The sequence below is a fragment of the Malaclemys terrapin genome, chromosome 1 (assembly GCF_027887155.1).
Source record: "Malaclemys terrapin pileata isolate rMalTer1 chromosome 1, rMalTer1.hap1, whole genome shotgun sequence".
In the NCBI taxonomy this organism is placed as follows: Eukaryota; Metazoa; Chordata; order Testudines; family Emydidae; genus Malaclemys; species Malaclemys terrapin.
Window position 1 is genome coordinate 28,794,267 of NC_071505.1, and position 288,358 is coordinate 29,082,624.

Genomic DNA, 288,358 nt, shown 5'->3' on the forward strand with positions numbered 1-288,358 from the left:
AAAAACCTCTGAGGATGGAGATTCCACCACTTCCCTAGGTAACCCATTCCAGTGCTTCACCACCCTCCTAATGAAATAGTTTTTCCTAATATCCAACCTAGACCTCACACACTGCAACTTGAGACCATTGCTCCTTGTTCTGCCACCACTGAGAACAGCCTAGCCCCATCCTCTTTGGAACCCCCCTTGAGATAGTTGAAGGCTGCTATCAAATCCCCCCTCACTCTTCTCTCAGTCCACTCAGTCCTACTTTTTGTTCAGCCAATCACTCAGACAAACAAGTTTGTTTACATTTTCAGGAGAGAATGCTGCCCTCTTCTTATTTACAATGTCACCTGAAAGTGAGAACAGGCGTTCGCATGGCACTTTGGTAGCCAGCATTGCAAGATATTTATGTGCCAGATATGCAAAGCATTTGTATGCCCCTTCATGCTTCGGCCACCATTCCAGAGGACATGCTTCCATGCTGATGACACTCTTTAAAAAAACAATGTGTTAATTAAATTTGTGACTGAACTCTTTGGGGAAGAATTGTATGTGTCCTGCTCTGTTTTACCCACATACTGCCATATATTTCATATTATAGCAGTCTTAGATGATGACTCAGCACATGTTGTTCATTTTAAGAACACTTTCACTGCAGATTTGACAAAACGCAAAAGTACCAATGTGAGATTTCTAAAGACAGCTACAGCACTCAGATGTCTTAAAAGAGCTACACTCTGATGCAGAAACTACAGAACCCAACCACCAAAAAAGAAAATCAACCTTCTAGTGGTGGCATCTGACTCAGATGATGAAAATGAACATACATTGGTCCGCTCTGCTTTGTTATCAAGCAGAACCCATCATCAGCATGGATGCATGTCTTTTGGCATGGTGGTTGAAGCATGAAGGGACATATGAATCTTTAGCGCATCTGGCATGTAAATATCTTGTGATGTCGGCTACAACAATGCCATGCAAATGCCTGTTCTCACTTTCAGGTGATATTGTAAACATGATGTGGGCAGCATTCTCTCCTGCAAATTGTAACCAAACTTGTTTGTCTGAGCGATTGGCTGAAGTAGGACTGAGTGGACTTGTAGGTTCTAAAGTTTTACATTGTTTTATTTTTGAATGCAGTTATTTTTTGCACATAATTCTACATTTGTAAGTTCAACTTTCATTATAAAGAGATTGCACTACATACTTGTATTAGGGGAATTGAAATATACTATTTCTTTTGTTTTTTACAATGCAAATATTTGTCATTAAAAATAAATATAATGTGAGCACTGTAAACTTTGTATTCTGTGTTGTAACTGAATCAATATATTTGAAAATGTAGAAAACATCCAAAAATATTTAAATAAATGGCATTCTTTATTGTTTAACAGCGTGATTAATTGTGATTAATTTTTAATTGCCTGACAGCCCTATTATAAATGGATGCTTTGCATAGGCGCCGACACCGTGGGTTCTCCAGCCCTGGAGCACCCACGGAGAAAAATTAGAGGGTGCTTAGCACCCACCAGCAGCCAAGCTCCTCCCTTTGCCTCACCCAGCACCTCTCCCCTGTTGGCAGCCCTGCTGATCACTTCGCCCCCTCCCTCCCAGCGCCTTCCACCCGCTGTGAACAGCTGTTTCACGGCATGCAGGTCGGCTCCAGGAGGGAGGGGGAGGAGTGGGGCTGGGGCATGCTTGGGGAAAGGGGCGGAAAGAGGCAGGGTGGGAGCAGAGCAGGGGTGGGAAGAGGTGGGACAGGGCAGGGGTTTGGGGGCAGGGGTAGAGTGGGGGCGGGCCTGGGGTGGAGGGGGGGTTGAGCACCCCCCGGGGTAGAGGGGACGTTGGTGCCTATGATGCTTTGTATGTCCAAAACAATCAAAAGCTAATGTATTAGACAAAAAGGGAATGCTAGGGGACGTGATGTAAACAGACTTTCAAAAGTTTGTGAGCCAGCCTGTCATTCCCATCCAATTTCTTCAATTAAAGAAAGTCAGAAAAATTTAGTCTCTAATTTAAAAGCCTTACAAAATAAAAATAAAAATATTATAAAAACAATTCAGCAGTTAAAACTCTTGGTGTAGAATCTTCCCTTTAAAAATGTCAGGGGACCAATTAAACCCTCCAAATGAATTTTAACATAACTATCTTCTACACACACATACAAATTTGATGGTAGTAGTAGATCTCTTTTTCAAAGTGGGTGAAAACTTTTAAGGGAAAAACTAACACAACTTCTGAAACTGATAAGGCACTGGTTAAACAGTTGTTCTCTCTCTAGGGGCTCCCAGAAAGAATAAAATCCAGTCAAATAACCCACATATTAAACATATGGTCTTTTAGGTTTGTTTATAATTGTTAGACATTCAGCAACAATTCCACATCCCATACCACTAATAGTTGTCTGGGATGGTAGAATAAAACAAAATGTATAAAAGTTTTACCATGCAAATTAAATGAAGTTGTACCCGGAAAAAGATCTGTCCCCACAGGTGTCAAATAGTCCTACAAAAGCAAAAGATGAATTCCAAATTGTGGTTGGGCTGCTTCTCCTAATCATCAGTCTCAATAGAGCAGTGGGTCCCAAACTTTAACAACCTGTGAACACTTTCACTAAAATGTCAAGTTTAGCGAAACCCCTCCTAAAAATAACAGGAGTACTTGTGGCACCTTAGAGAGTACTCCTGTTCTTTTTGCAGATACAGACTAACACGGCTGCTACTCTGAAACCCTCCTAAAAATGAATATTTCCAGGGATTTTCTCCTTTACCTGAGTATAAATTATAAAAGTAGTGATCTTGGAAATATAAAATTTGTTTTTATGACATGCTTATTACACACTATTTATTATTAAGTGTCCCTGGCCTCTGTTTTCCAGAAGCTGGGAATGGGCGACAGGGGATGGATCACTTGATGATTACCTGTTCTGTTCATTCCCTCTGGGGCACCTGGCACTGGCCACTGTCGGAAGACAGGATACTGGGCTAGATGGACCCTTGGTCTGACCCAGTATTCTTATTTATCATTACAGTATTTTTATTACATTATGAAAATGGCAACACTCTTCCAAGATCTCACTTTCGTAGCTTGTATCACTTTGAATAAGCCTGTTATAAGACAAGGCTCCTATGTTTCATCAAGGAGTATCAGATGTGAAACAGCATGAAGGTATTTAAGAAGACAACTCGAAGAGTTCCTCCTAAACAAGTATTCAGGTCTTGAGCAGTCCAAACAAACAATGCACGTTACAACAAAGCTTAAACTTGTTCATTATAATAATTTTAAAACAATATTTTCTGCCTATTTAATTTTAAAAACAGCAAAAAATATCCACCTCCCTTTCCATTTCTTATAAGGAGTCTTGAAGTTTAAATCTCCTCAGTGTGATAGATATGCTTGCTTTGATCCTCTTAGCTCTTGAAAGTCCAGGGGCTCCGGGCTGCTGGCCCTGTGGTGCCCGGGGTCCCTAGGGACAGCTCTGTCCACCATTAGGGAACCCCCTGTAACATTTCGTTAACCCCCAGGGGTTCTCGAACCCCAGTTTGGGAACCACTGTAATAGAGTGATCACCAGTCAGGGCCTGGCTAAAACATTTGCTTTGGGCCTGAAGCTGAGCAAAAATGTACATGCTCTGTATATAGAACAAGAAGCCCTCATTGAAAGGAGCAATCAAGATGCAACTTTTAGAACTAATATTCAGTTTCACATCAATCAATATCAACAGATGCAACCTGAGGCAATGGTAACAGTCACATCATACGATGAAAACTGTTTATATATGACATCATAGGGAACTTTAATAACCAAACTATGGGACAATGTTCCCTTTTTGGATGGAATCAATTAAACTTCTTTAACAATGTATAGTGCTTCCATGCCTATGTCTTGCCTGTATAGAATAGGTATTCAACTGGGTAAAGGTAAACAAAAACAATTGTGTTAAAGGTGGTGGTTAAAGAAGTATGTCTTAAATATAGTTATCACAACTTTAATAGACTTACATTGAGAAAAAAAAGATAAACAGTTATTAAATTGGTATAATCTAGGATGGTCTCTTAAAGAGAAACAAAAGAATCGAAGTATCTTGCCATATGCAATCAATTATCCCTAAGTATTATAAGAAAATAGGCATTTGTGACAGCACATCCCAACCATAAGTCATGTTGTGTAAATGAAAACTATATTGTGTTTAATTTCTTACATGTGTCATTCATTACTTCACTGCCAGTGTTTGACCCTAATACAGATCTATTTAATGAATTAGCTATGGTCTCCACAGTGTAAGATTTAAGTATGAACAATACAGGAAATTGCTTTACTAATCTTATTCTTATCATTATGTAGATTGATTTTTCTATTATTTCGATTACCTTTGTCTATAAAGTTTCTATGTGTGCTTCACCAAATTTTATCTTCTAATCAAATTCCAAGTAGAAACTGGAACAGAACCCGTTATCTGTGACCAGTATGTTGAAGCCTAATAAATAATCAGTTGTAACTGTAATAATTAATTAGACTACAAAGGAGAGAAAACCATTGTGTTAGATGATTTGTAGGTGCAATTTATGTATATGCAACTTCAAAGGAACTTTTGAAAACAATAGTTATTAATGCCAAACTGTTTATTCAAGGAAACATAGTTTCATAGAATATTGAATAAAACTGTAGTTGTCTAATATGTATTGGAGGCCACAATGTTCCCAAGTGCACCTGTGTAAATATCTTTGTTTAAATGTAACATCATGTCTTCATGTTAACCGTTTATTCAATTACAGAAGTACTTCCTCAAAACTGACAGTAAAGTCAAAAGAAACAAATGTTTGTATTATTGACTACTGGATATTCTGTCTATGAAGACAGACACATATTAGTCTAGCAGTGACAATTTAGGATTCACAATACAGCAACTGTAATTAAAACAGGGATTCAGATCAGTGACCTATTTACCCCATGTCCTACAACTAGCCAATAAAACTCTATTGTGAATTAAAGGGACAACTTCAAATTAGCTATTTCACTATTAAATCTCAGATGCAACTAACAATCAGTAATTTACAAATCATTTACAAGTTACAACCTCATTTGGTTTAGACTAAGCATTGTCCCTTGTCACCTGCACCAATCCCCTTGAATCATCACCAACACTCTTTGTCCCAGCTTTAACACCTCCCCATCCACCCAGGCCAAACTCACCATGACTAGGGTGTTCGTTGAGCTGTGTGCTTGCCAAGGGTCAGTGAGAAACTGATTGGTATGTTACAAGAGTTGTATTTTACTTTTACTGCACTGTTTCGATGCTGTAACTAAACTAACAATTAGGAGTCTGGTGGCACCTTAAAGACTAACAGATTTATTTGGGCATAAGCTTTCGTGGGTAAAAACCTCACTTCTTCAGATGCATAGAAGAAGAAGTGAGGTTTTTACCCACGAAAGCTTATGCCCAAATAAATCTATTAGTCTTTAAGGTGCCACCAGACTCCTTGTTGTTTTTGTAGATACAGACTAACAAGGCTACCCCCTGATACTTGAACTAACAATCATGCTTCTGTGTATTGTTTCTTGTGCTTCTACAGGCCAAAGCACAGCAAGGAGGACATGTTCCGGGCAGTGATGCAATCCTCTGAGGCAGAAAAAAGAGAATATAGGGAGTGGAGAGAAATGGAAAGGTGGGGCAGAAAGGAGAATTAGGAGCTCATACAAAAGGCCCAGAGGCGGATGATAAAAGTCATGGAGGTGCAAACAGAGATGCTGAAGTCTCTAACCATGCTACTGTCAGAATAGATGTGTGCTCACCCTTCCCACCACCCATGGCAGTCGATTCAGAACTGTGTTCCATGCCCTTCCCAAACTCTGCCCACCCATTTCTTGCAAATTCCTGGAGCATCTCGATACCCCGTTGACTCCACCCTTTCAGACAGTTTCCAAAATGATAGCAGGACTTATGGACAGTTAGGAGAGCCTACACTGGCCGGTACTGCTATCTCCCTTTCCACCAAGCCTTTTGAGTGTGTTTATTGGTGTTTAATAAAAACAAACTCTCTGAAAGATAACCAATTTTTATTTGTGTCCTACAAATTATGATTGCAGCTGCTAGTAAAACATATACATGCAGTTTAATCATTTGCTTACTGCAAATCCCACCGAGGAATTGTCACAATTGTTAGGCAAACAAACAAAATTCAAATTAATGAAGCATGGTAGATTGCTGTCTAGAAATACACATTACTGGTTCTCATTCTCAAAATGTTGCCTCAGAGCCTCCCTGGTTTGAATTGCCCCCCACTGTGCCCCTCTAATAGCCCTGGTATTAGGATGCTCAAAATCAGCAGCCCAGTGATCTGCCTCGGCACTCCACCCTGTGCAAACTTTTCACTCTTTGCCTCACAAAGATCACGCACTATGCAGCAGGCAGTTATGACCATTGGAATGTTTTCCTCACTTAGATCTAACCTGCCATAAAGGCATCGCCAGTATGCTTTTAATCTACCAAATGCACAGTCCACGGTCATTCTGCACCTACTCAGCTTATTGTTGAAGTGCTCCTTTTGGCTGTCCAGGTTTCCAGTGTAAGGCTTCATGAGCCATGGGAGTAAGGGGTACGCTGGGTCTTCCATGATTATTATTGGCATTTCAACGTCCTCTGCTGTAATCTTGGTCTGAAAAGAAAGTCTCTGCTTGCAGCTCTCTGTACAGGCCAGTGTTCCTGAAGATGCGTGCATCATGCACCTTCCCAGACCATTCTGCATTGATGTCAGTGAATTGCCCATGATGATCAACAAGCGCCTGCAATACTATGGAGAAGTACCCCTTTCTATTGATGTACTCCGTCGCAAGATGGTCTGGGGCCAAAAATGGAATATGCGTTCCATCTATTGCCCCGCCACAGTTAGGGAATCCCATTTCCACAAAGCCATCCACTATTTCACACACATTGCTAAGAGTCACAGTCCTTTTTGGCAGGATGTGATTAATAGTCCTGCACACTTGCATTAATGCAGCTGTTAGGATATAGATATTCATGTCTGTTTGCAAAGGCCTATACTTTAAGAATGTAGGTATATGTTTATTATTTAGCTAGTTATAGAGGTATAAAAAAAAATAAAATCTCTGCCTGCCTGTATAGGGCCTTTTTTTACTGTAACAGTCTAAGGCTCTGTTCTTAGGCTAAGTAAGGCCTTTGGCTAAGCAGGAAAGGCAGCCATAAACTGGTAAGCAAAAGGTCACATCCTCACATTTCAAACTAGTTACATTAAAATAAGGCAATCTGGAGCTGTTAAAAAGGTGATCCGATCTATCACCTCCAGAGAAACGGAAGAGCCTAAAAGATTTCAATAGTTTGATAGCATCCTGTCTGGCAAGAACTCACTTATCAATAGCTGGGGTGTAAAATCCTCATTTCTATTTTTAGAAATGTTTTATGTTTTATTACTGTAGTCTCCACTTTCCCATTGTTTGTCTGTATAATCTCTGTTTGGTTTTGTGATTGTTTTTGTTTGCTGTATATTTAATTTTTTTTAGTGTAAATCAATTAAGGTGATGGAATATGATTGGTTAAATAATCATGTTACAATGTGTTAGGATTGGTTAGTTAAATTTCAGTAAAATGATTGGTTAAGGTATAGCTAACCAGAACTCAAGTTTTACTATATAGTCTGCAGTCAATCAGGAAGATGGACCTTTGGTCTGATCCGGTACGGCCATTCTTATGTGCTTATGTAACAGGGAATGGGGGTGGGGGAATTAAAATCATGTTTCGCTAAGGAGCAGGACTGGGAACAGGGAATGGGAACAGGGACACAGGCAAGACTCTGTGGTGTCAGAGCTGGAAAGGGGGACACTAAGGAAGGAAACGGGAATCATGCTTGCTAAAAGTTCACCCCAATAAACATCAAATTGTTTGCACCTTCAGACTTCGGGTATTGTTGCTCTCTGTTTTTGCAAAAAGGACCAGGAAAGTAAGCGGTTAAAGAAATAAGCCCTCTAACAGCAGCCCTCACAGTCAACTTCCTGACTCCAAACTGATTAGCAACCGACCGGTAGTGGTCTGGAGTCCCCAACTTCCACACTGCGATTGCCACACACTTCTTCACTAAGAGATGTCCTTGTGCATCAGGGCTGGGGCAAGCTCTGTACACAGTTCCAGGAAGGTGGCTTTCATGGGCAGTGGGTATCATAGACCAGGGGAGGCTGTACCTGGTGTGGCCCCACCCACACTCTGCCCCCAGGCCCTTTCCCGCAGTGCAGTTCCTTCCTGCTCTTCCGTAGTAACCCAGGTTGGCTGGGGCTCGGGGCGGGCTGGTGCTGGAGCTGGGGCTGCGCTGCCCACCTGGCACTTGGGGCACTGGGACCGTGCCGCCTGGAGCTGGCAGCACTCCGGGGCTGGGGTTGGGGGACCGCCCAGAGCTCTGGGGCTGGGGCAGGCGGGCCGGGGGCCACATTGGGGTACTTTGGGCCCCTGCAGGGGAGGGAGGGCAGAAGGGGAGGGTGAGGAGCAGGGCCTCAGGCAGAAGGGGAGGGGCCAGGGGCTATCCTCCCCAATGGCTGGTTCACCAGCTGCCCATGGTGGCTTTCCACATCCAAAAGTTCTGCAGTCACTGCTTGTCATCCCAGACTTGCATAACAATGAGATCCCTCCATTTAGTGCTTGTTTCCTGAGCCCGAAAGCAACGGTCCACTGTGTGCAGCTGCTCTATGAATGCCATAAGTAATCTGTAAAAAGCAACAGAGGGTCCTGTGGCACCTTGGAGACTAACAGAAGTACTTCTTCAGAAGTGAGGTTCTTACCCACGAAAGCTTATGCTCCCAGTACTTCTGTTAGTCTCCAAGGTGCCACAGGACCCTCTGTTGCTTTTTACAGATTCAGACTAACACGGCTACCCCTCTGATACATAAGTAATCTGGTGTTTTTTTTCCATGGCACACAGCAGGGCAGAGAACTCTGATTCCTGTTCAGATTGGGAGCTCATGATATACATGTGTTATCCTGCATGCATGTGCATGATATGTCTGCGATGTGGATGTAAGCAGAGTCAGGATGAGCTCTACCCTGACATCTGGTGGTGAATTATGGCGAGTGTGGAAAAGAACTCCAGGGGCTGATCTTGTTTGCATAGGCACACCCACTCGCCTGGCATGAAACAACAGCAACTCAAAGTGGTTACTTTGGCTGGCGTGGGATCCCCAGTTTCTCTGTTATTGGGGCAGGAAGAATAAAGTTTTGTTACCCTGATTCTGTGAATCAAGGCCAGTGGAACTGTTGAATGACAGAAGGACTAAGTGCGTCCTTCACCATTACCTAAGTAGCACTTGCTTGACAAGGGGCATGGATTACAAAACCCAGTGAATTGAGAGAGAATGGGGACAGATTGAGAGATTTGCTTCTCGGCTCTCTGAGCTGTGGTCCAAGTGTTAGTAGTCTCTTGGTCTATCCAAGGCCGTGATCAAGTGTCTTGATGTTTTTGGTCTTTTGGCCTCGGGATGAAAACCTTGCCTCTGCTTCTGGGACCTCGAAGTGAAAAAATTCTCTAAGTTATATTTGTTCCGGATGGGTGCCCTCTGAGGGTCTGAAACACCAATTGCACTACTCCCTCTCTTCCCCCCCACTGTTGAATGTCAGAGATAACTTTGATTCTATTAGGAATCTAGTTACAGACTGCTGAGCTGAGTTCACTTTGGGCCAATGGTGCACCAGCAGTGGTGCTCCCTTACTGTGAGCTGAAATTGCTATGAGCTGGAATTACAAAAGAGCTAAAGTTATTAAGAGCTGAGATCATTGAGTGCTGTGTTAACTAGTGGGGGAGCCCGAAGCTATATTGCTAAGCAGTTGGTGGAGCAATTTGTGGGGATGACTGGCGGAGCAGCAAGCGGCGCGGAGCCTTGTGGGGACAGTTGGAGTGGCCCAAGGAACGGTGAGTGGAGCTGTTTGTGGGGATGGCTGGAGCGGCTCACAGGTCGGTGAGCGGAGTGGAGCAGCTCGTAGAGCGGAGCAGTTCGTGGGACGGCTGGAGCGGCTCACAGGTCGGTGAGCGGAGTGGAGCAGCTCGTAGAGCGGAGCAGTTCGTGGGACGGCAGGAAGTGGACTGGCTCGTGGTGAAGGCTGCAGTGGAACCCCACGAAGAGATGGTCGGCTGGCCTTGGATCACGTAAGGTGCCCCTTAACACCCTGCGTGCCCCCCTTTTACTCTGGGGCTGGGGTTTGTTGGACTTTTGGGACTTTGGGTGGTTGCTGGACCCAAGAGACTTTGGGGGTGTTGGACTTGGGGACTCTGGGTGATTTTTGGGTTGCTGGATTCAAGAGCCAAAAGGGAAAGGACATAGCCCAATTTGCTGGGGTGGGTTTTTTTTGCTCATGGTTTGTGTTATGAATCCTGTTTGTGGTGTTTTTCCAATTTAATGCTGATGTCGTTTACCTCATGTTATTAAACATTTTCTGCTACACTCAGACTCCGTGCTTGTGAGAGGGGAAGTATTGCCTCTTAGAGGCACCCAGGGGGTGGTATGTAATTGTCCCAAGTCACTGGGTGGGGGCTCGAGCTGGTTTTGCATTGCGTTATTGAAACGGAACCCCTAGATACAGAACCCGGCCCTTGTTGCTGCCAACTTAGATGGGCAGAAGGGTTACATGTTAATGACAGTTACCACAAAAGTAGAGAGCAGTGCAGGATCCATCCTTTCACACAGTGATGGAGGGTGCACAGTACACAGAGGCCATTGAAAAAAATGCCGCAAAACACAGTCAGAAGCCCACAGAATGCTGGGATGGAAAACAATGCATCATGGGACATTGAGCCCGCCTCCATGACATGCTGTGATCCCCTCCGGCTTCCCAGAAGTCTTGCCTGCAGAAGGTGGTGAGTATCACCCTGGGATCGCTACCCACAGTGCACTGCTCTCTCTGTCGATGCTAGAACACCAAGTGTGGAGGCACTTTGCCCACAGGGGAAGCATAGTATGAACATGCAATAGTGATGTTATTATAGCACTTTTCGATTGACCACATAACTTTTGTTGACAAAACTCTGTAGTGTAGACAAGGCCTCACTGTCTCTACAGTTCACTTGGGTCACCTTTTCAAGATTTTCTCTACAACAACTCAATTGACAGCTGAGATTCTCACCTGTCAAAGTCTGGGGCTTTAAGAAAAGCACCAAATAGCGCAAGACTCATAGTGTGATACTCACAATAAAATCATGAGTGTTACGTTAGCAACGCTGGCTCCCTCACCCAGTGGTGGCTCCAGGCACAAGCGCTCCAAGCGCGTGCCTGGGGCGGCAAGCCGCAGGGGGCGCCCTGCCGGTCCTTCCGAGGGCGGCAGTCAGGCAGCCTTTGGTGGCTTGCCTACGGGAGGTCTGCCAGTCCCGCGGAGTCGGCGGCAATTCAGCGGTGGGTACACCGAAGCCGCGGGACCAACGGACCTTCCGCAGGCATGCCGCTGAATCCATGCGACCGGGGACCTCCCGCAGGCATGCCGCCGAAGGCAACCTGCCTGCTGTGCTTGGGGCGGCAAAAAAGCTAGAGACGCCCCTGCCCTCACCCCCGGGGTGGCTCTAGGCACCAGCAAAGCAAGCACGTGCTTGGGGCAGCCCATTTGCAGGGGCGGCAGGGATCCAGCATGGGGGCTGAGAACCAACAGGGGGCACAGGGAGCTGTAGTTCCTTGGTTAGCTCCCTGCCTATAGAGCCAGCCCTGGAGCAGGGAAAGAACTACATTTCCCAGCATTCCCTTGGCCACTACCAACAGGAAAGAGGGGGAGGGAGTGAGGAAGCTGAGACCTCATGCTACAGGCTGCTGTGAATGGAGAGCTGCACTGTGAAGGGTAGGGATATCATATTTTAACATTAAAAAAATAGGACATTCCACGGGGAGGGAGGGTAGCCCCACCCTGCCACCATCCACTCCCTCCGACTGCCCCCCACAGAAACCCCAACCCATCCAACCCCCCTGCTCCCTGTCCCCTGATCACCCCCTCCCGGGACCCTACCCCCTATCTAAGCCCACTGGTCCTTGTCCCCTGATTGCCCCCTTCCGGGACCCCACCCCCAGCTAAGCCTCCCTTCTCCTTGTCCCCAACTGCCCCCTCCTGAGAATCCCCCCCAAATTCCCCCCTAGGACCCCACCCCTACCTGTCCCCTGACAACCCCCTGGGACTCCCATGCCTATCCAACTGCTGCCTGTCCCCTGAGTGCCCACCTGAACCCCTGACCCATCTACCCCCCCTTCTCCCTGCCCCTGACTGTCCCCCCGAACCTCCGCCCCATCCAACCCCCCCTGCTCCCTGTCCCTTGACTGCCCCCCAGAACCTCTACCCCTTCTCCAACCTCCCAGCCCCCTTACCGTACCACTCAGACCAGCGTGTCTGGCTTTGCGCAGTGCCAGACACACTGCTGCATACATGCTGCCGTGCTCTCCCCCCCCCCCAGCACCTACCTTCCAGATTTGAACACCTCAGAATTCAGGAGTGCTCAAGCTCAATTTGGGCAGCTGTTACTTCATTTCTCCCAAATCAAATATACTGATCCACTGTAACTTGCTGTAGAAAAAGTAGGATAAAATTGAGCAAGAAATGCTTCCCAGTGGTTATTAGGACTGGAATTGCTATTTTCAACAGCCATTGCCTTTTTTTTTTTGTTTGTTTGTTTAAAAGGAAGACAGTGATATTGCATTGGCAAATTCCCCATAGAAAGAAAGAGTGGAACAAAAGAATAATAAAGGCACCTCAACTTTTCCTCATTTATGGAGGACAGTCTTATAATTTGCATCCAGCTATCCTCCAATCACACAAGCTGAAAATTGTTTCACTTTACTGCAGTTCTGTAACCATATGGGAACCAATCCTGTCTGTTTTCAAAGTAGCAGCCGTGTTAGTCTGTATCCGCAAAAAGAACAGGAGTACTTGTGGCACCTTAGAGACTAACAAATTTATTAGAACATAAGCTTTCGTGCATACGAAGAAGTGGGCTGTAGCCCACGAAAACTTATGCTTTAATAAATTTGTTAGTCTCTAAGGTGCCACAAGTACTCCTGTTCTTTTTGCGAATCCTGTCTGTGTTCTGTGCACATCTAAAATTCCTGCTGAATGACCTGCCCTGGGAGTGAGTTACCAGTGACCCAGAGCTGCGGTGGAAGGAGGGTACAGGTGAGGGGGGGGGGAGAGCCCAGGGCTGGGACGGCAGGGGGGTGCGGGTCGGGGGTGGGGAGAGCCCAGGGTTTGGGCAGCAGGGAGGTGCGGCGAGGAGCCCAGGGCTGGGACGGGGGGGCAGACAAAATTATTTTTGCTTGCGGCGGCAAAAAACCAAGAGCCGGCCCTGCTCACCCCTGCAACACAGTGGGGCAGGCAGTAGAGGGGTGGCTAGTCCCAGCTTTCCCTCACTAGCAGCAGCCCAGCCAGGAAGGGAGCAGGACTGGGGACAGGAGCTGATGGCAGGTTGCTGCATTGCCAACAACGCTCATGTTCTTATCAAGCGTTTCATGCTATTGGGTGATTTTCTTTAGCCCCCAGCTCCGGGAGTCCTGGGATTTTGTAAGAATCGCAGCTCTTTAAAAAAACAAAAACAGAAGCTGTTTCCAGCCCTCGGGGGGAGGGAGGGCGTGGGCTGGAAACGCGACCCCCAAGTCAGTAGACAAGGAGCGGTGGCTGCTACTATCAATCGGTTCAATCGCGGCTGGATCCTGAGTCCAGCAGGAGCAGCGGGCGGCCCCCGTCACCCGGCCGGGCCGGGTGTGTAGGGCAGGACACTAGGCAGGGAGGGAGGCGGGAACGCCCCTGCTGGAAGCGAGGAGCAGAACCATAGAGCGCGGCCTCCGCGGAGGGCTAGACAGGCACATTCTCGGTCCCTTCCAGCCGCCCCGTCTCGGAGCTTGCTGGCAGTAGGGCACGCGCGGCCTTCTCATTGGCCCGCAAGACACCCGCTCCAGACCCGGAGACGCAGACACGGGCCACGGGGCTGCCAGAGTCGAGCGCAGGGAAGAGCTCGCCGCCGCCCGGTCACTGGCTGGCCGGGATCCGGGCAGGCCGCGAGGTAGGCGCCTCTCCCCGTTCTCAGCCGCTCTGCCCCACAGCACCGCCGGTGTCCCCCACCTATCCCCCAAACCCCCGTACCCCTCCTCACCCTGACCCCCCTCCCCACCTATCCCCCAACCCCCGTTCCCCTCCTCACCCTGACCCCCCCTCCCCACCTATCCCCCAAACCCCCGTTCCCCTCCTCACCCTGAGCCCCCTCCCCACCTATCCCCCAAACCCCGTTCCCCTCCTCACCCTGACCCCCCTCCCCACCTATCCCCCAAACCCCCGTACCCCTCCTCACCCTGACCCCCCTCCCCACCTATCCCCCAAACCCCCGTTCCCCTCCTCACCCTGAGCCCCCTCCCCACGTAGCCCCCTCCCCACCTAGCCCCCAACCCCCGTTCCCCTCCTCACCCTGAGCCCCCTCCCCACCTAGCCCCCAACCCCCGTTCCCCTCCTCACCCTGAGCCCCCTCCCCACCTATCCCCCAACCCCCGTTCCCCTCCTCACCCTGAGCCCCCCTCCCCACGTAGCCCCCTCCCCACCTAGCCCCCAACCCCCGTTCCCCTCCTCACCCTGAGCCCCCTCCCCACCTATCCCCCAACCCCCGTTCCCCTCCTCACCCTGAGCCCCCTCCCCACCTATCCCCCAAACCCCGTTCCCCTCCTCACCCTGAGCAACCTCTCCACCTATCCCCAAACCCCGTTCCCCTCCTCACCCTGAGCAACCTCTCCACCAATCCCCAAACCCCCGTTCCCCTCCTCACCCTGAGCCCCCTCCCCACCTATCCCCCAACCCCCGTTCCCCTCCTCACCCTGAGCCCCCTCCCCACCTATCCCCCAAACCCCGTTCCCCTCCTCACCCTGAGCAACCTCTCCACCTATCCCCAAACCCCGTTCCCCTCCTCACCCTGAGCAACCTCTCCACCAATCCCCAAACCCCCGTTCCCCTCCTCGCCCTGAGCAACCTCTCCACCAATCCCCAAACCCCCGTTCCCCTCCTCACCCTGAGCAACCTCTCCACCAATCCCCAAACCCCCGTTCCCCTCCTCACCCTGAGCCCCCTCCCCACCTATCCCCCAACCCCCGTTCCCCTCCTCACCCTGAGCCCCCTCCCCACCTATCCCCCAAACCCCGTTCCCCTCCTCACCCTGAGCAACCTCTCCACCAATCCCCAAACCCCCGTTCCCCTCCTCACCCTGAGCCCCCTCCCCACCTATCCCCCAAACCCCCGTTCCCCTCCTCACCCTGAGCCCCCTCCCCACCTATCCCCCAAACCCCCGTTCCCCTCCTCACCCTGAGCCCCCTCCCCACCTATCCCCCAAACCCCGTACCCCTCCTCACCCTGAGCAACCTCCCCACCTATCCCCCAAACCCCCGTACCCCTCCTCACCCTGAGTAACCTCCCCACCTATCCCCAAACCCCCGTACCCCTCCTCACCCTGAGCCCCCTCCCCAAACCCCCGTTCCCCTCCTCACCCTGAGCCCCCTCCCCACCCCTCCTCTCCCTCCTCACCCTGAGCCCCCTCCCCACCTATCCCCAAACCCCCGTTCCCCTCCCCACCCTGAGCCCCCTCCCCACCAATCCCCAAACCCCCGTTCCCCTCCTCACCCTGAGCAACCTCCCCACCTATCCCCCACCCCTCGTACCCCTCCTCACCCTGAGCAACCTCCCCACCTATCCCCCAAACCCCCGTACCCCTCCTCACCCTGAGCCCCCTCCCCACCTATCCCCAAACCCCCGTTCCCCTGCTCACCCTGAGCCCCCTCCCCACCTATCCCCAAACCCCCGTACCCCTCCTCACCCTGAGCAACCTCTCCACCAATCCCCAAACCCCCGTTCCCCTCCTCACCCTGAGCCCCCTCCCCAAACCCCCGTTCCCCTCCTCACCCTGAGCCCCCTCCCCACCTATCCCCAAACCCCCGTTCCCCTCCTCACCCTGAGCCCCCTCCCCACCTATCCCCAACCCCCGTTCCCCTCCTCACCCTGAGCCCCCTCCCCACCTATCCCCCAACCCCCGTTCCCCTGCTCACCCTGAGCCCCCTCCCCACCTATCCCCAAACCCCCGTACCCCTCCTCACCCTGAGCCCCCTCCCCACCTATCCCCAAACCCCCGTACCCCTCCTCACCCTGAGCAACCTCTCCACCAATCCCCAAACCCCCGTTCCCTTCCTCACCCTGAGCCCCCTCCCCACCTATCCCCCAAACCCCCGTTCCCCTCCTCACCCTGAGCCCCCTCCCCACCTATCTCCCAAACCCCCGTTCCCCTCCTCACCCTGAGCCCCCTCCCCACCTATCCCCCAAACCCCCGTTCCCCTCCTCACCCTGAGCCCCCTCCCCACCTATCCCCCAAACCCCCGTACCACTCCTCACCCTGAGCAACCTCCCCACCTATCCCCCAAACCCCCGTACCACTCCTCACCCTGAGTAACCTCCCCACCTATCCCCAAACCCCCGTACCCCTCCTCACCCTGAGCCCCCTCCCCACCTATCCCCCAAACCCCCGTACCCCTGCTCACCCTGAGCCCCCTCCCCACCTATCCCCCAACCCCCGTTCCCCTCCTCACCCTGAGCCCCCTCCCCACCTATCCCCCAACCCCCGTTCCCCTCCTCACCCTGAGCCCCCTCCCCACCTATCCCCCAACCCCCGTTCCCCTCCCCACCCTGAGCCCCCTCCCCACCTATCCCCCAACCCCCGTTCCCCTGCTCACCCTGAGCCCCCTCCCCACCTATCCCCAAACCCCCGTTCCCCTGCTCACCCTGAGCAACCTCCCCACCTATCCCCAAACCCCCGTACCCCTCCTCACCCTGAGCCCCCTCCCCAAACCCCCGTTCCCCTCCTCACCCTGAGCCCCCTCCCCAAACCCCCGTTCCCCTCCTCACCCTGAGCCCCCTCCCCACCCCTCCTCTCCCTCCTCACCCTGAGCCCCCTCCCCACCTATCCCCAAACCCCCGTTCCCCTCCCCACCCTGAGCCCCCTCCCCACCAATCCCCAAACCCCCGTTCCCCTCCTCACCCTGAGCAACCTCCCCACCTATCCCCCACCCCTCGTACCCCTCCTCACCCTGAGCCCCCTCCCCAAACCCCTGTACCCCTCCTCATCCTGAGCCCCCTCCCCACCTATCCCCCAAATCCCCTTCCCTACCCCAAATCCAAGTCCCTCCTCACCCTGAGCCCTCTGCCCTTGCATCCTCCTGCCCTATGGACCCCTCATCCTGAGCCCTGTGTTGCTGCCTCTCACCCTGAAACTTCTGTATCCCCAACACACCATGTCTCTTCTTCCCACCCTGAGCCCACTATATACCTGACACTCCCATTTCCCTGCTTCTGTCTTCCCCCCACATTCCTTTCTCCTCACCCTATATATCCTGCTGTCTCCCATATCCCTTTCTCAGCCCCTCCCACTCCTTCCACCTGTAACCTTCCTCTTCTTTTCTTAATCCCTTGCCCCTATCTTTTTCTCTTTCTCCAAAGATCCCCTTCTTAGCCCTGGCTAGCTCCCTTCCCCCATATGTCCTCCTTGACCCTAGCCTCCCCTTCCCTACCACTCTCCGCCCCGAGCATCAGATTATATCTCCTGCACACCCCTTCACCTCATTCTTTTTCCTCCCACATCTTCTTATTGCTCCCATCTTTCATCTTCCTCCTCGTTCCTCTGCGCATTCCCTTCATCCCTGTTTTACCATCTCCCATCTTTCTTGTCTCCCCGCCCCCCTATCCCCTGGCTTAGTGAATGTTTGTGGCTCTTGTAGTTCCCCTTTTACCAAGAATAATAATAGTCCTAAACACATCTTGCTTGCCCCTTCTCACTGACAATCTCAAAGTTCCTCGCTAACATTAATGAATTGAGCCCCACGTCGCTGTCTGCTGCTGTTGCAATAGTTTTTGGGGTTAAATTCACTGGTACAGTGTTTGCCTGGTGTCGAATCACTGACCTTCTTGTCGGAGTTTGAAGTTGCTGTTACGCATTCCACCTACAGTTTTCAGATTTGACCCTAAAGTCAAGTGCATAATAATATTATTTTCATTTTGAAGAAAAGTGTGATGAAGAGAATTCTCAAACTTGCTTCGTAATTTGATTGTTTGTTCATCTCCCATGTGCCTCTATCATTCCCTTTGACATCTTCAGCATAGTTACAGTATTCCAGGCTGTGCGCACACACATACGTGTGAACGTATATATCTGTTACTGGGCTAAACTGCATAATAACATCCTAGTTCTCGGAAATTGTTTTATCTGTCCTGTGTCCTGTTTCTTTTGTGACTTGCTTAAAATCTGCAGATTTGAGACCTTAGGTGACTTCCCTTCCGCGCCACGCCCCCCCCCCACCCCCCGTACCAGGGGCTGCACAAATCACCTATTTTATTTATTTATTTTTTAAAGCAAGACTGTGACTTTTTTGTTTAGATGGGGGGTGAATCCTATTTTCAAATTGTGGTGTGGGTTTTGTTAAATACTGTAGTTAACTAAATTTGTGTAGAAAGAAGACAGTAGGGAAGGGTCAGTTCTTTTGCTTCGAGCATAATAAACCTCTGACATGTTTCAGTCTTTGCCAGGTAGACGTCATCCTTCGTCTCCACTCCCTTTATCTAACAGGCTGATGAAGGTAATTTGGCAGTTGCTGATAGGCTGCAGTCGCTTAGAGGTGTGTTTGAAAGAGCACAGGTTTAAGACTGTTTGAGTCTTACTGATGAACAATAGCCTGCATAAGTACCTCAGTACTCAAATGCATTATGATTAGTGTGTATGCTGAGTTAGCATGATGCAATTAAATATGTTATTACAGTTAAAGTGTTTTTATCTTGGATTCAGGAAAATAATCTTACTGCAATATTTTGTTTCCATTAAAATTTTATGGAGATGGCTGTGTCTTAAAAAAACCTGTGGCCTTGCTGGTGATGCATCAAGTAATCTGGCAGAACCAGGTCCCTGGTGATGTAAAGCCAACCACTGTTTCTCTCTGCCTATTGCTTCTTCTAGTCCCCATTGTAAGGAACATTTCAGGGGGCAAAGGGGGTTGGGTCAAGATAATCTATGGATGCAGAATGGCACTTTATGGCATTGGCTGCTGGACATAAGAGCTGTAAGAATGCTGTAACTTGCACTGGGAGCCAGCTGGCTCCAGGATAAGGAGAATTCAAGTCACGTGAAGTCATATTTGCCCCAGTCTTGTGCCTACTGTAGCAGATGTTGCTCTTTTTTTTTGTGATTTCCGTTTTGTGTGTCAATCCAGTTAATCATTGTCCAAATAGCACCAGGGACATCAAAATGCCCAAGATAGACAACCAGAATTCAATGAGAACTTAATTGTGTTCCTCTGCGTGTCTCCCTTTACAAGTCAGCTTTTTCCAGAGCCTGAAAGACTGGAGCTACTTTCCTTTTCCACGCATTTGTTTTCCGTTCCTTCTAATTTTTAGTTCTCTCTCTTTCTTAAATGTAAATACCTTATTTAATACCAAGAGGAATGCAGTTGTCTTTTCAAACTTTACTCACTTTGAGATTCCCTTGTCTGATGAACTTGCTCTGCCCTCTAAAATATTGGAAATTAGAGTAACTCTGTATTCATGTTCTAAATCGTGGCTTGTCTTTTCCCACATGTTTATCAGGTTTCCTTAGGCTTTGGGTTCAGGGATACATAGAATTTTTCAGTCTGTCTTTTTTCTGCTCTGTAAGTGTTGGATATTTGGTAGAATGATCTCAAGTTTCAATCCTTTTGAAAGGGAACTGATGCAGTTCTAGAATTTTTCTCTGAGGCAGTATTGATACTGACTGAAAGGTTAGTACTGATCAAAATATATCCCTGGCAGAGAATGTGTCCATTAGTCATCAAGCAACTCTATGCCTGAAGATTGTGAGATGCTCAGTTCCCCTTGGATAACGTCATAAGAACGGCCATACTGGGCGACACTAACGGTCCATCTAGCCCAGTATCTGTCTTCTGAGAGTGGCCAGTGCCAGATGCTTCAGAGGCAATGAACAGAACAGGGTAACTTATCGAGTGAGCCATTTCCTGTTGTCAGTCCCAGCTTCTGGCCGTCAGAAGTTTAGGGACATTCAGAGCATGGGGTTGCTTCCCTGATCATCTTGGCTAATAGCCATTAATAGACCTATCCTCCATGAAGTTATCTCATTTTTGTTTGAACCCAGTTATACTTTTGGCCTCCACAGCATCCCCTGGCAATGAGTTCCATAGGCTGACTGTGCATTGTGTGAAGAAGTACTTCCTTATGTTTGTTTTAAACTGACTGCCTATAATTTTTCCTTTTTTGAGATAGGGAGACCAGAATTGCATGCAGTATTCAAGGTGTGAGTGTACCATGGATTTATATAGAGGCATTATGATATTTTCTGTTTATCTATCCCTTACCTAATGGTTGCTAACAGAATGTTAGCGTTTTTGACTGCTGCTGCACGTTGAGCAGATGTTTTCAGAGAACTATTCACAATGACTTCAAGATCTCTTTCTTGAGTGGTAACAGCTAATTTAGACTCCATCAATTTGTATGTATAGTTGGGATTATGTTTTCCAATGTGAATTACTTTGCATTTATCAACATTGAATTTCATCTGCCATTTTGTTGTATAGTCACTCAGTTTTGTGAGACCCCTTTGTAACTCTTCACAGTCTAATTTGGACTTAAATATCTTGAGTAATTCTGTATCGTGTTCAAACTTTGCCACCTCACTGTTTACCCCTTTTTCCAGATCACTTATGAATATGTTGAACAGTACTGATCCCAGTACAGATTCTTGGTGGATCATCGTATTTACCTCTCACCACTGTGAAAACTGATAATTTATTCCTACCCTTTGTTTCCTATCTTTTAACCAGTTACTGATCCATGAGAGGACCTTCCTTTTTATCCCATGACTTCCTACTTTGCTTAAGAGCCTTTGGTTAGGGACCTTGTTCTGTATCACTCTTATTCATGCGTTTCTTGACCCCCTCAGATAATTCTAATAGATTGGTGAGGCATGATTTCCCTTTTTCAAAAGCTGTGTTGACTCTTCCCCAACAAATCGTGTTCATCCATGCATCTGATAATTCTGTTCTTTACTATAGTTTCAACCAGTTTGCCTGGTGCGGAAGATAGGCATACTGGCCTGTAATTGCCAGGATCACTTCTGGATCCTTTTTTTTAAAATTGTGGGCATTACAACAGCTGTCCTAAGTCATCTGGTACAGAGGCTGATTTAAGTGATAGATTACATACCACAGTTAATTTTGCAATTTCATATTTGAGTTTCTTCAGAACTCTTAGGTGAATACCATCTGGTCCTGGGGACTTATTACTGTTAATATATCAATTTATTCCCAAACCACCTTTACTGACATCTCAATCTGGGATGGTTCCTCAGATCTGCCATCTTAAAAGAATGGGTCAGGTGTGGGAATCTCCCTCACATCCTCTGTAGTGATGATGGGTGAAAAGAATTCATTTAGCTTTTCTGCAATGGCCTTGTCTTCCCTGAGTGTTTCCTTTAGCACCTTGATTGTGTGGTGGCCCCACTGATTGTTTGGTACGCTTCTGATGTATTTAAAAAAAAATTTTTTTTTGCTGTTAATTTTTCTCTTTTGCTAGTTGCTCTTTACATTCTCTTTTTGGACTGCCTAATTATACTTAACTTGCCAGAGTTTATGCTCCTTTCTATTTTCCTCAATAGGATTTGACGTCCAGTTTTTAAAGGATGTCTTTTTGTCTCTAACTGCCTCTTTTACTCTATTTACCCATGGTAGCATTGTTTTGGTCCTCTTACTGTTTTTTTTATTTTATTTTATTTTTATTTGGACTATACGTATAGTTTGAGCCTCTATTATGGTGTTTTTAAATGGTGTCCATGCAGCTTTTAGGCATTTCACTCCTGTGACTATTCCTTTAATTTCCATTTAACTAGCCGCCTCATTTTTGTGTAGTTCCTATTTTAAGTTAAATATCTACAAATTTTATCTCTTCATCCTGCCCTGACATGGCATGTTCCTAGTCAATATTGGGATAGTTGCAAGCCTCCATTATTATTAGATTTTTGTTTTTGTAGCCTCTCTAATCTCCCTGAGCATTTCAGTCACCATCCTGATCAGGTGGTCGGTAGTATATTCCTATTGCTATACTCTTATTATTCAAGCATGGAGTTTCCATCCATAGCAATGCTATGATACTGTTTGATTCATTTAAGACTCTTACTATTTTTGACTGTATGCTTTCTTTTTTTCCATATAATGCTACTCCCCCACCATCATGACCTACTCTGTCATTCCTATATATTTTGTACCCTGGTATTACTGTGTTCCATCGATTGTCCTTGTTCCACCAAGTTTCTGTGATGCCCATTATATCAGTATACTCATTTAATACCAGGCACTCAAGTTCACCCATCTTAGATTTCATGCATTTGTATACAAGCACTTATAAAATGTGTCACTATTTAGTTGTCTGCCTTCATGTTATGTAATTGAATGGGACTCTTTTTTCATTTGGTTGTCTCTTCAGCTCCTATCTGTACTCTATCAACTTCCATCCTCTCCTCTTTACTAAGATATAGAGTATACCCTTTAGTAAATCCTCCCTTAAGGAATATGTTTGCCCGAACTGTGTGCTTCTCTACATCTGTCGGCTTTCCCCCCAACCCTTAGTTTTAAAATGCCACTATGACCTTTTTATTTTTACATGCTAGTAATCTGGCTAGTACATCCTTCCTGTCTAGGCTCCTCTGTTCCCCAAAGGTTCTCCAATTCCTAATAAACCTAAGTCCTTCCATCCACACGATGAGATCCTTCAGTTCTGCCTTTCTAACTGGCGCTGTGCATGGCATTGGAACCATTTCAAGAATGCCACTGGACTTTAATCTCCTACCTAGTCACCTAAATTTGGCCTCTAGGGCCTCTTTCCTACCTTTCCCTATGTCATTGGTACTTAAATGTACCACGACCATCAGCTCCTCCCCAGCATTGCACATACATCTGTCCAGATGTCTTGAGAGGTCTGCAACCTTTGCACCCAGCAGGCAATCCACCATGTAATTCTCCCAGTCATCGCAAACCCAACTATCTATATTTTAATGGTCAAATCCCTGATTACTATTGCCTGTCTTTTCCTAATAACAGGGATCCCCTCCCCTGGAGAGGTATCCTCAGTGTGAGAAGATACCATAACATTATCTGAAGGGATGGTCCCAACTGTGGGATCATTTCCTAGCTTGATGTTCTCCTTCCCCAAGACTTCCATCCTCTTCAATAGCACGGTGGCTGTCAGACTGGGAGTGAGACTGCTCTAATGTGGCCCAGAAGGTCTTGTCTGTGTACCTCTATGTCTCCCTTATTCCCCCAGTTCAGCCACACTTGTCTCAAACCCATACTTATCTCAGAGGGCAACAGAGCTGCTTGCACCAAATGCACGCACATGTCACCTGCCCACAACTCAGGTGATCATACATGCTGCATTCAGTCCACTCTTCTTCTGCCTGCATTATTTTTACTCTTGTAGGGTTTTTTTTTTTTTTTTGAGGGGTCATTTATTACTCTAAGTTTATAGTCTAATAAACATTCTATCTAGCTTTCATGCTCCCTCTCTAAACTCCGTGTCAAAACTCCCCTGTTTGCTGCTCCTGTTCAGTATCTCCTCTGGTTGCTTAGGAGCTGGCTGTCAGTGTCTGTGTTCCACAGGTAGGCACTTTGTGCCAGGTACTGTACACTTCTCCCAATGTGTCTACACCCTTTGAAATCTATTGACCAATTTACTTTTTCCTTTCAAAACTGAAATCAGTATGGGTGACTTCTGCAGTGTTTAAGGGCCTGATTCTCCAGGGGCCTTGTATAGCCATTTACATTATGGGCTCAATTCTCTACTAACACTGTAGAGTAATCAGTTGAGTAATACTGGTGTAAATGAGAAGGAAAATCCAGCCCTACCATTCTGATTTGATAGCATTGCAGATGCAAATGACTACACAAAATACAAGGCAGGGGAGAGACTGAAGCCCTGAAAGTGAGAAGGGAACAATCCCGAGATTAAAATGATCAACTGGAAAAATTTACCAGTGCTTTGTTCAGTCTAGTTTTAAATGCATTTGACTTCCATCCTTTTTCTTTGAAGGCTATTGCTCATTGTATCAGTTCTTATCCTTGGCAAATTTCTCCTGATATTCAGCCCACATTTTCCTTTTGATTAATGCATCCCACCCTTTTTGATATTATTGTACCAGCAGCCCTAGGCCCTGGTCTTGCGAAGACTTGCACACGCACAGGAGTAGTCCCATATGAATTGCAGTTATGCATGTGCATAGACCTTTGCAGAACTGAGGCCTTAAAGATAAACTCCAAATCCTCTAAAAAAGGGTTAATGTCCTTTATGCTCTTTTATGATGTATAAAGACTGCTTAAATCAGTGGTTCTCAATCCACAGCCTGCAGGCCACTTGCAGCCCAATCAGCACACAGCTGCGACCCTTGTGACATTCTCATGGCCATACAGTGTATATATATTGTAAAAAGCAAGAGAGAGTCCTGTGGCACCTTTAAGACTAACAGATGTATTGGAGCATAAGCTTTCGTGGGTGAATGCCCACTTCATCGGATTCATCTTAAAGGTGCCACAGGACTCTCTGTTGCTTTTTACAGATCCAGACGAACACGGCTACCCCTCTGATACTATATATATTGTATGGATGTGGCCCACATAACACAGAGAGTAGCATATGCGGTCCAGAACGGTAAATAGGTTGAGAACCATTAGCTTAAATTCTTCTGTCAATTTCCTCCTGCCACTCCTCTTTCCCTCTTGGAAGTATCTCTTCCTTGTGTGGGTCTCTCTGTGCAGCAATGTTTGTTTGTGTTGAGGCACTGTAAAACTGTAGAAATATTTGTAGTGCTAGCACAGAGAAATCACAGTAATTCCACTGTGTTCAGTGTTCTCAGTGCTTGTATCCCTGGGGAAGGATTTGCCCGGTAATTTTTATTGGAACCTATAAAATACTCTCCAAATAGTACAGTTCAGGAAAAAGAACAATGCATCTTTTCATATATATCGTTAATAGTTTTTATTAGAACTGTCGATTAATCGCAGTTAACTCACGTGATTAACTCAATTAATTGCAATTAATTGCACTGTTAAACAATAGAATACCAATTGAAATGTATTAAATATTTTTGGATGTTTTTCTACATTTTCAAATATATTGATTTCTATTACAACACAGTGTTCACTTAACATTATTATTTTTTATTTCTAATATTTGCACTGTAAAAATGAGAGACAAAAGAAATAGTATTTTTCAATTCACCTCACACAAGTACTGTAGTGCAAGCTCTTTATTGTGGAAGTGTAACTTACAAATGTAGATTTTTGTTTGTTTGTTACATAACTGCACTCAAAAACAAAGCAATGTAAAACTTTAGAGCCTACAAGTCCACTCAGTCCTACTTCTTGTTCAGCCAATCGTTAAGACAAACAAGTTTATTTACATTTACAGGAGATAATGCTGCCCGCTTCTTGTTTACAATGTCACCTGAAAGTGAGAACAGGCGTTCGCAAGGTATTTACGTGCCAGATATGCTAAACATTTGGATGCCCCTTCATGCTTCGGCCACCGTTTCAGAGGACATGCTTCCATGCTGATGATGCTCGTTTAAAGAAAAGTGTGTTAATTACATTTGTGACTGAACGCCTTTGGGGAGAATTGTATGTCTCCTGTTCTGTTTTACCTGCATTCTGCCATATATTTCATGTTCTAGAAGTCTCAGATGATGACTCAGCACATGTTCGTTTTAAGAATGCTTTCATAGCAGATTTGACAAAATGCAAAGAAGGTACCAATGTGAGATTTCTAAAAATAGCTACAGCACTCAACCCAAGGTTTAAGAATCTGAAGTGCCTTCCAAAATCTGATTGGAATGGGGTGTGGAGCATGCTTTCTAGAAGTCTTAAAAGAGCAACTCTCCGATGCAGAAGCTACAGGGATTGGTCCTGCTTTGAGCAGGGGGTTGGACTAGATGGCCTCCTGAGCTCCCTTCCAACCCTGATATTTTCTATGCTCTGTACAGAACCTGAACCATCAAAAAAATGAAAATCAGCCTTCTGCTGGTGGCATCTGACTCAGATAATGAAAATGAACATACGTTTGTCTGCTCTGCTTTGGATTGTTTTCAAGCAAAACCCTTCAGCAACACGGATGCATGTCCTCTGGAGTAGTGGTTGAAGCATGAAGGGACATATGACTCTTTAGCACATCTGGCACGTAAATATCTTGTGACTCCAACTACAACAATGCCATGCGAATGCCTTTTCTCACTTTCAGGTGACATTGTAAACAAGAAGTGGGCAGCATTATCTCCTGCAAATTGTAATGAAACTTGTTTGTCTGAGCGATAGGCTGAAGTAGGACTGAGTGGAGTTGTAGGCTCTAAAGTTTTACTTTATTTTTGAATGCAGTTTTTTTATATAATTCTACATTTGTAAGTTCAACTTTCATGATAAAGAGATTGCACTACAGTACTTGTATTAGATGAATTGACAAATACTATTTCTTTTGGTTTTTACTGTGAAAATATGTCTTCAAAAACATAAAGTGAGCATTGTACACTTTGCATTCTGTGTTGTAATTGAAATCAATATATTTGAAAATGTAGAAAACATCAAAAATATTTAAATAATGGTATTCTATTAATAGCGCGATTAATTGTGCGATTAATTTTTTTAATCGCTTGACAGCCCTACTTTTTATTCTTCTATAGTTGTAATAATGACCAGTTAGCAAGGAATTAATTCACAGTATCTCCCTACCTTTATTTGCACTCACTAGAAAAATGTGGTGTTTATAGTAAAGGAGGTAGTCACAACATGTATTAAGTTGTAATTAGCTAAAATTGAATGGTTGCTTTCCCCTGCCTTTTACACACACCCACCCACACACACCCAGCATTGCGCACTCTAGCCTTTTCTCTCTATCTCTGCTTGCTCCACTCCCACCGCTGTCTCCAACCTGGATTAGCAAATTTCTGGGCATTGCAGAAAGTGGATCCGCATTGTAACTCAGGCAAAAGGCACAGTAAGGGCAGCAGCTTCATTGGGGCTTCACTTGTCTAATGGGCATGTGCATATGACCATAAGGCAATAGTAGGAGGGTGAGCATGTGCAGAAGCAAAAAGGGCATGTTTGGAGAGTGGGCAGATTCTGCTGTTACACCGGCCTTGTACCTCTCAGCACTAAAGATTTTCATGCACGTGTAACTTTGTAACTTCAAGTTGTTTATGGGCATGGATGCATTGTTGATAAACTAAATAGCTACACAGATAATGACTTGTTTGGGATTCCTTTTTTTTTTTTTTCTTTCTTTCAGAAACTCGCTTCACAATACCTAAGACCTCAAGAGAGACAAAGGGTCAAGGTAAGACAATCTGTCTGCTGGTCTTTTTTGGATACTATAAACATCTGTGGTGTTTTAAAATATTGTGTGTTAGATTCTCTGATATGTAATATATTCTTCTCCAGCACTCCCCTCCCTCCCCCACAACCTGCTTCATCCACTGTCCCCTTCCAGCACCACTCCCACCCTACTTCATTCCCCTTTACACCTGACTTTCACTAACAATCCCCTTGTCTTCCACCCATCTTCACTCTCCAGACCTGCTTCAGTCTCTCCTCCTTCCCCTCTCCTCTTCCCACTTACTTGTTGGCATCCTCATCTCTCTGGCCTGCAAACCCTCTCGCACCACTGACCTGCTCCAGCAACTCTCCAGTCTCCACTGACCAGCTTCAGCAACCCTTCCTCCACTCTCAACCTGCATAAATTATGCTATAGGCATTTCAGGAAAACTCAGAACTAGGGACAGAGTCAGGGCAGCATCTTTATTGTCCCAATGGGCATATGCACATAATTTGCATGAGACTTTTGGGGCAGTCTTAGGAGTCTGAACGTGTATTTGGATTTTGTTCTTTCTTTTTAGTACCTCACTCCACCTTATCTAAGAACAGCAAGACAGTCATCAGGACAAGGTAAGACAACTTGTGTGCTACGGGTTTGTGAGAGTTAATTCAGAAGTGTAGGCATATTTGGAAGTTGATTCATTGTGACCTGTGTTAGAATTTGGTGTGCAGTTTTCAGGCACATGTCACGGGCAGTGAAAACAAATGGCTTTACTTCTGTGAGCACAAAAAGATGTGCTGGTATGAGTATCCAGAATATACAAGTTTAAAAAAAAAAAAAAGGCTTATTTTGACTTCCTTCAAGGAAATTTTGTCAACAAATAATTTTTAGTTGCACATTGAATGAATTGTACTGCTTTTTCACTAGTAGTGATCAAGTTATTGACAGGATGATTCTTTTTTTAGCATACAGTACAAATCTGCCTTAGCTGAACATGGGAGGCTATGAGCAGTGTGGAATCCCTCTGAATCCTACGCAGCATGTTAGACATTCTCCATTAGTTAAGGCACTGACTTTGATTCACTGTCAGAAGTTTGCCTCTTCCCACTTGCCACCCCCTGACTGCCCCCCTCAGAATCCCCGGCCCATCCAACCTCCCCGCTCCTTGTCCCATGACCGCCCCTCCCGGGACCCCCCACCTCTAACTGCCCCCCAGGGATCCTACCCCATATCCAACCCCCCCCCCCCGACTGCCTGACCCCTATCCACACCCCCACCCCCTGACAGGCCCCCTGGGACTCCGTCACCTATCCAACCGCTCCCTGTCCCCTGACTGCCCCCTGGGACTCCCTGCCCCTTATCCAACTCCCTGCCCCCTTACCGTGCCGCTCAGAGCACCAGGACTGGCAGCCATGCTGCCCAGCTGGAGCCAGCCACTCCACCACGCAGTCTAGAGCACTGGGGCAGGCCGGTGGCTCTCGCAGCTGTGCTGCCCAGCAGGAGCTTGCAGCCCTGCCGCCCAGAGCACTGGCGGCATGGTGAGCTGAGGCTGCGGGGGAGGAGGGACAGCAGGGGAGGGGCTGGAGGCTAGCCTCCCTGGCTGGGAGCTCAAGGGCCGGGCAGGACGGTCCCACAGGCCGGATGTGGCGCACGGGCCGTAGTTTGCCCACCTCTGATCTAAGCTGACCCCCTGCATAACATGGCCCATGGAATTTATTCCTATAATCGGTCAGTTTTAGGGCTGAAGCTGGATTGTTGGTATCTCTTAATTGGAACAATTTATTCTCAATATAGAGTGAATATATGAAGGAGGAAGTGGGGGAATCTGCTGAAGATGAGGCGACTGAATCGGAAGAAGACCCTGAATTTGGTGAAAGAGTTGGATGCCTTTCCAAAGGTTCCTGAGAGCTATGTAGAGACTTCAACAAGTGGTGGAACAGGTAAGCCTTACTGAGACCCTGGTGATGCCTGGCCTGATTAATGTGGTGAGTCTCTTTAGCGCATTTTGGTAGTAAATGTTTCATTTGGGGGAAGACATGGGTATCAGTTTACAAATGTGGATTTGAAAGAAATATACTGTGCTGTAGCTAATCCCTTTCAGATGATAGCTCAATTTGTTTCTCCTGCTGTTGGACAAAATGCATGAACCTGTCAAATGGGAAATTCTGTCCAGTAGTTAAGAATCAAGCAGATGTAAGGGTATATGTGCACCTATGACATACATTAACAAAATGAGCTTTCGAGGTTATGAATTTACCTTCCCCCTACAAACATACTGTGCATGGTTTCTAAATGGAATACAATTGAAGTATACTGCAGCTACACTAAAATAAGACCATCTATTGTGTCCCTCCTTCCAAAGCCCTCACTTGTGGAGTTCCACAAGGGTTGGTCCTTTTCCCTATCCTGTTCAACATATATACGAAGCCATGAGGTGAGATTGTGAAACAGCATGGACTGAAATACCAGTGATACACAACTGATATCCAACTCTATATCACTTTTAACATCAGATGCAAAAAGAATCATCTTCCTAACTATCCTCTCTGGAAGACTGAGGTGATTGTTAGCAGGGTGAGGGAAGCACTCAATAATTCTTGTAATATCCCCGCCACTGAAGGTATTTGTGCAGACTACAGCCTCAGTGTTCACCTGGGCTTCTCTCAAATAGCTAAAGCTGCAAGAAACACCAGTTCTGTCTATAGGTGTCAGACCAGGCCAAAGTCATGGTTCTAACTGGCGATGCACAGCACGTGCCTCCGGATGAACCTCAGACATCTTTACTGTATTTCTGTGTGCATGCACAATAGCATGACTTTATGCACAATTTCACAGTCCCAATGAGGAGATGTGCATAACTTTGGAGATATGCAATGCTCATCTTGGATTAGAAATTGACCATTAATCCAGTTTTTGGTGCTTTCTAATGTGTTCTTTTGCTCACTCAAACACAAAGTGGGCTGACTTTTGTGCATCTGTAATTGTTACAAAAAGAAGAAGCTGGCAGCCTTGTATTGGATTGTTATGCACAAGTGACTTATGCGGGGTACCTCTTCTTATTGAATGAGTGGTGCCTCTTATTCCCCTTATTTGTTTTTCTTGGCTGAGACTAGAAGCAAACATCTGTGATATGCAAGCCCAGGTTCTATAAGCCTGATTGGCACCAAGGCATTTTGTGTCCCCTAGGCATTTCTTGGCCCAGTCGTAACCATTTTAAATTAGAGAAAGGTAAATGGGGTCTGCCACAGTTCAGGGCAACTGCCCCTATATTCCCCCTCCATAGTCCCTCAAGGGCATCCATGCTAGGCTCCCAGCTCTTCAACTGACACTTCTCTTTAGCAGACAGCTGCATCTGTCTCCCTGCAGACTGCAGTTTTTCCAGGCTGCATAGTTCCCTGCCTATTCTGTGGTATTCCCAGCAAGCCAGACTGCCTAAACAGGCCAGCATCTGCACTTTGTTGCCTCTCCAGAGGCTATATGAACAGCGTAAATGCCAGCAGTTGTATGTTACCACCCATCTCTTTTTAAGCAAGCTCATTTATTCTTAAGGGGAAAGCATTATAGAGAAAACATAAATATTAAAGCACCTACACACATTCTAAAAAGCTTATTAGAGATCACCCAACTCTGACCTCAGGCTCTGATAGGTGTCAGCCTTTCCACAAGGATTGGGGCCCTGCCTGGGGCAGAAGGTCCTGTCCATTTGCTGGCCCAGAAAGGAGGTCCAGAGTCACTTTAAACTCAGGCTATTTATCCAAAAGTCTCTTCTTTGTCTGTTGGTCTGTGGAGAATCCAGTTTTAACTGGTATATCTGAGCTTCCCAGGAGCTGGTGCCTCGTTGTGGCGGTTGCAACCTTGCTAATTTGCCTTAATCACCACCCACTGCTTGTAGTTCCTGGAGGAGTTGTGCATGGAGTAGAACACAATCATACATAAACCATTCATTTAAAACAATGGACCTAAAGCTACTTAAACTTATTCAATAAGGTCTCCCAAGGATATACAGGAAATGATCATATATGTTACAGGGTAATGCTGCAAACATCAGGATTTACTTTTTATTTAGGCTATTTTAACTAAAGGAAATTTTCTATGTGAATACTGAAAATCCCAACAGGTTCTGTGTTTAGCACTCTGTGCTGTCATTGTGATAGAGCTGGATTTGATTTTCAGGCCCTGTGAATGGTGATGGATGTATTGTACACACAGTATGATAAGCCTTTGAGCAGTGGGTGGAGCACCTGGATACCATGATGATGGGACACTTCTATAAATAAGTAGCTGGGACGCTCATCTTGCTCTACGGTTATCTTTGTATTTGAGACAGGATCAGCAATGATGGACTTAAGTCCACCCAGCGCCCCTTATTAATGGAAAGTTATCATGTGGCCTCCTTGAAGTGGAGGGGGAGAATTTTTATGGACTCTATTAAATGTTCTCTGAGGACACAGCTCATCATACCCAAAAGATATTTTTGGATTGGGACTATCAGTATCTTTGTTCTTCCTATGTAAATGTGAAAATCGTACAGTTGATGATGTGTTTCTAAGAGAATTTTTGCACTTATGGCTTATTTGTGATAAATATAGTTAAGATCTCAACTCAATAAATTCATTTATCTGCACAAAAATACCTTCCTTAAGTATTAAATTCTTCGTATTGTCTCTTTCTTGTAAACACCAGCAATAAATAACATTTCCTCACTAGCTGATCCTTTTTCTTTTTGATTTCAGTTTCTTTAATAGCATTTACAGCTATGGCTTTATTAACCATAATGGAGTTTATGGTGTATCGAGACACGTGGATGAAATATGAATATGAAGTAGACAAGGATTTTACTAGGTAACTTTTATTCCTTAGAATTTCGTTTAAATTTAAGTTGTCTGCATTTCATCAGCTGTTCTGAAAAAGAATGGATTTAAAATGTTCTTGCTACTCCTAAGCAATTACAGTTTGAAATTAAAATGGAAACAGATGATTTATTTTTTGGTTTGTTGTTTAATATGCTGGGGCCAGGTTCAGTAAGAAAAAGAAACACAACTGCCTTCCATGAAGAGGGAAGAGACTTGCTTACAATCCAGCAACGTTTTGGATGTAATCTCAGCCAGATCTAACCCTTAAACCCAAGGTGCTGTTCTGGCACTCTTTCAGCATTTTTATCAGTATGTTGCTTGTTTTGCTTCTGAGTGCAGTTCATAGTATTGAAGATTAATTTTAAAGCAATTAGCTGTCGGTGACTGGGCTATCTGAAGGTTTCCTATCATGTTACTACATATCATGACAGTAGAGGTTGGCTAGAGATACTCTTGCTGTCAGTTCCATGTGCTTGCCTGATTTTTCTGAGGTGTGATGTGCTCACAACTCCACTTGAAGTCAGTGGGAGCTGAAGGTGGTCAGCGCCTTTGAAGATTAGGCTTTGTGTATTTAAAGCCTGTAACCCAATTCACAGATGCAACATACATTTTTGAAAATTGGCTTAAAGTGGTGATTGTGTTATGTCAAAAGTTCAAAGACCTATTTTACTCAGAAAAAAGTCTATAATAGATTTAAGTGAGATGCATGCAAAATTCAGGTTTTGCCCCTCAAAGAAAAATCCATTTGAACAGACTGATATCCTCCTATTGCACACAGTTACATAGCCTTTGGCTCCTTCGACAAAGTGTCTCTTAAGTTTGGCTGAAAAGCTATGTTGGGTGAGTGTAGCAAACCTTCCCTTTTTAAACTGTGCAACCTGCATCTTGAGCATATATTGGTGAGGAGGTTTCTTTGCAAAGTCACTGAGCCTGCCTGTGCCTCCGTTTTCCATCAGTAAAATGGGATTAATAGCACATACTCACCTCACAAGGATGTTCTGAGGATAAACACATTAAATATTGTGAGGTGCTCAACTATTACAGAGATAGCGGTATATAAGTATCTCGGATAGGTAGAAGGAATAGTCCTGATTCATATGACTTTTTGCTGCTTGAAAAGTCCTGCTTTTAAAAGTGGCTGTACTTTGGTGTTTGAAAAGTCCTAGTTACAAAAACAGAAGTCTGTATCAAAGGCAATAGCATTTTCTGGCAGCTGGATCCCAATTTGGGTCAGACAGAGCAGCTGTTGAATTGTGATCATGGAGGATTCTCACGGAAATGAAATAAAAACCTGCTCCTGCAGACATAGTCGCCGACTTCCTCTTTTCCCAAGGGGTGCTTGACCCCTACCTCGTCTTTTCCTGCTCCCACCTGCCTCTTCCCGCCCCTCCTCCTGCCTCCACCTGCCCCCGCTCCTCCTCCACCCCCACCTGCACCTCCTGCACGCCGCTGAACAGCTGATCCGTGGCGCGTGGAGGAGTTGATTGGCGGAGCTGCCAGTGGGTGCTGAGCTGAGCACCCACTATTTTTTTTTTTTTTCCATGGCTGCTCCGGGGCTCGAGCACCCACAGAGTTGGTGCCTATGCCTGGAGATGATAAAACCAGAAGTAGATGTTCAAATCCTTGCATAGGGTTTTAGCTTTGTGACCCCCCCATGTGCCTCCCATTCCATTAAATTCATTGGGAGCTGTGTGCTACTACAGTTTCATGAAAATATACTTCAAAATATTACTGACAATGGAGATTCTGATTTTCTGCAACCATTGGGCCTTTATAAGAGGTAGCTAAACTCCTGAACCAGTCATATTTCATTCATTTTGCTATAAAACTAGTTCTTCCCTTGACACTTGTCTTATATTAAAGGCTTAAATGGTGAATAGACACTGGGTGACTTTCTAAACTAGTCACTAAACCTCTCTGCCTAAGCTTCCCTAAATCTTAAATGGGAATAGTATTTAGCTGTACTGGTATTCATTTTGCCTTTGGAGTGCATTTCTGTACGTATTCTCACATAGTTATTTTGTCTTGGCATCTGTACTACATTTAATTAATATTGCAAATTTTTGTTTTTTGTCTTCCAGTAAATTAAGAATCAATATAGATATTACTGTTGCCATGAAGTGTCAATGTAAGTATTCCATCAGCATGATAGTGTTGATGGTTGTGGTTTTTAAAAAAATTGGTACACCTCTACCCTGATATAATGCGACCCGATATAACACGAATTTGGATATAACGCGGTAAAGCAGCGCTCTGGGGGGGCGGGACTGCACACTCCAGCAGATCAAAGCAAGTTCGATATAACACAGTTTCACCTATAACACAGTAAGATTTTTTTTTAGCTCCCGAGGACAGCGTTCTATCGGGGTAGAGGTGTATTGCTCTCAGATTAAAAATAACATGCTTATGTTAACTTGTTCAGACACCTTGGATGTTGGTTTTGGCTGTCCAGGAAGAGAGTATGATTGTTCCAGATTTTTTTGAGCAATAATATGTAGCTTATTCTTGAGTCACAGGATTGAGCATAGTTAACAGAGAGAGAGAGGAGCAATTTATCGAAGTAGTAAGTCAGGCAGATCATAAACTTGCTCTGCTGTTTGGTGGCATTTACAACAAAACTAAGACAGGAGAGGGGGTCAGTTTCCTACTGAGGTTGGCCACGTTCAGTCAGTGCCTTCATAATTGTTAAACGCAGGTTTGCAGCTTTTTTTAACAAGCAGTGGGTAATTAAACTACATTTCTCTACACTGTGTTTTTTGGTTATCCTTGATTGACAGGGAAAACTGTTTTTCCTAGCCAGATTGTTGGTGTTTAAAGTTTTGTCTACATTCTGTGTTGAATCCCTCTTTTCATGGGTCTTTAACTCAGCTATAATATTTTTAGATTGTGTGATGCTGAAGTTTGTCTCATAATTGTTTGATTTACAAATAACCCATGAGAGTAGGGAATGGGGTATTTTAAATTTGTTAATCTGCCACAAGAGTAGCAGCTAGGAACTCTCTGAAATCTAAACCTGGCTCTGATACAGACTCTGTTTGGTCTTGGGCAACTCCTTAAAACCCCTCTGCCTCACTCCTGCTATATGATAAAAGGGTACAATACTTAGTTATCTCATAAGGCTGTTATGACAATTATTGTTTGTCATGCTCTTTGGAGATGCAAAGTGCTAAATAAGAGCTAAATATTATCCGTATGCTTTTTTGAGTTCGTATTATACCAATCTATCTTCCCATGTGTTTTCCTTCTTGAAAAAAAAATCAAATAGCTTAGTCTCTCTGTGGACTAGTGACATTTAGATTTGATAACTGCGTTTATGTAAATAGAAGAGATTTAAGTTTGCACTGATCAATTTGTGTGTGTGTGTAAATGTGCATAAATGTGTGTGTATACAGAGCTACAATAATTACAGTTAATATAATATTTTGTTCAGTACTTACTGTTTAAGAAGAGCAGTAAATGAGCTTCTCTGAAAGTGATACATTACTGAGAAATGATGCTTCTAAAAACTGTCTCTGTCCCCTTCTCTCTCTCTCTGCCCTGTGTCTATGATGTTTTGGTGGTGTTAGGTGTTTGGTTTGTTGTTAGGTGGATTTAAAAGTTTTTTCAGTCATGAGTTTCTTGCCAGCTTTTTTCCTTTACTGGTATGGACTTGCATCCCCTTAATAAAGAATAGATTTTCTCACCTTAATTAGTATCTGCTGTTTTACTGATAGGTTTGAAGAGATGTTGTCAAACTTGATTTCTGCTGGATATTTTTTGTTTTTGTTCATATCTATCTTTTCTTTTAATATTTTCTATTTTGTTTTGTTTTTTGAAACAGACGTGGGGGCTGATGTTTTGGATTTAGCAGAAACAATGGTTGCCTCTGCAGATGGTTTAGTTTATGAACCAGTAAGTTTATTCCATTTTCTTTATAAAGATGGTGCTCTTTATTAGCTGTGACGTGCCTTTTCATTTTGGCTAAACTGTACCTCCAAAAATACTATCCAGTCCTGAAGTTGGACCAATACAGAGTCACATTGAAGTCTATTATGCTCCACATGGTCACAAAGGTTTGTCCAGGCAAAACTGGTTTCAGGATTGGCTGTGTGAACTTAAGATGCTCACACTAGAAAGAAATGCTGTCCAGAAATGCACTTTCATTGTGAGCATGGAATTATGTTTTCTGCATGCTCGCTCATTGGTAGTGTGCAAATTTAAGTCTATAACTAAGAAAACTACAGCAGATTCCCTGTTCTTGGGTCCGCATTCATGAATAGATTGGAATATTCTATAGCTATTAAATTACATCACCATTAGGTAGCAAGAGTGTTTCTATTGCTGAATTATAACCGCTAACAACTGGCTCTATATTCATTTTCCTGTCAATTAGATAAATGAGGAACTCTCAGTGGCAGCTTTGCTTGATTTTGCTTTGTATTTCTGTAAAGAGAGAGTAAAATGTGAAAATGTTTTCTGTTGTCTTCTCCCCCAGTTTAGGTTATTCTTTTAATGTTGGTTCCTTGAGTTTGCTTTTTCATTTTGGGCTTTTTACATTTTTCTCTGAAGTGGTTCAACAGACTACCTCATAGACTATTATTTCTTTTTCAAGTATCACTGTGTGTGCACCTGTGCATGTGATGGTCATTATTGTGGTATCTTCTTATCAGGGTGGATAAAAATCAATGATTTTTTTTTAAAGCTTTTACCGCAAAGCATTTTATAAAAAAAATCCAATCTAAAGGTAGTTTTAATTAAGATACATAATAGCCCAAAGATATCTCATCATGGAATAGGTATTATAAATTCTAACTCTATAATATGAGACAATATAGTCATGTAATGTTTAAGAAAAGTTTTGTAAATGAGTTTCAATAGTTCGTGGATTAGGGACCCAATCTTATGGAGTTCCAGGGGCTTCTGTATAGATTATTTAGGTTAAATCTTTCTATTGTTGTGGAAAAAGTTACCCACGCATTATTTTGATTAGAGACTTAAGCCTGAGGCCCGTTTATTGCAATACATACCAACGTGTTGGGGGTAGCAGTTAGAAACCACTTCCCCGATTTGGAGTACACTTTGCCTTTTTAAAGCCGAAAACTGCAAACATATTACAAGTTGCACGTTATTTATGAGAATAGGAGAGTTAGGGTTTTTTTGCCCTTTTTGGCACCCCTTTTGCAATTTTTTTGGAATAGGGTGCTATTTGAGTGGAGGGCATTTTGGTGGTTTTTGATACTGGCATTGTTTTGCTTTATTTGGGGTGCCTATTATGCAAGTGTTCCAGTCAGGGTGCAGTTTACAGAAAGGAAATTTATGCATTTGGAGAAAGAGGGGTTTAGGGGCACTTAAATGAGAGGCATGATTGGTTGCTTTTTTAACTATAACCTTACTTATTACTTTACACAAGCGGTTATTATATTTTGCCAGCCGTAAACACACACGCTATTATTATTGCTGCTGAGGCTTTTTGTTCTGTTTTTTCTTGGCCTCCCCGTCCCTCCTCTGATCATAACCCTTGACTGTCACTGACAGGGAGCACAACACTTAGTTTGGTTCAGGCTTGTGGCCTGCAGGGTGGGCCTATGTCGATCTAAGGCTTAAACTAATAGGGCTGGCTAGATTTTTTTTTTCCACAATCTCCCTCCTCTGATGCCGCGAAGGCATCACCAAGATTAATTTTCACGTGGTATATAGGGCAGTAGTTATTGTTGGACCCGGAGGCAGATTGTGAACTGGCCAGCTTGGGAATGCCGAGATTGGTGCCGGCCTGTTTAAGGGAGTTGATGCTAGGGGTACTGACACTGAGTGGGCTTACAACCTCCGCCCGATCCCCCATTGCATATCACACCTCCCTGAAACCAGCTTTGGTTTTTTTGGGCTAGGTGATGGGGAAGAGCAGGGTTTGAGGAAGGGGCGGGGGGTTTTAGACAGAAAACAACCAATCATGCCTCTCGTTTAAGGGCCCCTAACCCCCCCTTTCTCCAAGTGCATAAACTCCCTTTCTGTAAACTGCACCCTGACTGGAACACTTGCATAATAGGCACCCCAAATAAAGCAAAACAATGCCAGTATCAAAAACCACCAAAATGCCCTCCACTTAAACTAATAGGGCTGGCTAGATTTTTGGTTCTTTGGTCACAAACAATGCTGCAAATGTATCCAAGGTGAGAAGAAATTATTTAGAAGAGAGTCCCAAGCTAATAACATATGGTTGCAGTGCTCATTTGATGCACCTCCTAGCCAAAGACTTCAGTGTTCCAGAAAAAAAGGCTAATGTTGTTGAAATTGCAAAATACTTCTGAACAACTACTTTGCAGCAGCTGCTCTGAAAAAAGTGGGAGGAACCAAGCTAACTCTCCCACAAGACGTGCGATGGAACTCAGTAGTGGACTGTTTTGAACACTATATCAAGAACTGGCCTAATCTGATGACAGTTTGTGAACAAAATCATGAAAAAATAGATGGCACAGTCACAGCCAAAGTTCTCAACATTGGGCTTAAGAGAAATGTTGAACACATGCAGAGTACCCTGAAGCCTGTTTCTGTAGCCTTGAACAAAATGAAGGGAAAAGGCTGTTTTATTGCTGATGCTGTTGAAATTTGGAAGGAACTGAGTGAGATCTTAAAAAGAGAAATATGCAATGACAGAGTTAAATTACAAGCATTAAAAAAATGAATAGGACAAGCGCTATCTCCAGCTCATTTTCTTGCAAATATTCTCTATACTCGGTACCAGAGTCAAACCTTAACTGCTGAAGAAGAGGAGTTGGCTATGACATGGACATCCAGCAATCATCCCTCCATAATGCCAACTATAATAAACTTCAGAGCTAAGGATGAACCATTCAAGAAATATATGTTTGCCGATGATCTTTTAAAGAAAGTCACACCAGTGAACTGGTGGAAATCACTTAAGCACTTGGATTCAGAGACTGTTGAAGTGATGATCTCACTTTTAACAGCAGTAGCTTCTTCTGCCGGTGTAGAAAGAATATTTTCTTCCTTTGGACTAATTCATTCCAAATTGAGAAATCGTTTCGGTCCAGAAAACAGGAAAGCTTGTTTTTCTTTTCCAGATTATGAACAAACAGGAAAATGAAGGTGAAGACCACTGAGTTAGCTGGAGAAGCCTATATTTTAAGTTTCTCATTTTGACCTGACTGACACAGTCTATTTAATTTTTGTTTTTTTAAATATTTCATTTAACTACTTTGGTTAAAAACAATTTTAACAAAAACAAACCTGATTTTAAAAAACTTGAATGTTTAACTAAATTCAAAAATTCATATGCTTGTTTTGTTAAAATATTATATGTTTTCTGTTGAAGAAAAAAATCCAGAATACATAACGCTGTTGTTTTAGTTAAATAAAACAATTTAAATGTCTGCCTGGTGATGTTCTCCTCCTAATATAGCATGGCAAGAAAATCCTTCAAATATTAATGATTAACCTGTTGAATTGGAGATAGTTCACCTCCCAATGACTTCATAAATATCTGCTTCAGTTACCTCTTTGCTAAATGAAATAACCAAACAATCATTCATTTTCTGATATAGCTGTAAAACTAATCTGAAAAGTTTTCAAAATAAATCACTTTAAAAATGTATAGTGTGTACCTTCTAAAAATGAAACCTATATCTATCTCCAAGTTGTGAAGAATATGTATTAAGGTTATAACAACCAACAAGAATGCACTTTTATGTAGAAATCCATGATTAAATCGAGTCTTCCTGACTAGTGAGTTAAATCAAATCCACCCTGCTTCTTACCTTTCAATTGAGCAGACAGTGATGCATCTGGATATAAGATCTGCCTGATGCTGTTTCTTCAAGTCATTGAGTCCTATAGCAATTATATGCTGCTTCCCTGAAGCAGCCTGTGGGTGTGTCTACACAGCAACTAGACACTCATAGCTAGCCCGTGCCAGCCGTCTCGGGATTGCAGGGCTCGGGCTGCAGAGCTGTTTCATTGCTTTGTAGACTTCCCATCTTGGGCTGGAGCCAGGGCTCTTCCACCCTGTAAAGTGGGAGGCTCCCAGAGCTCAGACTGCAGCCCGAGCCTGGAAGTCTACAAAGTAGTCAAACAGCCCCGCAACCTGAGCCCTGGGAGCCCGAGTCAGCTGGCACGGGACAGCCATGGGTTTTTCTTTGCTGTGTAGACTTACAGGGCATATCTAACGGCAAGTCAGTACAGTGGGCCTGAGTGAATGGGGTTAAATACCTTGTCCCCTGGGAGTATATGCTGCATCACAATTGTCTGTTTAGTTGCCGATTGGTTAATTAAGCCCATTAAGTAGTTGTCTGTTATTTCTTGGAGACTGTTCAATTTACAGTAGCTGAGGAAATGCATATGCCATTATCGAACCTTTTCACTTCACTGATAATTCTGTGCCATGAACAACTTGCAAATATTTGATTTTATGAGCCATATTTTCAGAGCTTAATATAAAACAAATGTGGAAGTGTTATGCCATCAATTATTAGATGTGTAATCAAAGCAGTACACTTAGCAGTGAAATGTATGGTGACAGTTATATCCTTTGTAAACAGTGTAAGTTCCTGTGTTTTGAGCCATATCCCTAAAAATGGGGGATTGGAGAGGGAGGACAGAGTCTTGGGCCCACTATGGGCTGTTGTGATAATTGGGCCTGCAAATTCACTCTGATTGTGGCTCAACTGCGAAAAGTGAGTGAGAGTTCATAAGATGACACAATGACTTATAAAAATAAATGTTGATGGGGAAAAAATAGGAAAGGGAGACAGACTGAATTAACCCAAACAAAAAGGCCTACATATAATTCAAGGACCATGTTTACCAAACATGATCTTAACAAGAAAATGGGGGTCTGGAACTCAGTGAACCAAAATTGGTGTGTCAAAACTAGGCCTAATTGGTGGACGATATAATGAGAAGATGGGCTATTCCTCCCACCATTCCCTTTGTGGGTCCTGAAAGAGAGAAACTTTATGGAAGAATAGACGGAGGCTACTGGAGTGAGCTGTACCATCATGACTGCCACCCCCACTGTCTCCTGGGACCCCAGGCCTCTTTTGTCCTAATCCTAAGAGATGTCCCGCCTAGACCAGGACAGGGACCCGGACCCGGATGACACTGCCACCTCTACCAGCTCCAGTTGAATCCCAAACAGCACCTGGGATGTAAGACATGGTCACAGAAGCCCCCCGCCCCCCCCCCCCCCGGGCGCCACCACATTATGTATTCTTTTCCTTCCCAACCTTATTTCTTCTCTTTCCTATCACTCTCCTTTTTCCTTCTGTCTAACAAGAGTCTCTTAGTTGGCCGAGACCGTATATTTTGCAACACTACTGTTAGCCTGTGACCAGAAAGAAGCAGCTAAAAGAAATACCCTAAACAGCCCAATGCTGGTTTGAGTTTGCCAGGTCTCAGAGTAGCTAATAAGACCATGTGCCATGTCTGTTTTTTCCAGCAATGAGGTTGCAAGTGAAAGTCAACATCAGAGACAGAAGCCACATTTTCAGTCTTTGCTCTTCTCTCCCGTTTTGTGTGTTTTTTGCCTTGTTTTGTCTTCTAGGAAATGGGGTCTAATTTTAACAGCTGCAGCAACAATAGGTCCAGCCCATCTCAACTAACTTCTTCTCTCTTCACCAAAAGGACAGTTACTACCATCTTTAATATCATCTAATAGACTGTAAAAATTCTCTCCAGCTAAAGGGAAAGGAAACAAGGGATGTTGTTAAAATGAAAGCCTTATTTAATACTTTACGTTTCAGATGCTTTAACTGTTTTTCCTTCTTTGCTGTATCTGTAATAAAAGGTTAAAATGATGTGTTTGCCATGGGAAAAAGTAGGGTGAGGTTTCAATATACCAAATGCTGAGCCTTGTTTAACACTGTTCAGTGTTGGACAGTGACTGCTTTTGCTTCTTTTATTTTTAAACTATAGTTGCTACCTTTTGAACTATGTATAGTTATAAAAATCTGTCTCATAGCTCCACATTGTTAGGATTAACTACTAAAAGGCTAAAATTTAAAGTCTACTTTGGATTTCCTGTATATGGGCCACATTAGATAAATCTTTTAGTACAAAATAAAACATTATTGTTAAATCACCCTCATTTTTTCCTCATCTAAATTTTGTGGAGAGAACTTTGGTGGGGTGGAGTCATTGGTATTGCTTTCTGGTTATGTGTTACTATGTGTCGTCTTCTTTGTTGCAGGTAATATTTGATCTCACTCCCCAGCAAAGAGAGTGGCAGAGGTAATAGATAATTCTAAAGCACTGATGTGAATGCATGTAGGTTGGACAGTGATAGGTCTGCTTTTCTTTTGTCCCTGGAAATAGCTAAGAGAATATGCTCTGAGTATACCTAAGTCATGTTTTAAAAAAAACAAAAAATCCAACCATATGTTACCTTGCACAGGTACTGCCCATAATAGTGCAGTACACACCCATTGAAACTGAAGCTCATTTATTTTTTCTCTGGCTTTTTAGAGCTGGCCAGTCCGCATTCAGTGTCTTCACCATGAAAGAGTACTCTTTCATTTTTTAAAATATAAAACTATTTGATCTATCAGTCCTTGTAATAAACCAGTCCTGACGCATTTTATCTAGTTTAATTCCATGTGTGATAGTTTTGATTCTCTTTATAAACTCATTTGCCATGTTTAGATTTATGTCAGTGTCACTAAACCAAAATAACTTGCCACCTTCAGCAGTTGAATTGATTACTGTTAGCATGTAAAGTTTATTGTTGTTCTCTCCTTCCTCCAATAACTCTTTGATGCAGCTGGGGTGAGAGTGAGAGGAAATGCTCCAGTGTACTGTATAACACAGTGGTCTCCAAAGTGGGGTGCACAAGAGGATCCTTGGGGGTGCGTGGCAGGAGGAGCCGCTCCCCCCCCCCCCCCTTGAGCGGCCTTTTTTTTTTTTTTTTTTTGCTTTGGCAAAAATGATAGAGCCGGCACGGCAGGGGGTGCGTGCTCAAAATTTTTTTTACTGATAGGGGTGCGTGATCAAAAAAGTTTGGAGACCACTGGTATAATACAACAGTAAGCAGACAAGTGCATATGTGCTTTAATGTGAGACCCTGGAGACTGCATGCAGTGCTTTGTTTAGTATGAATTTAGGCATAGGGTTCATTCTTATTTGTTCTTGTTGGAATTGGGAGGTTGGTTGAGATGGTGATGAGGAGGGATGTGTGTATGGAATCCCAAACTTCTGAGTTTACCAATGGAGCCACTGCCAAAGTAAATGAATGGTTGGGCCTGCCAACCTTAACTGGATGCAGTGGTGTTGTAGAGCTGTATCGGTCCCAGGATAGTAAAGACAAAAGGTGGGTGAGGTAATATCTTTTTATTGGACCAATTTCTGTTGGTGAGTGGGAGATGTTTCAGACTTACATAGAGTTCTTCAGGTCTTTTCCTGAACAAGAGCTCTCCATAAGCTCAAAAGCTTGTCTCTCTCACCAGCAAACCTTAACTGTGTCCTTCACATCTGAAAGCTCTGTCACAGAATCTAAAGCCTCTTTAAATTCATACTTAGTTCTTTAGGAATCGTTTTCTAGTTTTAGCATCCTCATGGTATACTATGGTGAGTCCAACATCAGTGCTTTTATTTTTAGTTTTTAAATTGTGTATACTTGAGCAGTAGGAATGTTTGGCATATGTCTGTATTTAACATACCATCCTTTTGCTGAATTGAGTGGTTTTATACTACGTAATTAATGTACCTGATGGTAACTATGAATTTATTTTCTGTTACTCTGTTGCATGCATTCCCACTTACTGTACTCATCTGTGTGATCTTTAGGATGCTGCAGTTAATTCAGAGTAGGCTGCAGGAAGAACACTCCCTTCAAGATGTGATATTCAAAAGTGCTTTTAAAAGTGCTTCAACAGCACTGCCACCAAGGTGAGAGAGAAATTGTTGCATGCAGCTGATTTCACTCTCTCTCATGACTGATTGCTTTCCTTAATTCATTTTTGAAGACAGTTCTAATGGTGAAGGGACTTGAATGCCTTTCCCTTGCGTCAGGTTTCCCTGAATCCAAAGCCTTTGTCTTAATGTTTTAGAGACTTGCTGGTCTGGGTTGTGAAGAAATCAATAACATTCTGAACTGGATTGTATTTTACTTACATCCTTAGTGTGCCAGCAAACGCTTGCCAGAAAGGTTGTTACTTTTTTATATGAATCCATTTGTATTTCTTTAGCGTTTTTATGATGATCAGCACCCCACAAGAGTCAAGACTCATCACTTACCAGTCATGTTAATGCTGCGTAAAATTAGTTACACAATGTTTTAGAATATTTTAAACAAATTATATCTACCTATTTTGATGAACTACCTTTTTAAAACAATTTGAGTCCTCTGTTTCAGTTCTTTCATTTCAGTCATCGACAGGGTTTACTGGTTTTTAACCTGCTTTATCGTGCACTTGCATTTCTAATATAAATAAAAAATATTAAATCAATAACACACATGAATTTTTTCTTTAATTAAAAATTATTTAAATAATGTATAGAAAACTTACTGTGCTTGCCCTTAATTGGTGTAAATTAAAAAAAAAAAAAGTTTCTCCTTTTCCAATACCAATAAATGCTCCCTCCCATAGTTGCTACACCATGGTCTCCTTTCCCATGTCTGGGGATCAACTGTATTCTTTCGCCTTAGGCCACTGCTGAAGAGTGCTCAGAAGTGATGCTCCCATTTCATTATCTTCTGGGGCACCATTTAAACTACACTTTGGGCTGTTTTAACAAACTGTTTTCAGAAGCAGATCTGGAAACTATTTCAGGTGACCTGTTTATACCAGCAAGTGTGAGCGGGGCAAAACTTCTTAAAAACAGATGTTGAAAACTTTTCTTGAGACAGAGTCATTACTTAGCTTTCAGCAACTGTTTTTAAAAAAAATGTTTTGTGCTGTTCGTCCAGGTCAGTACAGCTGCATTATCTGAACAAACCATTTTCAATCTGAGTTGCTGAAAAGTGTTTCATGAGGTGGCAGATATCCCTAGGGCCTGCGAGAGTCTTCTCTGTAATTGTTCCAGTTCTTGTCCATTTGATTAACCTCATCCCCTAGGAGTCTTGAACATTTGAGTGATGTGTTGAAACTCTGAGTGACATCAGGCTGGCCAGGATAATGTTTATAAAATGAGCTACTTTTAATTTGTTTTCCTCTCGATGGGGGTGTGTAACTTTTGTGTGCTTAATCTATTATAAAATGTGCTTGTTAACATAGAAGTCCAGATGTTTTAAAGCTCATAGTTTGTAATTACAGTTTGTTTTCCCTTTTCTGAATATCTAGGTTGTACCTGAAGGTTTATTTTCCATGGCAAAAGAATGTGGGTTTCTAAACTTTACGTTGATGCTATTTTTTCACCTACATATAAAATAATCTCAATTACTGTGTTTTGAGCTGTTTCCCTGTTTCTTGTTCAAACAGGGAGGATAATTCATTACTGCCTCCAGATGCATGCAGAATTCATGGTCATCTATATGTCAATAAAGTGGCAGGAAACTTTCACATAACTGTGGGCAAGTATGTTCTTTTCACTTACTGAATATACCACAAATTGACCAAGACAGATGTGTGTGTAGTTAAGCAAAAAAACTTTCTTTAGCTTACTTTTGCCTAGTTAGCTGCTTTTATCATAATACAGATTCCCTTTCTGGTCATATTTTTCATATGGTATCTCTCATTTCAAACATCAAATTTCTTCATGTCCGGTTATAGTCAACATGAACTATGGAACTTTTTGAAATGTCTGCTGAAGTAGCTGCTTCTCCTGTGTTCAGCAATGTTGTCACATATCCATAAATTGAACCCTTACAGCTAATTAGATGAACTAGTGCCTTTTGTTAATGTGTGATAAAGTGGCAGCTAATACTTTTAGAATGCTAGTACTTGCCTGTTACCTAATTGGGCCCAACCTTACTATACCTCTAACCGTTCGAGAGCAGAGTTGTCTGTCATAGTAAAGGGCATATGTTTTCCAGCACAGATTTTTGTTAGTTGTATGGATGAGATAATATAGACGCATGTTAGGGGGAGTCATGACTAAATGTGGATCACAGTTTCCTGACATGCTTCTGTAATCATGTTGTCTCGTAAGCACTTTAAACTAGAAATCTGTATTGGAAATGTATGCCTGTAACCAAGCCAGATCATTGTGCACTAGCAAGGGTAGAGGTGTCATGTTCACATGCCATGTGTGGTTTCTGCAATGACCCTTTCTTGGCCTGTGCTCTAATTCTCTTCCTGCTTTGCCGACTGTTCTTTCAGCATCTACATATCTCCTTAAACGGCTCCTCATTCTTTTCTCTATCCCTGTCTGACATCCCTAAGAGTTGCAAAACCTCCTCTTCTCACTCTGTGGACCCACTCTATAACCGTATGTCCTCTTGTGGTTTCAGCTACCATCTCTGCTAGAGTGAATCCCAAACCTACACCTCTGTTTAGTCTTGTCTCTCAAAATTACCTCTCTGGCATATGTTGTTAGGTGTCCAGCTGTCTTCTCAAGCTGAGTCTGTCCAAAATTGAAGCTCTAATCTCTCCCCTCCTACTCTATCTCCATTGCCATCTCTTGTGTCCTTCCTGCATCCCAGCATAACCTGTCTTTCTCATCCCCTTCATATCTATGGTCTTGCTAAGTTCTGTTGCTTCCTTCCTTCTGGTCGTGTCTTGCCTTGATTATTGTAGCCTTCTACTGCCTGATCTTTTATCTCATCTTCCATTTCTCCAAAATGCATCTGCTTAGGATAGTCACTTTTAATGTCTGAACGGTGAAGGAAGATTTCTTTAATTCTGTTAGGGGTAAACCTTACACTTGGTCATAAGGTAGTAAAAGCAAGCCTAGAAGTAAAACTTCTTTTTGAGTGTGAAGAGGGGTTGGGGAAGTGTGCCAGTTTTCCAATCCATACTGGTCCTTTCCCAGTGTGATGCTGGTGCTCCCTTTGTTTTCCTTCTCTCTTTCCTCCTGCTCTTCCAACTTCTCCCAATGCGCATACTAGAGAGTCCCACAGATGAAACTGATAATCTGCCTAGTCACAAGGCAAGTGCAGGGAAGCCCATATTAATCATTGGCGACTTGAGCTGTTATATGGTTGGTCTTGTACTGTATTTGGACCATGCCAGGATTTGACAGCTTTTCCCCTTGCAACTCTCTGGCTAGACAAAACCTATTGGCGTTTCTAAAATAACTTTTTGTGTGTATTGGAGAATTTTCATAAGCTTAATGTGTCTTCAGGTGTTACTCTGGTTGTCTGTACCGAGCAACAATGAAAATATCAATGCCCATTATAAAGAGCTATTTTATTGAAATCAAGGGAAAACTGGTGATTTGCTTTATGGAAACCCCAATTTTTATTATTTGAGTTTCGTATAAGTGTCCATTAAACCATTGCTTTATAAAACATGTTTTTGCTTTCTTTAGGGCAATTCCTCATCCCCGAGGCCATGCACACTTGGCAGCCCTTGTGAGCCACGATTGTAAGCTTTTACTGTCCTCTTTCAAAAACACTATTGGTTCATAGCATCTCCTAGCTACTGATTTGGACATTAGACACGTACTATTGCTGAGAGATTCTACTTGAGCGATTTGCATTGTAAAAGAAAACCGAGAATACACTTCAGGATTTTATATTATAAAGTGACTTAAATCTTTTCACGCATTTGACATTCACAGTCTATCTGTTTATGCTGATGGTGTAACAGTCATAATGTAAAACTATATATAAAATAATATGTAAATAACAATAAAAAGCATGTTATAATAGTATATCTTGGATTTCAAAAGTACTGTATAATAATCCGTATTTTTCAGAGAGCTTGTTCCCCTGCAATATTTAGACTATAAAAAGTTTAAAATTTCTGACCTGAATGGTGGGTGGGTGTGTGTGTGTGTGGGTGTGTGTGTAAATGTTACTGTGACAACTTATCTTTGCTTCCTGACTCTTTACTGTTTAAGCTTCCAATCCTGCAAAGGCTTCCATATGAATTTAATTTTACATTCGTGTATTCCCATTGCAATTAATCATGTGCATAAATCTTTTCAGGATTAGGAACTAAATTAATAAAATTATTGTTGCATTATTAGGTTTGTGCATTTAATCAATAAAACAATTTAATCTTTCCAACACTTTTGGTCAGCCTGAAATGTGAACTGTAGACTAATTCTAGGTTTCCTTGGCTGCTTCTTGACCTTTTAAGTCTTGGGCTGTTGCAAATGCCTGTACATTTTGATCTACATTATATTGCCTATAAAAATGGGGGGGGAAGTCCTGAGTTAAAATTGAACATACATATTTTTAAATGTTGATGCCGGTAAAGCAAGCTTTGCTTATAATAAATACACATTTGGATTTGTGGAAATATTTACAAAAGTGCAAATCCTGATAACGTTTTATATCCATCCTAATGGCATTAAATATTCCAATTGATGCCTTTCCTATTTGTGTGTGTGTGTGTGTGTGTGTGTGTGTGTGAAATGTAATTTTTTTTTTCATATTTCACCAAAATAAACCTCTTACATTTGGTGGTTCTTGTGTGTTGTCTTTCAGCATACAACTTCTCTCATAGAATAGATCACTTGTCTTTTGGAGAGCTCATTCCAGGAATTATTAATCCTTTGGATGGGACAGAAAAAATTGCATCAGATCGTAAGTGTTTCATGATGGAAAAATAATTTAGTATCTGAGATGCTGCTCTTTTAATTCTTAGCTTAAAAATATTAGCATTTTTCTTGAATTCTGCTATTGACAAATGGTACATTATGGTAAATAAGGAATGCATCATTTAGTTACTCTTTTTATTTATCCTGCATCATTCATGGTGTAATCTTTTTTTTTTAACAGGACTTTGCTACTCCATTGTTACTTCTGATTTTGATTTGTAGTTGCACATACAAATGTACTGTCTTTACATTATGGGTGAGCATTCACCTATATGGACAAATTCCCAGAAGTATCACAGCTGTATGTTACAACTTGGACTTGCAGAGCCAAGTGTCCTCACAGGGGAGGCTGTCTAGTAGTTAGACTGTAGGACTGAGATTCAGGATTCCTAGGTTCTGTTCCCATCTCTGTCACCGACTCACTGTGTGGTCGTTGGCAAGTCATTTAAATTTCCTCGTTTATAAATTGAGGCTAATATCTACCTCACAGAGGGGCTGTGAGGATTAATCACTGTCTAACACATTCATTGACAATTAAAACATTGAACTCTTTCAATGTGTTTTGTATTTTAGAGTAACCAAGTATTATTGTAATGTCACTGGTAAGATTACTTACCAAACTATTGAAAAGAAATGGAATTTCTTATTTGTGCGACATGAATATTTTAATATGCTAAAAAACTTCAAAACCTTAGACCCACAGACCTTGATCAGCAGATCAATGGGTGTTACTTTGCTGATTTGAAATACCATTTCACTTGAAATGATCATTTCAGTTGTTTGGTGGTTTGTTCTGCTAGGATGTTGAATTAAGAGGGATTGTATTACAAATACATTACAAAATGCTGATTGTCTACTATGAGTTCTCTAATGAACTGTCTCCTCTAGGGAAACTTTCTGAAAATCCAATCAATGCAGTCCCACTAGTGTTAGGAACACTGGAAGAATTTGCATAGACAAACCATTCAGCCACCATTTTGAAACCACTGCCATAGCCCCTACTTCTGTGTGCAGGGTTACATGAGATGGTGGTTAAAACAGCAGTGGCAGCCTGTGGCTTGTCTACAATAGGGCTCTGGAAAGATTTATGCACATGCTAAACTTCATACACTGAACTGTCCTATTGACTTCAGTGGGACTACTCACAATGTGTGAAGTCTGGCATGTGCAAAAATTTGTCCTAGGGTCTAACCCTCAAAATTAACATTGATGGAGCCAAATCAGGGTTGTCCACAGTGGGACTTCTTTTGAAATTGCCCCCAGGGTAGACAGAGCTTAATAGATAATATTCTTAATGGTCTTTTCAGAAAAATACTTGTTTAACAGCTGAATATCTCTCTCAAATGATTTTTATCCTATAATTAGTGTTAATTCAATAGTAAGATTTGTTTTGTTTTAGACAACCAGATGTTCCAATATTTTATCACAGTCGTGCCAACAAAACTCCATACGTATAAAATTTCAGCAGAAACTCACCAGTTTTCCGTGACAGAAAGGGTAAGTCCCAGTTAGAAACCAACCCAAAGAAAAGATTTTGTTTTAGTGTTTGTACTTGTCAAAGCTAGATGGGAAAACTGAGACTTGATTGGTTTTTGCTTTTAAAGACTCTTCAAGCAGGGTCAGTTTACTAAAATACTCCAGGATATGTTGGGATATTTGTCAGTGATGTTATGCTGAATGTAAAATATATGTATATGGCAACACATGTTCAGTTATTTGCATTAGCATCTCTCATCCAAAAATCCTGGGTCCCAATGTTAGATTTAATGATTAGTAACCAGCCTTGCTTACTTCATTTGAGGCTAATAATGAAAACCGGTTCCCATAAATTATTCTAATATGCTTGTGTGATAAATACTTAATCCATCTCTAGTCCTCTTATCCAACTCCCTTCTGAACCGGAGGGTACAGAACACTACTTTTCTTTGCCTCCCAGCTATTTTGATTTGCATTTGGTGAGGCACCTACTGTTAATCACCCAGTCTCTTGATTGTCAAACTTCTATTATCTTTAGATTTGGTGTTCATTATAAATTCCAAATCTGTAAAAGGGGAAACCCAGCTATTAGTTACTGCAGTCTACTCCTTGCCAAATTCTGTCATGCGAATGTTTAAAGACTGATGTAAATAAGAAAAAAGCATTCTAATATACTCCCGTTACACCTGCCTCATTATCATTTCCTTAGTCAGTGGTTGAACTTGGGTTGATCTTGATATTTGCAAGCCGAAGGAACAGCTCTTTTAAAAGCTGAACTATGAAAGGCAGGCAAGGGATACTGCGCTTCAAAAAAATTGAATAGTAATGATCATTCACTTAAATGTAACTTGTATGAAATTGATTATTCTACAATCCAGTGTTTCCTCACAGCCTTCATTTTGCATTGGGAGCATTATGCTATGCTTCATGGACAATTGTTTTTGCTGCATTATCAAAGGGGGAGAAAAAGGAGGGTGTTTTTTTTTGGTTTTTTTTTGTTTTGTTTTGTTTTTTTTTTAATTCAGCAGTGGGACATTAAAGATATTGGGGGAAAAAAGGTGCGGAGATTTATTCTGTAGAGAACTGAACTCAAAACAGGAACAAAAAGAGACACATAATCAGTGATCTGGATCGTGCAAGATACATTTCAGTTTCCTCACTCCTCCTGCTCATCTAGCATTTTGCCATTCCTCTGCAAGACAATCTCACTGCTCCTTTCAAGGCCCTGCCATCTGGAACAGTTTTTCTAAATCTCTCCACCTCGTTGATTTTCTATCTCATTTTACATCACACCTTTTCTTCCTGTACCTCCTTTCTCTCACTTTCTGCTAGGAAATTTTATTTATTTTATTAGTAGTAGTGAGTTCTTGAACTCTGTAAAACTTTTGGGGATTCAGTTGGTCTGAAAGATGCTACTGAATCATAAGTTCCTAGGAGGAAGTCTTTATAAATAACTGAGGTTGTTGGTGGGATTACAATGATATGTCTCACCAGGCAAGCCTGCCTGTTAACAGTATAGTTTTTCTTTTAAATTAACAAATGGGCTGAGAGAGGCTATTAGAGAGATCAGTTTTTCAGAGAAAAATTGTGTAGCGTGTAAGTGTTGTTGTAGCAGACTACAGAATGTGTCCAGGGATTGAAAAACCCAGGATCCACATTGTGCCAACTCGTCATGATTAAAACCTGGCCCTTGTAGGGCCTAATAACATCAGTAGCAGATACAGTGGGGAACATAACTTGTCCTTGTCTATGGTGACTACAAAGCCATGGTTAAAGTAATGTTAATTAATGCTGTTGTTTGAAAAATTGTTTGAATATGTTAAATTGTATTACTGTAGACAAGGCCTGAGCGATAACCAATACCTGTACCACATAGCTCCACTTTTCTACTTATAGTAGCTACAACACTTTACAGCAGCTGGTAGTAACTGGTATTGCTAGGAACCAGCACTTAAACCCTCTGCAACAGCTGGAAGTAGAAATATTAGACCAAAATGCCCCCAAGAAAGATTGTTTTTCTCTTTAAAGTGGCTTTAGAATAAGTCAGGCTGTCTATAGCATTCAGAAAAGAACCAACTATTGTTAATGCATCCATGGCTCTGCATACTTACCATAACTGCTTCCATCCAGCTTTTTTTTTTTTTTTTAAATGCCTAATAAAGTCTGTCGGCATCTGTCCTTATTGCTTAATACAGCCTGTTGGTTCTAAAATTATGAAAGTGTGTATGGGTTTCTTCATGGTTTGTGAGTGTTGCAGTTGATAAAAGCTCTTTGTATGTAGTTTATAGATTGATATATGAAGCTGGCATTCTCGTACTTCGGCTTGGTAACAAACAGTAACTGTATATCATAAATATAACATGGTTATACACGTCAACTGAACTTACTGGAGAAAGATGAGAGGTCTGAATTTTTCAATCAGTGGTCTGTGATTCTGAGTTTCCATTACACTGGATGCTCTTTAGTAAAAGGAAGGCGTGTGTTAAATTCTCAGATGGGATGAAACTGCTCCATGGTACATTGCCTTTCTGTTTAGTTTTGCTCTTTTCTTATGTAGCTTACTTCTGTAATGTATTCATTGCTGAATAGATCTTCAGTGAATTAGTTCTTTGCTGCCTGTGCATTTCCTCAGCAGCTCCCACCTGACAGGTTATTTTATCAACAGCTCTCACTAGCATGCAAATAGCAGCAAATTTTTCAGGATGACTTCAGATTGATGCAACGATTTTTCTCTTGAAAACCATTCAAAAGAACTTGAATTCCTAGGTTTTAAACTGCTTTGTACTTGACCATCTTAATGATCAGGGAGAGGCAGGAAGGTGAGGCTAGTTAGAAGCATGTTAATTTTGAAGAACATTCTGAATTTGGGGAGTATTATGCCAGTAAGAAATAATATACAAGAAGCATAGAGAGATGAGAATTAGAGAGATGAGAATCAACTTGGGAGTACAAGCTAATACATCTGGGAGAAACAAATTGAAACACAGATATTCAAACTTGGAAAGTGATGATACCAAAAGAAACCCGCAAAGGAGATGTGACCTTGCAGCACAGAATGCCAACAGAAAAGCAAATGTCTTTGGGCTACACGTCAGAGGTATCATGTAAATGGCCCTGGTGAGATTGTCAGGAATAGTCTGCTCCGTTCTGGGCCCCTTGGTATAAAAGAGTTTTTCACAAATTGGAGGAAGTTATAAAAGTGATTAAGGACACCTGATTCGTCTGGTGGCTAGAGCAAGGGGCTGGGAATGAGGAGTTTTGAGTCCTTTTCCATGAGTTCTGACATACCTGACTGTTTGATTTTTCAATCCAATTATTTAGTGTGGAATTTTCTAAAGTGGTCCATAATTTTGGATTCCTGTCTTTAGACCTGTTGGGTTAAAATTTTCAAATATATGAACCTGATTTTTCAGAAGTATTGAGCAGCCATGCTCCAAGTGAAGACAATACAATCCGTGGATGCATAGCAACTCTGAAAATTGGGCCCTAGATGTTGAAGGGTCAGCACCCAAATTCATATGTAGGGATCTAATAAATAAAACTGCAACTCCTCTTGACTTCATTTGAGGTGGTGGCTACTCAGAAACTCTGAAAATGAGGCCCATGTGTCTCAGATGAGGCACCCAGGTCTACAGGCTGGTTCTGAAGACCTGGACCATAACCTTTCTCAGCCACCTCAGTTCGCCGCTCTGTAAAGTTGGTACAACGCCTACATGTTGTGAAGTTTAAAGTGCACCTGGATGCTTCATACTTAAGGGAAGAAAACACTTATAGGCTAGAATGTTTCTTTATGGCCCAACCCTGTATTAGGGGCAGTGCAAGGCTGGAGCATCCTGGGACATGTTTGCGAGGCTGCACTTCCTCCTGGTGTACTTGGCCTGTTTCATGGAATGGGACAAAGCCATGACCCTTATGTCTTTTCCTTCCTTCTTGAGGCAATTACAGGGGCACAGGAAGGAAGCAGTCCCTGGCCCTTACAGGTGTCTGCTGCCCTTATATACCCTATCTGTACCCCATACACCTGCATAAAGGACAGGGATGATATGGTTTTAAACTTGGTCCTTAAACAAATGTATTAAGTAAACTTGTATCCTGAGAGGAGCGTGTAAATTATTGTAGAATAAAACGAGGGCAAGTACTGGTCACTGGTATTGAACAAGGGTTTGCAATACAAAGGACAAGTAAACAGGAAAGTGAATAGTGACTTGCTAGCATGAAGGTTTACAGTATAAAATAGTATCTCATCCCTACTTTGATCAAAATCTAGTTACTGTGTGGCTTTTAAAAGCTGTCACCTTGTTGCTCTATTGTCTCATGTTGATTACTGACAGTCCTAACAAGTTGCTCTTTGTCAACCATGTCCATTAGATATTGCTGTGCATGTGACTGCTGTCAGACTACTAACTTGTGTATGTTTCTCCCTTTGCCCTCAGGAAAGAGTGATTAACCATGCAGCTGGCAGCCATGGGGTATCCGGGATATTCATGAAATATGACATCAGTTCACTTATGGTGACAGTAACAGAAGAACACATGCCCTTTTGGCAGTTCATAATAAGACTCTGTGGTATTATTGGTGGAATTTTCTCAACTACAGGTAACCATCAGTGCATTCCTTCTTGAGTCCTACCAGGTAGATAGGGTTAAGGAACTAAAGGCCATACATTTAGTGACCACCCTGGTTACGCTACTTGTTTTGTGAGTTCATGCAATAAGCTGTTAGGTAGCCATTCACAACTAGTGAGTGAGATACTGGTTTGTGCATGGAATGCTATGAATTTCTAATACTGTGTATAGAACACCCCAGTACACTGTTGTCTGTGGTGGACTTGCCATTTCTTTTCTTTTCTAACTAAACCATAGTTTATTCTCTTCTGGAAGTTCATACAAACCGATCTGACCTCTAATATCCTGTCTGACTCTATACTGTAGTTCGGGCCTAATTCTGCTAACCTTGCCCAAAACGTACTGAGGTAAAACTCTCATTAAAGGCATCATGAGGTTTTTTTCCCTTGGTAAGTCTTGAATGGACCATAGGATTGGGCCCCTGAGAGAAACAGCTAGCTTTAACTGAAGAGGCATCTCAATTCACTGATTACCCAGGGCCATAATGAATCATAAAAAGAATCAGGTTCCTTTTTGCATAAGAATTGTTGGGACCCTTGCTTTTAATTTGAGGATAGTATCTTCCTATTCTATACTAAATCTGGTGAAACAGAGACACTTTTAACCTGTGAACATTAACTATCTTGTTGAGTGGATGCTTTTTGCCTCACAAAACATATTTGTCTATGCTGACAGTGTTTAATGCTGAATTAGCATAATCTGGGCAAAAGCCATTGTATTCTTTTAGGTGGCTATACTTTTATCCATTATCAAAACACTTCAGAGCACTTTGTCTAGTGGAAGGGTTGTACAAAGTACACTGTGTTCCAATGAGAAAATGAGTCGCTCATAGAAATATAGGTTCCTCTAATTTTGAAATTAAAGAAATTTAAAAAACCCATAATCATCAGCCAAATTACATAAGTAATTAATAATGGCTTCGGTGGTCTCTGATCCCCTTTAGTCTTTGAGCTTGTAACCATGCTTGATACCCAGCAGTTGTTTGGTTTTCCCCAACCACACAATGGCACATCCTTCCTGTTACCTGAAACCACCACTGATGCTGATGGAGCTGGGGGGGCACTATTGAAAACCCTGAAATAGAAGTGGTCTCAGGGACTGAGACAGAGCCATAGCACTTCCCCCCCCCCCCGAGCCCCCCCCAATCTTGTTCCCAGGCAGTTACTTACTTTTTCCTTGCCTTGCTTGAGTGACGTTTCTGGATTTATCAACGAGCCGCTGGCCCAACAAACAGTCTCTGAACCCAATTCCATTTACCTTACATGAAAAAATAGTTTATTGGCACTTGTAAAGAAATAGAGGGAAAAGCATAATATAAAACGTGCCTAGAGCAGTGCTATAGAAAGCCTCGCTAGATTGGCATTGCTGTTTGGTTCTGGATTGCTTCCTGTGACAAAAAATTCCTTTTAACTCCTGTTACCACTGCTAATGTTACACGGTCTACAGGTACCAAAAGAACCCATGTTGTTTCATTGAATATCTTCATTAGCTCTGTAAGCTCTTCAGAGATCACAGCTCTGACTCAAAGAATCAGAGTTGTGCCCCTTGCAGTAGGGGTGGCTGGTTTGAAGTCAGATCTGGGATTTTTGGTTATTCAGCGCATATCTCTGATTCATTCAAGGGGCAGCATGTGTGTAGCACATGACCAATGGCATGGAAGACCATTGTGAAGTTCATATGGTCTTCTGTCCAATTTAAAAACTAAACTTGTTAAAACAGTTTTCAGCTTCTTGTGGGAAACTGAGTGTTCCTGTCAAGTTTTTTCAAGTGGGTGGTGTAATAAACTGGTCAGTCTGAATCAAAGCTTTTGATTTTGTTTTCTCCAGGCCAATGAAGAAATAGTAATGCAAATCTCCTTGTTGATTAACTTAATTCCCTGGTGCTTTTCTGACATGAAATTTGGTTTTGTTAAGGTCATATTTGCATGGAAAAAAGAGTGGTTTCCATTTCAAAATAGCAATCTTTGTTTAGGGGAAATGAAAAATATTTAGAAAATGTTACTTTATTTTTTTCAGTGTGTCTATGGTGATCAATTGTACTGGAACAGAGTTTAAGTTTAAACCTGATGTAGTGGTGCTGTCATTACAGAAGCCTCTTTTTACACAGTCCTCATTTTATTCTTTTTGAAAACTCAAACCCTGTTTGATATTACAGGCATTTTACATGGCATTGGAAGATTCATAGTGGAAATTATCTGCTGTCGTTTCAAACTGGGCTCTCACAAACCTGTAAGAATATTTTCTTTTCTTATCATAGGAATTAAGAAAATAGAACAACTATGTACTAGCAAAGTAAAAGATTTTAAAAGGTAGCTAGCTGTAATGAAAGAATACAACTGTAGGACCTAATCCTGTTCCTATTTAAATCCATGGTAAAACTTCCCTTGATTTCATTAGGAGCATATTCAAAAGTTTTTAAAAATAGTTTGAACACATGGGTCCTTAGCCAGATTTGTAATAAGAGGACAGTGATGTTCTCTGGAAAATCTACTACCTAAGGGGATAAAACACACATACTTTTATGGATTTAAGGATACAGAAAAGCAGAGAATGGAGGAAATGCGTATTTAAAAAAAGCAAATGCAATGGATGAAGTTCTTGAACAAGATATTAATGTTTTTGTTTTGTTTGTTTAGGTCCTACTTCCGGATGGCCACATAAACAACCACTTACCTCTAATTACAGACAACAGTATGCATTAGCACCTCCTCGGGAAACTTTTTTTCTTTCTTTCTGCCTGATACAGAAGACAATTTTTATAATAAAGAAAACATTGTGCAATATGTTGAGACAGTGCTCATGGGAAGCAAAAATCAAGCCTTTTAAAAAAACAGTCTGTGTAATTTGTCTCTTTTAAGTGCACATGGAGTCGAAGGAGGCCAGGAAGCCCCGTGAAGCCAACCTCTTCTTGAGCTAGCAGAAGCATTACTGAAGAGAGACAATATTTGCAGTGAAACTGAGTGTCTTTGCAAAAACTGCCATCAGCACTGAAGTGTCAGTGTAGTGATCTGGATTCCAGGCCTGTGAAGTCAGGCAAACACCTATGAAAGCTAACACACATGCAGAATGCAGAGAGAGCCCCATGCAGTGTTCAGCGTGCAGTACAGCAAGCAAGGGTGGCTGTGATAATTGTAGTTTAAGAAGCCAGGATTTGCTGCTAGGTTTTCAGAAATGGGACATGAGATTTTTTTTTTTTTAAATGAGTAGGTAGAGAAGGCTTAGATACTATGCTGATGGAGCTGGGGGGCACTATTGAAAACCCTGAAATAGAAGTGGTCTCAGGGACTGAGACAGAGGCATAGCACTTTCAGCAGTCACTGCCATTCTCCAGTAGCACCGTTATCTATCTACCAGAGGAAAAAGTGCTGCAGAGCAGGGAATATGGCTTTTCTCTGTGTCTCTCTTCTCACAGCCACTTTTTGCCAACAATCCGATTCTCTCCGAGTTTGATCCAAGGAACCAGGAATAGTAAGTCACTGTTGAAAAGGTGTTTGAGTACACAGAGTATAGGCTGATTTGTACTACCCTGATTTTTGTAAAGCTAATGCCTCTCTAAGCTGTGAGAATTGTCCGGAAGAGTATTAAATAAAGAGTGGGAAGGGAAGAACCTGTGCATAGTTTGTTTGGTTGATTGAAAAAGTCCCAAATTTAAGGAAACTAGTTCATCTGAGGATGGAGGTAAAGTTTTGTCATAGATTAAAACTGACTGAGATGGGAAACAAAGGTCTTGGCTACTTTAAGCAAGGAAACCATCACACACTGACTGAATTAAGTGGCATGGTGCATCACGTGTCCTTGCAACCATGTAATGCATCCACACAGTAACGCCATTCTTGGTGGAACCAATCTAGTGCATTCACGTGAGTCTTGAATTGCAACTGTGATACCAGAGCATTCCATCATATAGTGCCCAGCACCTTTGCTAGGAGCAGGGGCTTTTGGGGTAACTTTCAGATACGAGGCACTGCATTGTGGGATGGAGTTAGAGGCAGTTGTACCATTGTAGCTGCCATGCTTGTTGCTACATGTCTGTACTGGGGTGAAGCCATTATAGTCTGCGCCAACTCATTTGGATCTGAACTGAAGGTCTTGTACCAAGTGTTGCAGCTAACTAACTTTGCAACCACACCCTGGACAGCTGTTCTGTGTGGATGCAAGAAGGTACAGAAGGGTTGCAAGCATAAGCCAGCTTATTACAATAATTTCTTGTAATGCTTCATTGCTTTGTGTAGCTGGGCAAAAAAGTAGGGCTAAGTGTAAGAGGGTGGCTTCCCAGTGAACAGTATGAATGCTAGCGTTGTTCAGTATGTATTCTGGAAGGTAGGTTGGACAGGAAACTAGTGAAGTTGCATCTTAAATATAACTTCGCTTGAATTAGTCAAGTTTAGGGAAGATTGTGACCAAAGAAAGGTATAAAATGCGTATTTGGATAGTGTGATGGTTGGTGACAGTTACCATAAACAAGTGTAAGGAAACATCCACAGGAGGGAATATTTAAACCATTCAGAGGGTCATTCATTCTGAATTTGTTATTTCTTTGTAAGTTCTTCAGCTCCAACTTCCCTCAAGCCAGCGTCTTCAGCCGCTGCTACTCTAGCAGACTATTCTCCCTCCTGCTTCTGCTTGCACTGGTTCTGATGACCAACATTTTTGCTGGTTTCTGCTGAATGCTCTCCAGATTGTCCACATTGTTCATAGTGTAGTGCCCAAATACTGGAAACAGTACTCCAGCTGACGCTTCACCAGTGCCAAGTACAACAGGACAATTGCCTCTTGTATCTTACATATGATACTCCTGTTAATACACCCAGAATATAAGCCTTTTTTGCAGTTGCATCACTGCAGCTGGGGGAGAGGGATAGCTCAGTGGTTTGAGCATTGGCCTGCTAAACCCAGGGTTGTGAGTTCAATTCTTGAGGGGACCACTTAGGGATCTGGGGCAAAATCAGTACTTGGTCCTGCTAGTGAAGGCAGGGGGCTGGACTCAATGACCTTTCAAGGTCCCTTCCAGTTCTAGGAGATAGGATATCTCCATTAATTAATTTATTTATTTATCACGTTGACTCATACTCAATTTGAGACCCACTATAACCCCCAGATCCTATTCAGCTCCACAACTGCCTACGAAGTTATTTCTCACTTTGCATTTGTGCATTTGATTTTTCCTTCCTAAGTGTAGAACTTTGCACTTGTCTATATTGAAATTCATTTTACTGATTTCAGACCAATTCTCCAGTTACTTGAATGTTTTGGGATTACAGTATCATCGAGTCCAAATTAAACCCATCTCCCAGGTGCTAGAAACCTCCTACAAACACTGGACATATACTCCAAGCATCTGAAAGCCCTCAGAATGGTTGGTTTTCAGGTGCCCACCACTTAGAAACTGCATTGTGTTCTAAGAGGTCAGAAGACAGAATAGTTCAGAATCTGTTATAACAACATTCTAGAAATTGAGTGTGTTAGGACAGCTACATTAGAGAGCCCATAGCATAGAGAGCAGAGCTGCACCATTGTAAGCTCTCGGTGTAGCTGGAGTCAGTACTGAACAGCAACAGCTCCAACCAAAAATTGGACACAAGGTTGAGTTTCCAGAAATAAAGGCACCCCAAAACTTCCTGAAAATGTTGGTTAGGGCTATTAAATGTGGGAAGGCAAAGAGAGAGTAAGATGCAATAATGCAGATTTATATATATATATATATATATATATATATATATATATATATATATATATATATATATATATATATATATAATAAATAAAAGTATACAAGTAAATATATTCAGTACAATGAAGCCAGTTGGGAGACTGTTCACATCTTGTATCATAATACTAGAACCAGAGGGCACTTAAAAGGCAAGACATTTTCAATGGATAAAAGGAAGATCGTTATGCAAGATATAGTTAAATAGAGCTCTTTTCAAGGCAAATAAGAAGAATAAAAAAATGGACACATGAATACAGTCTGCAGGTACATTAGCTGCAATCATTCTTGGGCGGGGAAAACTTATCATGAGCTGGGTAAAGAACAAATTTCTGTTTCTTTCCCCTCCATGCCCTTGCACAAACTGTGATATATGTTTCTGACTGTTAAGTTATCAGATCCCCTTCCGCATCTGCCTTAGGTGGCTGCCAGAGGCAGGATGTGAGTCTAGATGGAAAAGTGATCTGACCTGGAATGGCATCTACCATATTCCTTAAAGAAAATACAGCTGATGTGTCCATGGGAGAAACGTGAAGGTCAGAATCAGGATGACCATACCCACGATCAAAGACAGGCGTGAGTCTCAACGTTCAGGCCCTGAGCAGCCACCAAATATTTTAGTGCTTGTTTCCTTTTAAGGCTGTTGGGCTGCTCGAGCTTTGCTTTTAGATGTGTTGTGCTGCTTTTTGACTTTCATTAAGATCATTTTATAACTTTATTTGCACTTGTAGCCTCCTTGCCTTGGAAAGCTTAATCTGTCCCACCTCTTGGCTTCTAGTGCCATACCACATAAGCCATACAATATACTAGCCACCCTTTCTGAGCCCCTCCTGGCTGTGGCTTGTTTCATTTCCTTATTGTTCAGCCTGGTGGCTGGTTGCCCTTGTTGCAGCTAAATTGATGCTGAGTCTCACTACTGCTACTACTTTGCTTTCTTCCTTTGCCTTTGTAGCTTCAAATACAGGGTTGGACTCAGGAGGCAAAGTGAAGGGGATAATTTGGGTGCATGGATAAGAGAGAGAGAAATTCTGCGTCAGACTCTTCTAGAGGAAACGGGGGTGGGGGTCGTATTTACTGGGATGGAATTAAGAAAATCACCTACATGTGTAGAGGGCACTGGTGTGAAAATCATCCAAGCGAAACTGCCTTATTCGTGAGTTTAGATGAGGGTACTTGGGTAGCCCCTTGTAATGTTGGGAGTGTGTGTGTGTGTGTACACACACACTCACACTCAATGTTCATGGACTAGTGATGGTGTGTGAAGCCCATCCAGGTGGAGCTGCTTCTGCAGATGTGCTCAGTCACAACTGTGAGGCATTTCAGTCTCAAGAGGTAATGTTCTCTCTTAGCTGTATCCCAGTGCAGGATTCTCTTTGGATTTTCAGGGACTACCTTGACCATCTGATTCAAAACACCAACACATCTCTACCTGGCTGCTTATTGTCTTTCTGTCTGTTACAGCTATTTCTGTGGTATAAACTCAGCTGTGATGCTCTCTGTATACTACACCAACTATGGAGGGGTAGTAGTTGCACCAGAGGACAGGACCAAACTTTCAAGTGTCATGAAGTGGGGCTGAAAGCAAAGAGGAAAGCTTTGGGACTAAAAAAATGTAAAGCCTTCTATGTAGGAAGAGGAAATAAGCAGTGCAAGTACCAAGCCAGGGGATGTAATTGAGCTGTCACACCCATGGCATTTAAGTTCCTTCTTAATATTTTTTTTAATGCAACCAAGCAGTGTAGCTGCTTCTTGGAAGATGTGGGATCAAAATTGTTTGATTGGGAGGGAAAGTGTCCATGAAGAGGTTTGTCTCTGCCTTAAAGGACTCCACGGTGTGAAAATATTTGAGAACAATTGTACTATGTGCACCTGGTCTTGCCTTGGTAGTTTATTCCATATATTATTTTTTTTATGTAATGACCCTTCCATCAAAATTCATTTAGTGCTGGCTCCTGCCCTGGTATTGGGGCCCTGGGAGTAGTTTGGTATTTTGACAAAACATCATTGCACATATGTATTCTACACCCCCCACCCACTCTTAAGAACACATTGTGCATTTTGAAGGAACTCTACTTGCCCCACAAGGGGTCTAGCATTATGGCACTTGGCCTTTGGCTTCAGCAGGGGTCCGTGGGGCTCCTGAGTTAGTCAATAATGCCGTTGTGTTCAGCAGGACTGGTTAGTTGCTCCTTCTCTTTTCAAGTCCATAGCACTCCCAGCTCCTTTTGGCTGAGGTGGCAGATTATTCTCTTTCAGTGAGGTCTTGTCTAGCTCCTGAAGGTGGTGTGTGTCTAATCTTAAATTCTCGAGATGACTGGAGTGAGTGGTCTTTGCTGTTTGAATAGAAGAATCTGCTCTGTGCACAGCAATGGCTGGCAATGGAAGAATTGTTTTCTTAGCCAAGGAGGGAGCTAAGCCACTGCTTTGGCTCTGTGTACACCTTGCCTTTTTCACTGGCACCATTTCATTCCAGACTCAGCACCTGAGGTGCAGGCTGAGAATTGCGAGTAGTGTAGACCAGTGGTTCTCAACCTTTCCAGACTACTGTATCCCTTTCAGGAGTCTGATTTGTCGTGTACCTCAAGTTTTTAAGTGAGGTGAAACTACTTGCTTACAAAATCAGACATAAAAATACAAAAGTGTCACAGCACACAATTACTGAAAATAGCTGACTTTCTCATTTTTACCATATAATTATAAAAAATCAATTGGAATATAAATATTGTACTTACATTTCAGAGTATAGTATACAGAGCAGTATAAACAAGTCATTGTCTGTATGAAATTTTAGTTTGTACTGACTTCACTAATGCTTCTTATGTAGCCTGTTGTAAAACTAGGCAAATATCTAGATGAGTTGATGTACCTCCTGGAAGACTTCTGTGTACCCCCAGGGGTATGTGTATCTCTGGTTGAGAACCACTGGTGTGGAGGGCCAGTAGTAGGTTGACTGAAAGGGTAATAATGTAACATATTTGCTGTTGGTTTGTGTCAAACCTACTTGCACAGCATCTCCAACACACAACCAATGCACCTCTGTGCTGAGAGCATTGGCTAGTGCTCTGCAAGGCTGGGGGAATGGAACATGTGTCTAGGTGCCTGAATGCAAGTCTCAGGGTAAATAAAAATGTAACTGTGCAAGCCTTCTGCATTGACTGTCCATAGTTGAGAGCCCGCCAGGTGGGATTATTTTATAGTGCAGCCACATCACTGCTCTAGTGGTTTTTGTATGTTATATAATGTATGAGGGAGTTTGTGATAGAGGAAGAAACTGCAGAAGTCTTATTCTCTGTTTGCTCATTGGAATGACTCTGTTGCTGAGAAGAGGTAGGGCTGAAATTCCCCACTGAGCTCCCGGCAAGTGGGGATTATAGACTGGAATTAAAGTGGTGGGGAGGGGTGTTTTGGGTTTTTTTTCCCCCTTCAGCAGCCCTTTTTGGATCTTTGTTCAGGGGCCTGAAACAGTGCAAATGGGTTAAGGCCCAAACTTTGTATTCACATTTTTATTGATGGACCCTTTTTGTGACTAAGAGGGATTTTTTCCCCATTCCACCATCCCCACCTTGTACTCTCGCATTCTCAATAACCAGTTGAGTGATGTTTTGTACGATGACACTGTGCAGCATATTGCTGCATTTCCTAGGACACCTGCAACCTAATATTTGAATATTTTGTGTTTATCAGAAAATTGCAGGCCACATGCTTCATTACAGCCTTCTCATTGGCCTCCCACAGGAGGTAGAGAAGGAAAGTAGCCTACTCTAAGCCACAGTATGAGTGTCGCTCTGATGATGCGCGCAATGGTTTTGGACAAGTAACTCCCCCTCTCTGCCTCAGTTTCCCCATCTGTACAGTGGGGATAATGATACTGACCTACCTCACAGGGCTGTTGTGAGGATTGATTAGATGTTTGTAAAGCACTTGGAAAGTGGAAGCACTACAAATGCTGTGGAATTGTTTCACCAAAATGTAAGTGTGTGGGGCCAGGTATATGTGTTCCCTTGTTCTCGGGCTCCTGGGCAGACTCTGTCGCGGAGCTGCCATTTGCCTGGTGCTACATGGAACTGACAGTTACTGTCAACTTAATTTTCACAGATTTTTTTTTTCCAAATCTGCAAATGCGAAGGAAATGTACAATGACCATTCCCAGTATTATACACAAACAATGCTCTGTGGAAACATGCCCTTTTTTCACACTTTCCAAAAACAGAAGCTGATAATATTTCTGTACCAGGATTTTAAGTCCATTTCCTTGGGTATTTCTGGCTGGAGTAACCTAACCAGAAAACTGTGTTTTGAAGTCATCACTCATATTGTACCAACGTTTTTTGGGTGTCGGTCCAGGAAATAAAAGATTTGCAGGTGTGACAATGTGTAAACAGTATTTATTTATTTCTAGACTACAAAATAGCTCCATTTCTGACCAGAGTTTATTTGAGCGGCTGTCAGCACTGTCATGCTCCCTATGTAGATAAATTTCAAGGGCTACAGTAATTGGCTGAGCAAAGTGAGGCCCTACAGTTGACTTGATGTCAATTCAGTTTGTCTAATGTGATAACTGCCAATACTGAATCCAAACAACTCCAGGGAATGTTCTAGGCTTCAAATTCACCTTATTTGTTGAAGCTCAGGAAATAGGAAGGAGGACATGGTGGGTATGGCACACAAAGCACCTGCTGTCTGGTTAGCAGATGGACCCAGCAGTTTCAGCCACCTTTGTAGTTGTCTATAGATCAAGGAATTGGGAGGTAGCTGCTGTTAACACCTCCCACTGTAACAATACCCCCCCCCTCAGCTCTGCTGATTCTCCTAATTACAGTTTAAAAATGTTGACACCTTGAAAGACTTCTCTCCCAGGCAGAGAGAAAAGAATTAAGAATGGTGGGAAGCACATGGACCCTGGTGTGTGGGGAGGTGGGAATGGGAGAATCTTGGTATAGGGAGAAAGGGGGATGGGAACACACACAGTCCTGGCCATGGTGTGGAGGAGGGGAAGGCAGGATGTGGGGGGACACAGAGCCCCTGACATGAGAGAGGGGATAGGGAGGGGCTGCAACAGGTTCCTGAAATAAAGGGAGATGGGAGAGTGATGTGCAGGGAGCTTGTGGGATGTGTGTGGAGGGGTGCAGGGAGTCTCTGGTGTGTAATATGCTCAGCCTACAGGCACAACAGTGTGTGCCCCCAGTATAAAACTGCAATTAGCACCCACCTCCTGCAAGCAGTGAATTAGGACAATGATTGGTTTTCTGGGTTTGTGAAAACCACTGTGCCTTTAGCACTCTGGCCGATGTGGTTCTCAGGCGACGTAAATTGACTTCAGTGGACAATGAAGGATTTACACCAGATGAGCATCTGGTCCCTTATCTTTTGCTCCTAGTCAGTTGAAATTAATCTCAGGATTTATTACAAGTAATAGTTCAGTAATGCAAAATTATCTGTTAGCAGTTTTTAACAATGCAGGTATCATACTAGCTGCCAGTAACCTCAGAATCATGTACATTTAATCTAAAGCTGTATTTATTTTTCAGATGTGATTGGCAGCCATCAATGACAAAGTTTAATTGAAACTATATCATTCCCTTTACAAAGAAACCAAATCTGAGCTGAGTAGTGGGGCATGTGTCTTAATAATGCTTGTTAGACTCAGTTCTCTGATGATTTAAACAGCCTTAGATACAGAGGAAATAAGTATCTCAAGCAAATTATCTAGTAAAACTCTGAGGCTGCTGCAGATCTGGCAGGTGCAGGAAATGATGTACTGGTACAAGTACTTTAATACTTTTCCTCCTGAGCAGAAAAGGGAAATGGTTCAGAAGTTACCAGATTTTCTCTACAGCAAGGCATGTATTCTCCACTTCTTTTTTTAGTATAATTATACTTGGGGAGGAAAAAAAGTGGGGAAGTAATGAGCAGTGGGTTGATAATAATGGACATTTAAATACAAAATCCAACTATCAAGATGAAAAAAAAAATCAAGTTACCATTTACAGTTCTATTTCACAATATGTTACTATGTGGAAAAATCTCAAACATGTGAAAGGCTGAGCGTTAAAGAAAACAAGGAGAATACATAATGTATGGTTGGAAAATCACAGGTCACTGTCCAGTTAATGATACAAACAGACCACCACTGGAGCTGTTGAGCCACAGCTTGGCCCAGGCATTGATCTCTCTGTTCTGGTGGCACAAAGAGGCTGGAAGAATTTTGCACGGTTTTATAAATATATTTGAATAAAACCTAGTAACTTACATTAGGGTTTTTGTTGTCACCAGCACATTTTACCATCTGAGCTTGTTTTTACAGTTACTGGTGTTAACTGCTACTTTCACAGGTGCTTGCTTGCATTCCTCCTTGCCTGTAAAGGTAAAGTCTACCGGAACTGAAGCTTTCTACTATACAAATACATTAGTAAAGAAGCACACCGAGAACTGCCTGCCCTGTCATGACTCAACAGGTTTACTTGTAAGTGGTATTTAATTTATTCCCAATGTATTCAGCATATTCCATGCAGAAAGTGAGACACAAATTGGGTTGTTTACACAATGGGTCAGTTTTTAATATTTGAGATAGATAGTTTCCTCCTTAAATAATGAGACAAGGTGAAGATTCATTCCAGTATAAAAGCTGTTTATGTCCCACTTTTCCAGTATTACCACTGTACAAGTGAGAAGGGGGCAAAACTTTTTTTTTTTTTTTTTTTTTTTTAAAAAACAACCTACTTCATTTGAAAACAACTCCCATAATAACGAATGTGTCTTTTTAGTACCTATGTGAGCCCTTTTCCTTGTGGAGAGAGGCTTGAAAATGCAAATGGTTATGAAACCAATTGCTCAGATTGAAAGAAACAAGCAGCTGGGTTCCACTTCTGCCCCAGGCGTGCAGGTGCTGAACTAAAGAACCCAGGCCCTGCCGCATTCAGATGAATCTGTTCCATTTGGAGTATACACCAAAGAGGCATGTCAGTAACCCTCCTGCATTCCTCAGGCTAGCCCTGTGCAGAGTGGTGGGACTATGGTGCATGGAAACTGGCAAAATTGTTCCATAGACATTCCCCCCCTCAATTCAAAAAATATCAAGGCTGGGTCTGCAACATAAGCCAGCCACCAGTGTGGAAACATCTGACAGGAATGGTTTCTTTCCCTCCCCAGACATGTCACTAGTAGCAGAGTTCCATTATTACAGGAGAGGGCACCCTACCAACAATCATGCTGCTTGACCCTGCCAGTGCGCTCCTCAAGCTGTAGATAGGGAAGGAACTGGCTGTTGTGTTGGGCAGAGTGTGTCTGAATGGCTATACCCCAACACCCAGGCTGTGCCTACAGTAAGCAAACTCAGACCAGCAATTCTTCACTGGTGCAGCTCCTTCCAGGGGAGTCAGTGATTACATAGACCCATGTCTGCAATCCCTATGCAGGGGTTGCAGTCTCTATTCCAGTCCAGGGGCTACTTAAAGTCCAGAGGGGAGCTGAAGACTCCCCTGTTACCTGCACATGGGCAGATTTCAACCCCCCCAACTCCCAGGCAGCAACTCTGTGCAAAGCCCACTTGGGCTTGGTGCAGGGTGGCTGCATGGACATTCCCTTTCTAAGTGGAGTTTCACTATAACTGAACTAACTAGAAACAGGCTTTACTGGGCTATTGACACTGGGCATCACAGCTCCGTGTAACTTCTATATAAACTATGTACAAGTCTAGCAGAATTTCATCATCCTATATTCTTGATTCCTGTTTAAAACACAAACCACACTAGAATCTATAACTTATCATATGCCCTACATGGTAACATTCCCTATTGCTTTCTAACCTTGTTTTTAAAGGTTGGGGTGTGGGTGTAATGCTCCAGGCAGCCCTGGAGATCAAAAGCCCTTTGCTTATCTACAGATCAGATTCAGTAGCTGCAGTGGCAATGCTGGCTACTCAGTCAATACCCCTCAACAGGGGTATCCAAGTGTTTTACAAAGATTTGTTAATAGTGGTATCCCCATTTGAGAGAGATGAGACACAAAGGCGGGGGTGGGGGGTGTCTACACTGTAGTGTGAGCCCAGAGTTTTAACACAGCTTCAAGCCTAACTCCCCCCCGGCCTTCCATCTTCACACAAATTGCGTTAACTCAGGCCTTGGAGCCAGGACCACGCAGGGATAGAGGGCCCAAGCCTGAGTCAAGGCAGGCCCTATTGCTTTGCAGTCTAGACACAGACCCACTGGACTTGTGCTCTAGGAGTCTGGCAGAAGTAGCCCATAATCACAGGGGCTGACTTTTAGTCCTCTGGACAGTCAACTTTTCCCACACTGCACCATGAACAAAGGGCTAGAGTAGCCATGTTTGGGAGAGTATTAGGAAGTCTCAGATATGGGTGGTTGGACTTGGGCCTACATAATGTAGGGTAGATGCTGGAACCTAGGATTCAACAATTCCTCACCTGGGGTTACAAATAAGTGTTGATGCTCAAGCCCTAGGTTAACATACCCAGGGTCTGCTAACTCAAGTTCTACTAACCCTGGGCTTACACTGCAGTGTAGCTGTAGCCTGAGTGACCTGTCTGAAGTCACACAGCATATGTCCACGCTGCACTAAAACCTATGGCTGGCCTGGGTCAGCTGATGCTGGCTCACAGGGCTTGAGGTGTGGAAACTGCATAAGAAACACACACAAATAGAAGACTGTCCTTAAAGTTCTACATCCACTTACAGCAAGAACAATCAAATTATTGCTGGCTTCTGGGTGGGACTGTTAGGTGGCTGGAGCCCCTTCCTCCCATGCTAAAAAAGCCCTAATTTAGGCCCCAATTCTGTAAATAGAACCATATGAAATTAGCCCCCTGCACCTGTGTGGAGTTCCCACTGGAATCAGTGGGAATGACAGTGCTAAATAAACTTGTAGTCAGTAGGGGGCTAGGTAGAGGCAGGGATCTACCCCTGCAGCAATCTTTGAGGGCTTGAGGCCTCAGTGGTCAATGCACAGTATGGAAATAGCCCTTACAGTTTCAAAACACCGCACAAGGGGTTTAGCCCTATGATTTCCCTAGACTTATTAAACAACTTGAGCATGGAGAGGAAGTCTGTCTCCTTATCTATCTGGCCCCTTGAATGAAAAAGTTAAACAAATGCATAATGTCCTGTTTTAAACTTTGTATATGTGTGTGCGCGCACTTCACAAGAGACCTGTTTAGCACAGAACTTAGATTCCAAAAGTTCTGACTTGTACAGAGGTGGACATACAGTGGGTCAGGCAATCGATGTTTCTATTTCCTCCCCTCTCCCCCATGACAAACTTTGTTTTTTCACTGAAAAACTACAAAATTTCTCTCCCTCATATACACTCACACACACTTTTGAAGAAACCCCTCACTCACTCTCAGGCCTGTATGTTTGACAAAATCTCACCTTTTCCATTCCCCAAAATGGAAATCAGCTTTCATAGCTATCGTGGTGCCTTGCTTGTCACTGTGTAATTCAATTACAGCATTTGGAAAGGAGCATGCAATTCACTTCATAGTCTGTTGTTATGGCAACCTTTCCCTGGTTCTGAAAAAGAAAGGTGTTCAGCCTTTAAATAATGTTAGTGGTGCTGAATTTTAGCAAGCTGCTATGTTTTCAGTAGTATTTACATTCTTCTTTATTAACATGGTTACTGTTTATTACTTTTGGGCACTCACAAGGCTGTTAAGCTTTCTAATCAACATCTGGCTGGGTTTTTTTCCATTCAATCCCAAAACCACATTTCATTCTTGGCTTAGCAAATATAGAAAACTGGACACATACCACAATAAGAAAGTTCACAGCAGGAATCATCAGGTTTGCATTTTATCAGCCTCACTCCTGCTTTCCACAAGGGTGGGCTAGGACAGGTCAGAGATGAACGAACATACATACATAGAGGGTGGGGGAAAGGGTTAGCTCAGTGGTTTGAGCATTGGCCTGCTAAACCCAGAGTTCTGAGTTCAATGCTTGAGAGGGCCACTTGGTCCTGCTAGTGAAGGCAGGGGGCTGGATGCAGTGACCTTTCAGTTCTATGAGATAGAACTATCTCCATATATTATGTTTTAAAGAATTAAAAAACCAGTATTGGACTCATTGCACATACAGCTATGACAGCTTGCAGTCCAAGTGGCTCCTTGCTCGGGGTTAAAAACAGAAACAAATTCAGACACCTAGGCAGTTGCAACTCCAGGTATTTTCTGGATTGCACAAAATTCCTAAATACTCTGATTTTTTCTCTCCCATTGAGCTGTAGCAAACTGTTTAAAAATGAATGCATTGAAGTCATTGGCAAAACTCCCATTGACTTCAACAGGGTGACAACTTCACCTAGTTTTGCCTGAAGAAAGAGTGACAGTAGTCACTCTGCCAGTAACCAAGATCTACTCACCTATTCCCAAAGCTCTAATTACAGCCCAGTGTCTTCTCTTATTGCCTGTTTTCTTACTTGGATAAATCTTAATCATATACAAAAGAAACAGTCCTCACAATAATATTCTGTGGTCCAGATTCCGCTGTCAGCCAAACGTTTGCAATAGCACTGGACAGGTGTAGCTAGGAGCCGAATCTGGCTCTGATTGTTTAATGTAGCATACATACCACAGGTTGCCATTCATCTGAATCCTTCTGCTTGGCTTCAGAACCCCATCATTTACGTAACAATCACATTGATCACGCTCAGTACCGATACCTTCACTATTTTAATATAGTCTTGCAGGACAACCACTCCATCAACTGTCCTATCTTACATCACAGCTCCTATCCCTCTCGGATAAAGAGCAGCAAGGGCTGTTGCAGGCTTTCACATTGTACTCAAAGACCTGACCCTTTTCACAAGCCTGTTCTGTTAAGCAGTAACTATGAGCAATAGTTTCTCTTTCAAATAATTTTTATTTGATTAGGTGTTTCATTTGGCTCTTGTTCCCTGCATCAAGGTATTATGCAGATTATCCATGGGAAATGATAAGTGTTGGGCTTTTTAAACATTGTTTTAGCAAAAAAAAAAAAAAAAGTGTAATCTTCAATTTATCTATACAATATCTACAGTGCTCTAAGCAGAGCATAAGAAAGATGAACTTACATGAGAAAATAAAAGCAAAGCAATGTAGACAAGCAAAAGCAACGCCCACATTCACAAATTCCCCAGACAGCTGATTAGATATTGTTTAGAAATGCTACATATTTTGCACTCTCCATGTCTCCTGGAATTATTGTCAAGAAGTGCAGAATTTCTTCACAGTACCAAAAAATACAACTAAAATTACCCATTTTATTTTCCTTACGTTGCCATGAATCCTAACTGTCCAAGTCTAATGGTGTCCACTAAAATCTGTGTAAAGATTAGACAACCCTTTTTTTAAAATAGCATGTAAATCTGTCTCATAGTATCACTTTTCTCAACACTGTTCAGGCTACAAACAGCAAATGTAAGAGAATTATTGCCGAGTCCTGTTCAGCTTAACTCCTGGGAGAAGTCAATGGGACAGCTCTCTGGTGTAGGGACTGCAAGACGGAACCCATAAGCAAGAACATTTTGGGGTCAGATTGTGACCCCCCATCCAGATCGGCATGCGGAAGGTCTTCCACACATGGGTCTCCTCTCCTCCATGTGGAAGGGGGCTCAGGTGCCTCTGTGAGGATCAGTGAGCTGAGCACAATTTGCTTTTACAAACTTTTCTGTAATAAATAATATGAATACACAAATATAATGTTTGTTTCTGTATGAAGTCTCAGTGGTGTTGGGCTGATAAACTAGTTCTGGGAAAACAAATCAGTAATGGAGGTGAATATTTTATGATGGCATTGTAGAGATTTTTTTTTTTTTAAACTGAAGATACATGCCTCATTTTTCTAGCTAGTAGTTAGTTACTAAAATCCAAAACAAATGTGTTCATTAAAAACAAACATCACTGTTGAACAGCGTGGGAAGTTTGATACAACATAATTCTGATTATAGCTATTAACAGCAGAAGGTGGTCTATTGTTTGAGAGATTTGCAGGAACAGTCACCTAGCAGTTGCCTTACTGGCCAGCAGGTGATGCTGTTGTTCCATGACAATGTTGAAAGTACATTTTCTTGCTGTAAGGAAGGCTTTTAAAAAAAGAAGTTTGGAAATCCGTTTGTCAGGATTTTACCTTTTTTATTAAATTTGAAACTCATTAAACCATAATATATATCACATGGCCCAGATTCAATTAAAATATATTTTTCATTTACATTGGATGACATGTATTGTCAAGTTTATAATATTGCAACATTATTGTTATATTAGCCCTCAATTAGCCTGATCAGGATCACTACTACACATGGATGTCACTATCACACACAGTTTTTTTTTTTAATCTATTTTTCGGTTATGATTATTCTCATGAAAAATAATGACCTCAAATACTTCTAAAGGAAGAAATGCAGTTTTGGCCCTTGATATACCTTTATCTATACACACACACACCTTATACTTTTATTACCAGTCTCATGAGAAATGTAACATTTTAAGTTAGATCACATGCAGATGGTATCCTCCTCCCAATGTAGAGTATAACTTGGTATAATACTTTTTCATTTGCTGAGATGCGATTCTACATACAGCTACTAAAGCTGAAAAGCACTGCTCAGCATATTATACAACTAGTGATTGGTCTTGCTTTGAGCAGGGGGTTGGACTAGATGACCTCCTGAGGTCCCTTCCAACCCTGATATTCTATGATTCTGCTAATTCTACATCAATTCATTTAGTTTCTTTTTTACTTTGTGTTTGTTTGGTTTTAGCTTATTAGGTACATTTTTCTATCCTAAAAGTTGGTTTCTACCAGAAAATACTTTCCCACATAATAGGGAAGTGAGCATACAAATCTAAAAGTCAATGATCTGTCATCTACCAATGATGGTAATATTACACCGGGAAAAGCCTTTTGATAATTGGGGCTAGATTTTACTATAGAGTTCATTAGCTAATGTAGGCCTATAGGGCCATGTTTTCAAAAGTGCCTCTGGGAGTTCAAGGCCCAATTCCCATTGACTTTTTAATATTATTAATCACCACTGGGGGCTGATACATCATAAATTCACCAATGCTCAGTGGGAGCTGGGTGACTAACTCCTTAGGTGCTTTTGAAAATTCCACACAGGGGGCAGATTGCAAGGGGATAGATGGAGCAGTTCTAGGAGATAGGATATCTGGGGGGAGGGATAGCTCAGAGGTTTGAGCATTAGCCTGCTAAACCCAGGGTTGAGAGTTCACTCCTTGAGGGGGCCATTTAGGGGTCTGGGGATTGGTCCTGCTTTGAGCAGCGGGTTGGACTAGATGACCTCCTGAGGTCCCTTCCAACCCTGATATTCTATGATTCTAAGGAGCATCTTTTTCTTGCACCCCCCACAGAATTGCTGGAATTAAATAGTGGTTCGATTACACAGGGAATGCAAGGGCTGACTTTAGTGCCTGAGCTGGCATTGTTATTGCCAAAGAAGGATCTGCCCCATTATGAACCAGCCAACACCATAGGACATGTCAGAGCAATGGTACAAGGGTGGCTCATGTGCCACATTCCTCCTGTTATTCTGGAAGCATTGCATCTATCTGAGCCATGATGCCTCCCAGAGCTGTTAGAGGGGGAGTGTACCTCTGATTACTCCCAACCTTCAAGGCACAGCCAAGCCCATAAAATATTGCCATTTTCTATCCTTGCACATGAAGGAGGCCTTGTTTTAAGACAGGACATCAATTCCCAGGAACTTACAAATGCCTCAGAAATCACCTCCACTATTTTCTGGCTGGACAAAACTGGCATCTGCATTGTTTTTGAATGATCCACAGAGCCCTTTGGATTTTATACATGTATATATATTTTCCATTTGTCATATTGATGTTTGCTATATGTGCCACTACAAAAAGTAAGTGTCAGGTGTTTCAAGAGTTGGTTAATTTTTCAACTAGCCTTATTGAATACAAAGAAACGAAACAGCATGTCTTGCACAAGGTCCAATATAGGTAGGAGCAGCTGACCTCTTGAGCATGGGTGCAGTTCAGTACTTAGACCATATTTCTCACACTTGATACATCCAATATGGCAAGAAACATCTGTATTACACTAGTCTACATTCTGAGCACCAAAATGGGCCAGTTGCTACTAGTGATACAAGAGGACAGTTTGAAGTGTGGTTGTAATGACACCTATCAATGACTCCCAGCTGCCATATATTTTATGCATCCTACTTCATTATTGTATCTGATTTTTCATGTGATCACATATGGCAAGACAGGAACCATGTATAAAAAAAAAAACAGTTAAGACAATTATTTCTTTGTCTATTCATGAACTTTTGTCTTGTGTTAAAAAAAATATCAAACTGATGTTTGAATGTTTAAAAAGGTTTTACAAGACATGTTGCCAGCAAGAATAGTTGTTTACCCCCCAAAGTCAGAGTTTAGATATTAGAGCAGTGGGCTTAAAATTGCAACCTCCAGCTTATATTTATGGGGGCAGTCTTCAGGAAATGCTTACAATAGCATATACATTGATAGTGTATATAATTAGTTTCCCCATCTGCTCTTAGGGCCAGAGCCAACTGAAGTCAGTGACAGACTGCCATTGATTTCAATGGGTTTTGGACCAGGCCCTTACTGTTCTAGCATTTTAATGCCTGCACAGTGTGAAATTTGAAGAGACATAAGGAGGGTTAGAGCTCAAGAGTTTACTAGGGGGAAATAACTGACAAGATCAGGCTAATTTGGGAGTGAGGTAGCTTCCACAGCATTATGTTGTTATAACAGTTTTCATCTACAAACAAAATAGTGGCTTACATCATAGCTTCCCAGAGAAAAATCCATAGGATGACACATGTTAGGCAGAAAACAGGTACTCCATCCCCACACAGTTCTAACGGTGCAGAGTGGGAGTATGTCAGTTAATATTGAGGATAGCAGCAGCAATTTCATCAAGAAAATCCAAGCAGGTTTCCGGGGGATGATACTGTGAAGAGAAGCTGTGTTGCTTCAATCCCCATTTCACTAATGTACTTGGGAAAAGGAATGGGTTTTCTGTTCCTTTCATCCTCACTATGGGAAATATTAGATCAGATGCTATAGCCTTGTAAATAGATCAACTTTAACAAACAATGAATAGCATTAGGCAGATGTACACCAAGAGAGAATATCAGACCTCAAAAATCAGGGAAAATTCTCAATCTAATTTCAGAACCTTCATTAAAATAAAATAATTCAATCCTCAGCTCTACAAGCTATAAAGTTGTTTGTATTAATTCTAGAACTCAATTCAGGAGCCATTTCCCAGTAACATGAGGAAAGGTTAAAAACTTGGTATGTTTAGACTTGAGAAAAGACGACTAAGGGGAGACCCAATAAATTCTTCAAATATGTTAAGGGCTGTTCTAACGAGTACAGTGATCAACTGTTCATGTCCATTGATGGTAGGAAAAGAAATTAATTGGCTTAATCTGCAGCAAGGGAGATTTAGGTTAGATATTAGGAAAATTTTTCTAACTCTAAGGATAGTTAAGTACTGGAATAGGTTACCATGAGAGGTTGCAGAAACCCCTCCAGTGGAGTGTGACAGAGTACCGGGGACTAATCGCTGAGCCAGAACTCTGATCACTTACCCACCAATTAATTCCCTGGGATGGACCTGACTGTGCCTAATTGGCAGATTAGAATGGATGGGGGAGGACTAAAGATCTAATTAGCCAATTAATGCAGAAGCTAGAAGAAGGCATAGGAAGGCTGTGCTGGGAAACAGATGTAGGTTCATAGAGCCAGAACCAAGAAATATCCCTGGGTGGTGAAATCTCTTCCCTTTTCTTGGTAGAGGAGAACTAATGCTGTAAGTGATGTGATGTAGGTGGGAAGAGAATGTAAATAAGCTACACAGAGGTAGTTAACAACTGAAGGTCTCAGAACAGTCCATGTATTCAGAGCAGAAGACAGGAGTGGAACCCTGTCATGTCACACTTAGGGGGGGGGGGGGGGCGCGGCGGGCTTGTCTGGGATCTGTCTTTACCTGTGCAGACCGAGGACCTTGAAAAGGAGTTGGAGGTTAGGTGGCCTGGACCATGGAGGAGACCCTGCAATGGCTGGTTGAGCAGCAAAAAAGGAAATGCAAAAGGCCCTCCAAGCCTTTCAACAGGCCCACCACCTGGAAAGACAGTCTTTGCTCACTTGGCAGGCTGAGCAACAAAAGAGCCTGCAGGACTTTACAAAGGAGCAATTGCATAAGCAGCAGCTACTCCAAAGGATGGTGAGTCCTGTGACAGGGAATGGTAATCAGGTGCAGGGAATGGGTCTGTGCAAGATGGGCCCTGCAGATGACACTGATGTATTTCTGGGCACCTTTGAGAAGGTAGCTGTGGGCCTGGACAACGAGACCTGGGCCCTGTTTCTAGTACTCTATTTGACTGGGGAGGCACAGGCAGCCACTATGGCTCTAATGAATGAGCAATGCTGGATCAGGTGGGCCATCCAAAATAAAATATAGGCAAAAATTCCAAACTGAGATGAACTGGGGAGTCCAGTCCCGGGCTTTTGCCCAGAGGCTGACAGACTGGGCCACCTGTTGGCTGAAGCTGGACACTCAATATGTGGGGGGAGATGAAGGACACTCTGATCCTGGAACTGTTTCTACAGAACCTCCCCAAGAACACCTGGCTACAGGTCAGGCAGTTTCAGCCTGCATGCAGCAGTTAAACCCAGAAAGAGGAGGGTCAGACCAAGGGAGGAAGGCAGGGGAACTCACTATCAGAAAAGGACCAGAGGGAAAAAAGGAAGAGCCCATTGGAACTCCAACAGGGGTTGGGGCCACTTCCTGCTACCAGTGTGGGCATCAGGGCCATATAAAAAGAGACTGCCTATACACAGAATGTGGGTTGGCTGAGTTCTGTAGTTGGTCTGGGACTCTCAAACAGGGAAGGGAAAAAGCTGTCAATCTTGCCTCTAATGGTGGGGAGGAGTCTAAGAGGCCTGATGGACACAGTCTCAGATGGTTTACTACTCTGGTGGGAGCTGGTGAAACCCCACTGGATGATCCCAGGAGTGAGGTTAAAGCGGGAATGTATACATGGAGTTCAGAAGAACTGCCCTACAGCAGGGCTATACCTGGAGGTTTGGCTGGAAGTGGTCTGGATTAGTAGACACCACCCTGTTTTGCTGGGCAGAGTTTGGAGCCCATTCCCATTTGGGAAGTGGTATGTTGCCAGGGGGCCAAGGTGAGGAAAATGAAACCCACATGGCAGGATAGGAAACCTAATGGGGAGGAAATAGTGAAATCAGAAGGTCTGGTAAACAGTGGACCTAGGAAACAAGCCAGGAGACAGGGGAGTCCTCCCAAGAGGCATAGTGGGAGGGGGGGGGGGGAGAAGACAAAGGAGGCAAGTGACAAATGCCCTGAGTCTGGTAGCTGGGGTTGTGGGTTATCAGATGTCCCCCACTAAAATGCTAAAGGGAAAGAGCCCTGGCTCATTTCGGAGGGTTGGAGGAAACAGGAGTTCTAAGCAATCAGACAAAGGAGGGGAACCACAAAGGGTTTGAGGTTTGGAAGCATCTCCTAGGTTGCATCTGGTGCAAAGACCTGTGGGCAGAAACAGAATTGGGGGGTCACCTCCACTCACCAAATGCAATTTCTGTGAGTGGAGAATGGATGGACCCTAGGAGGGGACCCCAGATAATTGCCCTGGGGGCAACAAGAGGCTCAGATAGAGTAACACCTTTGGCAAGGGAGGAAAAGCCTAGGGATAGAAAAATATGTCCATCAGGCCAGGGGGAGCTATGTGACAGAGTGCTGGGAACCAACACCTACTGGAAATCTGGAGATGGGCAGGTATAAGCTGGCCCCAGCTAACAGCCTTTCCCTCCAGCCTAAGGGGAGGAGCTACTAGACCCAGATCCCAAGCAATTCTGGGGGACAACTATTGAAAAAGCAGGGACAAGTGTGAAGATCACAGTTTCAAAATCAGGGAGCCAGAAGGGGACACCAACCAGAGAACCCTGGACAGCATCCACTGCAAAACAGTATTTCCCTTCACTAGGATCTTCAGCCCCATCTCTGGGCCCTTTAAATTCAGGCCTTTGTTGGGCTCCCAATTAAGGACTATCTCCTTATTGGGGTTTATGCTAATTTACCTGTGGCCAGTAGGGGAACCCAGGCCCTCCCCATACTCTGGGTACCAACCCAAGGGCTCTATAAACAGCCACATACTGCTTACTTCAATCTACTGTTTTCCTGGGACTCTTCCTATCAGGCCCCTTTCATCTCCAGCCCTAGCTCAGGGACAGCATCCTCAGGTTCTGCTCTTACTTCTTCTCTCCCCTCTGGTCCCAGCCAAGAACTGATCTACTAAGGCCCTGCAGCAACTTTTATCTGAGCCTGCTAGGATCTGATTGGCTGCTTCCATGAGGCCTCTCTAGGCAGGCCTGGAGGACCCACTTTTTTTTTTTGGTCACTTCACTGCTTCTTAGGGCATGGTGCAGTAGGACTGGGGTCTCCTGTAAGGAGCCTGTGATGGGGTTTGCCTCAGCACCGCTGGCACCTCCTGCCAGTCACTCCAGGAATTAGCTCTTACCTCTGTGGCGCGCCCTCAATGCGTGGTGTCAGGCCCATCATTAGCTCTGCTGCCCTGGGACCTGCGTGGCTCCCTGCTCAGCATCCTCCTCCTCTGGAGGGTCTCCATTTACTTCAGGACACTGCCCTCCAGCAGTGCCCACTAGTCCCATCTCACCCCCGTTCTGGGGGAGTGTTGGTAACAGCAGTCCTTCCATCCGCACCTGCCTCATGGCCAACCACAACCCTGTAATCTAGCCCCTTATCTCAGGGGGCCAGTTGCTGTCTGTCTTAGCCCCTCTTTACAAAGGCCAGGTGCAGTACAAAGGTGGGGCCCCAACCCAGGGACCCTCTAGCAGCAGCCTCCCTCTGCCCTTCTTCCTTCCCCTCTCGCCTGCTTACTTCCCCTGGGCTGCTTCCCCTTTGGCCCTATTCACCTTCCTGACCCTTTACAGCAGGGCTACAGCCTGGTAGGTAATGGGCTGGAGCTCCTATCTGCTCCCATAAGCCTGCCCAGCACTGCTCTGTCTAAGGTCCTTCTCCCTTACCAGCCAAGGAGTGACTGACTTCTCCCTAGCTGGGCAGCCTTTATATAGGACCTAGCCAAGTCCTGATTGGCTGCCTCCCCCCCTGCCCTGATTGGCTATCCCCAGGTCTTCTCTGATTGGCTGCAGGTCAGCACCGCCTCTCTGGCCTGGTTCAGCCCTTTTTCTCAGGGGGTGGGGCACTGCCCCACCACAGAGCCGCAAAGGCCAGGTACATCCCACCACAGCCCCAAATCAAAAATCTTCCAGAATTTTTGTTTTGAATGAAATTTTCTGCTTTTTGTTCCTATTCAGAAAATCTTGTTTTTGAAACTTTGGAATTTCCCATGGAACAAAAGTTCTAGTTTCTAACCATTTCTAATTATGTTAAAATCATTTTTAACTAGCCTGAGTGAATCTTTCAGCTTCTTTGAATCCGTCTGACTCTCGCTAGAAAATGCTACATTTAGAAAGAGAAGCAGCCAGAGGGAGTTGAAGATCCCCAAATTTCTGCCTCTCAGAAATGTTCCTGTACGGAGGTGTTAAAAAATAACTGTGTCATTCTGCATAGCTCTGTTTGAGGCCTTGTGGATGCATGTTAAATAGCTTTAATGTGCTGTAGTTTTGCACTCCAAGGGGGAAATATTTGTCATTTTTCTGTGTATTCTAGGTCATGTGCATGATATTAGAGGAAATGAGTGCATTGCAAAGTCTAATTGGCCATGTATACTTGGTGGGAAAGAATATAAACCATGAGAAGTAAGGGAAGGTGACTGTTCAATACGCTGGCCCTATTTAAATGCACATTATTGTTCATCAGCCCCCAGAACGCACTAGATGCTTCCCAAATTGGAAAGATAGCATGGTGCTTGTCCTGAAAGCTTACAGACTGAATGCCAGATAGGCAGGCATACAAAGTGATTGAGGTAGGGATTGGCCAAGTTAGGTGATATAATGCTATATGGGAGTGGGAAGATCTCTGTAGGGAGGATCTCTAGCACATGAAGATCTTTGGGGGCACAATACTTGCTCTTTCAAATCATGGCCAGCTGCTATGTGATGGACTCAGGATATTTTTTCCATAATGGTGTATTTGATTTGCTACAAAGCAGCAAAAGAAAACTAATTTTATGTTGTCTGAGTACCTTGTTGGTCTGCTAAAGAGTTGGAAGACTCTAAATGGAAGATTTTCAGCAAATGGCTCCTTTGTGGGAAATGTCTCTGGGCAATCTGAAAAAAATCAATCAATCAGAGTCCCCCTTTGTGTGTGCTGTGATGTAAGAGTATCAAAAGGATCCTGTTGCGAGATATACTATCATGATGTGAGATTACTAAAGGCTCATACTCATGGTAAGAGGAAGGAAGTTACCCAGGAGATCCTGTTACAGAGGCAAGATTCAAGGAAACAGTCTCAAGGAAAGTTAAACTGCTGTATGAAAAGTCAGAAGTAAGATGATAAAAAGTGTTTTCATTATGTAGGCAATCGGAGCTGCCATAATTTATCCCATTGTGTCCCTCCTAGTTGTAGCACTTAATGTTACCTACAGTTCTTAAACCCCCTATCTATTATAGTTACTGCAGTGCTTAGACACACCAAGGCTGAATGAAAAACTTCGGTAGTGATGTCAAGCTAGAATATCCTTGTGAAAGTACTGGGGATTTAATACTCCTCATTCACACTTGTCCTTTTCTCTGCATGTGTGCTGAGGTTGTATTTAATTCCCTCCTACTTTCTCCTTCTCCTAATGACCCCTTGCTAGAGCTGGCCTGTTGTAGAAGGGAAACACCTCAGATATTGTTAGAGCTTTTAAAGTAGAATGAGGAAATGTCTGACCTCAAAGGGTCCAATGATTGTCAACAAAATCTGAACTATTGAAAAGGAAAGGATGGCCTTGTTACTAAAACTCAGGCATGAAAGTCAGGACATTTGGTTCCTGTTTCCAGCTCTGTCATATAATTTTCTGTGTGTTCTTGGGTATGCCATTCAAACTGCAGAGGGACTTGTATTTTTGTCTGTAAGATGATACTTTTTTCTCCCTGAAGAGTTACAACGAGGCTGCACATTTTCAAATCTTTCCACTCTCTCCCTTGTTTGTGTTTTGACAGCACTTGTTCTGACAGAACGTGGCCCTGCACAGGAGCTCCATGTTATGGAATATATAACGTGGGAAGACCATTCAGCAGAACACTTGATGGCAATTCATATAGCCATGCAGGAAACTGTCATGTAACAGCAGTCCAAGTATGTTAAATGGTTTTTCATTAAAGGGCTTTTACAAGTATTTCAATCACTCTGCTGCCTTTTCTTGTCTGAATTATCACAAGTACCTCCTAAAAAATCTGTGTTCTAAGACGAATTGGACTGAAATTAATACTCAGAAAAGTTTAAATAAAGTTCAAGAGTCGTCATAAGCTGAATTCTTCTATTCCTGCTAAAGGGATGATAAGTTGTAAATATTTTTTTTTACTATTTAAACTTTAAGCCTCCCAGTTTAACAGACTTGGAAAAGAAAAGATGCCTTTATATTATTATCTTCATGGGTCATGCTAATAAAATTATAGAAGCACAGAATGGTAGAAATGTAGAGCTAGAAGGGACCTTAAGGTCACCTTGTCCAGCTCCATGTGCTGAGGAAGGATGAAATATACCTAGACCATCCCTGGTAGGTGTTTGTCTGACTTGTTCTTAAACAATCTTCTGTGCGCTGGTCTACACAGACTACTTGGAAACTTCAGTGGCTAAATATTACAGTGTAGTTCATAGAATCATAGAATATCAGAGTTGGAAGGGACCTCAAGAGGTCATCTAGTCCAACCCCCTGCTCTAAGCAGGACCAATTCCCAGCGAAATCATCCCAGCCAGGGCTTTGTCAAGCCGGGCCTTAAAAACCTCTAAGGAAGGAGACTCCACCACCTCCCTAGGTAACGCATTCCAGTGTTTCACCACCCTCTTAGTGAAATAGTTTTTCCTGATATCCAACCTGGACCTCCCCCACTGCAACTTGAGACCATTGCTCCTTGTTCTGTCGTCTGCCACCACTGAGAACAGCCAAGCTCCATCCTCTTTGGAACCCCACTTCAGGTAGTTGAAGGCTGCTATCAAATCCCCCCTCATTCTTCTCTTCTGGAGACTAAACAATCCCAGTTCCCTCAGCCTCTCCTCATAAGTCATGTGCTCCAGACCCCTAATCATTTTTGTTGCCCTCCGCTGGACTCTTTCCAATATTTCCACATCCTTCTTGTAGTGTGGGGCCCAAAACTGGACACTGTATTCCAGATGAGGCCTCACCAATGTCGAATAAAGGGAAACGATCACGTTCCTCGATCTGCTGGCAATGCCCCTACTTATACAGCCCAAAATGCCGTTAACCTTCTTGGCAACAAGAGCACACTGTTGACTCATATCCAGCTTCTCGTCCACTGTGACCCCTAGGTCCTTTTCTGCAGAACTGCTACCTAGCCATTCGGTCCCTAGTCTGTAGCAGTGCATGGGAGTAGTTCATTTACTTTGCTCTCCCCACCACCTTTCTCATCCACACCCCACATCATTTACAGCACTACTTTCTCCAAACGCCTCTGCCCACATCAGGACAGGAAAGAGATCTCTCCACCCAGAGATCCTTCTTGGTTCTGGCTCCATTAGCCCCTCTCTCTCTTTCAGCACTTCCTTCCTGTGCCTTCTTATGCCCTCTGTGCTAATGGGCTAATTAGTTGTTTAGTCCTGCCCAACCCATTCTAATCTGTTACTTAGGCACAGTCAGGTCCATCCTGGGGGATTTAATTGTTTAAGTGATTGGAGTGCTGGCTCTGCTGCCTAAGGTGGGGGACCGTCTTGCTCCTCAGCATAGACAACAAGGTCATAGCGAAGGCCCTCTTGCTGTGACTGGGGTCCATGCTGGCGGATGTGGTCCACCGCGACCAGACCTACACTGTCCTGGGCCGTACCATCTTTAATAATTTTTATCTTGTCTGGTACATCCTTGAGCTTGGGTGTAGGGATGGGTCATTTTCCCTCCTGTCCTTGGACCAGAAGAAGGCGTTGAACAGGGTGGACCACGAGTATCTCCTGGGCACTCTGCAGGCATTTGGCTTTGGGCCCCAGTTTGCGGGTTTTCTTCAGCTGCTGTACACTTCTGCTGGGTGTTTGGTCAAGCTCAACTGGACCCTGACTGAACCCATCAGCTTCAGGTGAGAGGTGCGTCAAGGCTGCCTGTTGTCAGGCAAGTTGTATACTCTGGCCATCGAGCCCTTCCCCTGTCTCCTCTGCAGGAGGCTGATGGGGTTGGTGTCCGGAAAGCATCGGCCTCTGGCCAGGCACCCAGCTCTGAAGGCAGCATAGCTGCCCTCAACAGTGGAGAAGTAATGATGGCAATACCATGAACACCCCTCCCCATAATAGGCTTGTGATCCCCTTTTGAGTCAGGACCACCAATCTGAGAAATGCTGTGTACTTTTGTGTACTTTTTACCCTATACTATAGGTAAAAGTTACACAAAAAGACCAGATTTCACAGTCCATGACACAATTTTCATGGCTGCGAATTTGATAGACTCCTGCACATAAGCGGTCAGGCCCCAGCTATATAGAAATTCTGTGAGAAATAAAGCATACTATTGGAAAATTGTCTGTGAAAACGTATATCCACAAAATAGTGTTCCAATAAATAGATACAAGGCTTACACTTCAACATGATTTATAAACTGACTTCAGCATGTGAAATAACATTAGATATTTAAGTTTATTTCTTTATGATAAAAATAATGTATTTTTTGCATTATAAAATCCCATATAAATAGCATTATTCATAGCACATAATACAACACAAACACATTATAAACAGTGCACATATGAAAAAAATCCAAATAGCCAAACATTGATTCATTTTGAGAAGGTTCTATGTTCTCCGTTATCTTATTTTGGGAATTATTTATAACTGTAAAAGACTGGAGGGAGGGGGACTTGTTTGGTGGCAACACCTTGCTCTGCTGCACAGCTTTGGGTTTTTTGTTCCCTGCCATTGCAGGCTTGTTATGGTGAAGATGATCTTGGTCTTAGGGATCAAGACACGTGTCTGTGGTATGAAGGACAGAAGTAAGGCACTGAGTCATGCTGTCAGACAATTGGGTTAATGGATATAGAGCAATAAAATGGTATCTCCAGAATAAAGGTAGGTTTGTGTGTGAGCAGTCTCACAGTGGGGTTACACAAGGCAAGAAGTAGCCCATTCTTGGATGCCTGCAGGCTCCACTATGTACTATAAAAATATCAATATAAGGGCTCATAACAAGGCTGGATGGTAAATTTTGCACACATGGTAAATATGAATACTATAGTTTTCATTCTTTTTCAGACTGAGATAAGCAAACTGGACAATTCTATTGCGTGAATACTCCATAGGCACTTTATAGCTACCTGAGAAGCACCATGTCATACCACATTCTGTGTACAGCAACATTCAGAACTAGAATTTTACCCTGCGTTCTCTTGACCATGCAAAGGGAGTTGTCGAATTACATGTGTGAATGTGTTATGAAACAATAGTGTTTCTATTAATGAGATTGCATTGCCCTGTGCCAGGCATACACTCAGAGTCAAAAAAGGCACTATCTTCACAGACACTTTCATTCTGAATTTTGTCTTTGCTGTTGCAGTGCACAGCCTTTTATGAACAGACTAAAAACTGCCAAACTCTAATGTACACAGGAAAGAAAAAAGCCTGACCTATTCAGCCTGTGCTTTGTAAATTAGGCTATATACATTTCAGTAACTAGATGTACTATCCATCAGATAATGGACAATGTTTTCTTTCATATAATCAAAATGATTAAATATGAGTTTAACTAATAACATAAACCATCAGTAAAGTTCACCTATGCAGGCAGCAGACTATCTAGTGAGGCCTAAACGTTGCTCTCATTTATAGTGTCAACTTAATGAAGTTACTCTGCATATAGATGGATGTAACTAGGAGCAGAATCTAATCCTCTGGAGTTACTCTGGATTTATGCTGGTGTAACCAAAATCAGAAATATACCAATAAAGATACTTTGGAGTTATACCAGTGTTGCTGAAAGCAGATTGAGTGAATAGTTTTGACTCCTTCAAAATATTATACATCAAAATATTATAAATAAAAACATTCCTTATTTCTTCTGATATTTCATGATTTTGAAGGACGACCATCACTTCCCTTTGTTTCTTAAACAAAAAAGCAATGCAATATATAGTAGCAGTTTAAACCAATGGGAAACTGGGAAACAAGGTGACTCTCCACTTGTCTAGGGTTCCTTAATCCAAAGAAAAATTTCTCATTTTTTCTGCTAATTCCTGTCTCACTTCAATGTGCTTTTTCAGGTTTTGTACTTCACAGGGCAGCTTAATGTCCCACACAGACATACACGACTGCAGCTCTGTAAAAATAATTTTAAAAAACTTTGAAAAGTACTGCACAGATACAATTACTGCATTACAAGAGTGATTCTGCTGCTTTGTTTTTAATTATAGTCAGAAATAATAGATCTGGAAATGTAAATGACCTTTAGTGTAAATGAGAATCAGGCCCAAATCATTAAAATAGAATGAAAACCGATTTGAACCCTACATTTACTATGGCTCAGATTATATTGGGTGTGAGCCCAGTCCCGCAACCCTTATGCAGGGAGTAAGTCCTGTCTTCTCGAAGCAGTCTCACTGGGTTCAGTGGAGAAAGGGGATGAAAGGACTACTTGCGGGACAAGGCTTCCTAGTCTCAATTCTGATTACTGTAGGTATAATTTTGGATATTGTTACATACAGTAAAGAGGCAAAGGATTTTATTACAGTTATAATCAGGGACCCTTAAAAGAGGCTCTGGTTCAGTTAGAATTTTGAGCAAAGGTTTGTCTGGTTCTTCTTTTATCCAAATCAACCCATCCCTGATATCACATTTAATTTTATATTAATATGCCATTGTTCTATTTTACAGGCTCAATTTGGCAGGAGTCTAGAAACACACAGACAACAATAAATCACCACAAAGCTGCAATGAAAATATATCAAATGATATAATCAAATTCCTAACAGACATCTTAAAAAAAAAAAAAAGAGTACAGTATTTTTTACAACGTAAGTAATATGGATTAGTAAAATAAATTACCAGATACCTTTCTGATGTTTGTTGTCTTCATTACATTTATAGCAGTACCCCAAAACCAGCATGACATTCTTGAGGCTCCCTTTTCAAAAATAAAATGTTAGATTTTAATTTTAACTAGCACTTGGATTTCACTTCATTTAAGAGCAGAAGAAGCAGATTACATGCACCATTGAAAGAAAAGAAAGCAGATTTCAGTAAACTAATGCATATTATACATTTTACTGTTAGAAAAAATCAAAATTCAACATTACCAATCAAAAAGTGACATGAAAAAATGCAGCGTGTGTGTGTGTGTGTGCGTGCCCCCATTTAATATGAGGGATTTATCAAAGATCAAGGACAAATTACATAAATATTGTAAATCATTTACCTTCATTTGCACCCATCCAGCCTCACTGAGTAGAGTAAAGAAAAAAATGCCGTGAAAATATGTTAAAGTTTTATGAATGTGGGTGTGAGGACAGGCTTTGTCCCTGTGTCTTATGGAGCATATATAAGGCTAGATTTTGGTTTATTACCAAAGCTGGGATTGTGGAAGGTTTAAGAGGCCATGCCAGGAGTCCCAGGAGGGCTTCTGCCTGAATCAGCCAAAATTCCTCTTGGGTCTCGCAGGGAGCGCTTGCTAGAGCAGCAGTTATCCCACTATGAAAATACACAGTGCGCCCTCCTTGTGCTGGGCTAGCTCTGCCCGCTATGGGTGACTGACATCTGGAACAGTGTTTCCTGTCCCCTTCTGGATTGTACAGATTTCCCATTTCAGGATTCTAGGTAAGGACAGTATGCATTTTTGTTACAGAAAACCATTAGAGGAAATTCTAGGTTATCAGTGTATACAGTTAATGTAAACAGGTTGTAAAGAAGATGCTGTTTGTGAATACACTACAGATTGCCAAAAGTTAAAAAAAATCGAAATGGCAGTGAAGGGAGAATTTTTGGCGACGATGCCATGTTTAGTTTTTAGTGTTGAAGCATGGAAGGATATGAACTTTTATTAAACTCACAGTTCAAACAGAGCAGACTAAGGATGTCTACACAGCTGCTGGCAGGTATGATTCCCAGCGTGGGTAGACATACACATGAGCTAAAAATATCTGTGTGGCCACGGAACCATGGGCAGAGACTTGGCCTAGCCACCCAAGTACAATCCTGCCCAGGGCATGTACGCGGGTGGCTAGCCTGTGCTGCTACCTCCACACTGCTATTTTTAGGCAGTAGCTCAAGCAGAGTTGGCAGGTGTAGGTCACCTGGCTCTGGGAGTTACATGTCCCAACTGCTATGTAGACATACCCTAAATGTTCTACCAAGTGACATGCTGTTAATCTTATTACATAATGGAAAATGCAAAAAAACTAGTTAACTGTGATACAGAAGGCTCAGACTCAAACTTTAAGGCCAGAAGGGACCATCGGGATCATCTAGTCTGACCGGGGCGGATTAGGATTTGTGGGGCCCCTGGGTCAGAGCAAGTGGGGGGGCCCCTCCCCACCCTTCCAACTGCAGTACCCACCCCCGGTGCTCCTGTGGAGTGGGTCAAGCCCCCGTACCTGCACCCCACCCCACCCTACTCCGTCTGGTGCAGGGGGAGAGATGGGCGTGTGGAGCAAGCCCCCGCGCCCTGACCCCTGGCTGGAATGCTGTGGTGGCGGAGCAACCGCAGGGCAAGCTCCTGGTCCTGACCTTGCTCCACGGCAGGAGCGCCGGACAGGTGAGGGGAGCAGGGTTGGGGCATGGGGCACACATTTTTCTGGGGTCCTTGGGCACAGGCCCCATTGGCTCAGTGGCTAATCCGCCACAGAGTCTGATCTCCTGCACTTCACAGGCTTGCTCCTCTCACTCTGATGTCTTCCTGCTTTGTCTATAGCACACTGGCAGAGCCAAATGATAGGAAAATACATCTGTGTATGTGTCAAAGAGCTCCTTACCCCTCTGGGATGCAACATTTTGTAGGGGCTGGATAGCCAGGCTAGTTCATTGCTGTTACAGAACATCACCCGTTTCACTCAGGAGTACAGATGGCCCATAATGTACACAATAGATCAAAATATACCTAGATTTGGGAAAATTTCAATCTGATCTGAACCTTGTAGCTTGGAACTATCCCTGTCTTAGCTTCCCTATACTCTTTCCCATAATGAACAGTTTCAACTATTCTCATGAGAGGGATTGAAGTATTAAGGGTCATGTTTTCAGTTGGACTGAGGCCCCGCCTCCCTGTCTGGAGATGTAAATTTGTGCTTGTAAAATGAACTGCAGATGTAAATCTGAATATCTGAACATCCTCTAACAACCCAATTGTCCTATTGTATCTATTAGTAGATTTCTGGAATCTATTTACAATAGTCACGTGGAAAAATGAAATAATTTCACAATATTTGGCTAAGTTCTATTCTCCTGAAATATTTATATTTGATTGAAATATGTATTTTAATCTTGAAACTGAAACTATATTTAATACTGAAGTACTTTTTCCCTAGTTCCTTTTATCTCATACAAGCAATGTTCTATTATTGAAGAGTTACTCGTAAGGCTTGGACTGTTTCTTATAATTCTCTTCAAAACTGTACAGTCTTTGCATTCAGGGGTAAAACACTTAAATAAATACATGGAAAAACTGACTAAAAAAGTTGATTGTTAAAATAGACACAAAATTTAACCTAACTTCTTATATCTACAAAACTAAGTACACTGCATGGAGCACACAAAATTAAGCTCTTTATTTTAAACCATTATCTTTCCATATGCAGAATTTGATTTTTCTGGAGATTCAGGTGCCTGAAAACTAAGAATTTGAGAATCCAGGTTTTAAAAATCAACAAACTAGTATTATTGTAAATGTACTCGTTAGGATCCTATCACTGTAGAATTCGACACCATTAAATAAAATAGCAGTGAATTATTATTAGGGCTACGATTTTGTCATGGAGGTCATGGAATCCATGACTTCCAGAGACCTCTGGGCCCCTGGCACCTTGGAGCTATAGGATCCCCGGCCGCCCCCAGCAGCTGGGAACTGCAGGGGCCCGAGTTCCCAGCCGCGGCGGGAAGCAGGGCTGCCCCGCAGCTCCGAGCTGGGGCGGTGGGGCTCAGGTGCCTGGAGTTCCCAGGCAGCAGGGAGACCCTGAGTTCCTGGCTACTGCAGGCAGCGGGACTCCGGGGAACTCTCAGCCGCCATGTGTGGCGGGGGTGCCCTTCCTGTTGCCCTCCCAGTTGCCGCGGGTGCCCCAGAGCACAGAGCCACCACGGGCAGCCAGGGTGCCCAGGAGCTGCCCTGGGCAGTCGGGCTGCCCCAGAGCTCCGAGCCACCACAGGTTATGGGGGTGTGCTGAGCTCCAAGCCACTGCAGCTGGCAGGGGGTTACCTGAGCTTGGAGCTGGGGTGATGGGGGGACCCTGCAGCTCCCAGCCAGGCCTCTGCAGTTCCTCATTTTGTAATGCATATTTTTAGTAAAAGTCAGGGATAGGTTATGGGCTTCCGTGAATTTTTCTTTATTACCTGTGATCTGTCCATGACTTTTACTAAAAATATACAAAATTTTAGCCATAATTATTATTTACAATGTAACAAGGCACTTAAGTTGTAACTATAAGGACTACAGTGAAGAGAAATATCTAATACTGACTTTCTAATAATTAATATTTAGCTGGCACTCTGTCATCTAGAGACCTAAGTACTCTATACAACTGCTGTTATAGGCCCTGATCTTGCAAATGGAATCCATGTGTCTCTGGACAGGGTCAGGGGTTCATGGAAGCCATTGTATTTATAGGATTGGGGCCATAGTTAAAAAAGCAACAATGGAAAAACACCTTCTCAGTCAACCTATGTGCTCTCTGCTTCCTTTATGAAAATAAACTTTTTTTATTGCTTGAAGCACTGCAGAGCCAATACATTTTGAAGGGTTAGTCAGAGTGAACTGAAATTTATTCTGCCGTATGAATCATCATCATCACCAGCTAAGTCTGATTGTAGAGTATATTTAATAGAGTCAGTGATGCAGAAAGAAAACAGATTGGATTTTCAGATCCCAGGTTAAGTTTACAGTGATGCCAATGAGAAGATATCAGAGCTTTAAAGTATGGAATTAACGAACAGGAATATAATAAGTGTGGGAACTCCACAATGTTAGCTTTAGAGTCACTTTTCCTACTATGGGCATGCTTTATTCCACGCTGACACTGGAGATACAGCTCAGGGGTGTTTCTTAGAAGGTGAATGTAGTCCATGTGCAATATCCCAGAGTATTTTATTATAATACATATACCTAAGTTTTCCATCCCTGCACTATAATGTATTGTAACCTGGGGATGTCTAGATTAGTCTGGGCGACACAGAAGAACAGTGGGGATGGAGAAAATTACCATACCCCAAATCTGACCCCTCTGCACATGTGCTCTTGTGGCTATGTGTAAAGCAGAAGTAACTCCTTTAAAACCACCCACCTTCAGTCCCTGCTTCCACAGTGGCTCATAGAGGTGGCCATGGCGACAGGAGTAGCTCATACATACAAAGCTGTAGGCTCTGACAGCAGCCCCCTAACCCAAGTTTCTATTCTCTGCTCCTACTTCACACAGCTGAATTGCAAGCTGCACATGTAACTCTGCCCTATGGAGGCACCAATTAGAGTTCTGCTGAGTGAGAACTGAGAGTGGGTGCCACAAATCAAATAAGCAAAAAAGAATGATTATGTATGAAGAAAAAAGAGAATGAAGAAAGAGAAAACAGGCCGACAGAACAGGAGAAATAAAATGGACAGAAGGATGTGGGGGCACGGCACAAAAGGGGCGTGAGCGAGATGCGACTGGTCACAAGTGGAGCTTTCCTAGAAAAAGTGCGGGAGCCACTGCTGTCACATCTAGCACCAGTAGCACATTCTTTGGTATTTACTGACATAAGGATTTAGATTGGTTAGATTAAACATGCAAATAGAATAGAGTGAATGAAAAAAATGAATATTCTAATTAGTTCACGGAATGTCATGTCAAACAGGAATTGTCAATAATTCTATAATGAAAGATTGTTTCTTTTGAATATTTACCTAGCTGGGCTGTCAGCATGACTCGAACAGAGTCACAAAAATCGTGTATTATTCGTATAGGACGACGTGTTGTTAAATCAAGCAGCAGGATATATCCTCCCCCTGTTCCTATCCAGAGGGCAGAATTATTTTGTAGACAGATGGTCTTCACTCTTCCAGAATAAGCCACTATATGTTTTGATTCTTTATTTAGTTTCACCACTTCCTCCCTAAAAATATGAAGAGATTTTGTATTAAAAATTGCTTGCATACATGGAGATTTCATTGGATAATTGCTAAGTTGACGCCCTTGCACGGGACAAAATATTTTAAATCTGGTGTCAATGCAGACTGCATGAATCCCAACCTAAGAAACTTCCTTAAATTAAACAAGTTGGGAAGAAACTACTGAAGTTTTAAGAACCATCAGTCTTAACTTGGGCAACCTGAACAGGGCTTTAAATTGGACACGGGTAGCTCTCCTTTCTCTTTGACTCTCAAAGCTGTATTTGAATAATTCCCTGTTCTAGTCTTTAAAAGGGAATGCTACTGCTCACAGCAGCATGAGAATGAAACAGACTTGACATACAGCACTCCTTTTCACCAGCTTTGTTAGGTGGGAAGCTAAGTGTGTACAAAGAGTTAAATTAACTAGGCTTGTGTAGCCTAGCAGGAGGTAATTTGAGGATGGGGACTCTATTTTAAGGTATTTTGGTTACCAATCTAATTAGTACTGTTTATGGATTGGGGATAAAAGAAACTCAGAAATGAAAGCTTCCCTTCCATATTCTAAATTCTCTCCTATATGAAAAAGAAAGACTGGCAGAGGGTGGGGAAGAGAAATCCCTGTACAGACCAAAAGAAATTAAAACACCCTCCCCTGCCAAAAAATGAAATCCCTTCAGGTGCCAGGATTTCCTCTTGCAATGTGCTAATATGAGTAATTTTATTAGCACGAGTAGATTTATTTTCAATTAATGTACATACATATAGTTGTGTGTACCATATGTGTGTAGTTGTATATGTTTGCATATAGTATATGTGTTATAGTTATGGTCCCCAGAGGATCCAGTATGGGCATTTTATACATTGGAGGAAAAGCTACTACATCATGGATTAATACTAATGGTGATCACTTCTGGCATCTTAGAATCTCTTTTCTTGAAGGCAGAAGCCGTGCGCTGTTGAGTATCTCCTGGGTAACTCCTGATATGCCCTCATCTCAGCGTCACACCTTCACAGTTTCTTGAGTTCAATGGGATTTGAGGGCACTCAAAAGGCCCAGAGGCATTTAATACCTTGTAGGGTTAGGCTCTGAAGGACAGGAGCAATAGATAGCAAAATTAAACCACCCTATCTGAAATTCTGAGATATTTTGCCTGTGTTCTCAATCTGGGCATGGAGCAAAGGGTGGGAGATAATAATGTTACCTGACTATCCTATGTCAGTCCACAGCTGTGGTGGCATGGACAGGAGTCCCACAGAGTTAAAGCATTAATCTGGGTAGTAGTCGGTGAAATAAACATTTGGTGTAAAAATAACAGAAGCTCAAGAATGAAGGCCATGGAAAAATCCTGAGAGCCTGCCTGGACCAGTCCAAAACTTAGGACCAGAAGAGGGGAAAGAAAAGCCATGCCTGACAACAGAACTGGTCTCACCAGTGATTCCCTTCCCCACCACCCCCAAAATGTGAAGTATTTCACTAGACAATCTCCCAGAAGAATCCACTATTCATCTATTACACACAACACCAACAGTATAAAATAAGACACTTACTTTAGAAAATGTGCACAGTCAATTAGTTCACAAAGTTTCTCTGTTTTCTTATCCCAAACTTCCACAAAATGGCTGTTTTTCTTAGCCAAGTAGATGGATTTGTCCACTGCTATTGAAATAATGTTTGCATCACTGTAAGCCTTGTGACAGAATCTAAGAAAGAGAAAAAAAAATATTAAATGTATTCTATATTCCTAATAGGTAAGCTCTACCTACAATTACAGACCCACGAAGCCTAAAAACAAAGTGGGTCTGGATCAATTTAAAAATAAAGGATCTGATCTGAACGTTTACAATCTGTGGAGTTACACCAGTATAAAACCATTTTAAGTGAGATCAGATTCAGGCCTATAATGTAACTATTGGTCCAAGATATGGGAAATCTTAATGTGCTTGCTCCTGCTCCCAACCAAGTCAATGGATGTTTTACCACTGAATTCTGTGGAAGTAGAACCAAGTTCAGTATCTATTAACAAATTTTCCCTAAACATATTTGTCAGGTCACAACAGAACAAACAGCGCTTCTTCCTATTCTAACAAAGGGCCAGATCCTGCAAGCTGCTAAGGACTTTTGACTTCTTTTGGAGAACTGCTCAGCACAACACAGGACCAGACCCAAAATGGGTGCAGCCTGATTCTGCCCAGTCTGCTTTACCTCTGTTTTTAACTCTACTGGCAACCTTTTTGAGTACTTAGTAATTTGAATCTCTTACAAATCCCATGACTGTGAAAACTTTTATCATAATATCTCTGCAATTTGAAAAGAGCATCCTTCTGCCTCACTGATTTGGGGTGAGGTCTGTATGCTCAACAACTTCAGCCTCACAGTCTGATATATGAATAAGACCTTTGGTATCTTCATCACAATAAAATTTTAGCCTCTTAATAATTAGAGGTGAGGAATCATATGCAATGTATGTATATTGGGCAAAGACGTATACGAGTTCTCCAGGTGAAGGAGGAGCAATACAGCAACCTTTTGGGGTAAGTGACTGTCTGTAGTGTGTGTTTGTTTGTGTTTGAGGGTTACTTGCTGTGTGCTGAGCTTGTGTTTGTCAGTCTGTTTGTTTGTTTTGGTTGTTTGAAGGACCGTGTGCTGTGGCTGGCAGTTGGAAGCTGTGAGCTTCAAAGGAAGGTTTGAAAGCTAGAAGCCTCTGGTAAGTGGCTGAGCCTTAATCAGTGGGCGGGGCATTCATACAGGCCAGGGCTTTATAAAGCAGCGCACAAGCGACCAGGGGCTGCTAACAGGGAGTTTCGCAAGGGAGTTCTCCAGGTGAAGGAGGAGCAATACAGCAACCTTTTGGGGTAAGTGACTGTCTGTAGTGTGTGTTTGTTTGTGTTTGAGGGTTACTTGCTGTGTGCTGAGCTTGTGTTTGTCAGTCTGTTTGTTTGTTTTGGTTGTTTGAAGGACCGTGTGCTGTGGCTGGCAGTTGGAAGCTGTGAGCTTCAAAGGAAGGTTTGAAAGCTAGAAGCCTCTGGTAAGTGGCTGAGCCTTAATCAGTGGGCGGGGCATTCATACAGGCCAGGGCTTTATAAAGCAGCGCACAAGCGACCAGGGAGCTTTGCGACCAGGGGCTGCTAACAGGGAGTTTCGCAAGGGAGTTCTCCAGGTGAAGGAGGAGCAATACAGCAACCTTTTGGGGTAAGTGACTGTCTGTAGTGTGTGTTTGTTTGTGTTTGAGGGTTACTTGCTGTGTGCTGAGCTTGTGTTTGTCAGTCTGTTTGTTTGTTTTGGTTGTTTGACGGACCGTGTGCTGTGGCTGGCAGTTGGAAGCTGTGAGCTTCAAAGGAAGGTTTGAAAGCTAGAAGCCTCTGGTAAGTGGCTGAGCCTTAATCAGTGGGCGGGGCATTCATACAGGCCAGGGCTTTATAAAGCAGCGCACAAGCGACCAGGGAGCTTTGCGACCAGGGGCTGCTAACAGGGAGTTTCGCAAGGGAGTTCTCCAGGTGAAGGAGGAGCAATACAGCAACCTTTTGGGGTAAGTGACTGTCTGTAGTGTGTGTTTGTTTGTGTTTGAGGGTTACTTGCTGTGTGCTGAGCTTGTGTTTGTCAGTCTGTTTGTTTGTTTTGGTTGTTTGAAGGACCGTGTGCTGTGGCTGGCAGTTGGAAGCTGTGAGCTTCAAAGGAAGGTTTGAAAGCTAGAAGCCTCTGGTAAGTGGCTGAGCCTTAATCAGTGGGCGGGGCATTCATACAGGCCAGGGCTTTATAAAGCAGCGCACAAGCGACCAGGGAGCTTTGCGACCAGGGGCTGCTAACAGGGAGTTTCGCAAGGGAGTTCTCCAGGTGAAGGAGGAGCAATACAGCAACCTTTTGGGGTAAGTGACTGTCTGTAGTGTGTGTTTGTTTGTGTTTGAGGGTTACTTGCTGTGTGCTGAGCTTGTGTTTGTCAGTCTGTTTGTTTGTTTTGGTTGTTTGAAGGACCGTGTGCTGTGGCTGGCAGTTGGAAGCTGTGAGCTTCAAAGGAAGGTTTGAAAGCTAGAAGCCTCTGGTAAGTGGCTGAGCCTTAATCAGTGGGCGGGGCATTCATACAGGCCAGGGCTTTATAAAGCAGCGCACAAGCGACCAGGGAGCTTTGCGACCAGGGGCTGCTAACAGGGAGTTTCGCAAGGGAGTTCTCCAGGTGAAGGAGGAGCAATACAGCAACCTTTTGGGGTAAGTGACTGTCTGTAGTGTGTGTTTGTTTGTGTTTGAGGGTTACTTGCTGTGTGCTGAGCTTGTGTTTGTCAGTCTGTTTGTTTGTTTTGGTTGTTTGAAGGACCGTGTGCTGTGGCTGGCAGTTGGAAGCTGTGAGCTTCAAAGGAAGGTTTGAAAGCTAGAAGCCTCTGGTAAGTGGCTGAGCCTTAATCAGTGGGCGGGGCATTCATACAGGCCAGGGCTTTATAAAGCAGCGCACAAGCGACCAGGGAGCTTTGCGACCAGGGGCTGCTAACAGGGAGTTTCGCAAGGGAGTTTGGAAGGGGAGCAGGAAGGGGGCGAGGGTCCCTTGCCGGTTCCATCTGTTTTCTCTTGATTCCCCTTAATACCTATAAAGCAACTACATTCTAACTGTTTGCTTAAACAACCCTTTCAGCTGACAGGGGGCTGCAGACGGGAGTTTGACAGAGGGAGGCTTACGATGGTTAGGAAGACCCGCAACACCTGTGCCAGCACTGCTACTGTCTCCTCCACCTGTGCCTGTAGCCAGACAGAGTGCCTAAGCATGGATGCCTCTACCCAGATCCTGGTGTGGTTTTGCAAAGACTGTAACTTGCAATTTCCACTTACGGATATCCAGGCTGGGGGGACCATCCAATGTGAAAGGTGCCTGCTGGTGGAATCTCTCAGGCAGCAGGTGAGAGAGCTACAGGAGGAGGTGGCTAGGTTGAGGAGCATCCGTATCCACGAGCAATTCCTCGACAGTGTCCATGTGGAGACAGCTGAGGTAGCTGTCCCAGTACACAGGACTGCTGATACACCACTGGTGGAGGAGGAGATGGCTCAGGGTGGACGCTGGCAGCTGGTTACTTCTGGCAGCAGGCAGTGCTCCACCCTTGCTCCGAACCCTCCTGCCGTGGTTATAGGTAACCGTTATGCTCTTCTTGATACAGGAAAGAAGGAATCACTCCCTACAGTAAAGGAGGAGAAGCCTCGTACCCCTAAGGCTGGAGAGTCTGCTGCCACCACTGCAAATAGGAAACGTAGGGTAGTGGTGGTCGGAGACTCTCTGCTGAGGGGGACGGAGGCGCCCATCTGTCGCCCTGACATTTCATCTCGAGAGGTATGCTGCCTGCCGGGGGCCCGTATCCGAGACGTTACTGAGGCATTGTCGAGGATTATCCGGCCCTCTGACTACTACCCCATGCTACTCATCCATGTGGGCACAAATGATACTGCGCGGTGTGACACTGAGCGGATCAAGAGTGACTACAGGGCTCTGGGAGCACGGGTGAAGGAGTTTGGAGCACAGGTGGTATTCTCTTCAATTCTTCCTGTTAAAGGTAGGGGCCCGGGCAGAGACAGATGCATCATGGAGGTGAATGCCTGGCTGCGAAGATGGTGTCGCCAGGAGGGCTTTGGCTTCCTAGACCACGGGATGCTATTCGAGGAAGGACTGCTAGGCAGAGATGGCGTTCACCTTTCGAGGAGAGGGAAGACCCTATTCGGACACAGACTGGCTAACCTAGTGAGGAGGGCTTTAAACTAGGTTCGACGGGGACAGGTGAGCAAAGCCCACAGGTAAGTGGGGAACATGGAGACCGGGGAAATGAGTCGGAAACAAGAGGGAGTGTGGGCTATATTGGCAGAGAGAAAGGAGAGTCAGGAAAAAACTGGGAGGAAAGATCAAACCAGTATTTTAGATGCCTATATACAAATGCGAGAAGTATGGGGAATAAGCAGGAAGAACTGGAAGTGCTAATAAATAAATACAACTATGACATTGTTGGCATCACTGAAACTTGGTGGGATAATACACATGATTGGAATGTTGGTGTGGATGGGTACAGCTTGCTCAGGAAGGATAGACAGGGGAAAAAGGGAGGAGGTGTTGCCTTATATATTAAAAATGTACACACTTGGACAGAGGTAGAGATGGACATAGGAGACGGAAGTGTTGAGAGTCTCTGGGTTAGGCTTAAAGGGGCAAAAAACAAGGGAGATGTCATGCTAGGCGTCTACTACAGGCCACCTAACCAGGTGGAAGAGGTGGATGAGGCTTTTTTCAAGCAACTAACAAAATCATCCAAAGCCCAAGACTTGGTGGTGATGGGGGACTTCAACTATCCGGATATATGTTGGGAAAATAACACAGCGGGGAACAGACTATCCAACAAATTCTTGGACTGCATTGGAGACAACTTTTTATTTCAGAAGGTTGAAAAAGCTACTAGGGGGGAAGCTGTTCTAGACTTGATTTTAACAAATAGGGAGGAACTCGTTGAGAATGTGAAAGTAGAAGGCAGCCTGGGTGAAAGTGATCATGAAATCATAGACTTTGCAATTCTAAGGAAGGGTAGAAGGGAGAACAGCAAAATAGAGACAATGGATTTCAGGAAGGCAGATTTTGGGAAGCTCAGAGAGCTGATAGGTAAGGTCCCATGGGAATCAAGACTGAGGGGAAAAACAACTGAGGAGAGTTGGCAGTTTTTCAAAGGGACACTATTAAGGGCCCAAAAGCAAGCTATTCCGCTGGTTAGGAAAGATAGAAAATGTGGCAAAAGACCACCTTGGCTTAACCACGAGATCTTGCACGATCTAAAAAATAAAAAGGAGTCATATAAAAAATGGAAACTAGGACAGATTACAAAGGATGAATATAGGCAAACAACACAGGAATGCAGGGGCAAGATTAGAAAGGCAAAGGCACAAAATGAGCTCAAACTAGCTACGGGAATAAAAGGAAACAAGAAGACTTTTTATCAATACATTAGAAGCAAGAGGAAGACCAAAGACAGGGTAGGCCCACTGCTTAGTGAAGAGGGAGAAACAGTAACAGGAAACTTGGAAATGGCAGAGATGCTTAATGACTTCTTTGTTTCGGTCTTCACCGAGAAGTCTGAAGGAATGCCTAACATAGTGAATGCTAATGGGAAGGGGGTAGGTTTAGCGGATAAAATAAAAAAAGAACAAGTTAAAAATCACTTAGAAAAGTTAGATGCCTGCAAGTCACCCGGGCCTGATGAAATGCATCCTAGAATACTCAAGGAGCTAATAGAGGAGGTATCTGAGCCTCTAGCTATTATCTTTGGAAAGTCATGGGAGACGGGAGAGATTCCAGAAGACTGGAAAAGGGCAAATATAGTGCCCATCTATAAAAAGGGAACTAAAAACAACCCAGGTAACTACAGACCAGTTAGTTTAACTTCTGTGCCAGGGAAGATAATGGAGCAAGTAATTAAGGAAATCATCTGCCAACACTTGGAAGGTGGTAAGGTGATAGGGAATAGCCAGCATGGATTTGTGAAGAACAAATCATGTCAAACCAATCTGATAGCTTTCTTTGATAGGATAACGAGCCTTGTGGATAAGGGTGAAGCGGTGGATGTGGTATACCTAGACTTTAGTAAGGCATTTGATACGGTCTCGCATGATATTCTTATCGATAAACTAGGCAAATACAAATTAGATGGGGCTACTATAAGGTGGGTGCATAACTGGCTGGATAACCGTACTCAGAGAGTTGTTATTAATGGTTCCCAATCCTGCTGGAAAGGCGTAACGAGTGGGGTACCGCAGGGGTCTGTTTTGGGACCGGCTCTGTTCAATATCTTCATCAACGACTTAGATATTGGCATAGAAAGTACGCTTATTAAGTTTGCGGATGATACCAAACTGGGAGGGATTGCAACTACTTTGGAGGACAGGGTCATAATTCAAAATGATCTGGACAAATTGGAGAAATGGTCTGAGTTAAACAGGATGAAGTTTAACAAAGACAAATGCAAAGTGCTCCACTTAGGAAGGAAAAATCAATTTCACACATACAGAATGGGAAAAGACTGTCTAGGAAGGAGTACGGCAGAAAGGGATCTAGGGGTTATAGTGGACCACAAGCTAAATATGAGTCAACAGTGTGATGCTGTTGCAAACAAAGCAAACATGATTCTGGGATGCATTAACAGGTGTGTTGTGAGCAAGACACGAGAAGTCATTCTTCCGCTCTACTCTGCTCTGGTTAGGCCTCAGCTGGAGTATTGTGTCCAGTTCTGGGCGCCGCATTTTAAAAAAGATGTGGAGAAACTGGAAAGGGTCCAAAGAAGAGCAACAAGAATGATTAAAGGTCTTGAGAACATGACCTATGAAGGAAGGCTGAAAGAATTGGGTTTGTTTAGTTTGGAAAAGAGAAGACTGAGAGGGGACATGATAACAGTTTTCAGGTATATAAAAGGGTGTCATAAGGAGGAGGGAGAGAACTTGTTCACCTTAGCCTCTAAGGATAGAACCAGAAACAATGGGTTTAAACTGCAGCAAGGGAGGTCTAGATTGGACATTAGGAAAAAGTTCCTAACTGTCAGGGTGGTTAAACACTGGAACAAATTGCCTAGGGAGGTTGTGGAATCTCCGTCTCTGGAGATATTTAAGGGTAGGTTAGATAAATGTCTACTAGGGATGGTCTAGGCAGTATTTGGTCCTGCCATGCGGGCAGGGGACTGGACTCGATGACCTCTCGAGGTCCCTTCCAGTCCTAGAATCTATGAATCTATGAATCTATGAATAACTTATAAGTATAATTATATAGGGTAAATCCTATGCTCAATGCATGTACATGGCTCTCAATGAAATAAATCGGAGTTGAGCAAATTCTTCCCAGGTGTGCATTTGCCCAATAGCATTTATACATTCATAAAACATACATCTACTTCTGCCACATTTGTAAAATAAAAATGCACACTACTTAATGTTTGCTTTAAAACTAGAACAAATTCCTTAAGTATCAGTTGATCTTTTATTTTTTTAAAATATTATTAAAGGAAAAAAATGGAAATAAGGTATTTACAAAGAACAAGCAATAGGATTCTCAAACAAAACACTGACAGAAAATTTTAATGAAAACAAGAAGAATCAAATTACATTAGTATAAAAAACTCACAGCTGACTTGTCTTTGTCTCAATCAGTTTTTGAATAGATAGATCACCAGATAATGATATAATCTTTGTTCCACAGCTTCCCCAGACTATATTTTTTTCAGATGCATATGTGGATTCACTTAAGCACATAAGTGGTGTGCTGACATTCCCTATAGTTAATATCTTCAAAGGTGCTGCACCCTTGCACTGTAAGAAGAAAATATACCCTCTATTAGAAACATACAGTATATACTTATACAAGGCAACTTAGAAATTGACAAATCAAACACAGAACACATACAGGGCCAGATTTTCTATACCTTTATAACACCTTTGTGCCACTGGGTTTTGGTTTCAGCAACCCCCTCACCCCTTATTTTTTGGTAAACTGCATGAAAGAAAGCTATTAGAAGTAGTTACTTTACATATTACTGATTACGTTTTTTAAAGAGAGTACTATATATGTTAAATTTACCTTTACTACTTGGTCTTCAAAAACTGCTACTTTGCCATCAGCTGTTCCCACCAGAAAAAAATTCTTCTGTTTGCTGAAATGAAATTATAAATTCCAGAATTGCCTCATGAAAGGACGTTCATTAAAGAAGGTTTAAAAACAGAAGTGTCTGGCAGATCAGAGGTTTTATTGGTCACTAAAAGTGAACAGAGGGCCACATGTCCAAAAATAAGCATTTAAGCTCTGCCTGTGAGCAAGTAACACATGTGCAAAGTATCTAGCTTCAGGCACAATACATGTACAACCACCCATTTTGTGAATATTGCTGTGAAGTCAGATTTCAAAATGTAGCCCATAATGTTTAAACTCTAAATGATACCTTTGCTTTGAAAAAAAGTTGCAGTATAAACAGGTAACAGAATCTGACATTTTCTGAAGATGGTGTTTGTTTTTTCCATCTTCTGTATTAAATGCCCACAGGGAACCAGACTGTGTTCCTGCCACAACCCAGTTTTCTTTCTCTGTAGGAAGAGTCACTAAAGCCAAACATAAGATTCTTCCATCTGCAATGTCCTGTGTCAAGAAAAAATAATTAAAAGCAGCCTGGTTATTTTCAGCAAGGATTACACTACTGAATTGCATAACGTAAAAACACTAGGCCCTTTTGGGAAGATGGCCTTTCTTCCCCAATTAGCAGAAGATACTTTCAACTTTTCCTCTGGCAACCTCTGGCATTCAAAATCCTGAAAATAAATGATTCATAAATAGCTATAGAGGGTCCTGTGGCACCTTTAAGACTAACAGAAGTATTGGGAGCATAAGCTTTCGTGGGTAAGAACCTCACTTTCGTGGGTTCTTACCCACGAAAGCTTATGCTCCCAATACTTCTGTTAGTCTTAAAGGTGCCATAGGACCCTCTGTTGCTTTTTACAGATTCAGACTAACACGGCTACCCCTCTGATACATAAATAGCTATGATCCATGGCAGGCTGATGCCATGCCTGTCCTTTTAAGAATGCACCATCTGTCTGCCCAATGCTGTGAGAAGGCCAGCATGGTGATCTAACACATTAATTAACTGACTACCAGGAACCAGCAGCGGCTCCAGGCACCAGCGCTCCAAGCACATGCCTGGGGCAGCAAGCTGCAGGGGGCGCCCTGCCAGTCCCTGGGAGGGCGGCAGTCAGGCAGCCTTCGGCGGCTTGCCTGCAGGAGGTCCGCCGGTCCTGTGGATTTGGTGGCAATTCGGCGGCGGGTACGCCGAAGCCGCAGGAACGGCAGACCTCCAGCAGGCATGCTGCCGAATCCGTGGGACCGGGGACGTCCCGCAGGCAAGCCGCCAAAGGCAGCCTGCCTGCCGTGCTTGGGGCGGCAAAAAAGCTCATGCCGCCCCTGCCAGGAACACATACATTCTCAGCATATAGCAGCTAATGAAGATCTGAAAGCTGTTGTTAGAGGAGCAAAGAAATGGAACTGCACTTATGGTACTTTCTGTGGCACAGTTTAATTGATGGAAATAAAACACAGATCTAAATATTGCATTTTAAAAAATCCCGCCCTCCACCCCAGAAAGCAGCAGTTTCAAATGTAACACAGTATCTGCTATCTCATGCCTGTGTCTCACTACTGTCTATTGTGTCACAGAAATCTTTCTTTTAATATCCAGTGCTGTTAGTGAAACATGTGCAACTTCGCATACCTAGCCTGGGTAATCCAGCTTCCAGTTTGCAAATCTGCTTCTTGTGACAATATTGGATATGGGAACTCCAGAAACTAAATGGAGATATTTGGTGGGTGCATCCCATGGCAGTGAGAGTCTCCTGAGAGGAGTGGGAATTACAGGAAATTGTATTGGCATGGAGGGTTATCAGGATTATTGGTCTGTGTTCTGGCCTCAGTGCAAAAAGGCAGAGGGTTGGCGTACAGCCAGCCCACTGGAAGAAAGAAATGCACTGGTGGTAGGACAATATTGTGAGGGGTGTTGGATGGACAAGAGGGAGGAGAAGATGATCACAGAATGATAGAAATGTAGAGCTGGAAGGAACCTTGAAAGATCATCAAGTCTAGATTCCAGGGGCTTTTCCCCTGCTCTGTATTCCATAAGCTAACCAGCTTCACTTGTCAGGAAGTCTCATGATAATCAGCTTAAATTTCACTTTGCTCAGTTCCATCCCATGACTTCTAGCTATGCCCCTCCCTGAGACACCATCAGTAATTGCTCTTAAAAAAGAAGCATTTCTGTGGCCCTTTTGATCTGAGGATCTCAAAGCACTTTTCAGACATAGGGAATTAAGCCTCAAAGTCCCCACTTCCCTGTCAGTACAGCAACTATCAATTCTAAAGTTTTATAGTTTCATAAGGTAAGTCTACATAGAAAAAAAAAAACCCAAAACCATGGCAGCTTTTCTGTTTCATCTCATGGTATCAGTGCAGATTCTTATATCAAATGTCTTTGGAATTCTTGACCATGAGACGTAGCTGATATGGCGGTACAGCATGAAAGCAGTCAAAGCTGGAAGCTAGGCTTTCCAGACGCTATACCCTATTGTTAAAATGCATTTAATACGTAAATATAGAAACATCAGACCTATCAATGCCAAGGAGTTAGTAATAAATGACAACTTTCACACCTACCTCACAAGTTTGGTCGTCTGTATTTAAGTCAATAAACGAAACCTGGCCTTTTTTTGTATTTCCATTACCTATCCAGACCCCTGCCTTCTTGCAGCTTTGATTAGAAGCAACCATGCACTCTGCTGTAAAGGCACTGCGTATTGAAATATATCTCATCAAACAGATAAGCTTTGCTGAGTTCAAAATATCATAAACCTGTAAAGGACAACACAAGATAACCAAGATAACAACAGTCTGTAAATAAAGAGATAGCACTTTTCATTCTGAAAGATAAAGTACAATCTATGTACACAGTATCACAGCAGGTAATGGTTACTCATGTACTGCAGGTACTGCAGTCACTATGCACTACATTACTGTTTTTCAGGTGGAAGTGAAGAATTCATTTTCCCAATTGAAACTACAGGACAATGTCAATGGGACTTAGTCTCCTATGTCACTTAAGACACATTTGAAAATCTTACCCAATATCACAGAGCAAGGTAGTATAGTGATAGAAGACACTATGGTAGCTTTTAGATCTATACCATTTTAGAAGATGTACGGAGTGGTGTAGATGAACTACATAATTTTATAACAAGTTCTTGTTGTGTAATGTTAATTGAAAATGTCTATCTGACATGAATCCTATGTGGCTAACATATACGAGTATTAATCACCAAGTAATGAAGTGGCAGAAACATCATTGGATGATTCATGGCAAAATATAAAAGAAAATGGCCAATTTGTATGTTGCACAAATGTTTCTGTTCAAAATAGTGAGGAGAAAATACTGTACTTCTTACGAAGGGCTTGTCCACACGGTGCACCACTGGGGTGTAAATTCTAGTGCACTGGTGAGTAGCACACTAACTGGCCTGTATGGACCCTACTGTTGTACCCCAGAAATTCCGTAGTGCATATTAAATGTAGTCCTGTTTCAAACAGGACTACATTAACACCCACTACGGAACTTTTAGTGCACACCAGCAGGATCCACATGGGCCAGTTAGTATGCAATTTGCTAGCATGGACTAGAATGCAGACTATGCCAGAGATGTACACCGTATAGACAAGTCCTAATTTAAATTCACCATTTCCTCTTGAATTGGTAGAGCATAATAAGTCAACAGTAGAAGTTAACACAAAAATTGTATAATACAATCACAAACTACCTGGGCAGATGTAGGTCTTTCCTGAGGGTTTTCTTTCAAACACTTGCTGATTAAACTTTCAACTTCAGGCCAGGGGGCACACCCATATTCTTTGACAGGATCTAAAATATAAATTTTGTGCTAATTAGATAATTGCCTAATTAGTGCGATTTATCACAACTAAGGACTGAGAGTTATGAATACCATTCTTCTTACCAGAATTTCTCACAACTTCTTACAAAGCTGCCCAGAGATACATCCCACACTAGGGTAAAATTTCAAACTGTATAGAGATTAAGTGCTCAAGTTCTATTAACAGCAAATTGGCATTACACAGCTAGAGAGGTTGTCATTACCAACAATCACATCATGATGCCCGAGACATCACTATTTCCCTGATTTTAGAATTGGATCTAAGCAGTAACTGCTGGCAAACACTGACTTTTTAATGGGGACTTCAGCAATGCCCATGCACTCTCTTTTGAAAATTTACTCATCTCTGTTCAGCAGAGAGAATGGTATTAAATAGAATTAGAGGAAGTCTTTCATCATACGGGTGAATTTTCAGCATACTGCACAGGAACTCCCAATAACATTTATGGGATTTATGAGGTTAAATTCTCACATAGTGGTTTACCTCATCATCTTAGGCACTGAGAGTTCTAAACCCAAAATTTAAATATTAATTATGGTGAATTAATGTTTTTTTTCTGTCCATCAAAATGCATAGTGATATCCCCAGTATCACCTTATATGGACATGACATTAAACAAGGTTAAAGAAAAAATGCAGCCTACAAAATGAACATATTCTCTCTTAGACCAGGTCTGAATTTAGCTCTAAACATACAAAAGTCCTGTTTCTTTATGGAGTGCACCAATTTGATCCCTGATGTATCTCGAATAAAGTTACATAACCCTAATCATTTTTGTTGCCCTTTTCTGAACCTTTTCCAAGATGGGGCAACCACCCCTGCACGCGGTATTCAAGATGTGGGCGTACCATGGATTTATATAGAGGCAATATGATCTTTTCTGTCTTATTTTCTAACCCTTTCTTAATGATTCCCAACATTCGGTTTGCTTTTTTGACTGCCGCTTCACATTGAGTGGATATTTTCAGAGAACTATCCACAATGACTCCAAGATCTCTTTCTTGAGTGGTAACAACTAATTTAGACTCCATCATTATATATGTACAGCTGGGATCATGTTTTGCATTTAGTTTGCATTTATCAACATTGAATTTCATCTGCCATTTTGTTGCCCAGTCACCCAGTTTTGAGAGATCCTTTTGCAGCTCTTCGCTGTCTGCCTGGGACTTAACTATCTTGAGCAATTTTGGATCATCTGCAAATTTTGCCACCTCACTGTTTACCCCTTTTTCCAGATCCTTTATGACTATGTTGAATAGGACTGGGCCCAGTACAGACCCTTGGGGACCCCACTCTCTCCATTCTGAAAACTGACCATTTATTCCTACCCTTTGTTTCCTATTTTTTAACAAGTTACCAATCCATGAGAGGACCTTCCTTCTTATCCCATGACAGCTTACTTTGCTTAAGAGACCTTGTAAAAGGCTTTCTGAAAATCTAAGTACATTATATCTACTGCATCCCCCTTATCCACATGATTGTTGACCCCCTCAAAGAATTCTAGTAGATTGGTGAGACACGATTTCCCTTTACAAAAAACATGTTGACTCTTCCCCAACAAATTATGTTCATCTATGTGTCTGACAATTTTGTTCTTTACTGTAGTTTCAATCAGTTTGCCCGGTACTGAAGTCAGGCTTACTGGCCTTTAATTTTTGGGATCACCTCTGGAGCCCTTTTTAAAAATTGGTGTCACATTAGCTATCCTCCAGTCATTTGGTACTGGAGCGGATTTAAATAATCTTTCCCCTCTGTATGGTCCAGTGTTAAATCTTGAAGAAACATGACATACCTGGTAATTTTCCATGAATTGCTAATTCATCAAATTCATTTGGAAACTTCATGCCTTCTATTATTCTACCTCCTGCTGTTAAAATGTCATAAAGAAGCAAGCCAAATGAATACACATCAGCTTGCTGATTGTAAATAACATTTCCTCTGGCAACCTCTGGTGCTCGAAATCCTGGAAATAAATGATTCATTACTAGCTATGATTCATGCCAGGCTGATGCCATGCCTATCCCTTTAAGAATAAATACCTCTTGATGAAAAATGCCACAGGAAGTTAACAAAAAATTACATACTATTTTGGAACTGGCAGCAATCCATATGCTGAAAAATCACGGAAGAAATGAGCAAATGGAAGGTCAGTGTAAAAGAAGTATCTGTAAATCAGTTAATAAGCTTCTGTGCTATTAGTCTAACCATCAAAAGAGCTTTATTATTTAATAGTGAAAAGGAAGGGCATGTCCTGCAATCCTAACTCAGGGCCTGATACTGCACTACGGGAGTCTGGCCCTCATGTTCATGGCAATGGGCCCCAATGCTCATTTACTCTAAGGGTACGTCTACACTTACCTCCAGGTCCGGCGGCAGGCAATCGATGTTCTGGGATCGATTTATCGCGTCTGGTCTAGACGTGATAAATCGATCCCAGAAGTGGTCGATGCAGGTACTCCAGCTTGGTGAGAGGAGTATGCGGCATCGACGGGGGAGCCTCCCTGCCGCGTCTGGACCTGCGGTAAGTTCGGACTAAGGTACTTCGAATTCAGCTACGTTATTAACGTAGCTGAATTTGCGTACCTTAGTCCGAAGTGGGGGGTTAGTGTGGACCAGGCCAAAGGCTACTTTTTCATTGCTCTAGCAGCGCAAAGGGGCCTTCAAATGGGTGTAAACGGGTTCCAATTAAAGTCAATGGGAGATGCAGGTGTTCAGCACCTCTGAAAAATCCGAACCCTAGAGCGCACATTACTGACCACTAAAACCCAACCACATTTAGAATATTGTTTTAATAAAATAATAAGCATAAAAATATTCAAACTGAACATATTTGTACAAAAGAAAAAATAATTAAGGTCATTTAATGTAATTTAACTTATATATTCTTTTTAACACCCCATTATACTGCCAACATTGTGTAAATGGGAATCAGGCCCAGGGTCTATAAATCTGTTTTAATCAGTTATAACATGGTGAGAACCACAGCAATCTAGATTGTTCCTTAATTGGACACTTCTTATGGTGGAATTCCAAAATACTGTCTTATTCTTTTTAACAAAACAAAAAAATACAACAAAGCATTTTTTGCCATACCTGGTGTGCCTTCTGAGGTTTTTATCCCCATTCTGCAGCAATACTGAGCAATGCCATAATCAGCAATCTTTGCAATAACTGCTGAATTGGTATATAACGTAAAGAGCAGCACATTATGAGGCTTTAAATCTCGATAAATGATCATTGAGGAATGCAGATACCTGTTAATAAAAAAGTACTTGGGTGAAAGCATTTAAAATCCATATCTATCTAGTTACACTGACTGCATCAATAATACTATAGTAAGCCATGGTATTAATTTTAATCATTCTGACATCAAAAGGAAAAAGTTCACTAATATGATATCCGATTGCTGGATTATGGTTTTGGAATTATCCCAACATATCAGTTGTTGGCACATGAACAGCTTGGTATTGTTAGAGTGAGGCGTCTTGAACTTCAAAAAGAAGCCAATTAAACAAAAAATAAACATAGTTTCACCTATACCTGCCCCTGAGCTTCCTTGCCAGATTTTGTAATTTTAAAATTGTAGTTCCCTAGCTGTTATAAAGACATTCACAGATTTTCAGGTTAAAAAGAATGGGAAAAATTAAAGTTCCAGAGTTCTGGCTTTTTCTCCATTCACGTGAATCCCACTTGCGAATAGAAAAAACAAAAAACCACAAGAGAAAAAACAGTGAATAGACCAAATATAAAAGTATTGACTGCTTGTGAGTGGTTTTCCAGTTCCTGGCCCTACAGGTGAGGTGTCACTTCATGCTTTCTGCCTTTATTCGTTCGTTTCCTTGAAAACCAACAAAACAAATAACTTAGACTACATTAAAAAAAAAAAGTACAAAATTCTGTCTCTTTTGGGACACACACAAATTAAGAATGTATGATAGTCTAGCCCTACAGTTGATTAAGATCTTGAAAGGATAAGCTAGTAAATGTCATCAGAGGCCCAAATAAGTAATGGTAACAGATGCCCTTGACAGAATGTTCTTCTTGTAGCCCATGTCAACAAATCCCTTATGGAAAACTGCTATAGAACTGAATAGAAATTATAACCTTTCTGTAGAGTTTTTTGAATGATCTTACATAATTTAATAGAATTGTATACAATGCTTCAAGTACACAGACAGGACAGTATCCTCTATTCAATAAATTAAATATAAAAAGATAGAACTTCTTTGACTAAGAGAATACACCCCCACGGTATAGAAGGAAAGTCAAGGAAGGGAAAAGAGAAAGCTTTCCTACTTTCAGACGGTCAATATTTTTCAGTGCCAAAATTAGCATTTCAAGAATATTTACCTTAAGCCATCTGCTACATGTAGAGCTATCCTGTGCTGAAGTGTTTTAGTTAAGCTTGAACTATCTTGCTGAAGCAAACGATCCAGAGAACCCTTAGGGGCTAATTCCATTACCAACATCCGGGGACGGACTGCAGCAGCCAGCAAAGACACTAAGCTAGGGTGATGGAGATGACAAAGCACTGCAAGCTCCTGTAAATTGTAAAATCAAGTGAAATTCTGCATGTATTATATTTATAGTTCTGGGGTGAACTGGGTTTGTTTCAACAATATTAACTACTAAAAGGCAGAAAATTCAGAATGAAGGCAGAGACTGTGCTTAAACATTATTAAACCCTTCACTATTGTAGTTTTACTAGTGCAACACTATAAAAAGAGGCAACATTTCTTACTTGTCTTAAGAGTCTGAGGGAAGTATGTTTATTAAAAATCTTTACAGCTACTTCTTCTCCACCATATGATGCGCGGTACACAGATCCAAACCCACCGTCACCTTTTCAAAAAGAAATGGAAGGTATATAAAAAAAATAAAAGAACATCAATCTTTTCTCAAATTGACTGGGCCTGACTCTAAAAAGCACAGAGCACCAACAGTCTCAGCTTAAGCCAGTGAGAGTAGTGTGCACTCAGCACATCTGACATGGATACATCCGAAGAAGTGGGCTGTAGTCCACGAAAGCTTATGCTCTAATAAATTTGTTAGTCTCTAAGGTGCCACCAGTACTCCTGTTCTTTCAGCACATCTGAAAAATCAGGGCCCTAACATACATATTATTGGCTGTTAAAAAACCCCTCTATAATCCAGAAGTATCTTTTAGCAGCAGAATAGACAAATCAAATAGAAAAAACCTCAGTAAAATGTTTTCAGTAGGTTTTATAATTTAGCCCGATAGCTTAATTTACATAAACATTACACTTTCAATATCCTTGCCACATATTAGGTATATAGGAGGGACTAAAAATTTATATTCACCCAACAGAAATTCAGGAGCCTGGTCAAATTCCAATTCATCATTGTTCAACATGATATTTCTAGGCAAATCAGCCAATATCAGGTCAGGAGCAATCTGGGCTATTGGAATGGTAAATCTTGGTTGATCTGGATTTACTAAGAGATCACCTAAGTAAGGAAAAAAAAAAAAAAAAAAAAAAGAGATGCAGTTGAAAAGCAGATAAAATAGCATATTCACCACACTAAACTGAGTGAAGGGTACATATATCTATCTCTATTTATGTATACAACTAATGCACTTTATATGAACTTTGCATTTGTGTAGTAACTAGTGACAACTGAATATACTTCTCCAATTTATATACATTTCTTGCATGTGTAAATAATTCCAAACCATGGTTTAATGGCATATGCAGTCGTCAACATTAAAAACTAGCCTTTGTCAACAGTTACCATACAGCATTAAGCTAACTGAGATACCACAGTTTTTCTGTAAAAGTAGAATAGGAAATAACTCTAGTAACTGTGTAGTAACTATTGGCTAATATTGCCTTTTTAATTGTGACCATTGTACAGGATCCAATCAACTAATGTCCACTGCAGTACTAACATGAGTCAGAATTAATCACATGAATAAGGGTTGCTGGATCAGGTCTCGTGGATGAGAAGGCGAGTGTCTCTTTCAACCCTCCCACTTTGTATACCAATGCAGGGGCTAGCCACAATCTGGCCCATACTTTTGTATTGTAATACAAAAGCATTAGGACAAAAAAGTTGTGGTTGTTGAACCACATTATAAGGATGGTATTGTTTATTTTAATCAAGTGTTCTTAAATAATGTGAGGTGTCTAAATGCTATGGCAATGGCATCATGTACAGTAACTCCTCACTTAACATTGTCCCAGTTACCGCTGTTACGTTGCTGATCAATTAGAGACCATGCTTGTTGCGCAATGCTCCCTTCCAACGTTTGTGGGGGAAAAAATGGTCAGGGCCTAAACTTAGTTAAGCAGTCTGTCAAGTATGGCCTGAAGGTAGAAAAGGGGAGTGGGGGGAGTGAGATAGAAAAAGTAGGGTAAAGAGAAATCATAAAAGCAGAACTAACTGTAGAAAGTATAAAAGTAGAACTAACTGTAGAAATTATAAAAGTAGAATTCTTGGTTTCTTTGCAGCCATTCCTTTAGGAATGTCTGTAAATAACCTCTTGCCTGGATTATTTAAGTAAAATCATTTGACTAACTTTTTTATAGTCAAATGATTTTACTTAAATAACCTCTTGCCTGGATTATATACAGCCATTCCTAAAGGAATGGCTGCAAAGAAACCAAGAATTTTTCTTTTAACACATTTTCTTTTAACATTTATACAAAGTTTTACTGCTTAATTCCTTTCAATAACTATAGAGTTAACTTCTTACTTTGTTTCTTTCAACTTCCTCAAACTGTGGTTGCCTGCTTGTCTGGGCCTGATCCTTTTTTCCTTGTTGCATTATTATTTTTCCATGGGAACAGGCATTGTTTCACTACCAATTTAGCAAGGAGCGTGGGCTTTTTGACTGACCCCCCCTTTTATCTATTTATACACATCTATTTACATACACACATTACATTTAGATGCATCTTATTTAATAATAACCTTAATTCTTTATGTCCGGACTTAATACAACCTTTCCTTGAGGCAGTAACAACCCCTCAGCACTGGTGCATTATAAAAAAGGATAATAACAGGGCTAGGGACAATGGGAAAGGAAGGAAGACCAGCATGAACAGCATGATAAAATGGGGGAGTCACACTTACTGACCATAGAAATAATGACTTCTTGTTAAATTAAGGAGATAACAGATTGGATTCTTCCTTGGCCTGTTTTGATAGAGGATACCTTGGGAAGGGGTCTTACTGGGTTTAGGCAAATCTTAACGGGTTGGGCAGACCCAATGCACCAAACCTAGTTGGCATGATCAGCTCACAAGGCCCACAGGGAGGGAGAGACCTTAACCAGCAGTTCCTGTTGCAACGAGGAAGGGCTGGGGTCGGTCTTCTCCTGTAAACTGCCAGGATCTCAATGTGAGCGGGACCAGGCACATCCAGATACACTGCCTATAAAACAAATACAGGAAAATATGGGGAGTAATTTGAGTAATTCCTTAGTTTTGCCTGTAATCAGCAAGGGTATTTGTAAAAAATAAAGGTAGAAATATGCTCTCTTTGTCTTTCAGAAAAAATAGGAAAATCTGATACCAACTGAAAAGCCGCAAATTGTTCTTGAAGTGTTGCTGGGTACACCTTACACCCTGATCACCTTTGGCGCTCTCCGGACGGCCGCCTGGTTGCACCTCAGGTGCTCTGGCCCTATTTGCTCGCGTGAACCACCAGATGGCACGCGTGAGCAAAGGGGGGGTTGATTGCTACAGTTAAATAAGACTTTTCCTCTGTGGCCCAGCACTACTGCCAGCAACATAATGCTGGTAAAGCTGTCAAAGTTAGGTAAGCAGCACGTCCCCCACCCTGGGGACCTTTTGTAAGTATTCAGATTGATTTTATTCAAATGTTTAAATGTTGTAATTGTAAGTATGTGTTAGTGTTAGTAATGTATTTCCTTGTAAAAAAAGCGAATGCCAAAACAGTTGTAAAACTTTTGCTTAAGGATTTTGTATCACAATCTGGCATATCTGGACTGATTATAAAAGAGTTATGTGCAGCTTCACAGATCCAGTATGGCCAAATGCCCTTTGAAGGCCACTCCCAATCAAAAGACTGGACTCAGCCCTCATGAGATTCTAATAGGGCACCCGATACAACTACCGGCTGCATCCCCACTGGCCCTGGCTCAGATGAACATTCATTTAATGGATGACACAATGCTTGATTATCGCCAGGCACTAATGAAATGTGTTTTTTTATATATAGGTGAAAAAATACACCCAAGGATCCTGAGCAACCCTGCCATTCGCTGGAACCAGGAGACTGGGTCTATATAAAGGTCCAACAGAAAAAGACTGCCCTGGCCTCGCACTGGAAAGGCCCATATCAAGTCCTTTTAACAACCAACACTGTGAAGTGTCAAGGACTGACTGCCTGGACCCACGCTTCGCACTGCAAAAAGGCCCCTCCACCGTGACATGATTCTCCGATTGATGATCGGCTGTCTCTCCTTCTGGTGCTGCTGTTTCTTCTGGACAGCAGGAGAAAAGGACAAGGTGACCTCTCTCTTGTACACTGACAGACCTATTATGCATTTGAACTTTGCTAGAAGAACCAAACCATTACAGGGTGATGTGCTAGTAACCTCTCCCCTGCATAATGCTAATCCATGGCTGTTCCAAGAAAGAAGGAACACTCGCTCCACTGAAACCACTAAAGTCCAGGAATTCCTGACTATAAAAGATATTAAGAATTGGCCCTGGTATAAAAAACAAAATATTATACATTGGCGGGGGGGCGGCTTGTGGGAGCCATTCTTGGGAATGTGATATTAATTGGGTCTTGGGGTTTATTCCACAGGCTGTGCCCTGTGTTTTTGGACAAGTACCATCAGCATGTACTGCCCTCCCTAATTGGCTTCCAGATAACGAATACCAAAAGCTCCTCACTGCCTCAAGTATTCCTCCCACCATTGCCCCTGCCCCTGTGGTTTATCCAAACACAAATAGGCCTGTGCAGTCTACTGAAATCCACTGGCCAAGACCCTCCCATCTCAGTGATTTGTTTGAATTTTGTTCAAGAAAGCTATTCTTTAACGTTCAAAATAGGTTTTATGAATTAACTATTGAATGGAAAACAAATGGAATGGTGGAAATAGAAATGTATGACATTACTACCAAAGAGCCCCGAAAATCAGAGTTTAAGATTATTGGATTTTATAGCAGGTGGATATGATGGCCATTCCTAGAATATGTAAAACATTAACTGGAAAGGGTCCCTTTTGTTATCTGATCACCCAATTGGTAGATGGTCAAATATGTATCCAAAGACTCTTCTCCGTCACTAGGAATTTTACCTGTACTCAAATAATCCCTGTGCCCAATAACGTAACCTGTACCCTATTGCAATATGCCCCTTCCTATGCCCTTGATGTTAATGCCTCACAAAAATATATAACGGTATCCAGCCAGGAAATGTGGTATAAGACTACCCCAAGGAGAGACGTGTCAGGATATCGATGGACCATAATTAATGCCACACTGAGAACCATTATGTTCATGCTGCCCTTATCCAGCTTTTAGGTCACCACTGTTTACCATAATTGCTCAAATGGGGCTGCCCTCAAATTAGCTCAACAAAAGGCTTGGGCTTCTCCCAAAAAGAAAAGAGATTTGACTGGACACTTGTGGGATGGGGCTAATAGTGCAGTTGCAATTTGGAATAGCCACAAAAGCCAACAGCATGAGGGAAAAAATAGGCCAATTGGAAAAGGCCACTGGTCTTATTTCTGGAGCACAACTAACTCAGCCAGGTTCAGGCTGGAATTGGTGAATTGCATGTCATTTCTGTCCTTAGTTCAATAACCCAGGAGTTGCTGACCGAGATAGTCTTAAATATCACTGGTGCTGGGAAGGCATTGCAGTGGGACTTGGCATGCTCAGAAGTTCAGGATTTTCTGAATGACCAGCTAACGGTCATTCGGAGTGATCTCGAGCATCAGGCCTGGCCCACTGCCCTTACAGACACCTCAGGAGTACCATCAAATCTCTGGTCATGGAGGCATACTTGGAGATTTTCTGGGTGGAGGTGTGGACAGTCAAAGTGCTCCTTCCAAGCCTATGGACCGGTTAAAGGGTGTGGGCCCCCACTTACCGAATCCTTCCGGGTCCATGGGGAGGATGCATGTGGGGTTGGGTTATTCACCGAGACATTTGGAAAATCAAGCCTCCTGGTATGCCTAACCGATTCATAGTCAGTGCTTCTAAAATAACACCCAATATTTGGATTGGGATAAGAAACCAATGGACACTCTGGCCATTAGAACCCCCACAGCTTCAATACATACATAAATTGAAGCCAGGGGAAATTATCACTGTCCATGACATACAGAATGGGAAAAGACTGTCTAGGAAGGAGTACGGCAGAAAGGGATCTAGGGGTTATAGTGGACCACAAGCTAAATATGAGTCAACAGTGTGATGCTGTTGCAAAAAAAGCAAACATGATTCTGGGATGCATTAACAGGTGTGTTGTGAGCAAGACACGAGAAGTCATTCTTCCGCTCTACTCTGCTCTGGTTAGGCCTCAGCTGGAGTATTGTGTCCAATTCTGGGCGCTGCATTTTAAAAAAGATGTGGAGAAATTGGAAAGGGTCCAAAGAAGAGCAACAAGAATGATTAAAGGTCTTGAGAACATGACCTATGAAGGAAGGCTGAAAGAACTGGGTTTGTTTAGTTTGGAAAAGAGAAGACTGAGAGGGGACATGATAGCAGTTTTCAGGTATCTAAAAGGGTGTCATAAGGAGGAGGGAGAGAACTTGTTCACCTTAGCCTCTAAGGATAGAACCAGAAACAATGGGTTTAAACTGCAGCAAGGGAGGTCTAGGTTGGACATTAGGAAAAAGTTCCTAACGGTCAGGGTGGTTAAACACTGGAACAAATTGCCTAGGGAGGTTGTGGAATCTCCGTCTCTGGAGATATTTAAGAGTAGGTTAGATAAATGTCTATCAGGGATGGTCTAGACAGTATTTGGTCCTGCCATGCGGGCAGGGGACTGGACTCGATGACCTCTCGAGGTCCCTTCCAGTCCTATAATCTATGAATCTATGACCATGTTTGTTGTGAGGGTAAGGGACTAGGAACCCTCCTGACAGGAGACATGTTCTTTCAGGAGAATAACAGCTGTGTATTTGTTAAGGCCCATATTGTACACGACACCCATTTTAACCTCACTACAACTGCAGGCAGCCATATTACCTATTGGCCTGCGGATAAAAATTTGCAATCCACTCTCAGGTATAAAATGCCCTTTAACTGGACGACCCTGGTTCCCAATCATTTCCAAAACCTGCTTTCATTGTTACCAGAAGTGCAAAAAAATTCTGATTTACAAGGGCAAATTCATATCCTTGAAAATATATATCAGATAGAAAAGGGTTCCTTTCAAACAGCCTATAGACAGTCTTCTTTGTGTATTAGTCAAGATGTGTTGTGTGCGGTAATCAAAATTGTGCACGAACCCCATCGTATTGTCACCATAAGTGGACTAACACTTGTAGTGGCGTTGGTTGGTTTGGGATTATGCCTCTGTTATTGCTGTTGCAAAAACCACTGCTGTGCTTGTAATTTTTTGCCAAGCCCAGCGTAAGGTAGCAAGTGGCATTGATAATTGTTAATGAAATGTTTGACAAAAGTCGGGATGAGAAAAAGGAAAAGGAAAGGAAGGAAATCAATGGGCTCATGCATGTGGAAGTTTAGGCCAAAGATGGCGCCATAAAGGGCGGATTGTGGGGGAAAAAATGGTCAGGGCGTCAACTTAGTTAAGCAGTCTGTAAAATATGGCCTGAAGGTAGAAAAGGGGAGGAGGGAGGGGGAGATAGAAAAAGTAGGGTAAAGAGAAATCATAAAAGCAGAACTAACTGTAGAAACTATAAAAGCAGAAGTAACTGTAGAAATTATAAAAGTAGAATTAACCTTTGTAACAGACTATGATTAATAGCTGCAAGGTAACAGAGCAAGAAACCGCAAAGGGCAAAAGGAAGGAAAAACAGAAAAGGCTTGTTTAAAGGAGCCTCAGGCTGTCTGATCCAAAATCAACCGTATGGTCAAGTTTCTACAACACGTTGTTTTGCAGCCACCTGCTTTGTCCACTGCCTGCAGAAAGAGCTGCCCGTTGGAGCTAGCTGGTGGGGGCTTGGAACCAGGGTGGACCGACAGCCCACGCATCAGTTCCCTGCTCCCCTATGCTCCCTGTGCGGCAGCCGCTCAGCAGGCTATCAGTTGCTGGGCAGTTCAGCTGTCCCTCCCCCCACTGTCCTGTGCTGCTCCTGCCCTCTGCCTTGGAGCTGTTCCCGGGAGCCTCCTGCTTGCTGTGCGGGGGGAGGGGAAAAGGGGTGCTAATGTCAGAGTGTCCCCACCCCCCGCTCCTGCCCCTATTTCTACAGAACGGGGGAGGACCAACAGGGTCAGGAGAGAGGGAGCTTGCTGGCAGCAGCTGCTGTCTCAACTTGCTGATCTACTTAAAAAGGCAGTGTAGTTAGAGTGGGGTCAGCGTACTTAAAGGAGCAATGCGCGTCTCTCTCTCTCTCTCTCTCTCTCTCTCTCACACACACACACGGTGTATGTCTCTGTACCTCTCTGCCATGCTGTCTCCCCTCACTCCATTCGTGCTGCCTTGTGGAGTGTGAGGCTAGATTAACAACGTGTTAACCCTTGAGGGCTCAGCCGAGTGCTAGTTCATCATTTAGCAGTAAGGCATTCCCTGGGAAATATCCCACCCTCTGACTTCACCACCTCAACCAAGTTTCACACTAATCATTGCTGTGTACAGTATTAAATTGTTTGTTTAAAACCTATACTGTGTGTGTGTGTCTGTCTATATATGTCTTGTCTGGTGAAAAAAATTTCCCTGGAACCTAACCTCCCCTATTTACATTAATTCTTATGGGAAAATTGGATTCGCTTAACATCGTTTTGCTTAAAGTAGCATTTTTCAGGAACACAACTAAAATGTTAAGCGAGGAGTTACTGTATAAATACTTATTTATATGGGTATTCTAATTAGCTTAATTAAAACATTATATACCTTCTTCAGCTTTTTTAAGTAAATCATCAAGTAATATTTTTTGGTGTTCTTTGCCATCCTCAAAGCTACACAAAGCCCATTTCTTCAACAGTGTTTCCCCTTCACCACATACATCTATATCCAGTAAACCTGGAAACCATTCTTCCACAAGAGAATCAATGTGATCCACAACTTGCCCCAAAAGGACACAACCTGTAAAAAGCAAAAAAAAAAAAAAAAAAAAAAAAAGTAATTAGAACCACAGTCTCATATCTGTGATTTTAAAAACATACTGCATGTTCTGAAAGGAGCAAGCAAAATGAACAAATGCACCAAGTTTAATTCAAACAGCAGATACAAGAAGATATTTAGGAATAATTTAACCTTTTCTGCAACAAGGAGCTGTAATTTTCAAAAAACTGTCTGGATTGCTATCGAATACTGCTGATTCCACTAGACAGTAAGCTTCAGGAGACCAGTTCAGGTAAATGCCTTGTCTCCAATACATTCTATTAGGACGAAGAGCTCGTTCTAGGAAAAACAAAGTTAGTCAAAGTCAGACCTTTAATATGAACTCTACAAATTGGGCTGAACATTCCAAAAATACTATTCTAAGCATGTACTTGTGGTTTTATATATTTATACATATTTATACAACACAAACAACCAATGCATCTTTGCATGCAATTGTGCATCACCAGAAAAGCTGAACATACTAATCACATTTCTGACCACTCCAACAATACATATACAAGAATACTAAATATTGACTCAGCTCATGGACTAGTTGGTGAATGTAGGTCAAGTACAGATCTTGAAGTGCTGGCAAACTGGACTCAAATATAAAGTTTCTTAGGCAATAAATAAAATCATTTGGTGTCTTCCATTTTCTCCCTAGCGGACACATCTACATTACATACGCACCACAGCCTGATGTGACTGGAATGGTGTGCCCAGGAGAGATCAGTTGCAGAATAGCAGAGGTGTGGTAAATCAAATTTGAAGGGCATTACCAAAGATACATTTGCATGAATCGTCTAGCTGCAGCTAATGCTTGTATGTTAAAAAAAATTAAAAATTAAAAAGCCCAGTGAACTGGCTTAATTAAGAAGGGGGGGGTGAGGGGCGTAGGCCCTCTGTATGGACTGAGAGTGATTTAAAAATAGGTCTGATAAAAATAGAGTCTGCAGAATTTTTTTAAAAGGGGGAAGAGATGGGCACCAGGTAGGGTGACCAGATGAGAGGAAGAAAATATGGGGACACATGAGGTAGGGGGGTCCGCCGGCATAACGAAAAAAAAAAAAAAAAAAAAAAGCCGAGTGCTGCCTGCCGGCAGAGTGAAAAACAAACAAACCAGTGCTGCCGGTGGAGCGAAATATCGGGACAAATTGCATCCCGACCAATGACCAAAGATTGGTCGGGACACGGGACAAACACCTAAATATCGGGACGTCTCGTCACCCTAGCACCAGCAAATGTGTAAGGGCAATGAATTTCATGCCCCAGGAGCCAAAACAATAAAACTTGTTGTCAATGGTAGAACTCCTTGAAGGAGATGGGTGTCAGAGTGCAGGTATCCCCCAAGATGAGGCTCAGAGAATGTGTTCAATATAGCCAGGTTTATCCCCATTAAGGGCAGAATTCTGTCATACAGCCATAGCTCTGTATCGGGTGCCATATGGAGGCACATTACCTTAGCAGGAAATCCAAGAGGCACCATGTCTAAGTAGGCACAGTGTTTTTTAAAGATGAGGGGGGTCTCCAGGGAAGAACAGCAACTGCATTACCCCCGGTGTAGCATCTATTCCCCTCTATGCTCAGCCAGCTCCGCTGGGTGATGTGGAGTAGGAGGAGACAATGACTCCACTTCCTCCCTGCTTTTTCCTACCATTTTTGTAGAAACTAATCCTAACAGTGCTTAAATGCAAAGATTTCCTCTGTGTCTGTCGTGTGTGTGTGTGCACATGGTGGTGCTAGGGGAGAGAGGGAGCAGAAGAGAGCAAGAGCCTGCTTTCATTCTCCCTTTCTCACTCACACAGAGGGCAGGCACAAAGTGTTCCTAAGAGTTTTTAAGTTATAAGTAAGGGCCACTATTTTGTCTTTTTACACTTGTAAAATGGCCAGAGATGAGCCCAAAACAAAAACATAAAACACAAAATTTCAGGAAAGTGGTAGGAATTAGAATTTGAATCTGTAGACCTGAACTCAGCCCCATGGCTACTAGGTGCTCAAGGTAAACACACACATTGATAGTTTTGAAGTTAAATGTCAGTACCTCTTCCTGAGAGCATGTAAGGAGATACTTCAAGCAGCCTGTTGATCAGTCTGGACCAGAACCCCATGGGAAAGTACGGCATCTCATACAGCCTAATGATGATTTCTGAGTTTTCACAGTGGGGAAGCTCTATAACAGGTCTGTGATCAGACAAACTGAAAAAAACAGGAACATTATTTTCCAGTATTTCATAATTTACTACTTCCAGAATTACTAATTACATAGACTACAATGAGAATTATTGTACAGTTGATTATTTGTTGGATATATCGATGAATGAATGTCAGAAATGAATGCATCCCCAAATCACATAAGCAGGGGGCAGATTATTGGGGTTTATCTGTACCAGTGCGTTTGTTTATTTTTCATGTTAATGGACAATTTCTACTCAATTTAAACCGCATGCAGTCCCAGTGATTTCAGGGAGCTATCCAGGGATACAAGTGTGTGAAAAAATTGATGTAAATATAATTCTTATCTTGCACTTATATAACATCACCCATCCAATGACTCTTAGGAGTTTCAGAGGGATTAATCAATTAATCCACACAACACTCCATCCTTTAAGGAAGGTAAGGGTTAATATCTACATTGCACTGATGTAAAAGCTGAGGCAGAGAGGCCATGTGACCTGTAATAGCTCATGCAAAAAGAGGGTGTCAACACTGGCATTACAACTCATAACTCCGGATTTCCAGTATTACGGTTAAACCATCAGATGATTCAAAGGCATAATGCCTCCAGGCATCTCTGCTTGAGCAGTGCAACTCCTCCCTATTGTGGCCTTGACTTAAACCAAACAGTTTACAAATACTAATGTTTATGACTTATATTGAAATGAGTATCTGCATATACTGGTGCTATCTGGATGGTTTGATCATTAGTAATATGGGATATTTTGTTATTGTGGTCTCATTGTAAAAGAAATTGTATTCTCACAAAATATTTTGCCTTTTATATGTGTCATTTTTCATTGTGCCCATAAGATACAATTAGGGCCCTACCAAATTCACAGTCTATTTTCCTCAATTTCATGGTCATAGGCTTTTAAAAATCATAAATTTCATTATTTCAGCTATTTAAATCTGAAATTTCATGTTGTTGTAATATTAGGGGTCCTGACCCAAAAAGGAGTTGGGGTGGGGGTCGCAAGGTTATTGTAGAAGGGGTTGCGATACTGCTACCTTACTTCTGTGCTGCTGCTGACAGCGGAGCTGCCTTCAGAGCTGAGCAGCTGGAGAGCGGCAGCTGCTGGCCAGAAGCCCATCTCTGAAGGAGGTGGCCATACTGTGACCCTCCCCGCAACTCCCTATTGGGTCAGGACCAATTTCAGAAACGCTGGTCTCCCCCTGTGAAATCTGTATAGTTTAAGGTAAAAGCACACACAAAAAAACAGATTTCACAGGGGGAGACCAGATTTCATGGTTCATGATGTGTTTTTCATGGCCATGAATTTGATAGGGCCCTAGATATAAACTTTGTTTACTACAAGATCACTTTAACTTTTATGAGAAGTAGTAGTAGTATACAAGGAGTAGTATACAAATCTAACATAATAAAATCAAAGTCTTGCTCACTAAGGGGAAATTGCTTTGATATCAAACAGCTAGAAATGTCATTACAGCCCGAGAATATCAGAGTTTTTGATCTTGGTATATTTCCATGGCACATTTGTGGTTCTCTCTCTTTTTTACCTGCTTGGAACAAGTAGTTGATCTTCTCCTAATGGCAATGCAATTTGGAACTTTTCCAGAAGCTTAAAGTATTGTGACATGTAGATCTTAGGGAATCTGCTCTTCTTTAAAAGGAATTTTTCCACATCTGAACGCTTTATAATTCCTTTAGGGTATTTAGGAAAACCGTCCACCTTCACTGTCAAAATCTTTTAAAAAAGTAAAATAATTTCAACTCTGCAGTCATAATTGGATTGCATTTTTCTGACAAAAATAGTTTTCTGCAATATATTACTAGTATTATTTACAAAAATTAATAATCCTATTCATAGTAAAACTCAGCATTTCAGCAACGACAGCCATCTGAACACAAGCTAACAGTTCTGAACAGTATATCCCATGATACTACTTAGCTACCTCTTCATTCAGTGTAGTGTAGTAGTGTACTTTAGTGGCTCCTCCTACCGCATATCATATGGGAGGTTATTCCACATGTTAATTAGTGAAGAACAAACCTACAAAGATTTGGAAGTCTGAATAAACATCTAAAAGTTTGGAAGCTTTTCCAAATTAACCAAACCAATGGTGGATTCTTTCCAGGTAGACCCTCCTAGCAGTTCTTTTGCCCCTCACCTGTCCCAATATACAGGTCAGTACAACCCATCCTCTTCTTCCTTCGACAGCAGGGTCCAATTACCCTTCTTTCCCACCATTCCAGGTTACTGTTATTGCTTTTTGCCAGAACTCCAGCCTTTAACAATTTGTTGCACGATTATGCTGCCTCTTACCTGGGATCTCCATTTCATTTTACACATGTTCTGGGACATGTTCTAACTGACTGTGAGGACTATCAGACACCAGAGAGTAAGAGAACTGAGAATGGAGGCATTGGGGTACACTTGAACCCTAGAATGCATATTTAAAAGGCAGCAGGAGGAGTCATGCAAGCCAAATTGGGGAGCTGTGAAAGGGAATGGGTCATGAAACTGGGAAGAAATAGAGTAAAATGAGGCCAAGTCAGCTACAGTAGTTGGGGAAGGAGGAAAGAGTTGAATAAAGGGATACAAAAAATATAATGAGAAGCTAACCTGTGCCATGATTTTACACAGCCACTTAGGGTCCACAAAATACAGATCTGTTAGCTGAAGTGCTGGGTCTTGAAAATGTAGCAATACGCCTATAATAATAATATTGTAATTAGAATAATATCACACAACATCCATATGAAACAAAAGAAAAGAAGGACGTTGCTTTTAGACAATTCTGGGCTGTCTTTTTCCCGCTCTTCTGATTAAAGGCATATTAAATGGTAGATACCTTGAGTTATTCTTAAGTTTGGTAAAAGTATCAGAGTGCAGTCATGATATGATCATCTTTTCCATTATTTCCTGGTGCCGTATTTATAGTCATAATCTGACCTACTCCTTTCAAATATCTAATATGCTCAATGTGAATGCTCAGTGTTGATTATTATTTTAGTCTAAGTATCCTCAATTATATAGTCTGTATAGTACTGAGATACTGTGTTAACTATGTTGTATAACTGCTGTCCCAATCACAGGCTGTCCTAGTGATCTTATTTTTCCTCCTGAATCCTCTTCTCTGTTCTGCAGGTTTACTACTTTCAAATAAAGTTAAGGGACATAAGTTGTTAGCAGATTAATCCTTCACGTGATCTTTCCCTTAGGTTATAAAATTTTAAGATAACAAAATGAAATCAAACAAGAATAACAGTACCTAGAGGATCATAAGGTGATAAATAATAGCCAACATGTAATGTCAAGAACAAATCATTTCAGACCAAACTAATTTCCTCCTTTGACAGGGGAAGCAGTAGAAGTCATATATCTTGATTTTAGGAAGGTTTTTGACGGAGTCCCACATGACATTCTCATAAACAAACTAGGGAAATGTGGTCTAGATGATATTACTATAAGGTGGCTGCATAACTGGTTGAAAATCCATACTCAAAGAGTAAGAAACAGTTACCTACCTTTCTAGAACTGTTGGTCTTTGAGATGTGTTGCACATGTCCATTCCACTGCAGGTGTATGTGCACCTCATGCACAGATGTTGGAGACTTTTTTCCCCTTAGCGGTACCTGTTCGGGTGGCTCAAGTACCCCCCCTTGCTGGGCGCCACCATGTGCTGGTATAAGATGGTGGAGCAGCCCCTGGCCCACCTCATTTCCTTCGTACCAGATGCACTCCAATAGACAGGGGAAGGTGGGTGGGTCATGGAATGGACAAGTGCCACACATCTTGAAGAAGAACAGTTACGGAAAGGCAGATAACCTTCGAGTGCTTGCGCGTGTCAATTCCACTGTAGGTAACTCTCACACAAACAGCTATGTAGGTGGGTTGAGTGTCTATTTGAAAAATGATTGTAGAATCACTGCCCGAAACTGGCATCATCTTTGGACTGAGGGGTAATGACGTAATGAAAAGTGAAGGTGTGAACTGAAGACTGATTGCTGCTTTACGTATGTCGATAAAGGGTACTCGAGCCAGGAAAGCTGCAGAAGTTGCTTAAGCTCTAGTAGAGTGCACCAGCATGCTAGCTGGTGAGATCATGTTAGTCAGTTGGTAGCATAAACGGATGCAGGAAGAGATCCAGGAGGAGATCCTCTGGGAGGAGACTGGATTGCTTTTAACACTCTCAGCAACCATGACAAAAACCTGTGTAGAACTCCGGAATGATTTAGTATGCTCTAGGTTGAAAGCTAATGCTCTTCTCACATCCAGTGACACCTTCCTCCTTGCTTATGGTGATGGGGTTTTAGAAAAAATGTGGGCAAACTTGGTTAACGTGAAAATTAGAAACTACTTTTGTAAGGATCTTTGGGTTCAGCTGGAGATAAACCTTAATCCTTATAAAAATTGTAAAAGGGGGTTCTGACTCCAAAGCTCTCAACTCATCAACCATCTTGCTGAGTTGATCACTATTAAAAAGGCCACCTTCACATACAGATAATGGAGGGAGCAAGGTGTGAGTGGTTCAAAGGGAGGTCCCATTAGAGTTGCCAAGACTAAGTCGAGATAGCAAGGAGGGACAGGGTCCCAAACTTTAGAGTAATCTGGCCAGGACTTTCACGAATCGAGCAATAATGGTGTTGGGAAGAGAGGGGCCTGTTATCCATCTGTATATGGAAAGCTGAGATAGCAGCCAAATGCACCCTTACAGAACTAATAGTCAGGTTCTGTTTTAGATCAGAATATAGTTCAGAACAACATTCAGGGGTGCTTGCCAAGGAGACATGCCTTTCCCACGAGGCCAATTGGAGAAGTGCTTCCACTTAGCCAGGTGGTCCTAGTTGAGTGTTTTCTACTATTTAAAAGTACATTTTGGATATTCTGTGAGCAGGACCTTTCAAAGGGCATCAGCCATGAAGCATCCACACTATGAGAGAGCTTGGAGGCTGGAGTGGAGAACACGACCATGGTCTCAGGAAATTACATCTGGATCCAACAGGAGGGATAGAGGAAGCTCTATCGAGCATATCAGTGGGACTGAGTACCAGTACTGACAGGGCCATGCTGGCTCTATAAGAGTAAGATGAGCATGGTCCCTTTTTATTTTGGATAGGACTCTGTGGAGCAAAGGAATCGGAGGGAAGGTGTATAGAAGGTAATTTTCCCTGGACAAGAGAAAGGCATCTGGGCTGGGACCTCCCTCCCTCCCTGCAGGAACAGAACTGATGGCATTTTCTGTTGGCCCATGTCCCAAGAAAGTTCACTTGGGGAATCCCCCAGAGTTGGAAGATGGACCTGGCTATGTCTGGGCATAATGACCACTTGTGTTGATCAGTCAGCCTGTTTGGTTTCCCCAAAAGGTAAGCAGCTTTGAATTGAGGAGGTTATACAGAAGTTCCAGAGATTAATTGTTTCCTGGAAGAGTTGGTTTGACCCTGCCCCTTCTTGCATGTTTATGTAAAATACAGTTGCTGAGTTGTATGTCATACTCAGTAGATTTTTCCCCACTATGTGTGGGAGGAAAGTTGAGCAGGCTAGATGTACTGCTCTTAACACCCTGACATTTAGGTGAGCCTCTAGCTCTCAAGACGATCAAAGACCTTGAGGCTTCAGGGACCCAATGTCAGCCCACCAACCTAGAGATGTATCTGTGACTAGGATGAGTATTGGTCATGTGGGAAGGAAGGGAACTCCCATGCAAACTTTTAGAGTTTCTGTCCACAATCCAGAGACAACAGGACTAGCTCTGGCTTGGAGCATATACTGATGCTAGCCATGTCTGCAGCATCCTGAACTGCAGCCTGGCATTCTACGCTATATAGGTACATGCTGCTATGTGACATAACAGGCTGAGGCACTTGCATGCTGTCATGAGTGGATAAACTTTCATTTCAAGTACAGTACTAGATATCGAATGGTTTCAAATCCGGTTTGTGGCATGAAAATCCTAGCCTTTGTGGAGTCAAGGACTGCTCCGGTGAATTTTTTCTTAGGTGGATCTTGGGAATGGGGAGCAAAGGTATGCTGTCAAAAAGGTTGTTGACAAAATGTTCTCTTTTTGTCACTGGAGTGTAGATTCCAAGAGATTTGAGTGTTGCCATGGAAGACGTATGGCTGTGAAGCTTGTGATCAGTTTTCTTGGAGATCAGTTTTCTTGGAGAGTAGGGCCTTCAAACGAAAAGACCTCTATGGTCTGTTGGACTTCAGCATGTATTCTGGATGACAGAATACATGAACACCTTCTCACAGTGATCGCTGATGCCATGGGCAGCTGAATCTGCACTATCTAGACTGTCCTGGAGGGCAGTCCACACTCCTCCATAACTACTGAGAACTTTTGCTTGCAATCCTCTGGTAATTAGTCCTTGAATTTAGCAATATTCTTCCAGACTATATACTTGTATTGACTCAGGAGTGCCTGCTGGCTTGCGACTCTGAGCTCTAGGCCCACTGAGGAATAAAGTTTGTGACCAAACAATTCTAGTTGTTTTGAGTCCTTGCTTATAGGTGTGGAGGCTTGTCGTCCCTAGCTTTCTCGTTTTGCTTTGGGAGACAGGGAAGAAGGTTTCTGCCAAAAAGTCTTGACAGGCTCCATGATTGCCTTGTTGATTGGCAGAGCAACCTTAGCCAGGGTGGCAGACACCAGGATGTCCCCCAACTTGTGAGAACTCCAACATACCTCTTCTGGCTGGATGTCAAGCATCAAGATCACTATTTTCAGGAGGTCTTGATGGGTCCTGTGTTCTTCTGGAGGAGCCGAATCTCCCACTGAAACAACAGCATCATCTTGGTGATGAAGAAGAGGATGCAACCTGAACCTGAAGTGGAGGTCACTCTCCCCATGCAATGCCTCGGCTGGGAGTCAAAGTGCTGCTTCCATAAGCAAGCACTTAAGCCTTGCTGCTCTATCCTTTTGTGAATGGGGTTTGAAGCCCTTGCAGATGTGACAATTGTCACTAATGTGGGCCTCACCCAAGTACTTCAGGCAGGTCAGATGAGGATCACTGATCAGCATGGACTTTAAACACATCCCACAGGACTTGAACCCTGGGGAGTAAGGCATTGTACTGAAAAGAAAGGAACAGTCCCAAAGGACACAAAACACGGAAACCTAGTGCTAACTAACTTGAAAAACTATCTAACAACTAACAATAATTAACGTCAACTATTTACAACGAGGGAAGCACTTGAGTAAACAAATCTGAGATTGCTTCAACAACTATCACTGGCCATAAGAAAGAACTGAGATGGCTCGAGGGCAGCTCCGCCCTTTAATACCAGCACTCAGTGGCACAAGGCGACAGGGGGGTTCTCGAGCCACCCCAATGTGTACTGATGGGGAAAAAAAGTCTCGTACATCTGTGTACAAAGCATGTACACACCTACAGTGAAACTGACATATGCAATCACTTGAAGAAGAATTATCAATGATTTGCTGTCAAACTGGAAGGCGGTGTTTAGTGGGGTCCCACACAGATCAGTCCTGGGTCCAGTACTATTCAACATTTAAATTAATTACTTGGATAATGGAGTGAGGAGTATGCTTATAAAATCTGTGGATGACACCGAGCTGGGAGGGGATTGTTGCTTGCACTTTGTAGGACAGGATTAGAATTAAAAATGACTTTGACAAATTGGAGAATTGATCTGAAATCAACAACATGAAATTCAATAACGATACTGAAAGTGCAAAGTACTATACGGAGGAAGGAAAAATCAAATCCACAACTACAAAATGGGGAATAAGTGACTAGGCAGCAGTATTGCAGAAATGAATCTTATAGTGGATCACAAATAGAATACTAGCCAAAGATGTGACGCAGTTGCAAAAATAAGGCTAATATTCTGGGGTCTAATAAAAGGACTGTCATATGTAAGATATGAGAGGTATTTATTCTGCTCTACTTGGTACTAATGAGTCCTCAGCTGGAGTACTGTGTTCAGTTTTGGGTGCCAGACTTTAAGAAAGATGTGGATAAACTGGAGAGAGTCCAGAGAACAGCAACAAAAATGATAAGATTTAGACATCTGACCTATAAGGAAAGGTTAAAATAACTGGGTATGTTTAGTCTTGAGAAAAGAAACTGAGGGGGGCCTGATCAAAGTCTTCTAATATGTTTAGGGCTCCTGTTTATCAGGGTTTAGTAATTTAATTTTTGAAGGTTTATTTTTTAGCAATTTTTGAGGTTTATGTAATTGTTCAGAAATGGGGGGGGGGTGTAGCGAGGTGGTGGGATACCCCACAGCCCCGCTGAGCGCTGAACCTCCCCTAACACCGTGGGCGGAGCCACCGGGTCCGGCGCTGACCCGGAAGTATAAAAGCCCTCCTGCAGAGCTCAGTGGAGAACAAGCCGGTGGAGAGAGCAGACGTCTGAGGCCGAGCTCCCGCTTAGGAGACAGCAGCAGGCCGTGACCGGCCTGCTGACTCACCAGGCCAGCCAAGCCTATCCCTCACCCATTACCCCGAGAAGGACTGGCCGAGCCTGCCCCTTTCCAGCTACCCTGAGGAGGAGCCAAGCCTGCCCCTTTCCCGCTATCCCGAGGAGGAGTCGAACCTACCCTTCGCTACCTACCCGGAGGAACCGATGCTGGTGGAGACCACCGAGGACACTAGTACGGCCCAGGTACCCTACAAGGGGGAGTGTGGAAGTAGCCTGGGGGCAGCTGACCCCAGACTGGCTGCAGCACTGCCAGAGCCTATGTCAGTGGGTTGTGGCCAGGATCCCCACTGACAGCAGCGAGTTTCCGCCGCTGCTGGGGCCCCGGGCTGGGACGCAGTGCAGTGGGAGGGCCTGCGTCCCCCCTGCCACCCACTCCTTGCGAGGCAGATTCCCCCTTTCCCTGGCCTAGAGAGGCTGGGACTACAAACCCATTGACTCAGCCCCTGCTTAAGGGCTGGGGATCCTGAACTATTGGCTTAGCCCCTGCTTCAGGGCCTGAGCCTCTAACCGTGTGTTTGCTGTCCCACACTACCGCCAGACCAGGACTGATGGCGGACCAGAGCGAGGCGGTGGGATACCCCACAGCCCTGCTGAGGGCTGAACCTCGGCCGAGACTTCTACAGGGGGTTTCAGGTCTTTCTCTTTGCATATACTGTAATGACTAATGTATATTATACATATTGCTCATTACAGTATTAATACAATTATATCCTCAATAGTTTTTGTAATGTGCACTAGGAAACTTCTAGAGTGCAACAGCAGGGTCTACCCAGACCAATTAATGTGCAATATGTTAGCGCGCTTTACAAGTCACATCCCGGTACTCCATGTTACTGTTCCGTGCACACAAGTCCTTAGATACAAATAACTATTTCTAGTGTTTTTCTGGTGTTAAACACCAATTTCATGTTTTTTTGTACTGGGGGTGTTTTATCTGCGCTTATTGGTTAAAACCTAAAATCACAACTAAATATGTTAAGGGCTGTTATAAAGAGGACAGTGATCAATTGTTCTCTATGTCCACTGAAGGTAGGAGAAGTAATGGGCTTAATCTTCGGCAAGGGAAGTTTAGGTTAGGTATTAGGAAAACTCTTCTAACTATAAGGATAATTCAATACTGGAATAGGTTATCAAGGGAGATTGTGGAATCCCAATCATTGGAAGTTTTTAAGAACAGATCAAACACCTCTTGGGGATATAGATATACTTGGCTCTGCCTCAGTGCGGGGAGAAGGGGTTTACTAGATAACCTCTCAAGGTCCCTTTCAGCCCCACATTTCCCATGATTCTATTATTTCAGTCAATCATGTTCTGGCAATCTGCTGGCACCAAACTTTACCCCAATGAAGAGAGTATAGTACCTGATTCATTCAGAAAGTGAACTGCATGAGGAAGCTCATTTTCATCCAACTGTAACTGACTTTCTTGCACCAGTTCTAATAATTGCTTATGGTCAATCACAGGAAATTCAGTTGGAACATTTTCACGTTTGAATAAAATTATCTTCTCAAGTTCCAGATAGCTGTCTGGGATTAGCTGTCCTACTACTGGCTGGTCTCTGATCTGTGTAATTATGAATAATAATCTTAAAACACATTTTATTTAGTTTTTCTTTTAAATTTCAGACAGATGCATGCAAGATTTAAATTAAGCAGAGAACACAGGTAATCAATGTCAATAGAACAAAAAAAAGTTATCTGATGACTAACCACCGCTTTTTAAAGATTCACAAAAATAAAAAAATACTTCAAGATACATTATGAACATATTTTAAAAATTAATTTTTCATAAAGTACTTCCAAAATTCATTAATATACAAAAGTAAATCATTATATACCAGGCATCTGAAAAGATTGTGTTTTTCAAATCTTTCTTACCACAATAATCAGAGTTCAGCTAAATGTTAAAAAGATCTGAGTCAGGAATTCTGTATGTAAGTGAAGCATGCATACCAATGACTAAGGCTGCGAGTCTTTCACGGAAGTCACAGATTCCGTGACCTCCATGACTTCTGCAGCTGCTGGTGCTGGCTCAGGGGCCACCCGAGCTGGGAAGCCCTTGGGCCAGCAGCAACAGTTTGGGTGTGTGGGAGGGGGCTAGGGCAGTGGGTTGGGGGGGCGCTTACCTCGGGTGGGGGGGCTCCCCGGCTCCCATGGCCCTGCAGCTCCTAGACATCAAAGGGGCGGGGGAGAGGGGCTTCACACTGCACTCTGCTCACGCTTGCAGATCCCACCCCTGCAGTTTCCAGTGGCTGCGGTTCCCGGCCAATGGGAGCTGCAGCAGCTGGCGCTTGTGGTGGGAGCAGCACACCTAGCCCCCTGACCTCTCTGCCACCTGGGAGCTGCAGGGACACTGAGCCAGGTAGGGAGCCCCTGCCAGTCTTTCCCCCCCAAGCACCAGCAGGGTTATTGGCCGTGCCACGCGGCCCACCCCAGCAACAGTGGGGGTACCGGGCTTCACCGCCCGCCCCCACACCAGCAGGGTCCCCCAGACCGCCCCTCCCCCAGAGCCCCGCCCAAGTTTTAGTCATAGGTATTTTTTGTAAAAATCATGGACAGGTCACGGGCCGTGAATTTTTGTTTACTGATTGTGACTTTTACTAAAAATACCCGTGACTAAAACATAGCCTTACCAATGACATACTTTCAGCAGTTTAGAATCCTAATGCTGTTCTACATATCTTAGAACTAATCATTGGGGCAAAATCCTGGCCCCACTTAAGTCAATGGAAATTTTGCAATTGGCTTCAGTGGGGCCAGGATATCATCCCCGGTGTTTACCTGGAACTAACCTAAACTAAAGCAACTATGATTTTTTAGATATCTATCAATAGCCTTTCAGATTCTTATATATGAAAAATGTTCACATAAGATTTGTTCCAGCTCTTTTTATCTTTCCCCTCTAGTTCGCCATGATCCCTTACTGGAATCAACATTAATGTTTTATTGAACCAAATATCTTTTGATATTACTCAGTGGTAACACATGCTTTTCTACCTTGAGGCTAAAGAAGAAATCATGAGTATTAATTTAGCTTCACAAACTACTTATCTAGTTAATAATCTTCCTCTGAAGACTCCCCCTCAAGTTCTTAAAATGCTTAACAACATGGTGCTGGATTTTATATGTGACAAGAAATATTATTACACCCTTGGAAGACTGACAGCCTTGGGCTACCTATTTTAAACTTAAATAACTTTACCTTTATCTTCCTACCTGTTTCCTCATGATTTTCCTTTCACAGAAGCTCTATAAAATATATAATTCCTCCTTTCTCCTTATAACTGCCTTATTTTTTATAATCAATGAAGTCTAAACACAATGCTAAATTACAGTCCTGATAGCCTCTGAAGTGTAAGGGTAGGAGGACCGCCTCTAAGAATTCTGCCTTCCTAAGGCAAAATATCTCCAGAATGCCGTGGAAAATATGGCGAGATGTGGGACTGCACACCTTTAAAAGGTGTATCCTGCATTCTCCCCAGTGCTTCTCTGTTGGTAGCTTATTGAAGTATAGGAGGTGGGTCTATTCTGTTCCACACAGACATACCCATTCTGGGACAATAAGCAATGGCTGGCTCCCATTCTGTACACTGCTGAACATACCTAACCAAATTATGGATGTTACTATGCTGGTACACTGTGGCAAAGGAGAAGAAAGGGGGTTTTCCAACTTTTCCCCAGCATTTGGTGCACCAGCACAAAACTAGCCATAAATATGTTACTTGGGCAGTTAGATCATTAGGGCAGGCACTGTGGGTGAAATCCTGCCTACAATCAAGCCAATGGGAGTTTCCAATGACTTCAGTGGGGCAGGATTTCTCCTTGTGTCTTTAAAGTATCATGTTCACTGATGGCACTACATAAACAATGCAGAAATAGACCCAAAAATAGAAGCTAGACCTTGTCTTCCCATTAGATTCTCTATCTTCATGTCTCTATATGAAGAACCTTCTACACCCACTTCTAGGTGTAAAATCCTGGACTCAATTTTCCACTACACCCGACCACAGCTTGGGCATAATGGAGAAAGAGGCTAACAGGGAGCCAGTTGCAACTCTCTCTCCTCCAGGAGAACACCCTCCTCCTCGCCTCTGATCTACACACTGCTTCTCTACTCCTCTTGTCTCAACTCCCAACACATCTGGCCCCGACCTGACACACCCAAGCATGTTGTTGCGCAAGACATGGTGAAGCAGCTGGTGCAGAAAGCAACAGAGCTACATCCACTAGTTTTACACCAGTGTAGATTCTCCCTATATAAGGGAAATTCTCTAAGGGGTTTCTCCAGCTGATGTACATTTGCTTTTCCCTCCGTAACACATTTTTTAAACCGTGCAAATTGAAGTTAGTGGATGGGAGAATCTGGTCCCCCTATCTTCAGCATAACCTATTCTGAACTGCTGCTTTAAAATAACTCACTTCAACCTTATGAACTTTCCACTATCATCATTATCCCGGATTAACCTTTAGGACACAAAAGCATAGTCCTACAGCAAATCACAGTATCACAAGTTTAAGAATTTAGAAATGGCTGACTGCCAGCATCACCCAAACATTCTTCTGTCTCCCTTAATCTGTTATTTCTAACTGCAGTATGTTGCCGTTCAACCAGAGTGAGTAGCTGTTGATCAGACCAATCCAACAATCCATCAGAAAAATGTTCATCTATTTCAATTTAAATGTTTTATTTCTGATATCTTATATATTAACAAACAAAAACTATACTTAGATAATATTTGTGCTAAAGTTTTGAAAAAAAAGTAAAGAAGGCAAATCTGTTGATTTTTTTTGGCTAGTGATTTGACTTCTTCATTCTGTTATGTCTGAGGTATTATAGTAAGTTTTATTAACTTGATTTCAAACTTAAAAAAAAAAAAGTGTTACAACATTCTGTTTCCTCAACAACTTTCAATGTAAAGAACAGCATACGGTTTACCTTGAAATTCAGACTCTCCTTTATTATGGTTTTCCGAAGTTTGATCATAGCATCAGATTCTTCTGTAGCATTTACAAAATGAGAATCTTTGATTGCTGGGAAGCCCCTCTTATTCGACAGCTCTCTGGTAATTTTACTCAGGCAGGCCTTACGTTGCTTCTCACCAGAGGCATCTAAATGAGTGCCAACAAGAATCACGGGGGATGAGGAAGCTCGAGCCTGTTAATAAGATCCACACAGTTTGTTATCTCAGTGTTGAATCATGATTTTCTCTTTGATTATGTTTACACAATTCAACCATTTGATCATAACAACATATGTAACTCTAGGAACACAAAAAGGCAACCATGTTTGTCACTGCTGCCTCTTTTGGTCATAATTTATATTTGTCTATTTTCTTCTCAAAAGTGAAGGCAGAGTAATATTAGGAACTTTAAAAACTGATTTGTTTTAATTCACATCCTGCCAGAATTTATGAAAAAACCTGAGTTTTTAAAATATGTAATACAAGGAAATATTTTAGGTCTGCTGATGGAGTAATCAGAAGAACTAAATCTGAAAGTATATGCGTTTGAAGCTGCACACCCATTTTATAGTTTTGATTGGGTAAGGCAATAAAAATGTTACAGATCTGTGTCTGTAGTATATTTTAACGTGCAAGAATGGGTTTGATCCCAAACACAGAGTCAAACACACCTTTATCTTGGGGAAGCTCGGATCTAGAATCCAAACTTTGCAGCTTGATTCCATATCTCTAGTAATATACTCTAGCAAACGTATTTTTGGAAAATACAATCTTTCAGCAAACAAATTCGTGCATCAATGAACAAGAGGTACTGAAAGTGGGAAAGGAGTACATGTCAGTTATGGCCTTTTCTAAAAATTCACTGACTATGGCTTTATACCTTGGGGCAGGGAAACAAGATGTGAACACTGTGTGATGAGTGAAGGAAAATAGCAGGTAACAGTTATGAGAAGAGTGAAAAAACCTAATATCTTTATACTGATCAACCTCTGGTACAGTTAGACTGAAAAGAGTAAGGGTATAATGCTCAACTTGATAGTTAAGGATACGATGAGATCACGGAGGTCATGGATTCTGTGACTTTAATGGACCTCCGTCACTACTTTGGCTTCAGCCTTGACGCAGTGGCTGTCAGCAGCAGGAGCTAGAGCTGTTCCCCACCATGGCAGTTGTGTGTTAACCAGTATAACTCTACTGACTTCACTGGAGTTTACAGCAGTGAGAAAAGTGAACCAGGGCCAATGTTCAGAACTCTCTACACACTATTTAACGGTCCCCCCTTACACTGTTTTGTCTATGCAAAATAACATCATAACTTGCCAAATTCTCATTATGCATACCCTACTGCACAAATTTGAACTGAAAACTGCACTTCTTTATAAGTCTGCAAAAAATTTTGAAGACATTTTTATAATCAATAATACACATTCCAGAAATTTCTTCATCTTAATGTTTGTACCAGCTCAGCAGCCCATACAAAAAGTTTCAAGTGAATTCTCTTTGATGCTTTCACAGAGTCACTTGGAACTTAAAAATCTATATTATAAAAACTCTTCTATTACCTTGATATTAAACAGCCATGGCTTCATAGCATCCACTTCTGCTTGTCCTTTGCTGAGATCATAAACAGCAAGATACAAGGCTCTCTGAGTCATAAAATGTGGATGAGTGCTGTAGAACTCCTCTTGTCCTAAAGGATAAAGAAATCAAATATTTCATACTACTTTCCTCACTTCACTCCTTCAGGTGAAAGAAACACAGTAGAACCTCACTTCTCCTCAGTTCACTAATCTGCAAACCTAATTAGGTCTCACAAAAATCCTGACAGTCTCATCTAACTTCTCTGCAAAACTTTCCATTGACATTAATGGGCTTTGGATCAGACTTGTGATGAACTGGGATGCAGCAACTACAGAGGCTGCTTCTTCCTCCACGAACTTCTTAAATAGCTAAGCTGTACAGGAACAATGCATCTAGAGAGACCCGGGTTTAGACAGCTGATACCAGAGGTAGAACATTTGTAGCTGTTTGACATTGGCTCTGGAAGTTAAACAGGCAAGATCAGACTGAGCCCAAGCATGACTGTGTTCAGAACTAAATGAGACACAGATCTTTTGATAAAGCCTCTTCCTGGGAACACTGACCTCTTTTAGGGAAAAAATTCCCTATACAAACAAACGTATTGAAACCTGGAAGGAGGGGGTGGGCTATGAGAGAGAGAGAGAGAGAACAAAAACCAAAAACACATACAGGGATGAAATCCTGGCTCCCCTGAAGTCAATGGCAAAACTCCCATTGAGTTTCAATGGAATCAGGTTTTCACCACAGTTTTTCTACTCACTCATATTCTTCCATAATTGTATTTGGTTCTAACATACAAAAGTGATAGGCATATTGGAACTACTTAAAGATAGATACATTAGGGTGGTTAGTGTGCACTTCGCCTGTATATGTATTCCTTTCAGTTTACCCAAACAGAATTCTGATGAAGTACACCAGAGGGAGCCCTTATACAACTGTTATGGTCTGTAACCTTAACTATAATTTAACTTAATTTTGCCTCAGTGCAGGGGGATGGATTAGATGAGCTCTTCATGTCCCTTTCAGTCCTACATTTTTATGATTCTACAGCAAATTGCAGTACTCAACTATTCTGTAGTCACATTACCATAATTAATACTAAACCACTATTATCAAAATCAGTGATCAGAGTACATTTAATGATGATGTATCCTTGGGTCTTTTGTTTTATGTATTTGTTCAATTAATCACTAATTTGCAAAATTCAGTAACTCACAATGAGTTCCTTGATTCAGAGTATGAATAAGCAAGATTCTGCTGTATGTGGTTTGAGATTTTACAGACTGTTTCTAGGAACAAGCATTGCATATATGAGTTAATCAGGGCAATAAATTAATATGTTTGTGAACAGATTACCTGCAAAATCCCAGACATTTAATATCAATTTCTTCACTTTGCCTTTCACAGGAACTGACCAGTCCTTTACATCTATGCCTATTGTAGGATTCTGTGTCCCCAAATCTGATCGTTTGCATTTCATTAGCTGCTGTAACAGTGTAGTTTTACCACTGCCAGTATTTCCCACAATCATGAGTTTCATTCTATTATAAGGGACAGCCTTCTTTAGCCGCTGCTGAAGAAACCTGGCATGAAAAATAGTTGATAAGATGTGTATAATAAAGACACATATCAAAAGAAGTCTCGAACTAACAAACCAAAATCATTCCAACCCCTTTTCAAATTATTTACATAAAAATTATTTAATATTCCATTTAATCTTTTTGACAGTATGTGTGTTCATTTTGTATTTTTTAAAAATGTTTAACACAGACTAAATATCTTGTGTGTTTTGAATAACTAGTGCAAAACTTTCTATGAGTGACATATTGTAATATATTAAAGATGTACTAAGCAACCATTAAATACCTTTGTTTGCATAAGAGTCATATGCTTTTCTGGAGATATCATCAACTCATAAAGTGATACTATTATATTTTCATATGACTATGAACCACATTTTTCTTGAGGAACAAAGGTTCACTGGAATCATAACTAAGTCAAAGATCATGTGGGAAATCAGTTGATACCTTTAAAGGGGCATATTGTTACCAAACCATCCACTGTGTATTCCACGAAGACATGAAAAACAGACAACAATAGGATAACAAACCTTATAATATCTCTGGCTTTGCATCCAACATGTTTGAAATCTAAATTAAGATGAAGCCCATCCAAAGGAAGATCCCAGACTTTGGACAACTTTCCCATTTCATCTGGAAAGGATCTCAAGCCAGGATTATAACTTACATCCAGAGATGTCAAGTTTTCAAGGAAGCCAATTTGAGGAGGAATCTGGATAGAGAAAAGTTAATAAACATTTGAGCATTTATTAAGAGTGAGTATTTATTTGTCTATATATAAGGATGAGTATCTTAAGCAAATTTTTAATAAGACCAAACAATTCCAATTCTTTCCTTCCAGTTATTATTATTATTATCATCATCTAAAGTATACATGCCTAATATCTTGATTGGACAAGAAAGTAACTCTTAAAGAACTAATTTTATAACCCTTTTACAAAGAAGATGACAAATACTGTTCTTACCATACATTAAAGACAGAAAGAGCTTTAGGAAAGATAGTCATATTCTTTTCAAAGGCAATACACAGTTCTAATTACATGCTATTTTACTACTAGGGTCTTCATTCATAAAAAGTCACGCAAGAATGACCAAATTTAATTTAGGGTTGATCTGAAAACCAAGTGATCATTTTAAAGACCATATACATCTCTACCTTGATATAACGCTGTCCTCGAGAGCCAAAAAATCTTACCGCATTATAGGTGAAATCACATTATATCGAACATGCTTTGACCCACTAGAGTGTGCAGTCCCCGCCCCCCAGCGCTGCTTTACCGCGTTATATCCGAATTCGTGTTATATCGGGTCGCGTTATATCGGTGTATAAATATGAAAAGCGGTTTGATGTTTTTAAGTATCTAAAAATTCATACTTTACCTCCTTTAACTTGTTATGGGACAGGTGTAGCTTTTCTAGCCTGGACCATGCATATGCTTTTTCATTCAAGTCCAAAATGTCTATCTGATTGCAGTTAAACAAGAGCTCCCTTAAGTTTAAGGATTTCCAGTGCACAGGTCCAGGCAGGTTTATGATTTTATTGTTGCTTAAATCTACTGATCGCAAACTAAGAAAATAAAGGGGAAAAATTAGCAGAGAAAATAAATAAAATGGAGACTAGCTATAACTATATTAATCTGTTATAAACAAACAAAGGGGGAAGATATTAGAATAAGAATTTCTGTTGAAAATTTAGATAGGAAGATAGAAACTTATTGATGACATAAGGCCAACCTCAACAATGTTCTTAAAGGAAGTAATATTAGAAAGCAACAGTAATTATCTGAGACAATATTGCAAATAGGATGTGGATATATCGGGGGGGGGAAAAGGAAAAGAACACCAGAGAACTATGATTGCTTCAATAAAACGTACTGTTAATGTATTTATTTACACATGGAATTATATATTCTGGAAATGAACACTCATAATATAATGAATATACTTATTTCAGTGACTGAACCAAAAGTGGCACTTTCAAATACATGCATGTGCAGTTACATCAATATGGGATAATATAATTATTTTTATTTATACAGTATGATGAGTGTGCATGGTACCATCCAGATTAATAAAAGACCAAATCTAAATTCTGCTTTCAGTCACACCTGTGTAAACATAGGGTAACTCAAATGAAATCAATAGTTATTTCAGTTTTTTACCCATATATCAGAGCAGAATTTGGCCACTGGTCCCAGGTTCTAGTGACTTCACAATAAGGGCATCTTTACTAAAATAAACACACGTAGAGCATTCATTTCAATATAATATCAGAAGAATGTACTTATTTTAATGTGTTTTATGAGATTCAAATAAAAAGGCACTAAGTGTTTCCCTATATGTTCTTGCATGTATACTACATGTTGAAGAAACACATGAATCATAGAATATCAGGGTTGGGAGGGACCTCAGGAGGTCATCTAGTCCAACCCCCTGCTCAAAGCAGGACCAATCCCCAGACAGATTTTTGCCCCAGATTCCTAAATGGCCCCCTCAAGGATTGAACTCACAACCCTGGGTTTAGCAGGCCAATGCTCAAACCACTGAGCTATCCCCATTATGTGCATTTATTTCTATGTGCAATCTATTGAACAAATTCAGCTGTGTTTATTTCAATGTGAAGTATGAACTATGAAAGAAATTCTTGGACCTCTTATCTGACTTGTCTGGGCTGGGAGACACAAAGCTTGAGAGCTGCATCTCCTTCAATAAGTTTATTAAGTTTTAGGGCTGTCGATTAATCGCAGTTAACTCCCACGATTAACTCAAAAAAATTAATCATGATTAATCACAGTTTTAAATCACAATGATAAACAATAGAATACCAATTGAAATGTATTACATTTTTGGATGTTTTTCTACATTTTCAAATATATTGATTTAAATTACAACACAGAATACAAAGTGTACAGTGCTCACTTTATATTATTTTTTATTACAAATATTTGCACTGTAAAAATGATTAAAAAATAGTATTTTCAATTCACCTCATACAAGTACTGTAGTGTAGTGCAATCTCTTTATCGTGAAAGTGCAACTTACAAATGTAGATTTTTTTTGTTACATGACTGCACTCAAAAACAAAACTATGTAAAACTTTAGAGCCTATATGTCCACTCAGTCCTACTTCTTGTTCAGCCAGTTGCAAAGACAAAACAAGTTTGCTTACATTTATGGGGGATAATGCTGCCCACTTCTTATTTACAGTGTCACCTGAAAGTGAGAACAGGTGTTCGCATGGCACTTTTGTAGCTGACATCGCAAGGTATTTACGTGCTAGATACTTCTATAGAAGTAGCTGGAGTCAATATGTAACCAGTAGCGGACACTGGAAGGAGTAACTGGAGGAGGCCACAGAGATATTGGATACATAGGAGAGGGGGGTGGAGCTGCAGTGCCAGAACCAGAAGTGGTGGGAGGGAACTGCCACGTGAGGGATGAATAGAAGAGCAATACTGGTGCCTAAGAAGTGACTTGAAAAAGTGGGTTGGAGAGTAGTGCTGAGGCTGGGAGGATAGCAAGAGGAAGTGGGCGAGTAAACCTCTCTGGAGCTTGGAAAGGTGGTGGAAAGGAATGGGAGTGGCAATGGAAAGGAGCAAGTGCATGAATAATGGAGCGTGGGAGGTATTGCTAGGCCATTTTAAAAATTGTTTTTTAATATGTTAACTGCCTCCTGGGTCTGGACTGAGTATTCGTTACATCCCTAGTATTAATGTGGTTGCAATTAAAGGATGGCCAAAATAATGCACTTGGCACAATGTGCTAAAATTTAACATAGCTGTAGCAAACTTAATAGGGCTAGTTTTCACATGAATACTGCTTTGAAGGAACAGCATAATTTGAGACAAATGCAGCTCTAACCCAATTCAACTTAGGGGGCATATGCAGTGTTATTCTTTGAGAAGGAACTTATCATAGACATTTGGGAAGGGAGCCACTGGACTCAGCTGCCTTGTGTAAAATGATGAAGTTCCAAGACTTAATGAAAAGAGAAATTGCCAATATCCTTTTTATCTTCTTTGCACCACAAAAAACAAATTGGTTCTAACTCTGGAGGCAAAAATGGGCAACTTCAGCATTCCTAAAAACATCTTTTAGTTTACAAAAAAAGAGAGGTTCATAGTTTGGAACTACCTAGGGGATTCAGGCTTTCTGCAGTTATTGAAGAAAAAGTGACCTACTCTAGCTTGAGTAAATGGTCACCATGTTTTAGATTTAGACTTTTTAGCATGATTTGCTGAAAACGCTGAGTAGAAACATGCTGTATTTTCTGCTTAATAATGGCCATTCCACTAGGTTTTCCTTCACAGAGGACACAACATTGGCTTTAACAGGTGAAATAACTTACTGTGGAAGAAGAAGAATCGCTTCTGGAATACTGACAAAATGATTTTGAGATAATTTTAAATTTGTTATGCTAGATGGCAAGTTAGGTATGGTATCTAAAATAGAAAAGAAACTGAATTATTTCCTTTAGGCATCATTTTTCAGCACTTTTTACCTTAGTTTATAAAGCTGCCATTTTCTAAAATTAGAGATAGATTGTGAGGCTAGTTTCCAAACACTGGTATCTGTTTCTATTTTTTGGTGTTCAAATTGGCACTTGGAGGAGTAAATAACCATTTTAATCACCCAAGTGTTGACTTGAGCTCCAAAGATAGGATTTGGATTTTCTTTTTCAGGAACTCCCATTTGAAAAGTGAGCTCCCAATTTGAAGAGTTTAGAGAATAATTAAAATACCTGTTTTCTCCAAATATTTCTACATTTTTTAAAAACTTTTATTAGACACTATATTTAATTTCATATTGTTATCCAACATTGAAATATTCTTATTTACATTTTGCTGTGTTACTAATACTATATATGCTTGTCATTCCAACAATGTAGTAAAATACCATATGTACATAAAAGATTGCTTAAAACTTCACTTACATAACAGCTACCTTCTGAAAGACTGAGAAACTAGATTATAAGCATGTGCAAAATAAAAAATTCTATATGTTGGATAGACGTAAGAAATTCTAATAATAATTTAAGAACTTCTATAAATTCATTAGGGCAGGTGATTCATTTATTACAGTTTCTCAAATTAGTTGTTAATTTTTTGTATAAAATGTTTTAAGCCATTGAATCATACTCTGTATTGCTTAGTCAGATGACAGTACCAGGAGAAATCTTTGCAGACACTCAAAAGGCTCACTAATCTCACTTAAATCAGTGTAAATTTAAATAAATGGAGTTATTTAAATAAATGGAGGTAAAATTGGCATGAGAAAAGAATCAAGTTCAAGTTACTATTTATCAACAATTACCACGCCTCAGTACCTGAGATGCAACAATTATTTCCTATGGCAAGCATAGGGAAATAGTATTGTATATGTGATAATTGTTGTGGTAAACTGTGGCTAATGGATATAGTGTGGTAACTATTGATGAATGTTTAGGAGGCTAATACTGTATATTAGACCTTGCTGTTTTTCAAGCAGTCTTTACATTAACTGTTCTGCTTTGCCTTGTCCCTATCTGGACTATACCATGTATCATCTAAACCTCTCTCATTCTTTTTTTAGCAACTCCTAGAATACTTACCAAGTAAATTCATCCTGGCACTAAATAGCTCCAATTTTGTGCACTCCTTGAGAAAATTAACAGCCAAGGATGAAATACTGTTCTTACTAATGTTTAAAACTTTCAGTTCCTTCAAGCATATGGGTGAACATATACCTGAGATTTTGTTTCTAAGATAAAGGAAAACAAATATTAGAAGTGTTATACAAAACTACTTGCTAAAAAAAAAAAAAAAAAAAAGGAAAGTTAGAGTATGGACCTGATTTTGCTGTCTTTACTTATGCAAACAGAAACTGAAAATAGTATTACCTGAGTAAGGACTGATGGATCAGGATTGATATATATCCGCAATACCAATGCATATGACAATGTGAATACCTCATCATATGTATTTATTCACTTTATAATTAAAATGTTAGCATGTGCAATAAAGTGTCATTTTCTAATTACACATTAAAGGTCCAATCCTTCAAGCATGTGATTAACTTTAAGTAAGGGTATGTCTACATAGCAATTAAAAACCCGTAGCTTGTCCATGCCAACTGACTCAGGCTCGCAGGGCTCAGGCCAAGTGACTGTTTACTTGCAGTATAGACATTCAGGCTGCCCTTTAACTTGAGCCCCGCGAGCCCAAGACAGCTGGCACACGCCAGCCGCGGGTGTCTAATTGCAGTGTAGACATACCCTATGTGAGCAGTTCCACTGACTTAATATGTATTTGCAGGATTGCAACCTAAAGATCATCTGTCAATTTAAAAGAAATAGGTAACATGGACATGGACAGACAAGGAGAATACAGATAGTTCTAAGATTAATATATGATATTACAATGCATGTATTCTAGAAGAAAGAACAAGGGAAACAGAGAGAGTTAAAGATTTTCATTGTGAAATATAAACTAAGATGTTAGATTTCAGAGTAGCAGCCGTGTTAGTCTGTATCCACAAAAAGAACAGGAGTACTTATGACACCTTAGAGACTAACAAATTTATTTGAGCAGAAGCTTTCGTGGGCTACTAACCCACTACTTCGGATGCATAGAATGGAACATATATTGAGGAGATATATATACACACATACAGAGAGCATGAAAAGGTGGGAGTTGTCTTACCAACTCTGAGAGGCTAATTAAGTAAGAGGAAAAAAACTTTTGAAGTGATAATCAAGATATTCTATGCAGCCGAAGTAGTGGGCTGTAGCCCACGAAAGCTTCTTCTCAAATAAATTTGTTAGTCTCTAAGGTGCCACAAGTACTCCTGTTCTTTTTAAGATGTTAGAGATATTTGGGAATGAGAGGAATAGCAAAAACCACTCCACCATGGTGATATTAGAAACATGAACTCATCTAATGAAAAATAATAAAAATGAAGAAAAGGAATGGAAACCTGGATTCTGCATCTCCTTGCTTTTGTGAATTTAATTAATTACTATAACACATTTTTGATCAGAAAATAATTTACATTCAGTAACACTGATTATTCTGGATGAAATAAACTGATTATTTCCTGCAATTTTTGTTAAACAGTAATCAAATAAACTGGCACTATTCTTACCCTTCTAGCATTAGCTGTTCTAGGTTTTCTGCAATATCCGCAAGAAACTTAGGAATGCACGACAGTTGATTGTATGATAGATTAAGCTGCTTCAGAGTTGGGCATTTGGTATGTGGATCCAAAGCTAAGGAAGGGCCAATGTCGTTCCGCGAGATATCAAGGTTTGCAATATAATTCATTTTCAGTAAATAAGTAGGAAAAGATGCAAACCGGTTACTGTGCAAATCCAAGTAAGTCAAACATTTCAAAGTCTGAAAGAAAAGGAGAATTTCTTTTTAAAAAGTACAACATATAGATACGAATTTCTAATTTTTAAACTAAATTAATAGTTTAGGCAATTACTTCATATTTATTTTATTTATCCTATTCAGTAAAATGAGAGAAAATGGTAATTATTATATAATACTATATCAGTAAAATAAAGAGGATGTGCATGCATGCTGTAATAAAACGAACTAGTACAATTACACAAAGCCTTTAAGCACAGTGGTCTCCAACCTTTTTAAGCCCAAGATCACTTTTTGAATTAAGGGCAACCCAGGATCTACCCCGCCCCTTCCCTGAGGCCCCACCCCTTCCCCAAAGCCCCGCCCCACTCACTCCATCCCTCCCTTTCTCCGTCACTTGCTCTCCCCCACCCTCACTCACTTTCACCAGGCTGGGGTAGGGAGTTGGGGTTCAGGAGGGGGTGCAGGATCTGGGCTGGGGCTGAGGGGTTTGCAGTGTGGGAGGGGGTTCTGGGCTGAGCCTGGGGCAGGGGGTTGGGGTGCAGGAGGGGGTACAGGGTGCTAGCTCTGGAAGGGGGGTCAGGGCTGGGGCAGAGTGTTGGGGTGCGGGGTAGTATGAGGTGCTGGTTCTGGGAGGGGCTCAGGGCTGAGGCTTGGGGTTCAGGAGGGGGGTCGGGATGTAGGCTCTGGGAGGAGGCTCAGGGCTGGGGGCTGGGGTTCAGCTTCCTGCCGGGAATCACTTACTTCTGGTGGCTCCCGGTTGGCGGTGTAGTGTTGCTGTTGGTAAGGCAGACTCCCTGCCTACCCTGGCCCCATGCCACTCCTGGAAGGGGCCAACGCACCCTTGCGGGGAGGTGGGGGGGCGGCACGTGGCTCCGCGCGCTGTACCTCTCTGCAAGCACCGCCCCCGCATCTCCCATTGGTCACAGTCCTGTTCCTGGCCAATGCAGGGGCAGTGCTGAGGGAGACCCCTGCCCTCATGCTCCTTGGGCTGTGCTGGCCACTTCTAGGAGCGGCATGGGGCCGGGCTAGGCAGGGAGCCTATCTTAGTGGAAGCCTCGCTGTGCCGCCAGAGATCGCGATCGCCTGGGAGATCCTCTAGGATCGACCAGTCGATTGCAATCAACCGGTTGGTGACCACTGCTTTAGCATATAAGTAGCTTATGCAGTTCTGATTTTCATTTACATAATGCAATCATGTAAACTATCTGTAACATATACGTCCCAATCTGACTCTCTCCAGTAAGTATATGCCAGAAACTACCTGAGCATGTCTGCACAACTAACTGGTTAACAGCACATTCAATTACTGCATGAAAATTGTACACATGCAAATTAGGGAAGCAAATGTACACATGTAGGCACATTGATGCCAATCTGGTCTTTCATCTTAAAAGAACTGATAATTTTCTTGCATTATGTAATATGACATAAAATTACTTCACACAGTTGTTCTGGAATGCTTCTGAGTGCATTTTGGTGCAGCTCCAATTTCTCAAGATGTTCCAAGTGACCAGTTAAGCAGCAGTTCTGACTGATGGCATCTATATTCTCCAGCTCATTTGATGAAAGATCTAATGACTTAATATAGTCTTTCTCAGAGACCAATGAAGACAAACTGTCTGATCGTTTTAAATATGATTGGAATTTTGAGATCCCTTCTATTAAAACAAAAACATAAGCATTCATGTCCACAGGTAAAACATACAACAATTTAATAAACACAATTTCATTGATCTCTGAATTACAATTCACAGAATTTGAGGTCTAACTCTGCACCCAATGAAGGCAATGGCTGTTTAGATATTGGCTGAAATGGGAGCCAATGGGGACTTCTGTTAAGAAGCTGCAATTCAAATTCCCATAGGGTTCTATAGGGAGTAGAGGTATACTTGTGTTCTGCATAATACAAATAGCTTTAAAAATGCTTCTTAGGGCAGTCGTGAATGTACATGGCTTTAAAAATGCTTTTTAGGGCAGTCATGAATGTACATTATTATACATAATCTTACAGAAATTCTTTGTAAAGCTGAAGAGAAAAGTGCTTTACTGTATAAGCAACATTTGTACTGTTTTATTAAAGTTTAAAGTATTAGGAGTAATTTTTCTAAACAACATTTTTGGAAAACTTACCCCTAATTTTTCAAACTTGAATAGAACAGTGCCAATGTTGCTTAGACAGTTTACTTCAATGGATTACTGATTACAGTTATCCACAAAAAATGTTAAAAACTGGAAAATCTTATGTATTTTTACATCTGACTTACTGTGAGATTCATCTGAAGACAATAATCTTCTTCTTTGCTTCACTAATGGTTCATGATCTGAACCAGGTCCCTGGTAAATCCAAAAACAGAACAAAAAACACCATCTGTAATATTTTTACATCTCTAAAAATGTATGAATTCGATTAACTTTCTTTTTATAGCAATCTGCAAGTCATCCACACAGTAATTCAAAAAGATGAAAATTTTAACCTTAAAATCTAACAAAAAGTATCTTACTTACTGTTTCAGAATTACTGACTTGTAATACAAAACAAGAATAGATTTCAAGTATAATGAAATTTACAGGCTATTTTTCTTTGACAACATAAAAATGACAGTTAGTTTAAAAAATATGATCTGAAGTTTAAATAGTTCTCGTTAGATCGGAATGGCTATTTGTACTGTTTGTCATAGGCAGTTCATAAACATTTGCTGAAATAAAATGCTATCTATAGCAGCACTCTATTTAGATGGGAGCACAGTCATCACACAGTTATGGAATATTTTACAAGGTACTAAATGGTGTATTGGTGACCACCAGTCATTTCTTGATATTTTATCATTAATAATAGTTTTCCATCAGGCAACACACATAATGGATTTAGGGAGGTTTATAGTGAATAAATTACTTATCTTACCAGAGAATTGGAATGCCTTGGCAAAGTAGGAGAATATCTTTGGAAGGTTGTATCTTTGTACAGATCAGTAACTGCAATGGAGTTGGATTTCTTTTTCATCAGAAATGAACCTTCACTCCCTATTACAAAGTGAGGACATAGAGCTACAGAAAATTCAACCAAATAATACACATATCAACGTAAACTGTAATGCGGTATTTCCAGCACATTAATAATAGCAGGAATTGACAGGCTAATTCAATGTGCAATATGTAAAGAACATACTCTAGAGTATATGTACTGTACTAATTTAACGAGCTCCAGATATGAACTTTAGTTTGCTAGGTCATTCCTTTTGCATTCACGCTAACAGGATTTTCAGAAATATAGAGCTGTGATACTTAAGTTAGCTTTAAAAATATATCCTCGTCTGCTTGGAAGAAGGAGAGCTCTGAGCCGTACAGGCAAACATGCTGTTGAGGGGAGCTTCAGACTTGTGGCTTCAGCATTTCTTAGAACAAATTGCTGCATCAGCCATTAGAGGCCACTATAGTGGCTGCTGTTGAGTGATCTATAGTTGCCTGCCCTCCTTCCTCCTGCAGTTCTATCCTCCTCTTGCTGGCTCCTCTTCTGCTCTTTGCCTATGCTGTCCTATAGTGGCAGCACTTGAAGCTGGGAGGGAAGGAAGGGAGATGCCTTCTGAGTACCCCCTTCTCTTGAACGGGAAGGAGAGGAAGAGTGGAGTCCCCTCAACTCACTACCACTGCATGAGAGGGTAAAAGAAAAAAAGGCATCTGGCCCCTTTTGGCCTTCGGTTGAGAAGGTGAGAGATAGTGGGAGGGTGAATGGGATGAACAAAAAAAGGTCCAATGGCTTTCTCAGCCCTGACTGGCAAAGGCGGGAGACAGAGAGACTCCTAAATTCCTTTGGAGATTAAGAGAGAAGGATGGATGGGAAGCTCCTGGGTTTCTTCCCACCTTGGATGGAAAGTTACTATACACAACAATATTTGGTGCTATTAGATACATTTTATATATTGATTCACCTCTTATGCCACCGCAATACAAATAATAATTAATGGTATTGTGAATATAAATTCTCCCTCCTATCATTGTTTAATGGGAAATGTCTGAGTGTTTTGGTGGCTTCTGTGGTTTCGTATATCTGGGCCCCATTCAGTCTTATTCTCTCCTATCTGCTGGACGTGTGAAGTGGAGATAGAAGATCTGTGTGCCTCATACTCATTCATTGTGGAGGAGGAGACAGGCCTCTAAAATCCTAAGACCACCCTATTAGAAGAATTCATGTTGTTCACCACAATTTACAAATGAATACCAGTTTTGCTATATGGGGCAACTAACAGTATCTACTAGCATACATACTTCTGGAAAACAATGCTACAGTAATGAAAAATGATGTCGAATGATGCAATAGAAAAGAACAAAATAGATAACAAAAACATCAACAAGTCATTCTTTGCTGATTCCATAAAGATGTTAAAACTCTAATTCTTGAGCAATGGTTTTAGTTTTCCAAGATTTTCAAAAAATAACACTGGCATAAATGCAAAAAATCTGATTGTCTAGTCAATTTTATTAGTCACTGAATGCAATGCAAAAATTCTGTTGTAACTATTTAATGACATTAACATTTACTATAATTACTGCCGGGAAAGATTGTATGTTGAAGATGCATCCCTGGAATTTAAGTTAAGATTTCTGAAGATGTGATAAAGACTTTTTTTTAATAGAGAAGGTGAGTGAGGTATCTTATTGGACAAACTTCTGTTGATGAAAAAGACAAGCTTTTGAGCTACACAGAGCTTTTCTTCAGGTCTGGAAAAGGTACTCAGAGTGTCACAGCTAAATACAGGGTGGAATAAATTGTTTAGCATAAGTAGTGAACACATATTCTAAGAGACCATTTGAGGTGAAGTGGCCATTAACACTTCTCCAGTTATAAGACAAAAAAGAGTAATAAGCTGTAATAAGCCATAAATCCAATGTCTTTATTAAGACCACGATTTTTAGTGTCTAGGAAAAAGTTATAAAATTAAGCTCCTAGGCTCATCTTTTGAAGATGTTCTGCAGGTTTCTTTGAGGATGAGGACTGATAAAACAGTCAATTTATATCTGACCTATGAAAAGTGTTTTCTCCCAGGTGATGTGATGTGTTAGTCCTTTATTGTTTTTCAGTGTGAGTTCATTTGAGCCAATGAAATGATAGAAAATAAATTAAGTGAATAATCTAAAACCTAAGAACTTTAGTTTTGTGTTTTGAAGACACATACATTTACCTGTCACGGTTTTCCACATATACACAAAGGCTTATATAAAAATATCTTACAGTTATACACAAAGTGTTCTACCTTAAATCAAATAAATTGGGGTATATACTTTATTACTTTTTATTTATTACTTTATGGTCCAATAGTTGCCAAAATACTTTAAATTGAATTTTCATCCCAAATTCTAGACCAGCATTGTGAAGAGGAGATAAAATTCCTAGAGTATATGTACCTTCACTATCGATGTCATCACTCAAGCGAAAAACACTGTCTACTAATGGCTCAGGCATGAATATCCAATCATCACTTTTATCCAGTACATCTTCAGAGAAAGTTACATCAGAACTGGATCTTGATCGGTCTTCTGAAAAACTCTTCATTTGGTATCTGAGCACCATTCTTGCCAATGCAGAACCTGCATCTAAGACACCAATAAAGTGGCATGTTCTTCAGTAAATTCATGAAAATTAAAATTACTATAAAGACTTGATTTTTTATTTTTAAAGTTTAGGGCCCATTTCAGAACCAAGAGGGCTATGCTGATTTACATGACCTATGTAACAGGCTCTCTAACACTGCATTTCAATTTTAAAACTCTTTCTGAAGGTTTGTAAAACATCATTAGGAGGGTTTATCACATTTTAATATAACAAATTCTATATACACTTACTTGTTTGTTTTCTTATAGGAGTAAGTTTATTTGGGAACAAAGGGCTGAGCCAGGAAGGTTCAATTCTCCCCATACAAAATCCTCCAAGACATATACTGCTGTTGGCTACATCCAGGCTAAGCTTCCTTAAGAGCAAGCTGATGATCTGGCTATCTCCTTTCTTTATGCTGACTGTTAAAGCACTCCGAACATCCTGCTCTCGAGCACCACTACTTAATAGCAGTTCCACCAGCTTAGGATTGCTTCCTTTCTCACAAACCTATTACAGAAGAAATTAACAAAATGTGTGTAAAACAGGAGCTTAGATTTTAACAAGAGTTGTTTCAACTATTGTTTCTCCATATTCTCAGCACGGTGTCCTGGGATGAACTGTAACACAGAATTTCCTAAACATCAAGGCTGAGATTTCTAAAACTGCCTAAGTGAAGTTGATCAAGCCCCCTAGGCTGCTTTAGCCTACTTGTGTAATGGAGACCTCCAAAACATGTGGCAAATGCCAGATGTTTTGGCATGAGTTCACATAAGTGGCTGGTTATACCAATGAAAATGATGAATAATTTGTGTTTTGCTTGCTGCAATCTGAAGTCAACGGTGTGACGCTTCTTGGGATACCCAGGATTGAGAGTTACCTTTTTACCCTCATGCCTCCTGAAAGAAGGAGACTTGCTTGTGCTTAACTGAGTGTCAACTCCCTGACACTTCTGGTCAGTTAGCCCAACAACTTATTTCCTCTGGGCTATGCCAGCCCTTACTATGCCTTGCAGGTTAACACTAGGTGTACCTCAGTCACCAAGCCCCTTTGAAACTTTTCCCTGCAGGATGCTCAGAACACGGCAGGATTGGGTCTAATGATAGTTAATCTTGCACACGCACGCGCGCGCACACACACACACACACACACACAATCCAAAAAAGTGACATCTTTCAAACCAATATAACGATCTACATTTTCAAGAACCTACCTGATAGATTAAAGAGCTCGTCTTTGTGTTCTTATTAACATCAGCTCCCAGTAAAAGTAAACATTCAGCCATAATGCTATTGTACTCAGCACATGCTTTCTCCAGCATCATGTTTTTTAAATCATCATTGTTGGCTATTTTAGCGAAGCATTTACAGCACAAGCTTTGAAACTGAATGGGAAGAGAAATAATTGAAATGAAGGTAGCAAACTTCAGAACATTTCAGAACATCTGGATGTGGAGTGATTGAAAGAGAGAAGATACCTGCTGGTCTCTTTGTTCAGTGAAACACATGGACATTTGATAAAAAATGACTGTGTCAAATGATTCATATATCAGCAGCTTTGCAAAACAAGGTGACAAGTCAATGATTGTCAAGATCATGTGAAATCCCTACAAATAACAAAATGATGTGATCAACAACAAATGTACATTTAAAAAATATCAACTTTTAAAATGATGGAAGTCGGATAACATGTGTTACAGAATTAATGAAAATAAATGTATTAGTAAAACAGATATACTCTTTTGGTATCTTTTGTTTTGGTTTTTAGACATGTAATCATATTGGACTGCAAGGTGGATCAGAACATAGCAGAAGGTCTGAGCATCGAACCACTTTTAGTCTTAAGAGTATTTCTACACCGTAGTCAGGAGGTCTGATTAAGCCATTAAGGCATGCACGGACATACCCGGAGCAGCACTGATCAAGCTAGTTTTCTAAAAATAGCAATGAAACTGGTGGTGCAGGTGACTGCACAGATTAGCTGCACGAGCATGTACCCAAGGTCCTGGACGGCCTTGCACTTGGTTAGCTAACCCATGCTGCTGCCTGTGCTTCACTGCTATTTTTAGTGAGCTAGCTAGATCAAAGCTAGCTTTGGCATGCCCAGATGTGCTTCAATCACACCTCCCTACTGCCGTGTACATATACCCTCAGTTGCAGTTTAGTCGCGGTTAGTTTGACTCACTTATGTAAGTTAGTGGCAGCTATTGGTTGATGTTTTGAAAAACTAGCATTGGGCCTGGTCCATTACCAGGTCCACTGTTATAAACTGAAATTACCTAACTTCATGTAAAAATAAATAAAACATTGTCAACATTTTAGGCCCAGCATTTAAATTCACTGAAACACTACTTTTGCTGAAAACCTTAATTTCCAAATTACCCCTAGATGTATACATATTCTCCCTCCAAACTATCATTCATAGATATAAGAAAGAAAATAAAACAGAACATAATTTGAATTAATTCTTAGCATGAACAAAGTTATACATGTCTTCATAGGTTGAGATAGTGCCTCACTATAGAACAAATACACAGGAGAGAAAAAAGGAAGACCTTTCCCCTCCCTTTTGCATCCTAGTGCAAGGGACAGACACAATGACAGATCCTGTGCTCAGAAATAGCAAGACTGCTTCTTACTAATGCCCAGAGGACACAAGTTACCCCATATGGGGTGGGTGAAGATGCCCCCTATCAGATACTGAAGTGTTCACACCACACGGCCTGCATGCCTGCTCCATAATGTTCAGTTTGAAATACCAGTTTGCTAAAATACTTATAGTAAATCTAGAAATTAAAGAGAAAAACCCAACAACTCTATTTGTAAAATGTGAGGCTATTAACTAGAAACGGGTAAACTGAGTGATAGACAAAAACCTGTGTTCAAAACTCATTGCGACTAAATATTATTTGAGTAATTTCCTCCCCCAAACATTATTTTTTTTCACTTTTCCCCGTTTCTGTACTGGGCACAAAGTTAAACCTGAAAGGGAAAAGCCAAAAATCTGTGAAAGAAGGCCATGGATATGATATTTCTAGCTTGAGCTGAAACAGAAGTAGTGGGACTCAGAAGAAAGTGACCTCACACAATGGCTTCATTCCACTAGAAAAATAAAGCGGATGACAAGCAGGGAAAGCCTCACATCTACAGGAGCCAGAAAAAAAAAAAAACTTACGGAACTCATTGCCTGAGTACCACCCTCACTGCATTCAAAACTATATGCAAAACCCATCTGTTCAATAAACTGTCCCATGACAACCTTCTCAAGTACAACAGCATTCACACACTTCAATATTTTTTTAAAAATCTCATCAATAACTTTAAGCTTGTTGCTGATGCCAGGGCTGAAAGACACATATTCTGTGTTTATTTTTCATAAAAGGTGCTCAGATACAACTATGATGGATACATTATAAAATGATGATTGATAGAGTGACGGATTGTTATCAGGGGATTTCTATTCCAGTTTTGCAGACCATATGGGTTCAGGTAAGCATCTATACTTATGGATGCATATTCTGAACTGAATTCATGCCTTCTGAGACAGCCATCACTTTGGGAACCTCAACAGTTCGATTTAATTTTAAGTGTTCACTTGCTCAGCTTTATAGTAATTCTATCATTATTTGTATTACTGTAGTAACTAAGAGCCTTAGTCATAGAACATGTTCCCATTGTGCTAGGCACTGTACAAACACACACACAAAAAATCAGAAACAGATATTTCAAATTTACATATCAAATAAAAGTTTTTAAAAATAAACCTGTTCCCATTTTCTTTCATTCATTCTCATCTTTACACTCAAACATATTACATACGTGTATCTGTATTTCAACGGCCTCCTTAAATCGTCGTAAAGTAGAAACCAGAACTGTTGCCAGCACATGCATAGATGCGATACACAAACTCTTTCTTGTAATCAAAGATCCTAGAAGACTCAAACCTAAGCACTGTATTTCTAGAAAAAGAGATTATTAATATTAATTACTGGTTCAGAATTAAAGAGACAAATTTAGTATGTTACATTTATAATATGATGTAAAGATACATAGGCTATTACAAGATTCACATTTAAGTAACAAGACATCTTCCTATGTACCTTGATCATCTGGATACATCTGTAGTGTGTGAAGTACAGTGTCTGCGGCTCCTTGTTGGGATAACATTTGTAGTGCACCAGAACACTCCACTACAGAAGAAAGTATTTTTAATCCACATTTCTGAATGCCAGGATTTCCAATAAACTAAAAGAGAAATACAAAATAAGGTCAGATTTTTTTCTCTGCTACTCAATGTGATAAGGAAAGTTGCTTGTCAGTTTTTTTCTCAAAAGGTGTAAAATTGTAGCTGTTACGAGAGTAATCGTTGCAATTAAATTTGCATAAACCTTTCCATTATACCCGCTGTTTCATGTTTTCATAACTTTCCACAATATTCACCTTTCAGGCTGAAATCTTGTAAAGGTGAATATTTTTTGAAAGTTAGAGCAAAAACTATTCAGTCATTTTGAGTATAAGAAGGGCAAAAAAATGCACTTTCCCCCATTGTCAAAAAAACAAAACAAAAACCAAGCCTCTGTGAAACACAAGACAATCCTTACCCACCTTAGTGGTTTCTGAGATTCCTTGCCCCTTCTCTGGGCTCTCCTCTGGGACACATTTCTCTCTGCTCCCTAGAGCCAGTTTTATCTCTGGTTCAGCTGCAACCTGCTTGCAGCTAACAACCTGGACAATTCTGTCCCTGGCACGCATTACATCACTATCCCTTTCTGATGTGGTGTTGCCTCCAGCTGCAGTGCAGGGGTTGGTCTCAACCACTCTCCCACCGGAAGCATGTGGCTTCTCCCTGCTGCAGAAGAATCAAGGAGAGACTCTCCCATTCTCTCAGCATTTTCTGAGACCTTACCCTTTCCCTCGGGGGTCCCAACATAACACTCCCTCCTGCTGCAGGCAAATACTTTAACCCGAGCTACATGGAAAAAATCATTACCAAGGAGCAGGTCGAATAGGAGGTGTTCCATTACCCACACAGTCAAAATACGTTCCAAACCTTACTAAACCACATGGATTTTAGCTAGTGGTATGAGGAATCTGTTTTCCCCCACCCCCACAATCTCTGCCATTTGGCCAGGCAACATACTGGCCTTTAGAACCACACTCCGCTTAATCAGAGAGATCTGGGCCCTGTATCCCTCTGCCCCAAATATTCCCTGCCATCAATTTGGACAGCCTTAACATGCTCCATATCTGGTTCTGCAGAGGCTAACCTCACAGAACCAATATGATAGGTTTCAATTGCTTGGGGGGTTTCTGTGTTGAGGACAGCAAAACTAACATGAACTATTGTCTGCCTGCTTCCTCCTAGCACAGGGCATTTATTCCTCAGGTGATCAGTGGAATTACAGGATTACAGTGATAGGACCTTTTGGGCTCTTCTACTTTTGCAGATTTGGGATGAGGGTTAGAGGAATATTTTTGCGTAAGCGTGTTTAGGCTCCCAACCCCCTTCTCTCTTCCCAAGGACAAAATGGGATCCTCCCTTCCCACCAGTTTTAAACCCCTGTTTCTGTGGCCTACCCTCAATAGATGCCTGATTCTGTTCAAAGGCATCAGCTAAAAAAGCAATCTCATCCATAGGACTTTACATCTTTGTCCCATAGACACTGCTTTACATCAGCCTTACATACGCTTAGGAAATGCTCTTGAACAACAAGATCCAACATTACTGCAAAACTTGCCACCTCCTTACCCCTCACCCATTTTCCCAACAAATCTTTCATTTTGTTTACATATTCTCCATTACTCATACCAATATCCCTCTTAAGATTCCTAAATTTAACTCTATATGTTTCAGGGGTAATCTGAAAACTTCACAAAACAGTATATTTAAATTTACAATAGTCTAAAGCATCTTCAATAGGTATTCCATTGAATACATTTTCAGCTTTAACAGTTGATTTCGCAATCAAGGTAGGAACTCTATCATCAGGTATTTCATGTATTACACACAGCCTTTCGAAAGTAGTCAGATATTCAGCAATATCATTGTCACTGTATGCAGAACATAAGTGTTCCCATTTGTGGATTTTTGGAGTGATGGGACTCAGGGTCGGGGGGTTCTGGTTCTGCTTCTCTAGCAGGTCCAGTTGGTGTTTTTGCTCTCTTTCCGTTCTCTTATTCTCTCTTTCTTCTCTCTCTCTTTTTCTTCCATGGCCCTTCTGTGTGCAGCTTCCTCTTCTTTGAGCCTCATTTCTGCCTGCCACATTTGAAACTTGCGATCCTTTGCCTTCTCTTCCGCTTCCAGTCTGGCCAGCTCTAGTTTTGTAGCTGCCTCTCTGGTAGTCATTCTTCTGCTTTTCTGGTCCTATTTCCCTTTCCCAAAATAAGCAAACAAAGTAACAAAACTGTGACCTCCTCCTGACTGTTCTTAGCCACTGCACTTAAGACTCACTTAAAAATCACAAATATCTGTGCTTACAGTGTGAACATAATGTGACAAAGTTCCTCCTCTACCTTGGTGGATCCTGCACTTATTGGTGGATTTGCTCGCTTCACAGATTCACCCTGTGGGTCAGGAAACAGTCCAGAGATCTTCCCCTCTGGTAGAAGCTATAGTCCAGGTCAATTCCCCCCATGTTTGATCAGGAGTTGGGAGGTATGGGGGGGACCCAGGCCCGCCCTCTACTCCAGGTTCCAGCCCAGGGCCCTGTGGACTGCAACTGTCTATAGTGCCTCCTGTAACAGCTGCATGACTGCTACAATTCCCTGGGCTACTTCCCCATGGCCTCCTCCAAACACCTTCCTTATTCTCACCACAGGACCTTCCTCCTGATGTCTGATAATGCTTGTACTTCTCAGTCCTCCAGCAGTACGCCTACTCACTCTCAGATTCTTGCACACCTCTTGCTCCCAGTTCCTCACACACACTTCCTGTCCTCTGGCTCCCCCTGGCTTGACTGGAGTGAGCCCTTTTATAGCATCAGAGGGGCCTTAATTAGAGTCAAGTGCTTAACTGCCTCGCCTGACTCTTAGCAGGTTAATTGGAGTCAGGTGGTCTATTAGCCTGGAGCAGCCCCTGCTCTGGTCACTCAGGGAAAAGACGGTTACTCACCGTTGTAACTGTTGTTCTTCGAGATGTGTTGCTCATATCCATTCCATTAGGTGTGTGCGCGCCGCGTGCACGATCGTCGGAAGATTTTCTACCCTAGCAACACCGGCGGGTCGGCTGTGGAGCCCCCTAGAGTGACGCCTTCATGGCGCTGAATATATACCCCAGCCGACCCGGCGCCCCCTCAGTTCCTTCTTGCCGGCTACTCCGACAGTGGGGACGGGGGGCGGGTTTGGAATGGATATGAGCAACACATCTCGAAGAACAACAGTTACAACGGTGAGTAACCGTCTTTTCTTCTTCGAGTGCTTGCTCATATCCATTCCATTAGGTGACTCCCAAGCCCAACTTAGGTGGTGGGGTCGGAGTGAGACATTGCTGTGTGCAAAACCGCTGATCCGAATGCAGCATCGTCCCTGGACTGCTGCACTAGTGCATAGTGAGCTGTAAACGTGTGGACTGATGACCAAACCGCCGCTCTACAAATGTCCTGGATCGGAACATGAGCCAGGAAAGCAGTCGAGGAAGCTTGGGCCCTCGTGGAGTGAGCGGTGAGGTGCGGTGCTGAGACACCTGCCAGGTCATAGCAAGTCCGGATGCAAGACGTAATCCAGGAGGATAGGTGTTGTGAGGAGACCGGTGAGCCTTTCATTCGGTCGGCCACTGCGACGAAGAGTTGCGTCGTCTTTCTAAAGTGCTTTGTGCGGTCAATATAGAAGGCCAGGGCCCTGCGTACGTCCAGAGAATGTAAACGTTGATCCTGGCGAGTAGCATGTGGTTTAGGGTGAAAAACCGGAAGAAATATGTCCTGGTTGATATGAAATGGAGAAACCACCTTAGGGAGAAAGGCAGGATGTGGACGAAGCTGCACTTTATCCTTATGGAACACTGTATAAGGGGGCTCGGATGTAAGCGCCCTGAGTTCAGAAACGCGCCTTGCTGAGGTGATGGCTACGAGGAAGGCTGTCTTCCAGGATAGATACAAAAGTGAACAGGTGGCTAGTGGTTCAAATGGAGGACCTGTGAGTCTGGAGAGAACCAGATTAAGGTCCCACGTCGGGACGGGCTGACGCTGTTGTGGGTACGTCCGGTCTAAGCCCTTGAGGAATCTAACGACCATCGGGTTAGAGAATACCGAGGACGCGAATTCCCCTGGGTGAAAGGCTGATATAGCGGCCAGGTGAACTCTAATTGAAGATATCGCCAACCCTTGCTGTTTTAGGGAGAGGAGATATTCCAAAATGAGAGGAATAGGTGCCTGTAACGGGGGCGTGGCTCATTGTTCGCACCAACATGAGAACCGTTTCCACTTGGCCAGGTACGTGGTCCGTGTTGAGGGCTTCCTACTGCTCAGCAGAATCTGTTGGACAGAGTGCGAGCATTGCCGCTCTGCCTGGGTGAACCATGGAGCAGCCACGCTGTGAGGTGGAGTGATTGCAGGTCGGGGTGATGCAGCCGACCGTGGTCCTGAGAAATGAGATCCGGACATAATGGAAGCGGGATCGGTGTTTGAACCGAGAGTTCCAACAGTGTGGTGTACCAATGTTGTCTCGGCCACGCTGGAGCGATCAGAATTACCTGTGCCTGGTCTCTGCGCACTTTTAGCAGTACCTTGTGGACCAGAGGAAACGGAGGGAAGGCATAAAACAGGTGGTCTTTCCAGGGAAGGAGAAACGCATCCGAGAGGGAGCCCGGAGCTCGACCTTGTAGGGAGCAGAACACGTGGCACTTCCTGTTGTCTCGAGATGCAAACAGGTCTATCTGGGGAAACCCCCACCTCCGGAAGATGGAATGTATGATGTCCGGACGGATAGACCACTCGTGTGTCTGGAAGGACCTGCTGAGTCGGTCCGCTAGAGTGTTCTGGACTCCAGGGAGGAACGATGCCGTGAGATGGATTGAGTGGGCGATGCAGAAGTCCCACAGGCGAATGGCCTCTTGGCATAGAACTGACGAACGTGCTCCTCCTTGCTTGTTGATGTAAAACATGGCCGTGGTGTTGTCGATGAGAACTAACACACAACGGCCACGTAGTTGATTGAGAAATGCCTGGCACGCCAGGCGCACCGCCATCAGCTCCCGAACATTGATGTGCAGGGCTAACTGGGGTGCAGTCCACAGGCCCTGGGTATGGTGTCCGTTGAGATGGGCGCCCCAACCCAGAGATGAAGCGTCTGTGACCAGGTGCAGAGAGGGTTGTGGGGTGTGAAAAGGCATCCCCTCGCAGACCACATTGTGATCTAGCCACCAGGTGAGGGAGGTCAGGACCGAGTTCGGGACCGTGACCACCATGTTCAGGCTGTCCCGATGTGGACGGTATATTGATGAAACCCAGGTCTGGAGTGGGCGAAGCCGAAGTCTGGCATGCCTGGTTACGTACGTGCAGGAAGCCATGTGACCCAGCAGGGTGAGGCACGACCTCACCGTGGTAGTTGGGAAGGCCTGTAGTCCTTGAATGAGGCTCGTGATGGTGCCAAAGCGGTTGTCTGGCAGGATGGCTTGTGCACGTCTGGAGTCTAGAACTGCGCCGATGAAATCTATTCTCTGGGTAGGTTCTAGAGTGGATTTGTCCTTGTTGAGTAGGATGCCCAACTCGTTGAATGTGTGCACTATTCTGTGGACGTGAGCTTGAACTTGCTCTTTGGTGCGACCGCGTACCAGCCAGTCGTCTAGGTACGGGAACACCTGTATCCCTTGCCGACGAAGGTACGCTGCCACGACAGCCATACATTTCGTGAACACTCTTGGGGCCGAGGATAGGCCGAAGGGAAGGACTGCAAATTGGTAGTGCACCATGTTTACCACGAATCACAGGAAGCGTCTGTGAGGTGGGTAAATTGAGATGTGAAAGTATGCGTCTTTCATGTCGAGGGCGGCGAACCAGTCTCCAGGATCGAGGGAAGGGATAATGGCCCCCAAAGAGACCATGCGGAACTTCAACTTTACTACGAATTTGTTGAGTCCGCGCAAGTCCAAGATGGGCCGCAGGCCTCCTTTGGACTTGGGGATCAGGAAGTAACGGGAATAAAATCCCCTGCCCCTTAACTCTACTGGAACCTCCTCTATGGCCCCCATAGCAAGGAGCGTGGAAACCTCCTGTATAAGAAGTTGCTCGTGAGAAGGGTCCCTGAAGAGGGACGGGGAAGGGGGGTGGGAGGGGGGAATAGAAGAAAACTGGATAGTGTATCCCCTCTCCACTGTGCGGAGGACCCAACGGTCCGAAGTTATAAGGGACCAAGCACGGTGGAAGTGGGAGAGACGATCCCGAAAGGAGGGGGCTGGATCCTGGGGGATGACTGGGGCGCCGTCCTCGACCGCACCTTCAAAAGTTCTGCCTGGGGCCTGAAGGTGGTCTAGGTGGCCCCTGGTTCTGGCCGGGTTGAGGGCCGGCCCACCTTCTTCTACCACCTCGCCCTCGCCTCCGGGTCGAGTCCTGTCTCTGACGAGGCGGGGGGGGGGTAGAAGCGCTGAGGCTGCGGCCTAAATGGTCTGCGCTGAGGGCCCACAACATGCATCCCCAGGGAGCGCATGATTGTTCTCGAGTCCTTGAGGCTCTGCAGACGAGAGTCCGTCTTGTCCGAGAACAATCCATGTCCCTCAAAGGGCAGATCCTGTAGGGTTTGCTGCAGCTCCGGAGGCAAACCCGAAACCTGAAGCCAGGAGATCCTCCGCATAGCGATACCCGAAGCCAGGGTCCTCGCAGCTGAGTCTGCTATGTCCAAGGAGGCCTGCAAGGAGGTCCGAGCCACCTTCTTACCCTCCTCTACCATGGCTCCAAACTCTTCCCTGGACTCTTGGGGAATCAACTCCTTAAACTTCCCCATAGAGTTCCAGGAGTTAAAATTGTAACGGCTCAATAGCGCCTGTTGGTTCGCCGCTCTAAGTTGCAGCCCTCCGGCTGAGTAAACCTTACGGCCAAACAAATCGAGCCGCTTAGCCTCTTTTGATTTAGGCGCTGCAGCCTGCTGGCCGTGGCGCTCTCGTGCGTTCACTGATGCCACCACCAGTGAACACGGTTGGGGGTGGGTATACAAGTACCCGTAGTCCTTAGACGGGACAAAGTACTTCCTTTCCACCCCTCTCGCTGTGGGTGGGATAGAGGCAGGAGTTTGCCATATCGTATCCGCATTGGTTTGTATCGTGCGGATCAGGGGTAGCGCCACCCTCGATGGGGCATCCGCTCCGAGGATGTTCACGACAGGGTCCTGTACTTCCACTATCTCCTCCGCCTGCAGGTCCATATTACGGGCCATCCTACGCAGGAGATCCTGGTGAGCCCGAAGATCTATCGGAGGGGGACCCGTACATGAAGTGCCCGCCACTGCCTCATCCGGAGAGGAGGAGGAAGACGCCTCCGGTGGTACTGGATCCAAGGGGGGGTCCTGATCCCCCTGCTCTTGGGCCGGAGCATCACCTGTACTCGGGTCTATGGTGTCAGGTGGCGTGGACACGGAAGCCTCCATGCCCCCTGGCGGAGGTCGAGAGATGGTGGATTCTGGGGCCCTTCTAACCGAGTGACCCGAGCGAGAGGTCGATGGTATTGGAGCCCCTTGCTCCTGGTGGTACGCCCACGGGGTCCAAAATGACCAGTGAGATGGTCCATGGGAGTGGTCCTCTGCCAACTCCTGCCAATGGCCCAAGTTCCGTTCCTCGGCTTGCCCTTGAGGGGGGTATGCCGATCTCGACAGGTCCTCCGAGGAGCGAGACACCGATCTTGACGGCCATGGCGGTGCCGAGAGAGATGAAACGATCCCCGTGTGCTGTGGTGCCGCACGGTACCGGTCCGGAGATGATCTATCTCTGCGTGGTGCTGGCGAACGGTGCCGGGACCGCGATCGGTGCCGATGACCTCGTCGGTGCCGGGAGCCGGATCTGGACCTCGACGAGGACCTGGAGTATGCCCGATGCCGGGAGCGGCCTCTCGACGTCGAGCGTCGACCGTAGCGGTGCCGAGAACTACGTCTCGACGTTGATCGGTGCCGACGATCATATCGGTGCCGAGACGTAGAGCGGTGCCGCGAAGAAGATCTTGGCCGTGGTACGACCGGTGCCGAGGCGATATTCGGTGCCGGGACTGCGAGTGGCGTGGGGACCTGCTTCGGGACCTGGATCGGTGCCGAGGTTCCAGCCCTTGCGATGGAGGGCGCATCAAGGCAGGTTTCCCCCTCGACTGGACCGGGCGAGTCAACGGTGCAGTCGGTGCCGGTGGTTGAGGCGGTGCCGGCTCCGTGAGAGCTATTAAGTCTCTCGCCGCCGCGAAGGTCTCCGGAGTCGACGGGAGGCACTGTATCACCGCCGGTCTCGGTGGAGACGCTATCTGCACCGGACTCAACGGCCTCGGCGCCGGAGTCGACGGTGCTGGAGGCACCTGTTTCCGGTGCTCCACCGGCGGACGCGGCTCTACCCCCGGCACTGGGGGAGCCGGCATCTTCGGCACGGATGTCCCCGTCTTATGGGCTTTTTTATGCCCCGGGGATAATGACCGGCGCCGAGGCACTGCTTGCGGTGCCGACGAGGTCCGGTGCCGGGGAGGCTTGTCTGACGCCACTCGCGTGGTCGTCATAGCCGGTGCCGCCGGGGCACTGCGCACCGAGGTGCTAGGTGCCGGGGCCTGACTTGTAGATGGAGCGTCCGGACTAAGTGCCGCCTCCATCAGGAGTTGCCGGAGCCGAAAGTCCCGCTCCTTCTTGGTCCTTGGTCTGAAGGCCTTACAGATCTTGCACTTATCTGTTTGATGGGACTCTCCCAGGCACTTCAGACAGGAGTCGTGCGGGTCGCTCGTGGGCATAGGCTTAGCGCAGGAGGCGCACTGCTTGAAGCCGGGAGCGTTGGGCATGAGCCTGGCCCCGCGGCCGGGGGAGAAAGGGGGAGACGACCCCCTTAATCCCCTGAACTACTTAGAACAACTAAAACAACTTTTAAACTATTTAACTATTTAACTATAAACACTATAACTATAACTATAACTATAACTGTGATACAACAAACTAAGCTAGGGAGAGTGGAGAACAGCTAAGCAGCGCTCCACAGTTCCAACGACCGTCAGGGGCGGTAAGAAGGAACTGAGGGGGCGCCGGGTCGGCTGGGGTATATATTCAGCGCCATGAAGGTGCCACTCTAGGGGGCTCCACAGCCGACCCGCCGGTGTTGCTAGGGTAGAAAATCTTCCGACGATCGTGCACGCGGCGCGCACACACCTAATGGAATGGATATGAGCAAGCACTCGAAGAAGAACAGAAAACTACACATCCAGTGGCCAGTATATCTCCCTTCTGCTACTCTGCTGTTCCCAACTGGTCTGGGTCTATCACATATCCCTCCCCCCTGCTCAACACCAAAGGGTTGGGCAGCTTGGGACGCCAGACAGTGTACACGTGATAAGCCATCGGCGTTGCCATGGTGACCCTCTGCTCTGTGCTGTATGTGGAACTGGAAAGGTTGGAGGGATAAGAACCACCTCGTTACCCTTGTGTTCTTTACCTTGTTCCGTTACATCCATTGAAGAAGGGCATGGTCGGTCACGAGGACAAATCTGCGCCCCAGCAGGTAGTAACGCAGCGTTTCCATGGCCCATTTTACGGCAAGGCATTCTCTCTCTACCACTGCATATTTTTGTTTCCTCGGAAGGAGTTTCCTGCTGAGGCAGAGAATTGGGTGTTCCTCTTCCCCAGTCATCTGCGACAGGACAGCTCCTAGCCCCACCTCGGATGCATCTGTCTGTAGGATGAATTCCTTGGTGAAATCCGGGGCAATCAATATGGGGTTACTGCAGAGGGCAGTCCATAGGTCTGCAAATGCCCTCTCTGCTGCATCAGACCATCTGACTGGATCCGGACCACGGGCCTTCACTAAATCCGTTAGGGGACTTGCCCTTGTGGCAAAATGGGGAATGAAACGCCGGTAATACCCCACCACCGCTAGGAATGCTCGGACCTGCTTCTTACTACTTGGCTGTGGCCAATTTCGGATGGCCTCTAACTTGTTCAGTTGAGGTTTCACCAGACCTTTTCCTACCACGTAGCCAAGATATTTGGCCTCTGTGAACCCCACAGCACACTTAACAGGGTTTGCCGTAAGGCCAGCTCGCCTGAAGGTATCAAGGACCGCCCCCACCTTCTTCAAGTGGGTTTCCCAGTCTGGGGTATGAATCATCACGTTATCCAAGTAGGCCGCAGCATAGCTAGCATGGGGGCGTAATAACTTGTCCATGAGGCGCTGAAAGGTAGCTGAGGCCCCATGCAGTCCAAAAGGAAGGACCGGATACTGGAAAAGACCCTCTGGTGTAGAGAACGCCGTCTTCTCATTTGCATCTTCAGCTAGGGGAATCTGCCAGTACCCCTTTGTCAAGTCCAGGGTCGTTAAATACCAGGCATTCCCCAGACGGTCTACTAATTTGTCTATGCGGGGTATAGGGTAGGCATCAAACTGGGATATCTCATTTAGTCGCCGGAACTCATTGCAGAACCTCGTGGTGCTATCAGGTTTGAGCACCAACACTACTGGGCTGGACCACTGACTGAGATTCTTCAATGATCCCCATCTCCAGCATTTTCCTGACTTCCGCTTTTATTTCCTCCCTTTTGGCTGCTGGTACGCAGTAGGGCCTCATTGTTACTCTGGCCCCAGGGTTCGTGACGATGTGATGATATGTCCAAGTTGCGCGACCCGGCTTTGTTGAGAATACATCTTGATATTGGGCGATCGTCTCAGTTACCTCTTTCTTCTGGGCTATCGTTAGATCGGGAGACACCCTCACCTGTCCAGGGTTTTTGTTCCCTGGGTGTAGGTCTTCCCGAACCACTGTGCACGCCTCTCGGGTATGCCAGGGTTTCAGAAGGTTGACATGATATATCTGTTCTAGTTTTCGACGTCCCGGTTGTCGCACCTTGTAATTTACTTCCCCTACGGGTTCAACTATTTCGTACGGCCCTTGCCACTGGGCTAACAGCTTACTTTCTGCCGTGGGTACCAGTACCATTACTCGGTCACCAGGCTAAAACTGATGAATATCTATCACAATACATACACCTTTGCTCCCTGTGCCACTGTGACATCCCCTCCTGGTGTTATCTGGACCAGTGATCTTCTAGGCCATTCCAATCCTTGACCTCTGGGAGGCAGCCTTACCCTGCTCTGCTGTGAGAAAAGGCAGTTATCTCGAAGAACGCCAGTTACTGAAAAGGTGTGTTGCTCATGTCTATTCCACAATAGGTGTGCGTGCTCGCCACGTGCACCGGTGCTGGAAGTTTTTCCCCTAGCAGTACCTGGGGGGGGGGGGGGAGGAAGCGCCCCAGCGACCCCTGGAGTGGTGCCTCCATGGCGCAGTATAAGGGGAGCTGCGCACTCCCTCCACCCTCAGTTCCTTCTTGCCAGACAACTCCGACAGAGGGGAAGGAGGGCGGGCTGTGGAATAGACATGAGTAACACATCTCAAAGAACACCAGTTACGGAAAAGATAACTGCCTTTTCTTCTTCGAGTGATTGCTCATGTGTATTCCACAATAGGTGATTCCAAGCTATATCTGTTGGAGGCGGGTAGGAGTTCACAAGTTCTCGGGACGGAGTACAGCCCTGCCGAACCCGCCGTCATCCCTGGTTTGGGAGACGATCACATAGTGTGAGGTGAACGTGTGAACCGAAGTCCAAGTGGCGGCCCTGCAAATGTCTTGGACAGGGACGTGGGTCAAGAAGGCAGCCGACGAGGCCTGTGCCCGAATCGAGTGCACCTTCACAATCATGGCAGGGGAATACCCGCCAGAGCAGAACAGGTACGAATGCATGAAGTGATCCAGTTGGAGAGGTGCTGAGTGGAGATTGACCGACCCCTCATGCGCTCAACCGAGGCAACGAACAGTTGCGAGGACTTCCTGAATGGCATAGGCTGCTCAAGGTAGAATGCCAGAGCATGTCGAGCGAGGAGGCGGCACTCCTCACTGGACGCGTGCGGTTTGGGGCAGAGGACCGGCAGAAAAAGGTCCTGACCTATGTGATAGGCAGAGACTGCCTTTGGGAGGAACGCAGGATGCGAGCGGAGCTGGACCTTGCCCTTATGAAACACCGTGCATGGGGGCTCCTGGCCGACGTGATTGCGACCAGGAAGGCCACCTTCCACGAGAGATGGGACCAGGAGCACACAGCTAGCAGCTCAAACGAGGACCCCGTGAAATGGGTCAACACCAGGTTCAGGTCCCACTGCGGAACCGGAGGTCTAGAATGTAGGAAAAGACGGTCCAAACCCTTAAGGAACCGGCCAGTCATAGCATGGGAAAATACCGTGTGCCCTTGCACCAGTGGACAGAAGGCCGATATGGCTGCTTGGTGCACCCTGTCTGACGAGGGGGCAAGGCCCTGGGCCTTCAGGTGGAGGAGGTAAACCAGAATAAGCTGGATCGGGGTGGCTACAGGGGAAACACCTTGGTCCGCCACCCACCTAGAAAACTGGGACCACTTCGCCAAATAAGAGCGGTGAGTGGAGGGCCGTCTACTTTCGAGGAGGACACGCTGAACCTGTTCCGAGCATGTCCTTTCCTCAATGCCTAGCCACTGAGCAGCCACGCTGTGAGGTGAAGAGCAGCTAGGTTGGGATGGAGGAGGTGGCCCTGGTCCTGTGAGAGCAGATCCCGGCGGAGCGGCAATGGTCACTGCGGAGCTACCGCCAGGCCCGTTAGGGGCCCGTACCAATGCTGCCTGGGCCATGCTGGGGCAATGAGGAGGATGCGGGCCTTGTTCATCTTTAGCTTCTCCAGGACCCTGCTGATTAGAGGGAACGGAGGAACGGCGTAGAGAAGCCGGCCTGACTAGGACAGGACAAAGGCATTGGAGATAGCGCCCCTCTCCAGGTGCCCTCTGGAGCAGAACCGGGGGCGTCACCGGTCCTGCCGGGTCATGAATAGATCCACCTGGGGAGTTCCCCAACTTCGGAAGAGCCGGTGGGCCACGTCTGGGTGGAGGGACCACTTGGTTGTGAGGAAAAGTCCCTGCTCGAGTGATCTGCCCTCGTGTTCCAGGCACTCAGCAGGCGGAAGGCCTTCAGGCAGATGTTGTGGGCTATACAGAAGTCCCACAGCCTGAGGGCTTTGTGGCAGAGGCTGAGGATCGGGCCCCGCCTTGCCTGTTGATATAGAACATTGAGGCCGTGTTGTCTGTGAGGACCCTGATGGAGGCAAGGGAAACCACACGGAACCTTAGTTTCACCATGTATTGGTTCAGCCCTCGCAGGTCCAGGATGGGCCTGAGCCCCCCTTTGGCCTTCGAGGTAAGGAAATATCGGGAGTAATATCCCTTGCCCATGAACTCCTCGAGTACCGCCTCTATTGCTCCTAGTTCCAGGAGCTGCCCCACCTCCTGCTCAAGCAGAGATTCGTGTGAGGGATCCCCCAAGAGGGACGGCAGCAGGGGGTGGTTGGGCGGGGAGGAAGTAAACTGGAGGGTGTAACCCCGGGAGATGGTGTTGAGAACCCATCGGTCCAAGGTTAGCCATGACCATTCTGGGAGGAAAGCACACAACCTGTTGGAGAAAGGGACAGTTATTGGGGTGGATCCCTGATGAGGACTGGTGGGTTGCTCCCAAGCGTCCTGTCAAAAGCGCCTTTTCCCCACCTGCTTACCCTGGCGGGACCCAGGCTGGGGAGCAGGCCGAGACTGGCTTTGAGGGCGTCTCCTATAGTCCCGTTGCTTCTTATGGGCAGCCTCATACTTCGGGAGGGCAGCCTGGGTGGAGTCTGCTGCGGCTTGAACTTAGGTTTTGCTGGAGCCAGGACATAGAGGCCCAGAGCCTGGAGGGTCGTGCGGGAGTCTTTCATGCCATGCAGCCTTGTATCCCGTCCAACGGGAGATCCTGCATGGCCGCCTGCACCTCACTGGCCAGTCCGGAGAGCAGGAGCCACGACGCCCTTCTTATGGACACCGCGGAGGCCCTAGACTGCGCACCCGTGTTCGCCGCATCCAATCCCGCTTGCAGGGTTGTCCTGTACTCTCCTCCACCAGTGCCTTGAACTCTTTCCTATCGCGTTCCTGGAGGGAGTCCTCCAACTTGGGCAGGGAGCCCCACAGATTGAATTCATACCTGCCCAGGAGCGCCTGGTGATTTGCCACTTGCAACTGAAAGCTCGAGGACGAATACATTTTCTTCCGAAAGAGTCCAGCCTCTGTGAACCTTTATTTTTCGGGGTAGGGGCTGGCTGACCCTGCTGTTCCCTGTGGTTGACCGACTCAACCACCAGGGAGTTGAGCGCCAGGTGGGTGTATAGGTACTCGTGTCCCTTGGCAGGTACAAAGTACTTACGTTCCGCTCTCTTATAGATGGGGGCCAACGAGGCTGGTGTTTGCCACAAGGCATTGAAATTTTTGCCACCCCCTTCGCAGAGTGGTAAAAAAACTACCCTGCCCAGTGCCAAAGAGGACGGCACATTGAACAGGGAATCAAAGGGTTCCTCGATCTCTCCTGCTTGGAGATGGAGAGATGACATTACCCTTTTTAAAAGCTCCTGGTGTCTCTAAAGTCCTCCTGCAGGATGGAGGGGGCGGGGCCGTTATCGCCTTATCTGGGGAGGGCGAGGAGGCCGGTACGATACTCTGGGTATCCGCCCGCACCGGAGGGTCTGCCACTTGGTCAGTCTCCGGGCACGGTACCGAGGATGTACGTCCCACCGACCCCTTCCCTTGGAGGTCTGGAGAGGGAGGCCGATGGTGCCTCTGAGGCTCCAGCTATCGAGCGAGCCCCGACTGGGGCTACGTCGGGGCCACAGTGCCCACTGGTACCACTGGGCCAGCCACGGGGCCTGGTGTCACTGCACTTGCTGCGGCACTGGCGGGCCCAGTTGTTTGGCCTAGCTGGCCTGGCCATGGAAGCACGACTGTGAACAGAGGCTGGCTGACGAATGACCTGCCGCTCTCCCGGGACCGGGAGAAGCGGCAGTGCCAGGAGCGACACCGACCACGGGACCGTGATCTCGACGTGGAGGATCGGTACCGTCAGTAGCAGCTGCTCTGCGATCGGTTCTGACGGGCGGACCCGCGGAGGCGACAAGCTGGCAATTGATGCCCGGGGCTGCGGAGGCGATGCCCTGGTACGGTCTTGGAGCGGGATTCTGAGTGGGAATGGCGTTGACGTCTGTGCCGTGGCCAGCTGCGGTAACCCCTCTGAGATGAGGACCTTCGGCAACGTCTGCCTCGGTCCCGTCGGTACTCACTCCTTGAAATGGAGTGGTGCTGAGAGTCTCAGTCAGATGGCACCAAACCAGATAGTCTGGTGGGAGTAGAGGGCGATCCACGTGGACTTTGCCCTGAATGGTCGCTAGGCGGTGAATGGCATTGGGAACGTTCCCTGGACTAAGACCGGTACCGAGCCGGGGGCACCCTGGAGCATGGGGCCGGCCTTGGCGGCGCTCCGGATACTGGTATGGACTTGACACTCCGGGCCGCCTGCAGGGCCTCCGGCGTTGAGGGCATCTGGACAGGTCTGGTCCGAAGTGGCCAGGCTACTCCGCTCTACGTGAGTTGGAGGCTAGAGGCTGGAGGGGGATCGAGGGCTGCCCGACATGGGTCTAGCCTCTGCCCCGGGTTTTCCTCAGTGCCGCTGCGAAGAAGGCGTCCTTGTTGCCTTCTTGTGCCCCGTAGATGGGAAGCGGTGCCGATTGGTCGAAGGCGCCAGAAGGTCGCCGCACACCGACCCCGCGGTGCCCAGCGCCGACTCGGAGCGGTGCGCCGGAGTCGGGGTCTGCGCCAACTCTATCATAATGGTCCGGAGCCTGATGTATCTTTCTCTCTTAGTCCGAGATTTGAACGACTTGCAAATCTTGCAACGATCGCTGATAAGGGTCTCTCCCAAGCAGCGTAAACCGTCTGCGTGCGGGTCACTCTTTGGCATAGATCGCCTACAAGTGTCACACCATTTAAAACCAGGACGTGGGGCATGCCCCGGTCCGGGCGCTCTAACTAACTGAACAGCTAACTAACTACAGGTACTAACACTGAACGAACAAGCAGTTCTGGGGACGAGCTACAGCAAAGCTGGAGCAGAGTAGTTCCGATGCACTTTCGCTGGCGACAAGAAGGAACTGAGGGTGGGGGGCGTGCGCAGCTCCCCTTATACCGTGCCGTGGAGGCACCACTCCAGGGGTCGCTGGGGCGCTCCCCCCCTACAGGTACTGTTAGGGGAAAAACTTCCAGCACTGGAGCACATGGCGAACACGTGGCGAGCACGTGGAATACACATGAGCAACCACTCGAAGACGAACCCCCTCTCCTGGGCTGTTCACACACAGCCTCTGGCATGTAAGCTGCTCCCAGCTACTTGCAAGTGAATGACCCTAGCCAATATCTCTGGTCCCAGCCAGACCCTGGGAACTCCATCTTCCAGTGTCCAGTTATGCTTGCTGGATGTTGCAAGCTTACATAAGTTCATCAATTTCTTTTTTAAATTGACATGTACCAGGCTTGTTCTCCCAAGGGGAGTCTCTCACACACTGCAAACCAAATGCACTGCTTCAGGTAGAATAAACAGATTTATTAGCTATAAAGGTAGATTTAAATGCTTATAAGTCAAAGCATAACAAGTCAGATTTGGTCAAATGAAATAAAAGCAAAACGCATTCTAGGCTGATCTTAACACTTTCAGTGTCCTTACAAACTCCCCACAGGCTGGCTCTTCAGCCAGGCTCTCTCCTTTGATCAGTGGTTCAGTCGCTTGGTGGTGGTGGTGTCTGTAGATGTAGGTGGAAGAGAGCATGGCAAAATGTCTCTCCCTTTTATCATGTCCTTTCTTTCCTCTTGGCTTTGCCCCCCACCCCTTCAGAGTCAGGTGAGCATTACCTCATTGCAGTCCCAAACTGCCCAAAGGAAGGGGGTGACACCCTCGAGGGTCTAACAGAATCTTTTGTTGCTCTATAAGACAGTGTCCATTGTTCCTGTGAGGCTGGGCTGGGTTTGTCCCAACCATGCTCTGACGAGGTGTGAACTGCCTCTCTGTTCTTGGAGAGTTTTTGCATGGGCTTGCTTTAAGCCATGAGGATACATTTTCAGCCTCATAATTATATACATGAAATTATAACCTATAATATTACTGTAACAATTACTATAACATCACTATAACAACCATGCTTACTGCATTCTGAGCCTTCCGAAGACGCTCAAGATGACAAACTTTGCATTGGATGTCATACAATCATTTCATAAAGATGAACATGGGGGTGTAGAGCGTTTCCCCGAGGTACAGAGCGTCACAACGAGGGATCACAAGGTATTGAAAATTTTATTAGTTCAAAGGAAAGAAAATCTCACTTCCTACTCCCTGCATACGCTTACCCTTCAAAGTCAAGTATTCTCATTCAACCCCTTGAAACACAGACAATTACATAAATTACATAGTTTTATCATTGCTAGCATTGATACATTGTTTACTGTGACTACTTTTATAATAAATATAAGGGGTTTATAAAAATTTTGACTTCACTAGGGAGTTGCCAACCCGAAAATGTTGAGAGAAACTGCTCTCAGAGGTGTGTGAACTGCCTCATTCATCTCAATCACGGCCATGTGGATTCGATGGGCCGTGGGATTCAGCATTTTTGCCATAGAACTGCACTTTTGCTGCAGCCAGCAGCCCAGCATTTTGTTTTCTGTCTCCCTATCCTGCTGGGACCTGCTTGCAGGTGCCTCTTGCTTTCCAAGTTTCTTCTCATGAGGTTGCAACTATCCTGCTCTTCCCAATGGCTACAGGGTCAAGCAGTCCTAGGCAGTTCTGTTTGGTATGGAATAGCTTGAGAAACACTGTTCTATTGGAATCCAAGAAATGTGTATTCATATTTATCAGTTTTAGGTAAAATCACATTAAGAGAACAGTTGCAGGTTTTTCTGTGCAAAATACAGTAACTTCTAGCTTATGCAGGATATTCATTATTTGTGTGGAAAACCGTCTTTAACATATAAAATATTATCATAAACAACTGCAAATGAATTGAATGTCTAAGAAAAATTAAGTTTTCTAATAAATATCCACTAGCATTATTGCATCAAAGATGAACTTCTCTGGCGTATTCCAGAATAAATTAGCGTAAGAAAAAACTAATAATGCGGATGAACACATGTATGAAAGATCATCTAAGGTAAAGTTTATCAAATCAATTGGAAAATGATTTCATTGCATTCAAAGTTATAAATAAGTCATTAATTGCAACTGTAAAATACCAAGCAAATTTATTAGGAGAAAGATTTTAACCATACCCTGTTCAAAGCATCAAGCACTAGTGTGTGAGTCCCCTCCAACAAACACTGGTTTTTAATTACTTTTAAGGTAAGCATCAAGTCAGCATCTCCCACTGTTCCTGAAGAACCATTTTGCAGTTCTTTCATGGCTCCTGTAACACACAGAAAAACACTTCTTCAGGGAAACAAATTTCACATTTTCTTTGTAAAATCAGTACTGCAATCAAACTGATGCAAAGTTATTTACAAATAACTCATGAGACCTGTGGGATGGGGTATACTCTCCACACTGACCCTGAGAGGGTAAATTAGGCCCAATTAACCTACCCTCTGCACCTGGAGGAGAAGCCATGGAGCAGGGATTGATTAAATGAGGCTCAGCTGGACAGGAACAGGGGGTGCCTGAATAAAACCCAGAAGCTGAGGAGCAGAAGAGAGCTGTAAGGAAGTAGTCTGCAGTCACCCCCTGGGAGAAGGGAAGTGTATCTGGGACTAGAGGCAAGAAGCCTACAGTTACTCCCTGGGAGGGCGGAGCATAGCTTGGAAAGCCCAGAGAAGGGGAATAGTAGTGAGGTAGGCAAGGCTCAGGGAGAGGAGCAGAGAGGTATGGGGTAGGTCAAACTTTGGCTGCTGATGAGAGGGCTTCTGAGCCAAGACCCAGAGTAGAGGGTGGGCCTGTGTCCCGCTACCAGCTGCTGAAGTGGCATTGGTAGGGCAGTGAGTAGGAAGACTGCCTAAGCCCATTTGTCAACAGGGACTTTGATACCCTGGAAGAGGGGGGACATGTACGGTGACCTGGCCAGAGGGCTGAATCATGAAGAGGAGGCTGAAGTTCTTGGAGTGAGAGGGGTCTGCAGGTCTAGCGGATGATGGGAGAGACACTGCCAGTGGAGAGTGCAACACCTAGCCAGAGCTAATCTCCAGGAAGAGGTGCCACCAATAGTGAGTGCACCCCATGACAGCCTAATTCTAGTTTCCCACTGTTTTCATGCTTCTGTAATGTCACAGACCAGAGTTAGCAAGAGCCCATGGAGTGAGTTAAAACTCAATTTTCCCATGTTGTTGAGATTATTATGAAACAAATACTCACTCCAAAGAATTTTGGTTGCAGCAAAATGGGGGGATTTTGCATGTGAACTTGTACAATATGTTAATCATTCATAAGCTGAATCCCAATTAACCTCAAACCTAGTAAAATCAGATGGGATACAGAGAGATCACATATTTTTCTATGAGTGGGGATGAAGTCTAATCATACAGAGAACCATGTAGGGCTCCAGTCAATAGCAGATTCAAGAGAAATGAAAAATTCAGCTTTTGTTTTTCACTTTCAGTTCAAAATCTAGCAAGAAATTAATTACTTAATGGAGCTCTCTGTTTCTTAGTGTCCATACTACTTTAAATGCCTTTAGGATTTTCTTGGAAGGAAAACACTTAAAAGGAATTTTTGACTACTAGATCTTTCTGTTGGCAGCAGATTAGAAACCAAATTATATCCACAGATAACATCAATGGAAATTGTGCACACATAAACTAACAGGACCATGTTCTGCTCTTTTAACATTTTTGTAGTAATCAGCACTCACCGCAAAGTGGCACTACAGAAAGTAACTAGAGATCATGTAAAAGACTCTTTAGGATTCAAGAATGTACTGATTATTTTTTCTATAAAAGACTAACTTTCTTCACGTATTAACCTTCAAACGCCAACTAGGGCGATAGTCAAAGGAAAAAAAACTTGTCTCTTTTTTGGCTTCATTATGACGGACAAAGGCTCACAAGATTTTAGCAAAAAAAGGAGAATTTCTCATGCTTGCTTTTTAAAGTTGACTATCAAGTCTTAAATCTCCTGTTTTTGCTCAAGGACTCATTGAATGAATGGAAAAATAATACAATTATATTACAAGGGACAAGAAACTAAAATCTGAGCTTGTAAGAGAAACCTCCATTTTAATCAAACTGTTTAAAATGGTTTGTTTTTGTCAATATTCACTTAACCAAAAGTCCTGACAAACACTTGCAAGAAATGCTGTCTTCAAAAAGATTCCCCATCTCTCCAGTTAAGACTGAGAAAGCTCTTACTCCAGATCTTTAGTATTCTAATGAGACTGTCAGCAAAAACAAAGAAGACAAGACTTAATATTCTTGATTTAAAAAAATGCTAAGGTAACAAAACAAGAATCTTTTCTAACCTTGTCCAAGTCTTCTGTTTCTACACAATAAAGAACAAAGGGAACACACATTTTTCCCCCCTTGCAGATTGCCTATAAGATGTTTCTTTGGAATGGATTTCCTAAATCATCTAGTTTGGCCTCACAACTATTTGCTGTAGACAAGAGCTAATATGTTTCTAATCTTGAAGTCACTGCCCCCACTGCTTGGTTTGTGAGAGCCAGTTACTGTTCTATATGACAATGAACTGAAGCAATACCTTCTGCTAGTATATCCAATTGGAAATAAAGTTTGTTATTTTTTGTCTATCACTAATGGAACATCCAATAATTAAGGTATAAAGTCACAGCAATGGATCCATAGTCCCTAAATCTATAAGTAGTATCAAGGGAAGCAGCAATGGACCAAATTCATCACTGGTGTAAGTCCATCATTGGAGAAGACAATAGAGTTTCAGCAGTGATTAATTTGGCCCAATATGTTCAATGTTTGCCAAGCTTTTTCTTCCACCTTTAACTATGTTTCTACCCTTTTCAATCATAAAAGTTCTCCTTTAATTATAGAGCTTTAAGTAAAAATTACTCATACGAAGTTCCACTACAGGATGGATGATTAACTATTTTAAGAAAGATCAGAAAACAGCCTTCTTATTTATATTCTCCTATTTGATATATAATGTCAACTATTTTCCTTGGATGACTTACCAGGGATCATGAAAGGTAAAATGACTCGAAGAGCCTCCAGCTGTACAGATGGCACCTTTTCATGTTTCCTCATGGCCTTTAGGACTTCTGATGCAACTGCTATCACTATGTCCAGATGGGGGAAACTAAGAGTAAATATGCATTTACAGAATTAATAAACATACAATTTAGAAATGCATTAGTTTTAGTTTGGTAAACAGGAATATGTGAGTCTGCACACTGTAATCTTCTCAGTTTTAACTAGCAAGCAAATTCAGCTAGTGTAGTTTTCTTGTACAGTATTTCCATGCTTTTAATCTCGATTATAATACTAAATATAATTATTTCAATCCTGGAACATTCAAAAGTTTTCTATGCAGTGCAGACTAATAACAGAGCATGTTACTGTGAAGTGTACATTTCATATGTACACTTTAAGACTCTGCTCTAAATGCAAGAAAGGACATGTGATCTCACTCCTCCGTTTGCTCCATAATTTCCATAAACTGTTCATGAAGTGACAGAAGCTTGTTTCTGTTCATTTCTGCAATCTGTCATGTCAGCTTTTGATCTATCAAAACTGCATTTATTAAGATTAAAAAAACCAAACCCTAGCTCAGTTTATTGGCATTCCAAAATGGGTAGCAACAAAGCCTCTAATTAGCTTTTGAGGGCATTCTCCTTTATTTTAATATTTTTTCATTAAAGTGGTAAAAAATAGCACCTAAACACATGCTAAGGCTGCTGTTCTTTGGGTTTTCTAAATGTCACTCTTTCATAGCAATATTTCCTTTAAAATGTTTCTATTACACAATTAGGTCAGTGGTCCCTAAACTGTGGGGCATGCCCCCCTAGATGGGGATGGGGGAACTATTTTGGGGGGGCAGCGAGGCTCGTTGGGGGCAGGGAGGGTACACAACCCAGCCCCACTCTGCCCCTGGCCTTCTGGCCCCCCAGTTCCTGACAGCAGTTCTGGCCCTGCTCCCGACAACAGTTCCTGGGGTGGTGCAGACCAGGTGGGGGGCACGATTGAAGAAGTTTGGGGACCACTGAATTAGGTAAATAAAAATGCACTTTCTTTCCAATTAAAAGGACTTAAGGCAATTGCAGATGACTACTTTCATATGTAAATATGGTTGTGCAGCACATTAACATTCATGTGATAAGGAAATAAGAGGTAATACTTGATCAGCAAGATGAGGAAGTTACTCACCTTCTGCAGTAATGCAGTAACAATGGTTCCTCAAGATGTGTCTGTGTCCCTGTACTGCTGATCAGAGAACTTGGTAGCAGTGTCCATTCACCCGGCGCATGTGCTGCTCCTTGCCTGCCATGAGGCTGGCCAGCGTGCGCGGGTGAACCCTCCTCAGTTCCTTCTCTACCGCAGAGTCAATGGCAAGGACTCTGAAGTAGAGGGGAGGAGGGTGGGTCGTGGAGCACCCACAGAGATACATCTCAAAGAACGATAGTTACTGCACAAGGTGAGTAACTTCTTCTTCGAGTAGGTGTCCCTATGGGTGCTCCACTGTAGGTGACTCCCACCACTGGAGGCTGGGTCTTCAGAGTTGAGTCTGTTACAGATGATATCACCGTGGCACCAAAGCTGGCATCTGCAGCCAAGTTTCCCAGGATGGCATAATGTTCTGCAAAGGTGTGTGCAGATGCCCAGGTAGCTGCGCTGCAGATTTCTGATATAGGGACATCCTTGGAGAAGGCAATGGAGGAGGAGACTGACCTCGTAGAATGTGTGTGTATTGAAGATGGGGGTGCTACATTATGTATCTGGTAACAGAGCTTGATACAGTTCTACTCTGAGGTCCAGTATGGGTCTCCAGCCTCCCTTTTTCTTTGGTATTAGAAAGTAGCAAGAATAGAAGCCTTTGCCTCTTAGATGTATGGGCACAGGCTCTATCGCTCCTACACTAAGGAGATGGCTTACCTCCTGATGTAGCAGACTCTCGTTAGAAGGGTCCCTGAAGAGGGACGGGGAAGGGTGTTTAGGATGGGGGAGGGAGGAGAAATGGATGGCATATCCATCTTGGATATTTCCAGCATCCATTTGTCAGAGGTTATCCATTCTTAGATGCTTCAGAACAAGGTTAGATGGTCTCCGAAGGGATAGGTGGGGTTGTGAGGAGATATTGAGGAGAATGTTATACGGGCACCTCAATCAACCCATCAAAACTGCCACTTCAAGGTGGGGGGGGCTAAGAGGAAGTTGGTTGAGAACCTGACTGCTGTTGCCTGGGGAACCTAGACTTCTTCCTCTGCGGTTCGTAAAATTTCTGTGTACTGTGATGAGTGGGGCTTGAACAGTGGCTGAGGGCTGTACTTTCCTTCATAAGCAGGAGTATAGATCCTGAGGGATCGAAGAGTTGCCCTAGAATCCTTCAACATGTGAAAGGATGTGTCTGTTTTCTTGGCAAATAACTTTGTCCCTTCAAATAAGGTCCTCCACTGTAGTTTGGACTTCTTTAGGGAAGCTGGATAAATGAAGTCATGAAGCCAGTCTCATCACAATGGCTGTGGAAATCGAGTGTGCCGCCATGTCAGCTGCATCTAATGTGGACTGGAGGGATGTTTGATCAGTTGGCCCTCATGGACTATGGCCTTGAATTGTTTCTTGTGAGAATCAGGAAGTTGCTCAAGAAAGGAATGGAGTTCCGTGTAGTTGTGGTATTCATATTTTGCCAACAATGCTTGGTAGTTTGCTATGCAGAACAGGAGGGGTCTGAGGAATATGCCTTCCTGTCGAACAGATCCAGGCATTTCCAGTCCCGGTCATAAGGAGTGAATTTGAACTGGTGCTGGTGGTTGATTGCATCCACAATAATCAAATAAGGGGGCAGATGGGAAAAGAGAAACTCTGTGTCCTTTGCTGGCACGTAATACTTTTTGCCCACCTGCTTGCATGTTGGTGAGACTGAAGCAGAGTTCTGCCATATGACTTTGGTGGGATCCAGGAGTACCTCCTTAATAGGGAGAGCCACTCTGGAGGAGGTGGAGGAATGTTGTCCATCAGCTTATGGTGAGACTTGGTTACCTCCTATAACAGTATTTGCGGGGCTTCAGCCACCTCCTGTGCCAAGTCCTGGAATAATTTGAAATCATCAACCATCAATGGTGGAGGGGGCATCACTATCTCATCTGGTGATGACGACGATAACTGGGCTTGAGGAGTGACTTCCTCCTCCACCTCAGCCTCTACTATCTCCTTGTTTGTTCAGGGGGTTCAGAAGCCCTTGAAGCTGCGACTGAAGGAAAGAGTGTCTCCTCATTTGCTGGTGTGCCACACTACAGGCATGGGAGGCTTGTTGTCTCTGAGCCTCCCAAGGGTCCTAGTATGGCTATTGTGATGGGTAGGAGCCTGGTGGTTGGTACCACAGTTGACCAAACCAGGGAGGCTGTGGATTAGGGGGACAATAAGTTGGATGTCCATAGTGAAACTAAGCCCCATATGGCAGGTGGGAAGAATGGTGAGAATCCATGTCTTCTTGCTCACTTTCTAACTCTGATGATGAGAAGGGCAGGGCAAGGCAGGAAGACTTTGGCAAGTCCAGGGCCCTGGGTGAACTCTGCATCGAGGCCCCAGTACTGAGTAGGAGCAAGTCTGGTGCATTGGACACTGAAAGATCCATTGCACACAGGAAATCTGGCAGCGTGGATGGTGAAGGTTGTCTGTCCCGAGAGGCTTGCACTGATGGGGTGGCGATGTGGATCCGGTAGTGAGTTCTGTCAGTGCCTGTGCACTGGGGTAGGTACTGGTGCCAACATCTGTACTGAGGGAATCTTCCCCAGAGAGTATCTCCTATGTTTTCGTGCCCCCACAGTACCGGCGCTTCTTTGTCCGTGCCCATTGGATCTTTAGGCAGTCTAACCTTGCTCCGTCAGCTTGGTACCACACTTTCCCTGGGTACCAGATTTAGATGGCTTCAATGCCATTGGTACTGATGATACTGATCAAGCCAGACATAGTTTTCAGCTCAACTGGGGTTCACTATGGGGACTCACTGACCTTTTCTTAGAGACCTTATGTGAGTGGCTCATTTCTCTGGGTTCACCTCCCTTTGAAGGATTGCGGTGAGAGCTCTTGCTGGGATTGAATGGCCGACTCCATGAGTAGGAGTTTGAGTCTTAGCTCTGTCTTTCTGGATCTGGGCTTCAGTTGCTGACACAAGCCACACTTTTGTGGAATGTGCTTCTCTCCCAGGCAGCAAACGCACGGCAAGTGTTCATCAGCCACTGGGATAGATTCCTTGCAACTGAGGCACTTTTTGAAGACGAGCAAGCTGGACACATCCTTGTCCATGGGATCTGCCCCACACACTAGGGTTGGGGGAGACAAGCCCTTTTTTTTTTTTTTTTTAAAGGCACGTCCAAATAAAATACAAAGTAACAAAGAAAAAGCTTTGGGGGTAGCTAAAAATTAGCAATTCTTAAAGAGTTAATGATCCACGAATGGACAGCTATAACTCCATCTCTAGCCAACAGCAGTTGAGAAGGAACTGAGGAGGGTTCAACAGAGCACACTGGTCAGCCTTGTGGCAGGCGAGGAGCAGCGCATGCATGGGCTGAGTCGACACTGCTACCAAAAACTTCTCTGATTAGCAGTGCAGGGATGCAGACACACCTACAGTGGAGCAACCATAGGGACACTACTCAAAGAACAACTATCACTTTTAATTCCACTGTTTCTAGACCAACAATGGCTCCCAGTTATAGCAGTTTGGAAGAACAGGGCATGCAAATTCATTCATTACATCATGCTGAAACAGAAAATAACAGATTTCATCACCGTACAGAATTACAATAATTTGCTTTATAAAAAAGCAGAGGGTTCTTTTCAAAAGTCTGGTTCAAGTAGAGTGAACTCCATCTCTGATTAAAGAATAAAAAAAAAGGGGGGGGAATATTAAAAATATACTTAGTTAATTGTAAGACTTGATTTTATATATTTACACATATAAATTAGAAAATTATCAGCACTCTTGTTATCAACTTTTGATTAACTCTATATCCATATCAGCCAAAACAGAGCTGTAATTTTGTACTTGTTAAAACATTTCAGGCATAGATTTTCTTTGCACGCTATTTATTATTGTGTCATCTGTCCTGAAAAGGAAATGGGAAGTGAAAAAAGGAACTGAAAGTTTGTTTAGCTTCATAGTACTGAGAGCCATAATATTCTTTTAACTTTCTTAAACCACAGTAATCTTGATGCCTGCCAGTGCAACAGTGCCTTGTTGGGATTATTTTCTCTCTTTTCCCAGAAATGTTTATTCCATTGACGTATACATATACGCTGGTTTTTACTTTACAAATGAGACAATTTAGCATTTTCTAAAAAAGGATATAAAAATGAAAATGTCAAAGTAAAATGATAAGTTCATATAAAGTCTAATGAGATTGCTTGGGTGAATAAGTTGAATCGGAATTTGCGGGACTGAATGCAATGCCTAGATCCTGGAAACACTTATGATCATGCCAACTGACTTCAATGAGACTACTCACACACTTAAAGCGTTGGCAAGATTGTGGCCTAATTCATGATTGTATTTCTAAGCAGGTTACAGTATCTTTAAGGCCATTCAGAAATCCTTAAGTGAAGCAAAGCACGAGAGGGAAATGGTTCCCACAGAAGTAAGCCTACTCAGTAGGTAGGCTATGTTGACCAATGAGGTGCTTATTTTTAGAGTGAAATTCATCCCAACACAAAGCCTGAGCAAATCAGCTATGTGAAAAGAATTCTGATAGGTGGAGGGATGAAAAAGAACTGGATAAGTAATTTGTAATAAATTTGACAAATTTCAGTTTTCGTGAATTGTCCAAGAAAGGTTCATGATATTCTTCATTTATTACTTGAAATTATTTGACACAAAATTTCTGTGAATAATTCTTTATAGCTTATTCATATGCAGCTTGTTGAAATTCTTTAACATTCAAAATCTGAGCTGTTTTGACAGGCACACAGGATATTTCTGTTCCTTGACTGAATAAGTGTAACACTTAGAATCAAGTTTTCAGTGTGGGTATTCATGGCTAGGAGTTCTAAATTTGTTGTCTGCTAACATTCTGTTTCTGACAACTTTCTGAACAATAAATGCATTTGTGAGAATATCTGCGGAAAGTGAGTATAAAGGTGGAACGAACACCATCAAAGGGAATTACTTTAGCAATTGGAATTAATGTTTGTGAAAATGTCCAATATTTGTCCAACTCTACATGGAATTCACTGTGGCTTATGGGCTGCCCATATAGTCCACGTACTGATGGTATCCACTGTGAAGTTCAGGGGGTTCAAAGGACCCAGGAGTAATCTCTTTACCCCACCCCTCTGTATAGTTGACCCTGGGGCTTACGAAATTCAGAATCTTCTATGCGACTTCCACTCTGCAGTAAATTTTCACCCTACATTAAGTAAATAACTAGCTGTCAATTATTTAAATATGTTTTAAAACCTGCACTAGAACATCACATGATCCCACATTACTAGGTATATCTTACCTTCCTTCAAAAACACGATTCAGCATTTTGCAGGCACTTTCAGCCACTTCAGGGGAGTCTGAATGTTTCTTCATTATGTCCAATGCATTAATGTGTATTCCTTTTGCCAACAGAATCTTTCTAATATTTACTACAACATGAGAAAGCATTAAATGAACAAACATGAATATATTCATTCAGGCTGTGATCCTGCCAACATGTGTGCATCTTCTAACTTGAAGCAGGCAAGTAGTCCTACTGTCGTCAATAGGACATCTCACTTGTTTGAAGTTATGTATAAGACTTTGCAAGGCCAACACTTTATTTACAAATATATATACACATACAAACTAGAAAATGGTATAGGCTGAAGTAGAGTAGAGTGTATTTGCACAACTTAGCCCATAAACTTAGGATCTTAAAAGTGCCTACTGGGAACAAATACAGTCAATATTTCCAGTTATGCAAAGTCACCATTATGGGATGCAGGATTTATCATTGAGTCTATTTTTAATTGTTTATTTTATTTCAAAATAACTTTTACTGTGAATTTTTCTTCTGTGATCATACAAGAAACCTAGAACTTTAAAAAAAAAAACCACCCTTTAATTTTCAAAATAAGGCTCCAAAAATAAGTATTACTTTCTGCATGGGTCTAAAGTCTTTCAGTTTCACCAGTATAACTCCATTTACTTTAATGGAATTAATCCATAACTGAGATCTGATTCAGATTAAGTTATGAGTACATCATACCTGAAATAACATTGCAGAATAGAATAGTCATGTTTATACCACATGAATCCTGCACTGGTCATCATAACTATCACTAACTCCTGCCTTTCACAAGCTAGTATGTACATTTCAAACCATTATGTAAATTGACTATAAATTGTACTTGTAGATTTCAAGATGCTTCTCCCCATCTATGGTTTCTGTGTTAAGTACGTTATTTTAAAAGGAAAAAAAAGCAGGGAGAGAATTTTAAAAAGGCAAAACTCAAAGACCCGGGACTGGGATCTTCAAAGGAAATTAAGAAAGTTAGGCGCTGAGCTCCCATAGAATTTCAATGGGAATTAGATGCCTACCTCCCTTAGGCCCCTTTGAAAATCCCACCCCTTGTTGTAATAAAATTGCATATCATAATGTATACGTACTGTGTGTGTATATATATCTATAGCTATTAAAATCCAAATATATAACTTTTTGCTCACATGCAACTAATACATCTGCATGATTTGGGTTTATGTAGAAAGAGATACTGTTACATGTAACAACAACATTGTACTATACAGTTCAATATGTAAATAATTGTATTCGGATGGCCTGGAGGTCTAGTGGCAACATAATGCAATCTCACCTGGGGGTGCCAATCTCTTCTCTCACTCTACCCAAGACTTTCATGGGCAGGAGCAGCAACAGGATGAGGGCCATGATCCTGGAAGTGCTTAAGTGCATGCTTAAATTTCAGTGCATGAGCTGTCCCAACCCTAACCCCTGATGATATTATGTAACAGTATCTGTAATATTACTGTAATAAATTGTTGATGAAGTCTGACAGTGAAGACGAGGGAATTTATTACAAAATTTCCTTACCATTTTGTTCTGATAAAGTTGCCAAGGCATTAGCAGCTGCCTGAAACACTTCTTTTGCTGTGGAATGCATCAGCATGGCTAGCATCACTTCTCTGTGTATGGGGTACCTTTCACAAAAATAAATAAATCACTGCACAATGGCCATATTACAATGATTATAGTGCATTTTAAGGAATCCATATTAGAATTAAGTGAAATTATTCTTTGTAGATCATAATACCAGGTTGTTAATGTTTTGCCATAGCAACAGTTAAAGAGAAAGCCCTTTAAATAGTTGCAAACTGCCCATTCCTGTCTCCCTGACATTAATGGGAGCTTTTCTAAATGAGTCAAGGTCCACAAAAGAATACAATAAAGTGCATTTCAAATTTGGCTATCATGGCATCTCTGAGAAGGAGGTGACAAAGAGATTCTCTCGGTCTCGCCCAAGTCCAGCTTCTCCTCCCTGATTCCAGTAGTGCCCCCTACACCTCAGCTTTCCATCTAATTTGGGGGCTTATTCCTTATCTTTTTCTCCCAAGCTACCAGGTGGTTCAAGCTCCTCCCCCAGCCCTAATCTTTTGGGATCAGCAGCAAGCTGAGTGTCTTCAGGCAGCATCCTGCCCTGTTTGATGAATTAGAAAGCAACAAAAGGGAAACAAAGTACCATAAATTAATTAACCCAAGTGACCTAACAATTAGTTTTGAATCTCCGTGCTCCCCAACATATAGTTCAAGTTATTACTACTGACTGTTTATCTTCATCTCCAATTTTCTCATGAAGGTTGCACTGGTACATAAACAGATTGTTCAAAGCCCAACAAGCAGCCTCCTGAATTTAAAACAAGAGCAAAATAAAATACTTTTAAAACACATACAATTTAAAACAGCTACAAATTATTTTAAAAAACATTTTAAAAATAGTTCCACTATTTTTGCCACTCTGTTGTGGAGGTCAACACATCGAAAACAGATAAAAAAAATAAACAGTTATGAATAAAAATACTAATTCAGTCACAATTTATGTTATCCAGGTTGTTATGATGACAGAAAGCCTCACTTAATTTTTATATATACTGTGACAGACCCAGACCAGGGGGGTACAGGAGTCTGGTAGAGGGCAAATATACTGGTCACTGGATGAGTAGTTTTCGCTTCCCTGAGTGACCAGAGCAGGGGCTGCACTAGAGTAATCAGGAACCTGCTAGAACCAGTTAAGGCAGGCAGGCTAATTAGGACACCTAGAGCCAATTAAGAAGAAGCTTCTAGAATCAATTAAGGCAAAGACCTATGGACCAGGGAGCCGCTGGCATCGGTGCAACCGGTACTGGTAGAGAGAACATCTCAAGCCACCTGCAGGGCCTCTGGTGTGGAGGGCACCCGAATGTGGGCATTGCCACCCAGGGAGGTCAGCTCGGAGTGGGCCGGGCTACTCCGCTCGACTTGAGTCGGAGGCCGCGAGGCCAAAGGGGATCGAGAACTGCCCAACACGGGTCCAGTCTCTCCCCCAGCCTTGCTTCGGTGTCGTGGCGAAGAAGATCTCTTCTTTGCCTTTTTCGAATGTCCCGTGGACAGGGAGCAGTGCTGACTGGTGGATTGCACCGATGGGTCGCTGCGCACTGATGCCATGGTGCTCGGTGCCAACTCGGAGCGGCGCAACGGTGTCAGGGCCGACTATCAAAATGTCTCGGAGCCGTATGTCCCGCTCCTTCTTGGTCCGAGGCTTGAAGGATCTGCAAATCCTGCAGCGATCGCTGAGGTGGGTTTCCCGCAGACAGCATAAACAGTCCACGTGCGGATCACTCACGGGCATAGGCCGTTTGCAAGTGTCGCACGACTTAAAGCCCAGGGTGCGGGGCATGCCCCAACCCAGGCGCACTTAACTATTCTAACTAAACTTTTTCTTTTTTAACTACAGGTACTAACTAAACTATGAACTAAACAAAGTCCAAGAGGGAAAGATACAGCAGAGCAGTTCTGAGGCACCTTCACTGGCGGCAAGAAGGAACTGGGGGAGAGGGGGAACCGTGCCATGGCAGCGCCACTCCAGGGGTTGCTAGGGGTACTCCCCTATGGGTACTGCTAAGGGAAAAACTTCTGGCACCGGTGCACGTGGTGAGCATGCACACCTATTGTGCAATGCACATGAGCAATCACTCGAAGAAGAACAGACACTGACCCTACAAGCTACATGTCTCATTCTTTTTTCCAGAAACTTGTAGCTCTTGGGTTAAATTTATAAACACTTATATTTCTGTTCTCTTATATTGTGGTATGAAGGCTACAGGGTAAGATCCTGGCCCACACTTCAACCTCCTACAAGGTCTTGCATTGGTCCTCTGTACCACATGTGAATTATACCCTTACTGACTACATATGCATGATCTGAAGAAGTGACAGAGACCACCTCATTGAGGAGATGAACTAATGGAGAAGAAGTAACAAGCATTAAGTCTTAACTCCAGGCCAATCATCAAGAGCTTATCTATCTGAGAAAATGTTATTGTGTTCAAACGTGAATGTGAAGAACTGAGTTAGCTGACACTATGCTGACCATGACTGACCAGTCAGTGTAGGCTAGAATAAATCATTTTCAGTATCATGTCAGCTAATAATTATGATCACAAATAGGATACATTTCTCTTTATTCAAACTTCCCTTTACTATAAATAAATAGTTTGTTAGTCACGATTCAGCTACTGATTTGGGGGCATATTTAACTTGTTTCCGCTTGCCGAGAGAAGATTATTCTTCACAAGTGGGTCTCTCTTATAAAAGGTATAATCTGATAGACACAACAGAAGATATTGTAACTGAATGAACATGCTGTTTTATAGCCTGCTGGGGTTTTATTTATCTATTCATTTATTTTGTGTGACAAGGTATTTATTAATCTTGAGTTCTATGCTTCTCTAAATCATGGCACCCTCTAACAGGTGGTAAGAGCCTGTCTGTGAAAAAGAGTGGGGCTGCATGTCTGCACTTCTACCATGAGAAGCCATTATTAATAATTAAGCAAAACTCAATCTTTATTTCTCCGGACTATAATTTTAGTACATTTGAGAGAATTACTTTGCTAAACACCTTCACTTGTGCATTTAATTTTTTTTATTTTCTCAAACACACACTCCCAAAATTCTCACCTGTACGTCTGTGTTTTTTCGGTGCAATTTTAATGCTTTATAGCATGCTTCCAGCCAATATAATTTTTCTCCCTCTTCCTCTTCTTTTCTTTCCTCTAAGTCTTGGTTCAAAAATATTGTTTCCGCTTGAAAATACAGACAAGAGGGTGTTAAATTAAATGTAGTTATGTCTCATGCCATATTTCTAATTTTAAAATGCATGCACACATTTATTTTCATGTTCACATAAAGAATACTGCAGATGTTAAAACATGACCCTACGACTCTTCTACATTGCCATTCATCACAGAGTTACCGTGATCTTCCAGCACTCTTCTGTCATTAGGAAAAGAAGGGTACACTGAAATGGCTAAGAGAAGAATTGGGAAAGAGTAAAATAAAACGTGGTTTTAAATTGTCAGTGAATTTCAGTACTTATAAAAATGAATGGTTGCCAGCATGGTACTAAAGGTTACACAAAGTAGGCCCAGTTCTGCTATCTGCTACACCTTTGTACCCTTATTCACATGAGCAACCCAACTGACTGCAGTGTGACAATTATTCACACTTGTAAGGGGTTACAGGATCCCACCCCTAACAAACTAGCAGACACCCACATTTGAAAATTGTGGCCTTAATGCAGCTTCAAACAAAGCTCAAAACTATCAGGTTATTTCTAGAACACAGACACCATCCTGCTGGGAAACAGAAGTAAACTGCCATAGCAGTATTAGTATGCAGATACACAAACCAATCATCAATCCTGGATTCAGAATTACTATATTCACTACCCTCACAATAGTTTTTAAACTAAGAAGGGATTATCCACTATGCAGCCTATGAATAGATATGTTAGTGCTCATCAAAACACTATACCAACTGAGCGGAGGGTAGGTGACGCGGTTAACTGGTACAAATACTGGCATGCTACAACAAAACAATGAGCTCTAACAGGTGAGCAGGATAAAACACTGTTGCATACCTAGCCTTGTTAACCCCTACTCCTGTTTGAAATCTACTAGTGGCAAAATACAGAAGAATTATGAATCCACAGGAAATTACGCTAGCACACCAACTGTGGAAACATAAACATTTGTCTATTAATCATTTTATTTAGGTAATTAGGAAGAAATTTACTTACTGAGGAGAGCTAAACAACTGAGTGCTGCAGCCTGTAACTTTGCATTTGCAGAGTATCTTATAACAGCCTTCACAATGACTTCGTGTACCTCATTTAATACCAGGATGTTGAAAAAATTTCCTAAAAGTAGATTAAAATGTTATCTGAATATATCTAGCTAGATCTATATCTATATACAGAGACAATATAGCTATAGCCACATGCATAGGACACACATACTGTGCTTGAAGAAAAACAGCAGATTAGGCAGTTAATTTGTTTGACATAGTAAGTAAATTGATTTGTGAAATGAGGATAACTGGCCAAGAATAAGAAAAACAGAGAACTGGGTTCTTTGGTTTCTCCTCCTCATTCATGTAGGAAGAACCCAGGAGGATCCTCTATATTCCACTGAATCCTTCAAAGAGGATTTTATTTACCTTCAGATGAGACTTGATGGATGTGACTCTCTAGCACCTATAAACACCATTCCTTTAGGCAGCTACAGAAGGTGTTAATGAAGAGCAAAATGAAGTGCTCACCTCTGTCAAAAGGCAGAGTTTGCAGCCACTGCATTATTTCCAAGCTATTCCTGCCTTCAAATGATTAAGGGCTTGTCTACACTTACATTTTATAGCGTTCTAACTTGCTGGCTCATGAAAAATCACCCCTTCCCCCCCCCCCCCCCCCAGAGCACAGCAAGTCTGAGCGTTTTAAAGCGCTAGAGTAGATGGGCTCCCAGTGCTCAGAGCTAATCCCCTCGTGGAGGAGCGCTTTGAAGTTTCCAGTGTAGACATACCCTAACCAAAGTATAGACCTGAACTTTGATTTCTGCACTGACACTTAACTGACCCTATAAGGGAAGCTATTTAACTGTTTTGACCTATATTCTGAAATAGAGCTCTCTCCACACAAAATAGATCAGGGTTTAGCACAAGCTTCTGACTATATATATAAAAAAAAAGAGTTTACACACTTTGAAACTATGGAAAGATAAATAATCTTTGCTGTATATATAATGAGCATCTCTAAAAAGAAACATTTACTATGGTATGTGCAGCATTTCCTGCAGTAGGTTCAATGTAAGGAATACTGCAAAGAACAAACAAATAAAAACCAAATTTCCCTATCCTCCCCAAGGAAAATAAATACTACATGTAAATCTTATTTTAGGAGTACCCACTTCATTAAATATATTCTGCTAGTTACATCTATTGTATCTGATATTTAATTTTGTTTAGTAATTCTTAATTAAGAGAGGGTTGAATCACTCTACCAATATGACAGAAAAAAATCAAGGTTTTAAAAGGAATAACAGTTTTCTCTAGCCCTTCAGATGAAATGCAAAACTGAAGAACATACCACCTGTGGTCTGATGGTGCTTTTCTGATACACAATAGAAAGCTAACCTTGCTTACTCCAACTCACTATAGAGTTGATCCTGCAAGGGGTTGAGCACTCTCAAATTTCTATTGCCTTCAATAGGAGATAAACAGGATCAGCATCTTGCAGGATTGAGCTCTATGGCTCAAATTCAAAAAAGCATTTAAGCACATCTGCATCATTCTGAAATGTAAATTGATATGTAGTTATGTAGTGGTGCCCTGTTCCGTTAAATAGCTTTTTCTTGTTGCTTTTCTTTATGTAGCTTACAGGCATTCAGGTGCTTAGGTATAAAACAATTTGAGAGCCTCTCTCTAGAGGCTCATCTAAAAGAGAAAGGTATGAATGTGACACATATAATGAACATATTTTGTACTGTAAATGCCTTTAAATTACCAGATCATCTTCAGATCTGCAAAAGTGGTGATTCTATCTTGTCACACCTTAGAGACTAACACATTTATTTGGGCATAAGCTTTCGAGGGCTACAACACACTTTATCAGATGTATGGAGTGGAAAATACGTAGGAAGATATACATACATAGTACATGAAAAGATGGAAGTTGCCTTACCTGTGTTTTCCAATCCATGCATCTGATGAAGTGGGTTTTAGCCCACGAAAGCTTATGCCCAAATAAATTTGCTAGTCTCTACGATGCCACAAGTACTCCTCGTTGTTTTTGCTGATACAGACTAACACGGCTACAACTCTGAAACCTGTCTTGTCACAGTTGAACATGAGCTATTGAATTTGCAAGCTTTCACCATTTCTCTAATTTAAACATAAAAACTATGGATGAGACAGCGCAAGATTTAATTTGACTGTGAGTTACACCAGGCATAACCAAAAGTAAAATATCAACAGGTCAGACTAACACTCTAGAAGCAACCGTACAATTCAGGAGATCCAAATCCAGGTCCTAAACTTTTACCCAAACTTCTCGGGCACGCAGGGGCTGCAAAGACTATAGAGCAGGGGTCGGCATCCTTTCAGAAGTGGTGTGCCGAGTCTTCATTTATTCACTCTAATTTAAGGTTTTGTGTGCCAGTAATATATTATAACATTTTTAGACGGTCTCTTTCTATAAGTCTATAATATATAACTAAACTATTGTTGTATGTAAAGTAAATACGGTTTTTAAAATGTTTAAGAAGCTTCACTTAAAATTAAATTAAAATGCTGAGCCCCCAGGACCGGTGGCCAGGACTCAGGCAGTGTGAGTGCCACTGAAAATCAGCCTACGTGCCGTCTTCGGCACGTGTGCCATATGTTGCCTACCCCAGCATAACACTACGTTCATTGGGAGGGTGGAGGAGCACCTTGTTTTGCTCTTGATTAACCCCAGTCAACACTGAAGCATTTCTACAATCCAGAAGCAACCATGTCCAACTTTCCTTGGCCAGAGGGAGTGTTACTGTGATGTGGATCTTTGGGACCACTAGAAGGAGGATAAATGAGATCCCAGAGGACGATTTCTACAAGAAAATATAGTACCATCAGTTGTTTCTCAGGTACTCAGCATCAGCACCTAAAATATGAAATCCTAGAAGGAAATATCTTCCATACTGTAATAACTCTAAAAAGAATGCTTTAATACTATGCACACATAGGTATCATTGTTGCCTTGTGGTTCTCCTGTCTGTTTGTTGTATTTCTCCCCTCTCTCTTGGCTTGTACTTAGACTAAAATTTTCAGGGAAGAGGCTGTCTTTTTGTTCTGTTTTTATACAGCGTCATGTCTACATGACCAGGGCCTCAGGAGCTACCACAATACAAATAAATTCTTTATTTGTCTGGCTAAATATAAACATTAATCTAGTTCTACTCTAAAAGTTAAGTGGTAGTGGCAACACTGTCAGCTGTTAAAGAAGCAAACAAACAATAAAAAATTTCAGTATAAAATACAGTTTCATGAACTTACCCAGTGTAAGCTTGTGCAACAAACAGCAACCCACTTTCTGAATTGGTTCACTGTTAGGGAATGTTTTCATAGTTTCCACTATGACATTGTAACATCTAACATTTCCAGACATGAGCACTTCAACATTGCTGGCTAAAGTAAAAAAACATTGTTATGCTTCTTAAATAAGAAAAATTAAATGATAAGGTTTGAATATGTACATGTATTTCAAAAACTGGATCTATACTTTGGTTTTAGCCATTGTGACAATTTTTATTATTTCTACTTATTTCCACACAATGAAAGACATTAGCTAAACCTCTACTTACAAATGCTGTTTTACTTCAACTTAGAATCACTTAGAGTGTGAATTGTTACTGATCTACTTCCATTATATATTTAGCCATTTAACAGAAATGATACCTCCAGGTGCTTTACAAATATTAATTAATCTGTAAACAGGTAGGTAAATATTTCTTTTCGCATTTTACAGATGAGTAAACAGAAGTATACAGTATTTAAGTGATTAGCTCAAGGATATACAGTACATCAGTTTAGTGGTAGGGCCTGGAATACAACCCAGAAATGTTGACCCGTAATGCCCTGCTCTAACTATTGTAATTCTAATCTCCTCTCCTTTTTGTGGGCAAGTTAACATCACTTATTTTGGCTGTTAGCTCTGCCCATTCAATAGATAGAGAATGCTTAGAAGTGTTCTGCTAAGGTATGCTTCTGGCTTTTTGAATGATGTGCCAAAGTGCAGGTTTTAATTACAAATATTTCTATACCTAGTTTGAAGTGGAGGTAGTATATAGCAAACAACAATAAAAAATTCTTATTAATGATTAGTGAAAGAAGCTGAGCAGATCATCTTCTAATAGAAATGGAGACAAAAAAGCAGGTCCGCCTCTATTAAAGTCAGGATATGTCTAACTAGCAATTAAACACCCCCAGCTGGCCAGGATCAGCAGACTTGGGCTTGGGCTGCAGGGCTGCAAAATAGCTATGTAGACATTCGCGCTTGGGCTGGAGTCTAAGCTCTGGGACTCCACAAGGCGGGAGGGTCCAACTGAGCTGCTAAGAATTCTGAAGCAGCTTACTTCAGAGTAAAAGGAGGCCACATATTTTGTTTCAATAACCACAATGTTTAACTAATGTCAATCTTAGCAGCTGAGAAACCTCCTTATATTCAAGTGCTTACTTTTTTGATTTCTCAATTATGACAAACTAAACTTGTGTTCAACAAACAGTATTCTATACACTTCACAAATAATTGTAAGACTAGCCCAAATATACAAAAGACTATTGAAAACTTCCACCCAAAGAAGAACAAAAATAGAGTGGATCTTAAATAATGGAACAATCGAGTAGTTCTAAGCCTATGAGGTGCCAACAGCTGTCCAGGACTGGGTGGGCACAGAGGGATTCAAGGCTGCTCTCACATTCTAGTCTCCCGCCTTCTGCTAAAGCAGATTTGCTCAGTCGCCTAAACTGGACCTCCTCAGATGCGAAAAGCCATCCAGTGCACCAATGCCTATGGCTTTCCTTTGAACTACTCTGGGAATTCATGAAGCACTACAGAGAGCATTTCAGAACTGAATGTCCGAGTGTGAGTGATTTGAAAAGACTGATAGCCCCAAATGCTACAGTAATGCACTTACATGGACCAGCTAATGAATGTAAAGAATAAAGTGCCGGAAGTACAACATCTTCTTTTTCTTGAAACTCTTTTAACACATTCAGTATGATCATGTGATCTTTGCTTTCAACAAATTCAGTCAGCTGCTCTTCTGGAACTAAATTGAAAAGCAAACAGAGATGTAGTATGTTTTAAGGAAATAATATACTTATAGAGCTTGGTATTAATTAAAATTTTTTTTTTTTTTTTACAAAGTTTTCTGATATTGATTTTATTCTTTTTGCACAACGTAAAGTGCTCTAGACACCAAAATCCTTTCAATAATGTAAGACTTGTCAGCATTGTCTTCCTTTGGTCTAGAACCTTTATGAAACAATAGCAAAGGAAATGGGAATCGTAACACCTGTTTTCTATCAATTGACTGCTCTGTTGCTTACATAAGTAAGAGATCTTAAGGTCCAGCTGCAGCAGCACCACGGGGGTGTGTGTGTGTGTTTTGAAGCCGCAACAGGAGAGAGAGCTCTCCTATCGGCATAAAACCCCACCCTCCTGAGACACACAAATTTTGCCGATATGAGTGGTAGTGTAGACATAAATGGATTAACAAACTTAATCAGTTTCTCTTTTAGCATATGGTTGAGATGCAGTGTAAAGACTGGTAATTTCCTTCATACATTAAAATTATGAGTTATTTCATATAATTTAATTTTAAGCAGAACACTTTATTAAAACTAGTGATGAAGACTGCTTAAAAATCAATGTCACAGTATGGTTTTATAGCTGTGAGCTCTAATAGAAAATAAAAGTATTTACAAAAAGAGGATCAAACCCTAAAGTTGTGGGGACATAATGACACATTCCATTTATTTTTTAGAATGAGCACTGGTATAACATCATATCTTTTACTAGTTTTGTAGGCCTTTGCCATGGTACATGTCATGTATTAAGCATATCTGGGAATATAGTGTAGTAATTATACACTAGAGCTTCTTACCAGTGCACATTCCATTAAAATGTTGGTTGCTGTTTTAGGACATTATATTTGTATAAATGGATAATCCAACTTATATGAGTAAAAGTGCAAGAAAACATTAATTCTAACACAAAATTGTCAGCAGCATATCAAACAAATGGAGTATGTGGTTTGCACTATTTCAGTCTATTTGTTCATGTGGCCAAATCCTATCAGTCACTTATTTTTTCCATGTTGAATTGATAACAAAATTCAGTGGGAGTTTTTTTAAACTCTTTGCTCCTTTATCAAACAAATAAAATAGTAATTATAATAAGAAATCAAATCCAAGAAAAAAATTGAAATAATTACATACTTCACATTAATACAACTACATGTATGACATTAATATTAATTTAAATTTATACTTCCTTGTCACCAGAGACCACGATCAAAATTGAGATATCATTGTGCTAGATTTGTATAAGAACATGTGAAAATATAGTCATTGTCCCGATTAGCTTAGAAGACAGTGACATATGAATGGTGGAGAGAGGAATACTAATTGTCTGATATTTTTATATATGTTCTGACAGAAGCGGAGGAGTGAAGATTTGTTTATAGGTGTTGAGCAGACAGGGCGGCCGCCTCAGGTGCCAGACCGGAGTGGGGGAAGGGGAGGTGAAGGGAGGAGGGCACTAGGACCCAGAGTGTAGAAAACTGTGTCAGTTGCTGGTGCATATTATTCTCTCTCCTCTAGATGCACAGAGACAGTGGAGTTCTGTGCTGGAGGAAGGAGGGCACAAGACACATAGGCAGGCAGGAAAAAAGGTGAGAGGGAATAACAGAAACCAGCAGGAGATGCAGGGAGAGAGAAGAGGAGGAGCCTCTTATGCAGGGCCGTCCTTACCCATACGCAAAGTATGCAGCTACATAGGGCACCAGGAAACTTGGGGCACCAAATTTCCTGGTGCCCTGCACAGCTGCATGCTGTTCCAGCCCCTGCTCCGGCTCTTCCCCGGCCCCTGCTCCACCCCAGCCCCGCCTCTTCCCGCCCCTGCTCCAGCAGCATTCAGAAAAAGCAAGCAAGCAAAGGAAGCTTTTCTATCTAAGCAGGAAGGAGCTCTCCTGAGATACAGACACAAATGTTCACGGTGAGCCTTCTGGCCCCAGTGAGGATGTGAGTGGTGAGGAGATGCCTGATCTCCCAGTTAGTCAGAGTGCAGGTGACCTGGCAGCTACTGCAGCATCCATATCTCCATCTCAAATGGATATAACCATGCACATTCCTGAAGAAAAGTGTAGATCAGAGAAGAGTGTGGTGGAGGTGCAAGAAACAGCTGCTGCTGAGTTTAGTTCCTTAAGTTTAGATGATCCAGGGCTGTGGACCCACTTGAGCAGTAGCCTGAGGGACTTCCTTGTACTGCATGGGCCACAGCAAGTGAAAAACTTCACGTTCCCCAAAGGCAATGAAAATAGAAGTTTCCATCCAACACATTTCTGGTGTGAAACCCTCAATGGTGACAAAGTGGACAGGCCATGGCTTATGTACTCAAAAACCCAGAATGCTGCATACTGTTTTTGTTGCAAACTCTTCCAGTCTAATGTTCCAGCTACATTGGGTTCTACAGGAACAAACGACTGGAAAAAACTGACTAGAAATCTGGCATGCCATGAGAAGGCAGCAAATCATCAGAGAGCATTCCATAGGTGGAAAGAGCTTGAGATGAGACTAAGGTTAAAGGCCACCATAGATGATCAGCATCAAGAGAAGATTGCATCAGAGTCTCTTTACTGGCAAAATGTTCTGAAAAGGCTCATTGCCATTGTGAGAATGCTTGCTACCCAAAACCTAGCACTGCGTGGCACTTCAGATCAGCTGTATGTGCCAAACAATGGAAACTTCCTTAAAATTGTGGAGCTGATGGTTGAGTTTGATGCTGTACTCCAGGAGCACCTAAGAAGAGTCACCACCGAAGAAATTTACACACACCACTTGGAAAAACAATTCAAAATGAGATCATAGAGTTACTGGTAACAAAAGTCAAACAGAAGATTGTGGCAGATCTGAAGTCAGCAAGATATTATTCTGGACTGCAAACCTGACATCAGCCATATAGAATGCGGAAGCAGAGAAAGAACTGACAGGAAGGGGATGCAATGTATGACAGTTCGTTAGCAAGAGTCAGGCTAATTGTAACCCTAATAACGCGAGATTTGTAGAAGCGAGGAATGCGTGAGGCGAGTGGGAAAGAACTGTGTGAGAAGTTGTTGCGACCTTGTGTAGATAATGTGTAGATAATATGGAATGTAGACTAAGAGCCTACATTAGTGAGCAAAACAAGATATCAGAATGACCTATGTATAAACAAAATGCAGCTGTTGCTCATTATTGTCTGTAACAAAAGGTATAAATGCTTGCTGTAATTGTTTACCTCTTGAGAGACCTGTTTAGCTCTCTCCCTCTACGCAATTGCTTGAGAAAATAAAGTATCTGATTTGCTGTACCCAAACAAAAAGTGAGAACTCTCTTATTCTCTGACAATTTGGGGGCTCATCCGGGATGGCAACGCCCACAGAGGCACCAGCAGGTGCTCTGGATCATTCCCCTTCGAACCTCATGGCGCCACAATAGAAGTAGGAGACCTTTTGAAATCTCTATTGGGGTGTCGGAGGAGGACTGTCCATGGGGCCGTCTGTCCCTGTTGGGCTCACGCCATCCGAACTTATTGACTGTGCAGCAAGATCAGATGCAGAGCGGTTCTGGGGAATTGTTTTGCCGCCCCCAATAAGGTAGTTGTATGCGGTTCTGGGGAACTGTTAGTTTGGCCACCCCCATATGCATAAGAGAGATGCATAGGTATGCACCGGTGCTGAGGGGTTTTTACCACCTCAAGAGGGGTTGTTACCACCTCATAGTGATTGAATCCGGACATCAGGTACAGATGCATCGTGGTATTTGGAGATGGAGAGAGAGAGAGTGAGTGTGAGAGAGAGTGTGAGTGAGTGAGTGTGTTCACCAGTGTGAATTGAGAGTTACTGGAAGACGCCCAGAGTATTCTGCGAAGTCTTTTGGCTCGTGACTAGAACTACTCTAACACAAGCCCGGTAACTAGAGGATCTTTTAGGAGATCCGAACCACGGTGGGCTAACTCGGCCTAGCATCGTCTGGCGAGGAAGCTACCTGGGTCTAGGAGTGTGTGAACCCATCTTCCCTCCTCCTTTTCCTCTCTGTGTGAGCCACTGACAGTCTGATCATCTCACTGGATGCAACGAGAGTAAGCGGCGCCGTCTCTCTGAGACTAGCCGACGCTCTTTGCTGAAGGGAGGTGTAGGAGGGTGGTGGCCATCCTCGTTAGTCTCTCCTGTGTGAGTACCCTGTAGGGAGAGATCCTTAGGTTATGTGCCGCTAGAGCAGACAGCGCATCCTCCCTGTGTGTGATTGGAAAATGGGTGGGAGACAGTATAAGTATTCCCTCTCACCCCCTAAGGGTACCCCATCTGATTTCATTTACGTACATTATGGTCCTAAAACCTGCAGGTATATAGAGAATTGGAATCATTACCCGCGTGAAAATTCATCTAAACAATGCCCACTAGACGGTACCTTCAATCTAGAGAAGATCATACATCTCAGAGGAGCTTTTAATTACCAAAAAGCCTCTGACACACAATGGGAGCAATTTGTCTATTGAGGAAAGGAACAGGTTAATTTGAAATTCAGCTTGGTCCAGAGATAAAGAGAAAGTTAATCTGCGTTCAAGGTCAAGAATCAATGCAGACCAGGCTAAGTACAAAGAAAAACTGCTTTCGGCCCCAGCTGGCTGTGAAAAAAATATAGACATAGTCAAACCAAAGGCAATACAAATTACAGTGCTGAGATTACATTTGAAAAAGCTTAACTGTCCAGTGAGATCCAACAGTCTGCCTTTGCAACCCTGGAGCCGGCTTGGTTTGGGGACGCTGAAGAAGCCACAGGCAGCCGGCCTGGACTGGAATCACTGAAAAGATGCCCCAGGAGACTTCAGGGTATAAAAGAACTGCCCTCCCAAGAGAGGAAGCAAATTGGAGATTGCACAGCACCTTCTCTGAACGTTATACACAGACGTGGCCAGTCTGGACGTACGTGTGTGAGTATGAAAGTGTGCCTACTCTCAGCCGCAGTAAGTCTGAGAACCGGAAATTGAATTGTGGAGAGGATGTGCATTTTCCCCAGAACATGTGCAGTGTATATTGTAGCAGAGGTAAAAGAAATGCACTCCTACCAATATAGGTTGTGTTGTCTCTTTCAGATCACTGTGTGTTTGAAAGCAGGAGTTAGAAGTAAAAGGAAATCAAAAGTCTGGGAAAATTAATTGTGTCTTTTTTTTTTTAAGTAAGAATCTTTAAGCTGTGGATGGCTTTGGATCTGGAAGCAAGCCAGAAAGCATCTGTATTAATGCAATTTTCTAACTAATAACATAGAAGCCACTGAAACCTGGGCTGCCTATGAAACAAATACAAGGAAATATAGGGTAATTCTTCTGTTTTGCCTAAAATCAACAAGAGTATGTGTATATAAAGGAAATATTTTAAGCAATGACTGACTACCCAGAAGGGGTAGACCTCTGTTCTTTTGTCTTTCAGATCATCAGAGAAAACGGATGCCAGTTGAACAGCATTCAATGTACCATGCATTTACTGGTACAATAGGAATTATTTTTGTGTTCTATGTCCTGTCTTGTGGTGTTTGTCTTGTGGCCAGAATTGTTGGGTTTAATATTTTCATAAGACAGTCTAGTTCAAAATTAAATAGAAGGGTTAAATCAAAAAGCAGATACTTGTTTTATTCAACTTGGAATACAAAGTGTTTGGATAAATCAGGAAAATGTGATACCGGTAATACTAAAGTCTAATACATTTGCTTAAGTAAGAAAAAGAAACTTCATTGGCCAGATTTTTTTAATTGAAAAATTGTGGTTAAAATTTGCATACCAACAGTCTTTGGAAGCAAGGACATGGAAGGTTAACCCACTCCCCACATTGCCCATGGGATCCTTCTGCCTACCTCAGATTTCTAGCCAGAGGGTGGGGAGGGAGGAAAGCTACTGGACACCAGAGGTTGTACCGAGTGGACTCCTCAAAAGTGGGTGTGCTTGTCCTGGTTTGTTGCTCCAAAGCTCTGTATAGAAGTTATTTTACTGGAAGGTGTATATGGCATACATTGAATAATAAGACTAATGTACTGTATAATGGCAATGTGTATGTGTTCATTGTTGGGAAAAGGTGTATGAGTGAAGAGTGGAAGTTTCCTTTGTAGGTTAAAAGAAGCCAAAAAGGGGAGAAGGAAAAAGAACAGAACGAGTTAACTGGAAAAAATAGCTAGCAAGCTCAGTCCAAAGATAAGACGCTGGCCCCATTCAAGGACACTGCTACAGCTAAGACTTGGCTGACAACCAAGAAAAGCGGGGGCCTGAATGTGCCCAAACAACTATGAGATCTGCAAAACACTGCCAGGCATTAATGAAATGTGTTAGGTTTCTTTTCTCACAGATAAAAGAAGTGCTACCCCCAAAGACCCTAGCAGTCCTGCCATTCATTGAGACAAGGAGACTGAGTCTACGTAAAGTCCATCAATGAAAGACTGCTTTGGCTCCACACTGAAAAGGCCCTTTCCAAGTCCTGTTAACCACCAACAACGCTGTGAAGTGCCAAGGACTACCTGCCTGGACCCATGCTTCTCACTGTAAAAAGACCCCTCCACCTCGGGAGGACTCTCCGACTGATGATAAGCCTATTTCTCCTTCTAGCTCTGCTGTGTCTTCTGGACAGCAGGAAAAAGAAAAAAAAGACAAGGTGAAGTGCTAGTAACCTCTCCCTTGTCCACTGACAGACCTACTGTGCCTTCGGATTTTTCTAGAAGAAGCAAAACCATTACAGGGTGATGTGCTAGTAACCTCTCCCCTGTATGATGCTAAACCACACTGTTTCAGGAAAAAAGAAGGAACACTCGCTTCATTGAAACCACAAAGTCCAGGAATTCCTGACTACAAAAGACATTAAGAACTGACCCTGGTGAAGAAACAAAGAATTATACACTGGCAGGAAGAAACTTGTGGGACCCATGCTTGGGAACGTGGTATTGATTGGATTTTGGGGTTTATTCTACAGGCTGCGCCCTGTGTTTTGGATAAGTCCTTCAGCATTTATTGCCCTCCCTAATTGGATTTTAAATTATAAGTACCAAAGGCACCTTGTTGCCATTGCCCCTGCCATCTTCTCCATTACACTATTACCCCTGTAACACGTCCAAATACAGACAATGTCATATATTTGATAAAACCAATGGCCAAGGCCTTCACACTTCAGTGATTTATTTAAATATTGTTTGAAAAAAAAATATTTTTAAGGTTCAGGATATCCCATATGAGCGAACAATTGAATGGAAAAGAATGGATCAGTGGAGATAAAAGTAGGTGATATCATTACCAGTGAACCCCAAGAATCTGTAATTGCAATTGATGGGTTCTATAGCGAATGTTCCTGGAATCTGCACTGTGTTAAATGAGAGGGGCCCTTATTGTTATTTGGTCACCCAATTAGTGAACAATTAAACGAATACCCAAAGAGTTTGTTTTGCCACTGGAAATTTTACCTGCATAGAAATTAGTCCAGTGACTAATAATGTGACCTGTACCTTATTGCAATACACCCCTTCTTATGCCATTAATATCAATGCCCCCCGGAAGTACATAAAGGTGTTCAACCAACAGATGTGGTATAGTACTACACCAAAGAGAGATGTATTAGGATATCAATGGACTGTGATTTAATACTACACTAGGGACTGTTAAATTTTCATTGCCCTTAACCAGTTTCCAGATCACCTCTACATACCCAAATTGCTCACAGGGGGCTGCCATTAGATCAGCACAACAAAGGGCTTGGGTTATTTCTTCTAGAAAGAACAGACACTTGACCAGATCCCTTTGGGATGGGGCCAATAGTGCAGCAGCAGTTTGGAATATTTTTAAGAACCAAAACATGATGAGAAATTGGGGCAACTAGAGAAGGCCATTGGCCTTGTTTCTGGGGCACAACTAACCCAGGTACAGGCTGGAGTTGGTGAGTTACATGTTATTTCCGCCCTTAGTTCAATGACCCAGAAGTTGCTGACAGAGATGGTATTGAATATCACTGAGGCTAGGAAGGCATTGCAGTGGGATCTAGCATGTTCAGAAATTCAGGATTTCCTGAATGACCAGCTAATGGCCATTCGGAATGATCTAGAGCATCAGGCTTGGCCCACTGCCCTTACAGACACATCAGGAGTACCATCTGATCTGTGGCTATGGAGACATACTCTGAGACTTTCTGGAGGGAAGTGCAGACGTTCTCAGAGCTCCTTCCAAGCATATGGACCGGTTGGGGGGGGGGGGGGGGGGGAGGGCTCCCACATACCAAATCCTGCAGGGTCCATGGGGAGGATGCATGTGGGATTGGGTAATTCACCGAGACATCTGGGAAATTAGACCTCCTGGTATGCCCATTCGATTTTTAGTCAGTGCTCCTGGGATTACATCTGACATTTGGATGGGGTTAGGGAGTCAATGGACATTTTGGCCGTTAGAACCCCCACAGCTTCAGTGTATCTGTAAACTGAAGCCAGGAGCAGTTGTTACTCTTCATGACTACGTTTGCTGGGAGGGTAGGGGACAAGGAACTACCCCGACAGGACACTTACACAGCTATCATTAGTTTGAAAAAGTGTCTGTTAAAGCCACCACATTGCAAGACATACATTTTAATCTCATTACCACTGCAGGGAATCATATTATTTACTGGCCTGCAGATAGAATTTTGCAATTTGCCCTTAGGTCCCAGATACCCTTTAATTGGACTAGGTTAGTACCTGATCAATTTCAAAATTTGCTTTCACTGTTACCAGAGGTTCAGAAAAATCTCTGAAACACAAGGGCAAATTCACATGCTTCAAAATATATATATATCAAGTTGAAAAGTAAGCCTCTCATACAGCTTATAGAGTGTCCACCTTATGTACTAAGTATGATGTATTGTGTTTTATGACTAAGACTGTACAACAACCCCATCATCTTATTGCTATGGGAATATTATTGTTTGTGTTGGTGTAAGTGTAGGAGTATGGTGTTGTTGTTGTTAAGGACGTAATAATAGTAATACCTTTCATGTCCATGCTCATCATGCATTGTCATTACATCCAATCAAAACCCCTTAGGTTGAAGCAGCTGAAGTAGAATCTGAATTCCAAGACTTAATGCAAATAGAGATTTGAAAATGTTTGTTGTACTAGTAGTACAAGGGGGGATGGGGTTGTGGAAGCAGAGAAAGAACTGACAGGAAGGGGATGCAATGTATGACAGTTCGTTAGCAAGAGTCAGGCTAACTGTAACCCTAATAATGTGAGATTTGTAGAAGTGAGGAATGTGTGAGGCAAGTAGGAAAGAACTGTGAGAGAAGTTGTTGCGACCTTGTGTAGATAATATGGAATGTAGACTAAGAGCCTACATTAGTGAGCAAAACAAGATATCAGAATGACCTATGTATAAACAAAATGCAGCTGTTGCTCATTATTGTCTGTAACAAAAGGTATAAATGCTTGCTGTAATTGTTTACCTGTTGAGACCTGTTTAGCTCTCTCCCTCTACGCAACTGCTTGAGAAAATAAAGTATCTGACTTGCTGACCCAAACAAAAAGTTAGAACTCTGTTATTCTCCGACAAGAACAAAGGACTTTAATGGTGTGTTTTAGAACAACAGAACCTAGTGAAAATGTGTCTGCACTGATGACTGTCAGAGAGCATTTTCTAGAATTTATTGACATTGAGGATACTACAGGAGCTCGTATGACAAATGTGCTTCTTAAAAAGATGGAAGATTTGGGAATTGCGATAGCTGACATAAGAGGTCAGGGCTACATAATGGTGCCAACATGAGAGGAAAGAACAGAGGAGTGCAGACACGAATCCGAGAGGTAAGCCCTCGAGCTTTTTTTGTGCCAGGCAGTTCTCCTTCATTGAACTTGGTGATCAGTGATGCAGCATTAGCTTCTAGGGAGGCTGCTGAAATTTTTAATGTAATTCAAAGCATCTATGTATTTTTGTCTTCATCAACTCATCGATGGCAAATGTTGAAGCAGCATCCTCTGACACTAAAACCACTGAGTGCCACATGATGGGAAAGTTGAGTGGAGGAGATAAAACCTAACACACACCAAATTGGGAAGATAGATGTTGCCATTATGGAGGATAATGCTATGACAGTGTTTGTGGGAGAACAGTGGCAGAGGGAAACGGAATCACCAGAAACAAACAACTTTAAATTTCTGTGTGGCTTAGTGTTGTGGCATGACATACTGTTTGAAATAAATGTTGTAAGTAAAAGACTCCTCAAGGTGTTGACCTTGATATATCTGGAGCAATGGAACAACTGGACAAAGCAAAGTCATACCTACAGTCTTACCGGTTAGATGAGGGATTTCAAAACGTTCTGAGGAGTGCACAGAAGTTAGCAGAGGAACTTCACACTGAAGCTATTTTCCCACCCATTCAAGAGTCACCGAAGAAGACGGCATTTTGATTACGAGGCACGGGATAATCCCATAAGAGACCCAAATAATTCAAAGTTGAATTCTTTAACGAGGTGCTAGATTGTGCAATACAGTCAGTTGAAGAACATTTCATGCAGCTCAAGGAACACAGCAGTATATTTGGGATGTTGTATGATATTCCAAAACTCCTCACTCTACCTGAAGAAGACCTACACCAGCAATGCAGGGCACTAAACACAGTGTTGACATATGACGACATGTGTGATATTGATGTGAGTGTTTTAGGTGATGAACTGAAAGCCCTTTCAAGATACATTTCAGCAAGATCAACTCCAAAGGCTGTTCTGGAATATATGTGCACAAATAAGATGACCACCCTCTTTCCAAATGCTTTTGTTGCTCTGCACATACTTATAACACTTTCTGTAACAGTTGTCAGTCGAGAACGCAGCTTCTCCAAACTGAAGTTAATAAAAACACATCTACGCTCCACAATGACACAGGAGAGGCTGGTCGGCCTTGTAACGATCTCAATAGAGCATGAGCTGGCCCAGACTGTGGACCTTCAGGAAGCAGTTCAAATCTTTGCAACCAAGAAGGCACGGAAAGCACCACTTTGATTATTCAAACAGATAAAAATGTCTAATAAAGGAGAACTAACAAACTTTAACAGAGTAGGTAGCAGAGCAGTACCACGAGAGGAACAGAACAGGAAGAAGGCAGAATTGAGACCTTTCAAAGTTTTGGCCCAAGCGAGGGGGCATGGGGATTTCATTTGAGCTCCCCGCTTCAGGTGCCAAAATGTTGTGGGCCAGCCCTGTGAGCAGAAATAGTTGTGGGTTCAGTAAGGGTGTTGCATTTCTTAAAATTAACTTTAAAACAAGATGCTTCACTTTGATTCAAGACCTGCTTTAATAATATCGTGATCAAAACCAGCTATGGCAAGTAAAAACTATTTTGCAGGTTTTCAGTACATAAAGATTTTCTTTTTCTGAATACATTAAAACAAACGATTATACAGTAAATGTGAAAGTCTTCAAACCTTTAGCAATTTCAGAAACAGAAATAATCAGAATCACAACTATTCTGAACTGAAAATATTTACACATGGACATTGGACTGACTTAGCTTTATAGCAGCACTAAAGTCAATGGAGTATTTTCTTGTAGGATCTTGAAAGCTGGGTTTTGTATTGATTCACCCAATCAACTGAGGTGTGATCCTTTCTTTACTTATATAAAAATATAACAGTTCAGAACTCATAGCATGTATTTTTGCAGCTAGGTATTCATCTTTAGTTTATTCCCAAATTAGGAGTAATTTCATCTTGATAAACTGCAAAATATAAATACCTTTCTCAAAAAGCATGTGCAAAGTTTTACATCCATATTGCTGGATTTCTTCATTGTTTGGGAAGGTTTGCATAGCATCAAACACCAACAAAAATACATCTGTCTCTTCATCCAAGAGCATAATTGTAATTATATCTATACAACCGAAGAGAGAATAAGACGTGATTATATTCTGTACTAAACTACGTTGATCATTACTATCTGAAGCACAGTACTTGATTACAAATTATTTCATACGGTCTTTTTAAAAGTGTTAGTTTTGTTCTTCACTATGATGGGTCAAATCCATGTGTTGGTACAGCAAATATGGGTTTCCCAGAGTCACTTGCTGTCACTAGGCTCAATCCTTCAGTTCCTATGCAGGCAAAACTCCCAAAGGAACCATTGCCTGTATAAGGACTGAAGTATCAGGCCAACTGCTTGTATTATAAAGAAAAAAAATGCTAACGGCATTTTCTACATGTCTTGAACGCATTTTGTTTTAAATTAACATGGGTTCTTTAAAAGCCTATGATAAACTCTGTCTTTTAGTGAAAGTGTCTAGTAAATAGGTGATCATGTAAAACAACTCATCAGAAGGCCAGAGTTAAAACAGCCTTGCAAAACTGCATGCAACTACTCACCTATGGCAAGTGATTTTTCTGATGGATGAGTAAAATATGATTAGGTTCTTTCATGATAATCATTATCATGGGAAGGGTGTATTTTTTGTTGGACTAATATTTTCATGACAATTTTTCGAGGTTGTGTTAATGAAAAGTCTGATTCATTGTGCAGCTAATCTGTTCTATTTAGAACCTACAGTATATATAGAATGTATAGTCCTACAGCTCTGCATTCTCTTGGCCAAGCAGTTCTAACTGGAGTATAATTAAAGTATACACACACACACTATATAAGGGTAAAGTTTGATTAATCAATTACATCCACTGTATCACTGAGAGGAACAGTATCAGTAAGAAATAACCTATGATAGAATAACTAGTTGATGGCTTAGGAGCATTGTGACATACGAGACTGAGGGAAAACTGCTAGCAGTAGTCATTCATTAATGGCCATATTTTGCCATCATTATTGTTCATATTAAGTAGTACCTTGGTCTGCAAATAGGGCCTGACCTAAAACTTGTTAAACCTCAATGGATTGACTCCCACTGGCATCAAAAGGATTTGGATCAAGCCCATAGTCCTCACTACAGTGGAACCTCTAATTTATGAACTAATTGGGGATTGAGGAATTCATAAAATTGAAAAACTCAAAACTGAACATCTCAAAATTACAGTAGGTACGGTGCCTAACTTGCAGTATGATGCATTGCATTGCTTTCTTCTTGTTCTTCAAACCACTGAAAAGTTATTTCCAATGCACAGAAGACACCAGAATGTGAAGGGATGTTGACTTGTTCTTCAACAATGTCACTGTCATTATGTGATTTTTTTTCCCCATGGGGAAAAGTGGTCCTATAACAAACTGTTTGTAAAATAGGTGTTCATAAAATTGAAGTTCTACTGTATATGTACAGTAAGGTATTATTCAGTGAGAGTAAGGGTGGCAGAATATAACCCTTGGGGATACCCATTAATTTCAGTGGGAGTTCAAAAAGAGTTCAGCATCTCACAGGAAGCTCTCAGGATGTAGCAGGATCAGGTTGTTAGTGAGCAGAATGATAGAAATTACCGTGTCTCCGAGAGAGTCTGATTTTTTCAGAAATACCAGCTATTACAAATGGAAGTAGGTCAGAATCAGTTAAACTTGCCCTTCCGGTTAGTAAGAAAAATTACTTAACTACTGAGCAAGCATCTGTTACTATGCTAATGCTGATGGTTCTGAACAAAAGTTCTTAGAAGCAAAAATGAAAGTCTATATTCTCCATTGCCTTGCAGCCAGTGGAGTTATATACACCTGTGCAAAGTGAGTGCAAAATACCACTATTACAATTTTGTAGCATTTACTCCTACTTTGCACAGAGGTGCACGGCAGAGAAGAATGAGGCCCAATGTGTCGAATAACCCATTTTATATTATAGTCTACAATTAAAAATATCATACCAATTAGGAAAGTAAAATGCATAATACCTGAAGAGAGTAGTAGATTTAGTGCCTTGAGTCCTATTATCAAGAGGTTTCTGTTTGCATTGTGGATAGTAAGCATTTTAAGAATATGCCTAAAATGGAAAAAAAAAATATTAAGACTAATCAAATGTTAGTTCAAAGTATACCAAATACAGATATACAGCAAACGCTTGAAGAAATAGAATTTTTTTAACCTAGGGAAAAGTTTTTAAACCATTTTTAGCTCTGACTCAAAGAAATTTTATACCTTTGTCAGTTTGGTTTTTTAAGCCATCAATGACCATAACTAGTTTTGATATTTTATTTTTATATATTATACTTTTTTATTGATACTGTACATCTTTTAAAAAAGAAAAAGATGTAATATAGACAATTACATAACAAAATGGAACGAGATAAAAGGACCCTTGTAAATCACTAACTGCTGAGGAACAACTTCTGCCATTAGATACACATGCACAATTCCCACTGAAGTCAATGGAGACATATATGCATGAGAGCAGAATTTGGCCCTACGGGAGTAAAATGGTAAAAAGAAAAAAGGGATACAAGTCATACCTATATATATATAAAGATATCTTACCAAGGAAGATAATAGGCCACATGCTGCTGGGTTTACCTGCAGAGCAACTGAGTAATTTTCCCTCACAAATTTGAGTTCCCTCACAACTGTCCCACCTAGGAGAAAGGAATTCACTACCCTGCCTAGAACAAATGGTTCCCCAATATCCAGCTTTAGACTCCCTGGAGGACAGGCATACCAGCATGGAATCCCAAGGCCTTTGCACAGCTCGCTGGTCTTCCTTCTCCCCCACCATAGTGTGATTTGCAGCATGGTTCAACCAACAGTGACTTCTGGACACATTTTCCCCTGGAAATCACAGGGTCCCAGAGGAATATGCTGAGGGAGATTATCTGGTTCCCAGCTTTTCCTGCCCCTTTCTCCAGACCCATCTCGGAGCCGAAGAGTCCCAATCCAATAGAGTGGTACCGCAATGTCTAGGAGCCAGGGATGAGCTAGCAGCAGAGCAGGTACTACCTCATAAGTTCGGGGTGTCTTCAGCCACAGTTTACAACCCTCCATACCACACAAAGTAATATGTGTAGCAGTGTTATTTATAAAGAGAAATTTCTAGCTTGCCTATGTTCTATGTCAGTGGCATACATCTGAAAGCAACTACCATATATATTGGATTTGTGTACCAATTTGCAGTGAACTGAGATACTGTCTTGACCCATCACAAATCCAATAAACACCAGGCCCGTGTAGGCTTCAGGTGACCACTGCATAACCTATGGATATAGAAATTTAGGCTTGGATCAAGTGCACTATTTGGGTCATTCTTAACAGTGGAAATCAAGCTTCAGTTAAAGATAGTCTTGATATTCATGAGAAAAGATGTCACATTGCACCTGCAATATTATTCATTGATCTCTTCTGTCGGACTTAAGAGGGGCATAAGGACTTATACAAGTCCTCTACACTGAGGCAGAGACCTCAGACAAATTTTTAGTTGGTCTGAATGCTGGGGAGATGCTTGGAGGGAAGGAAAATATTCTCCCTTCAAACTTGTAGAGTAGCTCCACAGACTTCCCAGAGGATACTTCAACCCAGTGCCTGAAGTACCATAGTCCTGAACATCCCTAATGCACCCCATTGTGCAGGAAAGCCAGATCCTTTTATCCAATTTCTCCCTTGTCCATATATGTCCCACACCTTGAATGAAAGGCCCAGAGTTGGCCCATATTACTCTGCTCAGCCTCCTGAAACCCAACCCCCTCCTTTGCACAGCAGACCCTCACCAGCTCTAGTACAGGAAGGGAAATGGGAAAATCAGGTTTGCCCTTGTGTGTTCTGGACATTTCACAGCCAGTGAGCAGTGCCAAACAATAAATCTCAGCTCTGAAGTACCTACATTCTAAAGACATGAGTTGGTTCAGTATAGTGCCACACAAAACAAACACAGAATGGGGCATGGTTATTAAGATCAAAAGATTGAGCAATGCACAAAGAAATTCTCCACACATCCTCTTATCTCAAAAGTAATTGAAAGAGAGGAAAGTTAAACACTTACACCTCATTTACTGTATGACCAACTTAATGTCAAAGATTACAAAAGCTCTGGCAAAAGGTTTGTGAGCATTTAGAAAGAGCCCAGATATGCTGAGAGAATTTCCTTATTTTTTCTTTTGAGAGTTATGTTGATAAGTAGTTTATATAACATCAGTTAAGATGTGAAAAGTTACTTCAATTGCTGCATTGTTTTTTGTAACAGTTAATATACCTTGGTTGAGCTAGAAAGTGTTGTGAACCAATTAGTCAAATTAATTATTATAATTATTCATTTATCATACTGTAGCAGATACCAGACCTTATAATGGATCAGGACCCATTATGCTAGGTGCTGTACAAACAGAGTAAAAAGACAGTCCCTGCCCCAGAGCACTTACAATCTATGTCAAAATTTCTAACTTAAAATTTCTGTTTTCCAAAAATACACAAAGGAGTATCATCTTACAGTACAAATCAACTGTATATAAATTATGTTTTCATCTCTAGCCTATCTGCATACCGCCCCCCTGCAACCATCAGGCAGTTGATGCAACAGCACGACGGTACATACCGGACACTCCTACAAAGAGCTCTAAATATAACAACTGATTTGCTCTGTCTTTGGCACTGACGAAAAAAGATGCTAGGCTTACCTCCTTCCAAGTACTAGTTTCTCTAGTCATGCTTTCAGATAGGACTGTGCAGAATTAGCCAAAGTATTTATAGTGGTACGAAATGATGTTTGGTGATGTCAGCAGCATGCCCTACTGCTCATGCTCAGAAACAGATTGTGTCTAGATAGGAGCTTTGCTTCTATTGTCATTATGTGGACCCTTGGGAGGCTTGTGTGACTACATCACGAGAATAGGGATCAGCTTTCTGGAGTCCAAGAACGAATGACAGTATTTACTGCCACTATTATACCACTCCTCTTAGAATTTGGCCCAGTCACTCAACAAGGAGTCTTTAAAATACTAAAGAAATCTGAACTATCCCATATGGGTTCAGTCATTGTCCTTCCTGACTTGTGGAGCACCTGGTATGGTTACAAACAAAAACTGTCAATGCCTTCTTAAAGGCACAGACTCCATAGACAGTGACTTACTTTTTCCCAGTGGTGCTCCACCCCAAAGCCCCACCCCACTCCTCCCCTTCCTCCAATGCCCCGTTCTCGCTCTACCTCTTCCCACCCCCACTCCTCCCCCTTCCCTGAAGTCCCTCCCTCACTCCACCTCTTCCTGCCTTTGCTCGCTGCTCTCTGCCCTCCCCCAAGCCTCTTCCACAGCCATCAAACAGCTGATCGGCAGCACCACGAACAGCTGTAGCTGGTGGGTACTGAGCCCCCACTATTTTTTCCCCCATGCATGCTCCAGCCCTGGAGCACCCACGGAGTTGGCACCCACGATTAACTATATAAACAATCTATCATCTACCATATAAAGTTATAGTCCAGCCATTGCATAATAAACTATAGTTTGATGCAACTGATCTTACCAACTACAACCTGGTACCCTTCTTGAGAAAAGAAATGGGAAAGATTGGAAAGAGCGCTCACCTGACCTGCGATACTGGACCTTCCCAGTTACATATTTGACCACACTAGTGAACTCTCTTTTCTTAACCTTAGATGAGGAACATACCTCCCTACCCATATTACTGCATCAGTTGGCTGCATTTGACAGCTTAAATCCTGAGATGCTGCTGTTCCATCTTAAAGAGCTAGCAAGACTGATGGAAACTCCATGAAGTGGCAGAGATCCTTCCTCTCAAACTCTACCGCAAGGTGACTGCACTTCTACCTTCCAAGTTCTCACTTGTAGAATTCCACAAAACTTTATCCTCTTCCCAACTTAAGATATGTGTGACTGCTAGGTGAATTCATAAAATGCCCTAATCTGCCAACAGTATGTAGATGTCACAGAACTATATTTCTTTCACTCTGAATGCTAAGAATGGAATCACCTGGCTGTCGTGGTACCTAAATGAGAGGAGTGCTCGGATGCAGTAGTTTGCTGATGACGAACGCAGGGAAAATGGAGGTAATGCTGGTGAGAAGAATAAATCAATTTGAAGACCGAGCAAATATTGTAATATCAACCTCTTTCTAAACTGTTTGCCCCCATATTGTCAGAATGGTTCGGAAATGCCTTCATTTGCCTTTGGCTGGCTAAGAGACCTTTCCACATCCTGCCAAATGAGAACCTAGTGACAGTTCATGCTTTTAAGACTTCCAGGTTTCTAATAGTAAAGCACCATATTTAGGAGTGAAAATACTTAACAATTCCAGCTGGTTCAACAATTACTATCTTAGCCTACCTACTAAACAACATACTCGACACAAACACAACACACTGATCACTATATAGGTTCCTCATATAATCTTGGATCAAGTTAATTTCAAAGAGGTTTTCTAATATGGGAATGGCAATCAATGATACAGCAGTTTACTTGTTCACTTTCCAATAAATCTTTTTATAAAAGTATTTTTTCCTCTTTGCTATCCTAGTTTTTGTCCATTAAATCCTGTTCCAAACAACATTTCAATCTTCACCTAAGTCTTATGATGTAACTCTAGTGCATTTTTTTAGTTTGCATTACTATATGATAAAATTGTAATAACCAAGTTAAAAAGTTAATCTAGAACAATTACTTAATGAGTTAGAAAACACGTTTTTCTCCTTTCTTCTTCTAGAAGAACTCTAAGACATTTTGCATACAATATTTGTTTGTAAAATTTATGTACTTACTGATGAACACCAAGTACTTCCCAATCCTTTCCAACATCTTGAGGAGCTATGTTACATAGAGTGGCTGGACACACTTCTATTAATTTACAAAGAAGCGACCAACCCACCTGGAAAATAAAAATGTAGTTATTTTTCAACAGACATGTCAACTCTCTTACTTGTGTCCCTTCTCTGATGAAGAGATATTCTACTTTAAAACATAAAACAGTTTCCCATTCCCCTTGCATACAGGAAAAAGGACAATCTAGCTCATATTCCCTGATCTGAAAACCTAACAATCTAAACAAGATACGATGAACTAACAGAAGACAAGGCAGAGGACACACAAAAGTTAACTAGCTGCTCAATAATATGCAAATTCCTTGAATCTGAAATACCTCTGAGAATAAGATACCCAAGGCCGAATTTGAAAAAGGTTCCTTATTTTACCCATCTCATGTTGGAGAAAAAACACTATTAAATTTTCCTAGTTTATTAGGAAAACTTACTAGATCTCAGATGTGTAGGCTCACATATTGAAAAAGCATATTAGTGGCTTGATTACAGTCTATAAGTATCTATATGGGGAACAAATATTTTAAAATGGGCTCTTCAATCTAGCCAAGAAAGGTATTCCAATGGCTGGAAGTTGAAGCTAGACAAATTCAACTGTAAATAAGGAGTAAATTTTTAATAGAGTGATTAACCACTGGAACAATTTACCAAGGTTTGTAACGGATTCTGCCATCACTGACAATTTTTAAATCAAGATTGGATGTTTTTGTAAAAGCTATGCTTAGGAATTACTTTAGGGAACTTCTATGGCATGTGTTATACAGGAGGTCAGACCAGATGATCACAATGGTCCCTTCTGTCCTTAGAATCTAAGAATCTATCCAAAATATATAACATTGCATGCCACATATCAGGCCATAGAACCATGGACAGTGGAGCCTTCCCAAAAATGGGGGGGAGGGCAGGAGCCCCTGCCCCCTCTGTGGCCCTGCCCCGCCTCTTCCCCAAGGCCCCACCCCTGGCCAAGCTGGAAGCTGGAGCTGGGCCAGGGAGCCTGGGCCCCTCCACCTGCCTGGAGGGGGGGGGGGAGATAGCCCAAGAGCAGCCCCCAGTCTGTGTCCCCAGCCCCAGGGCCACCACCCCCCCGTCCAGGGCAACTGGAGGATCCGTGGCTCCCCATAGCTCCAGCTGCCGGCCTGGCCAGGGGGTGGGGCCCATGAGGGTGGGGGGAGAGGAGAAGAGGGGCAAGGGGCAGGGCCAGTGGCAAAAAGTGGAAGGGCCATAAACCCCTGGCCCCGCCCCGTTCCAGCACTCCTTCATAGAACATATTACATTTGATTGAGAATGCAAACACTTGAATGCTAGACCAACTTTGTCTAACAAAAGGGACTTAAATCACAGCACAATTTGATCCTATGTATTAACAAGAGATGTTACTTATCTACAATTCTATTATAAAATTTGTAAGTCTGGCTTTTATATTTCATTTTTAATGTTAATTTTGTGTCCAGGACTGGTACTAGACTATGAGCCTTGGAGACTGAAATCCTCCATTAATCCACAGAACAGGAAGGGCATAGAGAACAACAATGCGAACTCCTCCACTCAAACAAATGTGTCATAACCCTGACCTAAAGGAAGCACCTCTTGGCATGAGTGGGGAGTTTGGTTTCCATAAAAATTCAGCTCTTGGCCTCTCCTCTGATACGGACAGCAAGAGTATCATTTGTTGTGGATGATTTTGCATTTCAGCTATGTGGTCACTTGGAGGACACCAATTCATTCCATAATTGGATCTATATAATCTATCTATCTATATATATAGTGACAAAGTTCCTCCTCTATCTTGGTGGGTCCTGCGCTTATTGGCGGACTTTCCTGCCTCAGAGATTCACCATGTGGGTTGGGGAACAGCCCAGAGACCTTCCCCTCTGGAAGGGCCCACAGTCCAGGTCAATTGGGAGGTTTGGGGGGAACCCAGGCCCGCCCTCTACTCCGGGTTCCAGCCCAGGGCCCTGTGGACTGCAGCTGTCTATAGTGCCTCCTGTAACTACTGCATGACAGCCACAACTCCCTGGGCTACTTCCCCATAGCCTCCTCCAAACACCTTCTTTATTCTCACCACAGGACCTTCCTCTTGGTGTCTGATAACGCTTGTGCTCCTCAGTCCTCCAGCAGTATACCCTCTCAGCTTCTTGCGCCTCTTACTCCTCACACTCACCCCACAAACTGAAGTGAGCTCCTTTTAAAACCCAGGTGCCCTGATTAGCCTGCCTTAATTGATTCTAGCAGCTTCTTCTTAATTGGCTCCAGGTGTCCTAATCAGCCTGCCTGCCTTAACTGGTTCCAGCAGGTTCCTGATTATTCTAGTGCAGCCCCTGCTCTGGTCACTCAGGGAACAGAAAACTACTCACCCAATGACTAGTATATTTGCCCTCTACCAGACTCCTGTACCCCACTGGTCTGGGTCTGTCACAATATAGATATATCTATATCTCGAGAGAGAGAGAGATACACACACACACTTTTGTTACCTAATTCTCCATAATCAAGATAAAAATACAGTTAATAAGGGGCAATAACTAAATTATCAGTTTCAAACCAACATAGGTTCCTTCAGAACATTCTTTCCACATCAGGCTCAATCACAAATAGAACGCTGGATTGTGCCTGGACCTGAACAGGTGCAAGAAAGTTCAGAAGGAAGAGATGGTGGAAAAGGGAGAAAGCACAAAAACCTCCCTCCCCTTTGCACGTGTGCAGGGATTGCACAGAATCTGTCCCCTGTAGTCCTCTAAATGCAAGAACTCCACAAGACCCTCACTCTCAATGGTTCTAACATATGCAAAATGAATGAATAAGAGGACAGAACGCCATCGTCCCACATAGATTGGGAAAAAATGAATCCAGCATTCCTGCAAAAGGTGGCATAGAAGCTATGCTTCCTAGAGGCGTTGTTTCTGAATCAGACAAAATGCCACCCTGAGCTCCTGATGCACTTCCCACACCATAGGACTATGTGCCTTAAAGCCACAATAAAGCCCTAAGAAAAGATAATTCTGCCTATGTAGCCAAAAAGTATTCTTTTAAATACTTATGTAAAGTGTGTTTCATAAACTGATCATTTCAATTATTGTCTGGTTATGTGAAAAACAAATACTGATGACTTGTTAATGTCAATTTTGTTTTAATTATGAGTCATGTTTAAATGTAAAAAATGTCACAAAAGATAACATGATTTCAGAGGTCTGTAACAGTAAGCCATACATAGTTATAGAACAAACTGGAAATAGCATAAGGCCTTTATGTTCAAAACTTGTCTTCCCTTTTCCAGCTGCTGAACTAAGTACAGTTTACTGGTCACTAACGAATGTGTTTGCATTGCTTAACAAAGACTGTATTTTGAAAGTCTCCCGCCCCCCATCTAATTCTATTGTTCTTTATAAAAATGTAGAACATTATATAAATTAGCTTTATACCTCGGTTTTTTTAGTTCCCCCTTCTTGTTCCCTAAAACATTTTCCTTATAAAATATTAAATAATTTGGTATGATACAAATCTAAATTTTAACGGCAAGTACTGATAAATGTTTTCAGTAAGGACACAGTACACACTGAAAAATGCCAAATCAAGTATCTAATGTGCTAATACAGGGATGGGCCCACATCCGTCCCACCAGCTGTTTTAATGTGGCCCTCGAGCTCCTACTGGAAAGCGCGCTCTGGGACTTGCCCTGCTCCAGCACTCCAGCCAAAGAGCAGGGTCGGGGGCCACTCCACGCGGCTCCCAGAAGCAGCGGTATAGGTCCCCCCACCATGCTTAGGGGCAGCCAGGAGCCTCCACTCGGCATGCTATCCCCGCCCCAAGCACCACCCCTGCAGCTCCTATTGGTCGGGAACCACAGCGTGCAGAGCCGCCTGGCCGTGTCTCCACGTAGGAGCCAGAGAAGGGACATGTTGCTGCTTCCAGGAGTTGCTTGAGGTAAGCGCCACCCGGAGCCTGCACTCCTGCGCCTCCCCCCATGCCCCAACTCCCTGCCCCAGCCCTGATCCTCCTCCCGCCTTCCGAACCCCTCGGTCCCAGCCTGGAGCACCCTCCTACACCCCAAACTCCTCATCCCCAGCCCCACCCCAGCCCCCGCACTCCCAGCCAGAGCCCTCACCCCACCCCACCCTCATTTCTGACCCCACCCCAGAGCCCGCACCCCCAACCAGAGCCCTCAAACCCTCACGCACCCCAACCCAAATTTTGTGAGCATTCATGGCCCACCATATAATTTCTCAAAAAGAAGAACAGGAGTACTTGTGGCACCTTAGAGACTAACAAATTTATTAGAGCATAAGAAGTGGGCTGTAGTCCACGAAAGCTTATGCTCTAATAAATTTGTTAGTCTCTAAGGTGCCACAAGTACTCCTGTTCTTCTTTTTGCGGATACAGACTAACACGGCTGTTACTCTGAAACATATAATTTCTATTTCCAGATACGGCCCTCAGGCCAAAAAGTTTGTTCACCCCTGTGCTAACATAAGATCCCTCTTGCAATGTTGATCTCCACCCCCCGGGGCTTTTAGGGTTCTTAGCCTTTGTCTAGTAACACTGTAAGCAAATGATTGTATCTTAAATAATTGTCCAAAAGCCTAAATTGAAAGGAAAATAAATAAATAAAGATTCTTACAGGTACTAAAGTGGATCATTTACATAAGGCCCCATTTGGTGGCACTACAAATATTCCGTTATCTTTAAATTGGTTCCCTTTTCATTACTAGTATGTGTAGTGAATTGAGGCAGTAATGTTTCAATGATAGCCATTCACTTACTTGAATTTAAATATGTCTTGTTCTCTACTATTTAAGCAGCACCAATCTGTGACAGTCAGTGATTGCAGAAACTGTAATCGTTACAGTACTTACTAAATATGGTATCTGTTCTGTCTAAGGCATTATTATTTTTGACTTTTTAGAGATCAATAACTTTCCCACTGTTTGTAGAGAAGTTTGTGAGGTCTGTATTAGTAGTCCAACTTGCCTTGGTATCTGCAATACTGATCTACTAAGAAGCAGAGGTTCACTTTGTATGAGTTGATGATACAGCAGCAAACCATTGTGTGGCAAGCTGAGCCAGAAGGAAATATATTAATCAATCCAGACACTGCCCTTACTCAGACAAAATCTCAAAACATAAATCGGAAAGAGCTAATGATCCATTAACCTGTGCATTGAAAAGTAGTTGTTAGTGTAGACATGCTGTAGCAAAATGGAGCATCTACAATAACCCCTCGCTTCATGTTGTAGTTGTGTTCCTGAAAAATGCTACTTTAAGCGAAACTACGTTAAGCAAATCCAATTTCCCTATAAGAATTAATGTAAATAGGTGGGGTTAGGTTCCAGGGAAAGATAGTCTTTTGTTTGGAGAATTTTTATCTGCAATATTAGCAAATAGGTTGAAAGACACACACACACACACACAGAGTATAAGTTTTAAACAAACAATTTAATACTGTACACAGCACTGAGGATTGTGAACCTTGGTTGAGGTGGTGGAGTCAGAGGATGGGATATTTCCCAGGGAATGCATTACTGCTAAACGATGAACTAGCATTCGGCTGAGCCCTCAAGGGTTAACACACTGTTGTTAATGTAGCCTCACAGTCTACAAGGCAGCACGAATGGAGGGAGGAGACACAGCATGGCAGAGACACACAGTGTGTGTGTGTGTGTGTGTGTGTGTGTGTGTGTGTGTGTGTGTGTGTGTGAGAGAGATACACGTTGTGTGTGAAAGAGAGACGCGCATTGCTCCTTTAAGTAAATACACTGCCTTTTTAAGTAGATAAGCAAGTTGAGACAGCAGCTGCTGCCAGCAAGCTCCCTCCATCCTGAGCTGTCCTGTCCGTCCTCGTCCCCCCTCCCCCGGCTCTATGGAGATGGGGTACAGGAGCCAGGGGAGGGGGACATCCTGACATTAACACCCCTCTTCCCCCCCTGCACAGCAAGCAGGAGGCTCCCGGAGCAGCTCCAAGGCAGAAGGCAGGAGCAGCACAGGACAGTGGGGGGAGGGACAGCTGAACTGCCCGGCAATTGATAGCCTGCTGGGCAGCTGCCGCACAGGGAACATAGTGGAGCGGGGAGCTGATGGGGGGCTGCCGGTCCACCCTGGTTGCAAGCCCCAACCAGCTAGCTCCAACAGGCTGCTCTTTCTGCAAGCAGTGGACAAAACAGGCGGCTGCCAAACAAAGTTAGAAGGAAGCATTGCGCAACTTTAAACGAGCATGGTCTCTAATTAATCAGCAACGTAACAACGAAACAACGTTAACCAGGACAATGTTAAGTGAGGAGGTACTGTACATGATGCCCATTGCCATAGCATTTAGACACTTCACATTATTTAAGAACACTTGGTTAAATTAAACAATATCATCCTCATAATGTGGTTCAACACCACAACTTTTTTGTCCTAATGTCATTGTATTACAATACAGTATGGGCAGATGGTGGCTAGCTCCTGCACTGGTGTACAGAGTGGGAGGGTTGAAAGAGACACTCGCCTACTACTCATCTGCGGGACCTGATCCAGCAACCCTTATTCATGTGATTAATTCTGACTCATGTTAGTACTGCAGTGGACATTAGTCCTGTTGATTGGATCCTGTACAATGGTCACAATTAAAAAGGCAATATTAGCCAATAGGTACTACACAGTTACTAATGTTATTTCCTATTCTACGTATAGAGAAAAAATGTGGTATCTCAGTTAGCTTAATGCTTTATGGCAACTGTTGACAAAGGCTAGTTTTCAATGTTGATCACTGCATATGCCATTAAACCATGGTTTGGAATTATTTACACATGCAAGAAAAGTATATAAACTGGAGAAGTATATTCAGTTGTCACTAGTTAGTACACATATGCAAAGTTCATATGAAGTGCATTAGTTGTATACATAAATAGAGATAGATATATGTACACTTCACTCAGTTTAGTGTGGTGAATATGCTATTTTATCTGCTTTTCAACTGCATCTCTCTTTTTTTTCTTACTTACTTAGGTGAACTCTTAGTAAATCCAGATCAACCAAGATTTACCATTCCAATAGCCCAGATTGCTCCTGACCTGATATTGGCTGATTTGCCTAGAAATATCATGTTGAACAATGATGAACTGGAATTTGACCAGGCTCCTGAATTTCTGTTGGGTGAATATTAATTTTTAGTCCCTCCTATATGCCTAATATGTGGCAAGGATATTAAAAGTATAATGTTTATGTAAATTAAGCTATAGGGCTAAATTATAAAACATACTGAAAACATTTTACTGAGTTTTTTTCTATTTGATTTGTCTATTATGCTATTAAAAGCTACTTCTGAATTATAGAGGGTTTTTTAACTGCCAACAATATGTATGTTAGGGCCCTGATTTTTTAGATGTGCTGAGCGCACACTACTCTCACTGGCTTCAGCTGAGACTGTTGGTGCTCTGTGCTTTTTAGTCAGGCCCAGTCAATTCGAGAAAAGATTGATGTTCTTTTATTTTTTTATGTTCCCCTCCATTTTCTTTTTGAAAAGGTGACAGTGAACTGCCCAGCAATTGACAGCCTGCTGGGCGGCTGCCTCACAGGGAACATAGGGGAGCTGATGGGGGGGCTGCCAGTCCACCCTGCTTCCAAGCCCCCACCAGCTATCTCCAACAGGCTGCTCTTTCTGCAAGCAGCGGACAAAACAGGTGGCTGCCAAACAATGTTATAAGGGAACATTGCGCAACTTTAACCGAGCATGTTCTCTAATTGATCAGCAACATAACAACAAAACAACATTAACCGGGACGATGTTAAGTGAGGAGTTACTGTACAGCACACTGTCCCCACCATAAACTCAGACTCAAGAGTCCCACAGTTGTTGTGACTGAATCACAACGGATGAAGCAGGGAAGGTTGAGTAGTTAGTGCATACTATTTTTAAAATTTTTATAGCATTAGAGAGCAGAGGAAAGGGTGGCTGCAGCATTTTGTGACGCGAAGGATTTGAGCTTCATGCTAGCTATGGGTTTGCTTAAAACAATATTAGAGTTTTTGTAGCCCCTTAAAGTGAACTCATAAAGGCTAAGAAATTCAGACAGAAGGCTAGAACTTCATTTTAAAACCAACTATTAAATGTGAGTTAAAGATATTATCCCAGTGTCCTGGCCAAATTGCAGTTCAGGTACAGTAATTACGTTCTTCCTTATGCAGTTTTCAAAATTTCCCCTGCAGTTTCAGTTTGAGGTATTTTTTACTTCCTTTTCTAAACTTCTGGGTCATTTTGCTATGCTACACAACTGCTGCATTCAATCCTAAAAGTAATGGCTCTATAAATCCCTTACCTATGTGATAACTGAATAGTGAGCTATGAAATTAAAGTTTCAGATTCCCCACACTGCTCTGAGATCCTCAAATGAAAGGTATAATAGTAGTGCAAAGAATTACTATTTAATTATTATTATAATAACTATACATTACAGGGAGAGTCAAGAATACAATGTATTGCTTACTCTGAATTTTTTTAATTGTATGTGTTTTAACTTAGACCTTTCCCATTATTTAAAATAGATATTTGTGGGGGATTTTTATATTTTGCTTCCTAACAAACCGAATTTGCAATTTTTCTCACCTTTTAAAATCATACACATTTATTTTAAAAAAATACAAGCCAGCCCTACAGAGATCATATTGTCTATAAATATCCTTTGGGGGTAACATACATTTTATTTTATGTGATTTACTGCCAGGAAGGATCTGTTTCATATGTGTTTTCTGGCAATGACATGGAAAACACCTGCAATATTTAATATGAAAACGAGTCAGTCTTATATTACAGAGATAACCAAGCAGAATCTTAAACTGCAGAATTTCCCCCGGCTTTGTTTCTAAGGTTGTCCTGTGAGTCACAGTGGCAATTTAAGTCAGATGTCACTTCCTTAACACACCCTGCTACGTTTAAGAACAATATTGGAATATAGCCAACATTATATCGCATTTGTAGCATGACACCACATGGGATTTGGAAAATTGTGCAATACAGTACTTACACTATTTATAAATGTACTTGTTTGCTTTATTTTGGTTTAATATTTAGAAAGAGAAAAAGAGAGAAAATAATTCATATAAGCAAACAACAGGTGACAACAGACTTTAGCCATTAAAAATCATTAGTATTCCAGAGCAGTGGTCCCTGATAATAGTAACATAAGAACGGCCGTACCGGGTCAGACCAAAGGCCCATCTAGCCTAGTATCCTGTCTACCGACAGTGGCCAACGCCAGGTGCCCCAGAGGGAGTGGATCTAACAGGCAATGATCAAGTGATCTCTCTCCTGCCATCCATCTCCACCCTCTGACAAACAGAGGCTAGGGACACCATTCCTTACCCATCCTGGCTAATAGCCATTAATGAACTTAACCACCATGAATTTATCCAGTTCTCTTTTAAACGCTGATATAGTCCTAGCCTTCACAACCGCTTCAGGTAAGGAATTCCATAAGTTGACTGTGCGCTGCGTGAAGAACAACTTCCTTGTATTTATTTTAAACCTGCTGCCTATTAATTTCATTTGGTGACCCCTAGTTCTTGTATTATGGGAATAAGTAAATAACTTTTCCTTATCCACTTTCTCCACATCACTCATGATTTTATATACCTCTATCATATCCCCCCTTAGTCTCCTCTTTTCCAAGCTGAAGAGTCCTAGCCTCTTTAATCTCTCCTCATATGGGACCCGTTCCAAACCCCTAATCATTTTAGTTGCCCTTTTCTGAACCTTTTCTAGTGCCAGTATATCTTTTTTGAGATGAGGAGACCACATCTGTACGCAGTATTCGAGATGTGGGTGTACCATCGATTTATATAAGGACAATAATATATTCTCAGTCTTATTCTCTATCCCCTTTTTAATGATTTCTAACATCCTGTTTGCTTTATTGACTGCCTCTGCACGGACATCTTCAGAGAACTATCCACGATGACTCAAAGATCTTTTTCCTGACTTGTTGTAGCTAAATTAGCCCCCATCATATTGTATGTATAGTTGGGGTTATTTTTTCCAATGTGCATTACTTTACATTTATCCACATTAAATTTCATTTGCCATTTTGTTGCCCAATCACTTAGTTTTGTGAGATCTTTTTGAAGTTCGTCACAGTCTGCTTTGGTCTTAACTACCTTAAGAAGTTTAGTATCATCTGCAAACTTTGCCACCTCACTGTTTACCCCTTTCTCCAGATCATTTATGAATAAGTTGAATAGGACTGGTCCGAGGACTGACCCTTGGGGAACACCACTAGTTACCACTCTCCATTCTGAGAATTTACCATTTATTCCTATCCTTTGTTCCCTGTCTTTTAACCAGTTCTCAATCCATGAAAGGACCTTCCCTTTTATCCCATGACAGCTTAATTTATGTAAGAGCCTTTGGTGAGGGACCTTGTCAAAGGCTTTCTGGAAATCTAAGTACACTATGTCCACTGGATCCCCCTTGTCCACATGTTTGTTGACCTCTTCAAAGAACTCTAATAGATTAGTAAGATACGATTTCCCTTTACAGAAGCCATGTTGACTATTGCTCAACAGTTTGTTTTTCTATGTGTCTGACTATTGTTCAACTAATTTGCCCGGTACCGACGTTAGACTTACCAGTCTGTAATTGCCGGGATCACCTCTAGAGCCCTTTTTAAATATTGGTGTTACATTAGCTAACTTCCAGTCATCGGGTACAGAAGCCGATTTAAAGGACAGGTTACAAACCTTAGTTAATAGTTCCGCAACTTCACATTTGAGTTCTTTCAGAACTCTTGGGTGAATGCCATCTGGTCCCGGTGACTTGTTAATGTTAAGTTTATCAATTAATTCCAAAACCTCCTCCAGTGACAGTTCCTCAGATTTGTCACCTACAAAAGCCAGCTCAGGTTTGGGAATCTCCCTAACATCCTCCGCCGTGAAGACTGAAGCAAAGAATCCATTTAGTTTCTCTGCAAGGACTTTATCGTCTTTAAGCGCTCCTTTTGTATCTCGATCATCAAGGGGCCCCACTGGTTGTTTAGCAGGCTTCCTGCTTCTGATGTAGTTAAACATTTTGTTATTACCTTTGGGGGTTTTGGCTAGCCATTCTTCAAACTCTTCTTTGGCTTTTCTTACTACATTCTTGCACTTAATTTGGCAGTGTTTATGCTCCTTTCTATTTGCCTCACTAGGATTTGCCTTCCACTTTTTAAAGGAAGTCTTTATCTCTCACTGCTTCTTTTACATGGTTGTTAAGCCACAGTGGCTCTTTTTTAGTTCTTTTACTGTGTTTCTTAATTTAGGGTATACATTGAAGTTGGGCCTCTATTATGGTGTCTTTAAAAAGCACCCTCGCAGCTTGCAGGGATTTCACTTTAGCCACTGTACCTTTTAACTTCTGTTTAACTAACCCCCTCATTTTTGCATAGTTCCCCCTTTTGAAATTAAATGCCACAGTGTTGGGCTGTTGAGATGTTCTTCCCACCACAGGGATGTTGAATGCTATTGTATTATGGTCACTATTTCCAAGCGGTACTGTTATAGTTACCTCTTGGACCAGTTCCTGCGTTCCACTCAGGACTAAATCTAGAGTTGCCTCTCCCCTTGTGGGTTCCTGTACCAGCTGCTCCATGAAGCAGTCACTTAAAGTATCGAGAAATTTTATCTCTGCATTTTGTCCTGAAGTGAAATGTTCCCAGTCAATATGGGGATAATTGAAATCCCCCACTATTATTGAGTTCTTAATTTTGATAGCCTCTCTAATTTCCCTTAGCATTTCATCATCACTATCACTGTCCTGGTCAGGTGGTCTATAATAGATCCCTGTTATATTCTTATTAGAGCATGAAATTTCTATCCATAGAGATTCTATGGAACATGTGGATTCACTTAAGATTTTTACTTCATTTGATTCCACAGTTTCTTTCACATATAGTGCCACTCCCCCACCTGCACGACCTGTTCTGTCCTTCCGATATATTTTGTACCCTGGAATGATTGTGTCCCATTGATTGCTCTCAGTCCACCAGGTTTCTGTGATGCCTAATATATCAATATCCTCCTTTATCACAAGGCACTCTAGTTCACCCATCTTGTTATTTAGACTTCTAGCATTTGTGTACAAGCACTTTAAAAACTTGTCACTGTTTATTAGTCTGCACTTTTCTGATGTGTAGATTCTTTTTTATGTGAATGTTTATCATCTGATCTGGCCCTTAGAATATATTGGTAATATTATTAGTATAATATAATAGTGGTACCTATTATAATCTGTTACTTAAAATTTTCGAGCAAGTAATTTGACACAGAAGAAATATAGCAACATGGATAACTGAATTTCACAGATTAATATGGTATATGGTATATTGTTATTTATTTTTAAATCCACTACCATTTGTCTCTCTTTAATGTGTTTCTTTACTAGAACATCTGGTGGTGACTGTACAGAACTACTAACATTTGGGGCCCTGGAGCTATAGTTTTGTTGTATTTATCTTCTTACAGTAATATTTTCTCATCTTATGTCATCTATGTAGTGACTTGTTAGCAGAAGCATTTGCATGGAGACTATTGCTGTACAATACCGTATGGCTGTTTTCACACACACGTAACTACCCCTGTGGTACGAAAGGCTGTGTATTGTTACCAGGGGGAAAAGTAAGGCGATCTGGTCCGGTACTGCATACAGGAAAAAAGTGTCCACTGGTAGCAGCCTTTCCCACTGACTTTAAAGCGCTGCCCCGCTTAAAGCGCCGTCGCCGATGGGGGGTGGGCACAAAAGGGGCAGCGACATTAAAGCGCTCCCAGAGCCAGCCCCATACAGGTAAGAGCTCAATTTTACTTTCACCCTGATTGTTACTGTCTGGCATGGAGACTACACAGCTAGACTTTCCCAGACGTTGAGGGAGTTCTGATTTGGTTCATTAGAACATCAGGACCAGCTGCAAAGTTTGGCTCTGAATCCAAACTTCCCGCGCAGCTGTGGGGAGCCCGGGGCTGGGGCTTGGCCCCATCGCTCCCAAAGGGGCTGTGTTAGGCTCTGGTCCGTGAGTTTGACAGCGGGCGGCTGGGGACCGGGGGAGGCAGCCAGGAGAGGCAGCCAAGGCATTTACCTGCTGCACCGCGGCCACTCGCAGGTAGGAGTCCAACACCAGCAACAAGGGCACGTGGACGTTTCGGCCGCCGAACAGCCGGGGCGCTGGTGGGGGGGAGAGAGGAAACAAAGCGAGAAAGAGCCCGTTACTCGCCGGGGCGGAGCGGGGGAGCCCTAGGGGGCGCCCAGCCCGCCCGGACAGGAACCTCACCGCGGGGCCGGTGGGCCAAGGCCAGCAGGTCCTCCAGCGTCTGCAGCAAGCTCTCCAGCTGCTTCCCCTCCTGCACGTTTGTGAGGCGAACGATCAGCTTCCTCAGGGCGGCGTCCTCCCTCTCCTCTTCCTCCTCCTCAGTGCAGCTGCCGCGACTGGCCATGGCTGACCGCCTCCTCATCCCATGCAGAGCGTCTGGTCTGGGAGCTCCTCGGGCTGCTGAGGCGGCGCCTGGTCGTAACTGCTGCCGTATCTATCCCACGCCACGGCTCAGCCCCGCCGCTGCAGTCATCGGGCTATTTTTGAGCCTCTCCTCCGTCCCCCCGCCCCCTTCGCCTCAGCGCTGACATAATCTGCGGCGAGACCCGAGAGGCCCTGCCCCGGCTTGAGGTGAAGGGGGTGCAGCGCTGCCCAGCTACCCTTAGGGGGCGCTGACGCGACACACTCTCTCGGCAGGGGCATTTCAGGGGAAGAATCAGCCAATCAGTTTTCAGCCGCTGACGGCTCTGCCGTCCAATCGAATGGGAGCGCGGGGAGGCCCGCCCCTTTGTGCCTCTCGGCTGCGGTGCGGGGGCCGCTGCCGCCCCAGCTTGTGAATGTCGCTGGGTGTGGTTGGGGTCTCGGGCGGGAAGCAGGCGAGGGCTGCAGCTGTGGCGTCCCCTTCTGGGATCGTTGGGGGTGGGGCGAATGGGTCTCGCAGACCCAGCACGGGCTGGGGCGGGAAGCGAGCTGGGCAGTCACCCGGACACGGCTCGGTGCCCAAAGTCCTCGGCTCCGTGCCTCCCCCACGTGTCTCATGAGGGGACTACAACTGAACTGCTTTCCCGATAGGGGGGGAGGGTCCCGGGCCAGTTATGCCGCAGCCGCTCCCACCGGCAGGGGCCCTCGGCTCTGATTACTTCTCAGAGGGTGACTGGTGCTGGCACATAATTCCCAACCAGCGGCTGCTAAAGTTAGAACATACACCATGTGTCCTCTGATTTTCCAACTCCCAAGTACCAAGCTGTCCTCTGCAGTCATCTCTGATACTTTGAAAGGAGGGTCTTTAAAAAGTGAGATTTTAAATCATTGAACAATTGGCCAAATCCATCTCCAGAATGAGGGGGCCTTCAAATAAAAAAGCACCTCCCTTTCACTGAGTGAGGGCTGAACTCTGTAGCCATCATCCAGCAATTAATTATGTGACAGAGGTTTCAGAAGCATCTAAACATACTGCAAATATCTTAAGTATTAAATTAAGATTTAGAATCAAATCTCGACTTTTCATCTTCCCACCACACATGCTTCACTTGATTATATACAATTATCAGAAGTCAATTTAGCCAAACAATTGGTGAATTCAGTAAGGAGTGATAATGTATGGTAAACCAACTGAAATGTGATCTAAAACTTGTAAACTTGATGTAGCTCTGTGGTGATGTGTTCTTGTGACAGATATACACAACTAGAAAATGTAAAAGTTTCAATGTATTAACCAGCTTGTTAGTGTATCTGTCTTTAAATTCATTAATGTGTCTGTCACTTCTCCAGAATGCTTGTAACGGGTGCCAATAATCACTTTAAAAAATCCTCTAAAAATGGGGCTTGCAACAATAAGAGTAAAAAATAGGAATACTTTCACTGACTTAACATTTTACTAAAGATTAACAAATGAACTGTTTTGAGAAAAGTGAAGCAAGTAGGAGATAATGTAAAAACAGATAACTGATTGAACATGAACACCATGATGTATGCTTTCTGTAAGTTTTCCCCAACTATTGCCTCATTTTGGAAATATTCTCTTGCCTCACATCTTTCACACGTTCTCTTTTGCTGCTTTTGCAAGAAGAAACCTTGTACTATCAGCAGTTCTGTTTTTCACCATTTTTAATTGCTTCTAGCTATTTATAATCTGTTACTACAGATCGCATTTTTAGTAAGTAAATTGTGACCAATACATGTGATCAATACAAAACTGTGCTGACTAAAGGAAGAGAAGGTGAATATTTTCAGACCAATTAAGTTTATCTCTGTTAAACAAGATGAATGTCTTATCCTTTTTGAAGGAACAACTAGGAGTGTGGGGTTCTTTGAAGCTTTCATGATTACTGTCAAGGCTGGATCCCCACTTTGAACTTTAGGGTACAAATGTAGGGGCCTGCATGAAAACTTCTAAGCTTAACTACCAGCTTAGCTCTGGTTCCGCTGCCACCATTACAATGGATTCCCTTCCTGGGAAGCCTTGAAAAACCTTCACCAATTCCCTGGTGAATACAGATCCAAACCCCTTGGATTTTAAAACAAGGAGAAATTAACCATCCCCCCTCCTTCCTCCCACCAACTCCTGGTGAATACAGTTCTAATCCCCTTGGATCTTAAAAACAAGGAAAAATCAATCAGGTTCTTAAAAAGAAGGCTTTTAATTAAAGAAAAAAAGTAAAAATCATCTCTGTAAAATCAGTATGGAAATTAACCTTACAGGGTAATCAAACTTAAAGAGCTCAGAGGACTCCCCTCTAGTCTCAGGTTCAAAGTACAGCAAACAAAGATAAACACTCTAGTAAAAGGTACATTTACAAGTTGAGAAAACAAAGGAAAACTAACACGCCTTGCCTGGCTATTTACTTACAAGTTTGAAATAGGAGAGACTTGTTTAGAAAGATGTGGAGAACCTGGATTGATGTCTGGTCCCTCTCAGTCCCGAGAACAAACACACTCCCAAACAAAGAACACAAACAAAAGCCTTCACCCCCAAGATTTGAAAGTATCTTGTCCCCTTATTGGTCCTTTAGGTCAGATACCAGCCAGGTTACCTGAGCTTCTTAACCCTTTACAGGGAAAAGGATTTTGGAGTCTCTGGCCAGGAGGGATTTTATAGTACTGTACACAGGACAGCTGTTACCCTTCCCTTTATAGTTATGACACGCCCCCCAAATCACAGATAGTGTTGGACGTTCGGTTCCACACTGGCTGTGATTTCTTCCTGGAGTTCTAGGAGAAAACAGAGTTAATAAGACACATGTACCTTTAGACATACTACTGATTATATAAAAACTAACAATAGGTTTCATTCCAAGAACAATTGTTAACCAGTTAACTCTGGGAAACTTTCCCGGGAGAGTGCATCAGCCACTTTGTTAGAAGCTCCTGAAATGTGTTGTATTTCAAAATCAAAATCTTGGAGAGCTAAACTCCACCGAAGAAGTTTTTTGTTATTTCCCTTGGCGGTATGAAGCCACTGTAGCGCAGCATGGTCTGTTTGTAGTTGGAAACGCCGTCCCCAAACATATGGGCGTAGCTTTTCCAGCGCGTACACAATGGCATAGCATTCCTTTTCGCTGATTGACCAATGGCTTTCCCTCTCAGACAGTTTTTTACTGAGAAACATGACAGGATGGAATTCTTGATCCGGTCCTTCCTGCATTAAAACTGCTCCCACGCCTCGCTCGGACGCATCTGTGGTTACTAGGAACGGTTTGTCAAAGTCTGGGGCCCTTAGCACAGGGTCAGACATGAGTGTTGCCTTAAGCTGGTTAAAGGCCTTTTGACACTCATCAGTCCACTGAACTGCATTTGGCTGTTTCTTTCTGGTTAGGTCTGTCAGCGGGGCGGCGATTTGGCTGTAGTGGGGTACAAATCGCCTATAATATCCAGCCAAGCCTAAGAAGGATTGGACCTGTTTCTTAGACTTTGGAACTGGCCACTTTTGGATAGCATCCACTTTGGCCTGTAGGGGATTTATAGTTCCTTGACCCACCTGGTGCCCCAGGTAAGTCACTCTGTTTTGGCCTATTTGACACTTTTTAGCCTTAACAGTTAGTCCTGCCTGCTGGATGCGCTCGAAAACTTTTTCCAGGTGCTCCAGGTGCTCTGCCCATGAATCAGAAAAAATGGCCACATCATCGAGGTAGGCAACTGCAGATTCTCCCAATCCTGCTATGAGACCATCTACAAGTCTTTGGAAGGTGGCGGGTGCATTTCGCAACCCAAAAGGGAGTACATTGAATTCATACACCCCTGCCTGGGTGACGAAGGCTGACCTTTCCTTAGCGGGTTCATCCAGTGGTACTTACCAGTACCCCTTGGTTAAGTCCAAAGTAGAGATGAATTGGGCATGTCCCAATTTCTCCAATAGCTCATCTGTGCGTGGCATTGGATAGTTGTCAGGACGAGTTACAGCATTTAGCTTACGGTAGTCCACGCAAAAGCGTATTTCCCCATCTGGTTTGGGAACTAGAACCACTGGAAATGCCCATGCACTCTTAGAGGGGCGGATTATACCCATCTGTAGCATGTCCTGGATCTCCCTTTGTATAGCAGTTTTGGCATGAGGTGACTCCCGGTAGGGTGGGGTTCTAATAGGGTGAGCATTACCTGTGTCAATGGAGTGGTATGCCCGTTCGGTCCATCCTGGAGTGGCTGAGAAAATTGGTGCAAAGCTTGTGCACAGCTCCTTGATCTGCTGTCGCTGCAGACGTCCAAGGGTCGTGGGGAGGTTCACCTCTTCCACGCCACCATCCTTTTTTCCTTCGTAGTAGACACCTTCAGGCCACTCCGCGTCATCTGTTTCCTGGGCTGTAAACTGGCAAACATTTAATTCTCTGGAATAAAAGGGCTTAAGAGAATTAACATGGTATACCTTCGGCTTTATGTTGGAGGTGGGGGAGGCTATGAGATAGTTAACAGCTCCTAGGCGCTCCTGGACCGTGAATGGTCCTTCCCACGACGCTTCCATTTTATGGGCCTGGAGCGCCTTTAAGACCATGACTTGGTCTCCTACTTTGAAGGACCGTTCTCTGGAATGTTTATCATACCAGGCCTTTTACTCTTCCTGAGCATTCTTTAGGTTTTCTTTAGCAAGGGCTAAAGAGTGTCGGAGGGTGCTTTGTAGGTTGCTTACAAAGTCTAGAATGTTAGTTCCTGGAGAAGGCGTAAACGCCTCCCATTGCTGCTTCACCAACTGTTATGGCCACTTAACCTCGCGGCCATACACAAGTTCAAATGGTGAAAACCCTAAACTGGGATGTGGTACAGCCCTGTAGGCAAAAAGCAACTGCTGCAACACTAGGTCCCAATCATTGGAGTGTTCATTTACAAATTTACGTATCATGGCCCCCAAAGTTCCATTAAACCTCTCCACCAGGCCATTGGTTTCATGGTGGTAAGGGGTGGCAACCAAGTGATTCACCCCATGAGCTTCCCACAGGTTTTCCATGGTCCCTGCCAGGAAATTAGTTCCCGAATCTGTAAGGATGTCGGAGGGCCAACCTACCCTGGCAAAAATATCTGTTAATGCCTGGCACACACTTTTAGCCCTGGTGTTGCTTAAGGGTACTGCTTCCGGCCATCGGGTAGCAAAATCCATGAAAGTCAGTACGTACTGCTTTCCTCTGGGTGTCTTCTTTGGGAAAGGACCCAGAATATCCACAGCTACGCGCTGAAATGGGACCTCAATTATGGGTAGTGGCTGGAGAGGGGCTTTAACCTGGTCTTGGGGCTTTCCCACTTGTTGGCACACCTCACAAGACTGGACATATTTAGCAACGTCCTTGCCCATTCCCTCCCAGTGGAAGGACTTCCCCAACCGGTCTTTGGTTCTGTTCACCCCAGAATGGCCACTGGGATGATCATGGGCTAAGCTCAAGAGCTTTACCCGATACTTAATGGGAACTACCAACTGTCTTTGAGGATGCCAATCATCCTGGTGCCCACCAGAAAGAGTCTCCTTGTATAAAAGTCCTGGTTCTACAACAAACCGGGATTGGTTCGAAGAGCTGAGAGGCGGTGGGGTGCTCCGCGCCGCCGCCCAAGCTTTCTGAAGGCTGTCATCTGCTTCCTGCTCGGCCTGGAACTGTTCCCTTGATGCTGGAGACATCAGTTCCTCCTTGGACTGTGGACTGGGGCTTGGTCCCTCTGGAAGCGATGCAGGTGCTGGGGCTGTTTCCATTGACTGTGATCCACTGTCCGCTGGTGCACTATGTGGTATCTCAGGCTCTGGCTGAGCCTCTTGGGTAGGGTTATCTGCTGCTTCCGCCAGGTCAGGCTCGCTGCTGCCCTCTGGCATTGGAGTTGTAGACGGGTTTGCAAGCGCTGGACTCAGTGCTGGCAATGGTTCTGGTGCTGGTTGCGTTGCCAGTTCCGGTTCTGGGACTGGCTTTGGCTGGGTCTCTGGGATTGGATCCACTACGGCTGTTGCAGTCATTGGCAGGGGATCCAGTTCCACCACCTTTGTCTGGGTCTCCGGTAACACAGACGGGGCCCTGGTGGACGGCTCAGGAACAGGGATTGGGGTGAAAGCTTGCTTAGCCTGGCTGCGGGTGACTATTCCCACCCTCTTGGTTAGCTTCACATGGTTGGCCAAATCTTCCCCCAGCAGCATGGGAATGGGATAATTGTCATAGACTGCAAAAGTCCACATTCCTGACCAGCCCTTGTACTGGACATGCAACGTGGCTGTAGGCAAGGTTACAGACTGTGACACGAAGGGTTGAATTGTCACTGTAGCCTCCAGGTTGACAAGTTTGGGGTCCACTAGGGATTGGTGGATAGTTGACACTTGAGCCCCAGTGTCCCTCCAAGCGGTAACCTTCTTTCTGCCCACTCTCAAGGTTTCCCTTCGCTCCGAGGGTATGAGAGAGGCATCTGGGTTTGGGGATCTTTGGTGTGATTGGGGTGTAATGAACTATAATCGGTTGGGGTTCTTGGGGCAGTGAGCCTTTATATGTCCCAGTTCATTACATTTAAAACATTGCCCTGCTAAGGTATCACCGGGACGATGTTGGTTGGTGGAGACTGGTGTGGTGGGGTGAGAAGGCGTCTGGGGTTTCCCTTGGGATGTGGGTGGGGCCTTGGGTTGTCCCCGGTGGTAAGGTTTTGTTTCGGCTTGCCCCTTCCGATATTCGCTCCAACTGCTACTAGTTTTTTTCTTTTCTGCCACCTCCACCCATTTGGCTCCAATCTCCCCCGCCTCAGTTACAGTTTTGGGCTTCCTATCTAGGATGTACCTTTCTATTTCCTCAGGAACACCCTCTAAAAACTGCTCCATTTTTACTAGGGAAAGCAGATCTTCCAGAGATTTAACATTTGCTCCTGATACCCAGGCATCACAATTTTTGTCAATGTGGTAGGCATGACGGGTAAATGACACATCGGGTTTCCATTTTAGGGCTCTGAACCGCCGACGGGCATGCTCGGGTGTTAACCCCATTCTGAGTCTGGCCTTGTTTTTAAAAAGTTCATAACTGTTCATGTGTTCCTTAGGCATTTCAGCTGCCACCTCTGCTAAGGGTCCACTGAGCTGCGGCCTCAGCTCTACCATGTATTGGTCTGCAGCGATGCTGTATCCAAGGCAGGCCCTTTCAAAATTTTCTAAGAAGGCCTCAGTATCATCGCCTGCCTTGTAGGTGGGGAATTTTCTGGGATGGGAAGTGGTACCTGGAGGGGGGTTGTTATGATTGCCTGGTGCATCCTGCTTAGACTTTGCTACTTCCAGTTCATGCTTCCTTTCTTTTTCTCTCTCCTCCATCTCTTTTTCTTTCAGCTCCATCTCTCTCTTGTGGGCCTCCTCTTTGGCTTTTTCTTCTCTGTCTCTCAGCTCTATCTCTTTTTCTTTCAGCTCCATAGCTCTCTTGTGGGCCTCCTCTTTGGCTTTTTCTTCTTTTGTAGTCATTTTCCTGTTTTCTTGTGCTGGGTCACCCCCTCTGCAGTTGACTGAAACTGGGAAGCTCTCAGCTCTGGCTGCTGCTGAGTTAACAGAGACTTTCTAACTAGCTACTCCCGAGGATGTAAAAAGAAAAAAAAAAACAATTCAGCTTGTAAATTCCCTTTACCTTTGTTTGCCCATTTGAACACTTCTCTTAACAAAGGACCTTGTTAAAAAAACTTAACACCTCTGCCTTCAGGCAAGGAGAGATAAGATATGCATCTATCTACCTCCAGCTCGGCTTTCCAAGCAGCTAGAAGGAAAAAAAATATCTCACTGGCTTTTGAGTTTAAAATGATCCCACCGCTCTACCACCATGTCAAGGCTGGATCCCCACTTTGAACTTTAGGGTACAAATGTAGGGGCCTGCATGAAAACTTCTAAGCTTAACTACCAGCTTAGCTCTGGTTCTGCTGCCACCATTTCAATGGATTCCCTTCCTGGGAAGCCTTGAAAAACCTTCACCAATTCCCTGGTGAATACAGATCCAAACCCCTTGGATTTTAAAACAAGGAGAAATTAACCATCCCCCCTCCTTCCTCCCACCAACTCCTGGTGAATCAAGATCCAAACCCCTTGGATCCTAAAAACAAGGAAAAATCAATCAGGTTCTTAAAAAAAAGGCTTTTAATTAAAGAAAAAAAGTAAAAATCATCTCTGTAAAATCAGTATGGAAATTAACCTTACAGGGTAATCAAACTTAAAGAGCTCAGAGGACTCCCCTCTAGTCTCAGGTTCAAAGTACAGCAAATAAAGATAAACACTCTAGTAAAAGGTACATTTACAAGTTGAGAAAACAAAGGAAAACTAACACGCCTTGCCTGGCTATTTACTTACAAGTTTGAAATAGGAGAGACTTGTTTAGAAAGATGTGGAGAACCTGGATTGATGTCTGGTCCCTCTCAGTCCCGAGAATGAACACACTCCCAAACAAAGAACACAAACAAAAGCCTCCCCCCCCCCCCCAAGATTTGAAAATATCTTGTCCCCTTATTGGTCCTTTAGGTCAGATGCCAGCCAGGTTACCTGAGCTTCTTAACCCTTTACAGGGAAAAGGATTTTGGAGTCTCTGGCCAGGAGGGATTTTATAGTACTGTACACAGGACAGCTGTTACCCTTCCCTTTATAGTTATGACAATTACTATATCCTAATGCCCTGTTACTGATAAACATGCACAATGCTTAATGTGAAAACACCAGCTTAACTCCTCTTTTTAAAATGTTTCATTTTTTAGACACAAGCATTCTGAAACACCTACTAATCACTAGTTACTGCAAATGCTTGTTGATTAAACTATCCTTGGCCTATTAGTATCAACTTGATCCTAAAAATGTAGGGCAATGCTGTCTGAATCAAGCCATATTTTTCAGCGTTTGTATACAAAGAAACTTTTGTCTTGTTTTTTTAATTATAGCCCAGAAAACCACAACTGCATTTGTGACATGAAGGGGGAAACAAGCTAAAACTTCAAGCAATAAAAAGACTATATGAATCTGTGTCAGTCTGATGAAACACTGATTCATTAGAAACTAGTTGAATGCTTTCTCATTTGAACTAGTGCTAACTCCCATAATGACAAAGTAGATTGCATATAAGTAGATACATATCAATCAGCACATCTAATACAGTTTTCTTTCTGCAGAATTAAATAGTTCAAACACTATTTTTAAGGAATGGTGCTGGATTCTTGCATTCCTGACTGTCTGACAGCAGCTAGCATCAGAGACTTCAGAGGAAAGTTTAAAATATGCCATAAATTGTAACGTTGGTAATTGCACCTTTGGGAAGACTCTAATATCAAGCATGAGGTTTTATATCTCCTCAAATGCTTATCCTAACTAGTATAAATTGCACATCTTTACTAATCCTATTCACATAACTGTCTAATCCTAAATTGAATCCTGCTGTGGATGGTACTCTTTCCTTTTTGAAGGTTGATTATAAGGGCATTGTAATAGGATTTTAGTGTTCATGTGTGTAGCTGCCATAAGCTAATTTTAACTCTTTTATGGGAAAAGCTTGTCATCTAGCTAATCAATGAGATCATTACTGAATTACATTGCATACTGGATTTTGAAAAAAATATTGAAAAAAATACTAGATGGTTCTCATGTAATTATTGAATAAGACATTCTCCTCTTTCTTTTTAGAGTTAAAAATTAATGATTCATTATAATTAGTCATTTGGAAACATATGACTATCTGAATATCTTCATACTTCATAGCTCTTCTCTGGGCAGAATCAGTATTTACTTCTATTTCAAACTGGTTGAATTTTGGTAAAATTGGCCTGCTTTCTTTTTATGAAGCACAAAAGAGAAAAAAGTAGAAATACACAAGTGCAGTGGAGATAAAATTGGAATGTCAGTGAGTATAACTGGGATGAAATTATAAATTTGGTACTTAAGGGGAGATCACAAACATTCCAGTTTTTGATGCACAACAGCCATAGTGCACCAAAACATTTTACTTTCACTTGTCTAGTTGTAGTAACGCCTAATGGAAGTGTACTTGGTAGCAGCAATTAAGAATTCTGCAAAATGCAGTTAAAAATCCAACACAGATCACCTGGAGAAGAAGCTCTAGAAGTATAGTAGCTAGCAATCCTGAGACTTCTAGGTAAAGCAAATCACTGTAATTTCTTTGAAAATGTACATTATTTACATTCTGATTATCTACAGTCTTAAGATTTTCCCATAAGACCTCTTTCATTAGTGCAAATATTTTACTATATTTGACAATATAGTAAAATATGGACATAAGGCAAAATACTTTAAGAACTTAAAAAATTATGTGACAGGGAAATAGCTTGCACATTGTGCAGATACACCTCTACCCCAATATAACATGACCTGATATAACATGAATTCGGATAAAATGCGGTAAAGCAGCGCTCTGGGGTGGGAGGCAGGGCTGAGTGCTCCGGCGGATCAAAGCAAGTTCGATATAACGCAGTTTCACCTGTAACGCGGTAAGATTTTTTGGCTCCCGAGGACAGCGTTATATCAGGGTACAGGTGCATATTAAAAGCATATGTTCTTAAAATATATTCTAAGTGTTATCCTACTAAGCTGTCCTTTAAAGAGAAACACTGTTAAACCTTGTTTGCAGCACACATTTTAATTTGTAAATGCTGTGTATAAGTAAATTAGTAAATAGTAAATTAATGGAGATATCCTATCTCCTAGAACTGGAAGGACCTTGAAAGGTCATCGAGTCCAGCCCCCTGCTTTCACTAGCAGGACCAAGTACTGATTTTGCCCCAGTTCCCTAAGTGGCCCCCTCAAGGATTGAACTCACAACCCTGGGTTTAGCAGGCCAATGCTCAAACCACTGAGCTATCCTTCCCCCCCTTTTTTTGTGCAAATGCACTAATTATTGAGGAAAAATCTAGCTTTCATGCAATGTCACAGTTGATATTAAGCATGGCGAGCCCATTCAAACACTCTTGTCCCATAGTTGAACAGTGATAGTTCTTTACCTGCTTCAACACGTTGAAGGTGCGTTCACCTGAATCCACTGATGTCGGCAAACTGACAAAAATACGCAAATGCAATTGTGATATTAGAAAACTCCCCAGAGAGTCCAAGTTTGAGTATTTCTTGAAGCAATTCCTTTGGCTTGCAATCCAATTTAAAGTTCATTGAATATATTCGTTTGAGGAAGATGATCTCGTCACTGAGATCTCTTGAGATTTCTTTGTTTTACTGTTGCTGAAATTATTCAGCTGCAGAAAGTAGATCTTCATTACTCATTCTGTTGAGCTGCCAAAGAAATCCAAAAAAGGTACAAATTAGTCACAGTGACTCAAATCGACGTGTAGAGTCAATGATGCCAAGGAAGACATTGACTTTGTAATGCTGCTTGGCATCAGATTCAGCAGATAACACTGCTCTACAGCCAAAATGCTTCTGAAATAAATGTAGTCAAACTTTACTAATTCTGGGTCACTGAGAACGAAAATGATGCTTAAAATTGTTGATTGGCTCTAGTTTTCAAGATACGCTATTGGGTCAGTATATACGACCCTTGACTTGGGAATGGCGGAGGATAAGTGAGTTATAAAGGGAAGGGATCTCAATTTAAACCAGAAATAACTAAAATACATCTGACTGGATCTATGAATAAATCTATGACTGGGTTTGGACAGTACTTGCTTTTTAGGCAAAACAATGAATGATGCAATCTGAAGCTGGTATTGCGTCATACATTATATGAATTGCATCATGTTATTCCTAGAAGTCATGGATGATGCAATCATAACAAAGCTTACATCACTCTGCTGAACAAATTGCCCTAGATCAGCTCTAGAAATCATACAGTGTCGTGCTCTCTTATTTGTCAGTGTTTGATTTTGCAAAGGGACACATTTCCGTTTAGCCAAAGTGAGCAGATATGCCTCGTACTTGTGTGAACAGTGCAGATAACTTCTGCTATGTTTGTGGTGAAGTGACGTTTGCATCACAAAAGCGCAGTATAACCACTAAGAAAGCCTATCACCTTTATTTTGGCTGCAAAATTGGAGATCAGGGACAAGATGTGGGCCCCACACATATGCTGCAACATTTTGTGCAACAAATCTTCGCCAGTGGTTGAACAGGAAAAGGAAATCTATGCCTTTTGCAATGCCAATGATTTGGAGAGAGCCAACATATCATACCAGCAATTGTTACTTCTGCATGGTGCCTCTAGTTGGGAAAGGTGTGTCAAAGAAGAAAAAGTGGACTGTGCATTATCCAAACATTCCATCAGCTATATTCCCAGTACCCCACGGAGAAGGACTGACGGTTCCTGATGCACCAGAATCATTCTCACTTGAGTCAGACGAGGAAGAGGAAGAGGATGAAACTTCTGGTCCTGAACCATCAATGTCACAGGACCCACATTTTCTCCCATCCTCCTCCTCTGAACCACACCTCATAACACAAGGTGAACTGAATGACCTTGTCAGGGATTTGGAACTACCCAAGAGTAAGGCAGAGCTGTTGGGCTCCAGACTACAGCAGTGGAATCTCCTGGCAGGTGATGTTAGGGTTTCCATGTTCCGTGACAGTCAAAAGGATCTTGTCCCATTCTTCTTCATGGAAGGTGATCTTGTAGCCTGCAACAACATCGATGGTGTGATGGCAGCCCTCAACATTGTTCACGATCCAGATGAGTGGAGACTGTTCATTGATTCATCGAAGACGAGTCTTAAAGCTGTTTTACTGCATAATGGCAATGTTTTGCCATCAATTCCAGTTGGTCATGCAGTCCATATGAAGGAAACCTATGACAACATGAAACAACTTTTGAGGTGCATAAACTATGACCAACATCAGTGGCAGCTTTGTGGCGATTTGAAGGTTGTTGCTCTCTTGCTTGGTCTGCAGACTGGATACACAAAGTACTGCTGTTTTCTCTGCGAATGGGATAGTCGTGCAAGAGATTCCCACTACATCAAGAAAGACTGGCCACTCTGACAGTCATTGGAGCCTGGGAGGAAAAGTGTTCAGCATCCACCACTTGTTGAATCAAAGAAGATTTTATTAACACCCTTACACATCAAGCTAGGTCTGATGAAGAACTTTGTCAAGGCCATTGACAAAACACAAGCAGCTTTCAAGTACCTTCGTGGAAAATTTCCAAGGTTAAGTGAAGCAAAGATAAAGGAAGGTGTCTTTGTTGGTCCTCAGATTCGTGAACTTCTTCCAGATGATGCATTTGACCATGCACTGCGTGGCAAGGAAAAGATGGCATGGAAAGCCTTCCAGTTAGTGGCAATAAATTTTCTCGGAAACGACAAGGCAGACAACTACAGGTTGTTGGTGGAAAACCTCCTCAAAGCATACAAAAGCCTTGGTTGCAACATGTCACTAAAGATACATTTTTTGCACTCTCATCTAGATTTTTTTCCACCGAACTGCAGAGCAGTGAGCGACGAGCACGGCGAGCGATTTCACCAGGACATTGCAACAATGGAGAAACGCTATCAGGGCTGGAGGAAATACAGTTTGAATTATGCTCAAGCAGAACTGCTTGTATTCCTTTGTACTTCCCAGCCATATTAGATCCATTATCATAGGCTTGAGCAATGCAGACTTGAAAATCTAACTTAAAACCTTCTAGAATTGCTAGTACTCGAGCAGCAATTTCTTTTCCAATTTTTCTCGTAAAATTATCAAACAAAATAAACCTTTCTTCAACTGAAAATTTTGAGTTCGCTACAATCTTAATGTATCGAATAACGTTAGTCTGTTTCTTGGGAGAACAATCTGGAGTGGCATCAACAATGATGGAAAAATACTTGGCATTTTGAATCTCATCAAGAATTGTTGTTTGTACAAATGACTCACATAGCTCAATAAACTCATTTTGTATACATGTGGAGAGATAATGGGCTTGCGTGCACTTTTGACTCTCTTGCGATTCTCAAACATGTTTAACATGCTCTGATAAAAGTAGGTTATATTTGCTGAGGAGCTCAACTATGCCTAGAAAGTTTCCTTTTGCACGATCACCAATACGTTGACCGGAACCAAAGAAAGCCAGTCCCCGCTCAAAAAGAAAAAGGATGACATTCAGGATGCGCTCAAGAAGTTTTTTCAAGTTATTAGTTTCTGTAGAGAGTTGAGTCAAGAGTAAATTCTCGACTGAACTTTCAGCTGATGCTGCCCTACTGGCTGATTTCCATGCAACATAGTTTTCTTTGTATGACATTAAACTCTCATGTGATGGTATTCGGTCTTTCATCTTCCTCCAACCTCTATTGATGCTCCATCCTATCCACACTTGAAATCTTCTACTGTAAACATGTACACAAATGCTGAAAAGACTTAAATGAAGGAATACTAATTAAGAACACAAAATGAAACAGTCAGACAGGTTATTATCCTTATCACTGAATCAAAACTCAAGCACGCAAGGTATAATATAACAGGCTGAGCTGAAGACAAAGGGATGACATATATATATATATATATATATATAGTAAACACAGACACGGATACAGACAGAGGGATAATGTCCAAAAATTTCAAATATGTGTCCTCATGAAACTCACTGTACAAGATTGTCCTCACAAATTTTCACCTTGAATCTGGGCCTATAGACTACGAAAGCCTATGATGATGGCCAAGGTAGGGCTCAACCACCCAACCGGTCACCTCTTCTAGCTACCATATGAAGATAATAATGAGGGATTATCACACATAAATAATTCCTTAGTCAACTAGACGTAAAACTATAAAGACACTAAAATGTAACAATTCTCTATCTTTCAACACGCACTTGATCCAGCACCAGTCACTAGTAGTGGTTTGTTTATATAAGCAGCTGATCTGAGAGGACACGTTCATCTTGTGCCATCTTATCTGCTATATTTTTATTAATATATATGAATATTTTTAACTCTTTAATATGACAAAATCTATATCAGTTAACAAAAAAATTATGTCTTTTACCAAATCACATCTCTTATTTGCTTAAATCTGCAGCTCTAAACAGAGAGTGTCAGATTTTGGACCAATAGGGATGTGCATAAAAACAAGTTGCGAAACTTAGCAAATGCCAAAAAATTAACAAGTGTCTTAATTTGAGGCCCCCTTTGAGCTTGAGGCCCAGGCCAAATGACCCTCCTGGCTCCCCCCCCCCTTATTGGCCCTGCTTATAGTGTCCCTTAGGGGAACCTGATGTCCAAATAATGATGCAGACTTCCATGTTGGAATCCTTCAAACAGATGGTGGCCCTGAACCACCCATACACTTGACTCATCAGAAAACCTGTGATTGTGCAATCCAGAGATTTGGCATCATGCTTCAGTTGGAGCAACAGCAGAAACTAGCAACCAAATGCTCCAACTGTCTTCTAGTCTCTACCCGCAAAAAAGCAACACCATCAGTATTCAGAAAAGATTTACACCATTTTAATGTGCTTCTTGCCCCCCTACCATTTCTTTCAGGCCAGAAAGCAGTATCTTGTGAATGACTGGCTAAATGTGAAGCCGTAAAGTGGCTCTGTCTGGTTGTATAGCATCATGATTGCAAACATATCCAATACCATGTCTTCTATACAGGTTTCAAGTTCTACAGTCTTCCATACAGAAGTTTGTTTCATGGCCCACAATTTCTGTTCCACTGGTTGTACTACACTATTATTATCATTTAATCCTAATGCTACAATAGAGGATATCCATTGTATCTGAGCATCAGACATCATCACTATATAGGTGGTAATTTGATTTAATTGTACATTATATGTAAAGTTTGCCATTTTCCACCAAGAATGCAACTTTTGCTCAGAAATAGTGGCATGCTTCCACATTTCACTTCTTATTTCTAAAGGCAGGATCCCACTCATTCATTCCATCCCTTATAATGTCTTTTACCACATAACTAGTCCACGTTTTGCTTGTATACAAGCTAATGTCATAGATCAGGGGTGGGCAAACTTTTTGGCCCGAAGGCCACATCGGGGTTGTGCAACTGTATGGAGGGCCGGGTAGGGAAGGCTATGCCTCCCCAAACAGCCTGGCCCCCGCCGCCATCCACCCCCTCCCACTTCCTGCCCTCTGACTGCCCCCCTCAGAACTCCCAAGCCATCTAACCCCCCCTGTTCCTTGTCCCCTAACTGCCCCCTCCTGGGACCCCCACCCCCTATCCAGCCCCCTGCTCCCCGTCCCAACTGCCCTGATGCCTATCCACACCCCCACCACCTAACTGCCTCCCGGGATCCCACCCCCTTATCCAACCCCCCCTGCTCCCTGTCCCTTGACTGTCCTCCCGACCCCTATCCACATCCCCGCCTCTGAGAGGCCCCCCAGGACTCCCACTCCCCACCCTCCCTGTTCCCCATCCCCTGACTGCCCCCCTGAACCTCCGCCCCATCCAACCGCCCCCCAGGACCTCCCGCTCCCTTCTCCAACCCCCCTCGCTCCCCGCCTCCTTACCAGCAGCAGGAGGTCGCAGCCGCAACCCCTGGCCAGAGCCAACTGTGCTTCCCACGCTGCCTAGCGGGAGCGGCGGGCCAGAGCATGGCCCGCGCGGCGGCGTGGCTGGGGGCGGGGGATGGGATGAACAGTGGGGGAGAAGCTGGGGACTAGGCTCCCCAGCCGGGAGCTCAGGGGCTGGGCAAGACAGTCCCGCGGGCCGGATATGGCCCGCAGGCCGTAGTTTGCCCAAGTCTACCATAGATGCATTGCTCTGTAATACCTCCACTGTTTGTAATACTGCTAAGTGATCCACTTCTTGTAGCTTCTCCCATCCAGGAAGCAAACTAGCTATTAGCTTATTAGTACTTATCTCATTTAGAAATGTTTTCAAGGGTTTGGCTAGAGCTCCTAAGTGCTGTCCCACTGCATTTAATTTGTTAGCCAGCATTTCTATATCTATACTATTTAATACTCCGAAACCTGTTCCTGCCCCTCCTAGAGCTGTATTCAGTAAACCTCTTTTTACTTTCTTAGCAGGGATTCCTCATAAAAGTTGGGTTCCTACCCATCTCTTCTATCCTATAAACAGGGGTTCTATGTATCTAGTGTGTTGTGGTTGTATAAGAACACAAGAACGGCCATACTGGGTCAGACCAAAGGTCCATCTAGCCCAGTATCCTATCTTCCAACAGAGGCTAATGCCAGGTGCCCCAGAGGGAATGAACAGAACAGGTAATCATCAAGTGATTCGTCCCCTGTCACCCATTCACAGCTTCTGGCAAACAGAGGCTAGGGACACCATCCCTGTCCATCCTGGATAATAGCCATTGATGGGCCCATCCTCCATGAATTTATCTAGTTCTCTTTTGAACCCTGTTACAGTCTTGGCCTTCACAATATCCTCTGTTAAGGAGTTCCACAGGTTGACTGTGTGTTGTGTGAAAAAATACTTCCTTTTGTTTGTTTTAAATCTGCTGCCTATTAATTTCATTTGGTGACCCCTAGTTCTTGTGTTATGAGAAGGAGTAAATAACACTTCCTTGTTTACTTTCTCCACACCAGTCATGATTTTATAGACCTCTATCATATCCCCCCTTAGTCGTCTCTTTTCCAAGCTGAAAAGTCCCAGTCCTATTAATCTCTCCTCATATGGCAGCCGTTCCATACCCCCTAATCATTTTGTTGCCCTTTTCTGAACCTTTTCCAATTTCAATATATCTTTATTGAGATGAGGCAACCACATTTGCACACAGTATTCAAGATGTGGGTTTACAATGGATTTATATAGCAGCAATATGATATTTTCTGTCTTACTATCTATCCCTTTCTTAATGATTCCCAACATTCTGTTTGCTTTTTTTGACTGCCGCTTCACATTGAGTGGATGTTTTCAGAGAACTATCCACAATGACTCCAAGATCTCTCTCTTGAGTGGTAACAGCTAGTTTAGACCCCATCATTTTGTACGTAAAGTTGGGATTATATTTTCCAATGTGCATTACTTTGCATTTATCAACATTGAATTTCATCTGCCATTTTGTTACCCAGTCACACAGTTTTGAGAGATCCTTTTGTAGCTCTTCACAGTCTGCCTGGGACTTAACTATCTTGAGTAGTTTTGTATCATCTGCACATTTTGCCACCTCACCATTTACGCCTTTTTCCAGATCATTTATGAATATGATCAATAGGATTGGGCCCAGTACAGACCTCTGGGGGACACCACTATTTACCTCTCTCCATTCTGAAAACTGACCATTTATTCCTACCCTTTGTTTCCTCTCTTTTAACCAGTTACCAGTCCTTAAGAGGACCTTTGCTCTTATCCCATGACAGCTTACTTTGCTTAAGGGCCTTTGGTGAGGTACCTTGTCAAAGGCTTTCTGAAAATCTAAGTACACTGTATCCACTGGATCCACCTTGTCCACATGTTTGTTCACCCCCTCAAAGAATTCTAGTAGATTGATGAGGTATGATTTCCCTTTACAAAAACCATGTTGACTCTTCCCCAACAAATTATATTCATCTGTGTGTCTGACAATTTTGTTCTTTACTATATTTTCAAACAGTTTGCCTAGTATTGAAGTCAGGCTTACCAGCATGTAATTGCCAGGATCCCCTCTGGAGACCTTTTTAAAAATTAGTTAGTTATCCTCCAGTCATTTGGTACAGAAGCTGATTTAAATGATAGGTTATAGACTACAGTTAGTAGTTCTATTGCAGTTTTATCCAAACCAAAATGTCATTGGCTTTCAGATAAACTAACCAATTATTTTCTTAGACATATGGGTACCACCAAGACTGGCATTGTGTCTTCAATATCCTTTTAAAAAGCCATTATCAGTCCTCTTTATTTCTGAACATTTAGTTGCAGTGTTTTCCTTTTTGTAGCAGATCTTGCAATTCCTTGTCTTGCTTTTGCAATGCCACAGTATCTAGCTGGCTTTTTATTTCTTCATCCCTGGACTGGACTTTATATGCTTTCTCGTTCAACTAGGTCCATAATTGTTCCATGCCCATTTGTGCTGCTTGTTTAGCAATCCCGTCCACCTGATTATTCAGTCTGGAAACTTCAGACTGATCTTTTCTATGGGCTTTAACCTTGAACAGGTGGGTATCACCTCTTTGAGTTGTTGCAAGCCTCCATGCATACAGTAGGTATTTAGAGTGAGCCACCAGCTTACCATCGGCTGAGTTAATGGCTCTCTGGATCCATACAGGCGTCCATTCAGTTAGGGCTCGGACCACCCAGTCTGAATCGGATCAGATGAAAAGGTTGAACTCAGATTCAGCTGCATCCAATATTGCTGATACCACAGGGCAGCTTGCACTGAATAAGGCAGTACCCTACCTTGCGGGATGTTCTGGGTGTTTATCTGCAAAGCTGCATAGCTGGCACATGGCTTGCCATCCTTATAGGACCTGTAATGGAATGGCTTGCCATTCAACTTGTGGAACTCCTTACCTGAGGAGGTTGTGAAGGCTAGGACTATAACAGAGTTTAAAAGAGAACTGGATAAATTCATGGTGGTTAAGTCCATTAATGGCTATTAGCCAGGACGGGTAAGGAATGGTGTCCCTAGCCGTTGTTTGTCAGAGGGTGGATATGGATGGCAGGAGAGAGATCACTTGATCATTGCCTGTTAGGTTCACTCCCTCGGGGGCACCTGGCATTGGCCACTGTCTGTAGATAGGATACTGGGTTAGATGGACCTTTGGTCTGACCCGGTACGGCCTTTCTTATGTTCTTATGTTCTTATAGAAACAGCTTCTGTCAACCACCCAAATATCTAGTCCTTTCATATTTGCTTCTTGATAGGAAGCGCCTATCTGGAAAGGTGACTTGACTTGCTGCAGGTCTTCCATCGGCAGAGGACGCTCATGGTCCTCTCCTTGAGTCAGTAGGACATAGGGAACGATGGATAACTAGGGTGCTTTACACATTTCTATGTTTTTATTTAGTAAGCTGAGGGTCCGTCCTGACAACCTGGGGTTGGATACCCTTCCTTCGTTAATAGGGCCTGACAGGATGTATTTTACTGGTGTGTGGATGATTTTAAGAACCACGTGAGACATCCCAATTAAGTACTCCCAGTGATACTGTTTCTCAATTTTACTAAGCACCGTCAACCCATAGGCAATGGGTTTGGGTCCAGTACAGCACCCAGGCCTTTTTCAGTTGTTGCCAGTTGCAGCTGGATTGAGGTATCTGGTTTTGGATATGTGAGAGCTGGAGCCTTGGTAAGTGCTTGCTTCAGCTTATTGAAGCCTTCGTTTTGCTTCTCACACCCATTCCTGTCCTTTTATCAAAAGCAGGTTCAAGGGACATGCTATCTCTGTGTAGTTTTACACAAATTCCCCTGAAAACCCAGTATGTCCCAGAAATAATCTTAGAGCAGAGATATCCTGAGGTGCTAGAAGTTTACATATTAACTTGACCTGCTGCGTATCAGATCTCCTTCCATGTATTCCTAATTCTATACCTAAGTACATGACTTTGTGCATTGCCATCTGTGCTTTCATTGGATTGATGTGGAGCCAGGGATGAGGGGCTTGGGGTGCAGGAGTGGGCTCCGGGCTGGAGTTGAGGGGTTTGGAGTGATGGAGTGGGCTCAGGGCTGGGGCATTGGATTGGGATGTGGTAGGAGGTGCGGGCTGCAGCTGGGGGTGGGAGCTCTCGGGGGGTGGGAGCTGGGAATGACGGGCTTCAGATGCCGGAGGGGGCTCAGGGAGTGAGTTTGGATGTGAGAGAGGGTTCTGACATGGAGCAAGGGGTTGAGGTGCGGGAGGGGGTTCCGACCTGGGGCAGGGAGTTGGGGTGTGGGTGAAGAGTCTGGAAGGGAATTAGGTTGCGGGACGGGGTTCTGACCTGGGGCCGGTGGTTCAGGGCATGGGCTCTGGCTGAGCGACGCTTACCTCAGGCAGCTCCCGGTCAGCAGCGCAGCAGGGCTGTTCTGGCTCCGTGTGCTTCCAGAGGTGGCTGACATGTCCAGCCCCTAGGCGGAGGCACGGCCAGGTGGCTCTGCACAGTGCTAGGGCAGGCAGGAGCTGCCAGAACCAGGGCAAGCAGGGAGTCTGCCTTAGCCCCGCTGTGCCACCGACTGAATTTTTAACAGCCTGATCGGAGCCGCCAGTGTCCCTTTTTGACCAGGCATACTGGTTGAAAACCGGATGCCTGGCAATCTTAACATACACCTGCAGTAGAAGGTATATATGCACAGACACACAAAGGAGAACTGTTTCTGTGTGACAGCTAATTATACAGTCTATCAGGCCTTATGGTCATGTAGGCCTTAACATTTTGGTTGGTTCACCTTAAAGATTTACACTTTCACATTGGTTTCTCAACCTACCACCTGAATATATCAGCTTCTTTAATACAAAACAAACACCTTGTTTAGCTATTTTTGTTAAAGATCAGTTATATATTTTATATTGCTCTACTTCTACACAAAATAGAAAGCATGATCTGAATTCTTGCAATGTTTTGTGGTCAGATAATGAAACTTCCTCAAACTGAAGGGGTCTGCTACAGAATGTCTTTAAAGAGTTTTAGTTTTCTGATATAGTTTCTTAAATCTTAATTGATACAATCAGATTTTTGTCTAATAATGTTATACCTTATAATACTATACCAAATGGTATAGCTTGTTCTGCTATATCTGTATTACAAATTTATAAATATACAGAATAGAAGAAAAATGTAAAAGGGGAAGTTACTTCACAACTTAGCAAGAGTCTGTGGTTAAGCCTAGCTAGTTAGAGTTACTCAACCTACAGCTCCTCTGTGTAAACCTCAGAAGCAACATCTGTTCTTTGACAGGACATAAAGGCAAGGTACGCTAAGATTCTGGCCTACGTGTGAATGTCTAATATGATTATTCAACTTCATATTTTCTGTATCATCACTACAATGCTCTTCAGAAAACAATCATGACAGAAGCCCAGGAGAAGACGTTGCTGGTGGAGAGAGAGAGAGTTGAGTCCGCCTCTGAGAATATCATCCATAAAGTAGTGTGTGTGACAGGGCCGCCCAGAGGATTCAGCGGGTCTGGGGTCTTCTGCGGCGGGGGGCCCCCGCCACCGAATTGCCACTGAAGACCCAGCACTTCGGCGGCGGGTCCTGGGGTGGAAGGACCCCCCCCACCGCGGGTCTTCAGGGCACTTCGGCGGCAGGTCCAGGAGTGGAAGGACCCCCTGCTGCAGAATTGCTGCCAAAGACCCGGAGCGGAAGAAGCTCCGGGGGCCCAGGCCCCACGAGAGCTTTCCGGGGCCCCCGGAGCGAGTGAAGGACCCCGCTCCAGGGGCCCCGAAAAACTCTCGTGGGGGCCCCTGCGGGACCTAGGGCAAATTGCCCCACTTGCCCCCCCTCTGGGCAGCCCTGGTGTGTGAGAGGCAAACCAACAGCCACTTCTTCATGACCTACTATATAAAAGACAAAATTTACAGAACTTATTTGTTGGGACTGAAAAGGGAGAATTTTCTTTACAATGAAGAACACACTTATACACATTCTAATAGACATTGCTGAAGAGACAAGGTGGGTGAGGTAATGTCTCTCTCACTAACAGAAGTCGGTCCAATAAAATATATTACCTCATCCACCTTGTCTCTCCAATATCCTGGGACTGACATGCAGAAATACCAAGGGTTGGCTGTCCTTAAAAGTAAGATTTAAAGCCCCAAAGAGTGAGATTCAGGGCCAAAGAATGAGACTTTCCAGGTGGTGTCTTAGGTCATTGCTTAAGAAAGGGATTCTCATCTTTGGTCCTTGGTGACATCCTATAGTCCAGGATTTTAATCCAACCAGCAAACAGATTAATAGTTTGTTTTAAAATGTATTCTGTGTGATACAGCAGGGCCAGGGAGCAGTGGGAGAGTGGTCTTATTGGGTGCTGGGAAGTGGGCGGGCGTGAGCCCACCCACAGCTAAAGGTCCCTCCCCCAGCCTGGGGAGGAGCTACTTAGCTCAGAAGTCAACTAAAGTCAGGGGACAACGAAGAAAAAAAAAACAGGAACAGGTATGGGGGTCAAAGGGCCAAAACTAGGGAACTGGAAGGGGACACCGAGCAGAGAACCCTGGACAGTACCCACGGCTCCTCAAAAGTATCCAGGGACCCAGCGTACGCCACCCAGAGGAATTCTGTCCGGATGCATGAACGGATGAAAGAATGAAAACAGGCCTCACAGTCGCAGGCTACCCCCTCAACCAACCTCCTCTCCCTGGTGTTATAAATGGCCACTTTGGCCATAGCTAGGAGGAGGTTGACGAGGTGATCCTGCGACTTCATGGGGCCCCAGATTGGGTGTGCATATATAAAAAGGTGTGGGGAAAAGTGCAGCCAGAGCCTCAACAAGAGGTCTGGAGGGGTCGGAAGAGGCACTGTAGATACACTACACCAGGGTCTCCCTCACGCAGCAAAAAGGGCAGGCGTCGCGAAGAGGGGTGAACCGCGCCAGGTACACACCCATGCTCACGGCTCCATGAAGGAGCCACCAACTAATGTCCCCAGCAGGCCGTGGAACCAAGGTGGAATACAGGCTGGCCCACCTGGGTCCCTCACCTTCTGCAGCTGGTAGAAGATCCCGCCACTTGGTGTTGTGGCGGGACACGAGGTTTCTATGGCGCGGTTCAGAAGTGAACCAGCTGCAAATTGCACAGCCATCTCGGGGTGGAGCTCACGGGGCAAGGACCTGATGAAGAGATCCGGAAGGCCTGGAGTGAGGGGTGGGTGGGGATACCCTCTCGCAGGATTTGCCTGAGGAAAGACCGAGAAGTGGGCAATAAGGCTGCCTCCACCTCCCAAAGTATGTGCTGGAGGGTACCCAGGGCAGAGAGCACCCTACGCCAGTCAAACCCATGGGGATCCACCCAGTCCCCTCGGTCATAGTCCAGCAGGTCTCCAATCCTGCTAACTTCCGCCAGGACCAACCTCTGGCACACCGAGGGCGACTCCACCACCAGCACATGAAGATGAAGATTGTGTAGCAGGGGCTGCATGAGGAGATTCGCCCCCTTGGTGGTGGTGGGACTGTGTGGTCCCACTCCTCAAGGATGCAGTTGAAATCCCCGCCCAGGACCAGGCACTCGTGAGGATCTAGAGAGCTGAGGAAGGTGGATGCCTGCTGGAAGAAACACACCCGCTCCAGGTCTGATGTCGGGGCATAGACGTTGACTAAGTTCGATGTCAGCCCCTCCATACGGATCCGGAGATACAGCAGGCGACCTGGCATGACCTCGGCAACCTCGGGCTGCAGTTCGGGGTAGAACAGGGTGGCCATTCCAGCCGTGTTAACTGTGAGATAGCTAGAATGTCCCCCTACTCCAGCTGCCAGCTAGCTTCATGAGCTGGAGCCATATGCGTCTCCTGCAGGAAAACCACAGAGTACCCCCCGTCCCGAAGGAAGGAGAGCATCTGGCATCTGCAGAGGCCCATCCTACAGCCCTGGGTGTTCAGTGTGGTGAACATGATCGGTGCCATGATGAGGGCTGGGGTGGATTCTCACGGGCAGGCATGCTAGCAGTCCCCATCAGTCCCCACAGCAATCCGTGACCGACCCCAAAAGCCATCAAAGAGTCACAGAAGCTGTGGGTCCGCTGGTAGGCCATAGCAGCCTGCCTCCTGGTCCCTTTACCCTCCCCCAATATGGCCCTTGCAGCCTGGAGGATATGGTGAAAGTCCCCCCAGAGCTGGAAAGCAAGCTGCACCTTGTTCCTGAAACCACGGGAAAGAGGTGCAGCTTGTCCTGCAGCACATCAGGGGCTGGGGTCACAGGACTCTGGGCGTCCGTCATTTGGGTCCCTACAATAGCCCCATGGCTTATGGAGATGGGCAAACAGGGGGCAAACAATCAGCGTGGTGCCGTCTCAGACCGCAGCATGGGATGAGGTGGCAGAGGGAGGACAGCAGCCCCTAAGGGGTTAGAAGAAGGGAACACAAAAGCCGCCTCTTTCCAAAGGCCATCTTATGGAAGGGGACATGAGACGACGCTGGGGGCACAAACAACACGGGAGGTGGAGGCAGGGGCGGTATCAGGGACAGGAACAGGACTGGGATCAGGGGCAGAACCGGGATCAGGAGCAGAATCAGGAACCCCAGCAGCCGGGCTACTGGGATGCAGCATCTCTCGACCAGGCACAGGGGTTGAGGGAGCAGGAGTGGGAAGGAAACCCTCGACAATGCCGGGTTCGGATGCCATAGCAGACTCAGCGCCCACAACCACAGCATCAGGAGGGAGGGAGTTTCCTATGGTAGGGCCCCCAACCAGATGGGGTGGAAGCTGCCCTGCATCAACAGGGGGAGCTCCCGATGGCTGGGAGCCCTCACTGGGCTTGGCGGCCATGATCAAAGTGCTGTCTGGGGCCGGACAGGTAGATGAGACGGGACACTTCGGGAGCAGGAGCAGGGACACCAGTCAAAGGGAGGGCAGAGAGGGGAGGGGAGAATGGCGTGATAGGACTGCTGCCCAGGTCAAGGCCTGCTGGTAAAGGGTCGTCTTCCCCCTGGGTGTCCGGGGTCGGACCCAGGCCCTCGATCTCCTCAAAAATGGAGCAAAAATCCTTACCCGCTACCGCAGAGCCCTCCCAGCCAGTGACCAAGGTGACACTCACCTCGGTGCCGATGGGGAGGGGAGAGTGCAGATGACAAGAGGGCGGAGGGGGTCCACCTGAGGTCCCCGCAAGCAGGGACTCCAGAAGGGGAGTGGTACTTCTGCCCGTTGCTGCTATGACTGCCCCAGCCAGCTTTACTTGTCGGGCCCCAGCAGGGGGCGGGACGGGAAGTTCGGCAATATCAGCCCCCTTTCTAGTTTTATGGGAGGCCTCCTCCTTCTCCACACTGAGGGGGGAGGGTTGAGCTTGTGCTTTCTGCTTATTCCTCTTCCCCATGACGAGAACCCAGCCCTCTAGGGTGTTAGTGGAAGGCTGGCCAGCAGGGGTGGGGTCAGAGGGCAAGGGCAACGGTGTCGAGGAGGCAGGGGAGGGGCATCAAGGGGAAGGGAAAAATCCCCCTGGGGCAGGCCCTGTCCCTCGCCCGGCAGAGACTCCACCGCCCTCTCTTCCATGGGCTCCGCTGAACCACACGTGATGGTTGCAGGTCCCGCTCGCTCGTGGGCTGCCCCCGGGGCCCAAGCGGAGGTGACGGCAGACTGGAGAGGTGACCGCAGGGGCCGGGCAACCAGGATCACCAGCGACAGCAGGGCTGGCACCCTCCCCGGTCTCGGAGGTCCCAGACACCCCTCCATGCTGGGCCAGGGGGCAGTCCCTTCGGACATGCCCCATCACTCAGCAAAGGTAACACTGAGTCTCACCCAAGGAATAGTGTACCCGATAATGGGCTCCCTGAAAAGGCACCAAAAAGGACCCTCGAGCACCTCTCCATCACACGTCAGCGGCACTTGAATCTGCACCTGATGGCAGAACGAGAAGACGTGATGAAGGGCAGGGTCCTTACAGCCTAATGAGAGAGGGCTTATCACTGACAAGGTGGTAAGGAAAGGCAGGAGGGCAGCATTGGGAAAGAAAGTTGGGATGGAGGTGAAAACCACCCATATGCCCAGGTCCTCCAGGGGCTCAAGGGGGACGTACATACCCCCCACCGCCAGGCCCTTTTCCTCCTCCTCCTGGGAGTGGCCTCCAATGCCAGGAAGAAGAGTACCTTCCCATACATCTTAGAGGCTGTCACCACGGCTCTGGTCCCCACCACCGCCGTGCCTCCTGGTTTGAGTGGTAAAGGAGCCCTGGCCGCCAGGAACAGAACTGGAGGTGATGGCCAGGACAGATGACATAGCGGGGGGGGGGAGAGGCGGGGGCAGGAGAGGGATACCACCAGAGCTGGTGGGGGGAATAACAGGGAGAGGAGGAAAGGACACCGTGGCAGAGGGGGCAGCTCCCACCACGGAGGGCTTAACCTTCTTGGCGGGGCCTTTACTCTTCTTATTCCCCTGGCCCTTCCTGCCGGCTGCAGGGGCTCCCTCAGAGCTAGAGGGAATGGGAGGCATTGCAGCAATGGAGTCTGCTCCTGCGCCCATCCAGCAGGAGCGATGATAGGCGGCCCAGCAGCGGCTGATGAGATGGTAACCACAAGAGGGAATGGGGGGACAGGCGGAGGAGGGGCAGCAGAATCAACCTGAGGGGCCCCATACCCCTATTTCCCTGCCATAGTCAATGGGGATGGGAACGAACACCGGAGGGGGGAGAGGGAAGGATCGACCGCTCCTCCCCGCTAGGCTGTAGATGGAAGAGGAGAGTGCCAAGGGAGGGGAGGAGGGCATGGGGGCACCTATCAAGGCAGGGAAGAAGGGGTCTATCACCTACACAAGGTGAGATTACCAGCTTCTCTGGCTGCACTGGGGAAAAGAGAAGGACTATAGTATAATTGGAGGGGGGACAGTGAATAGTGAGCTCAACAAAAACGGGAAAGGGGCTCAAGCGCGTGGGGGGGATGGGACATGGGTGCATGAAGCAAGGGGCTAACCGAGGGGGGGCACTGGGGGCCAAGGGTAAAAAAGGAATGGGCCAGAAACAAATCAGGGCCCAGACAGGCAAACCAAAGGGACTAGCTGCAAGAGTAAGGGCAGGGCAGGCAAACTAACAATCACTCAAGGACTGGGGCAGGACAGGCAAACAAGCAAAAGTCCAAAGGGCTGAGGGAAGAGCAGGCAAACAAACAGAAGCAGCTAGGAGGGCCATGGCAAGGGGCAGGCAGAGCAAGTGGCAAGGGGAAGGGGACTTGCAAGGATGCTGGTGGGCAGGGCAGAGGGTGGGAAAGTCCATGAGACAGAAGCAGCAGGGGAGGGAAGGACCAGTCCAAGGATGGGGTGGGTCATGTGCGCTAGCAAACTCAGTCAGTGATGGCTGCTGCAAGAGTCCCAGATGGGCAAAAGAGACGAGGTGAGCAACTGAGTCCAGGTGCGAGGAATGGAGGCAGATGGTTAGCGGAAACGGTGGAGGGGGCAATGCTGGTGATGGGGGCAGAGGGGACAGATGGCCCAGGTGACAGGCTCCACGCTACACCCCCGGTCTCCCCACAGCAACAGTCAATATCCCCACCACAAGAGCAAAGTTGGAAAGTAACTCAGTCCCTCAGGAGTCCCCCTCTATGGTGTCCTGCAGGGTTCCTTCGCGCTCCCCCGGCAGCAGAGGTCTCCTTCTTCCTCCACAAGGCACCAGCAGGCTCCCAGACAGCAGAGGCAGGAGCATCAGCAGGCAGTCTGGCAACCAGGCAGGAGGTGTTATGCTTATAAGAAGCACACGGGATCTTTTTTAGGGGAAAAGGCAATACGGTGCATTTATTGGAAATATAACTAGCATATGCATTCAATCACACACAGAGTCCCGCCAGTTGATGTTCTAGTTACCAGTCCGGAGTCCGGATCAAGCTAGTGGACAGCTAGGTTGATCGTGGGTAGAAAGGAGCCAGGTTCTATGTGTCGCGACACGAGGCTCTGGGGAAGTCTTGGCAGGACAAACCCAAAGTTTCATGGCAAAGCACCCTATTTATATAGTGATCTTCCTTCATTGGGACCAATGAGTTTTGCACCGTCATGCTGTAATCAATTACCGTTTGACGAGTGCTTGTTTTCTTAGATTGTTCTTCTCATCCTTTATCTTGTTCTTTCATCAGTCTCTCAGGGAGTTAGCTGTGATCAAAACCAGCACGGGGTATCTTGTCCCCATTGATGAGTGATGACTCTAAAAGATGTGGCAGGCAATCTGCCCTCCTCTGACATCCCAATAGGGGTGTGTTGTAATCTCCTGGCACCTTTACGTATGTCCTCGATTTCTCCATAGAACATCTGGTCAGGTGATGGCCTTCACACTTATCTTCTAACACACACATTCCTCATTCACACACAAAACAGGATTGATTTACACAAAGCATTTGAACAGGAACATCGAATTGCAATGCAGGAGAAAACAATCATTGCATTCTCTTACATATTTAAAAAATGCTAAACCTACAACAAAGTGGTGACCCTAAAGGTCTGTCACTGCCTTGAAATCAGCTCCAGACAAGATTCTGCTGATGCATCTTTACCAATGGCGCACTAGGCCATTCCTTCCTGCTTTCAGAAAGGGTGGCTGGCAGGATATGATCAAATCATACATCAATACATTTCATGCATGCTATATTATTATTCTTTATCCTAAATTATACAAAATACAAACATAAAATCCTACTACTACATATCCCCCTTTTGACCCTTCAAGAACAATTCTTGAGTGGGTCATATTTTATACAACTGTTTCATAGCAATATACTGAGAGGCCATTTGAGCTTGTGGTTGTAATTTAACAAACATTCTTTTTGTCTAACAGCACATATAACACATTCCTAGCAAGCAAACAGAGGACAATATTAACACAATTAGCAATGGATGGAACATGATAGACAATATGCTCTTAGAAGTCGGGGACCAGCCTGTAAAAACGTCGTAGCAATGATAGGGTGTCAGTTCTTTTTCAGACCTAGTATTTTTAGCATGTCTCCGTTTGCAATGTCATATTTGAATGACACGTCTCCCTATATCCCTCTGTGTCTGTTGTAAAAACTGAGTCACCTTTGTTTCTGACAACAAGTGATTAGTTAAATTGTGCCAATCCAGACCAAGGGTAACAGAGAAATTAACCAGGTTAGCGGTTATAGTGCTCTGTGCTTTTTTTCACTTTGGTAAATAGTACGTGTGATTGCTAGTATATAATACACTGGCATTACATCTACATTCATCCACGGGTTGGCTGATACTTTCATCTTCCCAAAATACTGTTTCCCAGGATGTAACACATACACATTGTCCGTTGTACAAAACACACAACATTTTCTAGTTCATCCCACACACATGTTCCCAATGGCGTATTCCTACTACACGATTCTGTGGTGACAGGTAGGGACAAACACACCCATTTCTGAGGGCTCCACTCCATACACCTTCGGGTATCCAATAATTTCTCCTCTATCCCAGCTCACTGACCCATAACTCGGTGTAGCCAAAAGGATCCCATGGTCAATTTTGGGAACGGGCTCATTTTCCATATTTCTGTTTCCACAGACTGTCGGTGAGCAAATTTAACAATCATTTCACCTAATAGCAAATCAGGCTTAACCATGCTGGAAACATATTGCATCCATTCATATTTGTAGGTGTCAAACAAGGACCTCTTCTGTTGTTTTAAAAGATGTGTTAATACCCTAACATTTCCAGATATTACCCAAAACATTTCGTGTTCAAGAGATGCTAAACTAAGAATTTGCATCTCAGTATATCCTATGGCCAAGGCAGTTTTATTCTCTAATTCTATTTGTTGTTTATACAGCATCCAGATGGTGGTGTTCAACCTTCGCCACATATTCCATGTTGCTTTTCCAGACCTATTTGTACCAAGTCCACAGTAGTATCTGCCTGCTTGTGAATGAGACTATCTTGCAGTTGTGACAAGGAACTTAATTTATTCTTAATTACCTCCAGGTCTACAATATTCCTAATCCCTGCTCCAAAACCAATCCCTCCTAATCTGGTGTCTGCTACCTGAGGATGTTTCCCTGTTAACAGAATGGCATTCCTTGACCTCCGCCCTTCTGCAACATTGGTTTCTGTAAATACAGTTAAAATGCTTATTAATCCTTTTCTGCCTAATGCAGTAGGGTTTTTTTGGTAACACAATACACAAGAATGCTAGCAACAAGACAAACACCACAAGACAAAACATAAAACACAAAACAATTTTTGTCGCGACAGCAGATTCATGGTATTCTGGGTTGCTCTTCAGCTGGTACCAGCTTTTCCGAAAGACAAAAGGAACATGTTTCTACCCCTTTTGGGGTGGCAGACATAGGCATGCGCACAGGGTGTGCCGGGTGTGCCTGGGCACACCCTACTGCAGGGGTGGGCAAGTGGCCCCCCTCTCCAGGCGTGGCTTTCTCCCTCCCCCCTCTCCTGGAGCTCTGCCGCCGCATGCAGCGCTCTGGGGGCCGGGGCTGCATGCTTCCACGGGGCAGGGTTTGGCTCCACGGGGAGGCAGACACCCTCCCCCCTGCCCTGGAGCCATGCTGCCCCGTGTGCAGTGCTCTGGGGGCCAGGGCTGCGCGCGCTCCTGCGGGGCAGCGTTTGGCTCTGCGGGGAGGCTAGGAGCCTCATCTCATGCCATGGTAAGGAGTCCGGGGCCAGGGGGGTTGGATAAGGGGTGGGGGGAGTCAGGGGACAGGGAGCAGGGTGGGTTGGATGGGGATGGGATCCCGGGTGGGGGTGTTAGGGGCGGGGGGGTCTCTGGAGGGGGAAATCAGGGAGCGGGGGGGTTGGATGGAGCATGGGAGTCCCGGGGTCTGTCAGGGGGTGGGCGGTAGATAGGGGTCAGGGGACAGGGAGCAAGGAGGGTCCTGGGGGGGCAGTTAGGGTGGGCGGGCCTCTGGTGAGGGTGGTCAGGGGCCAAGGAGCTGGGGGGGGATTGGATGAGTTGGGAGTTCTGGGGGGGGCTGTCAGGAGGCAGGGGTGCGGAGATGGGTTGGGGGAGGCAGGGAGCAGAGGGGGTTGGATGGGTTGGGAGTTCTGGGGGTCCTGTCAGGGGGTGGGGAGTGGTTGGATAGTCGTGGGAGTGGATAAGGGGTAGTCAGGGGACAAGGAGCGGGGGGCTTGGGGGTTCTGAGGGTGGCAGTCAGGGGGCAGGAAGTAGGAGGGAGTGGATGGGGCGGGGCTAGGGCTCCCTGGGTGCACACCCTAATGAAATGGGCTGCACACGCCTATGGTGGCAGATTATTGCTTAAAATATCCCTTTCTTTTACAAATATCCTTGCTGATTGCAGGGAAAAAAAGCGGAATTACCCCTGGACTTACCTGTGTTTTTGTTCTATAGTCAGGCCCAGGTTTCAATTGCTTCTACCTTTTAAGGGTTTAGGGTGAATTATCCCACTGTTCATTTATTAATTTCAGGAAGTGGTGTACCTACGTTTTCTTTCTTATACCAAGTTTGTAATTTTTTTCTGCTGTGCTAAGTTTTAAGTTTATTTACAACTAATAGCTGAGAAGCATCATTACCATATGACCTTAAAAATTTTTTTCCCAAAAAATCATACACAAAAGTATCTTGTTATACCAGGCCTTTTATTTAGACAATTTGTTTTTGAGGCCAGTATGTTCAATCTCCTCTTGAAATCTTTGCATAGGCTTTTTAATTTAATTATATCCTTGGGGTTTTGGTGAATTAAAAGGTAAGGGTGTCATACATATAAGTAGTCCCCTTTTGTATCTGTCTTCAGATTTCAGCACTGCATACACACAAAAAAGCATATATATATTTTTTTTTACTTAGGGTTAACCTGTCCCTCTCTTATTAGGTTTGACTACTTTTTCCACCTTCCTCTGGAGCAGAGGTGGGCAAACTAAGGCCCGTGGGCCACATCCAGCCCACATGACCGTCCTGCCCGGCCCCCGAGCTTCTGGCCCGGGAGGCTAGCCCCAGGGCCCTCCCCCGCAGCCTCAGCTCGCTAACACTGCCGCCGGCGCAATGCTCTGGACGGCGGGGCTGTGAGCTCCTGGAGCAGTGCAGCTGCCAAGCCCGGCCTGACCCGGTCTCTGTGCTGCGTGGTGGCAGTGGTGTGGCACGGCTCTAGCCAGGTAGCACGGCTGTAGCACCGCCAGCCACTGGTGCTCCAGGCGGCGCGGTAAGGGGGCAGGGGGGGTTGGATAGAGGGCAGGGGAGTTTGGGGTGGTGGTCGGGGGCAGGGGTGTGGATAGGGGTCAGGAGGGTCAGGGAAGGAACAGGGGGTTGAATGGGGGCAGAGATCCCGGGGGGCAGTCAGGAAGGAGGGGGGGTTGGATGGGGCAGCAGGGGGCAGTCAGGGGCAGGAATTCCGGAGGAAGTCAGGGGACAGGCAGAAGGGGTGCTTGGATGAGGCAGGGATTCCAAGGGGGCCGTCAGAAATCAGAGGAGGGTTGGATGGGGCGGCGGAGGTCTGGGGGCGGTCAGGGGACAGGGAGTGGGTGTGTGTGGATGGGTCAGGAGTCCCGGGGGGAGGCAGATAAGAGATGGGGGCTGGGCCACGACCCCTTCACCTAACCGGCCCTCCATACAATTTACAAAACCCGATGCAGCCCTCAAGCCAAAAAGTTTGCCCACCCCTGCTCTGGAGGGTCATAATTTGAGCCTTTTGGTTTCAGGTTGGTTTGTTGTAGCTCCTGAGGCCCCAGTCATGTACAGGGCTGGCCCACAACATTTTGGCACCTGAGGCGGAGAGCTCAAATGACGCCCCATGGCCCCTTGCTAGGGCCAAAACTTTGAAAGGTCTCAATTCTGCCTTCTTCCTGTTCTACTCCTCTCATGGTACTACTCTGCTACCTACCCCAATAAAAGAGAACAAACAACTTAAAATGCCTTGTTCAAAAATTCTAAGTAACGACTTTCAGACACCTGAACAGCAAATGTAACTTTTATTGTCTGCATAGTAAACACTGGCATTTTTATCTGTTTGAATAATCAAGGTGGTGCTTTCCGTGCCTTCTTGGTTGCAAAGATTTGAACTGCTTCCTGAAGGTCCACAGTCTGGGCCAGCTCATGCTCTACTGAGATGGTTGCAAGGCCAACGAGTCTCTCCGGTGTCATTGTGGAGTGTAGATGTGTTTTTATTAAGTTCAGCTTGGAGAAGCTGTGTCCTCCACTGGCAACTGTTACAGGAAGTATTAGAAGTATGCGCAGAGCAACAAAAGCATTTGGAAAGAGGGTGGTCATCTTATTTGTGCACATATATTCCAGAACAGTCTTTGGAGTTGATCCTGCTGAAATGTATCTTGAAAGGGCTTTCAGTTCATCACCTAAATCACTCGCATCATGCATGTCATCATGTGTCAACACTGTGTCTAGTGCCCTGCATTGCTGGTGTAGGTCTTCTTCAGGTAGAGTGAGGAGTTTTGGAATATCATACAACATCCCAAATATACTGCTGTGTTCCTTGAGCTGCATGAAACATTCAACTGACGGTATTGCACCTGGTTAAAGAATTCAACTTGAATTGTTGTTTGGGGTCTCTTATGGGATTATCCAGTGCCTCATAATCAAAATGTCTTTTTCTTTGGTGACGCTTGTATTCTTGAATGAGTGGGAAAATAGCTTCAGTGTGAAGTTCCTCTGCCAACTTCTCTGCACTCTTCAGAACGTTTTGAAATCCCTCATCTGACCGGTAAGACTGTAGGTATGACTTTGCTTTGTCCAGTTGTTCCATTGCTCCAGATATATCAAGGTCAACACCTTGGAGTCTCTTGCTTACAACATTTATTTCAAACAGTATATCATGCCACAACACTAAGCCACACAGAAATTTAAAGTTATGTATGTTTCTGGTGATTCCATTTTCCTCTGCCACTGTTCTCCCACAAACACTTCCTGTCATAGCATTATCCTCCATAGTGGCTGTGACTTTACCTCCCATAAGGCTTTCTGGAAATATGCTTAGAATGTGTTTTATGCCTCATGGTAAGGCCAGCCCTCGTCATGTAGACACAATGCTGTACAAATACAGAACAAAAATACAGCCTCTACCCTGAAAATCTTACAGTCTAAGTACAAGCCGAGAGAGAAATTCAACACAGGAGAAGCACAAGGCAACAATGACACCTATGTGTGCATAGTATCAAAGCCTTCTTTTTAGAGTTATTACAGCATGGAAGATATTTCCTTCTAGGATTTCATATTTGAGGTGCGGATGCTGAGTACCTGAGAAACAATCGATGGTACTATATTTTCTTGTAGAAAGTGTCCTCTGGGATCTCATTTAACCTCCTTATAGTGCTCCCAATGATCCGCATCACAGTAACCTGCATCCCTCTGGCCAAGGAAAGTTGGACATTTATGCAGCCTATTGTATTCCAGTAATAGTAACTTGATAAAAACTACTCCTTATAACATGAGAATCGGAACATTTCAGTGACAGAGCACCCACTCTATCCTTATAGTCTGGTACCCTGCCTCCTGCAGTTGTCCATAACTGATACTTAAGACGATAGTGAAAATAGTCTATTTTTCACCCAGTATTTGAAAAGAATGAAGTAAGAATTGGTTTTCAAGTAAAATTGCTGGTAGATTCTTGATCTACCTAACATAGTGGCAATGATGGTCTTTAAGATAAAATGTGCCTTCTTGCAAAAAATCTGGTTTGCCTCAATTATTTCTACTGGGGAATACCACAGGATGATTAAATAGATTGTAATGGAAATAATTTCTTTTCCATTCCATCAAGTGCTCCATCACTTTTATATTATGGGACATGGCTAACAGACTCATCAAGTTAACAACTGCCATATGCATTATTTTTACACATCTCCCTCACACTAAGTAATCCTAATCTTTAAATTTTCATTGTACCAATCTGGACATTTTCAATTTTACCTACGCCTCTTTTTGAAGTGAGGCTGATCAGTGGCTTAACAATGAAATCTTCTGTAAGCTTAAACTCAAAAAGGAAGCTTACAAGAAGTGGACTTTGGACAGATGACTAGGGAGGAGTATAAAAATATTGCTAGAGCATGCCGGAGTGTAATCAGGAAGGCCAAGGCACAATTGGAGTTGCAGCTAGGAAGGGATATGAAGGGTAACAAGAAGGGTTTCTACAGGTATGTTAGCAACAAGAAAGTGGTGAGGGAAAGTGTGGAACCCTTACTGAATAGGGGAGGCAACAGAGGAAGGTGGGGGGAAGTCCAAGGGGAAGGCACGTGCACCCACATGCACTTGCACACTCAGTCTTATGCTGGCTGCAGTAACAGTCCCAGATGATGGCATGGCATGCAGCTGAGTCCAGGAGCAGCAGCAGATGGAGGTGATGGAGGACGCGGGGGGAGGGGTGGGACGGACAGATGGCCCAGGCTCCACGCCACACCCCATGTCTCCCCACACCAACAGTCAACACCCCCACCACAAAAGCAAAGTTAGAAAGTTATTCAGTTCCTTAGGAGGCCCCCTCCACGGTATCCTGCAGGATTCCTGCACACTGCCCCAGCAACAGAGGTTTCCTCCTTTTCCTCCTCCAGGCACCAGAAAGCTCCCAGACAGTAGCACCAGCAGGCAGGACAGACCCCTCAGGTGGTATCAGGAACAGCAGGGGTGGGGTCCCTCACTCCCTCTCTGGGGAATAGGTCCCACCCCCAAGGGGGGACAGCAGCAAACAAGGGGGAGGGCAACTGGCCAGCAAGGGAGCAGAAGAGCGGGGCCTGAACCAGAGGGAAGCTGGATTAAGCCCAGCAGCACCTACTTGGCACCCTGCTCACAACAGCAGCTCCACACCCACACAAGGTGGCAGGTAAGCCAGCCCTGCAGCTGGGGGGGGACGGGAGTGGAGAGAAATATGCAATACAGCAAATCCAAGGAGCAGTGGGAGAGGGGAGATATATGAGCCCTATGCTAATTAAAGCCTGGTTCCTTGTAGACTAGGGAGGGTTGCTACAGGTTAATTGGAGCACCTGTAATCAATTAAGGCCCTGTCAGGAACCTAATAATAAATAAACAAATAAATAAATAAAAACCACCTCCTTCAGGCAGTTAGTATGTATGAGAAAGGAAAGGGAGGACTGGAGTGTGGAGGTGTGTTACTGAGACTTGAGACACAGAACTTAAGGAAAGGAGACTCCCTTCCCCAGAGTCAAGGACTGAGGGTAAAATAGCTGCAGGGGTTGAGAGGGACAAACCCAGACTCCTCCCCTACTTCCCTTCTCTACCACCTTCCTGGGCCATTAGTGGGGTCCTCAGTGCCCCAAAAGTAGGGGCAAGGGCTGGTGTCTTGCCCTTCCCCCTGCGAAGAAAAGCACAGGACCCACCATACCAACATTAGCTATTTTGTCACAACTGCTTAATATTGCATATGAAACACTTAAATATCTTAATTCATACTAAAGACTAGGGCATGTGAGAATTCTATATATAGTGCAAAGCAGTGATTTTAATGAATACAGTTATTAGCTGGCTGGGAACAAAAACCTGCATGGTTGAAGATCACTAAGGACCACAGTTATTAACCTCTAGTTTAGGTGCATAGTCAGTGGCCAGAAGAAGAGAGATCTTCAAAAATAAACTTTATATAAACCTAACATAAAAAGAAAACTCTTATCAGTTGAACATGTTTATTTTGCATATCACCTTGTCATAGTGATCATCCATTTGAAAATTACTTTACAGTAAATATTTGGTTTGCATATTATTGCTCATGACATTTACAGCAAACTAAAATAAAATACATTAAATGAAAGTAAAAATAAAGTAGTGAAATTAAAGTGAAGCTAAAAAAACATAAGAAATGTGGAATCTGCATTCTTTAATATCTAGTTTAGTATCAAATTTTATTCATGTGCTTTGTTATATTGCCATGTGTCCCCCTTTGCTGTTTTTATAACTTCTTTGGGTGGCTGAAACATGGCTCAGAATTTGCTGGCTTCACTTGGCTAGAGGACAGTGTCCTGTCTCATCCAAGGTTTGGTCTGAATAGTATCTTCTTCTTTTGAACAAGACTGAACATGGTCTCTTCAGCATTTGAGTGGGATAAAACTAAGACAAGCCTGGCAACCCTGCATAGTAATGGGAACTTGAGAAGACCACTAGGCCTTTGGACATTATATGGGCATAGCTTAGCAGTGTCCATCCTGTATTGCACAGTAGTGCTATTTGTGTCAGTTTGTAGTGCTGCCTCATTCCATACACAGAGGGATATTGTTTCTCTGCATCAACTGGTAATCAACAAATTCCTCTTACAGCTTCTCTATCTCCGGTGGAGAAAGATTGAACGTGTGCTGTATTTAGTCAGCTGACTAAATGCTCAACTTATTCAAAAGTGCAATTTTCCCTAATATCAAAGTTCACAAATGCTGCCATCTTTAACATATTCAAAGGTAGCGTCTCACGTGTGTACTTGGCTGCACAAAAAGCTTCTGTTTTACTAGAGGACTAATATCCCTTTGCTCTAACTTCTGAACAAGTTGTTTTGTGACCAAACCTACAGACAAAGGTGTCTGGAAGCGGATTGTCAGAGTTTGCTAATTCTGACAATCTGTGAGGCAGCATTTTTGATCACTTGCACCTCAGTAAGTTTTCCTAGCAGTTCTCAGCAAACTAGAAAGCACATCTACTATGTAAATACAAGGATTTTCCCTCTGCAGAAACTTGTTAGTGGTGCTAAACACTGGGAGAACAGCCTGGTAGAACAGATTCTGTTATAGGATCTCTGAAAGCAGAACTTAGTCTGACCCTTGCTATTATTAACAGACAAACCAGCTGTTGAGAACTGCATACTACAGCAACAATCTGTTACTAGCTACTTCCAGGATAAACCATCTAGTGTGAACATGCTTCAGAGTCTGTGTGTTGAACATCACAAACTACAGAATTCCTCCAAGAATGACTGTTTTGTGCAATCAATACACACATCTTCAATGTCCAATACTGATACTTTAGAAAACTCAAGCACCAGCAGTATTGTGGATGATGTGGCAGAGGTGGCTCATAAAATACACACATGCATTCTCACTTTGAACCAGTGTCTTAACTGAATTATTTTTACCCATGTTTACACTGGCACTGTCTACAAAAAACCTAACCATTTCCCCATGGTATCTCATGTGACATTCTCATCAATTTTGGAAAATATTTCTTCCACAGTAGTTGCATGAATGCCAATAGTGAAGTATAAGTCCAGTAACTGTCAGATCTTTCTGGATATCAAAAAGCCTCACTGTCAGTGGATTCATTTTTTCTAAGCCCAAGTCAACAGAGCCATCAACAGAAGGAGAAAAGGCTTCAGTTGCCTCACATGAAGCTCTTGGAAATAGGGAGCAGTGGCACCATTCAGCCAACAGGTTGACTCGGTTCTTGCAGATGCATCATCCTGTTGGGCAATTTGGAGATATCTTTAAACAGGGGCTCAGGTGGTTTGCACTCCCAAAAAATATAATGCTGTGCTACAGAGTTGTAACTTTCACTTTTGCATGTGCCACCAGGGGAGGGGGGGAAATCGTTTTTACATAAAAAAGGTATAATATATAAAATGAAAGTGACTTATCAAAGTTAAATATAAAAGTTAATAGACAATTAAAAGACAAACAGCATTAATGTTAACAATGATACAAATAGTGGATTGTCTTTGTGATAGAAGGATTACAAGTTTGTCTAACTTTGTATATGTAATATACTGTATTTTAATAATCCTGTTTCTTTGGATAAAGGCATCAGCTACATTAAATATTTAACCCTCATCAGGATAAATTGAAAATGTACAGAAAATCTTGGACCCAATAAAAATATTCATAAAAAAAAATCAAAGCTTTCTGAAAAAACATTGCAAACAGAGTACACCTCTACCTCAATATAACGCTGTCCTCGGGAGCCAAAAAAATCTTACCGCATTATAGGTGAAACCGCGTTATATCGAACTTGCTTTGATCCACCAGAGCTTGCAGCCCTGCCTCCCCGGAGCACTGCTTTACCGCATTATATCCAAATTTGTGTTATATCGGGTCGCGTTATATTGAGGTAACGGTGTACTAGCTATAAGTTACTATACGATCGCCCTAATCCCCCCAAAAAGTCAAACACCATCTGTCATGTGCATGCGAGGTCATGCCACACAGGGAGCACCATTTTGAAGATGTACTGCTCCACCCCTGCCAACGTGTCCCTGCACACATGGTGTGTAGAGCAGTGCGCTATCCATTATGATGTCCCTCAGCTGATACTAAATCAAACCACATTCAGTTTTGTTTCAGTACTGGACAGAGAGCAAACATCACAAAAGCAGGACTGTCTGGTTTACAAATGGGCAAATAGCCTACCTACCCAAGTCTGCCCCCACACCTCTTCAGGTGAGCTCCTCTCTGTCTGGCTTGTAGCCCGTGTGATGGCAGCACAGACCTGGGGGAGTTGAAGTGATGGCCACAAAGCGAGTTCATAGTGGTGGCCAGGGCAGGGGCCAGGCACAGAGCAGCAGGTGAGGGTGGGGCGAGAACTTGGAGATGGGTGGTTGATGCACTTGTGGCTGAAGTGGCAGTGCTCATGGTCCCACCACGAGCCACTCAGCACCTGAGACATGGACACAATCTTACCCATGTCAAGGGCAGGGAGTGGCTTGGGAGGGGGTGGAGCACTTCCTCAGCAGCCCAGCTGCGGGCCACTTCCTGCTTCTCAGAGCCTAGGCTGCTGGCCATACCCTCCCTGGGCAGACCCACCAGCCTCATCCCCCATCACCACCAATCTGTGGCAGCTGCTTTGTTTACCTCTTACTAGAGCAGCCTCTAGCTATTTATCATCAGTATAAAAACCTAAAAGGCTTTAATGAAAGTTGATTTGAATTTATTATTTCATTGACCCCAAAGCTTCATGCCCCCATAGGAAAGATCTGATGTTATTCTAAAAAAGCTTACATTCCCAGGCACAAACATTCTGGTCTCTAAGCATATGCTGCAAAGCTTTTCCAATAAGCCAACATATACCTTTACTTTCTTATGCCTACTGTAACTGTGTGCAGGAGCGGCACCAGGGTTTTTGCCGCCCTAGGCGGCAGCGCTCCTTCTCTGAGCATTCAGGGGGCCTGTCGTCTTTGGCGGCAGGGGTCCTTCCGCTCCACGTCTTCGGGGCACTTTGGTGGCGGGTCCCGGAGCGAGTGAAGGACCCGCCGCTGAATTTTCGCCAAAGATCCAGAGTGAAAGGACCCCCCGCCACCAAATTTCCGCCAAGGGCAGCAAAATGCCGCCCCCCAAATCCTGCCACCCTAGGCAAACGCCTAGGGTCGCCTAGTGGAAGCGGCGGCCCTGACTGTGTGGCACCCACTTCTCATTAGCGCCTCCTTCTGGTTAGGTGTGTCTGCACTTCTCAGTTTATGGTGAGCCCTTCTGGCAGTTTCTTTGGTGGTTTCTAGTGATTCAGCCCTCCAGCTGAGTCACTCATGATCTGTTCAGAGCACAACTCAAACACACTCATTCCAGGGTATTAGTTCACCAGCTGGGCCTCTTAACAGTTCAGATCCCCTTCTGGGGGTTTATCACTATCCAATTGAAGGTCACTTCCCTAGTAGCCTATGGGGGGAAGTCAGGCCCACCCACTACTCTGGGTCCCAGTTCAGGGACCCTAAGAATATCAGCCATGCACTGCCATGTCCCTTTAACTAAACTACTTTCAGTTCCTTGGGCCACTTTCCCACAGCCCCAGCCTTCACCCAGTGATTCACCCTACCCTCAGGGCCATTCTGTGTTCAGGCCAAGCAGCCAGCTAGGAGTTCTTTCTCGCTCCCCCAATCCATGTCTGCACTGAGCTGCAGTTCCCTTTAGCTAGCAAGGAGCACTATCTGTACTCCTGTGACTCCAGCAAAGAACTGACTCTTGGCGGCACTGCAGCTTCTTTATATTAGCTTGCAACCCTCTGATTGGCTAGCACCTTGCAGCCTCCTCCTGATTGGCTGCTTTCCTGCACAGTGTCTCTCTAGGCTGCTTGGAAGATTAAGCTTCTTTCCTGGGACACAGGTGTGGCAGGACCCTGAGACCTCCAGCAGGGGGCCTCAGAGCCTAGTTCACCCGTCACACTTACTCAAACTATGCAGCAGTGGCCAGCACATTCCTTGGCCCGCACCGCTTCCTGCAGCCCCCATTGGCCTGGAGCGGCGAACTGCGGCCAGTGGGAGCCACGATCGGCTGAACCTGCAGACGCAGCAGGTAAACAAACCAGCCTGGCCTGCCAGGGGGCTTACCCTGGCGGGCCATGTACCAAAGGTTGCTGATCTCAGGTGTAGACTCTGATACATGAATTACCTGTTCAGACAACTGGGCATTAACGTTCTGATTTTATAGTAGTATTCCGTATTGTCTTTGTAAGGTGCTGTTTCCAAAGTAGACATTTTTCTGGGTCTCATAATTAGCAAGTGAGGTGCTAGATATTTTGCAGCTACTGTTTTTGTGAATGCAGCTCTGGGGGTGCAGGCGAGGCACTTTCATTTGTTTAAGACACATTACAGAGCCTGTTTTAAAAAGGGATTATCAAAAGGCATTTTGGCTAAAAGCTTTCTGCATAGCCTCCTGTGTATGCTGTGAAAATCAACTGTTATGAGAATGATACTTCATGAAATGATCATAGTCTTTGCATGTGTAGGAATTTGCCTTAAATTTGAGTGACACCTAGTGGTTGGTTTCAGAGTAGCAGCCGTGTTAGTCTGTATCCGCAAAAAGAAGAACAGGAGTACTTGTGGCACCTTAGAGACTAACAAATTTATTAGAGCTCTAATAAATTTGTTAGTCTCTAAGGTGCCACAAGTACTCCTGTTCTTCTTTTTACCTAGTGGTTGATTCATTCAGTAATACTAAAGCAATGAGTGCCTATGCCAGTTCTTTATATGGTCAGTCTTATGCCGAGGCAATTAAATCTTAGGACATGGCCACACTAGAGAGTTTACCGCTGTGCAGATGCACTGATGTAGCTGCGCCGCTTTAAGCTCTCTAAAGTAGCTGTTCTAAGCCAACAATTTAGTTATACGCTTGAGCGACATAAATTATGCTGACATAAAGTGTAGTGTAGACGTAGCCTTAGTAACTCAGAAGGAGAGTTATGTATTAGAAGTAGGGCTGTCAATTAATCACAGTTAACTCATGTGAATTACTCAAAAAATTAATTGTGTTTAAAAAATTAATTGTGATTAATCGCTGTTTTAATCACACTGTTAAACAATGGAATACCAACTGAAATGTATTAAATATTTTTGGATGTTTTTCTACATTTTTAAATATATTGATTTACATTACAACCCAGAATACAAAGTTCAGTGCTCACTTTATATTATTATTTTATTACAAATATTTGCACTGTAAAAATGATAAAAGAAATCGTATTTTTCAGTTCACCTCATACAAGCACTGTAGTGCAATCTCTTTATCGTGAAAGTACAACTTACAAATGTAGATTTTGTTGTTGTTGCATAACTGCACTCAAAAACAAAACAATGTAAAACTTTAGAGCCTACAAGTCCACTCAGTCCTACTTCTTGTTCAACTAGTCACTCAGACAAACAAGTTTGTTTACATTTATGGGACTGTAGTAGTTCCGGGGTGGGGCTCGTCCCTTCCTGGGGCGCCTGGGAGCCAGGCCACCCCGCTACAAAGCTAATAACAGTTCAGGGCTCAGGCCCTTAGGCAGGGGCTGAGCACACAATTAACAGTTCAGGGCTCACAAGTAACAGCCCCGGCCCTGGGTCAGGGCGGGGCAGCAAACCAATAGTCTGTCAGCGGCCCAGGCCTTGTAGCAGGGGCTGGGTCAGTTTGGGTTAGCCCAGGCCCTAGGTCAGGGCGGGGCAGCAAACAAATAGTCTGTCAGAGGCCCAGGCCCCTTGGACAAGGAGGAGGAGAGACTGCCACCCGGCGCGGGGTGGCAGAGGGGAACACAGGCCCACCCACTCCACTGTGTTCCAGCCCGGGGCCCTATCCACAGCAGTCCGTCTGCCGCGCAGTCAGTGGGGATCCTGACCGCAACACACTGACATGGGTTCGGGGTCTGCTATCCCCGGGCCACTTCCCATCTCCTCCTCCATGGGTACCTGTTCCTCCTGAGTTTCGTCTGCCGTGTCCCAAATCATGGGCTCCTCCGGGCCCTGAGCACCAGGTAGGTTTGTCGCTCCCTCTGGGCCCTCGGCGGGGGGAAGCTCAGACCGCTCCTCTGGATACCGGGCTCTCGGCAGGCTCGGCCAGTCCTCCTCAGGATACCGGGCTCTCGGCAGGCTCAGGCCCGCGGGAGCTCGGGCACCAGCGTCTGTCCTCTCCTGCTGCCGGCCAGCTACTGAGCGCTGTGGCTTGGCCTTTATACTTCCTGTCCCGCCCCTTGACTTCCGGGGGGGGCGGGGACAGGCGGCGGTGGCTCCGCCCACTCTGGCGGCTGTTCTGGCTCGTCCCTTCCAGGGGCGCCTGGGAGCCAGGCTGCCCTGCTACAGGGACATAATGCTGCCCACTTCTTATTTACAATGTCACCTGAAAATAAGAAAGGGTGCTCACATGGCACTTTTGTAGCCAGCATTGCAAGGTATTTACATGCCAGATATGCTAAACATTCATCTGCCCCTTCATGCTTCAACCACCATTCCAGAGGACATGCTTCCATGCTAATGACGCTCGTTTAAAAAAAATGCGTTAATTAAATTTGTGACTGAACTCCTTGGGGGAGAATTGTATGACTCTTGCTCTGTTTTACCCGCATTCTGCCATATATTTCATGGTATAACAGTCTCAGATGATGACCCAGCACATGTTGTTTGTTTTAAGAACACTTTCACTTCAGATTTGACAAAACACAAAGACAGTTCCAATGTGAGATTTCTAAAGATAGCTATGGCTCTCAACCCAAGATTTAAGAATCTGAAGTGCTTTCCAAAATCTGAGAGGAACGAGGTGTGGAGCATGCTTCCAGGAGTCTTAAAAGAGCAACACTCCAATGCAGAAACTACAGAACCCGAACCACCAAAAAAAAAAAAAGAAAAAAATCAACCTTCTGCTGGTGGCATCTGACTCAGATGATGAAAACAAATATGCGTCGCTCCGCACTGCTTTGGATCGTTATCGAGCAGAACCCGTCATCAGTATGGGCGCATGTCCTCTGGAATGGTGGTTGAAGCATGAAGGGACATATGAATCTTTAGAGCATCTGGCATGTAAGTATCTTGTGATGACAGCTACAACTGTGGCCATGCAAACACCTGTTGTCACTTTCAGGTAACATTGTAAACAAGAAACAGGCAGCATTATCTCCTACAAATGTAAACAAACTTATTTGTCTGAGCGATTGGCTGAACAAGAAGTAGGACTGAGTGAACATGCAGGCTCTAAAATTTTATATTGTTTTATTTTTGAGTGCAGGTTTTTTTGGTACATAATTCTACATTTGTAAGTTCAACTTTCATGATAAAGAGATTGCACTACGTTATTTGTATTAGGTGAATTGAAAAATTCTATTTCTTTTGTTTTTTACTGTGCAAATATTTGTAACTAAAAATAATATAAAGTGAACACTGTACACTTTGTATTCTGTGTGGTAATTGAAATCAATATATTTGAAAATACAGAAAACATCCAAAAATATTTAAATAAATGATAGTCTATTATTCTTTAACCGTGTGATTAATCATGAATAATTTTTAATCATGCAATTAATCGTGATTATTTTCTTTAATCACACGATTAATCACGATTCATTTTTTTTAATTGCTTGACTGCCCTAGTAAGAATACACTTTTAAATGGCTAAAACCTAACTTAACAAGCTACAGTGTTTGTTGATGGTCCTTACCAATCTTCCATTCCCCCTTGGCTGAAGGACCCATCTTTCTCAGCTTCCAAGAGCTTCCCCTTGTGTATGCCCAGTGATGGATGCCAAGATAGTTTCTCCTTTCTCCTTATATCTTCCTAAACTTACTGTTTTGTTTCCAAATTTAGGATGAACTCCTGCTGTTCTTCCCTTTCTGTGGACTTTCCATTGCCCTGCTGATTTGTATGTAAATGGAGCTTCTGCTGTTTTTGGTCACACCTGGTTTAATTTAATTGGAGACAGGAAGATAGCTGCCTTCTATTCTGTCTAAAAGAAGGTCTGTTTCTCCCTGTGTTTGGTCACAGGGTTTAAAGTATAATATTATTAAGTATCCATATTTTCTCGTGTAGTGTTAAGACATACATTTCACAATATTAATCACTAGTGTACCTTTAAGCTTTCAGAAAAGACCTTACTTGATACACTTTTATAATACAGCAATATTGTATACGTCAGTTGATTCAATTACTTATCATTTGAGGTTCAGAGCCCTTACTTTTATAGCCCAGATAAAGTTTCTCTCTCCTGCTGGGGTATAGATGCAATGCTGTCTTCTCCCCCACTTGGTGGCTTTGTTTACCTTGATTGTCTCTGTCTGATGGACATTCTGGACAGACAAATACACATTCCTTTGTCCAGGGCAGACTGGGCTTATTTGGGATTGCTCGTCAAACACATTTTAAGAACATAATTCTAGCACATATTCATAACTCTTTGTACACACCCTATGCATACATTGTGCATGAATGTTAATGATCAGTGAGTTATTAGTTTTCCAATGATATCTTACATGCCACCTTTTAGATACAGATTATGACAACAGTGAGTTAGATGTTATGAGTATGTCAGGTCTGACAGGAGCTGCTGACGCAAAGTAGTGAACCACAAATGGGTCTCTGTGTCACAGCTTCCCAGGGAAGTTGTGGAATCCCTGTAATTGGAGGTTTTTTAAGAACAGTTTAGACAAACACCTGTGAGGGATGGTCTAGGTGTACTTGGTCCTGCCTCAGTCTGAGGGTCTGGATTAGATGACTTCTTGAGGTCTGTGACAGGGTCGGTAGCTCACCGCTGTGGCACCTCCTCCTGGCCGCTTCGGGGAATTAGTTTTGCGCCAGTAGAGCGCCCTCTTTGGGTGGCGTTCCGCCTGTCTTCTCGCCTCTGTGGGGTGCACGGACTTGCGTTGCTCCCGACGTCGGCGTCCTCTTCCAGAGCACTGCCCTCCGACAGTGTCCCTTTGTCCAATCACACCCCCTTCCGAGGGGGGGGGGTAAACAACAGCCCCACACCTTCAAGTCCAATCCTCACCACCTAGGATCTGGTGTGGTTCTGACCAGCCGCTCCCTGCGGCCCGTGGCTGTGCGTGGAGTAGCACAGCAAACAAAGGGGGGAAAAAGGGGGGGGGGGGACTCAGGCCCGCCCACTACTCTGAGTCCCGGTCCAGAGGCCCTCATGTGACAGTCTCACTGCCTTCCTTCTCCTTCCTCCTCTGACTATCCCTCTGGACCGCTTCCCCAACAGCCCTTCACTACGCTAGGCCACCTCCTCCCAGGCCTGCTGCCTAGCAGGCTATGGAGTAGGGCCTTCTCCCACTCTCTCAGGCTGGCCTGCACTGCGCTGTCCGTGGTGCTGGCCTCCCAGCTCTGGAGACAGACCTTCCCCTCTGAAGGCCTGGGACAGACTGACTGCTCCTGCTCTGGGCAGCCTTTTATATGGCTAAGCCAGGCCCTGATTGGCTGGCTCCAATCTGCCTTCTCACTGGCTCCCAGTAAGCCCTCTCCTGATTGGCCGCGCGTCTATGCAGGCGCCTAGGTCTGCCGCAGCCCAGTCTCTCTAGGTGTGGGGTAATCGCCCCACCACAAGGTCCCTTCCAGTCCTACATTTCGATGATTCCACGTTTTTTATTTGTACTTTTAGTTATTCTTGTTGGTCGTATAACCAAATCAACATGTTTTTATGGTTATTTACAACCAAATATAGAATTTACACTAGCTTGATACTTCTTGTTAGCCACAAGGATAAACCATAAACATTTATTATATCACTTAATATACATTTATTCTGCTTAATTCCATTTTGTTGGAAAAGGATGACTTTAGGAAACTAATTATGTAATAAATACTCATGATTTATGTCAATCTGCATTTGGATGAAATTTGGCATTCAATTAAATGCACAAAAGCAGCATTTAATTTCTTTTATTAAATAAAATGGCCCTATTTGCGTTGGATAAATAAGAAAAAATCAAAAGTAGTATTGATTGTATTAACAAAGTAGTTCAATTCATTGATTTGTTTCTGGCCATCATATCTTTAAATATTAAACACCTCCCACCTTGCTTTTATGCACAGACTGGAAGATAATGAGCTTTCCAACTTTTTCAACTCCTAACTGGGCTTTCTTCATTTGAACGAACTAGTCCAAATGAAGAAAATATTCTCTCTGCATCTGCAGAGAGGCTACTGCCATCAAAAGCTGGTTTAGCACTTCAGTAAACTCTTGTTCCAGTTGCTTAGCCAGGGCCGGCTTTAGGCATCGCGGGGCCCGATTCGAAGGAGCTGCCGCCGAAGTCCCGCTGCTGTCTTCGGCAGCAGCTCAATCCTGCCGCAGAGGAAGGACCCTCTGCCGAAATGCCGCCGAAGACAGCGGCAACGATTGAGCTGCCGCTGCCGCCGACAGTGCCGGGACTTCGGCGGCAGCTCAATCGGCTGCTGGTGCCTTCAGCGACACTTCGGTGGAGGGACCTTCCTCCGCGGCAGCGATTGAGCTGCCGCCGAAGACAGTGGTGGGATTTCGGTGGCAGCTCCTTCGGGACGTTGCGGGGCCCTCTTAGGGGCGCGGGGCCTTCTTAGGGGTGTGGGGCCTGATTCCGGGGAATCGGCTGAATCGCCCTAAAGCTGGCCCTGTGCTTAGCCACCAACTTTCACCAATTTAGTGGCTTGACTTCCTTTAAACATCAGCAAAAACCATGTAAAGCTTGAATAGTTTGCTTTCAGCCCTGAAATTGATTATGGTTGGCGTGATTGATTGGCTGATTACTAGATGCCGTAATGGACTTGCATCCCATTTTTCTACTGGCCTCTTGTGTTCAGTCATGATATAGATTCTCCCTCTTAATCCCTTCTCTCTGGGGCTACCAATAAATTCAAGAGAGGCTTTGTATGGGAGAACACCCCTTTATTCAATAAATAATCTACCAAGCAAGAAACAAAATCTCATCACCAAGGGTACTGGTCCCTGCCCCTGGAGTTGAGATTCTCCTCTAAACAGTCTCTGAATCTTCCTTTAAAGCAAGAAACTCCCAGCTTTCTCTCCAGAGCTGGAATACAGCAATCTTTCCATTATCCTTCCTCAGAGCTGGGACACAATTCTCACCAGTTTTCTGTTGTTTTTACACAGCTCCCCCCAGTTCTCCTACCTGGAGCTGGGCCTAATAGTAAGCTCATTAGGACTCAGTCAGAGACTCTTGAGGGAGAGAAACAACTGGGAAGGAAGGTCTCCCAGAGGAAGGAGATCACTCCTTCCCCATGCTGTACCCACTACCCCCACACTGCACCCCTTCCCCATGCAGTGCCCTCACACTGCACCCCTTCCCCATCCACTGTAGATTGGTCATAATAAGTTTAAGCCTTAACACAAGTTGCTATAAATTCAAATGTATTTTAAAAGGTTTATCCTTTTGAAAGAAAAACTTATTTATAATTTGAATAAAAAATGTGTTTATTTCTTAAATAATTGATCCCTATCCACCCTGCTTTGCGGGACCATTGGAGACTGTTGGCATGGTATGACGTCTTGAGGAGAACTGAGGATGTGTTCTCCTAATGCCCCTGAGAAACTACTCTGCAGTGGTTGATGGAAGCAGAATGTAGTCTGTGAACTAACCACTTCGTCTACTGGAGACAAGTAGCTATTTATATAGCTGCCTGCAACAGCCATTCAATTTTACTGAACCACGTCTCCCTCTTTGCACACTAGCACCTAGCACAACAGTGATCCTGATCAATGCCTCTGGATGTTACTGCAATGGGTCAGTGCGTACTGTACCCTTGTGCTCTGCAGCCCCATTTGTAACCACATATGGAGCAGTGGAAACAAGTGCAGATTCATTGTTGGATTTGGGGACCATGAGTCCCTCACAGCTTGATTTTGGTTTAAGTACACAGAGTATTCCCTTTTAGTTACTCATGTGGGATTTTTGCAGGTGGACATCAGCAATCTATTGTGCATATACAGGGCCATCTTTAGGAGCGGGAAAGCAGAATGTTGCACCTTCTTTTTTCTCCCTTGCTCCACTGATTGGCTGGCCTTTTGTTGTGGTAATGGGCAAGGGGGGAAGAGGGGTTGGCTCAGCCACTCTAGGTGAAGGGGAGGGGGACTGAAAACATTTTCCACCTTGATTGGCAAAACACCTGGGCTTGCCCTGTGCATGTAGTAATGTCACCCAGCTAAGGCAGCAGCCATCCTCCAAGTCTTCCACCTGTTATCTTTGAGGGCCTGTATTGCCTTGTATCTGGCCACAAATGAAACTTGCCACTGTAATTTAGGCTGCTGTAGTTGTGTCATGTTTGTTGTAAGCAGGATGCACATCCAGCCAGTGTAGACTTCTGAAGCCAGATCTATAGTGTTAGTCTCTATGCTGCAGCGTAGAGATAAAATGTATTTTCTTGTAAGTGCTGCTCCACGAGAGTGTCTGAGATGCTTACTGGCTACTCTGCTGTGCACCAAGACTCTTCTTTATCACTGCAGAGTGAGATGTGGCTTAGGCCTATTGCCATTACTGCTGCTATTTAGTTTGGATCTAATTAGCATGACTGCACTCAGGCCCACCTCCATCCGACCCAGTTTTCCCACTCCACAGACTGTTTGTGCACTGGCAATGCCACACATAATCCCTTTTGGACTCCTCTGTGTGGCACTTACACCTCTTTAAGTCCACGTAGGTTGCACAGGCAAACCAAAATTCATCAGATATGAATTGTTAATTAGCAAGTCAATGTCAGGCAGGGCTTTTATTGCCTAACATTGCTTCCTCTGTAAGGAACCTCTATATTATAATGCTAACAAATAAATTGTTCTGAGCACTTGCTGTCTCTCTATTGTGTGCCATTTGGTGTGTCCTTCACATAACCTATTTCCTTAAACTTAAAAATCCACAATTTATCAAGTGAGATTCTTTTCCTCGACCTTGGTTATTTCTAAAAAAAGTTGTTTCTTATCCAGTTTGTGTTTTATAATTGGACCCTTTGTAGAAATTTTTAGAGCTCCTTCTGTTACTTTTAGGGTTATACTACAGGAGGAAATATGTTTCTTTTTATACTGAAAATATCCTGCCATTTTCACAAAATTACAGAATAATGAACAGCTTTCATGTCCTCATTAGATATGTTCAGAACTGTTTCAGGATATTATTTTAATTGGAAAAAGATTGGATAGGTGCCTTCTAATAACCTCTATATCTCTTTTTATCTTTATACCTTTACAAGAGGATTATATAAGTGAACCTTTAATACCTGAGGTGTTGAAAATCCAACTGCAGGACTAGTAACAACAATTATTTCTTTGCTTTACTAAGGCAGTGAAAAAAGAGTTGGAGAAACGTTCACATCCCCCTGGTGAGGCTGTTAAAATAAAAACATCAGTAGGTTTAGATAATTACTTCAGGTATTTTTACCCTTTATACTCATTTTATATTTTCAAAGCAAATGTACATCATGGAGGCTCTTATCAAATTTACCGTAGTAATTAGATTACTAGCTTCTCGGGCTATTATACTGTAAAACGAAAGGGAACTTTGCTGGCCTACTTTTTATATTACATTGCTTTTCCTTACTAGACTGTATGCTGATGTCTGTTTTTCTCTTTACAACAGTAATACTGTAACAGGAAAAGGTAAAAAGAAAACAACGCAGTTGTGGAAGAAGGATGGTCTAGTGGTTCAGAACTAAATCTTGAAGTCTGAGTTCTTTTCCAACCTCTACTACAGAGTTACTTTGAAATGTGGGGCAAGTCACACATTGTCTAGATTTTCCTATCTTTATGGTGAGTATAACATATATCTACACCACATAGATGTTGTGAACTTTAATTCACCTACATATTGGTGAAGCAATTTGAAGTGCTAGGATGGAATGTCATATTGCTACACAAGTGAATAAAGGATCAAGTTTTCCCAGGGTCTAGATATCTCTGAATGATAGTTTTACCCTAGCTGTACTCTAACTGGAGCGTTGAGAGGTACACAGGAGCAGTTTATCTCACTGTTGCATTCACTATCACGTGTCAAAATGGAATTCAAGTCTTTTTCTGGCCAAAAAATATGTTCCAGTGAAGCAGTACATGTATCTAATTGCCTTCTGGGCAAGTTATACAGCTTCTTAAACTGAAGTTGCCAAGAGACTGTAGGAAACCTAAATGGAAGATAACAGCGTTCTTACTACTTCCACTGGTCTCTTTGAACTTGCAGTAGCTTCAGATGTCATCAATTTATCAATGATATTTCCTTTTTTGTGGGTGGGGGTTCTTTCCATTTCAGAAATATGTCATTTATTTTCCTTCCCGTGCTTATGAAAATTAATATTTTAAAAGGAAAAATATCTACTAATCACAGTAAAGTCACTCTGATTGCAGGAACTGGCATATAAACTATGGCTTCCTGTAAACTTTCTTTGATCAAGTCTTAGCCCCTGTGGAATCAAAATTTAACCCCATGCATTTAATCGTGGCATCTTTGTATTATATTTTACCTTCATTAAACAGAATGTTTTCATCTTCTGCCCTTTGCAGTACATTTAGGGTGACCCGACAGCAAGTGTGAAAAATTGGGACAGGAGGTGGGGGGTAATAGGAGCCTATATAAGAAAAAGACCCAAAAATCAGAACTGTCCCTATAAAATCAGGACATCTGGTCACCCTAAGTACGTTTCTGACTACTGTCATGCTCTGCTTCATCAGCTGCATCATAAATTAATACCCAGTGAATGTCACCAAATATCTTATTTGGTTTCTGGAATATTTCACTGGCAAATTTAATCCCAAATGGTAATTTATAAAATCAATAGCATATCCACAGTGTATTGAATATACATAACAGGGAAGACTCAGCATTCAGTTTCAGTGATCAGCAATATTTCGTTTTTTTCCCTGCATGCAGAATATCAGGCTTGACTGAACATAAGCTTAATTCTTATGAGCCACAATCCCTTTTGTTCCCCATTCACACACTTCATTCACTGTCCTTATTGGTTCTCATTCAGTCCAACTATGAGCCATTCACTCCCTCCTTCCAAGTCTCATCTCACAGCATTCCCTTTCCCTGTAGAGTGCTGCCTTTGTATGGCATTATTTAACTTGCTGGAGTCTAAACAAACTCTTAAGACTTTTTTTCTCTGTTACAGCCAGATCACTGGCCCTCAGTGGTAACATTTACTTTAATTCCTGCATCATTAATGGTGGTTGCTTTTCTTGCACATGCACAAGTCAGTACATTTGTATATTCATAAATATAGTGTTCACTGCTGATTTTTCACTTTGATGGTAAATGGGGATCCCCCAAACACTTAAAACATTGGGAGTGCCTGTCGCTAACGCGGAAGGATTTCAGCAAAAAGAACAAATGTTTATCGCCTGTCATACCCCAGTAATAAAAGTCCAAAATAACCCCTGAAATGGGGGAAAAAACACAAACAAAGGAGAAAAAACAACCCCAAACTAATTACTATCTAAATATAGTTATGTGAGCAAGCTCAACGCTCCATCTCAGGCTGAAGGCAATTGAGAAGGAACTGAGGGCGGTTTACCCACGCAGCCCTATATATTCTCAGTGTGGAGCAAGGGTGTGTGTGTGGCACATGTGTGGCCTGAACAGGCACTGCTACTGAAAATCTCCGATCCAAGGCGAGTGGGGCACCCATAGGGACTCTACTTCAAGATGAATCAATGATTTAATCAAATCACAATCTTGAGGAAAGCAATAGAAATCTAACTTACGGAGTCCTATTAAATTCAAAAAATGAAATTGCTTCAGAGTTTTCATTGTTTTGGGAATACTGAAAAGTATGAGTGGATCCCATTGTATCTTAACTAGCTCCTTACATGCTGGTAATTATCATAACTGGTTCCCCATTGTTTTTTAACACTTTTTTTTCAGTGTAAGGCATAGCTGCAGTTTATATTAATTAAAACTAATTCATGTTACAAGCTTAACATTTACTGTACAATACCAATCCTGTGCCTTCCTACACAAACTATCCAGAAATAAATGATTGTGATGACATAATACTAGTTATCCTCTTCACTGTCCCATCTCTAAGTTCATTAACAATACCTAACACATTCATTTCTGACTCTTTCACTAACTGAATTGTTATTTTCTGCAGTTCAAAACCAGACTCCTTCTGTTTCTGCAAACTAACTTATACATCAACTTGAACATTGATTTTATATCATTAGGAAATCAAACGGACATGGAATGCTTTTAGGACGAGTGGCCCACAGTTGTGTCAATCCTGCTGTCTTGATGTGTTGAAGATACTTGATTTTCCAAACTCCGTTGTGGGCTTTCCTGTTTGTTGGTGGAGGAAGGAGCTGAAATTTACAATGGAAATTAAATATTTCACTTCATGAGCAGGTTTATGTTCTCAGTTATTCTCCATGACTAACAATGCTTTTGTTGTTTGTAAGGTATGGTTGTCTTTGTCTCATGTTCATATTATGCCACACTTGTACTCCTTGCCACAGTCATGTGCTGTATTACAAGTGCAGCCTTTCCATCAGATGCCAATGGCAGCTATAAGGGTGAGATTCAAAATTTCTAGGGGTCCTATTTTGAAAATAAACAACAAATTCTCGTGCCTCTGCCTAGAGTCTTACTTTATTTTTCCCAAAGCTAAAATTAACTCCTTAGTCACCCTTCACAGGTAGTTCTTCTCCACTCGCCAGTGGAATATGGAACACAGGAATCTTATTGAAGAAAAAAGGAACACAGTCACAATCCTCCCCTCCCCTCCTCCCCCCCTCCCAACCTCCTCAGTATTTATATAAGAAACCCAAGTCAACATACCAGGAGTTTCTTCATTTCACTTCCCACCGGTCTCAATAAATGTCCAGCGGAAGAAATTCCCAAACCCTAACCACCCATGGGCATTGATAACTGGGGTGGGGTTGTGGGATTTATACACAAATGCAAGAAGCCTGGGAAACAAGCAGGGAGAACTGGAAGTCCTGGCACAGTCAGGGAACTATGATGTGATTGGAATAACAGAGACTTGGTGGGATAACTCACATGACTGGAGTACTGTCATGGATGGATATAAACTGTTCAGGAAGGACAGGCAGGGCAGAAAAGGTGGGGGAGTTGCATTGTATGTAAGAGAGGAGTATGACTGCTCAGAGCTCCGGTATGATACTGCAGAAAAACCTGAGAGTCTCTGGATAAAGTTGAGAAGTGTGAGCAACAAGGGTGATGTCGTGGTTGGAGTCTGCTATAGACCACCAGACCAGGGGGACGAGGTGGACGAGTCTTTCTTCTGGCAACTAGCAGAAGTTGCTAGATCACAGGCCCTGGTTCTCATGGGAGACTTTAATCACCCTGATATCTGCTGGGAGAGCAATACAGCGGTGCACAGGCAATCCAGGAAATTTTTGGAAAGTGTAGGGGACAATTTCCTGGTGCAAGTGCTGGAGGAACCAACTAGGGGCAAAGCTTTTCTTGACCTGCTGCTCACAAACAGGGAAGAACTAGTAGGGGAAGCAAAAGTGGATGGGAACCTGGGAGGCAGTGACCATGAGATGGTCGAGTTCAGGATCCTGACACAAGGAAGAAAGGAGAGCAGCAGAATACGGACCCTGGACTTCAGAAAAGCAGACTTTGACTCCCTCAGGGAACAGATGGGCAGGATCCCCTGGGAGAATAACATGAAGGGCAAAGGGGTCCAGGAGAGCTGGCTGTATTTTAAAGAATCCTTATTGAGGTTGCAGGAACAAACCATCCCGATGTGTAGAAAGAATAGTAAATATGGCAGGCGACCAGCTTGGCTAAACAGTGAAATCCTTGCTGATCTTAAACGCAAAAAAGAGGCTTATAAGGAGTGGAAGATTGGACAAATGACCAGGGAGGAGTATAAAAATATTGCTCAGGCGTGCAGGAGTGAAATCAGGAAGGCCAAATCACACTTGGAGTTGCAGTTAGCAAGAGATGTTAAGAGTAACAAGAAGGGTTTCTTCAGGTATGTTAGCAACAAGAAGAAAATCAAGGAAAGTGTGGGCCCCTTACTGAATGAGGGAGGCAACCTAGTGACCGAGGATGTGGAAAAAGCTAATGTACTCAATGATTTTTTTGCCTCTGTCTTCACGCACAAGGTCAGCTCCCAGATTGCTGCACTGGGCAGTACAGCATGGGGAGAAGGTGGCCAACCCTCTGTGGAGAAAGAAGTGGTTCGGGACTATTTAGAAAAACTGGACGTGCACAAGTCCATGGGGCCGGATGCGCTGCATCCGAGGGTGCTAAAGGAGTTGGTGGGTGAGATTGCAGAGCCATTAGCCATTATTTTTGAAAACTCATGGCGATCGGGGGAGGTCCCAGATGACTGGAAAAAGGCTAATGTAGTGCCCATCTTTAAAAAAGGGAAGAAGGAGGATCCGGGGAACTACAGGCCAGTCAGCCTCACCTCAGTCCCTGGAAAAATCATGGAGCAGGTCCTCAAGAAATCAATTATGAAACATTTAGAGGAGAGGAAAGTGATCAGGAACAGTCAGCATGGATTCACGAAGGGGAAGTCGTGCCTGACTAACCTAATTGCCTTCTATGATGAGATAACTGGCTCTGTGGATGAGGGGAAAGCAGTGGATGTGTTATTTCTTGACTTTAGCAAAGCTTTTGATACTGTCTCCCACAGTATTCTTGCCACCAAGTTAAAGAAGTATGGGCTGGATGAATGGACTGTAAGGTGGATAGAAAGCTGGCTAGATCGTCGGGCTCAACGGGTAGTGATCAATGGCTCCATGTCTAGTTGGCAGCCGGTTTCAAGTGGAGTGCCCCAAGGGTCGGTCCTGGGGCCGGTTTTGTTTAATATCTTTATTAATGATCTGGAGGATGGTGTGGACTGCACTCTCAGCAAGTTTGCAGATGACACTAAACTAGGAGGTGTGGTAGATACACTAGAGGGTAGGGATTGGATACAGAGGGACCTAGACAAATTAGAGGATTGGGCAGAAAAAAACCTGATGAGGTTCAACAAGGACAAGTGCAGAGTCCTGCACTTAGGACGGAAGAATCCCATGCACTGCTACAGACTAGGGACCGAATGGCTAGGTAGCAGTTCTGCTGAAAAGGACCTAGGGGTCACAGTGGACGAGAAGCTGGATATGAGTCAACAGTGTGCTCTTGTTGCCAAGAAGGCTAACGGCATTTTGGGCTGTATAAGTAGGGGCATTGCCAGCAGATCGAGGAACGTGATCGTTCCCCTTTATTCGACATTGGTGAGGCCTCATCTGGAATACTGTGTCCAGTTTTGGTCCCCACACTACAAGAAGGATGTGGAAAAATTGGAAAGAGTCCAGCGGAGGGCAACAAAAATGATTAGGGGTCTGGAGCACATGACTTATGAGGAGTGGCTGAGGGAACTGGGATTGTTTAGTCTCCAGAAGAGAAGAATGAGGGGGGATTTGATAGCAGCCTTCAACTACCTGAAGGGGGGTTCCAAAGAGGATGGAGCTCGGCTGTTCTCAGTGGTGGCAGATGACAGAACAAGGAGCAATGGTCTCAAGTTGCAGTGGGGGAGGTCCAGGTTGGATATCAGGAAAAACTATTTCACTAGGAGGGTGGTGAAACACTGGAATGCGTTACCTAGGGAGGTGGTGGAGTCTCCTTCCTTGGAGGTTTTTAAGGCCCGGCTTGACAAAGCCCTGGCTGGGATGATTTAGCTGGGAATTGGTCCTGCTTTGAGCAGGGGGTTGGACTAGATGACCTCTGGAGGTCCCTTCCAACTCTGATATTCTATGATGGGCTTTAGCTTCCCCCAAAACTAGAGACTGCATTAATAAAGAAAACACTGAGTTTGGAACAGAAGCTTGTTTATTTAACTTATAATAAAGTGGACAATTTAGAGCTACGTATGTAAACTGAAAATGTATTCTGCTTCTCAAGCACCCAAAGAAATGCTGCTTTCCTCCCACACCCCCATCTTGCTTTGTCATAAGTAACTGTATTCTGGGTCACATTTGCAGGAGTAGCCTCCAGCTATGTACCCTGCAAACTGCACATCTTAAGTAAATAACTGGGGCAGGAGGGGATGGGGATGGGCCTGCAAACAGACTGTAGTAGTGTCAGGAGATTGTGAGGAAGTGGGGGCAGGGCATGGACCAGAAGCACAGGCCTGAGGCCTTCAGCTGCCAGAGTGCACGGGGAGATGATAGTGATTCTACAAGAAAGTACAGTGCAAAACTCTTGCAAGGTCCTATCAGCAGTATGTGCTGGCTACTGAGCATGTCAGATCTTGGCCACATACCTGACATCTAGGCCCTTGGTGCATATCAAGAATGATGAGTGAATTTAGCATTGGGTGGCATCTGCTGCTGTGGCCTGACAGAGGCAGAATAGCCTTTCAAGCAGATGGTGGGAGGGCTGACCCCCGAAAACCAAAATACATGCTGATTATCTCCTTTGTGTGGGGCTTGAGCTTGGCCCATAGGGCTGTTTCTGCTGGTGAGGTTTCCCCACTGCCTTGGTCTCTGTTCATTCCATGCCTGTATGTCACTTATTAGAGTGAGGGACATGTCCTGACCTAGGTGGCTGGTGTCAGAATGCCCTTCTCTGGCCCACTAGGAGTTGGGAAAGCTGCGAAGAGAAATAGTAGGTGGAGAAATGGAACTGGAAAACAGTGGTTGGTCACTATGTGCCTCCCTGACTGCTCACACTTTCTATTCCCATGTCTAAAATATGAAGAAGTGCAAGAAGAAAATAATTCCTTCAAATCTTCAAGGATCATAAGACTTCTCATCAAAAAGGGATGAGGAAAAATGACTGTGAGAAAGGAGAGATACATGTGAGATGGCATTGGACTACATAACAACCTGTCCCCAAACCAGGAATGGACACAGCAGATAAAACCCCAAACAAAACATGTAACCGTACCCTAAATACATCAGACCCATCCATGAAAGACAGCAGAGGGGGTCTGTCACTTTAACAACACTTTTAAGTAGCTTGTCATGCTAGTAAAGTCTCAGTGAACTGCATTTTCTGTTGCTCTGGTGTGAGGAGGTCCCATTGCTTTGCTGTGCTACTTGTTATAAATGGGCTTGTTCCCTATTGTCTGACCATTTGTGGACATGGGTCTTTGACTTCTCGGCTGTAGGTGGCAGATGTTTCTCTTGTCTTACTATTTAACTTGTACTCCCCTGTCTGACTACATCCATCTCTTGTCTTACACTTAGATTGTAAGCTCCTTGGGGCAGGGACTAGCACAATGGGGTCCTGGTCCAGGACTGGTGCTCCTAGGTGCTATGGTAATACAAAAAATAATCATAGAAGAGTAGGATTAGAAGGGACCTCAGTAGGTCATACAGTCCAGTCCCCTGCACTAAAGGCAAAATTAAGTAAAAAACTAGACCGTTTCTGAAAGGTGTTTGTCTAACCTGTTCTTAAAAACCTCCAATGTTAGAGATTCCACAACTTCCCTAGATAATTTGTTCCAGTGTTTAATCACCCTGACAGTTAAGAATTTTTTCCTAACATCCAACCTAAACTTCCTTTGCTGCAATTTAAGCCCATTGCTTCTTGTCCTAATCTCAGAGGTTAATGAGAACAATTTTTCACCCTCCTCCTTGTAACAACCTTTCATGTACTTGAAAACTTATCATATCCCCACCCTCAGTCTTCTCTTCTCTAGACTAAACAAACCCAATTTTTTCCAATCTATCCCCATAGGTCAGGTTTTTTAGACCTTTAATCATTTTTGTTGCTCTCCTCTGGACTTTCTCCAATTTGTCCAAACTTTTCCTGATATATGGCACCCAGAACAGGACACAATACTCCAGCTGAGGGCTTATCAGCAGGAGTAGAGTGGAAGAATTACTTCGTGTCTTGCTTACAACACTCCTGCAACACTCAACAATCCCAGAATGATGTACGCTTTTTTTTTTGCAACAGCGTTACACTGTTGACTCATATTTAGCTTGTGATCCACTATGACCCCCAGATCCCTTTCTGCAGTACTCCTTCTTAGGCAGTCATTTCCTATTTAGTATGTGAGCAATTGATTGTGCCTTCCTAAGTGGAGTACTTTGTATTTGTCCTTATTGAATTTCATTGTATTTACTTCAGATCCTTTCTCCAGTTTATCCAGAACATTTTGAATTTTAATCCTATCCTCCAAAGCACTTCAAACCCTTCTCACAGCTTGGTATTGTCCACAAACTTTATAAGTGTACTCTCTATGCCATTATCTAAATAATGTATGAAGATATTGAATGGAATGGGACCCAGCACAGATCCCTACGGGACCCCACTTGATATGCCCTTCCAGTTTGACTGCGAGCTGCTGATAACTATTCTCTGGGAACAGTTTCCAATCATTTATGCACCCACCTTATAATAACTCCATAGGCTATATTTCCCTAGTGTGTTTATGAGAAGGTCATGCAGGACAGCATCAGAAACCTTACTAAAGTAAAGCTATACCACATTTTCGCTTCCTCCCTCTCCACAAGGCTTGTTATCCTTCAAAGAAAGCTATTAGGTTTGTTTGAAATGATTTATTCTTGACAAATCCATGTTGACTGTTATTTATAACCTTATTATCTTCTAATGTCTCTCTCTGGTGTCTCTGTCCAATCTGCACTATGTGTAGCATTTGTCCTTTATCCTCCCAGTGTGTCCCTTTTGTACTGCAGTGCTTGGGCACTCTGAGAGTTTGCGAATCTTGACAGGTTATCCAATTAAGAGCTTTTTTTTTTTTTATTAACATACCTGCTTTTTTGACCTACTGTCCTGCAATGCTGCTGGCATTCTTGATTTATGATTAGATTAAGAGAAGGGAGTGTCTTGTATGAGGTAAGCCAATTTACATGGTCTCCATTACTGTGGAGAAACTTTATTGTATCTTTTCTGCTGCCCTTGCTGCTAAAAACTATTTTTAAAAAGTATTACTTTAAATTCCTTTGGATTCCAATATAAAAACTTAAAATTGAAGTCATTACAAACATCTACCAGCAAGAGTATCCCATTTAGCTGATGAAAATCTAAGAGCTCTCTTATGTTAAATGCTACCCACTCCACTTATTACACAAAACATGTGAAATCCTTTTTTGAATTTGCTTAAAGTCTTGATTAGATAATGTTTTTTTCCCAGGTGTTAATCTGTTTTGGAATGAGATGCAAAAAGTAGATGCCTCAAATAATCATTGTGCATTTAAACTAGGATCAAGTTATGACTGTACATTAAAGAGTAAGCAATGAAGGCTATGGTTTATTTCAGTTTTCTTTAGTTCACCATTCTTTGTTCCTTTAACTTGTGAACAGGTGCTCATATTCTCTGGAACCTTTATTAAAACATCCATGTTTTCCCTACCTAGACTTTTCAACACTTTAAACCTCCAAATGTTGCCATATGTCTAAGGAAAACCCCACACAGCTTTCTCAAAGCTGGTATATTATAGCTGACAAATGTCACAGCTAAACAGTCATTTTCTTTTTATCTTCACAAAAACCCTTGCAACATACAGTTTATAATTCCTTTGAGTCTACAGACGTTAAAAAATTTTCCTCCATGCTAGCAATAAACTTAACAGTTGTTTCCTTTGAACCTGTCAAATTTTGACAAGTGACTAGCATAATGCAAATATTATACACCGCACATGGCAGGACTTACCCAAAAAGATACTGAGAATGCCTTCTGCAAGGTTTCAGATATTATTCATGTTAGGGCTAAACTTTATGTTGCCCCTCCTCAAGATGTGGCTCAAGCCTTCTCCCCGCCTCCTTCCCAGCTGCTTGCTAATACCGAGATTTGAAGTAGCATTATCCCTCTCATGTAGTCAGATCCTGGGTTATTTTCTGGTGCCTGGCACCTCTGCCCAAGGTGATGCCCTATTGTGCCATGGACACAGGGAGTGATGTAGTATAATCATATACTACTAGCTGGCAAGAGTGTAAGGTCCAGCACATGAGGGGCAACAAAATAAATAAAACAAATCCCAGCAAAGCAATTACACATCCAAACCAACATTATAAGAAATGGGGGACTTTATTGGGAACAGGAAAACAGAATATGGAGAAGGAAAGGGTTACAGTTAACTAATACAGTTCCCCACTTCTTGTCAATCCCCAACCTCCAACTCCAAGCTCCCTCCTTGGCACCTTCTTGAGGTGGATGGTAGGCTGAGGTTTCGAGTCTTGAGAAGCAGTATTGCAGCCCTATAGCATTGATCAGCTTAAATAAAAGTCATCTTTATCTTTTTCACCCCCTCCTAACTCCACTTGGCCTCGCTGGTTCTCCTGGTCTAGAATCCTCCTTGGGTCTCAGCTGGCTCTAAGTGGTCAGTGCTGGGTCAGATCTCTCTCTCTCTCTCTTTGCTGGCAGCTGGTGACTGCAGTGCTGGAACAGCCTGATCCATGCAGCTTAACACCCAGTTGTGTAAGATCTCCCCTGGGGGGAGTGGGAGTTTAACAGGGACTCCCTGAGCTGTGCTGTCTCTTTCCAAGTTTCCAAAACTGAAACTAAATTCTTTCCCCCTTTGTTTAGAGCAGTGGTGGGCAACCTGTGGCCCATGGGGCGCATGCGGCCCATCATGGGTAATCCGCTGGCAGGCCATGAGACAGTTTGTTTACACTTACTGTGTGCAGGCACGGCTGCCCACAGCTCCCAGTGGCCATGGTTCGCCGTTCCTGGCCAATGGGAGCCGCAGGAAGCGGCGGCCAGCATGTCCCTGTGGCCCATGTCTCTTCCCGCAGCTCGCATTGGCCAGGGACGTGGCCACTGGGAGCTGCAGGCGGCCGTGCCTGCGGACGGTCAATGTAAATGAACTGTCTTGCGTCCTGCCAATGGATTACCCTGATGGGCCGCGGTTGCCCACCACTGGTTTAGAGTCAGTCTGCTCACTGGGGTTTGGGCAGCCCTGGCTTGTCAATGATCCAGTGAAATGCTTGTCCCATGCAGAACCCTCCTTATGGGCCTCAGCAGGAGTTTCTAGTTGCTTCTGTCCCTCCCTCCCCAACGCCAAGCATGCTGGGAAATGGAGTCCCAGGACTTTGATAGCCATTATGGTTGTAGTCTGTTTGGTAGGGCCCCCTAGAGGTTCAGTCTAGAGCGGCAGCAGCTGGCAAACTACAACTAGAAGTTACAATTTCTAAAGCACTAAATGGCAATGGAGAAGTTTACTTGAGAAACCCATCTCAGACCCTGAGCCACATTGCCATAGTGAAAGCATGAGAGCTAGAACTTACTTATCAGTGGGGTTGAACAATTGGTAGGACATTCTCTGTGATGGGCCCTAGACTCTGAAGTCTGTTATCCCAACCTGTCTACTCGAACCCAGAGCTGTTTACCTTCCAGACATGCTGTCAAGCTCATCATCTCTAAGGCAGTTAGGCAGGGGGTGGTTTGGGGGTTGAGAAAGCTTACTGTGGAGGGGATTTTGTTTCTCTTTTTCTGGTGGGTGTTTGGGAACTTAAATGAACAATCCATTATATAAATATTTGCATATTGGGGTTGTGGAATTTTAACCAGTGTAAAGGTGGGGAGGAAACAATCCAGATGAACACCTGTGTGTTTTAACTGTATTACACCAGCAGACTACCAAAGCTAGATCCAATTCCAGTTTCCCATGAGAACTGGGTACTCAGAATGTCTGGTCTTCTCCTCTGCAGGAGGCCTAAAGATCTTTAAGTATAGTACCATCCTCTCTGGTACTGCCTTTCTTAGCTCTCACTGAGAGTTAAATGAGCCTATATTATAACAGAGCACCAAACTCCACGCAGTGGCAGCATACTTTGCTAAAAAGGGTACTAGTGGGTGAAACTGGCTGATCCACATTGTAGGTCTAATTTTAATGTAGGAAGCAGCTTTTTA

General features: G+C 43.4%; 2 protein-coding genes across 2 annotated transcripts; one reads left to right on the forward strand and one right to left on the reverse strand.

The window, feature by feature from the left end:
* The first annotated feature begins 13,843 nt into the window (after positions 1-13,843).
* On the forward strand, positions 13,844-58,545 carry ERGIC2 (ERGIC and golgi 2). Its single transcript, XM_054018947.1, has 16 exons — positions 13,844-14,003; positions 27,320-27,367; positions 27,927-27,975; positions 29,141-29,286; positions 32,080-32,188; positions 34,281-34,327; positions 36,020-36,090; positions 42,380-42,420; positions 43,972-44,073; positions 45,606-45,701; positions 47,596-47,651; positions 48,722-48,820; positions 50,234-50,331; positions 54,744-54,906; positions 57,090-57,163; positions 57,571-58,545. The coding sequence occupies exons 4-16, from the start codon at positions 29,181-29,183 to the stop codon at positions 57,634-57,636; spliced, it is 1,128 nt and encodes a 375-aa protein (XP_053874922.1). The 5' UTR covers positions 13,844-14,003; positions 27,320-27,367; positions 27,927-27,975; positions 29,141-29,180; the 3' UTR covers positions 57,637-58,545.
* Positions 58,546-84,411: 25,866 nt separating this feature from the next.
* On the reverse strand, positions 84,412-225,316 carry LRRK2 (leucine rich repeat kinase 2). The gene is made up of 51 exons (XM_054018958.1): positions 224,914-225,316; positions 224,722-224,807; positions 211,595-211,701; positions 206,798-206,886; positions 204,723-204,857; positions 192,873-193,007; positions 191,233-191,364; positions 187,949-188,068; positions 186,829-186,953; positions 184,438-184,517; positions 183,707-183,813; positions 182,135-182,264; positions 175,652-175,776; positions 172,794-172,927; positions 154,564-154,708; positions 154,283-154,422; positions 151,942-152,070; positions 151,678-151,848; positions 150,716-150,974; positions 150,278-150,466; positions 147,780-147,898; positions 147,142-147,211; positions 146,315-146,535; positions 144,648-144,898; positions 143,116-143,264; positions 141,874-141,967; positions 138,906-139,092; positions 138,056-138,237; positions 137,302-137,528; positions 135,927-136,054; positions 134,340-134,558; positions 130,766-130,967; positions 123,580-123,668; positions 122,513-122,700; positions 120,819-120,973; positions 118,928-119,074; positions 118,565-118,756; positions 110,861-111,007; positions 110,280-110,380; positions 109,889-110,079; positions 108,632-108,792; positions 107,331-107,501; positions 105,406-105,506; positions 104,252-104,446; positions 101,997-102,190; positions 101,639-101,711; positions 101,186-101,370; positions 93,618-93,770; positions 91,863-92,071; positions 86,835-86,906; positions 84,412-86,102 (listed from the first exon to the last, which is right to left on the reverse strand). Exons 1-51 carry the CDS (start codon positions 225,092-225,094, stop codon positions 85,981-85,983), a joined length of 7,614 nt encoding a protein of 2,537 aa, XP_053874933.1. The 5' UTR covers positions 225,095-225,316; the 3' UTR covers positions 84,412-85,980.
* Between the last annotated feature and the right edge of the window lie 63,042 nt (positions 225,317-288,358).

What these genes read in the sequence shown, in the direction of transcription:
- LRRK2 (XM_054018958.1), bottom strand. Translation starts at nt 225,094, where the DNA reads ATGAGGAGGCGGTCAGCCATGGCCAGTCGCGGCAGCTGCACTGAGGAG. An exon ending in GATGTATCCAGATGATCAAG is followed by an intron (nt 154,423 to 154,563) that starts GTACATAGGAAG and finishes CTCTTTTTCTAG; the next exon opens with AAATACAGTGCTTAGGTTTG. An exon ending in AATTCATGGAAAATTACCAG is followed by an intron (nt 105,507 to 107,330) that starts GTATGTCATGTT and finishes TTTATATTTTAG; the next exon opens with ATCCTGTCAAAGAATATGGG.
- ERGIC2 (XM_054018947.1), top strand. Translation starts at nt 29,181, where the DNA reads ATGAGGCGACTGAATCGGAAGAAGACCCTGAATTTGGTGAAAGAGTTG. An exon ending in GTAGACAAGGATTTTACTAG is followed by an intron (nt 32,189 to 34,280) that starts GTAACTTTTATT and finishes TTTGTCTTCCAG; the next exon opens with TAAATTAAGAATCAATATAG. An exon ending in AGAAAAAATTGCATCAGATC is followed by an intron (nt 48,821 to 50,233) that starts GTAAGTGTTTCA and finishes GTTTTGTTTTAG; the next exon opens with ACAACCAGATGTTCCAATAT.